Here is a 268,893-nt window from a genome sequence, read left to right as displayed (position 1 = left end):
CACAAAGGCTGGTGGTAAGCCCAGCGTTATGGCACGGACCCTGGGCACCCCGCCACGCCGTGGGAAGCTCCCCGGCCTGAGTGAAGTGGTCAGGCTCCCCATACACCCCCTTGCACCCCCAGCCAGGCAAGAGGATGGAGCAGCTGCTTCCCGAGGAGGTCTGGGTGCACCAGGGAGGCTCCTGCTTCCCGGGATGATGTGGCCAAACCCTGCGATTCCTCTCTCATGAAAATAAAGTGTGGAGCAAAGTGGCTTTGCCTGCCGGCTGCCCGGTGAGAGTGCTGCCTGGGGCGTGGGAGGCTGCTGCTCCAGTCCTGCTGTCCACCGGGGATCCTCGCTCCGCTCGGCTCGGCCCAGGGCAGGGCAATGCCATCCACCGGCTTTCCACCTTGCCTACCACAATTCATCCATCACTAGGCCAAGAAGAAAAAGGAAGGTGCTATTGCCTAATGTCTCCGGCACCTATCTGGGAGGGAGGAGGTTTAGGCTCCAGCCTGTCCTCAGGTGAACATTACCATATTTTTTGCGCAACATGAAATAGCTTGAGCAGGAGAGTTTGAGTGATTTTTTTTGGGGTTTTTTTTTTGGTGTTGTTTGTTTTTGCTCCACCCACCCACCCACACACAAAAACTGCGGTAGCGTGGTGGGCGGGCATGCTTCGGAGAAGGCAGACGGCATCACAGCCTTTTCATCTCCTGTTTGCTTTGTTTTTTCCCCTGGGGAAGCAGCCTGCCAGCAGGCTCCTTTGGCTGCTCCACGTTTCTCCGGCTAGTCTGCCTTCCCACCTCCCCTAAAAAAATCATAGTTACAAAGCTGGAAATAGCACGGGTGACCGCCTGGCCCAGCCCTCCACCTCTGTCAGATTTTATTTGTCCGTCCCTCCCAGCGAAGGGGGAGCCAAGCCCAGTGATGGAGGAGGACACCCCACAGCCCGAGAAGCTTAGATGAGAGGTTAATCAGGACCAGTTCTCTTGCATCGCTTGCCCCTTTCCCACTGGTTTTAATGCGTTAGGATCTATTTTCTTACACAGAAATTACACTCCTGATCAGCTCCGTTCCAAGCCATGGCCTGCTTGCCCTGCGTTCCTGGCCCCACGGCACCTCTGCCTCATGGGCTGCGAGCTGCTGGCCACCACATGGGAAAACTGGTGGTCAGGGGTGTCCTTGGGCTGCAGAAGCATTCATAGGTGAAGGCACTGGGTTTCCCCTGCCTTTTGAAAAACCATCTCTTTTTTTTGTCCTGTCCTCCTGCACGGAGCCAGGTTGAGTGTGCCAGGTGAGAAGCTGTATCTAGTACACCCACAGCGTGGGTCTAGTAATTCAGTTGGCAGCATGGGCTCCCACTGGGATCGACAATTAACGGGGAAAATCTGCATTACCAGACAGGGTAAAAATAAAGAGAGATGCATCCAAACCTACAAAAGATTTTTGTTTTCCTCCCCCAGACAGTAAGTAAGACTATGAGAAACCATATAATACATATACATGTGTATATTTATATATAATGTTTGGTTTTATATATAAAAGTGTGTGTGTGTGTGTGTGTATGAATACAAACTTTCAAAGGGCAAAATGTCTCATGCTCAACACCTGACAAAATGGATAGAAAGGGTAACACTTAGAAAAATGTGAATGTTGAGGTTTTTAATGAATGTCAAAAGCTTTAGCTAAAAATATGGAATGGGCAACCCCAAGCTTTCTATGGTGCAATTACAGAATAAAACCAGAATTGAAGATTAATTTGACAGGCGCATGTGCAAGCCCCAGATCTATGTAAAGACCTCGGTTTCTCACTGTGTTTAGTTCTGTCCAATTGCTCTTTCCAGATCCATTATTGATGACTAGAGAGTAAAACAGAATAACCTGTGCTGAGGAGACCTTGGAAGTGTCAGCTTATAATTTTGCAGTGACTTATCATGATGGTGTTTTATGGTAGTACTCGAGCACAGCAAAGCTTTCCTGGATTACTTGGGAATGAGTGACACTGGAAAATAAGTGAATTAACTCAACTAAACCAGCATGTTCTTTAGCCTGGTCGGGCAGAGCAGTTAGTGCATACACTGGGGACAGGGGTTTTTGCGTGTAAATAGTGGCTGTTTGCAGTTCAAATGCTGCTGCACGTTCAAAGCACAGTGAAACTGGAGGGAAGACCAAGAGCAGGTTCAGTGCTGGTGCCAGCCCTGCCCATGGGAACCGACGGAGGTTGTGCACCAGCTTCAGCACAGAGGGGATTTCTCCTGCTTCGCTGCCCCAGCTGGCCAGGGACAAGCTGGAAGTGACCACAACAGTGAGACACAAATGAGATGGCTTTAGGGCACTGGGTGGTGAAGTCATCTTGGGCAGGAAAGCTGGTGTTTCAGTAAGCGTGGGCCAGGCTGTGTCCTTGCTGCCTGCCTGCAGAAACTGGCTGGTCTCCCTCCACGGCTGTGGTGAAATGCCCTGAATCATCACTACTCACCGCTCAGGCTGCTGATGTTCCCGGGCTGCTGGGCAGAGCACGCCTGCCATTGCCGGGAAGCCAGCAGAGCCGTCCTGTGCTGTGCTGGTGGTGCCAAACCAGAGGGCCATGCCAAGAGTGAGTGACTGAACATGTCCAGGTGGGCATGAGAGGCGAGAACTCCAGTGGGAATGGACACCAGGAGGTCTGTGGGACCATGCTGCTCCATGAGTGGGCTATCTTCAGCAAAGGGCATCAGGATACCATCGGATCGGATCGCTGCCGTAACAGCCTCCGAGTTGGGACTTGTCTGGGGAGAGACGGCTCCAGGGATACCCGTGGGAACTTCTCTCATGCACAAGAAGAGGATTGCAATGGACGGGAGTATTCCAGGCCCCCAGAGCGTCAGCTCCTTGCCATGGAAGAGTGATGAATGGCTGGGTTTTTTTATAAGCCATTGTTTTAAGGCAAAGCATCGCTGAGCATCTTGAGGATGCTCTTTCCTCAGGAGCTGGAATAATGGAATAAATTCCTTACTCCCTTCCCTCTGCCTCTGGGATGTGGCCTCTGCCCGGCCAAGGGGACACACTGATGCCAGCACCGCTTCCTTTCCTCTGTCTAGTGGGTGGCACGGGGTGCTCTTTGCTCCCATGGAAGGGTGATTGGTGGGGCCCCAGCAGTGCCCCCAAACTTGCATCTACCTAGAGGGTGGAAAGGACCATGAGAAACCAACAGCTCAGCTACTCCCACTGCTGAAAGCCTCAGGAGAGGCTTGAGTATTTCTTACAGCTGTCCTGGAGGCCAGAGGAAAGCAGAGGAGGGAATGCAAGGCCAGGCATGCACGAATGCATGTGCAAGTGCTTCCATGTACCCATCTGCCCCTGGCATTCAGCCTCAGAGTCCACCGGGTGCTCTGGGCACGTCCCCATTCTGCCTGTGGCTCTCTGGAGGCTGACCCCCAGCCTGCACTGGCTCTCACAGCATCCCAGAAGGTCCATCCTTCACCTCTATCAAACCCTTGTGACGCTTCATCCCAGCAGCAGGAGGTAAGTGCTGGGGAAGTGTACGCTTCCCCGCCGCAGTGATGTCCCAAAGGGCCGTGTCCTGGCAGTGTCCCTGGCCACCGGTGACCATACAGACCATTTCTCACTGCAAGGCACCTCCTGATTGCATTAACGTGGAAGAGAGTCAGGTTGATAGCATCTTGGAGGTGAGAAAGTAGGGGTTGCACCAGCTGGCTCTCCGCAGGGCTGTGTGAGAAGCACCTACTGCAGCAGCTGGTGTGTATCGCACCTTGCATCTGAGCATCAGCCAACCTTGTGCAACAGCTGAACTGCCCACTAGTTATCTTACCAAAGCGCTCGCTCTGACTTACTCATTCTGTGGGGTGCTATGAAGTGGGGCAGGGCTGAGGGCTTATCTAGGCAAAAGGCTGAGCTAACCTCACAGCCAGCAAGCGGGGGACAGACCAATAGAGTTGTAAGCTTTATTTTCTGTGACTTGGTGGTTTGGCTTTTTTTGGAGCTCTTTTTTTTTTTTTTTTGGTGGTTTTCATTTTCAGTGAGCCCTGTGGTTTGCAAAGAGACTTGTCAGCAGGGTGGAGACTGTGCAGCTTAACACGGGGGGAGCTGCCTGCTTCGGTTTGCAGGCAACAGCCTGTGTCACTGCTGAGCCAGAACAAGGTGATGAGGACAACAAGGGGACAGAGAAGGTCTGTCTCCACTGGACCTGCCACTTGCTGCTGTGGGGCAGCACCCCTCAGCATGGGGGCTGGTTTCCAAGTATGTCAGAGGGGAAGGATCCCTGAGGCAGCACAGAGCTCTGCCTTGGTGCCTGTGCCTCACTTCCCAGCTGAAACACAAATTTTGGATAAAACCAGGCCCCAGTCCCAGTGGGGAATTGTCAGTCTGGCCCCAGCAGCTGCCCCTAGAGCATCCAGCCTCTTCCCCACCCAGCAGTCGCAGATGCTTGGCAGCATTTCATCCCGGTGGTTACTTGTGTCCTCACACAGGCAACAGGATTGCATGTTTCAGGATCTAGCCCTGGGCTGCTACCCAATGCTGAGAGATGCCACGTCCCACTCCTTTCCTGGGGGGACCAGGATGTCTCCAGGGGCTGAGCACCCCTCCCTGCAGCCCCTTCCTGCTCCCCTCGAAATGCCTTTGCATTGATTTGGGTGGTCCTGATGCCTGGACATGACAGCCCTGAAGGCATGACTGGGAAGACCCTTGCACGTAGGTTAAAAGACAGTTTTAAAAGCAGACAAAAGTTGTATTTTGTTTTTTCCTCACAAGGAATAAGAGGCCCTTGAGCAGTATTTATGAGCAATGACACCAAGCGGAGGGTCACCTGGAGCCCCTGAAGAGCTATAAGACAGCAGATGGCCAGTGTATCTTTTCCAAATACTTTTATATAATCACCGTCAAAGCCAGCAATGGCATGTCTTTGTGGTTAGTCTATGTGCCCTTTCAGCCTTTACTTTCCTGTGTACCTGTACACCATCCATCTTTTTTGAGATCATTTCCATTTCGCTTGCCATTGATGTGGCCACATTGGGATTTTTCATTCAACTTAGTTCAAGAGTGAAGCCTCCATCAAGAACAAGAACTCTAGAGAGACATCATCTCATATAGGAGTTGTTTAAATGCCCGGCTGATGGGCCTTTCGGCTCAGTTTATTCACCTTTGGCTAAAGCCAGCCTTGAGCGAGATTACACAGATTACCTAAAAGGGATTTGGAATAAACACATCGAAAAAGATATAGAGAAACAGTGAAATACATTTATAAATGCAAGAGCTATTGGAGGCTGAATGGGCATAGGAACAGTTACTAAAAAGACTCACAAAACTAGGAAGCAAGGCAAAAATTTTTAAGATACTAAGAAACATCTCCACATGGGTACCTGTGAGGGGGGAAACACTTTGTTGTTTGCCAGTTCTCTTAGTCCCATGACACTTTCAAACACAAACATCCACCATTAAACCCTTATTAATCCTCCCTTCTGTTTTCTGTGCGGGTCATTTCGCATTACTTAATACTGAGCTGAGGGGAAAACCTAATAAGACAACCACTAATCTTTGAACTTGGCACATAATTCTCTGTTTGCTGTTTCTCAGCGTGTTCTTTCTTGTCGTTCCACCCCACTGAGAAAAGCCCTGGCGTGCCAGCAGGGGTACCTGTGGGCAGCAGCAGCCAGCTGCCGGCAGCGGCCAGCCTGTGCTCCCACCGGGACACGGTGGCTGTGGCCGAGGGGCTGCAGTTTCCAAACGAGCTGTTGTGGGAGATATTTTGGGACCTGGAAATGAGCCTCTCGGGAAAGGTAACTGGTGGTGAGAGACTATTATCAAGCTGCACTAAGACTGTGGGATCCTTGGAAAATAAGACAAGAAAATTAAAGACATATATTTATTTTAAGCAATGGCACTTACACTCTGCATGAAGCGTGCAGCTTAATCATATTTTAGAAACAGCTAAAAGCTTGGCAGTATTTTCTTTCCTTTCGAAAGCAGAAAAGCCTCCTGCCACCCCTCAGGCAAGGGAACACGATGCTAAGCTGGCAGAAGGAAACCTCCAGGGCTGGGCTTTGGGGGCTCCAACAACAGTGAAACCCCAGACTCTGATATGGAAAAGGAAACAGGATCACTCCTTCAGCTTACTCCGGGTTTGTGCTAACACTACTTTGCACTTGTACGATGTTGCATTTAGCAAAGCATCATGCAGGCTTTTATCATTAGCCCCATTTTACAGCATGGAGGAAGCAGCTTTGCTGAGGCTGGGGACAGGGTGGCCAAGGTGGCTCTTGGACATAGCCCTCTGCCTTCCCACTCACCCTCCCCAGAGATGAGGGTTAGCCTGGTCACTCTTCTTCTCCAAATGGAATATAGGAAGAAAAAAAACCCCTGGTTTGAGGTGGTGATTCCTCCCTTAGCTGAGTTCTCTCTCACATACAAACTCACTCACTGCCCTGAGCAAGGATTTCAACCAAGTATTTTTGTCCCAGCTAGCTGGATTGTATTTATGCCCCTTTTAGTCTGTTCCTTCCTCAAGATTAAAGAAACCACCACAACAACAAAAGTAAAAATAAAGTACAAAGGTCTCAAGAGCTCAACCTTTCCTCTCCCTGCTGCCTCTCCTGCACAAACAGAAAATTCCTGCAGAATTTCTCTTGGGAATGGAAAAGGCTGTAAAAAGCACGTTAATGGAGGTAAAGATTCCAATGGTCCACTTGCAGCCGGAGACCCTGCTCCCCCCTACGGGTCACCTCCCACCAGTGTGGGGAGGGCACCAAAGGGGACATCACCTTCCAACCCAGCTCAGGGCAGACCCTTGTGCCAACCCAGCCTCTGGCAGCAATAAACCCCTGCAGCAGATGTGGCCAACTCCTGGTCCTCAGCCCCACAACTCCTTGTGCCAAGCTTTGCCCCCCAAGTTTTGGCCAATTTGGAGTGTGGGCCGCCTTGTGCCCTACGCCCTGGGATGCAGGATGGGTCTGTGCCACCCCAGGTAGGCTCGGAGGGCTTGTGGGGCAGCAGGAGGCATTGCAGAGAGCAGGGACCACAGCGAGGGTCCACCTGAAGGAGCCCAAACAAGGAAAGGGGGTAAAAGCAGGGAAGAGCCAGGGAGAAATCTCCTTGCAGGGTAAAACCAGGGCTGGGAAGCCTGGCAGGCTGCATTCCCTTGTTCTCATGGAAACAGGAGCGATGCCCTCCAGCTTGGCTGTTTTCTTAGTTTATTTTTAAGGGCGGCTCCTGTTTATGTTGGCGAGCGTTTCAGCAGCCCCCTTCCTGGGGGCTCCCCCCGGCAGGACCCCTGGGTGGCCTTCGAGGAGCAAGGCAATGGGGCGGCATAGGAGGGAGGGTGCCCCTGCGCTGGGCAAGCGCTATCTAATCAGGGTGTTGGCCGGAGCCCCATGAATGGCAGCGCTGGCAAGCCCCAGCCCGCGCGCCGAGGAGGTTCTGACGAGATGGTATTAACTCCTGTATCTGTTGCAGGTCTAAGTCACACTCGGCAGAGGCCAGGAGTGAGAGCTGGTGTCTTCTGACTTCCCCTCTGTGCTGAGCAGGCAAGGAATCTTCTAAAAAAACCTCCCTTGGCCCAACCGCAGGAAATAGCCGCTTTTCGAGTAGTCGGGTTGAGCAAGAGACTTCCAAATCAGGGCATCTCGGTCCCCCCACAGCCTTGCACCACCTGCGCGTGAGCTCTGAATGGGGAAAGCTCTTTTCTCCCTGTGCTAGAAACAGGTGCCTGTCTGTTCTATTAAAGGATATTGTTTAATCTCCAGCTGGGCTGATGTTCATGCAAGCTGGAAGCTGCAGCCCAGCAGAAATCCTTGGCAAATATCATTGGGACCTCAGGTCTGTTTCGGGATGCTCGTGTTTTTGTGAAGGGTGCAGCTCTGAAATGCAGCAGGGTGTTGCTGCAGAGCTGATGGGTCCTGGGGACTGAGCCCCCCTCCCAGTGCTTGGGTGGTGCTTCCACGGGGCAGCCCCCCACAGGTGGGGGCTTTCAAGCCCAGGAAAGGGGGACATGGCAGCAGCCCCTTGAGGTCCTGCTGGACAACCTCCACCACGGAGGATGGACAGGTCAAGTGAGCACCCACCAGACACAAGGAGCTGGCAGCAGGGGACTGTGCTGCTTGCAGTGAGCAGGGTCACAGCACACAAGTGCACCTACCACCGGGAACCCCAGCAGCCGGCTGGATTTGGGCTAGGCTCAGGGACACTTAGCCTAGCAGGTGGTGAAGGCTGCCACCACCATTAGCCATGACCCAATGCTGCCAGCAGGCCAGGCACAGCCCTCTGTCCAGGATTTGGTTACTTCCAACGCCATTGTCCTCCAAACCCAGGCTGAGTCCACAGCAGTGGTGTGCAGAGGGGTCTCCGCTCACCTTTGGAGCTGTATTTCCAGGCCATCCATCTGCAGGCGACAAACCCAGGGCTACCACAGGTTGCTGTGGTTTGGGGCTGACCTGTTTTAAACCACAGATTGTCCTTAGCATCACTTCAGAGCTGACCACGCTGAATGGGGCCAAACCTGACATGATGTTTCCTGCAAAGCATTAGGGTTTCTGCTGACATGTTCACCCTACTGAGGTTCATCTTGGCCCACAGGTTCACAAAAGCCATAGCTGACATCGTCCAGGAGCAGTCAGCAGGGAAAAGAGCTCCCTTGCTTTTTCCTACATGCACAACAAAGCATTGAGCTTTGCCTTTAGCTCAGACATGGGCAGGTCTGGCTGCCAGCATGCTGAGCCACCTCTGTCCCTCCTGTCTTCTCCTCCCAGCTCCTCAAAGGCAAGGAGAGGCACAGGCTCATCACAGCAGCAGATTACTTTTTCCACAGAAACAGAGGACTGCTTCAGCCGACGCACTGTCATTGTGTTGAGCTCAATCCCATCTGATCTGATTGTCACTGTTGTTATTTCCATAACAGTTTTTCCTCCAGACTTCCAACATGTTCCTGTTCTGGGAACACATTACTTCAGCCCTGCCTGCTCCTGGGGCTCAGAGGTTTCAAAAGGCATCTGAGAGACCTGTCCTTCCTGGTAAGGAGTGCTCCTACCCTTGGATCCTCCTGGGACGTCATCTGCAGCATGTCTTACGTGGGGAGGAGCTGCCTAAGGGAGCAGGACCCTGGCAGGGGCCATGGTAGGAGGCATGGCCCATCGGTGGCCAGCCCAGGAACCGCTTGGGCTGGGGCAGGAGGGAAAGTTCAGCTCCTGGGTAGCACTGAACCAGAGGGTGGCTTCACTCCTCTGCCAAGGGAGAAAACTTTGCTGGAATTCAAGCATATGACAGTCTAAGCAAGCGCCAGTGCTCAAGGTTTTCCTGGGTTGAGCAGGCTAAGAGATTCACAAACCAGCTTGCTGCTTCCTTCAGCGGTGGCGGTGAGATGGTCACAGTTATCCAGCCAGGGAGGCTTCAGCGTACATCCCCCAGCTCCCTCCCTGGGATGTGCACAGGACATCTCTGGTCCAGCTGGCACAGGTGGCCACCCTTTGGCCATAGCCAGGGCTGTCAGTGAGCTGGACAGCCTTTTTCAGCACTGCTTCAAACAGATACCAGCTCCTCACAGTGAGGATCCGAGAGGCTCTCTGGGTCCCCAGAGACATCACTGGCAGACCATCTCCCTGAGTTGACTCTGAATATTTATGACATCCAGAAAGGATAGCAGCATCTTGTACACAGACAAATAACAATGGAATTGATGCGTTGTGCCTCCTCCTAGTTCTTTGCTGAGCTGTATGACTATAATACAAGCTTGAAGGTCCTCCTGATAGTGTCCTTGGCTGCTGTGAACCCCTTCCCTTTGCCTTCTCCAGGAGGGAAAGTTTCAGCAAAATTCACAAAACACTGAAAAATTATTGCTTTGCTGAGAAAAAAATTTGGGACTTTCTCAAACTACTCTGCTTACATCTACCAACAGAGAGCTTTTGTTGTCCTACACGTCAGCCTACCCACACTCATTGCGGCGGCCAGGAAGAGATCTAACTTGAGACTTGGGAAAGTCTGACTCCTACTCTTCCTGCCTTGTGACAGACACTTGCACAAGCTGCACCACTCCCCGTGTGCGAGGCCAGGACCTTCCCTTCCCTTCCTCTTTCGCACAGGGTCTAGGCTGGGACACAGGGAAGGTCCTTCTGAGGAGTGGCCAGAAGAGCCCCCAGCCAGGCAAAGGAGAAGTTGATCTAGCAGCTAGACAAGAAACCAGGGCTAGGAAGCATCCCAGACCCAACCCAGCCTGGATTCAGGCCAGAACAGAGAAATGAAAGCAGCCGAGATAGGAAGAGGCTTTTTGTTACGATTAGGCAGCAGCTTGTCCTTCACCCGCCGCCTTGCCTTTGTCCTGGGGCAGCATCTGCCCTGCCAGCCACAGCTACTGCGATGTAGGGTAAGACAGCAGCAGACCAGGGTGTTCTTTTGTGGAGAACCATTACTAGAGAAGGATGTGCCACTGGATGATCTTATTTCTTTGGGTACTCCCCCACACATCCCAGGCCGGACCCTTGCTGCGGGCAAGCAGCAGTGACCACTGGTGACCATGCACTGGTTGCACAGGGATTGCCCCAGTGGGGTGCAGTGGGGTGCAGCGGGGGGGGGGGGCCCTGTTGCAAGCACTAGACAGGGATGTGGAACAAGCAACTGTCCTAAAAACTGACCCAATCCTCCAGCACTGCCTGGTAGGAGGGTGTCGAGGGAAGGAACTGCTGCTAGAACATTTTAAAATCCATTGATCTATCATAACTACCTGAACACAGAATAGAGGCAGAGATCAGATCGCTCCAGCCTTTCCCTCTTCTGGACTCTGCTCCACTTCTGCTCGGCCTCCTGCTTTGGGAGGTGGCCTAGTTAGGGAGCCCCGACACCCGCAAAAACAGATTTTAGTACCTTTTCCTGATTCTCAGCCCACTCCGGGATTTTCCACACGGCAGCTGGTGAGTGGGATTGCTGGCAGGCCTTTTTGTCTCCGATGGCATCAAGGCTGAGCAGGGCTGCGTTCTAGCTTCTACTGGGTTTAACACCTCATTTCCTTTGCTGTCTGCCCCAGAAAGGTGGGGAAAGGAGGCTACGTGCCCTTTAGGCTCAACAGCAAATTGTACAGCACCATGCAAGCACAGGCAGTTTGCCGTGCTACAAACCGAAGAACTGGTTTGGGAGCTCAGCGTTGTTGGTGACTGCGTTTTCTTTGTGCATATGCCGATTTCTAAATGGGCACAAGCTGCTCATCAGCACACCAGTTCCTCAGCACACCAGAGAGCTGGCGGAGGTCCTCTTAAGCTGCACAAAGTGGCTGCTCATGCCTCAGCCCTTTGCTCTTGCACCAGAAGCCAAGCTGGAGGGTGCTCTGCAGCCAGGGTGGGTGTCAGGTACCCCTTGGAAAAAAGGCTGAGGCCTGGGTCTCCTCTCATCTCGGTACAAGCATGAATGTCAGGTACTCCAGCACAGGCAGTCACCACCAGGACTGGTGATGCCTCCTCTCTTGCACTGCACTTACACAACTGTAGAGCCTAGCTTTATAGCATAGGAGGTATCCAGAAAATCCTCTGGCACAGCAAGTTCAACATGGCCAATACTGCACAAGAGGTCCTTGCCAGCATGACCCACATGTTGGAGATGTCCCCAGTCAGTACACCTGTCTACATGGTGATTAAAGAAAAGGCAAGTTACAGCAATGAGCATTGGTGGTGCATGGCTCAGTTTGCTGTAATTTTCAGAGCTGTCTCCAGCACTAAAGTAATTTCATTTGAAAAGACTGACTGACACTATTGCTTCCAAGACATTGCTGTGGACATGGAGAAGTGGAAGCTCCAGGATTTGCCACCCTGGCAGGCTGCAGGGTGCTTAGGCTGGGTAGAGGCCATGGCTTCAGGTATCCCAGCCCCACCCCTGGGGTTCAATAAACATTTGGATGTCATACCAAAAGTACACACGAATTTGAGCAGATGTTGGTAAAAAGGTTTGAGCTGTTGGAAAAGCGATACTGAACTCCTAACAGAGATGGCCCAGCACAGCTTCCCCCCTGCCCCTCCTTCCTTAGTTCTCTTCCCGTATTTGGTGGGAAGCCACTTTCGAACTGAATCAAGGTCTCCCACCTCTCAGGCCATGGGGCTTCTGCAGGTTAAAGCCGTGTAGAAGTGGATCTCTCCAGAGCTCTGGCTGGAGCAGGCCAGTGAGCTTAGACTTGCTAAATAAAGGCAAGAAACTACCATTTTCTGTCTCCAGGCATATATAATCCTTGCTCTAATAAGCTGCGAAGGTTGAGCCCTGCTGGCAGGAGCAGAGTCCCAGCAGTGTCCCACACAGCCCTTGAGAGTCAGTAGGGGGGAATCAGACCCCTTCAGAGGCCAGAATTGAGCCCACAAACTCTGCAGTACCCTGCCCACGAGGTTACTCTATCACCAGTGAATTGAGTAGCATAAACCCCCATTTTCTGCAACCAGCTGATCCTGCAGAAGAGGTGACTGCCACCATGGTCCATATCCCCAGCCAGGACACTTGCACTTGCCGTAAGTAAAGACAAAAGGGCCTGTTACAGCAGCGAGCAATTAGCATAACCACAAATTTCAATGCAATACCATGCTGATCCAGAGCTTTACCTCCCAGGATTTTGGTCTTCCATTTAGCAGCATGTCTATCTTTGGTTCAGTCCAAATTTAGGACGTGTTTCCATCGCCTGCCTTCCCTGAACTCAGCTGCTAAATCAATGTAACTCAGCTTTGCAGTGAGATGCTGAATGCTACTGCTTCCAAGACAGAAAACTGGGAAAAGGCATCATCCAAGTGACAAAACAAGGCAAGGATGAAACATTCTTTTTTCTCACATGTTGTTGTAGGACAGAAGGGGAGGGTAAGGTAGAGGTAACAGTAAGTTAATGAGAGATACTGGCTGCTGGTTAAACAAACAGCATGCCTCCCCATAAACCTTGGCTCTCATCCCTCTGCTTTACTTTTATCCTTGACAAATGCTTTTGTCACTGCCTTTACTTTTACTGCTTTGCAAAGGTGGTTCCACATTTCCCTGCTTCTTCAGCGAAATCAAACAGATGTGAAATAGTCAAGAAAGAAAAAAAATGTGTCTTACATCATGCAACACTCACCCTGGCAGACCCAGCTAATAATGTCAGGAACAGAAAGAAAATTGGAGAACTATCTTTGGTCTTTTAAATTACCCAAGCTATTAGGTGCACAAACTAGAGCCCAGCTCTCCTTTGTGCCTAGCAGAATTCACCCCTATTCCATCAGGATTCACCCCAAGTGTGGCTCTGACTTAAAAGTGACCTTTTAAGGACAGCTGCCTCTTGATGGGCAGATCTGGTCCCTGCTGTGAACTGTCATGGTTTTAGGCTGGTTTCCCAGAGAAACAAGCCTTATGTAGCCATGCACTGTGTGCGAGCGCCTGTGCTTGTGCACGCTCAATCTGTTCTCCCTGTAGCTGTCGAACCTGCAAACCAGCTTCCACGAGGGCTGGTGGGCAGATCAGAGAGAAACATCCCTGCAAGTGTCCCGCAGGCAGAGCTTGGAGGAGGAACGGCCCTTTCATACAGCCCCTGCGAGCTGCAGCTTCGCCCCTAGAGCTGTTTGCACCCACGAATACAGTGCAAGACAATATGGGAAACGGCACGCTGAGCCCCAGACGCAAATCCGTGTGAGCCAGGGGCCACCTGAGGTGGTGCTCACCGAGCTCCTCTTCTGCCACCAGCAAGCTCCCACCACCTATCCCTTTACACCTTGCAGTATTCCTTGTAATGCCTCTCCTAAGCAGAACCACAGCAACACAACTGGGACAAGCTTTTCCTCCCACTTATGGAGGCCTCCCAGTGAGAGCAGGCTGCTCCTTGAAAAGCCACAGCAACGGGACACTCCTGCCCCTGGTCATTCGCACATCCAGCCCACAGAGCAGTCTGGAAAGCACCTAGGAACTGAAGTCACCCAGAAGAGATGACTGTCCTTCCTCCTCATGCTGGAGACTGCTCTGAATTCAACCATTCGTTACAGCTTTGCACTTACTGGAGCTAAACTGCTCTCCAGGTCTGCAGAATCGCTTCAGCAACTGAACACTGGGGAGCTTTGCCATGCTCTGTACCACAGACCAGCGCTGAGACACTTCAGGGGCCCTGGAGCACTTGTACTCTTTCCCCAGCTGGAAGAGCACTTACAGACCCAACGGGCAGGGATTCACAGAGCTCCAACACTGCAGGAGACCTCAAAAAGGGACCGTCCTTCGAATTGAGACTAGCTCAAAGAAATGTTCAGCCAGAAGGGTTCAGCCAAGGCTCATCTCTGGAGATAAGGAGAAAGCAACAAGATGCCAGGGACAAAGAGGTTCATAAAGGGGTCAGTTAGATAAAACTACTGAAATATATATATATATATATGTATATGATCCAACAAATTTGCTCTGGTGGCTGCTCCCAGACTGGTAACGAGAAACAGAGCTTCCCAACAGCAAAATTCTGCTCTTGCTGCTACTACCTACCACACAGCCATGCACGAAGTGCTGACCCTGCACACGCTGCTCGGCACGACTCCACTGCAACCAGTGCTTTAGGGCATCGCCTTGGGAGGCACAGGAAAGGGCTCGGCAGTAGCCGATGGGTCTGGCACCGCAGGATGGAGGGGACAAGTCACAGGGCTCCATCACACACAGAACACAGAGCAGCCCGAGACTGACCAAAACAAACAGCTTCTCCATTTCTACTCACCAAATCCAAACACCCCAGCAATAAACGTTAGTACCAGTCACTATTAATCCCCCAGTGACAACACTTTGGTTATAATAAAAGTGAAATCTGCACCAGAATATACCTTTTGTAAAAAAATAAAATACCCTGAGCAAATAAGGATGTTTCACTTGCCTACTTGAAGCACAAGCAACAAGATTTGTTTGGAGATTCAAACAGACTTCAGGCACGGAAAATGCCAAGCATAAAGCTTTACAGTGTTGCTTAATACAGTGAAATATAAATGGCAAGTGACCCCAGATTATTTTAGAAAAGGCTGGCTGCAATTTACAGCCTTGATTAGACTGATTACTAAAGGATGAACAGCAAAATAGTTTCAGTAATCAAATTTCTGAACAGGAAAACGCAGATTCTTACTCTTTAAAAGGCTGGAAATGAATTTAAATATTCCGTATGACTTTTGCCCTTCGCAGCAGAAAAGCCTTCTGCCCAACACGGTCATTTTCTAGGAACAGAGATGGAACAAGGCTTGAAAAAGAAGTGGAAAAGGGTTTTGCAGCCCTACAGGTCTTCCATGGTGAAGCTAAGGGTTATTTAACTACACCTTATCCTCAAAAGCGATAAACCATAATGTAAAGTTAAATGTAGCATTAGGGTATTTTTCAACCCGAAAGACAGGCGACTTCCATCAATACCTTGTGGCGCATTTTTCCCCCTACTGCGTGTATAACAGTAAGTCAAAGTTGTCTGAGCGGATGGTAGCACAGATAACCGATGTGAAATCACTGCTCTGCATAGAGCAAGCAATCCTCGGAGCTCTTTTCTAAAAATACTCCGGATGAACACCAACCAGAGCAGCGTTTCTGCATTTGGGAGACATCCTGTGGCCGCCGCTGACACTGCAAGGTCCCCCTGCAGCTCGCCCTCCCTTGCAGAAGCGGCCAGCCAGCCCACCCGCCCGGGCCATGCAAACACCTGCTCCCCAGTGTCCCCAGGCTCCAACCGGCAGGGTGTTTTTCCCATCTGTGTGGAAACACGTGTGAAAGCACTTCATTTCATGCCTCTTGGCTGGGTAAGCTGGGGGGTGGAAATAATTTTGTGCTTAGGAAGACTTTGTTGTTTGTAGTTGGCTAGAGCGCTCCCGCCGTGCTCGTCTCCGTAAGAGATGCCTCCAACCAAACAGGACTTTACCTTGATAGGCAAATGATTGAACCAGTATTCTACTTCCCAGTTTTGCACCCCCGTATGTTTTAACACAATTCTTTCCATGGTATTTCATTATCTGATTTTATTCACCTAATACATTCAGTGTGCTCAGCAGCTACAAGGAAACATGGAACTGTATGAGTATTCTGGTTTTATGCCCTGCATTGCATAAGGCTAAGCCTGTAACATAAGGGTATTAATGGGATGAGAACAACATTTCTATGCCTTGAAATTCAATGCTGCGGTTCCCACAGCAACCCTAACCATGGCCACTCTGCATGAATTTTACATCAGAGGCTCGGAACACACAGCTCCCAATACTCAACACACAAGCGAAAACCAAGCAAAAGCACTTTTCCCACCTGTGGCAGATACCTGCTAAGTCACAACACTACAAGGTGTTAATGGCACTTGTCGGTGAAGATGAACTCCCAGCAACTGGCGATTAACGCCCTGAACACGGCTCCCATGCAGATACTTACGGGATTCATAGCGCTGGTATTAAAGCAGCTTCTGTTTCCCGTTATTGCTGGACCAGGAGTCCGGTGTTTGTACCAAAGGTTCGAACATTCATAGAAGGCTAAAAAAGACCAGTTAAGGGTCTTTCAAATTCTTTCGCTTCACATACCGTACTGTCTCAACTTCAGAAGCATTGGGTGAAGAGACAAGTCCTCCATGGTTTTGCTCATTTTACCCTGCCCTGGTGCTTGGAGGCAGTGCCTGGTCGTACATTAAGAAGTGTCCAGCAGAAACGGGAACATGAAAACCATCGAGTTATCCAAGTTTAAAGGTTGGCTTTTTCCTGCTCTTGTCAGAAGCAGCACACACACAGAGAACAATTACTGTATCTGCCTTGTGTTTCTTGGGTTTCTCTAAGCATTCACTGTCACTGCAACCAGGCCACTGACAGGCCTTTGGTATGAACATATGTAAATTAAAAAAAAATACAAATCTTACCAATTGCACTAGGTTGAGCTTTTATTCAGAGCTTATGCCCCTTCCTGCTGCGTAACAGTTGTGGTATTTTTTCTGAAGCGATGGAGTAATGGGCAGTGGTAAAATCCAGAAAACAATTCACTGCTACCAGAGGGAAAAATTCCAGTCAAGGGTGGAATTTTCACAACCACACTTCATCAATGTCAGATCAAGGGGTTAATCAGCAGCACCGGTGAGTTGTAATAATGTGAGCCTATCATTACATGAAAACTCCAGGGCTTTTCTATGAATACGTATAGAAATGAGATTGTATTGACAGTTGGAAATGGGGGAAATTTGCAAATCAACGTTTAAAATTACACATCAATTTACAGTGGGATCAGCTCTCCAAAACTGTATTTAGGCTGCAATGTGAATTAGAAAACAAAAATTTTACATTAGTACGACTCCCTCAAACAGCAGAAATACCATCTACGACCATGATTCTCTAAATATTTAACTCTTAGGCTACCAAGAAAAGACGCTGTCTTCGATAGCTGATCGCAGACTGCACAGCAAGAAATACCCAACCACCCCACCCTTGAAATACGAAGAATAGTCCAGCAGGACACCGCGTGAGGCATCCGAGCCCATCAGGAACCGAAACCAGCCCAGCCAAGAGGGTTTTAACTCGAAGTAGCCATGATTAGAGCTGCTGCTCCAGACCAGGGCTTAACAGAGAAAATGGTTCCCAGGGCTGGCTGCAGTCCTAATTAAACTGCAATCCACCACACAGTGTGTGACACAGCAGCTGTGGGAAAGGCTGATTAAAAGCCTCTACACATTATCCCAATAGGCCCATGGATGTCTGAGCTTTTAACCAAATTGGTGTCTATTTAAAATTCCAGATCTGCTTCAGTCTTTCCATATGACTAGAAGGACTCACTGAAGCTCTGACTTAATTTAACATAAAGTGTTGGGGTTTTTTTAAATAATCTTGACAAAAAAATGCAGCAATTAAAAAAAACTGGGGTAGGGTATCCCACTATATTTGATCTTGAAATTTCACTGTAATACACGAGAAAAAGGTGAACCTTGCCCAAATCTGTACTAAAAACCTTTGAACCCAGAACTAGCTGTTCCACTGACCTACCTTTCTCCACTTCTTCTCAACATGGTCAAGGACCTTAGAACTTGTAAAGAGGTCAGATTGAAGTGTTTTAAGAAAGCCCAAATACAGGGAAGGCTTGCATGAGGAAAAAGTTTATCTGAATTTGTTTGTAGCTGCTTGGTATTATTTTTTTCTAATGCACCTATCTTTATAAACACTTGTTTAAAGCAGTCAACCCCCTGCAACCCCAACTCTTAAGATATTTTTCTCTGCCAGACCCTGCAACCAAAAGACATAGTCAGAGCTGGATGACGTGGGTTTTAGCGATGCAAATCTTTAGTCGCAAGCCCATTACAAACACCCCCGAACACACCATTGGGACCACACATTCCATGACGCCAGTCATGCCATTACATAAAATCACTTCTCAGTTGCTAGACGCACATCTCAAAATGCCTAGGCCTGCTGCTATCTCATCACTGTGCACTGACCTCTATTTGGTTTTAAGATTTGTCTCTAAAGGCAGAAAAGACAGCTGTAGTTCTGCAGAGTCATAGCAGCAGCAGTGCTGATAAACCTACACAGATTCCCAAGGAAGATGCGCAAGTAAAAGGCCTGTGTTCAGGAAGAAGTTCATCCCTGGTTTGGCGATCCGAAGAAAGCAGTCTTCCTTTCCAGACATCTTCTAGAGGCTTGAACAGTAAGTGTGGCAGTATGCTAAAGAAACACGGGTATATTCTTGCAACCTGGTAATTTTACAAGGCATTTGGGAAGTTAGCTGTTAAAAACCTGTTTCTGATTATAAGTAATTTTTTTTTAATGCCTCAAATACAGATTTACTCCTAAAGAACCTTTTGAGAACACTAAGAAAAATACTTAAGTACAATCTTTAAATATCCAAAGTATGATACTGGTGGACTTTTTAGAAACAATTACATACTTAACAGGTGAAGTAGGAAGAGAGTATTTCAGAAAACATTTAATATGAAACCTTTTGGAACTTCCATCGAATACAGATTTACATCATTTTATCAGAACACTTTTTCAGTTCAGACAACAAAGTGCACTGCTGGGTGAAAAAAATACATTTGGAGGAGTGCTTAAAACAAAGGAAGTGAAAGGATAGGTGACCATTCACCTGAGAAAGTACAATGACTGCCCTGAAATGTCTTATTGCTATTACAAAATGGAGTTTTCATGGAAAAAAACATACTGAGCAGCACAGGCATGGGCAGAGCACTGAAAGCCAAATGAACTCCGGTAGCACCTGGAGTTCTCAAGCCATGGTATGATACAGAATATACAGAGAATAAAATGCAAATTCAGGAACATCTACTACATTTAACAACTATGATTACCCTTTAAACTAGCATAATCAATACCAATGCTTAGGGGGGAAATGAGGGGAAGTCTGCTGCCTTCACAGACTACAGATCACAAGAACTAACCTGCAAAATGCTAAGGATTTTGCGTTTTCACCTCGGGTCAAATCTGAACTGTGTACTATGAATAACTATTAGCTCACTGCAAATTTAAAATGCAAATTTAGGCTCCAGTTTAAAGCACATGTTAAGTACATGCTTAAGTGCTTCACTGAAATATAACCATAAAACATCAATACAAAAAGTCAAGTAGATAATGCAGGATATTATCTACAGAAGTCCTCGATGAAATAAACAAGTATCACTAGGAAACAACGCATAAGAAATCTCTTTGTTCTAGTTTGCAAAATCAAATCTGGCTCACCACAGCGACTGTTAAAAAGTGGGGACCATCCCAGAGTAGCTTCGCGTCCTACAGAAAGCTAGCTGGCCATCAGAGAGTTCATCAAGGGAAGTTTTCCACACTGCATGTTAAAAGAGCGACAGTGGACTCCCTCTGCAGCAGAAGCTACAGACACGACTGGCACAAAGCCATAAAAAGCAATACAACCAGAGCCAAGTGGAAGCAGGCTGGAAGAGAGCTGCAAGGAAAAGTTTTAACCGCTACTGCCTATGGCTGTAGTTTAGCAAGTTGGATGTTAACGATAAAGGAGTTAAGTAGCCAATTTGATTCCCACTTTTGGGTTTAAATACTGTGTGCGCCCAGAACACAAAGGACAGTGCTGCCACACGTGCAGCAATACCTCAGACGGCACAGACTTGGACGTGGCGACTTGCCTCAAAATACGGTCATTATTTGAGAATCCTTTTGTGCTTTCTATCAGTCTGACCTCACCTAATGTGGAGAACTTGGTCTGAAAGAAAAAAGTCACTAGTTAGCATTTAGCACATCCTGCTCATTCTGTAGAGGAACAGTGGAACAACAGAGAAGTGTTCTTAGCTGCAATCAATACTCATAAGCCAAAAGGACAAAGATACAATTTTAGTAGTTGAGCAGAAGCAGAAGAATGGAAGCGTTTACCCAAATTTTAATGCACAAATCAACTACACTTTTAAAATTTGATTCAGACTTAAATAATAAATAGCTGGGCAAAATATAATGCAAGACTTACTCAGTAAAAGTGATTTTTTAATAATCTCATGAGTTCTACTTAGAAAACAGGACTAATAATGTTCACAACCGTAAATCCAAACCCTTCACACACTGGTGGTTTTTTTGTTGTTTTTTTTTTGCTTAACACAGCAGTGAACTGTAAACCTGCATTTACTGGTTATCGCTTCAGTTATTTTAAATATTAACTCAAGTGTTTCCTCCTTGGCCATTTCAATTTTTAGCACCAAAATTAGCCCAAAAAGAGGTACTGGTACAGCTTGATGTTGTAAATGGATTGTTTACATATAATACTTTATATATTATACACACATACTGTACATTCACACGTCCACACAAACAGGAGGCATATTTAAATGAATATATTCTGTGTTTCAATTTATGTCAAAGACTTAGGAGCAATGGAAATAAAGCAGAAGGGGTAATATTTTACATAGTAGGCAACTTTAATGCTGTAGTGCACTTATAAAAAAGTCCAACTCTCCCTCCCAGCTCAGCAGCTTTTTTTTTTTTTAATATCACTATTCAGAAGGATGCAGAAGTTATTGCCTAAATGTTATTCTATACATTTCCATCGGAATTCTCAAAAACACTTGAAATTGCTAACTAATTTACAACTTAACTATTTTTTCCTGTTACAGCTTTAACTCATTGGCAATTTTGGAAGCAATGTTTTTAAAAGCTATGGATGTTCCTGATATCCGCTTAAAGCGAACTCCATTCAGGGACAGTCTTGGCAGTTTACACACCTCCATCTCCCACTGTACAAGGTTTTCCGCATGCCCATCCCCATGGACACAGAAAAGCAAGAAACGCTCTCTTTGTTCATAGTCACAATTATTGGCATCCAAGACCTTTCGTATTTCCCTCATCATATCATTGGGATCCATGGAGCTGGTGGTTTTCATGCTCCAGGTAAAACGCAGTGACCGGGGCTTGGCTTCCTTGTTCTCATCCTTCTGATCCACAGCTACATTGCGGCTGAAAGACAGGAATTTATTAGTTAGCAGGGCCAGCTACCTTCTCCACGCTTCATGTTAGTAAAGCAAACTAAAACTCAATGCACACTACCAGTATTAGAGCAGCATCTAGAGGCTCCGGCTGCGAGCAATGCCCCACTTTCCTAGCTGCTGTACACACAAGGTAAAGCATTAGCTGCTGGGGCTGAAACAAAGGTATGGTACAACGCATGACACAACTGGAAGTTGCTGGAGTCAGGAGCACAAGGGGAAGGACCTACGTGCATCACCTATGAATTGATTTTAAGGCAGGTTCTGCTCAAACCCCTATTCTTGGGCCACACGGACAGCTGAAACACCTGTTCTGTGCTAGAAGTTTCTGGAACATTCAAACAGTGGCGACTTGCACCAAAAGGGTGCTTAGCCCAGGTCATGGGAGTGCCAGGCCATGGGAGATGCCCGCTCAAGCCCGTGCAGAAAGATCCTAGGGGTTCCTCTGTGTTGCGACGGAGGGAAGACACAGTCACTCAATATGAGTGATCAGCAGACTTCCCTCTGTGGCTACACCTCTGCACCTCCTCCTGTGCAGCATGTTGCAGACCAAGCACTGGGAGGGCCCGCGGAGTTGCACAGTAGTTAGCTGCAAGCAGGAGGAAGGACAGCAGGACCAGGGGCCCATGCCAGGGGTCACCCACCTCCTGCCCCGAGGTCAGCAATACGCTGCCCAGTTCTGAGCTGGTTCAGTTTCACTCTGGCTTTTCTGAACTTGTACATGTTTGAGAGGATCACCACACCATAGGCTACTGGGGTTACCTTCAACAGGGAGGAAATACTTTATCTCTAAGTTGGTCAGTAACTTGTTTAATACCAACAACCACCAGAAGTAAAGTGATGAAATCTTGCTGCTACAAGCTATGCAGCTCAGTGCCTTTGAGGCTGCAATGTGGGAAGGAGAGTTTGAAGTCACTATCAGACACCTCCTCAACCTTGCTGGTAAAGACAGCGAATTAGAGGGTTACGATTACTGTCACATTTCTAAAAGATAAAGCAAAAAACATTGAGGCTGCATTTCCCAAGTCTGCAACTTTTTTTTTTTTTTTTTTACTAAAAAAAACCCCTCTTCCTTTGGTAATGACAGTTACACAGAAATGTTCCAGAAATTTCTAATTTGCAATGGCTCTTCTACTTCAGTTAAAATCAGTGGTCACGGAGCTGAAGAATAAGGAACTACATTTGGATTGCCAGAGAAAAAATGTGACAGATTTGCTCTATGAATATTGGCGTGCTGTCAGTCACCTCTTCAAATTCACTTGTCCTCAGAAAAGAGAATGTCATGCTTAAGCATTTTCGGAAAATGCTTAATCTAACTGACCCCAAACCACGCAGTTTAGGTCTCACATTGAGCTTCGAAGTTCATTTTACAATATTAAGTCAAGCTGCTCTTTACAACAGTTGGCAATGAATTTCTGGTTACACAATGCTTTTGTTCTACCACCATTAAGGAGGCAATTATGAAGAAAAATAAAAAGTGATAACAAGGTCAAAACTAAATATATTTCTCAAAGATAAACCTATTTCATAATTTTACGTTCTATTAGAAAGACTGCCAGTAACTGCAAGTCACAGGATTATGATGTCAAATTCAGCTATGTGATTTGCCAGATGTTATAAAATTCAGCAAGCGAATTAGAGTGCTTTGTTTTAACTTTTTTTTATTTTAATAAGGCCGTAATGGGAGAACATCAGCTTTTATTCAATGCTCATTTTATTTTTGAAAGCTTTTTCTACTTGAAAACAGCTGCCAAAACCAGCACAATTTTGATAATTTCTACTAATTTTTTTGATATGCAGATTTTGGAAGAAGAGTATAACATGAAAAATACCGTTTAACTAGCTGTGATTTTGGAGATGAGAAGTATCTTACCACACTTCAATGGTTATTCCACATGTTTGCAGCCTCACTAGAGACCACTTACCTACACATCTACAAGACAACAGCAAATTTTAACAACTAAAATGCAAAAACCACACCACACAAGGGAAAAGGCAAGAGGAAAGATGAAAGTTTAGAACCAAGTCAGTCAGTGCTTTACTAGCCGTTTTGCAGACAGAAATGCTTCTTTGTTAATTTCAAAGCCTTACACAAAACAAAAGCTGCTGCCTGAAGCCACTATGCCACATAATCAAGGGGGGAAAGGTTCAAACTCACCTAAGTAACATTTTAAACAAAAATTTTACCCTCACCTTGAGCCCTCAAATCTCCCGTTCCTCTCATATTCAGTCGGGAGCCTCATTGAAAAGAATGCAGAAGCAAAAGGAAGTGGGAAAGAGAAGACAAATCTTACACTACAATACACAATATCTGAGTAGTTGCTAAAAGATACTGCAATCATACCACAGGTGTGTTAAAATACAAAGCAACAAAGATGTAAAGAACTTCAGGGGTTAGACCAAACTCAGAATGTAACACATTGCCAAACCAAATGGAAGTCTAAACGCTACAGTTTTTAAGATGACCATAACTAACTCTTACAGGGTGTGTTTATATATATTAATACTGTAGAATCCAATGAACAAAGTTTAACTTCTAAAAGCAGAAAATGTGCAACAAAAGTTACAAAGCATATTGAAGTTATTGCATTATTTAGTAAGTACCTCCTAGAAGAGGAATAACTCCCAATTATTTTTAGGCTAATGATCTTTAGAAGTTTTATTTGGGAATACAATATACTTTTGAAAAAAATACTTAATTTACAGACAAGTCTGGTCACCCTGCATGCACATCAGATCTGAGGTATTAGGTGTTTAAACAATACCAAATACCTTAATGCAAAAAGAACAAGAAGCATATACATTTTAACAAAAGTTTAGAGGCAAATCCAGGATTCTTGAGCTGTGGTAACTCCATGCTGTTAATTCCCACACCGATGCATCTTCCGCATCCAAGAGTAAGCTTAAGCTTTCTGTCTTCTTGCATCGCTTAAAGCCACATTGCTGATCACTACCATTTTTTAAAAGCCCAGTATCAAGCAGAATTAAGGGGAAAATAATCTTCCTCTACCTTCCCATTATTGCGGTACCATGGTTCAACATCTCAGTGTTAATTCTGCTCAGAGGGAAGCTGCCTTTGTAAGACTCTTACCAAGACTACTCTAAGCTAGTACACAGCTTAACTGAATAACGTGAATTATTAAAGCACTTTGATTGACAAGTGTCTAGGGACAGGAATGTAAGACAGCTTATTTTTTTGATGCACAGCAGTATTTACACGAGGGTGTGTGGAGCATTACCAGACTTAATTTCCTCCTTTCCTTCCTTTTGAGGGTCATGGTGAGGGACCAGGATTACGAGATGACCCTGTGCAGTCCCTGCCACCAGGAAAGACACTGTGGCAGTGCTGTGAGGAACGTGGTGGCAGCACTTGCTGCATAGGCTATGGAGCCTGCTCCTTGTTCAAAATTCACACTGCTATTGCAATAGAATTCAGTTAAGAAAGTGGTAAGTCACACAACTATGAGCTGCTTGTCACAACAGCATCTAATCAGAACCCTCCCTCTGAGGAACTGCACAGCGCAGTACGACAGGGTCTCTGCTAGGAAATGTTCACCACTGACTAACGAGCAGCTGTCACAAACAAAAAGGGTAAGGGAAGCAAGAAGAAAACAACTGACAAGTCCTCAACTAATTCACAGTGGGGTTTTAATGGTGGTTATATTCATGAGATCTTGTGCTACTTGCCTATGGAGGATACAGGAGAAGGTAGAAAAAGATTTTAAGGCCTGCATATACAATCCATGAACAACTCAGCAACTCTGTAGGACCAAGAAGGTGGGATGGGAAAACCATCACGTGTACCAGCTGAACAAATCCATGCCTTTCAGATGATCTGGGCAAGGCTTGTTTTACTGGGCAAAGCAAGCAACTAGTTCAAAGACACTGCTCAACCGAAAAATTGAGAGTACTTGAATTTTGAAGAGCCTACTGTGTTCCTACGAAGTGAAAGATGACAGCTTTGTTAAGAGCTGCAAGCATTTAGGGATTTCTGGGTTTTGTGTGGGTTTTTGTGTTGTTTTTTAAACTTGCCAAAGGTTGTAGAGAAACAGGAGCATAACCAGTTGCCCCAACAATTAAGCCATACTGTTGACTGGAATCTGTCCAGAAACGTCTGCGAGGAAAAATCCCTGATGATGTTCTTAGACCCTTTTTAGGTTGAAATTCAGCCAAACTGTTCAGTTTTTTAAACCACTATACTCTCAATCTAAGAAAGGTCATTATTTACCAAATACCTGCCACTTTCAAATAATAAACACTCTTTCACAGAAGCCTCTCAGAATATCCTTACTTTTCCCATGTTTTTCCATGCATCAATGTTCCATTCATTTAGCACAAGAAACTGCATTTGGTGACGTGCATCTTCAAATATGAGCCATCATGCCAAGCTTTGGAGGGCTGTACCAGTCTCTCTAGAAGCTCCTTTCTTCACAAAGGACATGGTTATGGTCCAGTTCCACAGCCCAGCACTGGTGCTTTGGGAACTGTTACTCACTGTACTGCCAGTATTGTTTTGGTAGCTCTGCAAGTCAGATGCAGCCCGAGGCTTCCTCACTGCTAATACAACCCTCACTTCTGCGGGAGCTGCAACTGGCTACTTTATGCTCTAGATGTTCTGCTTTTGCTTGTATGTTTACGTAAATTAATTTTATGAACCAAGATGCTCCTTGGTCTTGAGAATGGAACAAATATATAGGAAAGTTATGTTTTCACTTGTCATGCAATGCCTACACACTACCTCATTTATGGTTTGTGAAAGGCTTTCAAAAATAAGAATGTTTCCATACATCTGAGTCATGCAGTGTTTTCTGTTCTTTACATCTTTGTACACTCTGTGTTAAAAATCCAAGTAGATACAAAGAAAACTGTCTAAAAAAGATGTGGAAAAACAGCAAAAAGTGGAAGATGCTAAAATAAGATCAATTTATGGAAATGGAGTAAAGATGCTACAATAAAATTCAGATCACAGAAATTGATTTTTGCTGTCAGAAAAGAAGTTACACTTCCACGATATGCAGAATGGCAAGCACAGGGCATGGTGCAAGATATATATATATTTTATACCTCTGAGTACCAAGTACAGTATTAGAACTCAGTAGTTTAAAAAAAAAAAAAGAGCGAAAGATTATCTACTTTTGTTCAGCTCCCTAGAATGATGCTGCAGTACTATATATACATGCTGTTGAGTTACAGTAGTTCTTTCAGTATCAGTGACAGTGAGCTTAGGTAAGATTCACAGCATATAACACAAGAAGAAACTGTCAAAACTCCCAACATTTTCAATTTCATTTTGTACCTACATGCAGATCAAGCATGGAGGGATACCACACACGCTTAAAACAGAATTTAAAAAGCACAGTCTAGTCCTGTGTAGGTGGTGTAAGCCTTAGCAAATCTCTTATTCAAAGACATATTCATGGAAGCTATAGCAGCTATTTCCACAAGAGTCTAAGATTCCTGGCCTCAAGTCAAAGGAAAATGTTGAAAAACATCAAAATATTAGCTTTAAGTCTCAAATTTGAACAATAACTTTCTAGCTTAGTATTGTACTCGTACTAGCATTTTCCATCTTTCTTCAGAGCAGCAGTGTAACAAACTTACATGCATCCAGTTGCGGAGATTGCACAGATCACAATCCCTTTTTTAAAAGCAACGTGACTACAGAGGCTCAAAAGCTCCCCCTCACAAAGCAGTACGCACTCCACAGCTCACGATGCACGATAGGTTAAAACTATTGCTACTGCTCAGTTTCATCTGTATGCTGTGTTGGATGGTTTCTTTCCTTAAACTAACAGTTGGTGCATGTTCCTTTTCTCAAGTAAGCTTGTGACAATGCCAGCCAACCCAACCAACACCAGTTCTAAACAGTCATTTTTGGAAGAGCTCCGATTATTGTTGTTATTCTTCTTCTTGTGGTATGGAATTTACTTGTTTAGTTGGGTAGGGACATTTAGACTCAGACTGTACACAATAAACCCAAATTCAGTCAGCAATTTACATATCTTGGGTCTCCCTAATCTAAGTATTTCCTTGAAATGGTCTGACAAACTTCAAACCATAATCACATGCACAGACTTGCATTTTCAAAGTTAAAACAGACGTCTGTTTTTTGGTACTGTCTCCCTATTTTTGATCAGTAGCAGGAAAATGGAAGTACCATCCCCTTTAAGAAACTCCGAGATATGATACAAATAAATAGAGTATTACAAAGTTATACTGGAAAATCTACCTGCAGATCAAAATTGCATAACCAACTTTCATGAGTCATAGCGAATTAACGAGATATATAGCAAGCTGAATCATTCTCAAATTGTAAAACTAAATTCAATCTTTTGGGCGTGAAATGTGAATCAGACTTCTGAGCTTTTCCCTTTTGTTAACAAATTTGCATAGACGTTATACTTTTTGTTTATAACTGAAGTGCTCTATTTGCAGTTCACTTGTAATTCACTTCAGCAAAGGCATCCCATTTTAAAATACACAGCCACTACTGCACCTTCATTCAGTCTTTCATGCAAAACTCTTGAGATTCACAACTCTGTTCAGTTTGCTTTCCATTGTATCAACTGCAGAAAACACTTCAGACTGATTTTTACAAAATATCATGAAACAAAAAGATAGAGAATGTAAATTTAGCATCACTTACCTTTATTTGCTTGCAACCTTATGTTTTGTTTATACTTTCATCATTGTTATCAAACACCTCATTCTTCAAACATAAGCATGCTAAGTGTATTAGTACAGAGAACAGAATTACTTTGGCACTACCAACTCTATCAAAGAAAGAAGAATTCACAAGGCATGCTTAGCATCTTGTTATACAGGTGCCACAGATTCTTAAGTATCATCATGAGTTAATGGATTTATTCTATGCTTTCCTCTCAAGAGAGAAAGTATTTAGTCCTCAGCAGAAAGTTTAGTTTTCAGAAAACCAAGGCTAGAAAGCCAAATCTGTTGTTAATTGCAGGAGCCACTTTTTTTTAAATATAAATAAATCCTACCTTTTGATAAACCTGAATGACATGTTTCTAAAAGAAATTAAGCCAAAATAATAATTAACAAAAAGTTTTGTACAAAATAAATTGAAAAAGCCATTTAGAGCAAAACATGCAAAAAGATCTCATTTAAAATGCACAATGAAATTACACTACATACATTCTGAGATTAGGCAGATGATTTAGGGTCTAAAGAGTCAAACTCTTAGCATTGCTACTTCCAAACTTAATTTTTCTGGGAAACATGGCACCAATAGTTATTAGGAATTAAAATACGTACTGGTGTCGAAACACAAACTCACAATCTACAAGGTCACATAAAAATATGTTTGGATCTTCTTCATATATTCCAAAGAGAAAGCAAAAATCAGTAACTCTTCTATAATTAGATCTTGAGTATCTTCAGTTAGGTTTCTTCCTTCACAACATTAGGTCAGCCATGTTGTGCCAAAAACTGCCTTAAGTATTTAGTTAATTTAGTGCAGAAGCTGTTAACAATGGCCTACACCAGAACATAAGTAGTTCATAATCAAAAGGATTCTGATTCCCCACAGAGAATGCTAGAATAAATTAACAGGTTTTAAGGGTTTTTTTTAAAAAAATATTTAAAAAGAAACATAACCATGTCCTCTGATGGCACTATCCACCTCCTTACTAGTTTGTACAGCACCTAGCGTAACAGAGCCCCAACTGTAAGAAGTCCTCCAAGTGCAAACTTAACCATCTGTAACAGTGCTATTGTGTTACAACTGTATGTTATTTAATCAAGTCCAGATGGAATTTAAACTATTGTCAAAAGCAGTGCGGAAAAACTTCAAGAAAACCACATTGCACTGTGAAAGCTGAAACACTGAGGTAATGGTAGAAGTTTGAATGCAGCCTAAACAAGTGAGCGAAAAGCTTGCAAGTTCACAGTTTGAGCATCCACATTTGGAACATCAGACAGAAAATTCAGTCAGGATATTACGAACAAAAGCACAGACAGAAAGATGTGCCAAAAGGATCTGTCTGATTAAGACTTCATTTGAGAAAAAGCAGATGACTTAATTCTTACAAATACCAAAATTATTCTTTTATCTGTCCCTATGTTTTAATTTCTTATCTGTTATAATTTCATATAGCACAGTATTCCCAAGGAAGCATTAGCTAGAAGACAGCTGAGCAGGGTAAAACATTTACCAAAGGCTAGTCTTCGCGTTATTGCTTTTCACAGAAAAAAAATCTCAAATTTTAAATAAATTCATTCCCTAAATTGAAATCAGCCAGTTGTGAAAAACTAGAGTTTGGTTTAGCATTATTTTATAGGAATAGGAGACTATGAAGAGGATGCTGAGAGGGAGGCATGTATAGTCACAGAACAGACAGGAAGGAAATGGCTTGGTGCTGATGTGATATAAAACTTAAAAGAAAAGCAAGCAGGCCAAGATTACAATAATGTATTTCAAAAAAGTTCACATGATGAGAAGGATACAAAAGCATGGAGATTACCTTAAGAAAAACAAAGCCTCACTTCTGCAAACACAAGCTGTGGATATCAGAGTGGTCTGAACTACACAGTATGTGAACTGACAAATTTTAAATGTAGAAGAAAAAGGTGGTTTTCAAGTTTAGGGTTTGTAGGAACTAATTTAAATCATACATGGATTTGAAACTAGAAGTCCAATTAGAATAAAAACTTAGTGCAGGAACACCTGCTTAAGCTAGGCTTTGGCTAGACCAACATACCTGCACACCGAAACCCGAATCTGCACATGAACTAAAGGTCAAAATAGGAGTCAGCTTCTCAAGGTTTGACCAGACTCCTGTCTAAACTGAAACCATACTCCTGCCACTATTTTAATTACGACCTATGCTAGCACTGCTGCCAAAAGAAGCTTTTGTCTCCTGCCTCTACTCTTTCACCTGCAGTATTTGTGTACTGCTTGTCCACTGACAGCCTAAGTTATCAGAAAACATAAGCTGAGCTTCTAATGAGCTTCTATGTCAAATATCAAGACTGGAATCCTAGTTTATGCTGTCTACTGATAGACCATACAGTAAGGGTGAGCAGCTTTTGAACTGGAGTTGAAATGTTCAGCTCTGCAGCATTTTTATCTCAGACATGAGAATGAAGAGCACAAAGGAAACAGCACAAACTGTCTCGCTTTTTATCCCGTTTGATTCAACTGCTAAAAACAAATGGTTTCTGTAACCAAAAAGAACTACAAAAAAAAATTGTAAGCCAGTGCATTTTAAGCTGCAGAATTTGTTAAGCCATTAATCAGAGAATATGGATAAAACCACCTAAGCAATCAGCTACTAGGTATTTCCACCACCCGATGACAAGGAGATGTTGCATTACCATTTCAAGAGACTTACCTTCTTGTTAGTTTTGAAGTTAGTTTACTAAACAGGTTAGTGGAACCCCTGGTTCGAGTCTGTGAGAGCGGTGTTGCTTCATGGGACAGACTGGGGGAGGCTGGCGGTCCATTGTAGGTAGCAGTACGTCGCTCCCTGAGCTGGCCGTGGAAAGTGCTCCGACTAGCCGTTCCTCTGGGGAAACGAATACGATCAGGTGTGGTTGCACTGCTAATGCTGTGAGTTGAAGCAACAGGAGTTCTTTGATCGGGAATAGTGCTAGAGCAGAAAACAAAAAACAATGCTAGAACTTCTTTACAGAAGCACTACGGTTCCGCAGGAAACACAAAACACTACTACAGTAAAGCATAAACAGACACTTTTATATAGGCCAGGGCTGGAATATCAACGCTATTACAGCACTGTATGGAATCAAAACTTGTAAAAAGTTAGGATTAAAAGGCTGCCGAAACAGAAACCTACATAGGCAGAAAAATGGAACAGGAGTGTCCTGGAAAAGACCAGATAAACTAGGCATACAATGTTTCACTGAGAAGACTGATAAAAGAATAGACGAGTAAAGTTTCCTCCCAGGAAAGAGAAGCAATAGGTAACTTTAGTGTCTCTCCCTCCACATTCTATATATACATCTTTGAAAATCTTACTAATTTGAAATCCTACACAAAATTTTCTACAAGCAAACCACTCCGAGTAGCGAAGTCCTTCAGGATACACAGTTAAAGTCTCCAACAGACTATGACAATAGGGAATGTCCAATACTCCTAACACTAGGAAAAAATTAAGGTTCATTATTGCAGGATTATGTCACAGACAGCCTGACACACCACAAGACAAATGTAAACAAGACTGAAAAGATGAGGAAACACACATCTTGTGGGCAATGTATACTAGAACAATCTAGGACTAAAATTCCACAGCACAAAGTTAAGAAGCAGTGGGTATAAGTTAGTTTCACAACGATTTCAGATTCTTACATAGGCCTGAAGTTATCTGCGCCATTGTCTATTGGAGGCAACATCATCTTCGTGTGCACAGAGGCTGACATGGACATCGACTTCTGATGTCGCAGCCGAACACTGGAGAAGGATGTAGTACAAACTGAAGCAGGGCTAGCTGCGTAAGCGAACATTTCTGTCAGGCTGTGAGGGGGTTTGGGTTCAGGCAGAGGCAGAAAGAAGAGCATGATGGACCAACAACAAACTACTGCATAGAAAAAAAGCAAACTTTTCCTTCTATTAACTGATTTATCAAAGAACACGAACTCTAACAGCCCTCCTTGATGTAAAGAGCAGTAACTACCCTACGCTCCCCTTAAAAAGCATCCTTACTATAGCACTTGACATCTATGAAGTGATCATGCTCTTACCATTAGCATTAATTTGGTGTGATACCCTCCTTGATGTACAGAACCTGAATAACCCAGTATTCTGTCCCAAAGAGTAGTATAAAGCACTGATGTAACTCATACTGGTCTTAACATTAAAAAAATGCATTAAAAAACCCCACCAATTGCACTTTCCACAAGACTGATGATGGCTTCATTACTGCAGCGAAACACTTTGTTTTCAGAATGTGTCCATGTTAGAAGGAATTGCTGTAAGGTGGGCAAGCTGTCAAATTTCGATCTACATCTGATAACTGAGGGACTTCACAGGCACAATTGAAAACAACAATATCATGATCTTTAACAAGTCCAGAGAGGCCCAAACAAAAAGGCTACTATTAATCAACCTGTACATGTAGGAGGCAATGAATAACACTTGGTGATCTCTAGAGAAAGAGCTATGACTGCTGAAAAGCATTTCATATTGCTTGGCCATGGACCTTAAATTCTCTAAATTACCATTCAGGCTTTGAAGGAAGGTATACAGTGCTGTCTTAGCAGAGCGGCCAGTAAGCTGCCAGCTGTATGTTAAAATAGAAGCATGAAATCTTTTTCTTTCTTTGGGACACAATAGTCTTTGCAGCCTTCACACTATCTGATAATGGTAAGTATGGAAGAAAAACTGAGAGGCCACAAGATGTATTTGGCCTTTCAGCCTACACCACCATGTGTCATTCATCTTAAGTTCACTTTAAAAGTATGGCAATTCTAATTCAAAAATATTGTTTGAGGTTAAGAAATCAGTGATTGTCAGTGACAGTTTCATGACACTGCATGTTCACTTCCAAGCTACTTCATGGTTACACATACTGAAATTCGAGTCCTGTTATCTCATTTTGGTATGTCAGACTTTGGAGAGGAGAATGTCAGTCCAGCTACAAGTATCAGCTGACCCACTTCTCAGGCTTAGCTCTCACAAAGCACTAGCAGAAAAAACACCTTGCAGTTCAGACATCAGAACTGCTGGCTAAAACGGTTAGCAAAATCTACTTTCTGTTTTGAACTTCTCAGAATCTAGAGAACTTCATCTGAGTCATGCATGCATCTCCTTACAATGCTGAATCAAGCAGGCTGCCAACTACAAGCACTACTACAACAAATCCTGCAACACAGCCCAGCTTTCACATTGCACCCGGGTATTGAGAAATTGTAAGGAAATGAACACTCATCTAAAAAGCAATACTCCAAAATGAAGTAATCCCCAAATAATTGGTCACTAGCCTCTCAAGCACTTCTAGCTCCTCTCCTCTCAATTTGTTGTAAAAGATAAAGAATCTAGTTTCACAACACATTAGACCCACGTTCCATTTAGTCATTTGCCTCCAAAGATGTGATAACTAAAGGTTTCAATAAGGCAGGAGAGTACATATTAAAGCATTTATATATCTTACTCTAAAGCCTTGCTAGAAATCATCTTCCTTGGATTACTAGCCTGGGAACACAGAAACAGCGTGCTAACATTCACCAATTAGTGCCAAGGCTTATTAAAAATCTGAGGCTGTTGTAAATCATGTGTTACAAATGATTTCAAGCAATTGCCTATCATTATGAAGAGCATTTCACGAGTCCCCAAGTGCGTTAATTAATGCTCAGACTTTGGAGGAAAGCCAACCGAGTCATCTCCTGCAGAATGCCTGTGTCAGCCACACAATATGCTGAAGTAGGGATGTGAGACTTAAAAACCCTTTGCTTCTACCAATCTGGCACGGGGTGTTCAAAACTACTTTCTCCAACATCAAGTCCACTACCTGGACTATTGATTCTTCAAAAGCTTCCTTAGTTTCAGAAATAGTGCCTTCTCAGAATTCAATGTGCAACATAGAAACTAACACTTTCTCTATGGAAAGTAGACTTCAAATGCACGCATCTTGCACGCATCGTCTCCCAAGTTTTCACTGGGTCACAGCTACAGGAAACCTAAAATCCAGTCTCTATAATTACTCCTGCCTTTAACACGTCACCAACAAACATTTCAAAAGCAGAAAAAGCATTTTTAACAAAACTCTGGATTTATACAAAGCCCAGGTTCTATTTCAGATCTTGTAACCTTGACAAGTTTCTGAAGTTACTTTCTGCCAAGTTGGGTGTATAATTAGGGATACTACAGAGACACCTGAAGGCAGGCAGAATTCATTCTGAAGAGCCAGTCCCATCAACAGCCATGTTGATTTAGCCTGCATTAAAGGTCCCTGCATTTCATGTGATCAGTTAAGCCTTTGTCCAGTTACAGCAACAAAATATATTCAGATGTAAATTCTGAGTTCTGTGCCAAATCACAGTAATTCTGAAACTGTGCCAAAACAAATGTGCAGTTTAGTGTTGAAGCATTTCAGACAATGAGAAGTCTCCCAACTGTAAAACAATTAACAATGCATTCTTATTAACTTTTCTCATTTTAACCCTCTATAAAGACTAACAAAGTAGTAATCAAAAGTATGCAATAAAAAGCCATGAAGATTTTTTTTTCCCTGACAGTGAGAATACAAATGCTCAGACATTTCAAATGACCCAAACAGAGGGCTAGTCTGTAGGATAAGTAAATGAAGTTTAGATACCATATTGACAATAAAAGGTAAAATAACGATAAGCAATTATGGATATAAAATAGAATGAATATAGTTGCCAAGTAACACTCAATATTAACTTTGAGCTTCATGCCCATATGTGACAAAAAGCAGAAAGGCAATAGTTTGAGAAACTCAAAGCTGAGGGGAAAAAAATAACTTCAAAAGACATCTTCTTAGGAATATGAAGTTACTCCTAAATTAAGGGGACATCTGTATCTCAAGCATTCCTAGTAAGCAATATCTAACTTTAAAAAATGTAATAAAGAAATTGTAGACAAGATAGTGCTAAGATATTAGTTTAAAGATGAACAAATATGTTATTAAAACAAGAAATCAAGTGATCAAATCTGACCAAAACTATTTTGGACAGAAAGATTCATTTTCCAAAGAGAGCTTGGAAAGAAAAAAGCTATTAACATATCAAATCAAAGAAAGGATGATGAGCTTTAATCTAAACAAACTTGGTAACATTAACAAGGACTAACCAATGAAGGCTGAGACAGACACACTAAAAGACAGTACCAAATAGCCGTGCTGTACTTCACAAGACAGTTGACTGCAGGCCCAGGTGGCCAGCTAGACTTTTGGCACTCTTCAAACTTATACTTGACTTTTTCCTTAATCACTTTCAGTTTGCAGAAGGCTAGGAGGAAGAGACAGGGTCAAAGTCATGTTCTTTATCCCTAGGCTCCAGGAGTCAAACAAGGGACAAAACAGACTTTCCATTCAACATCACAACTTCATCACTCTTCCTTATAAACTGCTGAGAGGATGAGGAAAAATTCTGTGCAAAAATGGCAGATCTTTCACCAACTTCAATACGAGCTAGAAGAAAAGTATTTTCTTCCCACCCTTTACAGTATATCACAAAATTAGGAAGGGGTGGAGAAAATCAGGAAGAGTAGGAGGGAGGTACACATTCCTCCAAGCTTAAGCATTTTTATTAAGTACTAGCTATCTGGGTACTCTCCTGGCAATGGTCAGCTACTTAATCATTGCCAGCTTTCAAGACCAGTAAAACTCCGTGAACAACAGTTGGTTGGATCTTAAAACACCTCAGCCAGCCAGGAAATTCATTGGTATTCCTCACAATTGTTACTCTATACCTAATGTCTACATTCACAATTATATTTATTTTCTACAGCTCTCCTCGATCTTTGTTACACAGGGAGGAAGAATGGCACTAGATGTTGCTACGGTACTAACCCATGAATGGTTAACTCCAATTCCACTGCATGCTGCAGTCAGGCTCTCATTCAGCAAAGTAAGAAGAAACCTGTTATTCCTCTGACTGTTTTCACTCAGAATATGGAGATATTAGTGCTTCCCTTCTCAAGATGAGTTCTGTAAATACTGGGAAGCAGACTACAAGAATATCAGTAAGGAACGTTATTAGTCCAAGACAATGGCCTATCACAGTTTCACCTTTGCTCAGGAAAAAAAAAAATAAAATAAAATCGACTTTCTCCCTGAGACTTAATCCCAAAGTATAGATTAGAGTGAAATGTAAAAAGAGAACGGCCCAAGAACGATGGACTTTGTAGTTTGACCTGAATAAGCCTCTTCTACAAGCGTATGTTGTTTGGCCACAGCAGTTAACAACTGATTTAAGATGAAGGCTGTACAAATATGACATGTACTTAATCAGAAATTAGGAACTTCCTTTTACATTCTAAGTATAAAGACTGTATGAATTAAGTATAGGAAAAAAAAAAATCCCAACATACTTACAAGTGCTCCATAACCAAACATCTGTACTCACCTTTCATTAAGAATTACACTAGAATATTACCGATTTTTAAATTAGACATTACAACTTTTTGGAAGTGTGAAGACGAGGGACAGACACCATAGGAAGACATTTCATATACCTGTTCTCCTTGCCATTTTGTATCACTGAATGTCTATCAGCAGTGGTTCTTTCACTACAAACGTAAGTGTTGCGCCGCGTCATTGCTCCAGGGGCAGTATTATTCTACAATTAAAAAACATAGGCTTGTTATTCCCCACAAAAGGCTTTTCTGGGGTTAAGTTTACATACAGTTGAAGTCTGTTTTACTTCATGCTAGTTCTACATAGTTATAAAACTTACAATAATTAAATAAGTTAATACACAGACACTTTCCAGTATTTTTAAGCAATAATGGAATCAGAAAAAATAATTCTAACAAGCTGTTCTTCTCTTATGTTGATGGCTCAAAATTAATTTTGCTCAAAGTTTTTAATTACCAATGTTCTAAATTACAAATTCTCAGCATGTATAGCATTCATCTACGTCTGGATAACTTATGTCTTTATGGTCTATTTTTTAAATACTTTACCACTTGTAGATTGTAGAATTTTCCTTTAGTTAAAATCATACCCTTAAACAAGACAGGAAAAGCAAAGACTGAAGAAACAAATGTGGTAAAATTCAGTGGGAAGGTAAACATGGACTTTTTAGTATTAAAATACTATAAAACTACACAATTTTTAAAAACAGGGAAGAATAAGTCAAATTAAAGAGACAAATTGCAGAGAATTTTAATAAGACATTTTAAAAAATATACATCTAAATACAAGCATAATACATTGAGGACAAGTGAACCAGGGGAATTTAAAACTACAGACCTTACTTTAGAGGGGAGAAAAGAAATAGAATTACTTTGCCTCTGTCTTTACAGAGAAAGAGGGTGGAGATATGCCCAAGTTGGCGGTCAATTTTCCAGGAACGACTGAGAAGCTGGGTAATTCACAGATAACAGAATTATAAAACGTTAGATGCAATTACTGTAGGAAAAGCATGGTGGTCCAGATAAACATGCACCCCCAGGTTGTAGAGGAAGTAAAAGCCGGCAAGCCTTATATTTTTTCTTCCCACCCCAAGAACATAACACAGGTAACTGCATATGGTTGGAAAGTGGAGAAAACCTTTAAAACTTTTCTTTAAAGAAAAGGATCACGGGGCAAAGCAGGAAGCAAAATAGACTATTAACTTTAAACATCACTGCTGGGGAAAGTCTTGGAGGAGGCTAGCTTAAGGGAACAACTGGTCAGCACCTGGATAAGCACATGTTGAGTAAGGATGGCCACTAAGAATCAGGCAGGGGACATCATGCTCAACTAACCTTTTGGAGCTCTTTGAAGAATTACTGCTATGACAGACAAGGGAAATTCAGCGGATTTTTAAAATAGCATTAAGAAAAGGTTTCACATAAATGGTCACAGTAGAGAATCATGGGAAGGATAAAAAAAAAAAAAAAAAGGAAAGAGTAGTTCAAGCACAAAAGGAGAGTAGCCAAACCTTTTTTGTTTCTGAACCTGAAATAAAACTGTTAAAGTGGAGTATTCTCAATAACCAGCAAAAGCTCTTCCAGTGCCTTAAGGCACAATATCTGCTATATGGGGTGTCTCAACTAACATGATCCCCGAGCTGCAGATTTGACAATGAAGCCATCTTGTCTGTTTAAAAGATTGGTGGCCAGTCACGCATCTTTACATGAATATACAAATAAAAATGAGAAAGTCGACTGTGCAACCTTCTGGCGTTAAAAAGTACAAAGAGTATCAAGAGTATTGTAGATTATCAGAACTATTAATTAAATCATAAGATGTAAGTAGCTGTTTTGTGGGTTCTCAGGTATTCTTCACTGGATATTCCTTAGGGATAGGCACGTGCCAAGCATGAACAGAAGTCCTTTTAGCCCCTTCTTTGTACCTCACTCCTCACACATCCCTGCCTTCGAGTGTGTTTATTTAAAAAACCCCGTAACCACATCATCCCTGATTCTTCTACTTTCCTCTGACATTTGTCATTGTACAAACTCTCCTCTCTTTACTAAACTTGCCAGCAATGAAAGCTGTGCACCTAAGGTGAAGTTTTGTTTATATGTTCTTGAGAGGTCACACTGCAAACCAATGGTACATTGAAGTACTGCATGTTAATATTTGCAGATCATTTTGTCCTGTGTTTCTGAACATATTAAGAGAATGAAGCACCTAGAATATCTGGCAGTTTTTCTGGTGAGAAACACACAATAATGGGTGGCTTCCTTCTTTCCACCTGCTCCCTTAGAACATCAGGTATTTGTTTCCCTTGAGAAGATACCACATAACTTTAAAATGTACTGTGATGTTATACGTCAAGAAAGACAAGATGACAATCTGTGCTGGATCAAGCTTTAAAGACTATGTGTTTTCAGCTTTGGGAGTGGACAAGTTTTGGTATTCATATCTGAAATCAGAGGACTCTAAAGATGCACTTTCCCAACTCCTTCTGGAATGCAAAGAAGTATCAGTATACATTTTTTTATGTTTGGCTCAGATTTCAGAGGTTGTGAAAGGAGATCTAAGCATTTCAAGCTCTCAAGTTTCAGTTTTAGGAAGAATACAGCCTTTGTACTGGGGCCTTTACACTTTTTAGCGTAAGACCTTTCATGATGCATCAAGGAAGTTCTTCAGCTACAACTTTTTTGTTCAGCCAATCTACAGACTATTAATCTCTGGACATGACTAAGTTGCACAGGTGCACAGCACAGGAAGCCCCAAACTGGTGTCAAACAGCACTACAGACCCTGATGGAATGACAACCCTTAGGGTCAGGGCTAGCTGCATAAGTTCAATCCTCCTGCCGTCATCTGCCTTCTTTGCAGGTGGTGTTGACACTTGCAAAAGCACATGTTGAGACTTCTGAGCACATGCACAAGGTTCAATCACGGCACAAAGGATGAATTTGTGGTACAGAGTCCTCCTCTTTCCTAGTTTTGTGTCCACTTTTAGGCAAGGCTATATTCACATTAAGAGAGATACCAAGGTGAGGACTGATCAAAGACTTTCAAAGAATCAGCTTTGGACTTACAATAATGAACCAATCTATTTACTTAAGAGCACTAGTATGTTTTTTGGTCCCAAATGATTTTCCAAACATACCATCTGTTCCCCTATTCCAGTTTTCTTAAAGCTATACTAAGGGCTCTGGGCAGCCTTATTACAAGCATTGAGGAAAAATCCAAAGCTGTGACTATTAAACAAGGAGTTATTTGTTGCTGCTAACTATGCAACCCCTGTAGCAGGTTTTGATTATGGATTTGATATTTGCCTGACAAACTTGAGGTTTTTGACATGCACTTGTTTAGCTTGCAGAACTAGTTTGCAAGAGTTTAAATGCTCTGTCAACTTTAGAAGTACAGCTTAGAATCCCTTACTTCAAACCCAGACTTAGCTATCCGCTCTAAAATCGCAATACTTATCCTTAAGTGCATGCTTGTAAGCTTTGTTATTTTATAAGAGTGGCACGCAACTGGCTAAGGGTCTCCAGTGAGGACCAGTTCTACTACTTTTGCTGTATCTGTCAAAGTAATAATTCATTTTAAACAGTATTTTTCTACCTCTTCAGTGATTTTTTTTCTCATCATATCACTGATTTTAGGACTTAAGTGCTCAGTGAGAACACAAACTCATTCCACCTCAAACTTTCTTCAACTTCAGGACAATATGGTAACTTCAACATTCTTTTTTTCCTTCTAGATGCATGCCAACACTGTAAGAAATAAAACTCCCTAGTAAGTTCCAGGAATTGTGTAAGAAGTCAGTGCTTCCCTCCATCCCCAAACGTCAGAAAGCAAAAGACTATATCCAGCAGGGAAAAAAAAAACCAAACAAAAAGGTAAAAAACAATCAAACAGCTTCCACTGTCTGACAGGAAGAGCTATAAACAGAGAATTTTAAACATTGACTGAATGACATGACAAGTTTGATTCCATCTTCACCACCTTGTACCACTGTTTGCAAAAGATCACTTGGATCACTGCGCACTGCATCAGAAGAGAGAAGTATCCTATGGTTATAAGCTCAAATTTTATTGCAGCTATAGTAGTTTGAAATTTGAAGTAAGGCTACTGGAGTAAATCCCCAGGATTTGAGCGTGATGTAGAATAACAGATCAAAATGCTAAAGGTACTAAAGGTAAAGAATGTTGTAACTATGATATGAGGCTCTTGAATAAAGCACTACACAGTACTGAAGTCCAATGTAGGACAAAACTGATTTGATTATCCTATCATGTAAGTATAAACAAAATCTGAATGGTTTCTGGACTGATCAAAAACCAAGGGAAAAGGCAGGGGACCACAAAAATCAGAGAAGGGTCCCCCACAATCATGAGCTTTTGTTCACATTTATGAGTAACAGCTGCTACCATAGAAGATGTGTCTTCACATGTAATCTCTCTGCCAAAACCCTCCAGCCAAGTCACTATCAGCCACTGAACCAACTGACAATACAGTGCCAATAAAGTAAAACAAATCTTATTTTACTTCTTTTGCTTCAGGTTGTTAAAAAGCTGTGAGCTCAGAAAGTTCTAAGTAATGGTGCTAAGTATATGACCAAATATTACAGCTTTGTGGGATAAATTGTTTTTTTTTTTTAAAAAAAAAAAAAATCACTCCATTGTAAGTTGAATAAAGGACTGGGAGGTTATTCCTTCTGAAAAGGACTTTTTTCAATACAAAATCCTGACGTTTTAGAAATTAAATGTTACACGATGAGAGTTAATGAAATCTGCTTATGAAAACAGATTTCCAGCTTTGCCTCAGAGGGAGGCACCACAGAGTATACAAGTTAAAGCCAAACTGTACAAAGGATTTTCCTTCTTTTGGCACACTGCCTACTGCTCAACCCTGTAAATTTACTAGTTATGCACCTTGGTTTTGTTGTTTCTGAGGTTTAGGGGCTGGCAGAAAAAGCCCACAAGGACAAAAGGCAGACACTGCTTTTAAAAATGGGTTGAAATACACTTTGACAGGTTTTAGAGCTACATTTCTTTGATAATCTTAACATACACTAACTATGACCTGGAATAGCATGTTGAGAACAAAGATTAGGTGGCTTCTTATACACATGAAACTATAAAAGAGGATAATGAAATTAGAGATTTCACTCTTCTGTACAAAGGCCACAGAAGAGTAATTGGTGATATCACAACAACTCATATGAAATTTCAGGGGACAGCCTTTGGGTTCAGTTTCTTTTTTTCTTTTTTTTTAATTGATCTTTAAATACCCAGATTATCTCTGTTCACTAACAGATATCCTACTAACTACTTCAGGAATATAAAAGAGGTAACTTGAGTAGCTGACTGATGCAGGGGAAAAAAAAAAAAGCAGCAGTATAAGATATTTACATTTACTCTTGATGAATGAGAAGTAAAATCAGCACCACTAATAAATCAACGGTTTGACACTTTTTCACCCTTCAAAAACATGTAACTTTTGATAAATAAGTGTTTCTACTTACACTAGGAACCGCTGAACTTTTCTTACGTTCAGGAATATCAGCCTTATTGGGATTGCTGGCATTTCCAAGCATTGGACTAGCCGGTGCAATTCCTCTTCCTGCAACAGCACTACTGCTGGATTTTCTTGACTGAATTCCTTCCTCTTTGAGGTCACTGTCTGTAGTACTAGTCTGGCTTCTTTTGGGATATGCCACTACTGAGGGGATGGATGGTCCAGCTTAACATACAAACAAAAGAAACAAGTTCAGTAGCTGTTTTTCACTACAATACAAATGTATTCACACATGAGAATCAATGTAATTAACACTGGGAATCAGAGCTGCAGAAGCTCATTACTGAAGTTATCGAAATACTGTATTTTAGAAGACAGTAAATACTACTTCATTCCCATGAAATAATTAAGAATTTAATGGAGGTTTCTGGTGTTTTGAGTACTGACACTGGTTTGGCCTGCTAGGGAACACCCTTTAGAGTCATCTCTAAGAGACTTAAGTAATTACCCACTCATTCAAATCAGATGATCCTTCATTAACATGAAGCTGGCACATGCCATTCAAACCAATTTCTGATAGAACTGGGCTCCTCAGACAGGTACCTGGTGACACAACCCTTGATCACCAGCAGCACTAATGGCCAGCTGACAGTGCCCCTGTAACAGCCCAGAAGCAAGGGCAATTTGCCACCAGCCTCCCTGGGTGTGCTGGGAACAAAAAACTGCTCCAGCATACCTGAGAATGAGGCAGTCCCTTCAACAGTCCCGAGCTCTCTCTTGCTTTAATAGGCTCCTGAACACTGGGAAAAGCCTGTGGGGATGTCAGGATTGTGTTTTCTGCTGTCAGTTACACTTCCTCAGAAGAGGATACATCAAGATACATCAACTTCGTAGTTAGTGTTTTAATAAAAATGAATCAAAAAGTGCATACATATATACGCACACACACATATAAAAATACAAAAATATATAAAAGCATCACAAAAAAACAGCAACCGTCATCCCAGGAGAATCCCCCAAGGAAAGCAACCTCTGAATGCACTTGAGGTATTTAAAAGTAGGCCTAAACAGGCTCCTTTTATGAGTTAGCATCTGAGCAGGAAAATGTTTAAGATAATTAGAAAACCCTGAGCTACTACCTTGCACACTCATTAAAGAGAAGAGTTCTAAGTTTGTCTGAGTCACTATTCTTCAGAAATTTAATTCCTGCAGAATTAAGTAGTCAAGTGACACTACCCTCAGGAAACAGGAAACAAGAAATATTGGCAAACTGACATTTCTTCAAGTTTTAGACACAAGCTGACCTACTAGTGTCAAAAGAAACAAAAGCTGAACAGACATACAAGAGCATGGGGGAGGAGTGCTGTGCTTTTCATGAAAAAGGGGGTTGCCACATTCTCTTCAATTTGTGAAACAAGAGTTTCCCAGTGTGGTCAGGAATGCAAGGGGCAACACAAGGCAGAATAAGAGAATTAAGTTGGTGTATTCAGCATTCCATTTTGAATGCTTTATTACATAACCAATTTTAAAAAAAAATCAGTTATTCAGTAAATTATTTAACCACCATGCTGTGAGCTACGCTGTTGTCATCCTCCTTACCTTTGGGGGATGGAGACAAATGCAGAAACCAAACAGAACTGGAAGTCACTATATTCTGCAACACTGAAAACAAGAATTGCTCACCATGATCACTGTACCGCCGCTGTTTCTGGCTAGAAGATATGCTTCTCTGAACTTTGTGATGAGGAGATTGTCCAGTGCTATTATTGAGATCACTACTTGGCCTAACTTTGGCAAGTGAAAGATTGCTGCTGGAGCTTGAATCACTCGCATCCAACTACAATACAAATGAGAATATTAAAACAAGAAGTTCACACAAAACAAATCAAACGTCCACCACATTACGGAAGCAGTAACAGGGAGGCAGAAGGAAGATGGCTCTGGTACACAGGAAAATTTGTGACAGCAAGGAAGTTGCTTAGAGGTCCCAACTTCTCTAGAGATTCTTGTGTAACTGTCCTAGGTAAAAACTCAGTAGAATTTGCAGTAGTGGTCCTCAAAAGACCACCAGAAAATGAAAATTCATCTCTACTTTCAGTACTCTCTCCTCAGAGTTCTCTAAGATTTTAACAGAAGGAGAGGATACTTTTCATAGAAACCACCACACCAACTCCTCAAGCAAAGAAACCAAGAGCAGGTTACTGATGCCAAGCCCTCTCAGCATCCTTTGGAAAGGTAATCTGCAATGCAAGACCTTTTTTTAGCTTGACTGGTCCTGCTCTTTGGTTCTCTCAAAATATTTACAGCTGGCTTATTCACACTTGAGCTCCTAGACTAGACAGGACAGTAACTGGCATACAAAGTCCTTCAGAGGACCAACTGCTGAGCAAGCAGAGTAGTTTTGGGGAGCCTAAAGGCAAGAGCTTATTAAATCAGATCAGAGTGAGAAGAAACACAGCATCATTAGGACAGTTGACACTGATGATTAGATTAATGTGCTTTTAAGTGTAATGGGACTTTGTGCAGGAATGCAATGCCTATAGTTACTGACTTAATTTTTGCTTCTAACTTTGCTAAGGACACCAATTCCTTTGTTTCTTTGCATTTGTAAGAATGACACTTACTTCTGATGATTTCCTTCCTAGCAGTAAGTATGTAGCTGTAATTTCATCATACTTCATTTTACTAAGGGATTCTTGAATTTCTTCTTGAGAATATCCCATTCCTACCATAATATCTAAAAACAAACACACATTCTGTAAGTAATAGAAACACTCAGATGTTTAGGCTGGCTAAGTTCAAGAGAAAGAATGGAACATTTAAAGAATTAAACAAAACAATTAAGTGTCAGAACATAAGCCTGATGAAATATCAATATTAGAAGATTAGTTACTTATTCCAAACAGCAAACAAATAAAGAGTGATGGAAGAAAAAAAACCACCAACCCACCCACATCATGCAAACAGCATCATATTTTGAAAAATACTCAATTACCTATTCTTTTCTGGTCCGAGATGTCTAGTTCTGGTTCAACGAAAGGTTTAAGTTCATCCTCCTCATGCCCTGCGTTGATCCACCTGTCCTTCATAATTTGCTATAAAAGAAAGGCTTTTTAGTACAATACACGTAGCAGCAAACAAAAGGAGCTAATGAAAGAATTCCCTTATCTACCAAACACTAAGGCCTTTTCTAATTTTTCCTTTCTAGAACAGGCCCCAACACCTACTCAGTTTTGTTTTGCTCCAGTCAGAAGAATCAACTTTGCACATCAACCCAAGCTGCTTCCCAGTCAGCTGTATTCTAGCACACAGCTGAAAGCTAAAAGCCACACAGACCAGGAGCAGCGCGACAATTCTGACAAGTAGCAGGTCTGGCTTTTCTCCTCCATGATGGTACAAAATGCAGGCAAAAGTCAACCACATCATAACTTAGTAGCCAATACTTCCAGTTAACATTTGAAAATGCAGAAAGTGTGGAAATCATCCTGATGGATCATCCATTAATGCAGGAATCCACAAGGTAACCACGAGGAAAAGTTATATGACATACGCAGTGTACTTTCATATTCATTTTGAAAATAGCTGTGGAGTCAGGTGTCTTGTAACCCAAATAAACATAATCTTAAAAAGAAATCATATGCTTCACTCAACAACCTCCCCTTCCCAAACGAACTCCAAATAAACTGTTCAGGAATGCTATGACAGTAATAAGTTACAGCTCAAAAATACAGTTTGCAAAATAGAAGACTTAGCTTTCTGATGCACCTTATTTGTGCCATTACCTCTAGAGTGCCTCTTTTTGTTGGGTTTAGCACCAGGAAACGTTTGAGGAGGTTTTCACAGTCTGTGGACATGTAGAAAGGAATCCTGTATTTTCCCCTTAGCACTCTTTCTCTAAGTTCCTTGGTAACAGAAGAACAAACAGTAAGTTGTAAGCAGCAAATCAATTAATACTACATAAACATGCCCAACGTCCTACAAAAACGCACCTTTAAGTTCTGTCCATCGAAAGGAAGAGATCCACTCACAAGAGTATAAAGAATAACACCTAAACTCCAAACATCTACTTCAGGTCCATCGTATTTCTTCCCTTGAAAAAGCTCTGGAGCAGCATATGGTGGGCTGCCACAAAAGGTGTCCAGTTTATTTCCGACTGTAAACTCATTGCTAAAACCAAAGTCAGCTATTTTAATGTTCATATCTGCATCTAGCAATAGATTTTCAGCCTGGAAGAGAAAGAATGGTTTGCAAAATGAACTTAAAATACTTGATTTACAATGCTATTGTCCATTTTTACTCATTCTTAAAAGGCAAAAAGCTGAATTATCTGTTAACATTCCCTTCCTTCCAAGGTCTTTAGGTATATCCCTTAGTTCAAAAATCTCTCTACAACAGCGTCAGGCTGTGGAAGCTGTTACGCTGCCTGAAAACTGTGTTATTACCATCTATCTGTTTTCTCCACAGAAACGCGTCCCGAGTTATTTTAACTTATATTTTGATCTATTAAGATGGAAAGATGTAGTTGTGCTAGCCGTATTTAATGTGGCATTTTTCCAAAAGCTTGGTAATATACATAATCTTTAAAATTTTTTCAAGTTCTTTTTTTTAATTGGTGGTGTTTTATCTGTGGTTTGTTGGCTTTGAATTACAAAGCTATGATATATTGAACAAGTTATTTGGCATCGCTATTAATATGAAAGGCACAGTTTAATGAAGGGATATACCATTTCATGCCAAGCTACAAAGAAGCCATACTTCAGCTTCATCATCACAACTGGTAATTCGTTTTGTTTGAGACCAAAACTTGTCATATCTCTATGAAAATAATTTAAAAAAAAAAAAAAAAAAAAAAAAGATCTCATAGCTTAACACTGACTTGCATGGGATTTTAATCTGACCACAGGGTGAGAAGCTATCTTTCAGCAGCCATTAAATTTCTGTATTTAAAAGCCTTACAAATCCTCTCCCCTTTATTTGAAGTTGTTCTATACTATAAACATTCCCCAAAACTTGTTATAATACATGCAAGAAAAAATAAATCAGAAAGCTTAATATACACTACATTTTATCAGCACAAATATTACACCCACAGGTACAGAAGCTGACACACACTTCACACACTTTTTCCTACTCACCTTGAGATCTCTATGAACAATATGCTTTTGATGGCAATACTGCACTGCAGATACTATCTGGATAGAAAACAAACCCAATTATATAAGTGACATCTCAAAGAAACAGGAGTTTTAATCAGAAGTTCAATATTTACTACTAAAGTTGACATGTACTTATCCACTCAGAACTACTTAACCAACTACTACAGTGACCAGCATATTTGGGGAAAAGCTGCTAAATAACTTGGGTGTTTGTTATTTGATCTATTTGTTTTCTACTACACTTGAAAGAGGATTTTGTTTTTCCTGTGTGGCTAATTATAGACCAGTAGAAGCAATGACTTTCAGAAAGGTTACTGAAGTCTCTCCATACCAATGCTGTATACAGCTATAAAAGCTTTCCCTCTAGACTGAAGTTTTCCAGTTCCTCTCCAAAGGTGATTTTTCATGCTGCAGCATGGAGAGAAAAAGGTAAGAAACGGTCTGGAGAAACTACTGGGAAACAGATTGTTTATCAAAATTTATGCAGTGTGAAGCAACTATGCATCTGACTGAGGTCTGCTGTCTGAGTGCATATCGTTTATTGTATTTTGTACTGCACAGGAGCAGCAAGCACAATGGAAAAAAAAAAATCTGTGTCTCTCAAGTGTAACAATTTCTTCAATCATAATTTGTAAATATCATTAAGTTTTTCCTGCTTTATACAGCAAATTATACAAGCTACTCACATAGCACAATGTCCTAGTACGCTGCTTTAATCATAAGCACTGCTGAACTCTATGTCTTATTGTCACATGACTGCAAATGTGGTCAAATACATTTTACTGTCATGCATATGTGGTCAGAATTGAGGCAGATGCTATGACTTCTTAAAAATAAGTGGAACTGTACATAATTTACTGTAATAACTATGCTTAATAATTGTATTTCCATTCTTTGTTAAAGATCAAGATGATTTCCAACATAGAAAGATAAGGTATCACTACTGTTACAAAAATAACTCATGATCAGACTGACCAGCTTAGCATAACGATCTTCCTGTACTGTTAAGAAGCGACGGCTCTCTCTCCCAGCATTTTGGACAGGTCAAAGCAAGATTCTGGTGGGTCAAAGAACTGACCTACCAGTCAGTTTTACATTTGAAACTTGAGCACCAGTGTTACGATCTTTGTGCCCCTGTATTATTGAATCATTCACATGCAAAACGCGACTTTAGAAACCAAACAGTCTATGACAAGTTGAAATATTTCCACTCTCTACACTTTCATTCTGTTTTTACTTGTTCCTTTATGTATTGGCTCCCTCTTTCAGACTCCCAAGTTCAGCTTTTTACAGTTACTGAAACTGTGAAAGTGCTCCCATGTCACCACTTGTATCACCCTTTCAATTTTCCTTCCTTTCTTCTCTGCTACAACTACTTCAGCACCAGTCACAAGCTCACTCTGCAGGGGCTTCCAAGGCTGACAGCATGACAAACACCTCAAGCTTTATTCGGGACTGCAGAGACTCAGCACTATACCACTCGCTCCTAAACTCCTTTCACTTTGACTGTCTAAGGGTTGAAGGTCTAGCGGATGATCAATCAGTAGTTTCCTTTGGAGGCGCTTTTGAACTACTCTGCATTGCAAAAAGATAGCACAGATTGCAGAAGTGAGTCCAACCTAAATGGAAGGGAAATAATGCAACATGTATGACATCAATAATTGAAGAACAGCAGTCAAAACTGAATAAACAACAGCACAAAGCATGGCTGCACTGGATTGACTCCCTTGTCTTCCACCTTCCACCACTTCCCATCGACAGCCCCCTACCCCCAACCTACTTGAGCATGAGAAGTTTGCTGGTGCTTGGCAGGTGAGCAGAAGAGAAGAAACGGAACACCTTTTTGCTAGAGGTGACAATTGGCACATTAACATACATTTCTTGGGAGGGATTTAAAAAAAAAAAGGTATAATCACACGTTTTAAAAAACAAGTTAGAACAAGTTACCTCTAGACAGAGAAACAATTCTTCATAAGGATTAAGTGACAAGAGGATAGAGAAATGACCTCTCAAGGTCCCTTCCACACTGCCACAAGTATTTTGTTACTTAATTGCAACATACAAGACTGACTTTGTGGACTTTTTTATTCTCCAAGATCTGTCCTAACATCTACCAGTATTAAAAATTCTAGTTTCTGCAAGGAAACAGGGGAAGACTGAAGGAGGCTGGGTCTTACTGGCTGCAGTGAAGGAACAGAGGGAACTCATACACATGAATTTTGGGAGGCCCTCTACACTGAGTCTTGGCTTCCCATTTTTGCATTAATTTTTATCCAGACAGGCAGATTTTTATATGGAAAAAGGATGGTAGGATGGAATCAGAACTGCTTGGAAGCCTGCACTAAGGGAAGAGAAACGAAGTGACATTAAGAATGCAAAATGTTCTGGATTTGAATTTCTCACACATGGCTGCACAAAAGGAGTTTGAAATGGAGAACTGCAGAGCACAGCTACATTTTCAGTGTTTGTACCCTCTCTTGTGTTACTTGTCAAGCACGACTGGAATAATGTGATCACTGTCTTTTACGTTCTTTTTTCCTGCTAAAACCCTTAAGTATGCATAACAAAATGGACCAAAAACGCAATATTTTTTTTAACAAGCAAGGAGGGGAGAATTACCAAATTCTGTTCTTTGCCTGCTAGAGAGGAAGTACCTCCTCAGACAAAACACAAGTGTTTGATCCAGAAATCACATCTACTGAAAGAAGAAACATGATCTGAAAACAAGATATAATACAACCTATTGTAAGAACTAAGTTCAATATCATGGCACAACTGTTTCTTCAGTTTGAAGAGAGCCACCGTCTGTTAAACCAGTTAGCAAATTAAAAAAAAAATCCCTATTATGTCATGTCTCTATCTAACATAAGAACAGCTGCATTGAATCAGATAAAAGGTCTACAGAGACCATTCTCCCTCCAACAATGGCTAAAAGCTGTAAGAAGCTATTTGGGGACTACAGTAAGATGAAATTAATATTATGACCTGTAAACCCAGTACGATCTAGTTTCCTTTAACTGTCCCACAGCCAGAGTCCTAGTGCCTTATAAATCCCAAGCTCTGACCAAAACTGCCTGATTTCTGTTCTCTGTGCATCCCCTTCTCTCTAGCAAAGTGCAATGAGCTTGTGGTATAGTTTCTCTTGTCAGGTTATTACTAGAATTACTGGGTTCTTTTCCCCCCCAGGCAGTCATGCTTTTGAAGCTCTCAAGAACCACCCATTTTTGAGATCAAGATCCTCTAAAATTGGTTGAACTTACTAGGTGGGAAGTCAGCTGCTGAGGGAGGACAGAACACAGCTGCCTATGCTATGAGACAAGACTTACAAGAAGAAACTGAAAACACTTATGTGTATTCCAGTGATTCAAATGAGGTCCCTGTATTACAAACAGCATTTTAGTCTACTAAAGTACAAAAAAAAATTTCAAGCTGAGAATCTGAAGTACATAAAGTCAACTCTTGATAGGTCAAATACCCAGCTCAGCAGATAACTACATTTTAAATTCATTCCCTTCATATTGCTTTTCAAAAACAAAGTTAGACATATCCTGTTTTACCCATATTATCCCATAAAATTAAGCACTAAGTGTACCTGTAAAACTTGTTTGACTTGTTTTCACTTAAAGAGGAGTCAAATTGTTTCGAAAAAAATAGGTAACTATTGAACAAATGCACAATTTCAATGGAATTACTGCAAGATCTTTTTCCACACAGCTCCTGATAAAAGAAACTGAGGACACAGAGCAGAGCACTGTACCAGTAGGAGTTTTCAGTATTGACATCTGAGAGAGAACAGCAAATCCTCTCAAGTTACTCTTGAAGCTCTTCAAGTGACATTACAAACAGCAAGGCAACAGTCTAAGATTTAGAAGAGATGGCTGAAACAGGAATGATCGCTCCACAGCCCATCATATCTACTCCAACACAGCAGAGAAACATATCAGAAACCCTCAATCATAAAGGAAAGTTCTCTACCCGCCAGAGTATGAAAGGGAGGGAAGCAGCTCTAAAGAGACATGTAAGATTTTGTTGAAGATGAAGAAAAATTTTCCTTACTATCAAGCTGCAGAACTCCAGTAATCACAAATCATTGCTGGGGATATAAAGTCTGCAGCAGCTTTTTTTGGATTGCTTGGTTTTTTGGTTGTTTTGTTTTGGTTGTGGTTTTATTTTTCTCCTCCCCCAAAAACGATTAAAGAGGGTAAATAAAAGATTTGAAGACAAAACAAAGGAACAAGGATTTTACAGAAATACTTTTGTTGCCTCCTTACATTGGGTTAAATACATATCTGTTTTTCTTTACTTTCATTGCTACTTTTGAGCTTATTGCCTATATTGCTTTCACACAATTCTTACTACATGAGACAGCGGGAGCAAAACAGTTGTGGCAGTTTCCTAGTTCCCACATTTTTCCTTTTGGTCACACTACCCACACCACAGAAGTATGAAAAGTTTTCTTTACAAAACATTTTGTGAAAGTCATTAACGAATTTGCTGCAGATCTATTACGTTAAATTTCTTCTACTTTTGTATGGCTATGCCTAAGAAGTGAAGCTATCAGAGCCTCCCCTTCCAACAGTGAAACTGACTTGACAGTGTTGCAATTCACCTGTTTAAAACCCCTACATATCATTTAATAAAACACTCTTTGTCTCTATTCATTATTTTAAAGTGTCATTAAGCAGGAGCATAATTTTTATATTTATTATTTTTCACAACATTATCTAGGTTATCCAAGTGACCAAAGGGACGGAAATAATGTAGGCATTTACAAACTGCTGCACAAAAGCAGAAAGAGTACCTCAGACCAGTCAGACCTGCAAATAAAACTCTAGATGCTACAAGAGCAGATATTTGGATTTAAATTAGTTACACAAAAATATTTGGTTATATTTAATACTGCTTTACTGTAGAATAGAAATGCTTTTTATGCATCAATGAAATTACAACATCTTTGCAGGGCCAGTTTATCCATCATAAAGAAAGCTAAACTAACAAGATATTACTTTTCTGGGATTTTTTAGGACAATTATTAAAACTCCATCTTTTCATGGAAGTGGATGGATATGAACAGATCCCTGTTATATGCCCTGCCTGCATTTTGAAACTGGCCCGTTTGTTGCCTGTTACATTTGAGTGACTTCCAAAAATGTTACAAACCAGCTGAACCAAGGATATATGAAATCAGCCCAGAGGAATTGCATTTCAAAATGGAATACACTTCCAAACCAAGCAGCCACTGTGTTCTTGCACTCCTGGACACCCTGGCACACTGCACTAAGGAAACGAGCACCACTGAATGGACTAACCCCTTCAAAGTACTACTGTAACCCAATTTTTTCCTCATTCAAGGGCTACAAGTCCACAACATGCTGAACACTGCTAGAAGTCAAGCGCAAAGGACAGCTGTTTTAGTCATTTCAGCATTAAAAACTGGGGGGGAGGCGGGAGGGGTGGGGGGATAAGGTTGATGTTTAGGAATGTTATACATACCTGTCTAAATTTAGCTCTAGCCTCCTTTTCCTTCATTCTTCCATGTGCGACCAGATAGTCAAACACTTCTCCTACAATTCAATAACGAGATACATTAATGTCAATTTCAGAATCTAGAGATTCCTGCCTAGCAGTTGCCCACAGCAGCTTCACTGGAATGACTGTACTTCAAGCTTATGATTACAGGTTAGCCCAACAGACCAAGGCACAATTGCCATGTAATTTACTACACCATCATCTCTTATACAAGAAAATAATGAATGACTGGATATAGGCAAAAAACCAAAACCATTTCCTAGCAGTTCTTTATGATAGAAACTGAGCAGCATACTTCTGTTTTATAAATAAAGATGACATGCACCACTTCACAGACTTTCTCACAAGGGTTTCTTTCTTTTGCCCCACAAAAAGTTTCATATATGAGAACACCTGATGATGTTTCTCAGTATTGTCACACCAGCACTAGAATTTTTCATTGTGCATGTGTATAAAATTGTTCTAACCAAAAACAGAAATCTTAGCTTTAACCTAGCCTTGGAAGAAGTACCCACAAGGAAGGTCACAATAATAAGCGTAGCAGGACACACTGATGTAATCCATCACACAACCACCAGATCTATAAGATACACTCAGAAGGATTGCTCCTGAACAAGCCCAATGTTGTCTAGCTGTGAATGACTAAAGAAGATTACTGAAGTAGTACTTAAAGCAGTACTAAAGACCTGTTGCATTTTGCTTTTTTCCCCTTTAACCAATCCAGCCATTTCGAAGCACATCAATACAGACTACAACATTTGAGCTTTAGGTGCAGCCAACTGGCCCATGGAACACTGACAGGTTTGAGACAGCACAGATTTTCTTTACTTAAAGCCAACAGTCACATACATAAGAAATCTTACAAACACAGACTGGTACACGGTTTCAAGAACTCTGCTAATATACAAAATAAAAAACGTAGAAGTGGATCAAATATCTAAATATTCTCTACTGAGGAAGAAAACATTGCTTTGCAGACAGCCACCTCACAAGGGAAGAGTTGAGTAACTTCACATTTATTTTTGAAAAGAAGCAACTCCACCAAACTGGAGGAAAAACCCCCGAGTCATACAACAGGAAAAGCAACAACTGAGCAATCTGAGGCAATATCAGAACTTTCCTAACAGCTTTATTTCCCTCTGTAGTGTATTATTTAATACTCAGCTTGGCTAGCTCTCAGCTGTATGTCACAGCTGTTTCTTCAAAAACCTTGAAGGAAAAAACCTGAACACTTCTCCATAATTCAGGGAAAATGGCACCAAATTTATCCCGTTTATGCAAAGTGTTGCAGTTGTAGCAACAGTTTCTTTCATCCTGTAGCCACAGAGTTCATACGTATCATGTGCAACCAGTATCTTGACAAAGAGGAAAACTGGGAAACTGATGCCTGCCACTGAGATGACCAGCCATTCCTGTCTTGCACAGCACTGCACAGGCAAAGGGTACTACTCACAGTATCCCTCCACTACCCTAAGAAAGATCCTCACTGCTTTAAAGAATCTCTGGCCTTCTTCCTCCTAGAAGCTAATCACTAGATGGCAACAGGACTTCACTTTTAAGTCCATCAAACAGCCCCACAGATGCCTCCAAAACCACCTGTATAACCAATATTTTAAGAGTATTCTACCAACTCTGTTTCTGTTTAGATAAATCTTGGCTGAGCATTTAGGGAGCTGCTAGAAGAAAAGATAGGCAGGTAGAGAATCATTACTTAGTTCGCTGAACTTCAGGTAATCTAACATCAGAGTCAGAATTCAATGCTGATTTTCTCTGAAAAGAAGTCTCCGTGCCTCCCTCCCAAAACTAAAGAAAAGCCACAACTATGTGAGATTCCCAGCTGCTGATGCTAAAGGGTCACACTGACAAACTGAGCATTATTAGGTTTTAGTCAGCAAGGAGTAACTTAAGCCCAAATACCTTAATTCTAGCCCTGGTGAAAATACCTGACACTGCATGATGCATGCTTCCCACCTTTCTCAGCAATCAGCAATAAATGTTTGTTCCTCCTAGAATGGCATAAGGCTAAGCCTAACAATTCTTGGCGGCAGAAGGTCTGTGATTAATATATATCAAATGTTATCAATATCTAAAAAACAGAAGTTGCAGTGCTCATGCTTTTGAAAGCAACATTTAAAGAAACACAGAAATGTTTCACCCGAACATATTTTTGCTAAATATATGAAATAGGATGCCAGAGGTAGGGAGTGGAATGCAATAAATTGAGAAGGTTGGCATTTGTGATGGACAGGAACAATCAATGGCTGAATAAAGATTTCCATTATATTTGAGTTGTGAAAACAACCTAAATGTTACTAATTTGCAGTAAGTTCAGAAGCTGGTTTTACAAATTATAATTACTTATGATGCCCGAAGAAGCTCTAGAGAATACTAAAGATTTTGCTTAATATTTTACACTACCATTACATCAATATTTGCTGAAAAAGAAAGCAAAACTTTAAAGAAAACTTTAAAGAAAGCAAGTGCTTTTTCCCACTTGGCAATTTGTTTGTACGTGTCATCACAGCAGAGAGGTACTTACCTCCACTTGCATATTCCATTATTAAATAGAGAGTTTTTTCTGTTTCAATGACTTCAAAAAGCTTCACTAGAAAAGAAAGCCATTTATTAATCATTTAACTAGCTGCAGAGGTATCATGTTAACCCCACAGAGAATTCTGTCGGAGAAAAAAACCCCAAACTATTTGCTTGTTGCTTGACAATATCAGACTACTCCTCTAAAGAAGCTTTTCCCATCTAATGTTCCTAAATGGGAAATACTGTAACACATTTAGTCAACTCATACAGAGCACTCTGTCAAGAAAAAACACTTTGCTTCTGTTACATGAGAAAAGCAACTAAATTAAGCAGAACGTCCATGGATTTGATCATCAGCAATAGCCATTTTTATGCACTGAACTGGCACACATGATGACAAATGAGCTTTCAGTCAGTTTGCTGACAGTCCTTGAACAGTACTACATCATTTAAATGTACAATCCTGAACATTTTCTTGACCACTTCTTGGCTTTGTAATGTACTTATTTTTAATGACAGCCTGATTTCAGTCAAAACCAGTATTATATTCAAAAGGAACAAAATTAACAGTTAGTTATGCAAATAACTGTTTTGTGCAATGGGACCAAAAAAGGGTTGGGTTTTTTTGTTTGTTGTTTTTTTTTTTTAAAACACAGCTCTGAAAAAGTATTTATTTTACAGTATTTACTTTACAGTAAATTGACACCCTAGTGCAGAATCATCTTTTAAACTCATACCTCAACAATTGTTAACAGTGAAAAAGCTAAAATTTCTCCAGCTGGAAATTATGTGAAAGAAACAAGGTACCTATATTTGGATGATTTAAGATCTTCATTATTCTTACTTCTCTAAAGAGCTGAAATAAACATAAAACATGAAATAAGTTAACAAAATAGGTTCTTCCTAAAACCTGGTCATTTTGATATACTTATTTAAAGACAAAAGGCAAACATTACTATTAGCATTTCAATGCAGTTCATGAAATAAGCACTTATTTGGAGGGAAGAGTTAAGTGCCTGCTTCTTTTAACACCTCTCCCAAAGCAAGTCAACCCTCAAAAACCTGAGAACATCCACAAAGCTCAGGAGAGAAGTGATCCTAGTTCTGTGGTGTGCAGACTTTTGGGGCCAGAAAACCGTTACGAGTCCACACAGCTTCTTGCTGGCCAGAACATCTCAGGTGATCTTTCACCCCCTTCACAGAAAATACTGTTTCCAAAGTTTTGTGAACCCTCACCAGAGCACCTTTTGAAGACCACTGCGGAATGTTACCAGTATAAATTCAACATTCTTTGGTACTTCATTACAGCCATGGAACTACTGTGCTACAACCGGAACTCACAGGTGAGAAACCAGCGGCTTATATCACACAAAAAGTGTGTCACCCAACTACATCAGCAAGGAGCAAGTTTTAAGGAGAGGTGGGGAGGCAAGGCTCCCCTCCACCCCCGGCTCTTCAGAAGCATTCCTGCAAGGTGACTGAGGCACAGTAGCATGTAGTCCTGGGTCTGTCACCACAGCTCCACTGACTCATCGCCAGACATCCAGCCTCCAAGCCTGCTCAGCCAGTACAACACGCTGAACATACTTGCCAAAATTAATAGGGCAGAACGCAAAGAGTGTTTTCCTGACCCCAGCAGAGAGAAGAAACACCATTACTTCAGTGGTACAGTCTCAAAGGGATCAGCCTGCTCCCACCCTCTTCACCATCCACCTTCTGATGCAACAGGATGGTACTGCTTCCCTTTATGCAAGCACTGGTGTTAACCCAGACTGACACACAAGGTCCAGAAATGAATTTAACAGAAAAATCTCACGAAACACAACTTACCCGAATAAAACCTTCATCTCCAAGTCTTTTGTGAGAAGCTCCCTTGCCCACCCCAGCACATCTGTTTTGGCAGGATGGATGACAACTGCCCATTTCAAGCTGCAGCATGATGTCACATCATCGGTGCTGCATCCAGAGACTACGTACCGACAGAAAGGATCTTGCTCCCCGCCCCAACACTAACACTCATGTGAAGAGGGTTTTGCTTGAGTAGAGATTTGCAAAGAGTTCAACACTGCCTGTCACACTGAGTAAATTTTGCCCTCCTACAACTGGATGACAATATAGGAATGGCAAATGAAACTGGTCTATTACTGATGAGCTGTTAATTATTTTCACCTCTAAAAACTCTTATGCAAAAAAGACAAAAAGACAAGTTAATTCTAAAAATGCCATTGATGTTTCTACTGCAATATAAAAGATTGCTTTTAATGAAGTTGGTTAAAAACAGATGAAGTAAAAGTAGTCCCACTTCCCCCAGAAAAGACCCAAGATAAAAAATTATTATAAAACAACCTTTTAAGTGCAAATACTATTGTATTTGGAAAACCCAAAGAATTCTAGGCAATACGCTGTAAGGCTGTCAAACATGTAGCTGTTCTCCCTCTGCAGCTCCCCCCATGCCAGCCCAAGACTCCAGAGGGCTGATGTTCTTAAGCCTTGATTATTTTTTAACAGCATGCTTCAAAATGCAGGAGTAATCAAGAGGTTTTATAATAAACCTAACATCAACTTCTACAGGCATACCAGTAACGTTAACAGATCATATTGAATTTAGTATAAAGAGACTGAAGCAGAACAAGAGTCCACAGCAACACAGACATGGGAGACAAGAAAGAGTTTTGTAAATAAGAGACAACAGCATTGTTATTAAGAGTAAGGAAGCAAAAAGTGCTGCTGCAAGACTTGCCTCAGGTCAGATTTCAGATAAAATGAAGACATTTAATATGTCTACATGTATTACTAACGACTCAAAAATCTGTAGGTGTACTTAATAAAAGCAAAAAAAAAAAAAGTGAAACATTGGAAACAAAGAAAACAACCAAAGATTCAACAAAACTAAATCCTTGTGCCTTTGTCTTTTAACAAAACAAAATGCAGAGGGTGGGAGTTAAATAAATAAAGGGGAGTTGGTGGTGTCACAATTTGGAGACCAGCTGTTCTAAGCATTCTCTGCTTTCTGATGTTTCTAGAAAGGCTAAGATTTGGGGAGTAAACCTCACTGCACTGCCCAACAGCCCTTCCCCCCCATGCTACAGCCACACCTGTGAATGGTACACTACCTGAACACAGAGTAAAATCAAAGTTTTCCAAATGCTTTTAAAAATCTTATTATCATTATCTAGGTTTGCCTGACACTTCACCAGATGACAAGCTGCTTCAATGCAATCAGGATTGATCAAGTGAGCTTTTGGCCATGCAAAATAAGTTTCAAAAACTGTGCATGCGTGTTTCCCTCTTCCCCCAGAGAAGTAAGTAAATTGCCTTTTTCTTTTTTTTTTTTTTAAAAAAACTATGTTATTTCTGGAGCTTTTTCATATCTTATTATACAAGGTAGACTACTTCACCATCTCTCTCAATCATCAGAAATTTAAAAGCACCTGAATCCATAGCATTTTTCTTACTCTTCATTCAGTTAATCTGAACTGGTCTACAATATATTCTGAATTCTCCATTAATACTTTTAATCACAGTTTATATAACTGAAAGCCTCTGGTCAGCTTTTAAATTTCTGAAGACAGTTTGCTTAATTCACTCTCAATTGATTGTTGATATCTTCCACTCCAATACTCAGATAAAGCCTATTGGTTTAGATTCTCACCAAGGGCAACTCCACTGCTGCACAGGTAAAGACCTTGGCTGTTATTCAGCCGTTAGCCTATTTATCATCATGTCACACACCCCCCAAAAAAAGATGCATTCACAGGATTAAGTATGGGAATACAGGCAGTCATAATTAATGCCACCAAACAAGAACAGTCAGCTAAGGGTAATACAGAATAAGACAGTAAAAACGAGGCTAAAATTCACAGTATCATCATCATGTAAATGAATATATTCACTCCCTTTTTTTTAATAAATTATGCTGACTTGGCTGGAGCTACCTACTTCCTCTATTATACACTGTACATTCTGATGGTCTAACGTGATAAAGGATCTAAATATAACATTTGTCCACAAGATGACTACTCTGCATTACTGACATAAATGAAGCATGTCAAAAAGTAGCTTCTACATATAAGCCATTTGTTGAAGTGAGTGACAAGAAAACAAGCTTTTTAAGAAAAGACTATTTTTGTTTCAGAGGAAATTAAAAACATAAATACTTGAGAATAGGATATAACCACCAACAAATTCTTTATTACACTTTTAGTTAAGATAAATACACTTCAGACTGTGCTCCCCTCATCAGTTTAAATGTTGTGTGGCACTTTTGACACAGGCAGCAACTTCCGCAGGGGTATCTGGAAATGCTCGACATTGTATTATGTATTATAATCTATTTCTGATAGAGGAATAAAATGTGAACATCATACAACTTTCACACAGTATGCTGAAAAACAGTTTCCCAGATTTCATTCCCCCCAAATATCATGTGCATCAACTTCTAGCAAATGAAGTAGTAATTATCATCATACAGTAAAACTCACTGCAAACAGCCAGGTATGATAAAAGCCCACACATGTGCAGTTCTCTGCCACAGAAATGCAGAAGTAGGTGTAACATCAGAAGAGGCAATGTGAAGGTTCTCAGTACAGAACATTTTCATACTTTTAGGAACCTGCTTGTCATAATGAGACCATAAAGGCAGACAGGCAACTGAAAACAATGCTTATCGGTTTAATTTCTAATATTGAGCTTAAAACCTACTCCAAATTTGTTGAACATCTCATTTTCCATCAACAGGAGCTCTACAAGTGTTTCTAGGCAAAGACAAAGATCCTTAGTCTGCCAGACAAATGGCGTTCAGCTTTGTTGTGGTCTGTCCTGCGACTGTAAGCTGTGTTAGATATGGGGAAAGAATCACGTTTGTTTAATTCTGCTAGCCAACAAATTGAGGACAAAAACCCCACAAACCAGCAATGGAAGCACAGACACATACTGAGTAATAACCTTGAATCAATTTTACTTGAACTTTATTATGCTCACACATCCAAAACAATAAAGGAGTAGGGGGAAAAAAGCACACATCTTTTAAGCCAGCTCTCTTCGAACAAAGCAAAAGACAGATTAAAAGTGTTCCTCCATTAGCTATTGCAAGGGTTTCAGTAATAAATTATTTTAAAAATACCAAAAAAAATCTGCTAGAAAAGCAAGTCAGTACACTTGTCAGATGCAGAGCACCAGCATATCCTGGCCTCCTCCCCCCAAAGGGGAGGCTTTCACGAGGTGTCCCAAGCCAGCTCAAGCTAGACCTCTGTATTGGGTTCCTCCTGATAAAACTGCTCACTGAAATATGCTCTACATAGAATTAGGAGCCTCAAGCAGAAAGCCTTTAGACAATACAAGTTTGCCTCAGACAAACCACAACTTGAAAGCAGAAAAAAATACCTTCACAACAGAAAAGCCTGGGCATTTTAAATATCACCCTTCTCTTGCAGCTTTTAAAATACTGATTAACCCACGATCAGAATGGATATGGTCCATGTCAAAACTGATGTTTAAGAACTCTAAAAAGCATTAGCAAAAAAATGGCCCAAACAAGTGGGAAAACTTTCGTGCATAATAAACAAAAATATTTGGCTGAGGAGCTAAGTTCTAAAAGAAAAAAAAAAAAGAAAAATGAGAAGTGATTTAGTGCTATTACATGGGCTTGGTAAAAAAAACCTTGCATATAATGGAATTGCTAATTCAAAAGAAAAAAACGAAACTTTTTTTTTTGTCTAGAGGGATGTGAACTACTGTAGCATCAGCATTTGTTTCCACTGAGACCAATATTCACTGGAACTGACTAAACAAGTAGATTTGTGGAGAACTGTGATTATGACTAACACCACCAACATGGGAAAAAAACTCTAAGAATTCCCTTTTCTTTCAAAGCAGGGAAGTACCAGTCACAATTTCCTCTTCACTAAGCATGAGCAGCAGAGTAGTAATTAGGTCCTAAAACAACAGTTAAGAGTAGCTGCACGTGGCTACCACTGACTTCCTCAGCAGCAGACAAGAAACCTGACTCTTCTGAAGAGCTGCGCTGCTGAATATCGAGCTGTCAGGACTGCAGCCGCCTGTAGCTTACTGTGAGGGCATACCACGAATTACTGCTCCAGAAAGCAAAGCAAGTCTTTAACAAGGTTAACTTCTTCCCTGCAGCTGAAGTATCACTACTGAAGATGTAATACAAAGAAATCAGAACCAGCACCCTTAATCACCATTTGTTTCCCCACCTAAGGCTGACTAGGGTATGCAGCTACACTGCAGCTGAAACACTATATACCACACCCTCTTCTCAGCACAGCCACCATACCTCAAATATTTTATCGCTCTCTCCAGAAGTGCAAGATCAGAAGCATTTCCATCTTAGCTTCCCCTGCATCTACAGCTCGCACGAGCAGTGGGCTTCAAATGCACCGAGGCTACAGCACTGCTGACAACATCAGGGGGAAAAGGGGCAAGGGTTTGCAAAAAAAGCCTTGATCAAGCAAAATTGGTAAGTAATACACTGTGCATTCACTGCTATGACAAACAGGCACTTAATTTTAAGAATATACTTTCGAGTTGAGAACACTGAAATATCCTGCTAATTTTTTTCTGTGCTCATTTAACAAACGAGCTTAGAGAAGAGAGCCCATGAGCAATCTCACTCCCCAAATCTGATCTGACTTCTACCCTGCTATTTCATACTATTCTTCCAGAGTCCCATTTAAGAAACAAGTGGTAGACAAGACCAATTTAGAAATTACACTTCATAATCTAGTTACATAAATTGTAAATAAAAATGAAGTTACAATGGAGACACGAGTGGGCACTGAGCAGGCTGAAACCCAGAAACCAAAAGGCCAACAAAGCACACTTCCAGCTTGTGGCTTTGCCAGCTGAACACCTGTTACTTGTAAAAAGGTTTGCTTTGTACCTTAAAATGAGCTCAAGCTAGTATTATGGCCCAATCTCAAAATAACACCATTTGAAAAACTAAGATTTTACATTTTTGCCTGAAAAGGTGACCTCTCTACCTTTCTCTGACCATTCTTCCTATGCCCTGAACCATCCCTTTCACATCTCACAGCTTTTGTTTCTCCTCTAAGTGATTCAAGCACTTAATTTTTTTCAGGTATTCCAAGTTGCACAGATCTGCCACAGATCAACTTCATCTAATCCATCATATTACCTAATTTGCATTTCATTTCCTCCCTGCTTACCCAGAAATTGCCAATAACCTCAGGGATTAAGCAAAAAAAAAAAAAAAAAAAATCTAAGAAAACTGGAACCACATTATCTACTTTTACTCCGTCCACATTCAGTAGGAAGCTGCTACCTGCTCAGATGACAGAGCTTTCTTCCTGCATATTGTTCTTTGCCTCTCAGCAAACCATATGATGTAAGAACTTGTGTGGCTTTCCAATTTACTTTTGCACCATTAATTTTGATAAAAACAGTTTGTCACATGACCTTTTTAGTATTTGCATAAAATCCAAATGTGTATATTCTCCAGTTTACTCTAGTTATGCTATTTAATTTTGTTTGCAGGTAAGTTCTCTGTATTCTCTCATTCAAACAAATATTGCAAGGAGCTTTTTGTTATCAAAGTGCTCAAAAGTAAATAAAAAGCCTTTGACTGCAGCACTTAAAAGGACAGAGTCTAAGAAGTCCTAGGTAAAAGTAACATTTAAATGTACTTCCTGCAGGCACTCCAAAGCAGACTGGCCTGCTTGATGAAAGAGCAAGATTTATCACTACTTTCTGAAATAGATAAGGCAATACAACTGTAACAGCACATTAAGCATTTGAGGCTAGAGGGAAGAAACCAAAATAGCCATGCCTCAATTTGTTCCATAAAACTGCATCACCTCTCCTGCTGCAAACTACATTAAAGGTATAGACACTGCTTAGCCTTCAGTCCAGAGGCAGTATTTTCAAGGCTAGTTTAGGAGGACAAAACATAAGCTTTGTAAGTTTAACAGTGACCAGCATGAAGGAGAAAAGGGGGCGTGACACCAAACCACAAATGTCCTCTCCACAGTTAGCTGTGCTTGGGAGACACAGGAAGTGGCTAACATCACTGTTTTCTCAGTTTACAGCTTTGTACAAGTTCACCTTGAACAACTGCAGAGTTGTCAAAAATATCTGTTAGAAAACTAGTTATTAAACACACTAGTCAGATGCATGCAAGGTATGCAGTGCTTCACATTCTCCAGCACAGGCATTCAGGGTTAACAGAAGGAGGTGATAAAATGAAACAAGTTACAATACAGTTGAAAGATGAAATGTAAAAACCTACCTTTTGTAGACTAGTTGGGTTCAGCTGTGTTTTGTCAATTATTTTTATGGCAACCTAAAGGAAGAGTTCATAATCAGTATTTTCCGTATGAACAATGCAGCAATATTACAACATGGTCAAATCCAGTAACAGAAAACATGCAAATTACACAAAACTCACTCAAGTTTCTTCAGCAACTTATGTACTTGTATTTGAACTAAAAACGTTTGGAATTAATGCCTGAAGTGTAATTTGCTTCTACTGCAACAAACTAAACAGGAGAGTGGGAAAAAAATCTAATGTTTCAAGCATATTAAGGCAAGAAGCTCACTTAGTCTTCTGCTTGACATTAAGACCATCACACTTACTACAGGGGAAGCTCCAGCAACAGAGTGCAGTGTGCCTACAGATAATATTTACGCAGTATGATTACAGAACAGGTTACACAGTACTGACTGGGCATTGACAGTTTATGAAGATGCTTCTAAAAGCAGAGATTTCAGAGCAAATGAAAAGTAACTCCACAGAGATTTTGCAAGAACCAAGTTCACCTTTGGAAAGTCACTAATTGTTTGTATCAATTTGCTCCCTGACGGATATGAAAAGTATTGCTTGTACATCAACAAAAACCCACTGGCTGTAGTACAACAATTTGGGCAAGTTCATTCCTTTACTGGTTCTTTTTTTTTTTTTTTTTTCAGTAAATACTGCACAGAAATACTAAAGAACAAAATAAAAATTCCACAAAATAACTGAAAGAGAAATTCAGCACCATGGTAACTACTCAGAACCTGAAGATTTCAGGCAATGAACAGGCAACAGAGACAAGCTTCAGTGCAATGCAGTTTGGATATAGGATGAGTAAGAACAGGAAACTGGAATCTTTCTAGAGTTACATGCCAATTGGTATTTTTCCTTTCTAAATTAAAGACTAAACATACCAGAACAAACTCTACAGAAGCCAAGGAGATGGTGCCTCTCAAAGAGGCAAACTGCTGCAACTCAGCCAATTATAATACCTCACCAATACAAAGCGAGGGCTTTCAATCCTCCTTGAATTTTTGGCTCAAACAGTAGGTGCTGCTGCTTCCCATGCCACAGCTTCCACTTCCCTGCGTCTCTTGGTGCTGTCTTTGTCATCTCATTAACTTGGAGTTGGCCACATATGGAATTAAGAACATCTTACATCAAAGCAAATTTATTTCCCTATATTCAAGTGCAAAACCATGTGGATGGATCATCATGATGGAGAGGGTAAGAGGGGAACACAGTGTTCAACACTTGGGTGTATCACAGAATCATATGATGGATATGGTGCTTTCTGAAACTGAGATTTAAGATTTATTTTGAGCACTTCTAGATGCAAGATACAATGAGGCATCACCAAGAAGCCATCTAAGAATACTTTTGCTTCAGGGAGCATCTTCTCCTAAGGTATGCTACTGAAATTAAAGATCATTATTTCCCAAGGCAAATTTCCATTGCAAAACCTTGAGAAATCACTTCAAAAATACCAACAAGGAGATAAACACATTAAGCAACAGGCATTTTTATGTTAGCAGCTGTGTACGAAACCAGAAAGATTTTTATCTCTACTGTCACGCCTGTTGAACTATTGTCACAAAAATAACAAAGTTACTTATTTCCCACAATCTCTTATAAATCCATGCTGGATGTAGAGTGACCACTGCCCTCACCAGCAGCAGGTAACGTTACCTGAAAGTCACCTGGTGTCCCAAGACCACCCATGCTACAGAAGATGGCTGTTGGCTTGGTAAGCGCATTCCACTCAGAACAAGTTGTATTGTGTTCTGAGCTGTAGTATTCTGGTCAATCTTTGAAAGATGTAAACTTGTTTCAACCCATGAAGCCTTAAGCTATGGGGTTTCTGCAAAACACAGCTCACCTCTCTGACCGTGCATTTGTGTCAGATGATCAGAGAGGTCTCTGCCACTGGCAAACAAATTCAGCCCTGGAGATACAGGGAAGGTACACACCTCAGTTTTCTGAAAGGCAGACTCACAGGCCTATTCAGTGCATTAATTACAGCCTTGAAGGCAGGATGAATTTAGAGAATTCCTATAAACATGCATACTGAGAGTACAACGTGTTAACACTGATTTTGAGAGCTTGAACCCATCATCAGAACAAGGAGCAATTTCAGGTGCCTTGATAAGGTCTGCAAACCACAATCAAAGGGAGTCTGCCCTCAAGAATAGCTCTGAAGAAAAAGAAAATCCTCCATTTTACTAAGTGCAGTTAATAAAGCATCAAATTGCCCTCTAAAGCAGAAACTTTGTTCTCTTCACACAAAGTGAATCTGGAATGGTTTCAAGTATTGTGTGCTATGGCCAATGCTGGAGGAATGCAAGTCCACCTACACTGCTACACCACTGCATCAGCCATGACAGTGTGAGATTATTAGCAGAATTAGAATAAACTTTACTTTCACCATTCACAGTAACATGACTTAACGTATTCCCCCCTACATGATTTGAATGGGAGAGTTAAAGCAATCAGAAGTTGAGACACTGAGCAAATTGCCCGAACTGCTACTACTCAATGTTTTCTCCCTCTTAAATTTCATTTTTTCCAAGGGAAGAACAGAAAGACGATGACAATGGATCCTGAAAGAATCCTGTCTCAGTAGGAAACTTCAACTTCCTGGCTATTAACTGAACACATGCCTTTAACAAACAGAAGGATGCATTTATTTCTGGCTGCAATTCCAACCACCTCGGTAACGCAAAAGGTAGTTTTATCTTTTAGATTAATTTTGGCAAGTACAGAAAACCTGTCAGAGGAAATATCCTTTGATAAATTACAACGGAAAATACATGGTTTAAGGTCAAAGAATTAACAAAAGCAGATTTACAACTAAGATTCTTGGTTTTCAAAGGGCAGACAGACTACAAGTAATGCTCTCCTGGACAGAGGATCTCAAAGGAACACGTTTCCAAACATCAGCTCTAGTGCAGTGAAGCTAACCTGCCCTCCATATCTCTACAGCGAACAGAAGGCCACACAGTCCTTGGCAGGACAATTCAACCCCCTCAAGTTAGGCTGATGTTCTGATTATCCCCTGAAGAGCTAAATATTTTTGTAATTTGAGGCTGGGCTCTCACCATACATCCTGCAGACGCAGTAAAGATGGAGATGAAAGAGTCCTGGAATTTAGTTACTAGGGTTGGAAACACGAAAGCTCTATCTCAAGCAACAGGAAAACTCATAGGGAAGGACTTCAGATGTAAGGAGATGAGCAACTGCCCTAGAAAAATGGTTGAACAAACATACCCTCCTCCCAAGAAGTGACAGAAAAGTGCTGATCTGCTGCATGATTTAGAAGTTAATCAGTGCAGAGATATAAAGAAGGAATTGCCATAAAATGAAACTGAACCAGACACTTAGAAGAACATTAAGAATAGCCACATAGCAAGAATTTGAGGGTTCAAATACAGCAAAGATACAGCAAAGACGAAAACTCATTTAAGCGTGACTCCCAAAATTAAGCATTTTATTTTAGGTTTTGGTACATAAGATGGAAAAAAAGAATATGAACAAAGACAGGACAGCCAGCAGGAATGAGTGTGTAAAGCAGGAAATCACAAATTCAGGAAGATGAGTGCCAACTGGCTGAGGCCAGACTGAGAATATTACCCTAGAATTCTTAAGAGTTGCATGTTTAAAGGAGAAAAAAAAGAAAAAAAAATGCATTCTTGTAGCACGGATTTCTAACATCAAGAACAAAATGGCAACACAGGTTTAGACAACTTTTTTTTTCCTAGTAGAGTGATTTATCACAAAATTTTTGAGCTTGAAACTTGCAAGCAAAAAATAGGGAAATAGACAGAAGGGTTAAATACAACATATTTTCCTACAGTAAATTGTGCCCTATGGAAACACACAAGATATGACCACCTGGACTATTGTAAAGCCTCATCTAGGAAGATGCATGGAAATTACTGAACTAGATAAGCTGAAATGTGCACACAGCTTTTTTAATTAAAAAAAATGGCTAAAGAGATATCAGGTTGGAAATAAATGAGTAAGAGTTTTTCAAGGACAGGACTTGGGATCAGCCCTGTTTAATATCTGTATCAGTGGCCTTGGCACGGGAAGTCAAATTAAGTCTGTTGAAGGAGTTAAAAGGCACCATCAAATACAATGGAAAACTGATATAAACAACCTTGGAGATGAGTTAGCGAAGAAAGAGAGACTGAGTACAAGGTGCTGTTGCTGATCACAACCAAAAAAACATCTACGTGACAGCCATGAAAAAGGTTAGCACAATCTAAAGATTGATCCGATAAATACTTCTGTAAGGGCAAGGATAAATTAATGACACTGGGGAAACTGTTATCCAGAATATTGTGAACAATTCTGGTCATACACATCTAAAATATGTAATTATCTATGCTGTACACTTCACCTAGCAAGAAAAGAAACTTCTACTCATCTCACAAAGAAAAAAAAATGTTTAAAATACCTTCAAGATATTTCCATAAAAATAGTTTAATCGTTCCCTTCAAAGGAATGCCACTTATTCTAGATAACCCAGGACCAATGGCCACGTCTTGGAAAGTATTCATGCTCTGAACTGACTGAATGACATCTATTCAATGACAGTTAAAAGGAACTTAATACTTGAACCTTTCCAAATTTGGCCAAAGATTTTACACTGTCTGTTGAAATTTCAAACAAAACAAAACAAAAAAGCCAGAGGTCAACAGTTATGTGCAAGTAAAAGAAAATGTGCTTTAATTTTTGCAAAGCAATGTGTGCTACGATACCTATCTCCAACTCTTATACCTATAATTATAGCAAAGAAATATTCACCAAGTACTTGCATTTCCTGTGTTAAGTATCACTAAAAAGAAGAGGGAAGTTATGTGGAAAGCAAGTAGCCAAAAACTTAGTCTACAAATGAGCACTAACTTCAACACCAGAAGACAACTGTTTATCACTGTCAGCTTAAAAAAAAAAAAACTTCCCTCCCAACAACTCTTGTTGATGTTTCCTCTATTCCTCCTAGTGCTACTGAACTCCACATTATCTCAGAAAAAAAAAGAAATTCCCTTAGAGTGCTGCAGTCAGCCACATAGCCTTCCTTAAAAGTCCTTGCCCAGTATCAGCAAACATTTACTTCATTAGACAGGTTTGGCAAGAAAAGGTCAACAAGGTGCTTCTCGCTTTTTCAGTACATAGAGCTGCTATTAATAAAACAGCACCAAGAAACACCTTGCAACAAGCAAACAGGACTACAGCTCACCAAATCAGAACCATCATTAAGTGCAAGTTACAAATTACATTGCAATGGGATGCAGAAACTAATTACAGAGCTGAGTTAGACACTATAAAGCGATACAAGAAAAAGCTTGTCTCTACCACACACCACTTCCCAAGGCTGCCCTGCACTGCATATACTAGCAGAACTCCGGGAGAAACATTGTTTTTGCAAGAAAATACTGCATTTGGGCTACTCAGACCATAATCAAGAAGATACATTAGTTCTCATTCCTGACTTCTCCTCTAATATGGCTCTGCACTACAGAGACACCAAGAAGCAGTCTTTCCAGGCAAGCTTATTTAATTGCTAAATACTGAGCTCTTTTTTGAGAATGGAGGATTTAGTAGAGAATTCTAGCAGCAAACTTTTACACAATTCATTTGGACAGAAACCTGTCAAAAATACAAATTTAAGAGACCATTTTCAAGAGAAATTGTTTTGCAATCATTACTTAGGAAAAACAGTCTTCCGTTTCTCTTCTTTTCTACATCAGTGGCAATATCTCCAGTGAAATGTGCTAAATGTTCACAGACTTAGATGATGCTATTCTAAGACAACCTTCACACCTACTGCAGTTCACTACTGTTTACACCCATTCCACTTTACCTCTCTGCCAGTTAGGATGTGCCTTGCCAGTTTTACTTTTGCAAAGTTCCCCTTTCCAATTGTTTTAAGGAGTCTGTAATTTCCAATATGTGGCTGCTCATCTGCGCAGGAAGCTATAGAGTTCCTGCAGCGAGCTCCAGAGCGCCCAGTTCGAGAGGAGACCTCCTGCCGTCCATCTCCATGGGACGTGTGCTGCAATAAAAACATACACAGATAAGGCAGAGAAATAAAGACAAACACATCAATGATGAGAAGCATACAACATTCAAAAACACTAGCAAATCCTTTGAAGAAACCCTCAAAGGATCCAGCTCAAACTTCAGATTCAAGCTGAACCTTGTTCTGATGGGGTCAAATAAAGAGGTTCCCAGTTCACAAAACAATATCTATTTCATCACCTGGTAAATACAAAGTGTAACATCACCTGAACTGCAGCAATAGTTATGCGTTTTTGAGTAACTTGTGTGGACTGCCGAATCAGTTACAGAACATGGAGATGTTTGATATTATTTCTCATTTGCATTACTATGCCTAAATAGAGCAGGAAAGCCTTTGGAAAGGAGATATGAACAAAATTTTTCAAAAGCACACATAGTAAAATGTTCGCCCTTATCAGACAGTTTAATACTACCAAGAAAATAATAAAAGGTGGGGTTTTTTTCTGTTGTACTAGACTCCTGTTCCTACAAAATATTATGACTGAAAATACCCAGGATGGCCGGAAAACAAGTGAAGAAATCTTACCTAATGTATAGAAACCTCAGATATTAATAGGCTGAGCACCAGTTACAGAGATCTGAGACACTGTCCGCAGTCTGCTAAGTTCCTTTCAGTTTCCCAGAACAGCTATTAATTGTAAAGATGAATGGGTATACCTCATACCTGTAAGTCTTCATTAGATCACACGGTTAATATAACAGTAAAGTATTTTTTTAATTTCCTGACCGCCTGTTTATGAAAAAGCAGGTCCCTTCATGTTCTCAACTCATGGTTGAGGTCTATACCCCAAATTTACTAATTAAAGTATTAGTTAGAAATGCTCAGTACTCTGCAAATGTGGAGTAAACATCTGGCTACACAGAAAATGACATGCTAAATTCACAGTGATCCTAGAAATCCCAGATCTCACTCTTCTGCTACTACTCCTCTTGCTGAAACCCAGCAGGGACAACCCAAAATCTGGCATACAGCAACACAGTCTGAAAATCACTGTCGCATAAGGATGCAAGATTGTAGCTCAAGAGCCAATAACCATGGTACAAGCACAAATGAACAAACCCATGCTTGCATGACACTTGGCAAGTTCCACACTCTATTTAATAACCTGATGTAACCTTGTGACCATATACGCTGGCATCTTAAGTTCCTTGATTTGTTAATTTGAGTGCAACAGCTGTGACCAAATTATTTTTAAAAACACATTCACTTCACCTAAGAAATACTACTGATGGAAGTCTACAACAACTATTAGAAAATTGTTTCAAAAGTTACCATTTTAAAAAAATACATACATACACACTGTGCATATAATGTTTTAGTATCAATCTGGCTTTAGCTTCTCCTACTGCCTGGCTACTGCACTGTTGCCAGGTTTGTACTTAATTACTATGCTCACATACACCTTCACTTTAATAAGTTACTTGCTTAGGCTCCCTGAACATGCTGCTGTGAGAATAATTAAGGAGACATTTTTGTAGATCTTTTCAGAACCCACTCCTATTTTGCCAGCATCTTTTTGTGGGGCTCAGGCTAGAACTGGATATGCCATGCCAACAGTAGGTGCAGCAGGACTAAACACAGAGACTGTATCTTCTGGTCAACACCCCACTGACTTAAACGGACAGAACTAGCCTTCTTGGCAGAAGACCATCTGTATCTGACCACCCAACATTGACCCTAAGACTTTTTAGAGAATTATTGCTTCCCATTCCCTTTCCACACATGACTTTAATTCCTGCTTCCTTACATGCATGATCTCACATTTAGCTGAGGTGAAATGCAGAGTCTCCATACATGCAGGTTATTACATGTTCCTGATGATTGGCACATCCTGTCCTATTTAATATTCTAACAATCTTTATCCTGGTTTTCAGGAGCAGTAGCATACATTTCTTCCAAACCACTAATAAACTGACACATGAACAGGAAGCACACCCGTAACAAGATCCAGTAAAAATTCAATGCTTAATAACAATTCATTGTCCTAAATATCTCAAGACCTGTAACAACTGCATAAGTGCTTATTAGCCAACAATTCTCAAGGAGAAGGATGACAAAAGCAGTCACCCAGCTGAAGGACCTACAGAAGTCGGTGAAATCCTCTATTAACAGCTTCACTGTTTTGCACCCGCTTAACACCAGGCTGGCGCTGGTTGTTCAAGCCATTTTAGTTACCCCTGTGTGTACTGGCACAGTAATGCCAATTCTCTGTACTTCCCTGAACTGTGACTTCTAACAAACCTTGAAGCACACAGAACTCCTCCGTCAGCTCCTTTGGTACCTTCTAGTGTCAAATTATTCAGACCAGCTAGAAAAAAGCAGCAACTGCTGATGCTAGATGCTAACATCCTCCTACCTTGCTACCCCCAGCAATCAGGGACTGGAATGTCCTGTACAGGGCCATGAGGGTATTTCTTGGATATATTAGAGGAAGGCTCACTTTTAGTTCAACTACAGCATCTCAGGACCACAGCTGTACTACTTACATTGTGTTACACTGAGGTGATAACCCACCTCAGAAAAAGCAGGGTATCAGAACTACTTAGACTACAGCCCTTTCACACCTGGGCATGTAGCACAGGCACACAAGCTGGCTTCAGCAGGAGCCAGCCCATTTCCAAGTACGACTTAATAGCTTAGGCTCTTCAGCAGACATTCAACAAGTAGGTTGCTTTTGGAACCACACAGCTGACTCTGAAAACAGAGTATTTGCATCTGCGCTGTCTTGTGCTTGAACTAAAAAAAACTGTGTTAGACCTGAGCTAGCTAATGAGGCAGGTGAGATGCGGCATCAGGTACCAAGTATTTGCAAACCAGAGAACCTGTATGCAGGTTCTTCAGAACTAATCTTACTCATATGTTATTTTATATAAATAATACTAAGTAAAATAAATGTTTTGTTGTATTAACTAATTCTACTCCACATAGTAAACCACCCCAGTTAAGATATATTGAGAGCTTCACTGTCCTCTGTTGAGAAATGACTTCTGTGTCCTTTCATTTTTTTTCCATACATTCTAGTTTTGCATTTAAAGGGAGGAATTAGCAGCTGTGAATTTATTTGGACCAGCATTGATAAATTTAACACAATCTCCTTGTACAGTGGTTTGCATTTCCACCCTAATCCAGAATATTTCTTGTCAAGAATATGACCTTTTTTCAGAGGTGGCTTTTGAATATCAAGCTGTGTTTTCCTAAGCAGTTCAGTTCTCTCCAAATGACTTGCTCATATCCATGTTTCACTCTGTAGAAATCTGTCTATTTGCAACCACATCTAGTTTGGACTTCATTTCACTTCACATAACTAAATCTATCAGCAAGTTCTTCCTCTGTCAAATAGAAGATTATCATATTGAACAGAACACAAGCTTTCTAAGCAGAAAACAGATTCCCAGTTTTAACATGAATTTTCTTTTGCTTATGGAAATAAATGAAGAAGAGGGCTTGGTAGCATACGGTACTAAAAGGCATAAACTCAAAACTGAGTAAAGTGTTTCTCCGACCAAAATGATTTTCAAGAAGCCATGATAGGTAGATGGGAAGCTAAATGGTGTAGGCAAAAAGAAGCAAAAATATAGATGGTCCAGAAAAAGTTCAAGTCACGCACTGGCTTGTACAGCATTACCTGTACTGTGCTACTTCCCAGGGTAGTTTCTTCAGCAAACATTAACAGCTCCAATCTCAGCCAAGAGAAATAGTAATAGCATGCTGTGCTCTCTAAATTGAGATGCAGGTCATTTGTCTTTTTCCCAAGCAGACCCTCAACTCCGCAGATTTGGTCTTCCTCACCCCCTGACCCCCAAAGATTCTGTTCAATGTCAGGCTTATTTCCCAGGTCCACGTTTATATGACTTCAATAAGAAAGGGAGTTTGTGTTAAAAACACAAGCATGTGTTTATTTGTAGTAAGTTTCCATACATTGTGGTAGGTGAGCTGTATCTCCTGGACATGCATTCTGCATAAGGGTAACACTTGTTCATGACACTCACTGTGGCTAAGGGACTCCCAAAATACCTGTCTTTAAGCAAAGACAGACCATTATACTGCAGACAGGGAACTGAAGCAAGGAGACTGGGTTCTTTGTGTGGCTTCAGGCTAGCCAGAGTCACCATGTCTTTTAAGAGAAAAGTCTCCTGAAATCCACTCATGACAAGAAAACACTTGCTTCCATATCTTGACATGCATGAGGTTTCATTTCAAAATCTTTTAAATACTTTAAATGGCGGTTTGGTGCATATAGTGGAGGGTACCCTGAAAAACTATCCATTTTCAAGCCAACAAGACAATCTCTCTCAAAAAAAAAAAAAAAAAACACAAACCAAAAAAACCCCAGCAAACCATTCTCCTCCACCCAGCCCCACCCTGGTATTACTCAACCCAGAAGGAAATGGCGTAAAACATCTCCATTTGTGAGAGACCTTACTGCGAGGGAGGGACTAAGCCCAAGACCAACTATATTTGGAACAACGCAAAACCCACCTTTTCACAAAAGCTTTCCCCCAATGATGAGCCGACATCCTTTCATAGCCAGATAATGATTAGCATGAAGAGAAAGAAAAAGAAAAGAAAAGAAAGTAAAAAGCAAATGAAGTATGAAGGTGCTGGTAACTGAAATCTTTTTGGTAGATGTTAGCTTTATCCAGTATCTGTATGATTAGAGAATATCTTAACATTAGGAACACACAGGGCAGAAGATTACTAGCATCAAAGTTCTTATACTGGTTAAGGTGGTCCCAAAAGATAAGAAAAACCTGGAAGAGACAGAATCTGATATCCATCCGAAGAGCTGAAAAACATTAAGCAATTAGAATGCCCAAGACCTTCAAAAATCCGTGTTTATTTACAGCAAGTAGGAAGCTTTCTTTCTAAAACAGGGAGGATAAATAGTATCAACATTTTTTTAAAAAAAAGCATTAATTTTAAGCAATAGCGAGAACTACTTTCACACCAGCCAGATTAACTAATAAAATGTAACCTTACAAAAGTCTCTAGGAATGTTTGTTACTTTAGCTGTTACCTCAACTTTGTATGAAATGCTACAAAGTGATACAGAATTTCTTGGAAAGCTGTCAGACCAGTAACAATGATGATATCCTCATTCGATTCAGCATTTTTAATTATTGTAAGAAAAAAATTGTACTTAAAGCCTATTCCTTACAATGTTAATGATCTAACCATTCTAGGACATGATGAACGTTTGAGAAACTAAACTGCTTCGCTACCCAAACCTGGGCACACAACATACAAACACATGGCAATTTCTGGCTGCACACTCCCCACCAGCACTCTATTTATAGAAAAACTTACCAGGAAACATATCAGAGTTTTTTAAAAACACAAAAATATTTTTAAGTGAAACATGTGAAGGCAAATTTCACTGCACCCCTTCCTAACAATGTGTTCTATTTTATTTCCCATTCATCATTAACACTTCAAGAACATACAGACTGCTGAGTACTACTCAGTGTAAAAGAAAAAAGGTTAGCCCTAAGGATATTCACAAAGGTGGCATCTTATTGCAGGGATATATCCATGAAACAGCACAGCAGAGCATCCTGTAATTGCTGACGAAGGAATTCTGCTGAAAGTCAAAACACAGATTTACGGTTCTGGCAACCACCAAGAGGTGTCACAGCAAACACTCAACCACAATTGTTGATATACCAGTTACTGCTCTGGGAATCCCTAAGTTGTCATATATTATAAATTATGACATTATTCTCCTATATTATAATAGAAAGACATCAGGTGAAGATGTCCTGTACTTGTCCTGATTTTACTTCCCTCCCAGCACTGACCAGAGCATAAACAAGGACATGGAGAAGGTGGATTTTGTCAGACCCAGTATGCCCATGCAGATGTTCGCATAACCAATTCTTTGGTTCCAGCACATACCATTAAAAGGCATTTTTAGACTAGCTTGCTACATAATCAATCTTAAGAGTGAACAGTCATGGCTTCCATCTCATGAAATTTTAAACACTGTCCTACAAAGGAAAATGCTATCCCATGTGGCACTAAAGTTATCAATCCATGGAGGCAGATCTATTCACTGCAGTGTACTACAGCCCTACCATTATGGATGCTGCGATCGAATGGAACCACTGAGAGGGTTGGAACTCAGCAAGGGAGACAAACAGACCTCCTAGAAATATATTATAGCTGGTAAAGGAGAGAAAACACTAATTTGGATGCTTCCATTGCCAAAAGATGAAGAATTCACTGTGTAATTCTCAGCATACCATGAGTACTCATTTCATTTAACTGGTATGACACTTCATAAAGATGAGTGGCTAGTTTAATTAGGTCGTATTTGTCAAACAACCAGTTTAAAGGCAGAACCTGCAGACTGAATGCAGTACTTGGCACACACAGGCTATACCTCTTGACACACATTCCTAATTGTTTCTAACCTCAGCAGGGAGGGCAAAATAAAGGAAGAAAACACGAGTAACACTCAGGACAAGGCAGCTACAGCTGAAACCAAGTAATGCAACCTCCTACACTGGGCAGCCTGATGCAGGTGGACAGTATGGACTGACATACTGGAGACTCGCTTGGCAGAGGAAGCATTGCTACCCAAAGCAACAGCTGCACATTCAATTCTGGCCCCAGACCAGTGGTGGGAAGAGTAGTGACAAATGCACCACTGCCCTGAAGATCAGAGTGGGAGAACGCCGATAGCAAAGCATTAACAGCCTTCAGCAAAGGAAGGATGCTCCCCTTCACAGACATACAGGGTCTGGCTCAGGAGTCCTTCCCATGTGTAACTACTACAGCTCCCACCAACGTATTTGACATCATTTGGTTCATACTCTATACAGTGTATGAAAGAGAGTGAAACTGTAATTCCATGATTAGCACTGAACAACACAACAGTGAAGAAATCCTGCTTATATAATCAAAAAGATAAGTCTGGTGCCAGTTAGAAAAGCTTTTTAAAAGCTCTTTTGTTGCTTCACATTATCAAGATCTGACATTGATCATATCTTTCCAGCCAAAGTTTCTTTACTGCTGATTAAAATGGATATTTATTGACATCAGCCTGGGGAATAATAGCTGAAGAGCCAACCATATTCTATTCTTCACCAACAATACTGCCAACTAAGTTGTTTCCAGAATCATCACTGTCAGTAATTACATGCTAAACAAAAAACCCCCTCACAGTTGGTTTTCAAAGACCACACTGAGCTTGCAGATAGAAAACTTTGTTTAGGCTTTAACCCTGCAGGAACAAATTTTATTTGAAAGTTAATTTTTGTTTATATATATACACACATACACACACAGAGCTCAACAAGTTGCTGCTTTACAGGCCAAGAATTCTTTCTTAACCCAAGGGTTTCACTCAGGAGACTGACTGGAGTGTTATCACAGGTGTACTTAGTACCTTTCAAGTTTATGTTTTAAGAGCTGTAAGTATCTATTCATCAAACGTTCTAAAGATTTTTAGTGGCAGATGATCTCCACACTAAGGAAAGCCAACCTTGATATGCCATGAGCCTAAAAAAAAAAAGTGACCTCCATTTTTGATCTGGCAGCATTACTTGACTGAGAAGAAGAGGAAGTTGCAGACATGTGCTACTTGTATATCATATGAAATGGAGATCTGAAGAGACAAATGCCTCCACTCTTAGAATTCCTTTGACCTGAATCACCTGAGGCACACAGTCAACAGGAATTGTCAACTTACATCAACATGAATGTCTTTTGACTACAATTAAAATGGAGAATCAAGCAGGTGAGGATATTAGGTGAGCAGGTAAGAAAGCCTAGGAAGAAGTCTATGAATTTTAGTGTACGAAACCCAGTATTTTCTCTTGTTTATATTCTTTCAATAATTTCTGTTGTGCTGTTTTTCAGACTGCTACTTCCAAGGTCATAATTTAAGTTACATTCAGTGGTGCTAATAAAATACATGAAATAAGTCTGACTTTTTAACAACTTCTGGAGTAAGGTCCTGCAGCTTAGGTTTCTTGAGTTACTGAAATAATGTAAAGTGAAAAAGAAGTTTGTTTCAAGGAGCAGAACACCACAATTTGTGAAAGATGTACCACAGCAGTTACATACCTCTGTCTGTAGTTGTGGCACAACTCCAGTTATCTTAGCCCTAGGGTGCTGTGCTATGAGTGGCTTAAATCAAACCAAAACAAAAATAGTCAGAAGTATTTCCAGCCTTCCCCACCTGAACTGGACATTCCCATCCTCTCCTGCTGTGTCAGTATTTGCAGCCACACAGAATGGGGATAAACCCACTTTTCTTAAGGGTTCATTTCAGTCAAATCAACAGCTGACCAGACTCATCATACAGCCCTGCAGTAATTAGTGCTGGCATAAACCACAGGTGGGAAGAGGCAGCCAAGGCTGATACCCCCCAGCAGCCACCTATCAGTTCAAGCTGACAGCGAAACCAAACAATTAAACACAGCACAGGCTGTTTAGCAGAGCTGAAGAATTAAACTTCTCACTTCAAAATGTGAAAATATTAGCAGTCAGTGACTCGCAATGTCACACAACCTAATCAGGTATTTTTTTTAAGTACGAACACAGTACTGGACCCATCAGGCATCCCAGGCAGTAAGAAATGCACAAAAAGCATTTTGCTGCTCTAAGTTTGGAATAAACACATCCCAGATGAAGTCCTAAAACAAACATTTTATTTCTAGTTATTTTCCCACCTTCACCTAATTTAGTTCAAATCAGAATACTTATGACAACTGGTGAAGAATATGGAAGAAGGTAGATGGTCCCTGTAGGATAAAATCCATCAGAACTCTTGGCCACAGGCACAATTCCCTCCCCAGTCCCTCCCCTAAAAAAACTAACACATGACAGTATTTCATGCTACGGAAGAAAGCATTCCAATTACAGATCTATTTGTAATAGGAGAAGACTGATAAATAATATATAAAATAATGCAAGCTTGCAGTCTGCAAATGCTCTAATGCATTTCATAGCTGATTGGTAACAAACCAAGACATACCTCACTAACCTTCATAGTATCTTAAAAGTAAATTTTTGAACCCAACCCTGCCTTTACTAAAACTTTTTAAATAAATTAAAAAAAGATACTTGCTGCACAGAATCCTTTTGTATAGGCTTGTACCAGCACAGTTGCCATCACACTGGTATTTTTCAATAGCAAATTTTTCACATTAGGCACAGTCATGGAAATAAGAGTATATTTTAGTCTCGCTTTTCCTCAAATTACTTAAATTTTTAAGTCAGATTGGCCTGTAGTACCAACACATTCAAAACAGTTACCTTCCCCCTTCAAAAAAACACAGCTGTACAAGGAGCACAGAGGTTCAAATTAAACTGTTTATTCTAGATTCTAAGAATTCTAAGATCTTTCTTTTCTCTTTCATGCTCCTAAAAAAAATTAATCTACCAACCTCTACCACCTGTATTTCCTTGTTTCTATCTACAGTTCATTATCATCTTCCCACTCTGTGGGAAATTTTTTAATGAGTAGCTGTCCTACTACCCCCCAATCTTGTTCCTTCCGCTCCTACTACTTTGTCACTGGTTGTCCTCCATCCTGCCATATGCACATTCCTCTGTGCCTCCTCTTATGTTTTCCACCACCTATCTCCCTTTCCCATTATATTTCCACACTCTCTCCTCCTCCACCTTCCTTCCCTTTCTCCTCATCACTAGCAAAACAGGTTACTCATCCTTCTGTGAACTAAAGGTCCTCCTTCTGAGTCTACCTTGTCTCCCAGTTTTAGACAAAGGGGGTCTCTGCTGCCTCTGTTGCTTTTTCTCTCACATGCAGGACCTAATTCTGAAGAAGATACAAAAGACCTGATCCTCTCATTCACTTTTGTCCCCTAAGCAGCTGGCAGCCATTGCCACACAAGACATGGCCAGAGAGGAGCTGCTCTATCTTTGTGGTGAGAAGCCAGCTCATCACAGGCCAACAGCCAGCTTCCAACTGTCCAAGTGTGAAGTTCCTATGATCACAGATCATCTGGGATGCCTTTCCTCTCAAAACCAGGTGACTCTGAGCCAAATTCTTTAATCTCAAAGGCACTAAAGGCTTGATAGCTGCGAGTGGCTTTTGGGGAAAGTGACTGTGACAGTATTTTCACTTCAGCAGCACATGTCTTGATAAGAAGGGGTATACACTGCCTTAAAACAAAAATATTCAAGTACTGACAATTAGACCTTGTCTATTCAAGAGGAGTTGCCAACCACTGAACGTGGTTAACTGCAAGCACAGACAATAATTTATGCTCACTGTCATTCTGGAGGCTAACTTCATTTTCAAAACTGCAAGTATAGGCACGGATAAGCTATGATCAGCACGCTTCAACCAGATTCAACACCAGCCAAGCTTTTATCAGCAGTGGTAACCTTCCAAGCAGAGAAAAGGCATTAAGGGGGTCTGCAACCATGGCCCAAAGGCTAGTTGAATACTTTGGCACCTCTTCAGCCTCTTCTCACCTGAGCTTCAGAGTCCTATGAATATTAAGTAATGAGACTTCTCTTAAGTGAAAGAGAATCAAGGGCTCCATTTACTTGCCAACACAACAGACCCAGCTTTGGGGTAGAAGAACGGTTAGTTAAAGCATCAAAATCATCACATTTGTATTTTTTTAAAAAAAGAGACACATGGTATTCATCTCTGTAGGGGTAATTCAGACAAACTAAATGTCAGATTTAAATTTAGTTTTAAGCAAGCCTGAACAGAATGAGTTTTGGGGAATTTCTAGATAGCCAATGATCAGAACATCAGAGACAGCTTCTTGAGGGATACAGTATTGTACTGAGGGGCTGCTTCAATGGATTTGGCAAATACTCTTGATTAATCACTCCCTGTCAATATCACTACCTACAGGTATTTCTGTGGTCACCAGCCCAGAATACAGCAGTTGAAAAATATGCCTTAATCTAAACCTAAGGCAATTCATCTGCAAGCAAGACAATCCATGTATGTCAAATTATGAAGATTACTAAAGAGAAGCGTTAGACCAATATTTTGAAGTGAGAACAAGGTGCCTTAAGTGGAAGACATGTAAAAATCTAACTTCAAGTGCTCCAACACACAGCTTGTGAATAATGTATTTCCTCAAGCACATGCTAAGTCTTTCCACTGTCAAGTTATCCATCATAAAGTCTGAATTAATTACACTAGAGAACCTGATCTGAAGACTTTCTACAATGATTTACTGGGTGGCCTTCACACATATACGTGGAGCTCGAAAACCTTAGTCAGGTTCGCTTATAGACTAAAACAATTACACAAATAAACTTTGTATAATACTTTGTAGAGTACACCACAATTTCAACTCTCCCCATGGCATAAGAAGGGCCGCATAATATTTTAATTATTTTCTTCCACAAGGCAGGAAGCTCATTGAGATTTTACAACCAAATATGCTTAGTTGGCTTTTTGCTCAATACAGCCCTTAGCCTGCAGGTTGCATCTAGTGCTAAAACAAATAAAGATCACAGAAGTTAGAAGTGCCTATTATGTCAATAAAATCTAAATCCCTAGTAATGCAGTAATTGTTCCATGCAGCATGTTTTCTAACGCTTTGTCTGGTCTTGTTTTAAACAATGGGGCTACCATCACTTTTCTCAGACTATTTATGGTCTGGAACAATCCAACAGTTTTTCCTGATCTTTAACCAAAGAAACATTAACTTTTTATGCCAATCCACAACATAAGAAGCCCTCATAAAAAAGCCTCCTCTGTCAAGCTTAGCATCTGCCTCCTAAAGAATATCAGATAGCCTTTACAGAAAGCTGAATACAAAGTTCACTGATCGACTCATTTCAGACCACCGCTGAGTGACAACTCCCTTCTGTTTATCATTTGGGGACGTGTCAGAGCCTATGCAGAAAAATGGTTTGCCAGGACACACCGGCATCAAGTTAGTTTTAACTTAAAAGAAATATAAATACAGTTCCTGTCTGCAGAAAGGGAGTCTCCTACTGAGCTTCGTTTGTGGCTATCTGCTCATGTCATGTGGTAGGACTATGGGTGGTGGGTTTTTTTCTTTCTTCCTTTAGTATACGACCTGTGCGACTGCTAACACAGTGTTTCACTCAATCTTGTAAACAGTGTCAATTCCTAAACCCTGCCTTTACTAAGGAAGGAAAAAAAAACCAACCACAAACCGGCAGGGGGGGAAGGAAGGCACAGGCTCCCTTGTCTGGAGGATAATTCCAATAAAGAAACCCTTTTAATGTCATCTGAACAGGTGACTAGTCTAACAGCGTCATTATCATCGAGAACCCTGCAAATTAAGCAGGGAACAGGCCTATTATCTAGGTCACCGAGCCCACCCCTACCAAAGCTGAATTACTCCCCATCTGTTTACCTGAGGTTTATTCGGCTGCTTTTAGGAGTAAGTTTGCACGTTAGGACAAGACAGCAACCCCCCGGGACCCCCCTTCCCCACCCCATGACCAACACCGCAGCCCCGACGGACACACGAATAAAGCGTTAGGGGGGGGCTCCGGGTTGGGGGGATGCCCGCCAGTGCTACTAACTAGATAAACCGTGCGGGGCCGGGGAGGGGGGTGGGGGGGTGTCGTTAAAAAAATAACTAATTTAAAATAATTGGCTAATTTGGGCGCAGTACAAGCGGTAAGAGGTTAACTGTAGTCTCCCGCAGGGCGATGACCCCCGGCCAGCCCGGGCCCGCTGCCCCCCGGCCGCGCCCCGCAGCCAGCGGCGCCCGGGGGTGCGCGGCCGGTCCCCCCGCGGCCGGCGGTACTCACGTTCTCGGTGTCGCGCTCGTTCACCGTGGGCAATGGAGTCCGAGTGGACATTTTACTTCACTCGGGCGGCCGCGCTGCCCGCGACGGCGGCGCGCACACACACACACACGGGCCCCCGCGCCGGGCTGCGCGTCTGCTCGGAGATGGTGGTCGCAGGGAGCCACCATGAAGGACGAGGTGGCTGGCGGGGGGCGGCGTCGCGTCGGTGCCCCCCACCCTCCGGCGTCGCCCCACGCCCGAGCTAGATCCCCCTCTGGGAGCGGAGCGGCCTCGCCCCCTCCGAGTCCTCCGGGCTCATCCTACAGCCAGGCCGGGGTCCGCGGGGGTCAGCAGCGGGGAGGGGGGCGCTTCATCAAGCGGGGAGGGATGGAGCCGGGGGAAGGGAGGCGGCGAGGGAGCGGCTCGGGGGGGGGAAACGCACGGCGGGCGGGCGGGGAGGAGGAGGCAGCGGGGCGCCGCGCTGCCCGGCTCCTCGCACCAGCCCCTCTACGCTGCAGCCGGGGCACGGCGGCTAGCGCAGGCCCGCCGCCGAGGGGCTCCCCTCTCCTTCCCCCGCCGCGGCCCCGCTTCACCGGGCCGCCGCTCGCATCCCGGCCCGCCTCTACCCGCCCGCCCCAGGCTCCGAGAAAGCCAACACCCGCGGGCCGCGGCCGGGCTGGGGAAGCTGGGTGCCCGCCCGACGTCCCCCTGCCTGCCTGCCCCCCACCCCTCCGCCGCTCCCTGACGAGCCAAGATGGCCGCCCGGCTTCCTCCGCGCCGAGCCCAGCTCCGACATGAACCGGAAGGGCCCGCCCCCCGCCCGGGGAGGCCGGCGCCGGCGGCTGGTTGCTAGGGGCGGGGCGCGGGCGCTGCGGGAGGCCGGCGGAGGCCAGCGGGCCCGCGGCGGGGCCGGGCCGGGCCGGGCTCTTCCTCGCGTGGTGCCCCGGTCCGCGGCGGAGGGGTCGGTGGGAGCCCTGCCCGGTCCCCCGGGCACAGCTCTGCCGCCCTTCGCCCGCCGGAGCAGCCCCGGGGCGGCGCGGCCTGTTGGGGGGTCTCCGAAAGAGGCCCTCGGGGAGCCCCGCTGCGGCGGGGCCGGGCGTGAGGGGAGAAACGGTGTGAGCCGGGGCGGGGTGTCAGCTGTTGGGGAGCACCGTGGGGCAGAGGGGATACAGCCGCGGAGGGGGGCTGGAGGAATGGCAGCATCTCATCCTGGGGGAGCCGGTCTCCAGCCGGAGCAGGGACGCGGGCACCGACCCAGGTGCCCGCCCGCGGCCCAGGGCGGGAGCAGTGCCATGTGGGGGCCAGAAGAGCGGGTGCCGTGCAGCGGTGTGCAGGGGTCGGCCCCCAGGTCTGCCAGAGCACCCCCTCCCTTTTCTTGGCCTTCGCCAGCCCGGGAGGTGGTGCGTGGTGGGCAGAGGGGCTCAGGCGTGGGGGGCTCTGAGGCTGGCGGTAGCCGGCCAGGTGCCCGTACAGTGTCACAGTCCTGCGTTTTCATCCCAACTTAAAGCTTTGCTCGTTTGGTGGAGGGGGGCAGAAGCCTGGGCCATCAAAACATGCTTTGTATATCCAGTAGTTACTCTGCACAATCATTTTTAAGTGTACAGGGAAGATCGCAGCGTAGTCATGAGTAGATCCAATTGAAAATGAGAAAGAGAAGTAACTTGCCTATAGTCAGTATATAGGTGATTTAGAAATAAATCTGTGTTGGTTTTTTTTGTTGGTTTTTTTTTTTTACACAGAAAATACGAACGCCTGCAGGAGAAAAAACAGCTACCTCTGGTGGGATTTGTAGAAACTTGTCTTCTCTGAGCATCTGACAGCCTAGCGGTAACATTTCATCTTTCTAAAGTGTAGTTTATCTGACAAACTTCATGCCTCATAAATATTTACTAGCTTAGCCTTGAAGTCCATCCTACAATGTAACTAGTATTTTCCTCGCTTTTAGAGACATGAGCAAGAAAAGATAGCTTTTGAACACTACCAGGTAAATGGCTTGTCTGGTACGTCATCATCAGGACTCCAAGATGCTCCACAACACCTGACTGGCAGGAGAAACCCACTAGACTTGCATGGAGTCTTACCTTTCTTCCTCGTTCTCAGGCTAATGCCTTGCTCTGTGTCAGCAACAGGAATTTTGGATTTGAACAGTCACCTCTTGTGCAAACAATCCATATTTCTGTGTGTACATATACATCCCTGTGTGTATATGCTCAGACGGTACATACTGGTTGCAAAGCTGCCCTTTCCGGGTAGCAGGCAGGAGGACCCTTTGCACAGAAAAGGGAGTGGGATTTGCCTCTGTCTGGCTTGTCAAGGTCAGTCACGAAGTCTGAAGCAAAGCCAGGAGGAGTATCCAGATCTCCTGACTCTCTGGTTTTGCCACAGGGCTGCTGCTTCATCCTTTTCTTTTCAGTTGCCAGTAGAATATGTTGTTTACAACGTGTTTGTGAAAAATTGTAATTGACTTATGACAGAGTCAGAAAAAGGGTAAAAAATAAACTGAGGTTTGCTTGGCTTGTTAACCAGACCAATGGTCTCACTCCGCACTTTTGGGCACTCCAGCCAGCATGAGGAGGATGAACTGCAGGCATTGGAGCCAGGGAGTAATTCGCAGTGTGTGAGCAGTGCACTGAGCTCAGTAATGCTGTTTGCACCTACAGGTTTGCCTGTCCTGAGCCTTGGCAAAGCTGAGATCTGTGGAAGTTCTGGGCACAGGCATGAAGAGGTATTAAAGTAAGCTAAGCGTTGTGTTATACGTACTTGCATTGCTGTCCAGGGAAGCAGTAGTCACTCAGATAAAACCTGAACTACACAGTGGTGGATGGTTAGGTGAAAATCCTGGGCCTGTTGATACCATAGGAATTTTGCTGTCACCCTCAGTAAAGCCCACATTTAATACTCACAGTCTACATTAAAAGGCACTGGGGAGAGGGTGCAGGGGGAAGGGGAGTTGTGGGGAAGGACTGTTTGTGTATTTCAGAGTCATGTTTCTGATTGGCAAAGTGACTTTGAAATAAGAAGTTTTGAAGAAATGCTTGAGACCACAAAAAGAAGAGCAGCCGATTTTGCTGTTTTATTGCCAATAAATGGCAACATTGATTAGTGCTGTTTTTTCCGTGTAGCAAATCTTGCATGGGGAATGACAAATTTTATTGTTGCTATATTCTGTTTCTCCCATTTAAACAGATGAGTTCATTTCAGAGTGTGTTCATTTTCTTCTTAGAAATTGGACCATAGTAAAAAAAACCTGATTGCATGGTTTTCTGTTTCTTTGTTGTCCGTAAATATTCTGCATATTATCAGGTACTACTTAAGCTGCGTTCAGAAATCAGAAGGTGATTTTTTTCCTATTAAAGGCTCTGAAAACTCAGAAAGCAGTCTGATAATCAAATCATGTTTTCTGGTTCTTGTGCTATCGTTAGTGATAGTGACAGTGATTTTGTAAGTGGGACTTAAATGAATGTTTGTATGTTATCTCCGGAATAGGCTGCAACTGGGCTTTGAGCTGTATTGGCTACAGTGCTGACAATTGTAAAAACTTGTTTTTGCCAGTAGAGTTGGAGAATATGACTCAAAGACACAGAGGAAGCAGATCTGCTAGTTAAGGTGCCTTTTTTATGTCACTCTTTTGGCTGTCGCCACACACAAAAACCAAAAGAAAACAATATGATACAAAACAACATCATTGTGGTGAAGAATTTAGATTTTTTTTTTTTCTTCTGGACATTAAAAGTCACACTAAGAATCTATTAACAATGCACTGCACAGGTAGAGTAGACCCTAACTCTAACAGCATTTGTGATCAGGGAAAAAAACATTGACATTAATTACAATTGCTGGACAAAACATAAGAATTTATTTTAATGTATTCCAATGCACAGGTTTTGAGTCTTGTGGAAGAAGGATTGCAAATGCAGAACTAACGAAGGAATTTCTTTTCCCCTCACCTCACTTTAAAGGCTATGAACTGAAAGGCAGCAGTTGGTAGAGGCAAGTAGAGAACCAGCTAATGTAATTGTTATAGCTGCCTTGTCGTGCGCTGCAGCTATGATAGTGTACAACAGCTGGGAATCTTCCCAAATATTAGATCATTTTAGTTTATACAAAAATAGCAGTTTAGACTGATACTTGTTAGCCCTGGTGTGAGTTGTTGGTGTTTCTTTAAGCCTTTATGAAACACATTTTAAAATGGGTTACATCCACAGGGATGTAGCCAGTATTATTCATTCTTATTCCACTCCTTTATTGGGTTTTTTTTTATTATTTGGGCTTTTTTTCTTTGTTTTTTTAATTTGTTGGGGGGTTTTGTAGACATTCTAGGATATTCTATGCAGTGGAATATTTCCAGGCCTCTTTTACTATCAGTGTTGCCTTTAAAACTAAAGTAATTACTTGTGTTTGAAATCATTATTTGTATTTGTTTTTAAAATTTTAACTTCCACAGAATATATTATCTTAACAGTGTTTTATAATAGGAAGAATGATTTTGAAAATGGCAATTACAAAGCTATTGATAGAAAAGTACTGATTACTGTATGCAACCTGAGTCAATAGTCCATGCTTAATTATAATGAGGCCCAAGTGCAACCCACTGCAAGGCCAAGGCAAATGTGTGTTTTGGATGGCAGAGAAAACAACAGAAAGATAAAAGATCTTCCGTCTCAATTTTATGTCCGGCAGAGAATGAGATCTGAAAATGGGAGAATATTTTGTGTGTGGTGACTTCTTCCGTTGATCTGTGCCCATTTAACTTCTAAAGTTGCCTTTCCTTATAGGAGAAGAGCAACTCCCTGGGGTTGTGGCAGTACAATTGCTCTGCATTTCTCAGGTATCAGAGGGGTTTGAGCACTGGGCTGCAACTATGAGAAAACAGGAGCAAACCATGGTGGTTCCTGGGCTGCACACCTCATTTAATTCCTTACTTGTAAGGCCAAGCACACTGTGCTCTGCCTGCAGAGCCATGTCTCATGATGTGTGAGATGTGAACCTTTGTGATGGGATTGCTATCAAGTCCTGAACTGCACTAATTCCACCACTATTTGTCACAAATGCCTATATGGATCATAGGCTCTGGGACAGAATCACACTGCTCCAGAGAGCTGGGTGAGAGCATTGCTCTCATGGGTTGGCACAAGGTCAGTGTTTAGAAAAATTAGAGAATTGAAAATATCTCCTTAGTTTTCCATAAACCTGATGCCTTGGAGGTTACAAAGGAAATGCAAATGACAAGTAGCCATTTGGTGATGATGCTAGCTCTGAATTTGACTCTGTATGTTTGAAGCTAAAATGGGTGTTTTATAACAAGCCTTTTCCATTCCTACTAGTGCATGACCCCAGCAGAGCTGTGTCTTAAACATAAATTCTTTCAGATGCTTTGCCATCTGAGTCAGGCACGTTACTATTCCTTCTGTGCTGTTTCCTGTGTGGTTGATACTGAATCAAAGACTCTATTCACAATGATGGGAAAAGAATAGATGACTCTACCACACTTAATGTTTTCAAGCACAAATTAGTAATTGGTGTGCCCCAGGGTTAGTGGGAAGTAATTGTTTTGTAGCAGTGAGATAAATTCCAAGGGTTTTGGGCACAGGTTATCTAAAAATGGTTTAGCCCACGCTTGTTCAAAAAGGAACATCTAAAATTGTTGACAGGCTAATGGAAAATACACAGCTTGGCTGAAATTCCCAGGGCCCACAATAATCCCCAAGAGCTGGGTTTTGCTTGGGGAGACTTGCCAAGGAGTTGTTAGACAGAACTTCCTTCTCTGTCTCCAACCCCAGAGCATCTAGCATCCAACCTGCAACTCACACCTGTAATAACCATTAGTATGTTCAGTGGTCAGCAGAGCCTCTCAACCACCATCCCTGTTGGTTATACCCTTCCCTCCTCTTCTCTGGGAAGAATCCTTTATTCTGAGACCTCCAAGTGTGTCACCATTTCAGGTGAAGGCCCAGGTTCATGCTCATATGGTCTCCAAGGCTTTATCAGAACCAAGCCCTGAAGTGCCTCTGTGTGGATTTCCCTGAAGTAAATTGTGTTTGATTTAGATTGTATCTTTCATTTAAATATTGCCAGAGGCAAGCAATCCATGACCAATCCAGGAAAACCATCCATGTGACTTTTCCCCCCTCAACATCAGAAACATTTGTTTCTGCTCTGGATATGCCTACAGATGACAGCTTCCAGCTATGGGGTCTATCCTGCTTTTGTATTGTGGAGGATCAGACTACTCCCAGCCAGGACTCAGCTCAGCCCGCTGCCATCTCTTAAATAGAGACGAAAGAGATTGAAATCTTGGGGTCTGTCACCAAAAGGCATCCTATTCCAATTTGTAAGCACTAGCATGCATGTTTTCTCTGGTTTATCTCCACCATATCTATCAGTTTGTGCTGCAGATACCAGAGGTGAAGATGGTATTCCAGCTGTAATAATACGAAGCCCAAATACAGACATGATATTTGCTTATTTTGCTGATGCCACGGCCAAAGAACCTGTTTAGCCCTCGCAGATACTGTAACAGTGAACTCTGGGAGCTTGTGTTCAGCTGTGATTCACATGCCCTTCTCAGTATGTCTGACCCTTCCCCCTCCACATGCGTATCTCCTGTCTTGAAAGTATGCTTTATTATTCCTACAGGTATGATTTTTACCTTTGGTCATACCCAAATGTGTATCATTCACTTGAATGCAATTTTGCAAACTGGTTTGCTCTGCACCAGTGACTCATCTGATTTCCACCTCTCTTATCTATCTTGGTATCATATGCAAAGCCTATCAATAATCTTTTTGTTTCTTTTTGCAGTCCTTGATAAAATATCAATTGGTGCAGATGAAGAACCAATTGTGCAGGATTGCAGGACCATATTGCATTTTTCTGCTGTTAAAAGATCACTGGTAAGTAGTTGTCACCTTGAAAATACACATGATGCACTGGCCATCCCAGGGTGGGAAGGGGCTAGAGGGAAAATAATTCACAAAAATTAACTGATTACTAGAGTCTTCCAGTGAGCAAAGGGAAGGGGCGCAAGGACTGAGGGCTTGATAAATGGTTGTAGGGGGACACCGAGCCAAATGTCCGAGGGTAGCACCCAGGGAGCAGTACTTGCTGCCCTGGTGCCCCAAGCACCCTTCCAGGAACACAGCATCCTTAACACAGCAGTGTTTAAGGGATGATTAGTTAGACAGCCATTTTATGTGTGTCGTGTTGGGTTTGTACTGTTCCCGTTTCTTAATCAACATGTCCTGCTGTAACAAGTTGAAGACCTTAAAGAAGTTCGGGTGTTTTACATCAGCTTCGTTACGTTTATCACTCAAACTTGCAATCTCCCTGGTGAAAGATAACAAGTCAGTTTGAAAAGGTCTCTTCCCATAAATTCCCGTTGATTGGCATTAATTATATTTCCCTCCCTTAATTCTTTGTTAATCTAGATCCCTGTGAGTCATTCCATTATACTGCCGGGACTCCTGTCAGGAGACAGGCCTATAAATACTTAGATCTTTGTCTCTACCTTTTCCAAAAATTTTCCCAACATCTGTTTTCCTTTGGAGCTTCCCCACTGCCCTGAAAGTTACTGGAGATCACATGCAGCTGTAGTGCTGTCCTTCTGCATTGAAGGCATCCTTGATAATCACCCAGACAAAGCCAGTCGCATTGTATGTTCTATTGAAACAAGGAGTTTTCGGACAATGAATTAACTCTACAATCATAAACAACCTTTGCAAAAGCACAGGAAGATATATTTCATTTGCATGTTTGAGTCTCTATATCACAACCTAGTACTATGGCTACAAAGGATCTTTTTTTAATTGCATGGATGATTTTAAAAAAGGATTTATAGAAGACCAGCCAGGGGAATTCACAGCACAGATGGGTTTTGTGTATGGTCCCCAGCATGGGGCTTTACAGCACCTTTGTTCTTCTAGTGCTAAACCACCTTTTGCCTTCCATTCTCCTCAAACAATGACAGGAACCCAGGAAATTAAGAAAAAGCCCCATACTTACTACTGTAACTGTAGATGTGTAGTAACATCATAATTTTTTTTGTTTGTTTCAGAACAACAAGGAGTTGAAAAATACATAACGTATTTGGGCTTGTTTCTTAGGAAAAGATGATCTGCTGCCTTGAAAATACCTGCTACAAGGTCAACAGCTTCAAATTGAATTGGAGAAATATCACATTAGTGCTGTTGCCCCAGTCCTGATTGAAATTCACATCACACAGGAACATAAAAACACTTTTGGAGAGAGGATGTTTCATCATCTAATCACAGGACAGTTTTCAAGATGCATAGAAGAACAAAGTGAATTAGAAGGAATGTTTTAATACTATCAAAATAAAAAGCAGGAATTAGGACTATCATCATTTCAAACACACACAAATAATAAATTAAAGTCCTGTATTCACCTGCATCTCTATTTTTCTGAACAGGTATCTGAAGTTGCTGGTGAAGACCAGGTTCCTCCCAGCTGCCCCTGCTGCAAGCCTGGCCAGCATTCCCTGGGAGGAAAGACGTGCTCCCAGCTCAGACTTTGAAGGAACAGGACATCTTTGTCCCAAAATAGTCAGGGCACAGTCTCTGCTTCTTCCTGGCCAAGAGTGCCAGTCACAGCTTAGTCTTTTTTTCACTGATGACAATAAACATTTTGGGATTAGGTCTGTGGTCTGTATGAATCCCATAGCTCTGTATGACATGCCTGAAATGCCTGGCGCTATATAAACCTAATAAATGAATAGTCCCTTTTGGCAGTGTAGTCTGTGCATGCTGCAGGTATTCTCCATGGAGAAAATTCAGTCTGCTGCATACAGCTGAAGAGTTTTCTCCATGTATCATGGAGTTTCCCTTTGAACAGTTTACATCGATTTTCTTTTCACATACTATACAGCATCACCATTTACAGGCAAACATCTACCTACAACTGTATTACATTAATTACCATTCATTGCTTTTCTTCCCTTTTGCCCTTCCCTTTTTTAGCCTGGTACTTCTCCTCGGACTTGTTGGACCAAAGTCTCCTTTCACCATTCATAAAAATCATAGAATCGTACAATGGTTTGTGTTGGAAAGGACCTTAAAGATCATCTAGTTCCAACCCCCCTGCCATGGGCAGGGACATCTTCCGTTTGACCAGGTTGTTCAAAGTGCCATCCAGCCTGGCCCTGAGCACTCCCAGGGATGGGGCACCCACAGCTGCTCTGGACAGCCTGTGCCAGAGTTTTGCTACCCTCACAGTACAGAACTTCTTAATATCTAATCTAAATCTACCCTCTTTCAGCTTAAAACCATTTCCTTTGTTCTATCACTACATGCCCTTGTAAAAAGTCCCTCTCCAGCTTTCTTGCAGGCCCCCTTCAGGTACTGGAAGGCTGCTATGAGGTCTTCCCAGAGCCTTCTCCTGGCTGAGCAGCGCCAGGTCTCTCAGCCTGTCTCTGTAGCAGAGGGGCTCCAGCCCCCTGATGATCTTTGTGGCCTCCTCTGGACTCGCTCTGACAGGTCCATGCCCTTCTTTTGTGGGGGGCTGCAGAGATGAACACAGTACTCCAGGCAGGGTCTCACCAGAACAGAGTAGAAGGAGAGAATCACATCCCTCAACTTGCTGGTCACGCTTTTTTTGATGCAGCGCAGGGTACAGTTGGTTTTCTGGGCTGCAGGTGCATGTTGCCAGGTCATCCCCAAATCTTTCTCCTCAGGGCTGCTCTCAATCCATTCTCAGCCCAGCCTGTATTTGTGCTTGGAATTGCCCTGCCCATGTGCAGGACCTTGCATTTGGTCCTGTTGGACTTCATGAGGTTCACACAGGCCCACCTCTCAGGCCTGTGAAGGTCCCTCTGAATGGTATCCCTTCCCTCCAGCGTGTCAACAGCACCGCACAGTTTGGTGTGATCAGCAAACTTGCTGAGGGTGTACTCCATCCCACTGTCCATGTTGTTGACAAAGATGTTAAACAGTGCCCGTCCCAGTACAGACCTCTGAGGAATGCCACTCGTCACTGGTCTCCACTTGGACACCAAGACCACAATTCTTGAAGGGCAACCATCCAGCCAGTTCCTTATCCAACGATAAGATACTTATCCATCTGTAAGATCCATGTCTCTCCAGTTTAGAAACAAGGATGTCATGCAGGACGATGTCAAATGCTTTGCACAAGTCCAGGTAGATGACATCAGTTGCTCAAATGCCATCAAAAATACTGTCGGAGCAGCCACAGCCAGGATTTTCTGGCAGCAGGACAAGCAGGGAGCCCTAGGAACCCTGCTGCTTGGGGAGTGCTGCTTTCAGAGGCCTCTGCACCCTTCCCCTGCCCTCACTGAATGCCCACTTTGCCACCTACCTTCTCCCTGGACTCGTTGCTAGTCTGGCAATGGAACGGTAAGTCTTGCTGGCAGGATTTACTATTGCAAATACAGGATCCCGTTGAACTAATAAATGCTTCCCGTCATTGCCTGAGATTGCCAACAGTAACATTCCCTGCCCCATTTATAGGAGACGCTGAATATGGCAGTGGTACTATTAACACCTTTAATGTTTCTCCCATTAACATTTTCTGCCCATAAAAGCATTTTCGTATTTTTCTGTTGGTTCTGCTTTTACTTTCTTCTGTGGCTACTGAAGCTTCAGCCACCTGAACTTTAAGGAGTCAGTCCTTTAAATTTGTTTTAAAACTTTCACAATAATTATAGATTCTTCAATCAATTTCAAAAGAGCAAGATAATGTTGGAGAGAAACACAGGGGTATGACTTTGAATGCTTTGGGAACCTTTTATATTTACCCTTTTTTCAGTAACGAGATGGAAAAAAGGAAGAGAGAACCAAAACACCCATGGAAAAGAGCCACTGATGACTTTTAATATAAGACTTTTCTAAGATTTGTTGAGCATACGAAAGATTCCTCCCCCTGGGAGCCAGCAGAATGGAGACTTTGCAGATTTTTAAAGACTCAGTAAATGCTTGCTCCTATTTTTCAAACAGCTTTTGCTGAAGCACTCTCATGTGCGTACATTAGCAGATGAAATGGTTTCAGCCCCAGTAAGCAGGGAGATGGGAGCAGTGCTGTTTCCTGCTGCCTTGCCCCACCGGGAGGGGAAGAGGACAGTGTTGGAAGGGCCGGGGCTGGGGGGGCAGCAGGAGGCTCCCCAGGGGGAGAGGAGGAGGGGAACACACGTGTAGGACACAAAGGAAGAACTGACAGACTGGAAAAGCACATGGACCTGAGGGATGGGGGAAGAGCTAATGGCTGGAAAAACACCTAGGCACTAACTGTGGGAGAATTTTCTTTTTGACTAAAACCGCTCTTCTCATAAGAGGGAGCGGACCGAGAGGCCACTTTAGGTCCCACGCTGGGTATGAACCCGGATGGTTTGAGCTCTTGTTTCCTAATACTACCTGGCTTCAGTCAATATTGCAGTTGGTTATTGCAGGGAGGAGCCTCCAGGACATTCCTTAAGAGAAGGAAAGTAATTCTGCTTCCTTATATGAGGCAGATGACCTGCTAGGACAGCTGTCACCAGGGGACATTGCTGAAGGTCTGAGGCATCACCTGCAGCCACCTGAGACCAAGCCTGGTCTCACCTGGGACCAAAGTCTGACAGCAGTGATTTGAGCAGGGATGTTTGGAGGACATTCAAGGGCTCCTTCAGCAGGGCTGCCCTTTAGAGGAAAACGTGTTGTTTCCACAGGGCTGTGTTTGCTCCCTGTTTGCCATCTGCTGCCATGTCCCATAGCCCTCTCCATGGCATTGTGCCCTTGGACTTCAGGATCTCACTCAGGGCTTCTCCAGGAAGACCCAGTACAGACTGGGAGAGGACTTGGGAAATGCACTCTGCCCTTGGCAGATAGCAGTGTGGGGCAGACACAGCCAATGCACCTCAGCAGCGCTGGCAAATGCTATGTAAGCATCTGTCCATCCACACACACACACGCCTCTGTGCCTCTGTGTGTGCATACGTACAGCAGGAAACCACCCTCTGCTCCCTTCATAACAGACCCTCCCGGTATCTGCAAGTGTGACGCATGCTCCTCTTGGGAGTCCATGGAGGCTGTAATGTATAACAGAGTAGGATTGATCATGTTCTGTAACACCCAGGGAAAAGACTAATAGTATTTTCTAAAGCGCTGCATTGTTTTTGGGTTCAGCTATATTGCTTTTAATATTTTATGTATGTGAATATGATGTACTGCAATGAAAACGCTCTTACATCTTTTTCTAGTAAGTGTGTCTTTCAAAACAAGGAACAATGTCAAATGATGGAGAGGAGCTCTCAGTCTGGAAGGCACAAGGAAATGCATAAAAGATGAAGTCCTATTTATGTTTCTTGCATGCACAAAAAAAACCACTAACCCACCTACATTAAAGAAACGCTATTCAAGCTACAAAGTAAATCAGCTGGCATGTGGCCTCTATGTACTTGCACGTTAGGATCCAGGCTTTAATTACAGGACTGCACGCTGCCTTTCCAGCGGCCCCCGCATGCCGGACCTGCTCCGGGGGCACAGAGCTGTGCGTGGGAGAGGAATCCCCTTTGCTTTGCTGCCTGAGGTGGCAAAGCTGTGGAGGTGAGGGGGAAGGTGTCTCCCCAGGCGACTGGAGCCTGCAAAGCTGAGTTCAGCAGTGACTGCAGGACTCCTGGATGCTGAAGTCCAAGGGAAGTTTGTGCAATCAGCTGTAAAGGCAGCATGGAGCCGGCGTGCTGGCCAGCATAGGGAAAGGAAAATCTCAGAGCTGTTCACCAGGATACGCCTGTGCTGTGTGGTTAGCTGGGTTTATATTGCTCTACCAGGAGCAATAGAAATGCATTAGTGCAATGGAGCGGGCTAATTTCCCCTAAGCTCAGCAGTTAAACCGCTTTAGGGCTTGCACAGGGCTGCTTCAGGTATCTCTCCAAGCAGGATTTTTGCTTAGCCATTGTTATGCAGGTGGGAACCGTCCATTTCGTGTGTGGAGGTGAGTCTGGGTGGGGAGCCTTGAGGAAACAGTGAAACGAGAAACATGCAGAGGCAGCCCTCCTTCGGCATCTCCTGACGCTGGAGCAGCCGGCTGTGTAACCTCCGCTTTCTGCGGGTCGCTTGCACCCATGTTCGCCTTTATGTGGGCACTCCTGGGTCACAGTGAAGCAAACTGGAGGTCCCCAGCAGGCCCACCGTGCCTTGGTGACGGGGCCAGCAGCAGAGCCAGAGCGCTGAGGCCACCAGGCAGAAGCATGATGGGAGCTAATAAAGCATTTGTCACAGTGGAAGGCTGCCATCCACAATGTGTCAGCTGATGTGAGTGCAAGACCAGGAGGTTTCAGCTGATAACAGAGGAGAAATGCAGATGTATTTTGTTCATCCCAGGCATTGTAGGGCACATGTCCTAATGGGGAGAAGGAACTCCTCTTTCCTTCTTCTGTCCCATGTCTTCTGAGGTCCATCTCTTCCTCTCCTCCTGCTCCTTATCCCAACTTACCCCTCCTCGTCCATTCCACGCTCATCTCAGACTTTCCCCCTCTGTCTCCAGAATAATCACATCTCTTCTCTTTACCTCTTCATCCCAGAGCTTTCCCAAAAGGTCAAGGACGAAACATGTCACCCCCCAGCCTCTACTGTCTTGACCAAGATCTCCTGGTGCAGCAGCCCTGGCATGTCCGAGGCCAGCGCGGGAGGTTAGAGCCTGGCAAAATATAAGTGACTGAAACAGGTTGTGCAGTAAGAAACACCAGGCTGTGTAGACAGCAGGCAGTGCTGCCCGTCAGCAGAGATGTCCTGTGCCCCAGCAGCCCAAGGCTGGCTGGCAAAGGCACGGCAAGATCCTGCAGGCTTAATTCACGGCGGACCTGCAGTTGTAGCCATTAGAACAAAACCTGTGGATCATTCTCCCTTATTAATCTGGGAAAATAATCAGCTTGCTTCTCATGAACATCCTTCAACATCACTCGTGCTGGGCTTCATGGTGAGCCATTTCTGGGAACCGACTGCAGCTGGGAACAGGCACTTCTGCTGAAGCTGTTGTCTGCTGCTTTCCACCAGGCAAGGTTGTGGCTCTGAAATTTGTTTCAGTTGCCCTCTTCCCTGAGGAAGTTGAACCCTTGCATGTTTTTGTGGGCTTGTAAGCATTTCATAACTTAATAATAGGTCACATCATTAATTCATCGTTTTGCTCTGCCTTTACTCTTTAGAAAGATGGAAGTTATTTTATAAAAATAAAGCATTGCATATGCTGCATGTGGGAAGTGGTGATTTCTAGCTATGGACTGAGGGGGCAAAATTGTATAATTTATAACTATCATAAATAACGAGTCTGATGCCTGCGTTACTGTGATTTTACACTAGTCTAAAAGTGGAGTCATGAAGCCGAGAGTCAGCCCCAATATGTTATCACTCCATTGCAGAGATATTAAACATTGGGAACCAGATCCTTGGCTGAATAAGAAGAGTTTCATTAACTTTATTTTTCAATTCAGCTAATGAGCCAGGCTGCGAATCCTTTGCATGATTCAAACCCAGCACTTTTGCACCAGAAGGTAGGCTGGGGTAGGTGTGGAGTCTTGGACAGAATTCAAGGACTGGCAAGACGTCAGGAAATATCTGCTCATCTGGACTGCCTTCAGTGCAGCTACCCTGACTTGCCCCGGCTGATGAGCTGGCCCTGAAGTCACAAGGCAACACTCAAACCTGCAGCAGTGCCTCTGATTTCTTTGAGAGACACGAGTGCAAGGCAGGATGAGGCCCAAACCTCCTTGGCAGTGTAAGTTCAGGAGCAGACATTTGCTGCTGACTTGCCAATGCTCAGTCTTCCTCCAACACATCTACAGCAGCTCCACTGCCTTGGGGGACTGAGTTTTTTGAGCTCGATTTGTGGTGTTCACATTGAAACACAGAATATGAGCAGGGTGAAAAACCAAATCAAACCACAGCAGCACAAAATGCTGAGGTACAGCTCCCCAGGTGTGACTTGTGTCCTTCCAGCAGCTGCAGGCTGTGAATAAGGAGGGAAGGTGAGGCTGGCACAAGGTCCCCTCCACTCTGCTGGCCCCTGCTGTGCTCTGTGCCACTGGGGACACTGTCCCAGGAGATGGCAGAACGTGGCAGACTCGACCCAGCTGCGAGGAGCCTGGGGCAGACTCCCCCACCCTAGTACAGAGGCACACACACTTCCCTTTGCAGCCTTTCACACTGAGACCGAGCTACGTGACATTTGCCCCCATGGGCTTATCCATCCTGACATCCTCAGGCTGCTCCGTCCTCACCCCACTGCTGCGAGTCTCGCCCCACTGCCGATGCTGCTGCCTGCAAAGCGGGCTGCCTCTCGCCCTGCCCGCACATCTGCTGCAAGCTCCAGCAGCTCCTCAAAGGCCTGATCCTCCTTTTGTGCCAGAGAGACAGCTGGTATCTCCACTGCTGGCAGCAAAGCCCATCCTGATGTTTCCCTACTTAAAATTAAAGAAAACTCGGGCTCCTTTGCTGCAGGAGGAAGGCTTCCTGGCTGAAAGAAGAAGATATCCCCTTTCGTGCCCTCCTACCAACGACCCCTTTCATTACAAGCACTAGTAGACCTTTCACTACAGGCACGCAACAGGGGAAACCACAACTTTGGATGCCAACCACAGATTTTCTAGTCCACTGAATCTCATGTTTTTCATTTCTCCAGCAGTTCCTCCGGTTGCAGGACCAACCCCATGCCAGGACTCCTTCCTCTCCCTCTGCAGGAATAGGGATAGTCCTTCAGTGGGTTTGCCTTTCCCTGAGAGGGGAGACCCCCAGGGCCATGGCTCCCATTCCCTCTGCAGCTCCCCATCCCCACGGTAGCTCCCAATCCCTGGGGCCGGCTTCCGCGTGCTTTCCCGGTGAGGTTACACAACGGCTGTGGGGAACAGCATGTTAGGACAAGGCGTGTGAGTCACCAAAGGTACCAGAGTCTTATATAACCCCAGCGTACATTTTTGGAGTGCACTTCAGCTGAAAGGGCTGTCAGGAGCCCTGACAAAAGCGACAGCCTGGGAGGAGCAGGGCAGAAGAAAGCAAATACTGCTGTTCCTTTTCCCCTACTCCTTACGTTTGATCCTTCTGCTGAGACCTTCTCCAGATCCAGGAGGCCCTGGGCCGTTGGAGGACCAGGGCAACCTTCATGTGTCCCATGGTGTCTGACAACAGCTACTCCAGGATGGGCTTCACCATGGTGTTTTGGGTCTGAATCTGAAATCTCCATAAGCAGGCTGAATTTACCTCCAAGCCCACTGTCCTCTGCTTCTGACCCAGGGCTTTGCCTTCCTCTCCATCAGCTGAGCCTGTGTAATCCCACTTTTCCCTCTGTACTCTTCTCTCTGCTGGTACCATGAGCATCTCCAAGGATTTCTACCACCTCACCTACGCGAGCTGCCAGGGCTACTGGGGTATGGGAAGAGCAGGGTTGCACACCTGACTCGCAGCTGACAACACACATCTGAAGCTGCTTGTACAGGACCCATGTCAGGATCTCAGCAGGGTCTGCCGGGGGAGAAGGGCTTGGCTTGGCTCACAATCAATCCTGCACACTGGCGAAGAGGGATGTGACACGAACACAGATGCCAGCCTGGGAGTGTGGCACGCTCAGAGGTATAGTTTAAGAGGGCATAGGTGAGAATCAGGAGAGTTTCCAAGCAATGGGGTAAATTTCCAATTGCTTTAATGTTGAACTGAATGCATCTTCCAGTTCCTGCATCAGGCCCTGAGTCTTGCGATGCAGTTGGCAGGTGACCTTTCACCAGCAAATAATCATTTGTGAAAGCCAAGATGTTTCGTGTTTCAGGTCATCTAAACTTTCATCAGGCAGCTCTTTTGGCTCCAGGGGAGGTTCTCTAGGCAAAGCCAGGGCCAGAGGAGTGTAAAGGCTTCTGGCACTCACTGGGCCACCAGGACCCCAAGCCAAGCTCCAGCCCACACTCACCAGCTCCCATCAGCAGCCTGATCCAGAGCCGGTAGGCTAAGGAGATGCAAGATGTTTGAACAGCTCTTGCTGGGCTGATCACGCTCCTCCATCAGCAGGAATTTAACCATTTCCAGGAGCAGGAAGCCCAGGTCCAAGTCCTGCCCCTGCTGAGGTTGAGTTGTGTTGGCAGAGGGGAACCGGTCCCCCAGGGGGGTGGGAGAGGGACAAGCAAGCAGGACATGGCGCTTCTTGTGTAGGGGAGAAAGTGGCAAATGAGGGAATCTCTTACAAATCGGATAATTTTTGCGTCAACAAACCTTTAAGAAATTCTTGACTATATTCCAGGGGGGAACACTGTCTGCAACTGCTGTATTATGGGCTCCTCCAGACACCTGAGGCTTTCTGCAGAGCAGCAGAGCACGGCTGCTGTGAAGGCAGCCAGCGTGGCCAGGGACTGACTCAGCAGCAGCCAGGAATGACAACATGTGGGGCTGGGAACACCAGGGGCACAGCTCTGAGATGGACTTTGCTGAGCAGTGTCCACCATGGGTGCCAGCACGAGGCTGACACCTTTGCAAGGAAGCAGGGACTGGCCCCTGGCACAGCTCCTTCTCACTTCATTGGGATTTTCTCTACATGGAAGAGGGTTTTGGGGCTGAGCTTGGAGGCTGCATGAAACATGTAACAGACGTGACAGGTTACCGGCAGGAGCTTCCTCCAGGCATGCACTAGCTCAGGCTGGGGCACCCTGTGCTGAACCTTCCTCCTGCGATGCTCAGAGCCGGTGAGGAGACCATGAGCTACCTCTTACAGGTGAGGAGTCCCTCTTCTTCTACCCAAAGGAACCCAAACGCCTCCTCCATGCTTGGATGCCATGAACCTGAGATGCATACATGCATATCTCTGTAGTTTACAAACACAGGCCAACCCTGCGGGTGTTTCACATTCCGGCCAGCCCAGAAGGTCCTGCAAAAGAGCCAGCTGCTTCCACAGCTGGAGGGAAATGTCGCACTTGGCAGGGCACCCCACGGCTGCATAACAACACATGCATGTGCACGCTAGCCCCAAGCACCCCTGCTGCCTGGGCCGGCTGACGCTGAGGAAAGAAGCGGGGCTGAGAACTGACAGCGGTGGCACTGCCAGGCCAGGAGGCTGGCGCTGCCCTGGCCATGGGGCTCAGGTGGCAAGGTGCCACCACCTCACGTGGGGCTGGGTCCTGGCTCTCTTCCCCTGCACAGCTGCTGGGTTGAGTAAACCTGGCGGCGGAGCCAGCCTCTCAGGGCTGTGCAAATGGTGACAGCCCAGGCGGCCTCCCGGAACGGGCCAGCCAGGTGCTGTGGCGACACGGCAGGAGGGATGGCTCCGGAGCTGAGGCTTCCCTTCCCTGCGAAGCAGCTAATCTTAACTGGGTACATGAGTGTCAACAGGTGCCGTGGAGGGAAGAGGGATGAGGGGATATTGGTGCAGCTGGAGGAAGTATTTATAGCTGCTTTTTAAAAAACCCTGTATAGATCACATCTCTGTTAACGTATGTAACACAATCGGGAACCTGAGCTTTTCGTGATCCCATGGCTGCAGGATTTCCTGTGGAATCCTCTGTAGGCCACAAAAACAAGCTAAAAATAAATGCATTAAAAATGAGGCACATACTGAAACATGTGCATGCCCGTGCCTCCTAGCTGGCCAGAGAATTGGGTAGCGGCAGGAGGGGCAGGGAAGCTGACAGTCCCTGGAAAACTCTCTGTAATAACTGCCCTGGTCCCAGTCCCCAGAGAGCTCCAGGCATGCAAAGGTGAAAGCATTTGCTGTTGACAGAGATTTCAGGAGACCCCAACGTAAGAAGCAGGAGTAGTTATGAAAAGGTTATCCAGGAGTCAGAGAGCAGAAGCAGGTCGGGATTCCCCCAGCTGGAAAGCAAACCAGGGGAGCCTGTCTCCCCTGTGCAGGCTGCTTGTCCGCTCCTTCCAGCAGCACCTTCCAGCAGCCATGCGCTGGAGCAAGCACTGCCACACAGGGCGCTGGAGAAGCAGACCTGCATATTTAGCACTCCCATGTGATTTAGAAAAAGATGCACAAGTAGTGTTTTCCTGTGCAGTGAGATGGACAGGACCACCAGCTCATCCTTCACAGCTAACTAGGCTGGCTGTCATGCTGCCCAGCAACAGGCAAGGAGAGGGTTTGAATGCTCATGGGCCAGCCCCACAGGTAGCCCCACGACAGTGTTCATCACTGCTCTGCAGGGCCTCCCAAGTTCCCATGGGAACAATCTCCTGCCACTGCCACAACCCCACACACAGGCCCCGGATAGAAGCTCCGTTTGAAATCATGGCTGCAATACGATGCAATTTAGCTCCTGATAGGAGCAAAGGGACCTGGAAACGGTGACAGCATCACCTGGCCCTCAGCTTCTTGCCCCGTCTTGGGTTCCTCTTGTCCTCTGGAAGAGGATCTGGATGCCAGGACACCTTCTCCCCTCCGATGGGCAAACCCATCACCTTGCTGCTGCTGTCTGAATCATGACTGACACCTACATTCCTTGGGTAGGATCAGCCATTAACAGGATACATTGTTAATTAGGACAGCACCAGAGCTCCTCCGAGCTACAAACAGTGTCCCTTGGAAGAAGGGGAGCGAGATTCCCTGCAGCTGAACTGAGCCTGAGGTTCATACCCTCTGATTATCCCAGGCTGTCATGATTCAGTTGTTACTTGCAGCAAACACCCTGCAGGCAGCAGAATAAAGGAAGGTGGCTCTTTCTGCAGATTAATTCAGTTGCTGTCTTTGTTCCAGCGCTGTCGCACTGCATAGCAGCTGCTTACCCCGTATACTCCTGTAACTGGACTTTTGGCAGAAGCACATGCTCCTGGCTGCCACCAGCCTGTGCTTTTTGTGGTATCACTGCAAACAAAGGTGGCTCTGTCCCGTCCCATCGCAGAGCTGCCTCCTGCCACCAGCACAGAGGCAAAAGCATCACCTACAGCATGGAGAGAGGGGAGATATTCTGGTCACTAATCTAACTGTGTGTCAAAACCTTTCTCTTGCTAGGGGGGCATGTAATGTAATTAGTAAGAAGGTGCCTTAGACAAGCTGCTTTGGCATATGGTCCCTTCCCCCAGCGCTCTGCTATTAGCTGCCAGAGATAAAAAGCTGTGATGTGCAGAAAGAGAGCTGGAGGTGTCAAAGATGTCACCAGCAAGCTGCTCTTTGAGGGGATGGGGATAGGATGGGGATGGGATGGGTGAGAGCAGCCAGCTGGGGGGACCAGAGTGGCCTTATACCACAGAGGAATGCAGTAAGGGTTCGGACTGCTCGTCCTTCTCCCACCCTGTGCCCACGCTGCAGCCCCACCACCTGCCAGACTTCTGCCTGCATCCCCCATGCTGCAGGGAGGATGAGGCTCCGGCATTTCAGGGATGCCTCCATGCATGGGAGCAGCAGGAGGGACGGCGGTGCTGCAGCGTGGGTGCTGGCGAGCACAGACAGGTTCTCTGCAGTTCACCAGGAAAACTCCCTTCCCAATGGGGCATCTTGTGCAGAATGAGCTACAGATGTAAAGGCTGATCCGCTTTTAATTTCTGGAGTGATTTTTAAGCAGCACCAAGGGAAGGGAGGCAACCTATTGAGAAAGAGGTAGTTTTACCCTTTCTGTGCTGGTGGGGAAGAAAGGCTACAGGGACAAAGGCTGTTGGTGTCCACCTCTGTTCAGTGTTTGGAAGTCAGACCCCATCTGCTTGCATATTTCTGAATATCAAGCTAGAGGAAAGTAGGATAAGGGCCTTCACGTCTAGGCCAGCATGATCTCTCATCTTGTATGCTTTAACCTCTCTGGCTTTGATACATCCCCTGTCACTGCATGTGCACCCATTCAAAGCACTTCTGCAAAGCTTCTTTTCCTGGCTTATTGCTTTGACAGGTTTTCTTTGCATCACTTCCCTGAGTTTTTCTTCTCTTTCTTCCTTATTGCATCCAGGAAAAAAGGATCTGCCTTTTCCTGGAAGGTCTTTTACAGCCTTTCCACTTCAAACCTGTGGTGCCAACCAGAGACTGGTCGCTTCTTTGCTGGATACTTGCTGTGTTTCCCAGCAAATAACCATCCTCCCTCCTTCTATACAGGTATTTCTACCTTGCAGAAAGGTTCCTGCGAACATCTCCTCACCCTCCTTTTAAGCCTTTTTTTAAAACCTTCCATTAAACTTTAAATTGGAGACAAAGCAAAGAGTGGTGACCCCAAAGTCCCACCCACTGCTGCAGCTGTGACCCTCCAGTGTGTCTGAACCATCACCTAGCCCCACACATGGCTGCTTCACACAGGCATAGCCTCTTCTGGTTCTTCCCCCTCCTGCAGCTGTTCTGCAAGCCTCAAGGAACTTCTTGAACCTCCTCTGAAACCAAATCGCCTCAGCCCCTGCCATTGCCCTTGGTGGCCAGTGCTGGAGACTGATGGATCCTGCCCTATCCCCAGCCTCTCCACTAAGCTGCTGAGCCCACCCTGTCCACATCCATCACCCAAACACTTCTGGGTTTGCTTCCTTGCAGAGGTGGGTGCCTGCAAAGCAGCTCGGGGCTCTGCTGGGTGCCGTGGCTCTGAGGTGGCCAGGTTGTGAGGAGCTCTGCTGGGGCCATGCTGCTGGGGTCCGATTCCTGAGGGAGCAATGCACCCACAGGTGAAGTGAGAGGAGCCTGAGCTGCCCTGCAGCTGTCTTCAGGTTGATGCCGACATACTATGTCTCCAAGGAAATGGGACCCTACCTCCATATTTTTTCCTTCCTGCTGTGGACCGGAGCACAGCCCTGGTAAGCCCTGGCAGGTCCCGGCCGCTGCAGTGGTGACGAGCCAAGCAGGGTGCATTCGGCATCCCACTTGTCCTGGGCTTGAAGTACAAGGCTGCCCAAGCTTATCTGCTGCTGAGGGCCATCCCTGCTTTCCCAGTACCAAGAATGAGATGAATCTGCCCCCAAACACCCTCCCACCCTGGGCTGGTATGTGCAGATTGGTGTCAGGAGCACTCAGAAAAGCATAAAGTTGATACGGCTGGGAAGGGGAAAAAGATTGTTTTTCAGTGCTGGATTTTGGGGTGTTAGAATAAGAACATCTTATTTGCAATCACTGTGTGGCATCACGGCTGCTCTGGAGCTAGCCACATCAGCTAGTCCTCTCCTTATCCCAGCTGGATGGACTAGACACAGCCCAGTTCTCACAGAACTACAAGGCTGGGGTTATTTTTCTGTAGAATTAACTATGAAGGTCCACAGTCCTCCCTCCATCCTCCATTAAATCCATTTCCCTATGAAACTGGAAACCTTGATTAACAGCCTGCTATGGGAGACAAATCCCTGGGGTCTGTCTGTGTGCCCAGGAGACTCTCTGTGCTCCAGGGTAAACGTATGCTTCATTTTTGCTCTGCAAAAGACAGAAGGGACTGAGCTGTCTTCAAGGAAGCCTAACAATTCACAGGAAAAACTGAAAAATACCCACAAACCGAGCAGTTTCTTTGGAAGTAATTTTCTCTTAAGAAGTTCTGTCTGCATTTTTTATTAATAATACAACACCCTGGATATGTCAAAAACACAGGAGAATACATTTCCTGGTGGGGAGCTCCAGGCTCACAGAGCCAGGCAGTGCAGCTGGGTTGTCACTTGCTTCTTGGAATTTAATTTCCTAATCAACACGTCTGTGAAATCACTGTATTTTCAAAGCTCAGTTTCCAGAGCTGCTGGGATCAAAGACTGGGGAGGTGGGGGGAGAGTGGGGAGGGGAAAACCTGCCGTCTCCATCAGCTGTCCAGCATGGAGAAAATACCTGCCTGGCAAAGCCTGAAAAAGAGATGGTTTAATGCCCTGACCTGGGTTTAATGTTTCAGAACCAAACAAGAACATAGGGATGCAGAGACACAGCTCTCATCACACTCCCCCTTTGGGGAAAAAAATCCATTTCTTAGAAATGTGGGAACCCTCTTGAGATTTGTGGGGTCTGGTTGGCCCCTCCTGGGGTGGGAGTGCTATGGGGAGCCCTGGAGCACAGAGGAGGGGGCTGCAGAGACCCCCCTGGAGCCACTCTGTCTTTCTGTAGGTGATGTGAGTGTCATTGCTTTCACACTGTCCCCACAAACAGCACCCATCACCCAGGTCCAGGACAATGACTCACCTGGCTTTTTGATTTCGGCATCCAACTGGTCCCACCTCCTGGAGAGGCTTGGGGCCAAGCAGCCTTTCCCCAGGCATGAGATCTCACAAGTATCAAGCAAGCGGAGCTCAAATACGTTAAAATTGCCTGAATCTGACTCAGACAATCAGATTTTTGCTTCTCTGACACCTGCAAAAACCTAAGTTCACTTGTCTGGCAGTCACCTAAAAGCCCTCCCAGAAGATGCAGGCTATGCTTGTATTTGAAGAAGTTAGAAACATGGGGGTGGTGGGGGTGGTGGTGGTGGCAGGGAATCTATCAAAGAAACTCCCAGCCTTCTGGGGTCTCTATTATAATGAAAAATGGTAATTTTCCCCCCCTTTTCTCCATGATGATCTTTTCCCTGCTCACTGTCTGTAGCGATGCTTGTCTGATGCTCAGCAGCTACTTGCACTGTGATACCACCACATTGAGGAGCACCCCTTCAGTTCCTAGGCATGAGGGAGATGCCCACCCATGTCTCCTGGAGATAACCATAGCCTTGGGCAAGTGGAGTTACTTGGCTCTGGGATGCTGGTAAGTCAGGTGAATTAACCAGAGATGCTAAGGCGATACATGGAGCTGTCAGCCACCTCGATCTGCACCCACTGCTCATTTGCAGCTGTGTTTTGGGTGGCAGCTTGGTCAGCCTCTCCACCGGGCAGGGGCAGGCACAGCATCCTGCAGAGAGACGTGAATCCACGCTGGAGGATTCATCTCTCCCTGTGGGATGCTGTGCCTGCCCATGCCTGGCAGAGCTGCACGGATGCAGCAGATGCCAGCGGCAAGTTTTTGGACTGGTGTCTGCCATCCTCTGGGCTCTGGCAGAGCAGCTGGAGCCCCCAGCACATTGCACTGGCAGATGACTCAGCCTTCATCAGCCCATTCCACCACCTCCGTGCCACCTCTCTCACTGCCCAAGCAAAACCAAGATGTTCAGCTCAGCTGTCCAGGAGCAGCTTCGGGTGGGACTGTGTAGGGAGCTCTCTCCTGTTGCATGGCTGATGCTCTTGCCATTGTGCTTTTCATTCAAGTTTTGCTGTGTGTGGCATGATCACAAAAAAATAGCATCACAGGAGAGTAGGAAGACAGGTATATACTCAGATTCATCCTATTGGACTAATGGGCAGGAGGGGGATGACATTGCCAGGCCATTACTTTTATTTTCTCTGCAGCTCCCTGCAGCTGTGGGTACCCCTCGTGCTAGCACAGCTCTTTGGAGGTGTTAATTAATTAGAGTATCCCGGGTACCACGTATGCCGATGGAGGGGGGGACAATGGGACAGCAGGGTACTGCATGGTGAGTCACTGCTGCTTGAGAGGGGACTGCCTTTCCTCCTGGAACCACTGCCACATCCTGTGCTGGAGGAGGAGGGTTTTGCCTCTGGGATCCTCAGCAGGACAGGGCACGCACCAGTGCTGGCGAAGTAGCACCTGGCTGTGCGTGCAGGACCCCCTTGCCCGTGGCATTTGGGCAAGCGCAGCCAGTGAGGTGGCTCATTCACAAGACATGTTACGTGGAGACAGTCAGGAGCTGCACAGAGGATGCAGCTCCTGACCCTGTGCAGCGTTTGTTCTGCTGGGTGCAGAGATGTGGTGGTGGTTCCTGGAAGCAAAAGTGCTGCCAAGGCTAAGCAGGCTTGTGTGACCTGAATATATTCTGCAATGTAAAAGGAATCATTTTGCCCTTGGAGCACATGAACTGAGATTACATGGAGCAGGGGTTTAAGAGCACCCTGCATAACACAGGCTGGAAGGTATCAGAAAGCAAGCTCTCCCTGAGTGTGACATGGATGCATTATCTACCTTCTGGAAGAAAATACCTCCTGGTTTATAGACTCTGTGTGATGGGAAGGCAGCTGTAGCTCTCCCTCTCTGTCTCGAACACTTTCTTGACAGTAGTTTTGGGTGAGGATTATTTCTAGCACCCTCACCTGCATCACCCCCTGCCCCATCACACGGCTCCCCACCGGGTCCCACAGAGGCATCTCCTCTGCCACGATGCCCGGGTCACCCTAGGGCAGAGGGTGGCAAGGCAGCCGCTCTGCCACCTCCCTGTCCCAAGGCTCACCACCTCTCTCGGGGCCCTGTGGCAGGTGTGACCCCGCTTTCCAGGGGCTGCCAGCTGGGGTGGGTGTGAGGCCCAGGGCTGGGAACCCCCTTTCCATCCAGCACAGAGAATTTGGCACTTATTCCCCTACAGCGTGTGAAAGGAGACGTGAGCACAGTGGGTGCTGGGAGAGGGGAGACCAACCCTGGCAGATCCGCAGCCAGAAAATTCAGGAGGGTGAAAACTGGAGGGAGGGGGAGGAATTTTTGTGGGTTTTCTTTGTTTTCTTCTTGTTTTTATTTTTTCCTTTTTTCCCTTTTCCTTTTTTTACTTTTCTCCTTTTTTTTCTTTTGTTTTTCTTTTCCTTTTTCCCCCTTATTTTTCTTTTCTTTTCCTTTTCTTGTTTACTTCTTTTCGCCTCTATTTTCCTTTAATATTTTTTTTCCTTTTAGAAGATTTTTTCCTGTCTTTCCTTTTTCGCTTGTCACCGCTGCAGGGGCGCTTCGGGCCGGGCCGGGCCCGGGGCGGTGCCGGGCCGAGGGGCGGGCGGTGCCGCCGGCGCACGGGCCCCCCCTGGCGGCGGCGCGGGGTGAGCGCGGCGGCGCCGGGCTGCGCGGGGTCCCCGCCTGAGCCCGTGCCCGGCCCAGCACCCGGCTGGCACGCAGAGCCCGGGGCTGGGCGCTCGGGTGCGGGTCACCGTGTCCCCGTGCCTGTGGCCGCGCCCCGGGGACGCGTGTTCGTGCCTGGGGGGCCGGGGTCAGCCCCCGCCGAGACCCCCGGCCGGTTCGCCGGTGCTGCAGCCTGGGGGGGGTCACGGGGACTGGGTCGCTGCTACTGTCAAGAAGCAGAATTCAGGGAGTGAAAGCAAGCCATGGCAAGTTCCCCGCGCTGGGGGTGGGTTCTTTGGCACGCATCCCTCCGTGATGCCAACCCCCCGGCCGCGACGGGCGTCTCTGTCACAGACCCGCCCAGTGCCCCAGCCACGGGCCGGGGCAGAGTGTTTGCCGCCAAAGCAAGTCCCATGCGGTAGGAAAGGCAGCGTGGTGCAGGGGGAGACATTCCCCTCCAGTAGCTCCTCGCAGGGTGCCAAGCCAGGCCCCGAAGAGCAGCTGGCCTCTGTGACCCAGGGGATCCGGGTCCAGGGATGCCGAGAGCAGGGTCGCAGGGTCGTGGGAAAGGGGAAGCGCAGAGGACGGTGCCTGTCGCTCCCCACCACCCTCCAGGCCTGCGCCGTGCAGGGCAGGTTGGGTCACGCCTGCAGCCGCTCCTTCCCCATCCTGCAGGCATCCGCAGGGTTTCCTGCAGAACAGGTTTTCTGGTATTAGTGATACTGCTCTTTCCCTCTCCCAGTCCCACCCCGCAGAGCTGAGCGGGGAAGGAACAAAGGCAATGACAGTATCACAAAAGGCTGTGCAAAACCGCAGCAACCACAGCAGGCAGTGCCATGCACCCCAGCTCCCCGTGCACATCACTGAGCACCCCCAGACAAGGCTCTCACCACACACAGGTCCTGCTCTCCCACCAGGCACAGCGAGTTCCCCTCCGTGACTCAGATAAAGCCACCCCCTTGCACAGGACACCCTGCTGCTGTTACCAGGCAGGAGGGCCTCACGGGTTGCCTCTCACTCCCCCACCACCCTGGTACCGTGACCACCTTCACCTCCCACCTTCTCACTCACTGCCCTGGAAGAGGGTGCAGTCAGCCCTCCCTGCGGTGCTCAGCCCCCCTTCCCCGCCCCTCGCTCCCAGCCCCCGCGCTCCTGCCCTCCCCAGGGGACCAGCAGACATTCCTCTTGGACACCCAACCCTGGCCACACAAAACTAGAAGCATCCCCCCAGCTCCACGCAAGCCAGGAGAGGGTGGCTGTGCCTCTTGCTTCCCATGACTTTCATTTTGCCAAAGTAAAATGCATTGCTCCTGTCTTCTGTCATTGGGAATGACCAGGAGCAGGCCTGGAGGACTCATCGCCCCCCATCCCCTTGATTTTTAATCAGCAGGAGGAGCACACAGCTAGTGAGGTCTGCCTACATTTTACTTTTTTTGTGTGTTTTTTTTTTCATTCCCAGACTCCTGACTTCAGCAAGTCATGCTACTCGCTAAAAGCTTTGGCTCCTCCATTTGGCTGCAAGGTGAAGGTGGTGGTCATCGGTGACCTCCGCTGCCTAGAAACCAGCCTGCTTTCCTTACACAGAGGTTTCTCTTCCCTTTTTCTGTACTACTCTAAGCAGGGGCTTTGCTCTTCTGGAGGTGGTGTGCTCCCGGCAGCAGTCCGAGTGGGTGCAGTTACCCCATCATTCTGACCTCACAGGACGTGGCTGAGAGAGTTTCTCTCATTTAAACTGGTTCTTTGGATTTTGTTAGAAGTCCACTGGTAGTCAATGCCTTTTTCCTTAAAATTGTCCCTTCTGCATTCTGGGTCTTACACAGGAGTCTTTTCAGCAGAATAAAACAAAATTAAAATCTAGCCCTTCTCTTCATGGAAAAGGCATGGAGAATACAAACTCCTGAATTAAATGTCAGTTGACAAACAAGAACCTAAAAGACATTACAATCCCATGACTTGCTCTCACTTGTTCTCCTGTCATTGCAGCTCTGCTCCTGCTTCTTGTGTTGGCACACACCCCCACCCCCCACCCCGGAGTGTGCCTGCCCACCAACCATAACCACCCTGAGCCCCACAGCACATCCAGCTGTGACCACCAGCTCCCAGCTCCTCTGGCTCACGATGCAGAATAGAAAGAACAATGGAAGCAGGAGATGGAAGCCTTTAAATCCAGGTTTTCCAGCCTCGGAGACCACATGAAAAATGCTTAGCCTCTTTATTGACTTCTTGACTTAGTCTTTTCCTATGTGAACTACTTTGTTTACAATTTCTATACCCACAACTTTGTCCATGAGTGATTATAAATTAATGAGCAATTCCCTCACAATACAGGGATATGCTCCTGGGGAAATATACTTTCTTCATGTTTCTTTTAAAGATGCCAGATGTCTACCTTAATTGCACAGATAAAAAGCTAAACTCCACTGATGTCAGTGTTGTTAGCTGGGTTTTAATAACAGATAAATAAAAAAAAAAATCAGTAACAAGCAAAAATTCAGAGAATAACGCAACACCCACACAAACCTCCCATTCAGGAGATCCTGGTAGTGATACTTCCCTTATTTGCAGCATACGGCTCAAGTGCCTAGGACCCCAGACCCAGACCAGAGCTCTCCTTTGCATTACCTCTTCCCCCCTTGAGGAAGAAAATCCTGTGCAGAAAACGTATCCAACACCATGGTGATGAAGTAAAATTAGCAGTGGAAAAATCAGCATTCTCTAGCTCCAGCCTCAGAAAACGCCAGGGTCCTGGGAGCAGGAAGAGGCTCTGCAAACTCTTGCCCTCCCCCCTCGCAGGTGGGTGGCCGCCTGCGTTCAAGGTCCACTCAGACAGAGTGCAGCAGAGTAACCTTGGAGCTGAGCAACGCAGAGGGAGCAGTGTGAGAAAGAGCTGGAAAATGATTAGTCTGGGGCCTCCCCACCTTGGCACTTAGGCTGGGCCCCCTGTGAAGCTTGCACACCTGTACAGGCATGCTTGTGCCCAGCCAAGGGCTTTGCTGATCCCAGCCCTGCCTTACTGATCTGGCTTCCCAGCTTCAGCCTGGACATGCCCCATCACAACAGATTTGCGCGGCCATCAGTGGAAGCTAATGGCATCCCATTCACTGAAACCCAGGACATAGTGATTTAACCTCAGCAAAAAGCTGTAGCTATTTGGTAACCACCAACTCTGAAGCATGTGCAAGTAGAAACACTGATGTCTGAAAAGATGGTTTAAGATTTATCAGATTTCCCCAACGCTCATCACAACAGGAATAACTGTTCCCTCTGTTTTACTGACAGTAAGTAGGTGAACCCCTGTTTCTTGGGTTCCTAATCCAAAAAAATTGAAGGTGTTTTTTTTTTCCTTTTTCCTCTGAAAAACATTAAGGAGTTACAACACTTTACTGAATTAAAAGGAGCATCACCTGAGCGCTGGGGTTGTGTCCTTGATGGATGTCCGCTGAAACAGCTGTAAGGAAGGTGGGGAGATACGCTGGTGCTGGTCCACACTAGGCAACATGATGTCCTAGGAAAGCTGGTCAGCGGCCCCAGAATAACTCCTCCCTGATTCCAGCTCTGGAGGCAGGCTTTGACATCTCCATGGCTGCAAGATGAGAGTCTTCAGAGTGAAGAGCATAGACAACACCAGCAGCCTGTTAAGCATATAAGTAATCCAAATGCATCCAGCAACTTTTAATGACTTCAGCTGAAATTTCACAGTATTTCACAGGTAAGGCTTTACAGAGCATTGTTTTCAAACTGCTTTTTGTTGTCTTTACTTCGGGGTTTGCTGTTTCACGTCTTCACGGTTCAGTGGTGTTACTGAATGCCAAGAAGTCAACCCTCAGCAAGAGCCCTCCAAGGCTCTTTGGGAGTAATTACTTTGAGAAGAAAATAGCTACCGCAGTTCTGAAGACTAATTAGCGGGTCAGCTACTTTTGTTCCATCTCTCCTTGCCATTTCCATTCACTGCTTTCCCTGGGAGCCCAGACTTGCTGTCATCTTTACTACTACCCTGTAGCAGCCCTCAAATGAAAAGGCTGGCTTCATTACAGCTCACTACGTTAACTACTTTTCAGTGATACCTCTTCTTTTCAAAGATCAAGGTTCAAAAGTTGCACAACTGGAATACACCCAACATACCAAGCATTATTTATTAGTGTTACAAATCAACTCTTTTAACTCTATAGTATGCCTGGCCAGCAACAAATCAACCAAGCTTTTTGACCTGGGTGGAAGCTAGGACAGCAAGTGGCTCAACCCAAGAAAAAGGTCTTAGTGGTGAGGAACGACAGCCTTGTAGCAAGGCCTCACGTAAGTGACCCCGCAGAGCAAACTGTGCCCTACTTAAAAGCTGACCTCTTTCAGAGCGCTGCATCATGGTTACACTGACTGGGGCAGCTGCTACCACAGCAAGGGGAAATCAAAAGCACTCAGATTACCGTGCCTACTGCAATCTTTTCAAATCACATCATCTTTAGTCATCACCTCACTACAGGCTCAAGCTGTACACTCCCAGGAGCACAGAACATCTTTTTACATAATACATGTCTAACTTAGCCAGCTGAGTAAGGCCCTGGCCTCTAATGACAATTTTTATGCTCTCATTGACGTACATAAAACCAGGCAATTTTACTCCTTACACGCACAACAGCAATAGGGTTCCAAACCCTGGCTGAAGCCACTGAGCTCCCTTCATCTGCTTGTGACACTGCCCCAAGCGAAACCATCAGATGCAAAGCTGCCTGTTGTGCTGGACGAAGAGAAGCGGCTGAGGAAGGCTGCTGAGCTGCAGCAAAGCTCCCGATGGCAGGCTCCTGGAGGGAGATGAAGGTTTGTAAAGCCAAGGCTAACGGACCTGCCACCAGACCTTCCGCCTGCCAAACGGCGGCATTCACACTGAGGTTTTTTAAACAGACTGTACGGTATGAAGCGAGGGAAATCACCGACACTTACCGCTTCCTCCCCAGGTGCCAGGAATCTCTTTGAAGCTCAGAGCAGATTGTATCTAAACACCAAGCTGCCTTTTGAAGATGTACTTGTTATTTTTAATCAGATAGCAGCAGCAATAAATTCAAAGACTCATTAAACTTTCAAGTCAGACTTCTTCCTTCCCTTAAGTACTCACAAAATGAACACTCATTTTCATTAGCTGATAAATCCTCAGTTAAGATTTGAGACGGAAACAGCAATATGTATATGAAAATAGGGTAAGGAATGAGAAATGTTTGAACTCAGCGCTAGGCATTTCATAGTTAGCAGTGGCCTCAGTGCTTCTAGAAGCCTCCCCTATGTCTGAATATTAAGAGTACCACTTCATAATACACTTAATCTGATCCACCTGTGGGCTTCCACAGACAAGAACATTTTCACTCCTTGCACACTCCCATGTTTACCCCCAAATCTACCACCATATAGCTTTGCTATGAAGTCACCAGTTGACTGATCTTACGGAGAACTGTTTTTTGGTGGATTTATTTCCTAGTTTCCCTACTGGAAGAAATGGGTCTGTTTTGCTAGTCGCTAGGTCTTGGGGTAGGAAATAAAACAAAATAAAAAAATTATCCCTTCGGTGACTGCAATTACAAACAAGTTTGCTCTAAACTGAAACTTCATCACGTCACAGCTCATAGCAGGTGCCACCACCACACAACACATACTTCACAGAACCCTTCTGGTCACATCCTAGAGATGGCATCAACCCAGATCTGCAAAGCCACATCTGCAGACCACCAGCACAGAGCAACCACGCTAAGAATCAGGCTCGGAGGATCAGGAAGGGGGTACTGCCTGTGCTGCAGAGAACTCTCCCGCGCAGTTACAGGCCCACAGCATTTCTCAACACCACAGCTGCGACACTCCTGGGAAAGAACGTGGCTTCTCATTATTCCCTCCGCTAGCAGGAATTCTGCTCATAAAGGCAACGCTGACTCAAACTGCTACCCCCAGAGAGCTTGCCCAATGTACAGGCACCCACCCCTCACTGCAACAGGTAAGCAGCTACCAGGGAGGCACAGCCCGAGAAGTGACTGGGAGATCCCCAGAAAGTGGAACTGTTCACCAGCATTGCTAATACCCAGCCTTCTGGTGCAAGCCAGCAGGAAGCCCAGGGCTGAAACCTTGCCTCCACCAGGACATATTTAACCCTTCCCTCTCAAGCTTTTGCCACCACCCCTCAAGTTCTACCCTTTTGCTTCAAAAAAAGTTCCACAGATTCTAGCCTCTTAACTTCTACCCACATGGAGCAGACTCAGCCCATGCCCTTTTCCAAGGCAGTACGAGGCAAACATCAGTTCTGTAACTGCTACACTGTATTCAGCACGGATTTTTTCAGAGGATTTCAGCCTTCCAGGCAAAGGCCTGTAACAATGTGCTCACAACTGCCACACAAAGAGAGGCATGTGCCTGTACCACAAGGAAGAGAGACATCTTTCAGAGATGTCACGCAAGACTAGCAATTAATCTTCCTGTTTCCCAACAAGCATGAAAATTGTCAGTTCTTTTGAAATACAAGCCTCGTTTAAACTGAAAGAATGATTTTTCTTTTAGAGAAACCAGAGATAAACCTGCTGTTTACACTAAAATTCAGTTTTGCACTACAGCCATAAACACCCATCTATAATGAGAACACTTCCAAATGCTTTGTGGCTTCACCCATCTTTCCAACAGTTTGTACAGCTGCCAGTGCTAATTTGACATCAGGGCCACCTCCAATGCCATAGTGAGTTCACAGACATCCACCCACTGTGAAACAGGAAAACCTGCAGCTCAAGTCACCACCGATGTAAGCAGCAAACAAGATCTTCCCCTTCAGCCAGTTCTCAGTTCTGCTAAAAACAGTGTGACTAGGCAAAGCAGCTCACCATGCCCCAAAAGCCTTGATCTCTCAAAACTTGTAATACTGAATCTCACAATGAAAATCCCCCACTCTCTCGCACAACGCCCCACCCCCACCCCCCCCAGTGGAAGGCTGTGAAGGCCAGCAAAAACTTCCCTCCCAACCCCCCTGCACTGACCCATGCTCTTACACCACAACCTCGTCACCCACCATGTCACACCAGTTTTCTGATTTAGATGAATTATTTCTCCTTCAGATAGCTCAGCATTGGCGTTACAGGGTCTACAACACTCCTTCCAGAGCTACACAGGTCAGCTTCGGGGGCTCCTGTGCTCCAAGGCAACGGATGGCAGCCTCTTGCTGCATCTACCCCCCCATCAGACTGGAACAGGACAGCCACAGCCAACAGTGCATGCCAACTAGAGGCACCAGTTCCCTCAGCTCTAGTCAAAGCACCCAACACCTGTATTTAACAGAGCTGTTATAATCTTCAGAAAAAACACAGACCCAAGGTATTCACTACACATGGAAGTTTCTGTTAAAAAAACAACAAAAAAAGCCTGCAAGGCTCAGAATCCACTGTTGCCTTTTGTTTTAAAAAGCTGGCATCCATATGCCGTAGATTACCCAACACCTGCTTCTTGCCCAAGTTTCACATCTCCACTGTTCCAACAGCCTCTAAGCTAAGGCTATTTTTTTTTGTCTCATTCCAAAGTTCTTGTTATTTTGCCTCAGACTTTGCATGTTTCACCAAGTTGTGTACTTACTTGAAAAAGGGAGTTCAGAGTCACAAATGAAGACTGACCAAAACCAAATCCTTTATTTCCACAACTGTATAAATGCGCTTCAAGTATGGCGTCCAACACAAGTTAGAAAAACAAGATAGAACATGCCAGTTGCAAACTAGATCAGTTCACCAACGTGCTGACTCCTTGGTATTAGGCTTAGTTACACAAGACCAGTCACAGTAAAAAGATACATTTTAGAGTACAAAGTAGCAGGATGTTAAGCCATTTCAGCTTGTGCACATACAAGTCACACTTCTGGCAGAAAACGCAGAGAAATTTGTATTACTATGCTGGAAGCTATGTTGCATCACTTTAAATGGCATCAATATCGATATCATCGTCTTTATTGTTTGCAGGCTTCACAGTTTCAACTTTAGGTACACTGGCAGTTGTAGAGTACACCACCTGTGGAGACAAGTCACTTTATTACACCTACTGCCATTAAGCATGAGAACAGCTTTAAACGTCAGTAGTTGCACCACCCGCCTGCTCAACAGCCCTTCTATTGCCATGAACTGCTACACACTGCTCCATGTTCTGAAACGCACTGCACAGCATCTGCCACTGCAGGAGTTAATACTGTATAGGACACCCGAGTTAAGGGATGTTGACATTACAGTAACACCTTAACATCAGTCTTTAGAGGGAAGAGGCATGCATCTGTGGCAGTAGGAAGCAGGATCTCATGTTCAGCAACAGGAGCAGGTATTACTGGGAGGAAAACAAACCCACCTGAAAGGAAGCCCAGCCACACTCTGCTGGAGTGTAGGCAAGAGATTTTACTTCGGTCTGAACTCTGAGGAAAACAGTGATTTGTTCTTTAATCAGTTTTTCTAACTCACACCCCACCACTAACTCTTTAGAACACGAGGCTTTATGCCCAATACCTTGTCAGTCTTCCCACTGTATGAACTACTGTAGGGGAGACTGTACCATTCCACAATGACAGTCTCTGGCTTAATAAGATGAATCTATAGTGTTACAAAAAAATGACCTTGGGTAGACAAGTGATAGTGTAGCAAAAATGCTCTGACAAAGCATTGGAAACCAGATGTTCCTCCAGTTCCCAACATGCACAGTAACCCATGAATTAAGCTATTTTATAATGCAAAGAGAAAAGTTAAAGGACTTAAGCATGCAGGCTGGAGTCCTTTATGGTAAAAGAACCTTTCCTACCTCTATGTTTTCGTCTTCATCCTCTTCTTCATTACCGGAAGATTCTTCTTCAGCTTCCTTCAGCCATTTAATAAATGGTTCTGCTTTGACACGGATTTCTTTGGCAAGCTCCTTTGAGACGTATTTCTTTGAGGCCTGAAAGGCAGAAGTACAGACCTTCTGAAAACACTGAAGCAGTATATGTCAGATCATACCCAGATACAGCAAGAGCCCAACTGAGAACTCCAGCCTCACTCCACTGCCTTAACAGCCCATTTTGAAAAAGGGAAGTTTCTCCCAGACAGTAACTTCACTCAGATTAGTTGTTTAAAGACATCTGCACAAGCTATTACACCAGAACAGAGAAACCAGATGCAATATGCTACATTCAGGTACTTAGCTGGTACAGTATGTGAAATACTACCCCTTACCTTTTCTGCCCAGCCAAGGATGACTTCTTCTTCCAGAAGATCTGCATCATACATTTCCTTCAGAATATGTGGTATTTTAGAAATAAGCTGAGACTGATGCATGGCTACCACACACTCGAAGCCATGGAGAAGGTACCGCTGAGCTTTCTTGTTATTGTGGCAGAACTAGAATTGTAATAAAAGGACAGTGAAATTAAAAAGCATGATAAAACCAATTGAACTAGCCTTTTCCTCTCCAGAGCAAACTGCTGCTTCTGCTCTTAACTCAATGATGCAGCAAAATCTACAGCAGCTCATACTATCCCTGCGAGCAGTTCTCCCCAGCTAAGTGGTCCAAAAACCATGAACTACAGAAAGTCTTCCCCACAGTACCAAGCAATCCAGAAGTGTCAAGCAGTTGGTACAAAAAAACAACACAACAGTTCTCGTTACACTGGGTACAGAAGAGGAGACTGCTTACACGAAGGAAGTGACGTCTGTATTTCCTTATCTGTTCACGAATCTTTTCGTCAAAGAGTACTTCAGTGAGAACTAGTGGGCCCATAGCCTTTACATCCAGTCTCTCTGCTTCTGCTACAATGTCTTTGTCAGAAGTATCAATGACACCTTCTTCCTTCTTTTTCTACAAGATGGGAAGAGATAGAAACATTTTAAACCTACTGAGGTCTGCATCAATGCTCTATTGCGCTGCTTCCTTCCCCAATGCTGGTGAAACCAGTACTCTGGTAGAGACTTAAGCTGCTTGCTATTAAGTCTCCTTAATAACATCTTGTAACACTACAGCAGAGTGGCTACTCTATTCACCTTCACAAAATCAAACAGTATGTTGACCCTCTCCTCCACTGTTCTTTCCAGGTCTTCACTAAGTGTGAGGTTCTTTGCATGGTCACTGATTTCATCCATTCTACGCCGCTGGGCTTCTTCTGTCGTGTCTTCACCCCAGTCATCATCATCCTCCTCCTCCTGAACAACAAAACCAAACCAGGAGATTCATATGATGTTACTACAAGCTTAGTAATTAGTGTTGTTTCTAGACACAGACTTGAGAGCATTTTTAGAAGTATTTTTTATTTTTCCCTAAAGAATTTGTTACTCTGCGATCTGTAAGCCAAAAGATGGAGAGAGGGCAGATACAGTAAAATACTAATGAAAGCTAGACACCAGTTTTCAGCAGTCTGCAGCATTACTTGAAGTGCAGTCATACCCCTCCATCTAGTATACTCATGGTATACTCCTTTTTCAGAAACCTGGACTGTTAAAGGATATGCAGCTTTCACTCAGCAAGGAGCATAAGTGCCATTACCAAAGAGTTGCTAACTGCTACAGAGGAGACACAGATCCTTCTATTGCAGCAGTGAACTCTGGATACAGCAAGAACTTCTGGTGCAATGCTGACTAGCAGGGAATACCAGCAATTTTTAAGCTTTAAATCGCAGCAAGCCACCACACACCCCTATCTCCCCACTTTCCCTTCAACTTACCACAACCTGTGGAGGAGTTATCTCCTCCGGTGGTGGGGGTGGAAGTGTCTCATTGCTGGACACAGAACCATTCTCTTTGTCCTTGCCTTTTCTGTTCTTCTTCTCCTTTTCTTTCTTTCCTGTACCAGTGTCACCACTTTCTGCAAGTGAATTTTATGTTTTATTCTATGAAATAGAAAACCTAAAAAGCCCCTGCAGTACTGTACCTCTGCTAAATCCCCTATGGTACCCACCCCCAGACATATCCAGGGCTGATGCACATCTGCTGGGGAAATCCCTGGTTCCAGTGAATGTCTTCTCTCATCAAGACCTAAGCCTGTCCAAGTCTATATAACAGGTGACCTCACAAAGCAGAGACCCCTGGAATAGGTTAGACTTTTCTATTCTAGCAAGCTTAAATTGCAGCAGGCAACTATATGCTTACTACAGAGTGTTGCTTGCACAGAACAAGTACATTGCAAGTAGCATTTAGTATACTTTTACTTCCTACTCTTCTACTTCACACTGACTTAAAGGCAAACCAGCAAACTGCTGGCTAGTTCTCCTCCTTCCAAGTTTTGTCCCACAGAAGCAAATCCAAGTCTAACAGATAGTTCTACTTGGGAAGGATACAGGATCACAAGGCAAGAGACTACTTGTATTGGAACTAAGTACAGTACTATACCCTGACCCATAAACATGCTCTAGGAGTATGCTGGAGCTTTTTTTTTTAGCATATTAATTACATGTGAGTGATAAGTTTCCCTACTTTGTTGACAGCACTCACACTGAAGAGGTTCCCTTTACCCCCACCAAATAAGGAAAGACTTACCAGGTGGGTTTTTGAGAATGAACGTGCAGAGTTTATGGTTTGTGTCAAGCATGCCTCGATAGCCGCAGGCTTTGCAAGAGTTACCTATAGTTTGTTTCTTAGGATTGACATGCTGTGTAAGAAAACAACCTCCAGTTAATGTACCATTTACAGAAAAATTATGTGTTAAAACCTAAACCCAACATTCACATTATTATCTCCACAGAATGAAGCCAGAGAGTCCAATATCTTGTATCATAATCCCCAACAGAGCAAGTTTAGAAGCAGTAATTTAGCTTGGAACTTCTGAGCAGTTATAAATGTGTAACTTTCCTAAAGGGGTGTGTGTAATGGATTTTCTCTTCATAGATATTCAAGTTAGGTATTAACATCACACCACTTCCAGAAACGTCTAATCCAAGTGTTTCTGTACTGCTACCATTGATACAGAGAGAGAGCACTCACCAGATCAGTTTCAGGATTCTCACACTCAGGACAGAGAACAAATTTTTTAATGAATCCATCCAACATGTCTTGCAGCTTATTCGCCTCATGAGATCCATTGACAATGTAACGGTCATTCTTAACATCAAACTGGGTCTGTGCTCCCAGCTCACAACCAAAAAATTTGGTAGGATCTGTAAAGAAAGTGTAATAACCACCACTGCTGTCATATCATCACTGTGATTTTTATACTGCAATTAAAAAGCCATTGCTTCTGTTACTTCAGCCCGATATGATCCCATTTATTTCTTACAGATCCTCAAAGAATGGTATTAATGCTTTATTAGCTACTTAACACTACCACTTCATACACAAAAGCAGGAAAAGAATGCTGTACCTCTCCAGACTACTTACACGTTGGAGGCCGATTAAGCGCCTTTGCAACGTCAACCATGTTGACTATAACCGTCTTTATTCCATTTCCTTTGCCCTCCACCTAAAAAAATTAAAAAAAAAAATCATAGTTCAGTGACTTCAACAGCCAAATCCAACATGTATTCCTCATCTCACTACAAAGTTCTGCTTTGAAGCACATCTTAGATGAGCTAATATGCACTTAGTGTGGACAGAAAGAAGCAGACATCCTCATCGCCCTCTTAACTGGCTGAACATTATCAATGCTTCATACCCCTCTTCTTCCTCTATGAAGAGAGCAAGTAGTGGTAAGTAGGTAGTGTTTCACACCAATGGCTATTAAGTTACCTTGGCAATCAGACGGGGCATTTTGTAGCGATAGAACTGATCTGAAACACTGCGGTTGACGTTGACAGACATTTTGCCTTATTAGTAGCTTTATCAATAAGATGAAGAGATCTTTGATTGCAGTTTTTTGGTATCTTCTGTCTGGAGAAGACGGGATGACATAAACGACTGCAAGAGTTCTCGGTCTCTGACATGAAAAAATTTTCGCCACTGAGGCTGTAAGGTTCTTGCTTGTATGCTATGTTTCCCCAATACAGGTACCAGTGGCTGCGCAACAGCTCTGCAAGTGTTATAAACAGAGAAGAAATTAAGTTTATCTTAATGTACATGAACCAGATCTTGCTAGAGAGCTATATGAGGGGCTGTATTTACGTTGAAAAGAACAAAAAAAATTTATGAACTAGTACATTCTTTACACTATGGCTTTCTTCAGCTTGTGGAAGTGAAAATAGCCACCAGGAATTGTACTGCTAAGGACCTTTTCCTCAGCTACATGACAGAGCTTTCCACCCTCATTTTTCTTACTACCCAAAAGCCACTGAACAGCTTAAGACTATTTTCTGTACAATTAACTTCTGCAGGAATGCTGTGATCAATAAGGATGGGAAAATAACACTGCTTGATTTATTATGGAGACCAATGGTTCCTGCATCGAGATGGTCATCTGATATGTTTCAGGCTGCAGGACAGAGGAAACCAGGAGAAAGATGCTGAAAAGAGTTTTGAATTCCATATCATAGCATGAACATATCATAAACTGAACTCTGTCAGAATGTTGATAAATACCAGTAAGATGAATCAGCAGCAATCTGTAGCCCAACATAGTTTTCACATGGCTTACCAGTGTTTTTTTTGATCGGAGTGGAAAAAAAGTTGAAAATTAGTAATTCTCCCTCTCACATAAGGATTCTCATAGCAGTCCTGTTGAGTTTTGACTTAACAATAAGCCTGATAAAGTCTGACATAAGTTGACGCTTCACTGTAGAAAGCCTAGCAATGCAGAGGTACAGAGCAGTGCAGCGGCTTTTCCAGTCGATTTTTTTCTCAGGGGAAGGGAGGAGGGGAAGGAAGAAGGAGGATGAATCCTATTACTGAAGTTGCCTTAAGCAGTATTTACATATTTAAATTACCATGTGTCTCTATAATCAGATCTAAGCGTACTTAAGCCACAACTGGACCCTGACTACAGCATGGCTGTGCTGACACGTCATCATGTTGTTATCGTTAATGACAGAAGCGTTGACACATTAAAATCGCCTTCTGAGTATTTATAAATAAGAGCATGCCTATCGGTGCCACATGGCCCCAGTCCCTCCCCCTCTGGTCAGCTTTACAACCTCTATACACAAGAAGCAAACAGATTTGTACGTGCCTTGTGTTCTACATGAGCCCAGATACAGTTTTGCCCTTCCTTAACAAAAAGTACACAGCTGACTTTGTTTCAAGCACGAGGTTTCTTTCTTCAAGATGTCTAGAAAGAGCCACCATGTAACCTGACCACGTGCTTGCAGAAGCAATGAGGAAGCAGGTATTTCAGTGACTGAGCATGAACTCTCTCTCTCAAAAAAAAAAAAAAAAAAAAAAGGGGGCCGTTCCCCCTGCTTCCTGATTACAGCTTTTGTCTGCTGTAGACTAAAGCTCCCTCTCCTGGTCCCTAGGACACCTCCTCCCAAGCACCACCCCCCCATATGCTTGCACAGAGGAAGGAAAAAGCGGGAAGGCAGACAAGACTTTCTGCTTCAAAGCACCATTTCCCCGCCCCACTCAGCCCTGTGATGAGTCATAAATGCAGCAATTAAGCATTGAGTCAGCCCTGGAAAAGATGGGGGGGGGGGGGGGGGGGATAAGTCACCTCCAGCCAGGCATGCGCTCTCCAGCCGCGAAAAGGGGACGCTCCGCGGTTGTTGCCCCCCCCCTCCTTGTCGTGTCCACCCCCCCACCCCCCCCCGTGGCTAACCCCCGAGGCACAGCCCCCTGCCCCCCCAGCGGCGGGTTCCGAACTGCGCCACAGCTCCCCCCGCCGCGCGACCCCTCCCCGCCCGGGGAGGCGCGGCCCCGGCCGCCGCCATCTTGTCTCGTCGCATGGCAGCGGTAGGGAATTAAAAGAAAAAAGATACAAACCCCCAAACCATAGGAACAGGAGACAACCGTAACTAAAGTTTTGAAGCTTTTAGACGTTTCTTTTTTTCCCCTCGTTTCTTTTCCTCCTCCCGTCAAGGTCCCGGACGCTCCGTTACACAAAACCTCTCCCACTCTCCCGTTTAACGACAACCCGCCGCCTCAGCCCATCCTAAGGCACCCGCCCGCTCCCCGCACCTCCCCAAGAACCAAAACCTCCTCTCGATCCCAGCTGCCCTCACCCGCCCTAAGCCCACTATTAATACTCACCGTTTTCGTCCAATAAAGACATAAACCCAACGCTGCTCGCCCCGGGCTGCGACGAAGCCGAGTGTGCGAGGAGAATAGGGCCGTGGGGGCGCTTATATCCAGGCGGAGAGGGAGGCGGAGGCGGACGCCGCAGCCTCCGGGTCCCGGCGTCCTGGGGCGGGCGGTATCAGCAGGGACAGCAGTGCCGGGCAAACTGCGGGCAAGACACAATAAGGGGCATCGTTAGCGGCGACACCTGTGAGGAGAGGGAGGAGGAGGGGGGAGAAAAGGGAAGGGGGGAGGGAGAGGCGGCGGCCGGCGCGCAGCTCAGGCAGAAAGGGGCGGTTGATGGGACCCCGGCAATGGCTGCCCCGTACTCACCTCTAGAATGTTCTCGCTCTAACTGAACAACGCCAAAGCTGGGATCAATCAGCCAGCGGCGCGCCCCGCCCCCCAGCCCCACCATTGGCTCGCCGCTCGACTTGGGGCGAGTCTATTGGCTGAGACCTCGCCGTCCCCCCCACCCACTGGTGGCAACCGCTATCAATCAAGGCACCCCTGGTTTCGCCTCCCTCCCCCTCTGCCCTCCCCCCGCCAGTGCCCCAAAGGACATCGCGTCTACATCGACCGAGTCTCGCGAGAGGCGCGCGGTAGGGGGCGGGGGGAGGTGCGGGACCTGGTGAGGGCTGAGTCAGTGCTGCGGGGCCCGGCCGCCTCACGGCCTCCCGTCCCCTCCCGCGGGGTGTGTGAGAGCGTCCCCCCCCGCTGCGGGCAGCGCCGCCTCTCGCCCTGCCGCAGGGAGAGGCCCCTCGGCTTCTCCCGAGGGCTGCCGTCCTGCCGGCGGGGCGAGCGGGACGCCCGCGGCCTAGCAGGGTCCCTCGCGTTCGGGCCGGGCCCGCGCAGGCCGGCGGTGCTGGGCTTTTCGAAGAGGGCCCCTGCCCCGCGCCCCGCCGCCCTGTAGGAAAGAAAATTTGGGTGGGTTTTGACTCGTAGTAGACCGAATGCTTGACGTCACAGCAACTATATTACAAATACTTTAAAACAATTAAGTGGATGGATAAGTTGTGTTTTTCCTGTGCAGCCTGCTTTCAGGGTGCAGGAAAGAGCCTATTATTTAACCAGTGTCATAAAGACTCAGCTTTGGGTGGCTCTGCGTGCTTGGGCAGCCTTACAAAAGATGACATGATTGTCATTGTATATCCTCTATTGTTAATGTAAAATGTCGTCAGCCCTCTTTTGTTGAATTGGGGACCCAGGGTGGAATATATGCTTGGATGTACATTCACCTAAAAAGCAGAAAACATTGGTCCTTTTTATTCCTGTGCTTTGTTTTCCATCTTCCATCTTCACAAGTCCAGTGTCACAACAGTTTACGTATTTTGGACATTTTAGAATCAGAATAATGTTCAAGTGACAAAGAACTTTTTTTTTACTTCATAAGTTGAGTGATGAACCAACTCTCTTGCCCATATAAATGCTCCCCAGCAGAAAAATGCTCCTCAGTTCCCGTCACTGTGTCTTTCTGAATAACGTTGTAAAGCTTCTTGATGGCTCTGTGGGTGTATAGAGGGAACAAAGATATGTTAGTAGTGACACTGTTTAACATCATATACTCTAAATCTCTTCCTGCCTGAAGTTAGTTTTGAAATGTAGGTTTCCTGGGCTGACTTTGATACCATGTTGATGTAGTCAAAGGAAATACCCCTCCTGTGAACCGTCAAGTACATCTTGAAAAGTTTTAGTGTGATGTGCAAAAGATCTGCTTTCAAATATGGAGGTGACCAATAAATGAGGTTTTCTTACAAATCATAAAAGCTGAGCTATTGTTATGATCACTTCCAGTGACACACAATAATAAAAATCTTTTCCCTCAAGTGGAGCAATCAGAGATAAATGTGCTCATCTCAGTGCTTTCTAATAAGACCCTCCTACATGATGGCTGTGGTGCCCTGGTTATACATTTCAGCCTATGGAGTAGCAAGTGTAGCCATGGTGCCGTCCTGTAAAGCATCATGTGAGTCTGTCTTGGACTTCACTATCTGCATTTGAAAAAGTTAGAAATTCTTCAGGATATGTTAACTGTCTCCTTGATAAATACACAGCAACGCTTTTTAAAACATGAGAAAGAGGGTTAGGGCAAAATAAGGAAGCATCCTCGAAATACGTGAGGTTTGGCAAGTTACCATGAGGGGAAAAAATCATAAAAAATGTGGGAGGCAAGAAAAGCACAGCAGGAACTCCTTTGCTGTGAAAATACGGAGCATGTATAACTTGCTAAATGCCTCCTGTCTGTGGCTTTAGTTCCATGCTACAACACCTATGAGGTTAATAAATTACGAGTGTTAAAGCATACTGCTGCCAACACCACTTTATTGAGCAGCAAAAGGGAAACGGGACCTTGGATTTGGTGCTATTTGTCTTAATGAATAACTCTGAACAAGTATGATTAGTAGCATAAGGGAGGATTATTTTTTTTAATACATAGTATATAAATCAACATCATTAAGTTACCTTTTAAGATAGTGCTCCTTCTGCAAAAAGCAAGTCCTATCTAGATGAAGTCTTATGATATTCTTTCAGATTATACAAAAGAGAGTGAAATTGTGGATTGTTGTCTTCTTGGTGCCTAGCTGTTGATTTTTTTTTTCTCACCAGAACAATTCATTAATATTAAATGTTGGATCCCAAACATTTTTACTGAATCTTTATAAGTTTTTTCATTTTAGTGCTTTGTCACTTGGACAAGGCAGAAAAAATATTTTATGTCCTCCCACTTTAAAATGTCATGGTTTCATGAATCCTGCAGTTCATAGTTCACATCGCTTATGTGACCTTCAAAATACAAACCACTTGTGTACTTTGCATTTCATTGGTAGAAAGTAAACAGGTTTTATATATACTTTTGTAGTTAAGACATTTTAAATGGCATTAATGATTCAGGTTTTGGAAGTGATTTTGTGCCTGGTGTCTGAGAATAGGAAGTTTTCTGCAGCGGACCTTAGGCTGTGTTTCCTTATCACAGGAATTTTGTTATCATTCAGTTCAGCCTTGAACAACTCACGTTTGGTCTATGTTGCCTTAGCCAGTTTTTATTAAAAACAACAAAGAGTCAATGCCTGTGATAATGCAGCAAAATCAACATTCTATTGAAAATCTTAATATAGGTCTATATTTAAAATGTAAATCTTCAAAAAGGGGCGTTGTAATCATGTGTGTATGTATTCTCTCGTAGTTTTGTGTCCCGTCTGCAGTTTGTTCTTCAGCAAGTTTTTCATCTATCAGTGAGGTGGTTGGCTATACACGTAATCCCATTTCAATACCCACTTGGTAACCTTGGCCTTGAAGAGTGTTTTTTCTCTGCTGAAATCTGTATGTGCTATCTCCCAGTGGCTGTTTCAGAGCTGTTGTTTGGTCCAGTGTGGGCAGGAACCCTTAGCAGCTGAGTAAGTGATTCCTCGTCATGCCATCTTCACGGCTTTGGCTGTAATTTCAGTAATTTCAGAAGATGGAAGGAGGGTCAAGATTATGTATAGCTACACTGAACCCTGAATGACAATAGCCTTTTTTCTTCCTTTCTTGGCAATGTGTAGAGAAAGTTTAATTATTTACATGCCAGGTTTGAAAATGCAACCTTTGGGGAAGCATGAGTCCAAAATCCTTTGGGTTTGACACTGGACACTGATCAGTAGCAAGGGCAGATGTTAATTCTGGTTTTACTGTCTGGGAGCTTCACACTCTTTGCTGTCCAGCAGCTCACTGTTTGTCTTGGGGAGACTCTGTGAAAGGACATCCTTTCCATGCTCTGTAACAGTATCATTCTTGTTAGCAGCTATTAGTAGTTCAGGAATGAGTAAACAGAGAAAAAAATGGAGAGCAAGTGTATGATGGTAGTTATATATATATATTTCTCTGTTATTTATGGTAGTTATTTTTGTTGCTTCTATTACTACGCAGAAATGCTAAAATCTCCCAGCTAGTGTTTGGTCTGAGCGCCCTGAAAGGGCTCAGTATTCAGCTGACAGTGTGAGGCAGGCTCTGCCTCAAATCTGTTGTTATTGTCTCAATAGACAGAGTGAGACTCCCTCTTGCCCTTCCTCTTCCAGTATGAGTCTGCCTATGTAAGGTAGGCACCTCAGCAAGGAGAAGCAATCAGCTTTCTCTGCAGAATATGAACTAGTGTTTCATAGCTGTAAATGCTGAGGGGAAAGGATGCTTTTTCCGTATTCCAGAGTTTCCTATCAGGGCAAAGGATGCTTTTTCCATATTCCAGAGTTTCCTATCAGGATGCAGTGTGGGGGTGAGTAGAGGCTGGCTGGATAGGGGAGCAGTGCTAAGGGGTTGCTGGGCCTGACTCTGGTTAGCGCTACGCAGTGTGAAACCCACACACTGGGTCATCTGCTGAGGCAGCACTGCCTGCCTGTGCCAACACTGTCCAACACCTAGTACATTCACCATGTTGTGTTAAACAGAGTAGGGGTGGCTTCCCAGAGCAGCATCAAATTTAACGGGCCTGCTGTCACTTTGGCTTTCACGAATGAGGCTAAAGTAGGCAGAGTGCATCCTGGCTCCATTTGGATGTATGTTTGCTGGAATACGCTTTCCAAAATAATAGTAGAAACGTACCTTTTCTCAGACCAACTGCTACACTTGGAAGAACTAGCAAGCTTCCTGAACAGCTGAGTAATACCTGTCCATGTGTGCTGGGAGAAGGGCTACAGACTATCATATGCATCGCTGAGTTTTAAGCGGTGCGTCTCTTCAGCAATGCATTAGAAAAGTGAATGGGCTGTCGGGCTGCCTGTACTCTATGGCCATTTGAGGGGTCTCACTGTGTTTGCTAGGGTACCATGGATTTTCATCATGGTAGTTATTTTTTAACAGGAACACACTGATATGCTTTGCATGTTTTTTTCTGTGTTGGTGATTTTTCAACAGTGTATCCTTACATTTGGCATTGCAGTTGGCTGGTTCTTTGTCTGCGGGACGAGTCTGGAATTTTACAGGCAGTAGCTGTTTGGGTGAAAGGGCAAAATAAAAGTATCCATTTGAGCACATAAAACCAGGTTGTCTCTGTTTAAAGAGGAAAATAAACAAAGGCAAGCTCACAGAAATGAATGAAGAGTGCAGATGGGGTGGAAGCTCCATCAGGAGGTCAGTTCTGCACAGCACAGTTTGGAGGTCTGTGAAAGAGAGAGGCCCCCAGCTTGGAGAGCTGTGTTTTCTGTATGTGTCTCAACAGTAGGTTTAAGTGTTGGTGACAGGAATCAGAGAAGCCAGGTTTTCTCAGTTTGTCCAGGTAGCAGCTTTGGCTACGGGCCTAACTGGCAACCACTAACATTATCTAGCACTTGCATGCTTGTGGTTGGCAAATGTGCCTGCTGCATTTATATGACTGCTGAAAGAAGTGGATGTGGGAGATAAGGAGCCCCTGGGGAATGTGGCTTCCAGCTGAGAACGTGCTGTCAAAGCTGCCTGCCTGTTCATTATGCTCGTTAGCAACCACTGCATTTCCATTTCCCTGCAACTTCTCATAGCCAGGCTTCAGACATCAAAATCTATCTGCTTGTGCATTAAGTTAAATCTCTCTTCCAGTATTGTTTTAGCAATTTACACATTCATTTCCATTTCATTAAAGAAATTGCTCAGGTCCTCTGCAGCTGTCCTGTGCTTTGCCAGCATCTCCAGATATACATCCTCTCTCATCCTTTTTTCTTTGACCTCTGATGGTCTGGCAACCAATGCTGTGATTATCAATATTGACTTCCCAGCAGATGTTAAGTCCAAGTAGCAAAAAAGAGTAATGAGCGCTTACAGTTACCTATTGGCTTTCTGCTTTTCCTAAAAGGAAGGTGTGGTAGCCCCTGGTTTTGAAAGCCTATCTCCAGAGCCTTCTCCCAGTCTGGGGAGACCTTGGAGAGCTTAAGTGCTCTCAAAGCCCTTCTCCTGGTGACAGAAACATGTGGCTGCTGAGCTAGTTCCTAGAGGTGTGTGCACTGCTGTTGAGAGTACAAGAGCATGTTTTACCCTTCTGTTCTGCTCATTTGAGCATAGAGGAGTTTATTTGCTTTAGAATAACACAAGGACATTGCTGGAAGAGCTGGGGTCTGGAGGCAGTACTGAGGCCCAGCTAGGGGTTACGTTTGTGCTTCTGCTGGCAGATCTAGTAGAGAAGGAGGTATCCCTGATGCTTGTGCTGAAAGCAAGGAAAAATCTGTTTTGAAGGCAAAGGAAAATCTCCATATTCTTCAGAACTAAACCTTTGAAGGTGCTGCTTGGCTGGGAGGGCAGAGCTGTGCATTTGGGAACAGACAGCTAGCCATATAGCAGAAGGTTTTGTCTCATAGCAGAAGGTTTTGTCTCCGATGTCTGATTTTATATCCCTTACAGAGTTGCCTCTCTGGCACCGTTGAAGGTATTTTTCAGGGCATTACAAGTCTTGTACTGGGTAATGTTGACTTTGTAGGTTGTAATTCAGAATTTGGTGCTGGTTTGGTATGTTTTGCCTTGAGCTTGAGTAGAGCTGTTGTGGGCCTCTTAATAAAAACCCAGGGATTACCTTTTGTAATGAAGCAAATAATACATGACTGCAATACAGTGCCAAAGTCTTTGACTGCTCTGGTGGTTTGCAGCTCAAATACTTGTATTACTGAAGTAAATGATTTGCCAAACATGGGGGGGGGGGGGGGGGGGGGGGGGAAGGAGTGAAAATAAGAAACTGGAGGCAGAAACTTTGTTCTATGGTTTGCACAAGCCATGTGTTACATATGTTTAGGATAATATATAGACTAGTAGCAATATTACAATAGCTGCAAACACACATGGTTTCCAAGAGCAGTGTAATGAATTAAGTCTGGTTTTGGCCTATGGGGATTCTGTGATGTCTTACAAAAGCTGACCTGAAGCACTAATGTTTCATTCTACCCATCTATCCATGCCTCATGTACCTGAATGTCAGCGTATTTGGAATTATCCAGGGGGTTCAGGAACAGGTAGATGGGGCTGATGAGACAGGCAGGTGCATAACACACACATAGATACACACACCACCATTGCATAAATCTTGCTTGTTTAAGAAATGAGGCTAAAAATACCCTTGAATATGAATCCAGGTCAAACATGGTGTTGACTGTAAAGTCTAGTGTGATTTTATTGACCTAATGTAGATTTTTCTTTTTGAGAACAACCTAGGAGACACACTTTCTTTACAAGGATATTACTACCTTGGACTCTTTTCAAAATCACGTTTTGAAAGGTTTTAAGACACACAGTTGGGTCAGTGAATGCTCAAATGCTTAATGGAGGCTGAACCTTGCCTTGAAGCTCAAGGATGTTTTTTAAGACTTTAAGAAACAAATCCTGTCTGTATTGATTGTTTTTGAGCTTTTTACTTGGGATGATAGTTTTAGGAAACAAGCTTTCCTGAAACAGGCATTTTCACGTAGAGTGGAAAGGATCTGAAATAAATGCTGATAACGTGATTTGTGGCTACCACACTCATCTGGGAAACTATGGTACCAACAATCGGATTGCATTAGGTGGTAGCTGTGAACACTTTGGCACCATAACTCTTTCAGAACTTGATTTTAGTATTCCAAAATGATTATGTGGATCTCAGTGAGATCACTGCTATAAACATTATTCAGCCCTTAGGAGTCTAATTTATACTTATTTCACTAGTGTTCTTAACATGCCTTTTCTTTAGGTTAAGCTTTATTTGCAAAAGTAATTTTAAGCACAGTAGCATTTTTGCTTCAGTGCCTGATGTAGTCATGGGGCATCAGAATAAGCTGTACATTGCGGCTGTGCAGGTCTCTATGGATTTTGTATCTGGTATGTTTTTTCTGTACTAAGAACACAAAGTAGGACTTCTTAAAGTTGCCTGCAACCACCCTACCTTCTAAAACATGAGATACTCAAGAAGAATACACTGGCTGTTTTCAGTGTTGTTTCGCTGCACCTCACCCACAGTTTGTTTTTAATCATTCTCATGAATGATTTACTGTTCCCTTTCTATCATGTTACTTTTTCATTGTTGTTTCCAGCAGGCAAAAAGCTTTCAAATGGTTCTTTAGGGTTTAATGTATTGTTTGTCCTAGATATTGGGCATGACTTATTCAGAAATGTGTAATAAATACACAGCTTCTCTCATTTCTGATTGCTTGCACAGTTGACAGATTAATGGGCGACTAGGTGATGGGTGAATTCTCTGTTCGAGATGAAGTTGGGGAGGGTGTGTGGGTGCAGGTGGGATCTTGAAGGTCATATGTAAATGCTTGTGAACTTATTCAGGTCCATGGAGACACACCATTTTATACCAATGGATAACATACCGTTTGACTCAGAGACTTTACTTTTGGGGTGTCTTTCCTGGTAGTGGCTTTGTGCACTTATCCCTGATGATTCCATACAGATATAATACTTACGTCTTCAAAGATGTATACTTATAAGTGGTTATTTTTAGTTTGTAGATATCCGGTTCTTTTGATTAGTTATACCTACTGTGGCTAAAGAAGGCCCTTATTTTCCCTGCTTGCTTTTTTTCCTGGTGCACTGAGACACGGAGTGCTGTGACAAGGGGCTTTTACAGTTCAGTCTATCTGCTGCGAGGGCAAGTCTCTATGCGAGTCTATGTGCTCTGGAGGATGTTTACTAGTACATGTTTGATAAAACTTCTTTTCATTTTATAGATAACAAATTGAGAATCTCAGTGCCACTGCTGCCTCCACAGAGACTTGCTGAGTCGTACAGATGACGCCTGAAATGTCTCCCCTTGCAGATGTGAGGGCGTCCCACCACTTCCTCTGCAGAAAGCCCCAGGCTACTGCATTCTGCACCCTGCAAAATGTCAGGGTGGGCAGGAGGGTGAATGGCTTGGCCCCTGCACCTTGTCTGGCAGCGTGCTAATTCTGGTGCATGGGGAGGCATATGCTGTGACGTGTGCGGGCAGATCGTTCACAGCTTATGCAAGTCCTCGAGCAACAGGGAAGCGAGCAAAGTAGCAGTGGGCTGCCAAGTCACAGCCTGCTAGCTAGGTTGCTTGAGAGTCAGCACAAACCTCCTTATCTCCTGCTATGGAGAAAACTGCTCAGTAATGTCTTCTCTTACCCTAGCAAAAGTCTTAAATGAGCAGCTCTGTAGCTTACTTTGGGTTGTGGCAGAATTGCCTGATTTTTGCCTGTTTACTTACTGTGATCTGGAGCTGCAAACAGGGTTGTATTTGCCGTAGTGATTCCAACCTACATATTTCTGCTGAGAGATGTGATCAATGTTGGGGAGGTCTGTCTCCCTGCATCTGTGGACTCTGCACAGGGCTATTGCACAAGAGGCTGTGCAATGTAGTCTTCTAAAAAACCTGCTAATGAGAACAACTGAATCAAAGGGGAGTTATTAGTCATGGGTTTCCCACAGCAGTCTCTTTCATGGAGTGCTTACTAATGACTGCTTCTCAACAAATAAATATCAACAAAAAAATATCAGATAAAATGAAGTCAAATTCTTAAGCTTTTACTCAGGACCAGCTAAGATTCAGCCATTTGCTCTGACCACTTCTGAAAGCTTGGCATGCATCCCTTGCATGGGAGAACTGTGCCAGAGCTGTGAAAAGCACTATATGTCTTAACTCTTGTCCTGTGTCTTGTATCTTGCCCATTTTCCACTGTGTTTAAAGCTTTTTAGAGGGTCTGTCTTTGCGCACAGTCCATACTAAGGCATTAATGACAGAGAGGATTCTGTTCTTAAATCCTGGTTTGAAAATCTCTTCATAATATGTCCCTAGAAGAAACTCCTGGTTTGTTTATTTTGATTTGTCCTCTAGCTGTGGCTGGATGCCCAGTCATGGGCCAGAATCAAATTGGCCAAGTACCAACACAGAGCAATTTGCAGCTCCATGTAAGTGACTTCAGTTCATTTTGGCCATATCTCTGCAGCATTTCCCAGAGCCAGTCATCTGTGCTTCAGCTGATCAGGGTGCAGTAAACTGAACTCTGGCTTGCCCGCCTAAGCCTGCCAAGAAAAGCATTAGCTAAGCAGAAACAGCTTGTAGCTGAGGGCAAAGGTGAGCATGCATTAAGTATCCACATCTTGATACAGAAAGGATGCAGCTACAATCAAAACAGGGGAAAGGGGACTGGGCAGACAGACAGCCACCTGAGGTGACCCAGGAGTGCATGCCACACTGCTTGCTGAGAAAGGCCTCTTTGTCTCCGTGCATTATGCCTGCCTGTTTTGACTGAGATACAGAACAAATGCAAGAAACCCACCTATGTGGCCTTGATGATGTTTTCCTATTTCTTGGCATTGCTTTATTGTGCTCAGAAAGGCCTTGAATGTGTTGGACCATTGTGTATATCTCAGCCCCAGCCAGGGAGAGATATTTGTGCAGCTGGCTTTGCAGTTCCCCTCTCCCTAATGTGCAGGCTAGGGGATAAAAAGGGTGTCTGAATGCTGGGTCACCTTTCTAACAAGAGAATCTTGTTATGCTGCTGACTCACAGCTGGGAGACAGGAGAAAGAGACTGAAGTTCTTCCTCTGTGTCTAGGAAGGACCGGGGAGGAGAAGGGAGGAGGAGACCTTTAACCATCACCTACTTCTTTAGCACTGGCTGGTGTGTCTGCCTGATCCTAAGTCATAGAGCATGGCAATATTTGTATTGCTCCCCTGTTCCCATTTAGATCAGAGCGTGACCAGCGTGACCTGCATTTTCAGACCTTATTTTGAACATAGCTAATGCAAGCCTTGCTCTGGCAGAAGCCCTGCTGTGCCCATGAGTATCCCTCAAAGAGACAGGACCCTGTTTCTTAGCAGTTTTATGAGGAATGTTCTTATGAGAGTTCTTGGACTTCGCTTGGATACACACAATTCCTTCTTGTTCTGACAAGGCTTTACCACTTTGATAAATTCTGTCTATAACATCACACACCCCCTGCCCATAGGCTATAGATAACATGACTGAATTCCAGTTGCAACTGGTTCTCTTTTCAGACCATCTTTCACATCTATTTCTGCACTGGCAAAATTGTCAGACTGTGGGCCTTGAAGCTGAGCATGAGCGCACACTGCTGAACATGAGAGGTACCAGTTCTGTGTTTCCCTGAACTTTGGCAGTATTCAAAAGATTGGATTTACAGGTTGACCTCTCTATCTACCAAATGCCTGTTTGGCAATATAGTTTTCTTGAATGGCATGCCCAATTCCGGATTCAGCTCGGTGCTGTTTGGTGGGGCTGTTTTGTGGGAAGGGGAGGCTTCCTCGTTCTGCAGTGGGTTCAGGTCCAGCCAGGAGACACCGTGGGTGTTGTCATGAGGTAGTGCAGTCCTTTAAGCGGTCCTGGCTGCTGTTAGCAAGGGGCAATTATAGCAACAGGAATGCCTGGAATGTGATGTTTATTTCTTTTAATTGCCCTCTGCTTTGGTGTCCAGCAGGGACGACCTCGAAGCCCATTGGCACGACAGTAGTGTTTGCCCCTTTTGGAGGTTTGGGACTATGTGGGCTCAAACCCGCTCCCTTTGCATGGGGCAGGTTGAGATAAGCCCCACGGCTGAGCTCCCGCCCTGTGTCTTACTTAAATCTTTCCTATTTCCCATTAACTGTGGAGCTTTAAAAGTTAAACGGCAAGCCTCTTCCCTTCAGACCCTCTTCTTTCTTCACTGCTCTCATGTTCATTCTCATTCCAACTCCCTGAGGGGAAAACCAAATGCCATTTGCAGTTCACTGCTGCCTATGACATTTATTACCTCCGTCTTGCTCTCTCTCAGAGCATGAACCCAGCCAACCAACTTCTTATCAGTTTGACAGGCTGTGACTGTTGTCCTGGTGACCAGCATAGTTGCACTATCATCGTGTACAGAAGGCAGTGAAAAAGATGTCTTGACCTGTGGGTGCAGCTGTGCGTGCACATGATATGCCAGTAAGTCACTGGGATACACAAAGATAAGATCCAAGTCTTGGTCTATGTATGTGGAAGATGAAGCAAAAACAAAATAGAGAAGCATGCAAAGTTAATAGCTATAAAAGAAGAAGTGAGAATATGTGTAGGAGCTGCAAATGCTCAGCTCTTCGCAGCGTTTGTGTACCTGTAATTTAGTGCATTTGTATTTGAGGCCTGCCAGCCTGCTGTCTCTTTGCCTTTCTGTCTTTTTCTACCCACTACTACCATTTCTTCCATTTCTTGCTTGGGTTTATGGACATGAGAAAGAAAAATGTTAGTAACACTTATGAGTCATGTTTTCCATGCACACACACTGTGCTTAACCCATTCATACACACATTCCCGTACAACGTTGACTCCAATTCACTAATTACTCACGTGAATTGATCAGACCGATTTTTGTGGTGCCCTGTCACAGATTATGTCCTAGGTGTGAGCCCTGCTTGGAGTAGCATACAATCCAAGTGGAAGACAAGGAGCAACAGATGGAAAGAGATGGGGAAGGGAGCACAAAGAGAGAGCGAGGCATCATTACTCAGCACATAGGCAACGGTGTCAGTGCACCAGCTGCCTAACGCTTGGGACAGCTTTTGCAGGCTATGCAGCTTGTTCTTGTTTTAGCGTTGGCTGATCACTTAGGTATTGTCAGCTTTCAGCCGCTGAAGACAATGTGGGATGGAGCAACCTAGGTAAAACCAGATCCTGGCTAGTGCAGGCTATATGTTAGTTAGGGTATAAGAACATACTTAGGTCTTCTACCTGGGAAAGGCTTGTAACAAGCCTGCTGCTTTCTGTGCTGAGCGGGTACAGCTTCCACCTGCTGGGGTGCCAGTGGGGCACAGCCCAGAGGCTCGTGTGTCCTGTGGTATGTGTGTGGTGGCATGGTGGTGTAGCCATGGTTGCTATGGGGAGGAAGTATCCAGTTAATCCCCAACCCAGCTAATCTTCCGTGGCTAATTGGGGGTTGAATATGGTTGGTTTACAGTAAAAGCTGGCCTTTCTGAACACTTACAACCAGGCATAGCTCATCAGACATCAACAAAGTCCTGCACCGGACCCAAAATCGTGGGAAGGTATGTCTAATCTGCTGCCTGTCTTGTTCTGCTTATATATCTGTGTCCTTAGTATTGCCCTTGCCGGTGTTTGCTTATCTGCGACCTCCAGATGCCTTGCAGCAGATAGGTTGCTCAGCTAGACCTGCCCGCCCTCTGCTCACATCCCTGTATGTCCAAACAGCCTGCATGGGGGGGATTTCTGTGGGAAGAGTTGTGAGGGGGAGCTGATGCAGCAGATCTGTCTCCCAGGAAGGTCTCTAAGGCAATGCTTCAGGACAGGCTGTGTTTCAGTGGTGGTCGGTACAGAGAAGGGATACGCTTGTAAACAATATGAGTCAGCCCCCATACCACAGCTCCTGGTGGGAGGTGCCACATCTCCTGCCTGAAGGATTAGAGCCCTGCTGACTAATGAGGAGAGGTTTAAGGATGTTGTGGGATGGAGCTTCTCCCATGTAAAATTCATGGTGCTAGCAGGCCATCTTAAATAAAACATTACCCTCCCTGAAAAAGACACAAAGTCTTCATTTTCATCTCATGCTTTTTCCTAAAAAAAAAAAAAAAAAAAAAAAAAAAAGAGGATGTTTAAAGAATGAGGGAATTCAGGACTGTTTTGTGTGTGCCAGTCTGATGTGACCCTGAATCTGCTCTCACAGCAGGTTTGCACTGGAATGATGCATGCATGTTGTACATAAGGAAACACAGCAGTGAGGGGAACATCACTTTGGTTAGAGGAGAGGACTCATGCTTTCTGATTAGCAGAAGCAAATTTTTCACTTGCATTTTTCACCTCTGCAACAGTTTCAGATTCTGGGGTGGCTCCATGAACTTCAGTGACATAGTGCATGGTGCTGGTGGGCAACAGAGCAGACCTGCACCAGCTGTCTTCTTACCAGACAGCTGATAACCTGGCTCCCGTTACACCTCTTCTTCTGCTTTTTGTTTGCCAGCTCCCCTATGCCTGTTGTCCTGCATTCATTAGTACTTCTTCTGTTACTGACATCAGACTGTTTTCCTTGGGCTGCTCGTAACTGTCCTAGGGGTGTATACTGAAATTTCTAACGAAATTGTGAAAGTACCTTGAGCTAGTAAGGCATGATTATGTGGCCCTTCCTTTGTAACATGAGTTCTTCCTCTTATGGGAAGGCTGATAATTGAAGAAGAAGCTATTGTTTGTTGTTTTTACAAAAGGGTGTTGAGATAAATGGGAATCTGGCACCAACAAGTAACTGCGTAATTTCAGGAGAGTGACTGGAATGGCTGGAAAGCAGTTTTTGCTACTAATGACTGCAGAGAATAGTTGCTGCCTTCAGTTCTTTTTCAAGGCAGTATTAGTTTGATGATTTTAACAATAAGATAGAGAATGCATGTGTCAGTGACTGATAAAGTACATTTTATTTTTGTATGAATTGATTCCGAAAAAGCATAGTTACACAAAATGCAGTGCAACATCAGATGTGATGTATTGCAGGTGATAGGTAGCAGAAGTGACCCATGTGTGAGTCTTATGTGAGGGATGGAAAAAAAATTGAAAGTTTGGGCTATAAGAAGCTGTCTTCATAATATTTATCCCAGACCACTGGTTTTCCTGGGAGCAATGTTAGAATCATGTGGCATAGAAGTGTTAGATGATGACACAGTGACGCATGGCTAATCCTCCAGCCAGCTTGTATCGCCCAGGCTATTCCAGCAAATTTGAAGGGTATGTCCTATATTCTTAAAACTAAGCATCTCTGCATATGATTCTCACTCCCCCCCTGAAACACAGAGCTGAGTTCCCATGCTGTGCCACATTTAAGAGAGCCTAGCCTTTCACCATTCATTTGTGCTGTTTCTGTTTGCAGGAAAATCTACAGTTGCCTGCCCAGTGTGAAGGACGTAGCTTGTGTAGCTTTCTTTACAGTGCTTACTTGATATTCTGTGGCAGCATGGTCTTCGCTGGAGAAAGAGATGTTATTTCTAGTTTGCAAGTTGAATTGGATGCGGTCCAGTTGTCTTTGTCTCTGCCTATGTTGTTTCTTTTGAAGTTCTTGTTTCTTTTTTTAGGGGCAATCACCTAGACAGTACCAGCAGTTAGCTCCAGGAGCCAGGCTGCCTGGAATGGGAACTTCAGGGCTTGAGATCAATTACAAAGGACAGATGAAAACAGCTTTTCTGAATTTGAGTGTATGCACTGCGTTGGTGGATTGCCGAAGAGGCAATCGGGACCCCAAAAGGGCCCTAGTTCCTGGGGCAGCGATTCCTGGGCAGAGGCACAGGCAGAAAAGGTGTCAGCAAGCACCAGGCCCTCCCAGCCAGCTCAGCCCCTTCCCCGGTGGCCGGAGAAGCCTGTCCTCATGTTTTCATCCTCTCAGCAGCAAAATACTATGTTGCTTGCACAGTCTTAAAGCCAAGAGCCAGCAGTGTCTCCCAGCTGTGCAGAAGCCCTGGACTAGTGGTGGTGTCCTGCGCAGGTGGGCAAGCAAGACGCCCATGCAGGGCTCCCCTCCTGCCGAGATGACTTGCCCTAGCAAGCAGCTTTTGCCAGGGCCATTGCCTGATATGCAGCCTGTAAAGGCGCGTGACTCATTGGCCATAGAGTTGACCCTGTGCCCTCACAGGTCATATACATCTGATTTTTTTCATGTGAGTGGAAAGTCAGAAGACCTGTGGGCCTGGAGACTAGTTTCTGACACTTGGTGACAGCTAATTTCTGGAAATTTAGGCTGTGGTTCTTCTGCTGTGAAATACATGCATCAAAGTCTTAGCTACTCATTCTGATTCCTTCTGTTGTTGGTGGGGAGATTTAGGCAGTGCTGGTGTGCTGCTTGGCTGGCCTGTTTTGGACATCTGTATTCTCTCGAGAGGAAGGGCACTGCCCATGCCCATGCCTTTTTTCTGCTTATAAAAGCAGTCTGGATTATCGGCAGAGATGTAGAGTTCTTCACGCTGGCCATGCAAGGTTAGCAAAAGGATCCACATCCCCAGAACTTGAATCACCTGTTAACTCACGCCCTGGGCAAAGACTCTGGATTCCCCAGACAAGGCCAGATGAAAACCAGGCAGTTAGAGACCTGGACACAGAGGGTTGCTGCTAGGTCCTGACCATAGGGGCCCTCTCCCCCTCGAGGGGATCCACCCTGGCTTGGTTGTCTGATGGATATCTGTCTGGGTTGTGACCTCTAACTTGCTGAATGAAAAGCCGGTACAGGATTTCATTGCCTCAAGTTGTTTTGTTTGTGACAAGGAGTTACGAAGAGGTCTCAAAAAATGAACTTGAACCTCTGGACAAGTTTTCTGTTGCTGAACTTGGCTCTCCTGCTGACTTTGGTCTAGCTGCTGAGATCTTGGGTTTAGCCTTTCAGGAGTTGTGAAGATCTAAGTGCGATGTTTTCTGTCATCCTTCAAACTCTGCCCGATTCCCCACCTCCCATAACCCCCTGCATATTTTTTGCTCCATGTCCTTGTCCCCTGTTACCTGCATCACTGTCTTGCCTTTTCATAGCCTCTCCGTGCTCTTGTCTGGTTTGCTTTGCTCACTGCTGCGTGTGCTTGGTTTCATTGACTGCCAAGGTATGCAGCCTGCGAGATCTCTTGATTGAGTCTGACTTTGCCTTTTAAGAAGAGGCCTGAGATCTCAGTAACCCACCCAAAGAACTGAAAAAACAAACCACCCCAAACAGGACAGACAGGAAAATATACAGTGGATCTTTCTGTGCTCTCATAAATAAAAGGCAGACAATCACATGGTTTTCTAAAAATAATACCCATAGCAAGCGGTTCAGTAGGAATAATACTGACCTAGTTTGCATATTGCCCACATGCAAAAAGTAAGTTGGTGAGGAAAACCCAATTGCCCAATGCAGTATTTGCATTTGCTGAACCAGATCTGAATTGAGAGGTGGTTAATTAGATCTTACATTCTCCCCTCAGCAGCCCCTCTGGAGGCTTCAGAGAAGGAGGGAAGGGGGGATGCTCCCTGGCAGCATAGCCCGCAGCAGGTGGGCTGGATGTGTGGGTTGTGCCTGTGTGGTGCAGCAGTGAGGGTCCGCATGAGCAGAAGTCCTCTTCTGTAGACTCGGTCTGGGATGTTCATGTCTTGACAAAGGGCAGAATATCTTTGTGATCAGAGGACCTGCATTTATGTATGTTAATTTAGCTTTCTGTCTCCATCTGTGAGGCACATCAAAACATTTTGGTATTGAAGGAAACTTCCTTTGACTGCTCAGCTCCTGCCCACCCCAAGGACTTGGTCTGTGCTCCTGTCCTTGTCCCTACAGCCAGCACTGCAGTGTAGCCCTGGGGTGGGAGCTGTACTTTGGGGGATATGCAGGTGTCTTGCACTAGCCCCTGCCTGCCAGCTCCTTATCCCCCTGAGGGAGATGCTGCTCAGGTGCTGGCCTGGACCTGGAGCTGCTCTTTGTGGGCAGCTCAGCATCAGTGACAACAGTGACAGCAGCCATCAAGGGCTAGCATCAAGCTGGTGTCCCTCACAGTGATGGACATCCTCAGTGTCCCCCGATCACTGGTGAGTATTACTGGTTAATATGAAAGGTTACTGGCCTGGCTTATGGAGGGGCCCAGGAGGATCCTGGGGGGATGGGGAGTATGATTGTAGACAAAATGGATTGGTGGCAGAGGCAGGAAGAAAAGGACTTGGAGGTCCTTACTCCAGGGCTGACCAGCCTTTCTGTCCCTCTGAGCCACATACCACCACCATTACATGAGTGCCACAGAATGCAATTCCAATCTCTTGGAGGACTGGCACATGGAGAAGCGTCCTGTGTGGTTCAGCAGTAGGACATGGCATTGCCTTGTCCTGGCCTTCCTAGCTTCCCAGAGGTGATGGATGTGTGCTGTGCCTGCAGCTGGATCCCATCACGACCTGGCAGCATGGGGCTCAGCAGACCTCACTTGCTCATTTCCTCTTGGCACAATGTGAGCCAGCACTCCTTGATCCAGCACAGCCTCACTGCTGGCAGCCCCGGGGGCAGGAGCTGCCTCCAAGCTGCCGGAAAGCCGCGGGTGGCAAGCTGGTCACCCCACTGTGCGGTCGTGTCCTCCACGGCTTTGGCACATCTCAGCCTCTCCATGGAGCTGTGGCTGCCTGGGATGCTGCTGCGTGTGCTGAAATGAAGGCTGCAGCCCTTTCCTGACTCTGAAATGAAAGCAGAAGTGTGTCAGGGAGCGCTTTGTGTTGATACGGGTAAAACTCTTTTACGACAAACTGATGGCATAGCTTTCCCTTAAGATTATATCCTTTTTCTTTTTTTAACCCCTCTCTCATAATAAGCGATACATGAATTTCTGACTCTCCGAACAGCCTTGATGCTGGGAAATGCTCTCATTCAGGCAGAGAATCTAGGTCAGCTGTTTGTAAGAATAGATCAAGCCTTCATTGAATGCAGTGGATGGGCCTTCAGCAGGACGGGCTTTTTTCCTGGCTTGTTTTGTTCATAACGAGCTCCAAAAGTTGACAGGCGTTTTCTGGATGGCAACTATAGCTTCCTGCCAGCAGGCTAGATGCAGGCGTTACTGATTCAGTGCATCATAGGGGAAAATCAATAATATGAAATATTAATTGTGATTTTAAAATATTTTTTAACCTAAGATGGGGAACTAACTCAGTAATGAAGACCTGTACCTATGTTCAAGAGGACCTGATTCATGAGATGATACATTATGAAGATAGGACTTAAATTTTTTCTCTGATTCTGCACCTATAAATAACTGTTCTTACATATGGCATCTAATTATTTGATTGCATATGCAGATTAGATAGTAATTTACATGCTGTTGTCAATGACAGCCACTAATAGCACTGGCAGTTATTTGCAGGCACATACAGTAATGCCAAAGGGTTTAAATATCAGTCAGTACCTGCCATACATACCAATATCTCTCCCCATCTCTTCCCTTCAAAAAATGTTAGAATAAATGAATATCACATGTTAGAATAAATAAAATGTTAGAATAAATCAGTAGCTGCCGCTTCTTGCAACTAGTTGTACCACTGCAGATCCATTGTGTTAATATTTTATGTAAGACTGCAGTCCAGTTTGGAGTTCCTGATTATCTGTGTGTGATGGCCCCCCAGGACTGGGAAGCAAGAGGAAAGAAAATGTTAATAAGCTTTTTCTCAGTTGTATTTACATGTGCAAAGGGTGGGGGAAGGCAACTGCAGACACGAAGGACTCACATCCCACTTGTACAAAGTGGCATCTGTAACCACTGTGATCTAGAAGATATTTTACAGTTCTTTGGCTTTCCTTTTGCATAGACCTAAATGGTTACCCAGGGTAAGGTTAGTAGGAATCAGGGCTAGAGTGCCCAGTTCAGCTTCTTGTCCTCATTGACAAAATCAGTGCAGTCTTCTCTTCCCTGATGCAAAACAGCTTTTGAGCATGAAAGCTTCTATTTTGCTGCCATTTAACCCATTTTGCCCACTGAAGTTATATTTAACTGGGAAGAGTGCGGTAACAGCCGAAGAGACCTCAGTGAATATATAACCATTATTGGGCTTAGAAGCTCCCCATTAAAACCTTGTGCAGAAAATACCATGAAAAACTCATTCATTCAAACAAACAAGCTCCAAGGCAGCTGCCTTAAAATCCAACGATTCTGTGCTGTATCAAGATCAGCTATATTAAATTGGTTTGCAGTTTGTGCAATTTGAAGATGTTGACTCCAAGCCATTTGTTGTCATGTAGCCATGGAGTGTACAAACACCACTCCACACCACTGTTTCCTGCTCACTAAACAGATCTGTACAGCTAAAAGGCTGAATATTATCTTTGAAATAGTCAATTACTTAAATCCTTTGTTGGAATGTGGCCTTAATGCTCTTATTAATTGAGTTTCAAGAATCTTGGCTTTTGACAGCCAGTAAATAACACATGCTGGAGATCTAAGGTCACAACAGTACAGATAACATGCTTGTTCAGGGTGGGAACAAATAGTGGTTCCTTTTAAAATTTGCTTTATAATTTAGAAACATCCTCACAAGTTACAGAATTTTGGTTCCTTGAGGATCACATCTTCTTTGCAGAGAAAAAAATTGCATTAAGTGATGAACGTCAGCAGAGTGGTTGCAACGAAGGCGGCAGAGGAACGCTGCCAATGCGCTGGCAGTCAGTGCTGTGCAGCTCTCGGGAGCTGGGTTAGTGTCTCTGAATCTTTATTTAGCGCTCCCTCCACTTTGCAGAGAGTATCTCAGTGATCAGAGAAGTGGGAAGCAACGGAAGGATGAGATACATCCTGATCCTGGCAGCAGATGAATACATGACAAATACTCTTCCCTTTCCTTTATCTTGCTTGCACCTGATGCCTCCCCCTCCAACTTGTGCTCATCTCTTGCTTTGTCGGCATTTCTTTCATTTGTGTAGAATGGGTGAGAAAGAGTGGGTCAGTAAATGGTGAAGACTCTCAGACATCACAGAATCATAGAAAAAAGACCCGTAAGATCATTGAGTCCAACCGTTAACCCAGCACTGCTGAGCCCACCACTAAACCATGTCCCTAAGTGCCACATCTACACATCTTTTAAACACCTCCAGGGATGGTGATTCCACCACTTTCCTGGGCAGCCTGTGCCAGTGCTTGACAACCCTTTCAGTGAAGGCATTTTTCCTAATATCCAATCTAAACCTGCCCTGGTGCAACTTGAGGCCATTTCCTCTTGTCCTGTTGCTTATATGGGAGAAGAGACCGACACTCACTGCCACATCTCCTCTAAATGTGTTTCTAGTTTTGGAAGAAAACATGGTGGTGCAGTGTAAATGTTTTACCACCATGTATTTGGGAGGCCTGCTTTTTTCAGCCTGCACTCCTGTTGATAAAAATTTAATACTTTTCTTTGTGCTTATGCAGAGGTCCTCCTCAGGGTATTTTTCTGAAACCATTTCAGAGGTGATTAGCTCTCTCCTAGGACCCTTTTGGATTCCTCTTGCTGTAGCAAACCCCTCACTGTAGCTAGCTCACTCCAGTGTTTATAGGTTGCAGAAATCTTTTAAAACTGGCCTTCTTACAGTGTGATATGGCATCTTCTCGGATATCCTGAGCTTTACCAGGGCTAGTGGCTAAACCAGCTCCCTGCTCACTGTGGGGTGGGAATGGAGTTGTTACTCAGACTGTCCAGAAGCAACGATGGGAGATGCTACGTGCTGAGTGTTTCTGAAAATGTGATTTATTTAGGTGTCTGTATGAAAGCTCTTTTCCCTCACCTCCTCTCCTAAACAACCCATCTGCTGTGTCAAAGTGTTCAGCAATGTTAAGGTACCCATCCCATACACCGACTCCTTTGGCAGCGCAGGTGTGTGGGGCCTTCCTGCCTTAGTTTGTAGCCAGAGATACCTGCCGTGAATGTTGAGTGGAAAAGTGGTTGAATTTTGATCTTGCAGTAATATTTAAATGTGCCCAGCTCCTATCTGAGAGGTCTCAGCATGTCCTGGAAGCCAGTCGGTAGTTAAGATTTTTACCCTCCAGATGGTGTCTGGCAGATGTGCCTGTGGAGCCATTGTCAGGGTGGTGGGGGTGAAACATGGCAAACTGGAAATTACACAATCACTGGCCTCTTGTGGCAGCAGGAAAAACATGCAAATGATGTAATGTAGATTTTCAGTCCCAAATCTCTGCATATGCTGCTCCGTGTAGAGCTGTGAGTACAGACGTGTGTAGGAAGTTTCCTGTAAAGTTGAACATAAAAGTTTTTACTGCTGGAAAGAATCTATGTAAAAACGCACAGAGGAATCTTGTCAATCTAAGCCAAATGAAAAGACTCAAATAAAATAATTTTAGGCTTGTCTGTCCAAATGGAGATGGAATATTCATAATACAAGGTTTCAACACCCCCCCACCCCCCCCACCCCGAAATCCATGAAATCATGGATCATCCTGAAAAGACACATGGTGGTGGTTGAGGTAACGCATTCATTACCACATTAGCAAACAATATCCATAATTTCTTTTTTAAGAAAGCTCTTTCCATCCCAAGGATAGCAAGCATCATTTAATTTGTAGTTTCCCTCTGGCATACCTGCCCCTGGAGCCTTCCTTGGATAACTCTTCAGATAACTTGCAGGATTAGACACCAAGCTGTTGGGTCGCTGCTCCTCTAGGGCTGTGACCAGACTGACAGCCTGTAGCACTGCGGTGGTTTCTGTTGCAGAAACTTCCCACAGCTGCTCTCCAGGACTTGGGCTTTCTGAGCACTGAAGAGACAAGCGGGACCCTGAATAACAGGAGATAAATTTTCCTGATATTTTTTGAGTCAGAGAGGCCAGGCCTCCTGTCCTTCAAACCCCTCCTTGGGAGAGTATATATACTTTGCAATTTGGCATGGGGTATATATTGTCTATGTTGTTTATATAGAAGTATATATGGTAGGAGAATGAGGTCAGACAGTATCTCTTCTACAGCTGCTGCCTATGCAGAACTCTGGATGCCCTGGAAAAACACAGATTTCATCAGCCTGCCTCACTTTTCAGCCCGTATGTTTTCTATGCCAGCTGCTTTCCCTGGCAACTTGCTGTCTGTGGAGAAACTGGAAAATAGCCCTCAAACCTTTACGGAAACTTCACGTCCTGCCCAGCCCATGCTGTAGAAAGCAGTGGGGGGCTTTTACCAAACTGTCCTTCATGGGGCAAGGGGATGGAGCCCCCCAGCTCCATCCCCTCTTTGACCTGGGCCTGCAGGCCCCCTCTGCTCCCCACATCCCCTGTCCCTCCACACCAGTAATGCAAAGCCAGCCACTGGCCTCCCAACAGAGCCAGAGGGGGCACGGAAACTGGAAGCTTTGTCCTGTGCCCTCCCCACAGTTAAATATAACCTAACTCCAAACACAGCCTCAGGTCTATTAAATATGTGAAAGTTAACACCTTTGCTTTGGAATATTTTATTAGCCCAGCATTTCATTGAACCTAGCTGCCCATTTTTGTGGTCTGGAGAAACTACTTTTTAACCAATCTGTATTGTGCTATGTAGTCTATCTGGTGGATAAATTTTTCTCCCTCTTCCACTGATGCTGAAAGAAAACAGAAGGAAGTTGCAATTACTACAGTATCCTCAGACCTTGCTGGAGGCCTGTGGGGCAAAATCAGGGAGTGGGAATTTCCAGCTTTGACCCAGTTTCTTTACTGAAGACTAAGCTGCTGCTTCAGGAAGTATTGCTTTATTCTGCTCTTACTGTGTCAACAGGATATTCTGAATGCAGGGATTTTTAGGATATTCAAACATTCCTATTGCTTGGCTTCCCACAGTTAATCTTTAAAATTTTGAAGGTTGTGTGATTTATTTGTTATTACTACTATTGTTGTCGTTGTCAAAAGGGTAAACATCTTCCTTAAAGCAATGCTTGTTTCATTCTGAAAAGGGAAAACCAAAAAAACCCCACCTCCAAACCCAGAATTAGGCAAAATCCCCAGGAATTAGCTAAAAATGTTCCAAAGGAATGGCAAAATAGGTTACTAATTAAGTGAAAATTGAGGTCAGTTTGAAACAGGGTCCTCACAATCAGGAGTCAAACAGAGGCAGCACAAATTGTACCTCACACCCAAATGTGTTTTGTTTCAGTATTCAGGGCAGGGGAAGGGGCAATATTCAGTTCTTGGGGGAACTTATTCTTAGGACTTCAGTGTGGTTTCTGAAACTGCTGGGACCATGCAGCCTGTATGTCAATCCATCTCTCTGTCCCCTTCACACGAACTGAATTCCTCCAATTTCAGACAAGTCCAGAGGATGACAGCAGTCTCAGACTAACTTTTGCAAAATGGGATTAAGATCAGTGGCTGAGCAGAGAAGAGCGACTCCAGTAATGTCTAGTAAGACATGCCTAGTAAGAGAAAGGCAGAACCCCCTTCTTTTGCTTTTGCTCCAACGATGTCCATCGGGCAGCCGCGGCAGCTCCAAATTAGCTCCAAACTCACAGCTCTTTGGCCCGTTTGTGGTAACGCAGGTCTCGGGGAGGTGCGGGGGGTGCAGCCTGGGGTGAGGAGGCACCGCAGGGCAGCAGCTTTGTTTCAGCTGCTGCTGTGGGGAAGGTTGCTTGTATTAAATATTTGTGCTGCACACACACAGGTTAGCTGGAGAGTAAACAGGGGATTTGGTGAGGAGACAAGGAGACCGTGTCTGTGTACCTTCAGATTGAGCTGCTGGGTGGAGTCTCTTGTGTCTAATAAGAGCTGAGTTCATGCCATGTTCTGCTGTTCCTCAGCAGGAGCAGTGAAGGTCTACCCTCTCCCCTCAGCCACATATTTTCATGAAGTATGTGAGGATGTACTGTTTTGTGCCAGCCACTCTCAGTCAGTTTGGTTAAAACTAGCTTTAGAATTGCTTAAAATTGACTTAAAACCCACTGAAGGGCAGGGCATCAGGTGAACATAGACATGCGTGCAACCTGTGGCCGCATTGTCTCATTTCTTTAGGAAATGGGGTTATCCTTAGCATATAACTATATGCTGTCCACAGAACAATAAACAGCTGATTTTGCACAATTAACAAAGGCACCTCGTGCGTATGACCATTATAGCAATGCCAGCTGCAGTGTCAAACTGGAGGGGGAAAGGTATTTTTGTTTTGTTTATTTATTTGTTTTCTTTCTCTCCAAAAAGCCTACCTTGCTTATAACGCAGACTGGCTGCTTTTTGATTGCCGATGAAATCAAAGATGCTGCGTGTGGGTGGAGGAACACATTGTCAGACTACAGCATAGCTTCACAAAGCGGTTTTGCTTGGATTTATATCCTAGGGAACAACCATGTTTCTGTGTCCTGCTCTGCATGTTTTATCATCGTAATAAATATTCCTTTCTGCCATCTTTCATGCCTTTGGTTCAAAGTGGTGGAGGGTAGCAGCACGTTCTGGAAACAGAGAAGGAGGCAAAAAAACCCTCCAGATTTTTCTTTTCAGATATTGCAGATCCAGCCCGCCTGTGAGGACCAAGTGTATTTCATATGACAGATGCTACTGAGCACAAAGTTGTCGTTGTATATGCCTGACCACATTCATGTGGAGTCCTTGTGAAGCAAGCAGGGACATCACTGTCTTGGTGGGATTGGAATATTAATGTAATTGGACTCTTGCAAAGTAATTTAATTTGAAGTGCTAATAGTCTGACTTCATCCGATTAGCATCCAGACCAAGCAGCTATTGTTTAAGTCAGGCACACAATCTGCTTATTATGAAGAGATTTTTATCTATATAGGCAAAAGAAATGGGAAGTAGCAAGAGAGTTAAGTCAACAGAGAAACAATATAAAAATTTATCTGAGAGATTCACTTGCTTAGTGAAAGATCCCAAAGACAAAGGAGTTACAGTTTTACCAGAGATAGAAAGACAGAGTCTCAGTGATGTGGGGAGGTTGTGGGCTTTTCCAGGAGCTCCAGGCAACGGGGGAAACTCCTGAGCACTGGGGATGTTCCCAGAAGACAAATTGCTCCTCTTTCGCAGTGAGCGTAGCAAGGGTCAGGGCAGGAAGGAGAATGACCCCCTAGAGAACGTCACGCTGTGGATAAATAGAGGCATTGAAACACCAGGAAGAAGGAGGGGGCGGGCTTCCAAGAAGTGGCTTTTGAGGAAGAAGGTCATTTGGTACACCTGACAAAGGAGGTTGTTCAGAAGCAGGACTGTGCTTGTTATGGTGCTGTGTCCTTGTGGTTTCGGACTGCCCTTCTTTCTGCTTGGAAGGACTCCCCTTGGATGGGCAGCTCAGGAGCCCATGGAAGGGACAAGTGAAATGTAGCAGTGCCCTGATTCCCCTGCCCAAAATGATGGCTTTGGACAGTGAACAATCCCTTTGCATTATGTTAACACTTCGTGAAACACCTTTGTTCTGGTTTGATCTTGACACTTTGCAGCTCCTCTGCTGTAAAGGTGTAGCTTCCCCTGGGACTCTGCTTGTCTAGGCATAAAACCATTCATGGAAGCACTGAGGTAGAGGATGTTCCTAGAGATTCACATCACCCCCATATTTTAGCTGCAGAACTTTACCCTGAGCAGTAAGCCAGCATGCGAGACAGAGGGGAGAGACCTGTGCACCCTGCATGTTCTGTCAAGACTCAGTCAGAAAAGCAGACTGCAGGTGGCCTTTTGGCAGCTCCTGTGTGGCATGTCCTCTCCTGGTACAGCACATTCCCCCTCAGCGATGCCACCCTTCAACCCTTGCCTTTGGGAAAGAGTTGCAGGCAGAGGTGTGCCGAGCAGGTGACGATGGACTGCTGCTCCCGCCGCAGCAGAAGGAATTGAGCTCATGCTCCTGCTAGGCTCAGTGCCCACAGTCAGAAAGGTCACCCCTACTTGCTGTCCCTTCACAGGGTGCTCATAGCTGCCTGCGCCCCTGGGCAGCTGCTTGCTTTGCCTGTACGCACACATTGCCCCCGGTTTGTGAACAAGGTGAAGGTAGAACAGACGAGCCAGCTGGGTTGTTGGTGCTGTGGTGCTCTGATGGGGTATGCCCTGAGGGCACTTTCGTCTTGGGGAGTGTCTACCATGGCTTTGATTGAGCGGGCCATGGAGTAAGAGATGGCTCTAGCCTCAGGAAGGCTTAGTCACTCTCCGCTTTCCACAGGCTCATATTGTGTTCCCTTGAAAGAAGCTTTCTGGGAAAATACAGCAATTCCCATATATCACGTTGCCCCAGTTTAGGGCATGATCTGCAGTTGTAGTGTGTTCAAAATCAGTATACTGCAGAGAATCTTGCCTGCAGGACTGGCAATTTGACATCCAATTTCCCTCCACAGAGAAGTCAAGGGAAATGTTTTTTGTTAGAGCCAGGCTTGTTGGAAAAATGCTGATGAAGTGAAACATAAACACATTGCGCTGGAATTTTCATGGGAAAATATTGCTGAAGGGTTTCAGCATGCCTGGAATGCATCTTTGCAGTACCAACCCTCTCACTCCATCTTGTATTCATATACACCGCAACTATAGTATTCCAAAGGAAACATTTTAACTTCAGCAGATTAAAAATTAAGGTCAAAATGGAATGTACATAAAGCCTCTCAATTTTCAACTTTTTTCACAACTTGGGAAAACACTGGATTTTGCAACCTCAGTGTTTCCTACTGGCAACAGATCAAATGTGTGACCACTGCTGTCATTTCTGTTTGTCCTTCCAAATGAAATGTATTTATTTCCTCCTCCCTATTGTTAGTAATGAATCAAACGGCTCCATGATAACATGCTGGTGGAATTAATCACTGAGTAAAAGAGCCAGAACAACATAACATTTACTTGGTTTCCAAGTAGGGAACTGGTGGAATTTTACTGTTATGAAAATGTAGAAAATCTTGGAAGAAACTGCAGACGTTAAACCCAGAAAGATGAATGCACATATTTGGAACAATCTAGATGCTGTGTGGAAAAATTGCCAATTAAATTAATACCCCCCAAAATCATTCTTGAATAACGTGTGGTGTTGAATCAGTACAGCTTGTCATGGCTAATACAAGACTCCTCTGTCCTCAGCTGATGAGAATCCTCAAGTTCTTGATTTCATTTTTGTAATAATGGACTGGAGAAATAAACCCCAGTTGTAACTATCCAGCAAAGAGAGGACGGTAAGCACAGCATTTCAACTTATCTCATGTAGTGTCTTTCTCACAACATTGCAGGGACTTCTAAAAAATCCATTTTAAATACAAGCTCCTGGATTTAAATGATGCTTTCTGTGCAAGAATTTGCTCTGAGGCTTATGGCCAGAACGTTTAGAAGCTCTGGACTCACCGGGATGGCCCTTGCACTAAGCAGGCATACATCTCCTTTCTTTTCACTGGATTGGTGAATAGGCCTATACGTGTGCATCCACGTATGGGCACACCTACACACACACACATTTATGGTGGATTGCTGCAGTGTTATGCTATTTAAATATGTGTGTGCATATAAATATAAAATAATACATAATAGCGTCTATAGTTGCTGGGAAATTGCACAATCCAGAAGGCTGAGATCACTCTTATCTCCTCTGAATGGTGCTGCTAAAACATCAAAACCAATACCTGTTCTCTGGGGCTTTACTTCCCTGTTGGCTAACACTAGGCTTGCTGGGAGGTAAGGAAAAAACTGGCTCCAAAGCCAAGTGTGATCTCCTTGCCAAAGAAGAGCTCAGGTGCAGCCGGGACACGTGGGGTGGGTGGAAAGTGAAACTATTAATAGAATCTATTGAAAGCTATCCTATTCATAGAACCTTCACAGAAACTATTAATAATCAACCCCCTTAAACTGATAGGATTGTCATCGAATCACCTGGCAGCATGCAGGGGTGTTTTAGTCATTTAGAAAATGCTGAAAATCCCGCTGGCTTTCCCCCAGTGCTTGTGGTTAGGTGGTGTATGAGGTTTTTGACATTATTTTCCTAGAAGAGAGAGATATTGCGTAAGCGGGCTGGCAGCCTATAAAGATGTCCTCAGTCAGCACAGGCAGGGACCAGGTTAGACTTCTCTGAAGGCAGCTGAATCCTATAGCTGCACAGAAAAAAGAAAAAATTTGAGGAAAAATTACTTCTCTGGGAGACAGCCCCTGAGACCAACTCTCATAGAAGTATTTCTGATGTTTTCTTTCTGATAGTATTCCCAGCTGGACAGAAAGCACCTGAACCTGCTTGGATGATGAGGAAGACAATGTATTCCTGGGGACCCTTCGCAGGAAGAGGCAGCAAGTGGGAGCAAATGGCCGGGGAAAATGCAAGGATGCTGCCCAAGGCCACGCACGAGGAGAGAAAGAAGCAGGAATTGAAGAGGAGAGGGAAACTGAAAACCATGGCAGGCAAATTGCTAAAGGCTGTGGCTAGTGGGAAAGAGATAGTGGAGGAGAAGGCTGGCGGTGAGGATGTGGCAAGGAGTTTGCTGAAGATGGAAACCAGTAGGAAGAGAGCGGGGGGAGAGATGCCTGCAGGTAACCTCAAAGTTATCTCTGGGTCCAGTTCTTGACTTTCCCTGCCACTCCCAGGCCTGCAAGCTCTCCTTTTCATTAGCTTCTGGAGCAGGTGCTTTGCACTTTCCTCCACCTGAGTTCTTGTCCTTTCTGAATGGTGCACTTACTTATCTGGAAACTAATGTATTTCACTTTCCCTTTGCCTCACAAGTATTTCTTTTTGCTGTTCTTATTTTTATCCCTGCAAAGACTCCTGATGTGTCTTTGAGAAAGATGATATAAGTGTGACTGACACCCTGTTGGGTGTGACTGCTGTTCTTCCACTGATGGGGATGGACAGGTAGGTTATATGTGGGCTAATTGTACCAAGTGACCATTACTTATATGTTGGGCATATCGAGGCAGGATGATTGCAGCTTGCTAGACCCCTCCTGAAGAGCTTGCCCGTTGCTTTGCTGAAGATCCTTGCATCAACCTTTCTCCATTTTGTGTCACGTTCCTCCCTCCAGTCCCGTTTGATTTAATTCTTTCTACACAGACAAGGTGTTTCCATAGAGGAAAGTTAGGATACAGGCGAAAGATAATGGAAGCTCATACTCTTTCATTCTTCACTCTACACCCAGAGCTGTGTCCTGAACTGTTTTCAGCATCCCACTGCTTGTGGCCTTGCTTAACATTCCCTGGGTTCTCATCAAACTTGATTTTTCCTCTGAGCTCCGTTCCAGATACCTTTGGGCAAATACTCTCAACCATTTGTTGCTCAATTTTGTCATCTGTAAAATGCACAGAAAAAAAATGGTAGCTCTGTGCAGCTATTGTGACATTACATTTAACTCCTAGTGATGGGCTGGGTGTGACGAGTAAGATTCTTTGGAAGCAAGCAGCGGTGAAAAACTCCTTCCAGCTTCTGAACTTTGAAGATTTCGTAGCTGCCTTGACAGGACGTCTGGTGATCCGGGCAGTGGCACAGTCACCACAGCTTTTTGCAGATGTGGAAGTCACGGGGGTTACACAAATGCCCATTGCTGAGACAGTGCATATAAGTAGCCCACCTTCTGATTGTCACCTTTGAGCAAAATATATAGCGCATGTAGTCATTCAGGCTAGCTAAAAAGCCCCGGCAAAGAGAGGGCCCTGGACTGCACTGCACAGTCTCAGCCCAAGACAAGAGCTCGCTGGCAGGAGTGACAGCCTCTGTAGCCACGCAGAACCTGTGAACAGGTGGGAGGGACCTTACAGGAGGGTTTGCAGCACTTTGGTCCTGCCAGGGTTTCTGCAGAGAAGACAAAGGATTCCTTCTGGGCTTGACTTGCAGCTCTTGGCTCTTCCAGAAGATATCCTTTCTCTAATGCTTTTCTTCTGGACAAAAGGTACATTCCTTAAGGAAAGATTGTTATTAATGAACCTGCATTGCCCATGTGAGGAGGTCTACTGGGATGATGACAGAAAGCTGCAGAAGACTAGTGTGCAGGCTTAGTTAGCCTGGTGGAGAAAGGACAAAAGAAAGAAAGTGCTTGTCCTGAGGAAACAGAGAGGTGCTAGTGCTAGACCTTAAGTGAGATGATCTTGAGTAGATCCTGAGGAATTCTGGGATACATATAAAATACATACTTCAGTACTCAGATATTAAAGTGATGGTTTCTACAGAGGAGCAAACAAACATCAAGTTGTCTTGTTACTCTGTTGCAGAGGAAACCATCTGTGGATTCATTGAGCAAGGAAAATTTTTTGAAGCTTGTGATTATATTTATGATCTGGAGCATTCTGGTAAAGATGGCATGGAAAAGTCTGAATCACTTTATATGCTACTGGCTGAACGAATGTGGACTGTGGTGGGAGAAGCACTCAGTGGAAATGGTAGGATGTTCCTGGAGCCATTGCAGTCAGTAGGGGAATCACTGAAGTGGGAGAAGCAGAAGGAAGTGGAGTTGCTTGGCAGCAGCCAAGAGACAAAGTCTGTTTCCACCTGGAGTCCAAACTTCTGGAGGAAAGATCTGGAGGAAAAACTAATACAGTACCTGACAGCCCAGATTCCCCTGTTTTGTTCTTCTGATAACACAGACGAGGATGCACTAAAACAGCATCTGAGTCAGCTGGAAACAACGTTTCTCCCCAGCCTGGAGCAAAGAAACGATGTCTTCAAGGAAGCAGGACTGCTCGTCACCTACGCCTGCTGCTGTCATGCCTCTTTGTCTTCTCACCTTTCCACGCTTACTGACAGTAACCATTTCAGCTTCAGCCAATGTCTTTCAGTTTATGAATGGAGCCTTAAAATGTACAAAAGGTATGTTTAAAGGACTCCTTTTTCTCTACATTTTTTTTTATGTCTCTGTCCTTCAGTTCTGAGCACAATCCCTGCTTCCTATTAATGCAGTGGTGCTCAGGACTCTTGCTGAGTTTAGGCTCGCCCACTGCCTGTTTTACATTCTGTGCTCTCAGAATCAAAGCCTGTTTTCATTGCAGTGCTGCCTCTTTCTAAATCCTTGGTATCAGGCTCTGAGGCTTACCTGAGGTGCGCGGGTATTTCTCTACTGGACTCCTGTTGGACATGCACAGTGTCCTGCTTTCTTGAACAATTTCTTTTCTGACATTAAGCCTTTTTTAGCAAGGTCCATAATACTCCGATTACTCCAGAATAATTTTCTTTTGCCTTTATGTCAGCATAGTGCTCTGTGTATTTCTATTGTTGTCTTTGTTCTCTTGCTGCTTTATCTGGCTTGTAGTTTGACCAGTTGTTTCCATATTTCCTGCATTAGTGTTCAGATCACAGGAAAAACATATAGCAGATCATTAAATTCCTGCACAAGTTTGGGAAAATGGATGTGGCTTTCTCCATGATCTGAAGAACGGCACATCTGGGATCTTTTGGTCCAATGTGAATTTAATGCCTGTGGGTGCCATCAAAACCTGAAGTTTTCTTGTGATTTATTTGTGTATGACAATGGTAGCTGAAGTGTTTGATTCTCTGTGTCCATGGTTATTTTGCTACTTGACAGCTCCAATCTCATTATGTCCTAATAGTTTTCAGCCCTTTTGGGTTATGTGATTGCTTCCATCCAAGCCTATAACTTCTCTGTTCCTTGTGTTAATTACATTCATAAACTCTTGATTAGGTCATAAGCAGTTAATCAGGTGGGCTTTTACCCTCATCAGCTCCCAAAAGAGGGAGGCAGGGTGGTGGGTACATGCTGTCCTCAGACACATGGGAGACATCTGGCCAGGATGCATTACTTCTATTGCTGCCTTTAAAATGGTAAGACCTTAGAGTAATGGATTGATGAAATATTGAAAATTTACCATGAAATCAGAGGTGAATAGTTACATCATTTAAATATATAAAGAAAAGCTCAAAGATAGTGAAATATGTTATGCAACTGCTGAATTCCTTCAAGAAAAAAAAAAAACCCAACAAAACAAAACAAGAAGCAAGAACAGCCTGTGACTGTATTAGTGACAGAAGGTAGTGAAGAAAGTGGAGATGAGAAAACCAGAGATGCCAGACTTAACTATTTGGATTTTCCTCTCTGAATACGGTTACAGCCTTAATGAAAGCTCATGTATAGATGCAGTTGTCCTGGTATATAGCTGCTTTTTATTCCATTCAGAGACAATACCTGATGCTTGCAAAATTGTGCATCCATGAAAGCGTGCTCAGGTGACTGCCCGAGCTCAAGAAGGAATTCAGCAGCAGCGGTGAGGGAAGGGGAGAGGGAAACGACTAGCAAAAAGTGTAATTTGGGCAGCAAATACAGGAAGAAGGAAAAGAAAGAGCACAAAAGAATAGCTGGCAAAGGTGCACGATGATCATCTACTGTGTTGTGGCTGTGCTGACACTGCAAATGCCGCTGGGTGCTTGCAGGGCGCCCCGCTGGCTTGGCACGAAGCTGTGGTGCCGAGCAGGGGGTGCCAGGTGGGCGACAGGCTGCGGACCAGTGGGAGGCTGCCCCTCTGGCTGAGCTCTTCTTTCTGAATGCAGTGGCAGCGAGACGTGTCTGAGACCCAGGCAGATCTCCCAGCACAGCCTTTCCCTTGGTGTGCAGTGTCTCATGTGGATTATTTTGAAGACTGAGGAAAAGTTACTTGCATTCGCCCGGGTAAGGACTCAGGAGTTTACCCTAATCTGCCTGTTTTATTCCCACAGTTGTAAAATAAGGAATGGCTTTGTTGAATTCGCTGTTCCCTTGCTAGCTGAGCCAGCTCTGCTCAGGTAGCCGTGAGCTCCAAGGTCTCCATCTTGGCCAAGTTTTGTTGCAAAGCGCAGGTGTGAAGATCCATGACTGTCTTCTGCCAAAGGAATGGTGCCCTGTACTTGTTCCTTAGCAAAGAGATGCTGGGACGTTTGCAAATCTCTGTTCGTCCTGTTGCTGCACCTTCATGGTGCTGCCATCTGTTCTGCTCAGAAGCCAATGCATCTGGAGGAAAGGAGGAAGGCTTTGGGTGAAATCCACTTCCTTATCAAAGGCCATTTCAAGATGCTGTTCATCTTCTCTCCAACTGTTAATAAGCCCATGGTGTGCAACAGTTGGGTTTTTTTATAGCCTTTTTGCCTCAGCTGCGCAGAAGACTGAGGCTGCTGGGTTTGTCTGTATGTTGACCCCTCACAGCCCTCTCCAGCCTGCTGGACTGACGCTGCTGAGGTTACAGCAAGGATTATTTCCAGAGCCCAGCACAAGAAATGCAGCTGGAGCACACCCAGCACAGCCCTCCTGTAGGGTCAGAGCTGGGCACCCTGCCTTGCGATCCCACAGGTGGCCTCAGCTACAGGGCTGCAGGATCTCTTTCTTTTCTCAGCAAAGCTCCCCCTTTGAAGAACGCTGTTGAGGTGTGTGGAATACAAAGGAAGCAGGGCAGATGTGTTGTAGTGATGGGGAGCTCCAGAGGAAACCATGCTATTTGGAATACCCAGTGGATGGAGCCTTTTAGATTCAGCTAAAGCTGAAATGCAACAGCAGGATTTGCCACACTCATCTCTCTTGCTTTCCCTTTCCACTAGCCCATGGTGAGCAGAGCAGGGGAAATTCCATGACAAACTGCTGAATCATCCCAGGGAAAGTACTCTAAATTGCGGAGATTTTCCTCAAGACCTATTCCCTGAAGGAGAACACAAAGGCGGTCACAAACATGGGAGTAGAGGTGCCAGCTGGTGACAATATGCTTAAAACCTACTGATTTCAGTGTTTAATACTAAGCATCTTTATGGGCTGTTTCCGATGATTACTCTGGGGAAGACCACATGTTCTTAAGGTCTGCTTTTAGCACGTATTTCAATGAAGGAAATGACTTTGCTCAGGGTGGTGCTGGTGTCGTTATCTTAAAGCGTGTCACTGAGTCATTTGCAAGCCCTCAAAGATGCTGACTAACAGTGATGGAGATTTTAGCTTTTTTTTTTTCCCCTTTTTTTTTCTTGGTTCCTTCTAATGTAAATAGCTGGAGAATGCTTTTGTTTAATTGTGGGCTTTCTGCTTTCCTGACATATGATGTGGTGAGCAGTCTCACCTATCTGGCAGTGGTTACAAGTACTTGTGTCATGCTGCCCTGAGCTGGCTGCATTTTTTCATGCCACTTTGGATCTGGAAGCATCACAGCTCTATACGATGCCACACTCTACATAAAGAACCAGGCTGGAATTGCTGGGGAGTGTAGCATGACAGCATCCCAGCTCGCTTCAAACCTGACCAGCTTAGGACCAGCTCTAGGTTCAAGTTAATGAGTTTAAGTGGACCTGAGCTGACTCCATTTGGAAAAATTATGGATGTCTCTTCACTAAGCTCAGTGGTATAGCTTATAAAACCTGCTTTATCCCTCTATTTCTTTCTCCAGGATATCCCACCACTTAATTATTCCAAATATGCAGGAAGTGCTATTGAGCAAATATCCTGTCAGTTATCTCTGAGTGATTTTAATATGTAACTGTGACTGTAAATCAGATGGTGTGGTTTTTGCCACTTCAATGGATGACTAAATTTTTCTAAATGAAAACAGACTGACCAGAATAAGCCATGGTCTGTTTTGCCTATGAATACCCAGCTTGTTGCTGGGAATGTCAGCCTGGTATCTGTGCAAACTAAAAGCACTTTAAACAGAAATGAGTGATGAGAACTGTGACCACATCTGAAGGTGCTGAGAACTTAGGCACCACGAGGGGCCCAAAACCACTGCAGGAAACTTTGCCAGATCTACATGCAGGCGGTGTTCCCTCAGCCCAGGCATGTCTGGGGAAAAGGGGGCTTTGTGCCTTTTGAGGTTGCAAGGTTGGTGAACTTGAAATGACGGTGCCATCGACTGGCTTGTTGATCCATCACCCCTGCCCTTGCTGGGGAATTTGACATGAGTGCAAGGCAAACCTCCCAGCATGACACCAGGGTTCATTCTGATACTAAGCAGTGGAAAATGAACTTTTCATCCCCTCCTTCTTCAGCCTCAGCTCAAAACTGACTCTTTGCCCAAAACCAGAGAAGGCAGGACCAGACATGCACACCTGGACAAAAGCTCGAGGAGGGCGTACGCTGACATGCAAAGGATCACTTGGATCTCTGTTGTCTTACCTTCCTCCCTTTGTTTCTTCAAGTAGACAAAAAGACTGACAAGTTCATGTGCTTTGGAGAATTTGGACTGACAACCTGCTGCTGCCCAAGTAAATGAGGCTCTTCTGCCTCCCTGCCTGCTGGTGTGTCAGCAGTGCGCTCCCACCAGTGTTGAGTGTGTTTGCCAGTTTTGACCACACTTGATGATGATGTAGAGGTCTCAAGGATGTTAAATTCTTGCATGTTTTAAAAGAGCAGCTGGACAGATGAGGCACCCAAGTTATAACTCAGCACCCTGCGTTTTCCAAGAGGAAGCAGTTGGTTGGGCAGTCAGCACAGGTGGGCTGGCCATCCATGGAACTGAAGCTTTACAAGATGGGGTGCCATGTCTTGGTCAGACAGGGAGGAACAAGGAGGAAACTGGGCCTGTTTGTTACAGCAGAAATTCTGGTCCTCTCAGTGTTGGAGCTTTGGTGCCTGAGGTGCTGGTGTCACCACAAGAGCTACAAACAAGTAAGCTTGTGCTAATTCAAACACGTTGTCTGATCCAAAGCAAATAACTACCATGGCTCAACAACTTATTGCTTTGCAGTTGCTAACTAGATGCATGCTTTGTCCCACTGGGGAGCAGGACTTTCGTGTTGGTTTAAGCCAACACATTTTACTGTGCAACTGGGGCAGGCTAGATGTGTTTGTGCAGCTCGGCTGGGATGTGTTATCTCAGCACATAGTGTTCACACAGTTGCTCGGTCAGGTGATGAAACTCAGGAGGAAAGGAGTTTTTCGTGGGTTATTTACAACTGCTTGTTTGTCTCTGATTAACACTTTTCAATAAGTATGGTAGAGCAGTTGTTTTGAATATACTTCTGGTGAAATTCTCCAGTGACAACCACGTATTTCCTAATTCATCAGCCAGAAAAGAACAAAGATAAAAATGGAAGGTCTTGTACATTCTTTCTGTTTCCTTGGAGGAAAATGCAGAAATGAAAGAATAAATAAGCAAGCCAGGCTTTTGAGTTTAAAGCTTTTATAAAGGTCAGATCATGTTTTAAGCAATGAGCCCTTTCTCTGCAGTGTTAGTTTTGTTTTTACAGCCCATTCAAAGTAACATAAGCCAGCCAAGTCTTGGGAAATTTCCCATCGTGCAGCCTCATGGGGCTCATCTCACCATGACAGTAGCTCTAAACACTAACCCAACTCCTCTGTGCACTCACAAGTCCCTGGCTCAAGTGAGGGAATGCTTTTAATTAATGCTGGCTGGTTTATGCGGGTGCTGGTTGGAGTGAGGAAGGGTGGAAAATCTCAGCTACAGATGCTGGCAGCACAGAGTTGTGTATAAAAAGTTGTTTTGCTGCGTGGACACCTTCATTTGGGCTAAGCTAACTAAAGAAGACTGTAGTTAACCTGAGCTGACACTGGGATGAAAGAAAGCTGCAAATCATTTAAACTCAAACAAACAATGTAGAACAAAACAGAACAATGTTATTAGGTCAGCTGGAAAATAGCCAGGCTTTGGGTTAAATGCGATGGCCAAAAAAATAGAGGCAGAAATTCATCTAGTCTAAATGCATGAGAGGCTAGGAAACCTAACTTGTTATGAATGCCATTGTATCTCAACTGTTATTTTTTCTTCTCTTTAATATTTAGACGGAAGTAGGGAAGGCCCTGAAAGAAGCCTTTGATATTGGGAAACCCCCTTGTGCAGATGCTGCAGTCATTCAGGTAAACTAGGGGGAACCGTAAAGCTCTCATACTTTGGGGCAGTCGTGTTTTTGCACACAAGTATGCAGGTATTTGGCAAAACCCAATTTCGCATGTCTTGGGCTAAGCTCGGTGTGTATGTTAACCAGTCTGCTTTGCGTGAGTTCTGTGGAGCACTTTTGTAAGAGCAGCGAGAGTTGCCAAGCCACGGCAGGTCCCCTCATCTGGCTGTGCCGATGCAGGCAGCTTGCTCCCTGCTTATGTGCTGGGTACGGCTGCGGTTGCTGCCCTGATGGGTCAGGCAGTGCAAGGGGCTACTGCAGAGCACAGCCAAGGCATGTGCTTGAAGGGCATGGCAGGAGCACGCTCTGCTGATTTAGAAGCAGTACGTACCGTGGCCAGAGGGTGTTTGGATCAAGACCCGCAGAAGGCTTAAAATAAATCCTGGAGTTTACGCGTGGACATCAAGTGATGCTAGAGATCAGGGGCAGGTTGTGATTGCAGCTTTCTTCTCCACTGCCACCACCCCAGTGGCAGCCCTGATTCAGGTCATGAGAGAGGGAAGAAGCCCCTTGGTCCTTCGGGGTGGCAGGTGGCTGTTGGAGGCTGGCGGTAGGCATTGCAGAGTAACTGCCCCTGGCCTTCCTTGTGAGGATACAGCTTTAGCTGGCAAAACCTGGCTTTTCTGGCCCAGCCCAGACCCAGGCACCAAGTGCAGAGCTCGTGGAGGGGACTGCTACCTCCTTGTCTTGTCCCTGTGCCTGATGGAGCCATGAAGCAGTGATGTACATGTGCTAGGGTGGATTTTAGCTACTGAGCTGGCTTATTTTTTTGTGTTTTCCTCCTGCTTCTGGCCAACAGAGCAAAGGTTTCTAATGGGGACCAGGTCAAAGCCTGGTTTGAATGCTGTGGTCCTCATATTTGCAACATCTGGCCGTGCTTCAGCACGAGTAGTTTTGCTCTGTTGTGAATGTAACTGACAGGTTTGAATGCTCTGCAGTAGGTGATGGAGAATCCTGGATAAATAGGCAAGCCTTTGAATGAAATTTAATGAAATGATGAAATTACCAGCTCCTCAGGTTTTTCAGACTGACACTTAATGATAGGATAGAAAATGATCATGGTGTCATGGAAACTCATCAGCCATGATTTCCTGACACTTTGAGGTGGCATATTTTATCCAGTTCTTTTGGGCGAACTTTTACATCTGTTGTGAACAGTGGAAAAACCCATTCATGATGCGAGTCACCCTTTGTCTTTGGCTGATGCTTCCCAGAGCACTGGGAAAGCACAGCATATGAGTCCATCTGTCTCCCTTTATCCATCTGGCTCTCCTCCCCTTACAAGCTTTTGTTTCCACCGAGCGACTAACAGGCAGCATTAAGTTGCCACCTGCTCAAGCCTGCCCAGTATGGGGTGGATGTTTAGCTGTCTGGCACAGCCCACCTCCTGCAGGCACCTGGGGCATCCAACTGGGGTCAGTGGGGTGAGACAGGCGCCGTAGGGTTTAACACACATTGCTGTGGCAGGTGATAGCGGTGGTGGCCAGGAAGATGACACGTGCCTTCTTCAGACACCCCTGGTAGAGACCCTGGCAGAGGTGCAGGGCACACAGAGCTGCCTAATCTATTTTTAGCAGCTGCACCCAAATTTATCTGCGAGGGTGAGCCAGAAGTGCAGGTGCTCCCGCAGACGGCAGGTCTGTGTACGAGCTGGGCTGCCAGGCTGGGCATCGGTAGCAGAAAACATCTGCAGGGACAGGCTTTCTGCTGAGCACAGGGCTTGACTCCGGCCTGTTGCCCACGATGAAGGCAGCAGTAGCAAAGGTGTAAGATCAGGCATTAAAATCAGCGCCTAAAAAGTACTTTTATTTCCCCAAGGGCTCTCAAAACCAAAGTGGAAGTTGTTGCCTGGAAGGCAGAGGGATTTGCAGCAGGGCGAGGGATGGGATGCATTCCTGTTCACTGCATAGGGAACAAATGGCTTTGACCTGCTCTTTCACACCTTGTAATCTACAGATACTAACAGAGAAGACAGAGGCTGCCTGGCATGTCAGTGAGAGCCTGAGCGAGAGGGTGGAAGCTGTGTGCCTGGAGGAGTGCCTGAGGTTCCTGGAGAGGTAGGAAACATGCTGTTTTCCTCCTTGACGATGTACTCAGTGCTCAAAAGAAAGAAATCCTGATGAAGTGACTGCTGATGCTGTTTTCCCCTGGATCTGCCATTGCCCGTTTGTTTCCCATCATCAAGTTGTTACTGGAGACACAGTGCGTCACTGCTCTTTATGTGCTCAGCATTTGCTGTTGGACCGAAGCTGAGAGAACAAAGTGCACCTGGACTTGCCCGGACAGGTTAAAGCCTTAGGGAACTTTCTGGAGAGGGTCAGACCTTAAAAACAATCAGAAGGAGGGGCAGCTACATAGCCAGTGCCCAGACTTGGCCCTTCCTACCCTGGCTGTGCTTCCCAGGCCCAGTGCTTTTTGCCAGCTCTCTGGGAGGGTGAGGAGCTCTGCTCTGTCCTGTTCCGCAGAGGAGGACCAATGTCTTCTCATCTTCTGCCCTCTCACCACTTCTTGTGGCTTCCTTTGTCTACTTGTTCTTAGGCATCTCTCTCCCTGTGTATCCCCCGCAGCAGAAAATGCCTGTACTGCTGATTGTAGGTGAATATTTCAGAAGCAGGTTTGATTTAAGATTCCTGACCCTTCACATTATAAGAAAAAAGAAAATTCCTATGAAACGGAATTGTCCAGGAGCCGTTTGTGAGACAGAAACTGTGGTGAAGCAGTCAATAGACTTTGCGGGTTATTCCTACAAGCTGAGGCTTTATTCTGCACTTTAACAGCAAAGCCTGAGCTGCCTCAAAGAAGCGTTGCAACAACAGCAACGGTAAAATGAACCTCCTGCCTGTCGATTGAGGGAGCAGCGGCTCCCAGGCAGCTCGAGGGCTCTCCCTGTGCTGTTCCTGTGCCCTCCCTCCTCACCATCTGGGCAGGACAGAGACCGTCTTTGTCCTGCTGTAGATCCCACCTTGGGGAGTGAAACCGTACACTCTGAAAAGACAAATAATCACAGAATATTTCTCCCATTTGTTGCTGGGCTAATGCTGTAAGATGCATTATGGAGCACGCCAGCTTAAAGATATGTCTTCCTGTTTTAATTTAGCTATGAAAATGAAGTAAGAAGCTTTCTCCAGCTTGATGGCTGCCCAGAGATCTGCAGCAGTTTACGAATCCTGCAGAACTGCTGCATTTTCAGGTTAGAAACCAGACCCTGTGGCATGGGAAGCAAAATTACTTTTCTGCTGTCTGATCTTCTTCTAACTCTGCTATGGGGTCTGCCTTGCCTCCAGTTGTATCTGGTGATCCAACCCCATGCATGCCAACCCTTAAGCATAGAGGGAGCCAGCTGCGGCCAGCAAGACCCCTTCAGAGCTGCCCTGGCTGCCACAGCAAGAAGGAGACTCGGGTGGGGGCTATGCCCGTGGCTGCTGTGTTGGCAGCGCTGTACTGCTGCTTCTTGCCTTCTCCTAGCCCCTGCAGGTGCCTGTGGTCCACCATCGCCCTCCGCCTGGTGCCCATCCTGCTGAGCAGGAGGCAGGCAGCAATGCTGTGTTGCATGTAGGGACATTATCCCGGCAAACACTTCTGTGGTTCCTTTCCCTGGCCTGATTCTCCTTCATTAGCAAAGCCTCATAAATGTCACACTGAGATGTGTGTGCTAGCGCACTTCAAGGTAAGCCCAAGCTTAAGTGCTCTGCTGAATGAAATCCAGTCGAACATGCCAGGTTTTCCCTGGGGTTGCTAGGAAGGAGGGAAGCAATAAAGCACAGAAGGGTGGGGGAGGATGTTTGCACCTACAAGCTAATTTCAGAAGTGCTTGCAGCGATGGAGAAAACAAGGTTGCCTCTCTTCTTCCTGTATAAAACTATCCGGGGATCTCTGGAGTCAGCAAAATGCCCAAATCCAGCATATGCCTAGTGCTTACTTGACATCAGAGCCTTGTGTTGAGCCTAGGTAGCTTGGTTTTTTGTTTGTTTTATTCGTATGTTGCTGATGCTGGATACTCTGAGTTTTTCCAGAAAGTAAAATGTCTGGTTTCAAGCTGGTGATCATTTTAACCAGGATTTGCTGACTTGAAGACTGTTCTGATGGAAGATAATTGTTTGTCTTGTATTTGTGGGGTGTCAGAGGCACACAGGATTCTCACCCCTACTGCATTTGTCAAGGCCACTTTGTGCCTACTCATTTTTGAAAATACTAGAATTGTTACTTATCTGATGTCACTACTGATAGGTACAAGTGGCATTTATGTACATTGAGCTTTTGTGTCCTTGTGGCAGTATCTTAATGAGAGCCATCCAAAAGATGGGTGCACATATGCGGGTCACTGAACTAGCCCTGAACCTGAGCATGTGTCCATGCAATTACCCAGGCAGTCATATTGGTTACTGTAGGAAAAGTTTTGATCTGAGAGAATAACCCGATTTGATCTGATCAATACTTTCCATATCCCACCTCTTTTTTTTTTTTTTTTTTATCAGGACTGTCTGGTGTAAGCTAACATACATTTGCAGTGCCAGCACTGGTCAGGATGTTAAGGTAAATGGATTACTAGACAGGATGGAGGATGAGGTTACGGAGCATTTTCTGCAGACAGTCACTTCTAAAGTCAAGGTATGGAAGACCCATGTTAACACTAAATATTTTCAGACTGTAGGGCAGGCACTCACTTCACTGTCATGTCCTGATTTGGAAAGGGTAAAACCATAGTTTTCTAAAAAACATCTTCAGGCCCAGTACCCTCCTCTGCCTTGTCTGAAGCTGTATATTGACAGCTTCATCTCTTCCAGTTTTTGTGATCCCAGTTCCACTGTTTGCAGTATTTGCTGTTGTGCTACAAAGGGGCATCCAGACCCCAATGGTTGAACCTCACCTGGTACCTACTCATCTGCAGCAGCTGGGTATCTTCCTGGGGCAGTGATAATTCACGGAGCCCAAGGCTGTGGTGGTTAGTCAGTGTAGAGAAGGCTGATCAGAAATGTATACCTCCCTTGGGATAAGTTCTCCTCCTTCCACACTTTCTAATATTAGACTATTCACCTTCATATCCTGGGCTCCATGTCTGGATAACACACAGTTGCAGGCTCCTAATAGCGTGTGGTGTTGTATGTTTCCTTGGGAAGTTCCCCCGAGCATCTTCAGGCTCATTGCACAGGCTCCCTTGAGCATGCTGAAGGCAGCAAGAGGAAAATGACAGAAGAATCCCTGGCCACACTGTGCCGTTTTGGTCTCCAGAGCTCATTGCCAGCCTGTCCCATGGGTCCACACATTGAGATGGGAGCTGGGGGTGGTTCTGACAAGGGAGTGCAGACAACCCTGGGGAGAAACAGGAGACCTAGGGCTCAGGTTTTCAGTCCTTCTCTGGCTGTGTCGACATGGGCTTCAAATCATGAAAGACAGAGCTTATCCCTTGCCTTATACTTTCCCATTGAATAAGAGGCAAAACGGCCACATTGGGAGCAGGATGCCAGAGCAGAAGGGCGCACAACGGCTCGCTCTTCCTCCACTCCCCATCCGCAGGAGCATGTTTTAAATAGTCCTTGGGTTAGAGCTATTGCCACCCGTTTTTCATAGGTGTTGGTCTTCCAGGTTTGGTCTTAAGAACTTGATACATCCTTCATGAGTTTGAGTTTTTTCTTTCGTGCTTTGCTTGTCTTTGAAATGAAGGCACAGGATGCTGCAGCTCATGGAGGAGTCTGAGAGCAGAAAGAGCAAAAGCACAATAATATGTGTCTGTTGTCTGTGTGGTGTCTCTACGTATGCACCCTTTGACTCCGTCTGTCCCTTTTCCTCAGGGAACACTGAAGGAGCACTTCAAAAAGTGTGACAGTGGTTTTAACCACATCCTCGAATTCTTAAAGCAAAGCTTTTTGGCATTTGGAAAGGAAAAAATAGACAAATATGAGGTAAGAAATAAGTAAGAAAGTAAGAACAAGAAATCACTAAAACTAATCCTTGAACCTCTGGATGGCACAGTATTTGAACATTAATCCAAACTATGATATTGTGTGTTGTTAAAAGGGCTTTTAAAGATCTATTGGCCTCAGTCCAGTTCCTCTCTCCAACAGAGTTGGACATCTTCACTGTGACAGCTAGGACCTTTCTGTAATCTCAGCAGAGAAATCAACAAGTGGAGGAATGTGGAAACTGAGTGTACCTCCTATATACAGAGAGGGAGCACTGGGCCATCTCTGATCCTACCATTCCCCCAGTACCATTATACTGGAAATCTTCTCAGTCTCTAATGTGCTTCAGCCTTAGTTGTAAGGAATATTTATCCCTGTGGTGGAGAGTGGACACATGGATGGCAAGGTGAAAGGTCCAGATCCCCAAAGGATATAGTCTCTCAGGCAGAGGGTTGTCCAAGAACAACCTCACAGAGTACCTTTTTCTCACCTTTACAGTAGCCTAAACAATTTGTCTAGGGTCTCACAACACCCTTGAGTCTGCCTCTTTGGCAATGAGATTGGTACCTGGGGTACCCTCTTTTGCGTGCAGATCGAATTTGCTGCTGTTACCTGTGCCACACATGTCCCCTGAAGCACTGGGCTCCCAGGTCAGCAGGCTTTTTGTCAGTGCTGAATTTAATTTATTCTGAAATGTGGAAAAAAGTAATGGGACAGAAAAAATTAGGAGCGATTCTGATATTGTTCAGAGCCTGTCACTGGACATTATGTCACATTAGTGCTGGGGCAAGCAGCAGCTCGGTGGTGGAATGCTGTGCCAGAACTGTCTGTCTCTTGCTTTGTCTGTTTTGGACAGGGCTGGGATTTCCTGTTCCTTTGGGCTGCAGCCGAAAACTGCTCTGATTTCAATTGCTAATTAAATGTGGTTTCTGTGCAGCGGCCCATCTCCCCCTAGAAATGCTCACTCTGCCTCTCAGGCATAGCACAGTCTCAGCACTAGGGTTTCTCAGCAGGTAATGGGTGGCTGAGAGATGCCCAGGTGACTTCTTGGTGCTCAACCACAACTGTGTGCCCAAGGGTCTGGCCCTGGGATATGTCTAGTGGGGGTGTTCCAGGGAGGATGGATCTGGCTTTGTAGTCCAAGCTGTCCCCAAGTGATGTGTTGGTTAGCTAAGCCAAGTGTCACTGCTGCTCTGGAGTGTGTGACCTCTGGCTCAGCTAACTGGTCCCATTGCTTTTGGTTGGATGTCTCCACGCTTATCATCGATGTTTATGTCATCCACATACAGCTTGGAGGTACTTTATATGCTAGATCAGGCATTTTAAAGGGATACTTAAACAAATGGGACAGCCATCTGCATGGACTCTATAGCCACTGTCTATGCTGGTCAGAGTCCTACAGGCATAGTCTGGTCCTTGCTTGGTACAGGGAAGTTAATCTGGGCACCTTTGCTCTGGAACAGGCCCTCGTCAAGGCTGTCAACACCATCGTTATTACAGAATATGTGCAGGCCCTCCTGACCACTTCCAGGAAAGCATCCTCTGTGCAGAGAAGGAGGATTGCCAGCAAGATGGAAGAAGATCACAGGATGCTGCAAACTGTCTTTGAAGAGTGTTTAGTAAGTCTTTGGTATGGTTACAGTTTTGCTCTCCATCATCGAGAACAGTACCAGCAGAGGAACAGGCTCTGAAAGCAACAGAAAAGCTTAAGAGGTCTTACCACGGTGGTATCCAGCTTCATAGAAATGACAATCAGATGTGCTGACAGCCTTCTGATCTGCCAGAAGCTGTTAGTTTTTAGTTTTGAAATGTGTGACCAGAGGAGGCAAGTTTCGCACTCCTGCCACTGAAATAAGAATGAGGCGTGTGCCTCTGAGCTGGTGAGACAGCTCCGAAGCTGTCAGCTCCCCTAGGCAAGCCTTTGGTACATGGCGTGGGGTGCAGGTGAGGGACAGCTGTGTTCTCCAGTGCTTTCCCTTGAGCTTCTGGAGCGATGGACCAGATCAGCTGTTCCACATCTTCACCTCTGCAGTGCATTGCCCTGTACGGCTGCTTTTCCCTGAACATGGGGTATGTGTGTTACCCCTCCATCTGGTCTCTTCCCTCCCCGCAGGCCCTTCCCAGTCCCTTGGAGCTGGGCTGACGGCTGCGTGAGCCATTTCCCTGTGCTGCAGCATTCCCTCACAGGCGGAAACATGTTGATGCTGTTGTGGTTGGTGATGGTTGCAGGGAGGAGTGACTCTTCCTGCAGGGGTGGACACCTCACCCCATTAGGAGGTAAGGATACATTGCAGAAGGGATAGATTAGGTGTAAAAGCAGAGCCACACCTTCGAAGAAAACTTGTGGAAAAATGCTAGGTCTGGTTTGCAGAAGCAACACCAGAAGCTTAAAAAAGCCTCTCTGTTTAATTTATAATCCCATGTAATTGGCACTGCTGCACAGGGCATCTGCAGATGCCACCAGGCTGTCACATGGGTCCCTTGATTACCCAAGGGAAGGACTGCAATGCCAGCAGCATCCCCTCCTGCAGCTGCTGCAGCCAGAGAATCACTGCCGTGCAATGTCCCCTGGCACAGCTCTTTTGCAAACGCGGGCTGAGAGTGCTCAGGCATAGCACTTTGTAAGAGGTTGGACTGAGCAGCACATTAATGGTTGCAAAGTCGGTTGGGTAACAGAACTCAGATATCACCTCAGCTTTACTGGTTTTAATAATTTCACAAGTTCTGAGTCATTCTTATGACTTGTGAATTTAAGTGCTAGGGACTGGAAATATATGTTCTCCCACAGGAGTCCCCCTGCAAGTCATTTGTCAGCAATTCTTACTTTGTCCAAAAAATAAAATAAAATCAAAACGGCCTTCTTTAGGCTTCTCTAAAAAGCTCTCAGACCCATTACAAGTAATGCATTAGTTTCATGGTGGAAAGCTGGAAGCTTCGGGTGCTTTTAGTTGAAGACGCACCTCTCCTGGAGTGATCAGTCACAGATGAGTCAATGCTTGGAGCAATTGAGCCATTGGGAATAGCAGGAGGATCCTCTAATCTTAACTCTTAAGTTTACCAGTAATGCTGTGCTCAGCAGCAGCTTTGGTTGTAATGTGCAAGCTAGTTTTATAGTGTAAAGGAGATACAGGAAATCTAATTATCTACTAAAGCCCTACGTTCAGCTCCGGTGAAAAAAGTCTGCATCTAGTTAGCACTGTTTCCCTTGCATCCCCAGTCTGTTCACTTTCTTACTTGGTGTGGGAGCACCGAAAACCCCAGGGAGGAAATGCATAAGCAATTTGCAGGGGACAGCCTGATCCTCAGTCAAATGAGGTACATGGTTATGCATGCAAAATATGTACTCTGCTGCAACTGAATTTATCGTGCAGTTGCTGCACAGGCTGCACCTGCTCTCTGCCCTCTCCTCAGGCTCTTCCTTCCCCTCCATCCTCAAAAAACGTTAGGAAATACCTTGCTTCTCCCCCAAAAGCAGTACATGTAAAAGGCACTTGGGCACTGCTGACAACCACCTCTTCTTTGGCCTTTTAGATTGCAGGCTGTTTACCTCTGACCTTGCCTGTCTATATAGCACTTAACTAAGTCTGACACCTTTGAATTAATTAGCATTTTGTAATAGTGAGCTTGCCCAGTGTGCAGCTGTACCGTATAGGTGACTTAGGAGCTGAGTACAGCTCGTGCACTGTGCAGAGCTAGACGTGCTGTGTGACTGCAGTGCAGAGAAAGGGAGAGAAGGCTGTCTTCAAATATTACTATTATTTTTAATTTATGTTCAATGCGGAGGTGAGCTGCACCGAGAATGCAGCCTGCTGTTTCTAATGCCCCGTGGAGATCAGAGGAACCTGGGTTTCTCCTGCCCCGGTTTGGCAGCCTGTTCTCCAGGTTTGCTTTGTCACCGAGTCTCTGTTGACGTGATGGCATCAATAATTCAGGGAAGCAGTTTCATCGCATTACTGCACCAATGAAAAATGTGAGCAAGACCTGAAGCTGTCTCCTGGCAGTTCATCCGCATTCTGCTTCCTCCGGCTTTGCTAAAAATGCTGTGTGTTTCTTGATGTGGTTTTCTTCTTCTGCGTGCTCCAGTTTTGAGGGAGCCGACCATATGCAGCATCTACCAGCCATGTCATATCCTTTACAGTGTCCAGCCCTGCTTCCCATTTTTTCTGTTTTTCTGCTACAGGATCTGTGTCCCCTCGCCCTCTCCTCAGGGTCGCTTTTCTGTCCCTGGGCTTGCTCCAGGGCAGCAGAAATATCATCATTCTGACCAACAGAGCTTGTTTTCACACAGCTACAGGGCTATGCTTACCTTTGGAAGCAAACCACTTGCCAAAGGCTTCTGACAGCCTTCAGAGCACAGCACATGTGGGGAAAAATGAGGTGCATTTTCCCACTTTGCCAAAGGCAATGCAGGAGGGGAGTCTGCACGCTGCTGAAGGTAGTCACCCAGCCGCCCTGGAAGCAGCCTGTGGCTACACCCGTTTATTTTCTCCTACCCTGGGGGGAAAACAGGCTTCTATACATGCACAGGCAGTCCTGCAAAGCTCCTGACCCACGCAGTGAGATCCCCAGTCTGATATGAGTCCAGCTCTTTATGCTGTGTGCCGTTACCCTTGCCCTGAACACACTTTTGCTTCTCTCCCCAGGGTCCAGCAGCTGGTCCCCTCAAGGATCCTATAAAGCCAATTTTAGAACTTATTCAAACTTCTGATGTTGAGGGGATGAAAATAGCCCTTCTGCCCATTCTCAAAGAATTTCCTGATTTAAGGTAGGGTCTTCTTGATTTAACTTCTGTTGTTTTTCAAATGATTACTTGCCACCAGGAGACCTACAGCAACATTAGTCCTGTGGTACTTTTTGCAGTGTGCTGGGTCAGGTACAATGTTTCCCTTTGAATACACTCTGTGCTGCCTATTTGCAGATGTTGATTAATATGGTTTATAACTTCACCAGATGGTAACCAGTGGAGTTGAGGTGTCCGTCCGTAAAGGTAAAGGATGGATGAAATGGCTGTCAACAAAGCAGGAATGCTGTGGAAAAATACCACCTGAGTGGACAATTTACAGGCATGTGTGCCAAATGTAGGTTTCAAGAACATCCTTAACTCAGGCATTTCATAACTTGCAAGCACTTGGCTTTTGGATTTAACACTTCATCAATCCTTTTGTGGGTATAACTATTTCCACAAAATTCTAGTGTTTTCAGCAAGAATATACACTTCCATTTCTCACAAGAAGCTGTTAACAGAAATGAAACCCAACTTCTATTAGGAAGGTGAGATCTTAGCTAACTGCACGTGTTCCAAAGTCTGTGGTTTGTTACATCTATCTTTTGTTCTGATGTCTTGTGCTAGTGACTGTATTTTTCCAAGTTAACACGATTACAGTGTAGAGTGCTCTGTCACAGGATGCTGTGGAGGCCAAAAGTGTGAATAGCTTGAAAAGGGGAGCAGACAATGTGTGGTAGATAATTATTTCAGTGCCTATTCAACATGACAGTCATGCTATAACCCCCAGCGAAGGAAGTCCTAAACTGCAGACTGCCAGAAGCAAAAAGCCAAGACAGACATATACTTTGCCTGGTTTCTATATTATTTGCCTAAGCACTTACTACTATTGAAGATTCTATTGAGCTAAAAAGCTGCTTATCTGATACAGCGTAACAATTCTTACTCTTTTACTATATATATACACACACATACATAAATAGTAATATACATATAATACCCACTATATATTTATATAGAAATGTATAGTATAGGAAGCGGGCACAGGAAGTACTCAGAAGAATATTATTTTGATCCAGGTCTCAGAGGAGGTCACCCTGGTGTGAGTAGATGCACTGTTCCTGATTTCAGCAGATTCCCCTATGTTTAAAACTGTTTGGCTTGGATACATTTGCCCTTTTTGTTAATCAGACTAATACGGTGTGGGCCTGCTCAGTGAAGCAATGCTATGTAGAAGAAAAATCCTGTAGCTTTCCAGATGAACAGTAAATGGCTCCACTGAGGGGAGAAAAGATACCAAAAAAGCTTCCAAATGGTCAGATAAGGAGTTACCCAAAACTTACTGTGGCAGATACAGATTTTTTTCCTAGGAAAAACCTGAGGTGAAGTTTTCCACAATTTCACAGGGATGCTGTGTGCGCTGGGCTCAGGATCCATGAGCTCAGTCATATCGCACACAGCCCTTGTCATACAGCCACCTCCTTGTTAGGTGGCCAGAGAGTGTCAAAAAACAGCTCAGCAGCTTCCAATCTTCGGTCTGGTCCAGCAAAACTGAGTGCTAGGAAGCCAGCTTTTTTTTATTGGCTCTTTCACTGACCTGCCCTCTTATTCTTTTGGAAAGGAAGGAACATCTGAGTGCAGTGCTGGACATCAGAGGCTCACTGAGCCGAGAAGACAGAGCTGCTCTCTTGAAGGCATTTCATGATAATTCCAGGGAATCAGAAACAGAAGCAAACTTGCTTTTTGCAGATATAGAAGTAAAACCTAGAAAATATGGACTCTGTGGCTGCCTCTGCTGTTAGCAAAGGTAGGTGTGTGTCTGTTGAGCATGCTTGTGTGTAACACGTGTACAGGCACAGGCATTCCTGCTTACAGGGAGGTGGAACGACTATGGCTGTAGTCACCTTCCTGAGGTCCTCGTTGCTGCATATGCAGATTCTACTTCACTCTCTCTGCCTGCAAATTTCCACGTCATGAAGCATCATGTTGTAGGCAGTGCAGGGTGCCGAATGCTCAGGTGCATGATTCAGGTTACAACAGGGATAAAGGAGGAGATGGGGCTCTTCCTCCCCGCCCTTCTCTCCCATCCGTGTGTCCCTGCAGCAAGGGCTCTCCGCAGCATCCCCTCCCTCCCAGCTCTTACCATGTGTGCTCGGGCAGGGTCTCCCAGGCAAGGGCTGCTGCCTCCTGGCAGGGCATGCTGCGGGATTTTCTCCTCAGTGGTCCTCCTGCTTCCCTGGTGCCGAGGGGAGGGATGTGTGAGCCCCGCCGCTGCTCCCTCCATGAGAGCTGTATTGATTAACCCGGGCTTGGTCCCGTTCGGGTGACTGTGCCCTGCTGGGAGCACCAGAGGTGAGCGTGCCCCCTCCGTGCTGGCAGCAGCAGCCGGTGGCAGAAGGGAGGAGGGATAGAAGTCAGGGGGATGACTGTCACTGTCAGGTCTTAAATCCCCTGCTGTGAATTGACAGGGCTCATCCGGAGCACTTGCAATCCCCTTTCAGTTTCCCAAGGGATTCCTTTGCAGTCACCAATCAGGCATTTATTTTTTTTTTTGTGGGGGTGGGTAAGCTGCAGCAGATCTTGAAACTAAGTAGGTCCTCATGGTTTAAAAGTACTCAGTGGAGAACATGCAGCTGTTTGCTTCACCTTAAATAATCTGCAACTTCTTTTTCGTCCATATTTGTCCAGCTCCAGCTGGGAACCAGAGAATTTTGTTTTATCTTTGCCAAGCCAGAGCCCTCGGCTATCAGAAACAGTCCCCCTCAGTTAATATTTACAGATTGTCACCAGTCACCTGCTGTTGGATAAGCTGATAGACGGAGTATCTCAGGTTGGGAAGCACAGTCCCTCTCTGCCACCTCCTTTGCTCTCCAGTGTCACCGTGTATTTATAGCTCCTGTGTTAGCAGATCCGGGATGAGTTATGCAGGGTTCTGACCTGGGGCCTCAAGGCATAAGCAGACAGTGGGCTACCCTGGTAGCAGGGAGGGAAAGCAATTAGAGAAACAATTAATAAGCACACAAGTTTTCCCTTCCTAATGAAAACTAATTCTGATATAATGAACTGGCTATCAGCCACACACTTTTATACCCTCTTTTAAAGGAATTACCCATGGGATCACCTTTGCTTTAGGAGAGATATTCAGGAACATGTTTTTTAAAACACCATAAGTCACTTAATCTCCTGTTTGCTGAAATCCCCTGGGTAAATAGGCTCCCAAACCCCAGAAGACCTGGCTGAGTCTGCAGGGCGGTGGAAGCACATGGGTAGCACAGGTTGGTAGCCTCACCCAAGCTCAGGGCTAGCAGTAATGGTGAAATAAATTATGGGATGTGCTGAAAGGAAGGTCACCTTCCTCCTTCCATCCCAGCCCCGGATTTTGCTGCCATGCTTGGGGGTGTGACCTGCAGGTACGCTGGGAATCAGCTGCTTTCTCCCAGCGAGAAACACAACATTGCACATACTTGTCCCTTCTGTGTGTGGAAGTGTGAGGACTTTGGAAAAGAGTTATCTTTGGTTGTTTGGCATTAGCATGAAATGACCTCTGGGAAAAGGATTGAGCAGGTTTGGCTGGAGTAGGCAGGAAGCAGCAGGGATGCTGCCCACAGCTGTGAGCCCATGGATTGCTTTAGCCAGAGTAGCCCAGGAACCGGAGATTTTCAGCAGGTAAATGTTGATACAGCTTTGTGCAAGAGCCTGGGTGTAGGAACGGTGTTTTTGCTCTTTGGCTGTTGCACATGTTCTGATGAGTGCTGTTTAATTACCCAGCTTTTTTCTTGCTTTCCCCTCAGGCCTGCTGTGAGAAACGTGAGGCCTTGCTCCCACATGGCAGCATCTGCAATCACAGATCCCTGAAAGCTTCAGGGACCCTTGCAGCTGGATCAGCGGAGAAGCCTGGCACCTATGGAAGACACAATTCCTGTACTTTTGCAGGAAAACCATATGGCCCAAATCCTAATCTATGCATAGTCCAAGCAGAAGATGAATGTGAGGGATATGGCAGAAAGACATTCCTTCAAAATTTCCTAGATATTGCCACTCAGCTGAGTCCCAGTGATTATTCCCAGGGCGTGACATGGTGGTATGGGGAGGAGGAGGAGGAAGGTTCCTCCTCGCCAAATTCCTCTCTGTTTCCATCCCTTGTTTCATGCAATCTTACACAAAGCGGGACTGCTGTACCACACAGTGTCCTAGCAGATGACATGACATCACAACCTCCCCCAGGGACCCAGGACCCTCCGTTAGGGAATCCTGCCTAGCCTGTGGTACTGGTGGTGCGTGCAGCTTTGGGCACCTGGATCCACCCCCCTGAAGCCTGACCAGCTCCAGGAGGGGTGCAGGCAGAGCTGCTTTTTTTCCTCGCTCCCCACACACGAAGGCTGTGACCTGCTTTGGGGGCAGCCTTCTGTGGTGCTGGCTGTGGGGTGGGGGGCTCTTCCCATATGAGTTTTACAGCTGGCTCTGGAGCAGAATCTTGCATTCATTTTTGTGCCTCAGTTACTGGAAATTTCCTCTTGGAGACGGAGGGGAAAGCCTCATGGGAAGCAGGCAGTGAAAGGAGCTGTTTGTCCCAGCCTCTGGGCAAGTTCTGTGCTGTTTTCAGATGTAAATAGGTAGTTCCGCAGGGAAAACACTGACTTTTCTTCCCAGTTATCTATGGACTGGTCACGACCTCCAGCTGGATTTAGTTCAAGGCCCTCCTTTGCTATTGTGTTAAGATAGGCCATTACAGCTCCTCTCTGGCTGTGTAAACAAGCGAAAAAGCTCTGCCACCTCAGACATACCAGTGCTTTTCGGAGCAGCCATTCCCCCTCAGATCTGCTTCCCTAACAAAAAAGGGGCAAATCTGTGCAGCGCAGGCTCGGGTGGGTGCTGCTGTACTCTGCAGTGCTGTGCCATCCCCCCAGGGACATGGGGGTCCTGGCCCAGGGGACTTGTCTACCCAGAGCCCTTCATGCAGGCAGGGTCCTGTGAGGTTGACAGGAGTTGGGGCAGGTTTATAATTGTCATGAGCTTTGTTCCGGACATAGCGCTGAGAGCATGGCGAGTGGCAGAGAAGAGGAAAGCAGCAGGCTGCTCCGTGGCCAGGGAGAGTCCTCTGTGAGCTTTTGGGGCACCAGCAGAGCTCAGCATCATTACACTCCCTCCCTCATATCATTAAAGGGCAGTGAGAGCAGCCCGTGGCCCGCCTGCCCTTCCTGACTGCGTGTCCGCTTCAAAAGCCCAGCTCCTGCATCTCTTGCATTTTATAGCTGTTCATTGCAGCTTTGGTGAGACCTTTCCCAGGATGTGGGGACGTTGTGGGAGCCGGGGGAGCTGTAGCTTGGCCAGGTAGGTGTGGGTCAGGCTGTGGGGCTGGATGGACACCTGCCCTCTGAAGGATTTCAGCCCTGCTGGGCACACTGGGCCCATCACCCTCCCCTCCTGCCTAATTGCACATTATTTTCAAGGGCGGGAAGGGATGACGGACCCGACTGTGACAGTAGGGTCAGGTCAGCCTCTGCCGATGGGTATTTCAAGCAATGAGCCTTCCAGAGAAAATAAATAAACCCCCCTCTGACATTTTGATCACGGTCAGGCTAAAAATAATCCCACAGCATGCGGATGGCTCCTGCCATGTACATGTCGATGCCTATGTACGTCTGCCGTTTGACATTCGCAGTAAGCTGAGGGTATGTCCTGCTTGCAGGCAGTGGCTGGGAGCCATGGGGGAGGCTGGGCTTGCTGCTACTGACCCTTTGGATGAGATGGCTGAGGACAAGCCACGCGCCATCACGGCTGTGCCTGTCTTTGCAGCGTGGGCAGGGGCTGGGCAGCATCTTCTGCTCTCTGCTTGTGCAGAGGAGCACCGCTTCCAATGAGGTTTCGTAGCGGTGAGTTTCTGCACCCTACGTGTAGCATCCAGTCTTGGAGAGGGCAAATAAAGACTTGAATCTGTCCATGAGGTTTAGTTGCTGGCAGCACACCTGAGGTTTTCCAGAGCGGAGGGCTCAGGGATGTTGGCTGAGGTGGGCATGGGGGGGTGATGGGGAGAGGCCACCTGGTGTGGAGACAGATGGTGTGAGCAGGTTGTCCTCAGCCACCTACAAGTCGCCTGGGGAGAGCAGATGTTGTGTGGGGAGGCTCCTGGTGCCTCCCCAGGAGGGGAGGCAGCAGAGGGGGGATGCTGGGTCACTCCAGAGACTATCTGGGGTGATCAAGGAAGGGAGGGAGGCTGTGGGGAAGGGGGATCAGGCATTTCCCTTATCTGGGGGAATTGTAACCCACTCTGCTGTGTGCCCTGACCTTCCTGAATGACCCAGCCTCCTCCTCTCGAGCCTTCACGCTAGGCTGGGGTTAAAGCGCTTGCGTGGGATTTGTGTTGCTCTCTGTGGAGGGCTGGGAAGCAGGGTCACGCTCAGAATCCTTCTGCAGGATTATCTTGTGGCCTCAGGATGTGGGCAGGGGCAGTACTGCCATTTCCATCAGCCTGCGAGGGCCACCACAGAACCGTGCTGAGCATCTCCCACTTGCCTTCATGTCCAGTGGTACCATTGCCACGTGCAGGCCAGGACTGCTTGGAGCTCAGCACCTAGAGGGTCCCGGCACAAAGACCCTTTCCCACTCCCTCTGCTCACTGGGATCCCCTTGGTGCCAGGGTCATGCCACTGCCATGCTCACCCACAACCCAGACGTGCCAGCCCCGGGGACATGGGCAGCGAGAAGTGACATGCTGCTCCTGGCGGTTTGATGCCCTGGCTTTTTTGGAAGCTGCTCTCTGTCCATGATCTCTCTGGCTCTGCACCAGGCCGACGGTTTGTGTGGTGAGCGATGATTTGTCACCCATGTCCCCCACACTGCTCGGGGCTGGGGTTTGGCTGGTCTTTTTGAGGTGGTGTGTGTGGCACAGCCTCGCCAGCCATCCCTGTCATTTGAGCTCTCATCTCCCAGGGTCACCTTCAGTCACCTTCAGTGCTCAATGCTGAAGACAGTGGAAAACAGATGCTCCTTAATTATGCTGCAGGGTCTGAGGAAAGACCTGACATTTGCTGAGGTGCCAGCTGTGCTTCCCCGGTTGATTTGGTGGCTTTGCCAAGGATGTGTGACAGTGAACGGAGGGCTCAGTGATGGAAAAACAGGTATTGCTGAGGGTTTTGGACATGCTGAGCTGTGTTGGATAGCAAATGTGCACGAGGAGAACCAATCCCTAAAACTGTGAGACCTTAGAGAAGGCAAGCCACTAGTGGATTGCAAAATTATACAGTAAATTGTGTTTTATTCCCTTTCTTCTCCTCTCACAAGAGGAGCCTGTCAATGCTGGGAAACTAGTACACTGGTCCCTGTATTAACTCGAATAACTTGCACCCGCTTTTGAGGCTCTCCAGGCTCAGGCTCTACCAGCTCCCAGCTGGGAGCGATGCTCGACCCACGGGTGGGATGGGTGCACGTGCAGGGTCGGTGGCACCACAAAAGCCACGGCAGGTAATTTCCCTGCAGGGAAACACCGCAGCACATGGCTGAAGGCTTCATTTTAAGGCTGAAATGTCAGCCTTTACCCCAGCACCCCCCCGCTTCGTGCGGGATGGAGGCACCACCAGCATGTGCTGAAGCCTCTTGCTCTGGCCGGAGGGCTGGGCTCGGTCCCCCCAGTGTCCCCCTGCCGGCACCCCGGGCTGGGAAGGGTACACACCTGGTGCCATCTAGTGGCACTGGGACACAGAAAAGGCCCTGGCTCTTTTATATTACAGGGGTATACGCCTGCGTGGCATATCACTTGTGTGGGCTGTAAGTGGCCCCTTACTGGGGTGCTGGGGATTCTGGTGTAAAGTAGGATGCACAGAGCGTGTAGATATTTCTGCCAGCCAAGTAACAGGCAGTTTTGTGGGAAGATGGCGAAATAAAGTGATGAGCAGAATTGTCAGGTTGTGTCCTGCACTTTATAAAAACAGCCGGAGCACGCGAGTGCACGCAGAGGCTGAGAGCCAGGACCCGAGGAACTGTTTTCTTCCCTCTCCACAGCAGCTGGAGTTCCTGCTGCAGTGAAGGGCTTTAGGGTAAGGTTGGCTTAATCTGACCTAAGGCCATATTGGCACCAGAAGACAGGTTTCTGCCCTCACCTCTGGATGCCTGTCCACCACCTGCATCGTGTTGGAGGTCAGCTCCACTTCTGCGATAGCAAATGAACAGCTGAAATAAATAGTTCTGCATGGGTTTGCCTCCCTCCTTCTCTCCCCACAGCGGCACCTTTACCTGCACAGATTTAGACACACATACAAACACACCTATAAAAGCACAGAGGGGCAGTTACCTCTCTCTGAGCTCTAGCTGACAGCTCCGCACCTGCTAACTCTCCTATCACCATCCCCAGGGTTGTGGTTTTCAGACTCCTCCCAGCCACCCTCCCAAGCCGCCCCCTTGCCCGCACCAGACTGGGATGTTCCCTTACTGGGAGTTTGCTTGCTGCTACCTGCAGCTTGGCAGAGCGCGTGGGGCAGTGGGGCTGCTGTGCCTGCCCACCCTGGCTCACCCAGCCTCTGCGGGGGCCACTGTGCACTGCTCAGAGGGGCTGCTCTCAAAGGGGTGCCAGTCTGCCAGCAGCTGAAATAAATGGGCTGGGTTTAAAACAGCTGCTGGGAAACCCCCCGTGTTTCAGGGCTGGGACAAAGTATTTGCAAGGACTTTTACAAGAGCAGACTGTCTGGAGTGGTTTGTTATATCATATATCCTTTCAGGGTTTTGGAACAAAATGCAAAGCAAATTTGGTTCACAGATGAGTATCAGGATTTTTCCTTCACTGGATTATACCCTCCGGACTTCTCTACACTGGTCTTCTGTGCTTAATACAAGTACTATGCTGAATGATCTCATTTTTTTCCCCTCCAGACTGCCCAGTGCTGAGAAAGGCCTGAATCTCCATTCCCAGACACCAGCTGTGGCTCCTGCTGGTGCTGCCACATGGTCCATGGCCCATTTCACTCATGACATGGTGCATAGGGACATGGTTTGGTGGTGGACTTAGCATCGTTAGGTTTACAGTTGGACTCAATGATCTTAAGGGTCTTTTCCAACCTAAATTATTCTACGATTCTATCATTCTGTGTCTGCTGGCGTCTCATCCAGCATGAACTAAACCTGGGAGGGAGAGCTGGGTCAGGCAAGGGGAAGGATGAGCCCATGCCGAGGTGCTGCAGCCCAGAAAGGAGCTGGGGTAGCTGCTAAACACCAGCTCTTTGTTAAAAGCTCTGCAGAAGGGGGAGAGCACTTTTGTGTGCAGGCTGAGGGCTGTGCTCTGCCTGGTGTGAAGCACCCATGTAAAGACCAGCATGGAAGAAGCCTTGGCACTGCACAAGACTGCATTTGGCAATCCTGCCACATGTCAGTGGCCTCACACACCTTGCTTGCTCCTTTACATACCAGGAGTGTCCTGGTGTGGGTGGCAGCACCTGTCTGTGCATGCAGCTCTGGGCTGGGGCCACTCAAGGGCAACCTCATCCCCTCAGGCTGGAGCTGCTCCTCACACCAGCGGGTCTCCCTGCTTCAGCTCCAGGCAAGGCTGTTCGGCCAGGGCAGCCAGGGGCTGGTGTGGGGCTGCTCTGCCAGCTGCCCAGAGAAGTTGTGGAGTCTCCTTCTCTGGAGACATTCAAAACCTGCCTGGATGCGGTTCTGTGCAGCCTGCTTTAGGAGAACCTATTTTAGTAGGGTATTGGACTAGGTGATCTCTGGAGGTCCCTTCCAACCCTGACTGTTCTGTGATTCTGTCAGTGGAGCTGGGGAGTTCGGGGGCTGCTGGCTGCCCCCGGTGCTGCTGTGGAGAGGCAGTGGTGATGGTGCCTGGGCACGAGGCTGAAGGACAGGCTGCAATGGGCAGGACACAGCCACAACTGCACCTTGGTCCCGTGCACGGCAGCAGAAGGGAAAGCACCGACCCCTCCTCTCTGTGCTGCGACCTGCCTATCTTGAGAGATGACTCGGGCAGTTGCTGCTGGAGTGGCTGGACATCCCTGACAGTGTGTGCCCCCAGCGTGGGCACTGGTGATGCAGAGCCTCTGTGGGGGCTGACTCAGCCAATAACCCACATGGTGATGGCCTCAGGGGCCTTGCTGTAATCATGTTTCATGACCTTTCATGATGAAGAATCTTTTGCAGGTTGCCCAGGTGCCTGGGATGCGGCCCTGGGCTGGCTGCCAGGACACATTGGTGATGGGCTTTGCCAGCTCTCCTGTAAAGCAGCAGCACGGAGCAAATTGCAAAGAGCGAGGCATCTGCCTGCCAGGGTGCAGCCCTGGGCTGGGGGTGCTGCAGCACCCCCTCCCATGTAACTCATTGCAGCTGTTAGTGAGGTCTGGTGTTACCCCTCAGCCCTGTGCCAGCAGGTCCCCTGGCAGGGGGGCTGCCTCTGCTGCCTGCTCTCAGGGCAGACCCCAAACACAGCCCTGCGTGTGGTCACCTCAGAATCACTCAGGCTGGATAAAACCTTTGAGATTAAGTCCAACCGTTAACCCAGCACTGCCGAGCCCATCCGCTAAGCACCGCATCTGCACATTTTTTAAACACCTCCAGGGATGGTGATTCCACCACCTCCCTGGGCAGCCGGTGTCAGTGCTTGGCCACCCTTTCGGTGAAGAAATTTTCCCAGTATCAAAACTAAACCTCCCCTGGCAGAACTTGAGGCCATGTCCTCTTGTCCCATCACTTGCTGTCTGCGGGAAGAGGTAAACGTTCGGAGGCTGTGGGCAGGTGGGGGTCGGTCTCTTCCCCCCCAAGCGAGGAGGTCCGATCGCCCCCGCCTGCAGCCTCAGCCGCGCCCCCCGCCCCGTGTTGCCGGACCGCCGCTAGGTGGCGGTAAAACCCGCCGGAGCGCCCGAGACCGGCTGCGGGGCACGGCCCGCGCGTGGGGCAGGGGGGGCTGCGGGGCTGCGGGGCTGCGGGGCTGCGGGGCTGCGGGGGGGCTGCGGGGCTGCGGGGCTGCGGGGGGGCTGCCCGGCACCCCGGCGGGGCGGGGGCGCGGCGGCGCTGCGGGACGCGGGGGATCCCTCCGGCCAAACCCGTGCCCAGTGCCGGGCCGGCGCTGGCCCGTGGCCAGCCGCTGCGTGACACCCCCGGCCAGCCGCTGCGTGACACCCCCGGCCAGCCGCTGTGTGACACCCGCGGCCAGCCGCTGTGTGACACCCGAGGGCCCCGTCCCGCCGGCTGCCACCCTCGTGGCACAACCAGCGGCAAATCTGCTGCCTCCTGGGGGCACCGACACGTACCCGTGTCCTGCCCTGCCATCCAGTGCGGGCCCTGGGGGTCCCGGCCCCGGGGGGCTGCAGAGCCCCTCGCCGGCAGGCTCACCCCGCTCTCCCGCCAGGGTGATGCGGTGGGGCCGGGGGACCGGCTCTGTGCCCTGGCGAAGGGGCCACAGACGAGCCCCCTTCTCCCATCCTGCTTGCGCTTTTCGTCCCGCTAGCACCCTGCCAGCTGGCTCGGCTTTCTGTGACAGGTCTGTCCCCACCCTGGCCAGCCCTCACCCTGCCCAGAGGCTCCCCAGCTGCAGCCGGCTCCTCCCGTGCCCTGAGGAAAGCCCTGCTGCCAGCTCTCGCCCTGCTGGCAGCTGTCCTGGCACAGGGGACCTGCCCATCCCCGGGCTGCGGCTGCCCTGGCTGTCCAGGTGCCGGTGCCTCGGTCCTGGGGGGTCCTGCAGCAGCGCTGCGAGGGGAGGAATGCCATGAGAAACGAGGTGTGCTGGTGGGACAGACAGGCTCCAGAGGCAGAGCTCTGGCACCTTTTCCCTTGCTGCCTGCTCCAACACCAGGGCCGTGGAGGAGCGCAGAGCTGCCGGCAAACCTTGTGCATTCACAACGTATGAGCAAGCCTTGAGCGAGTGGTTTCCTAGGAATGATCAGGGAAGAGCTGCCATCACGCGACCAGGGTTTGGTATCAAAGACACCATGGAGCTGAAGATGGCCTTGCCTTGCCTTGCTTTCCCCTTACTGTGTTTCTTTCTGAAGCATTTTTTACCGGTTTGAGGACCAACATCTTGCCTAGCCCTGCCGTCCTTCATAAAGTAGACTATGTTGGTTTCTTCAGTGCTTACTTGGACATCAATTTTCTGGACTGTCAGTCATTCTCTCTCTTTTCTTTTGGACTCTAGAGTGCCAAGAGTGGATGCTGTACAGTAGCCAAGATCCGATGATGACAGCTGGAGCAGGGGAGTTTGTTTCCATGCTGTCCAGGTGTCACTCCTTTTTGCAAGCCCCAGCTAGAGGTTTCCTCTTTCACAGCAGTGTGTTGACACAACCCGTTCATGACCCATCATTACTCCAGAGTGTTTGGGTTTTTGCAGTTATTACTGAATGGACAATTTCCTCCCTGTATTTGTGCAGTTGTTTACTTCTGTATCATTGCCATAAGCTGTTCTTGTTCTGGTTGAATTGCATTCTATTGATTTTTTTGTTTTACTAGATAAATTCAGATTCTGTTCCTTATCCCTGGTCACCACATATACAGTCCCTGAATCTCTCATGGGCATCTTCTGGGTTTCAGCATCCAAATTATTAATGAACCTGGCTCAGTCCAGACTCCTGTGGACTCACACTCAATTGCTCTGATCATGAACCTCCATCCAGTTCTGTGACTGCCTCCCAGCAGCTTTGCAAGAGCAGACCCTCAGCCTGAGGTCTGTAGGCCCAGAGAGATGTGCGATGCTCCTGAGACCTGCACCAAGCCATGGCCAGCAGTAACACCCCTTCTGTTCTGCTGCCTTGTCCCTGCAGTGCTTGGCACTGGCAGGGACCATGGTTGCTATTTGCATGAATGGTACTTGAGACAGTGTCAAAAACCTTACTGAAGTCAGTAGTCCCAACATCTGCAGCTGCTCTGCTCTCAGGGAGGAGAAACTCCTTCCATGGAGGGAGAGGAAATGGATTTATGCAGAGCAAATTTGATTAAAACAGTCTTGGTGTATTGTCTTGGTATCATTCTCGTACTTAAACCTTTTTAATTCTACCAGTATTTTTCCAGGAAATAGCCCCAGGGCTTATTCCTCTCCCTCTTTTAAGATCAGCACTGCTTGCTCTTGCCCAGGGAGCCCCCCCTTTCTCGGCCATTGTGGTGGATGGCTGTGAGATAGTTTCAAGCAATTTTCCAAACATGCTGTGCTGGGACAAGTTGGGTGGATGAAATCTGCCTCTGGAAGCCTCTGATTTATTTAGGCTGCAGTTGGATGCACAGTTTGTTAGCATTATCTTATTTCATTTATTTTTTGGCAGCGTTGTTGGTGTAAGCAGCTCCCACCACATGTCCCCACCCCTGGTGCTAGTGCTGCTGTTGGGGGCTGGGGAGGGGGCAGCTGTGATGGGTGACAGGCTAATGCTTAAGCCTGTGCTGCTGCCGGAGCAGATGCATCTCTGAGCACTTACAGTTGTGTTCCCCTGGTGATCCTCATCCTTCAGTACCAGCATCTGCGCTTCAGTTTGCCAGTTGCTCCCCAGATGCTTGTGCCACAGTTTTATATGAATCTCCTGGAATTTCAATAACTTGTTTTCTTTCTGTAATGCCTTCTCAAAGTTCAGAGGATTAAGGAATTTATGATTCAGCTGAATTCCCATCATGCTGCACACCCTCCTTCTGCACCGGGAGATTTCTTCATGCCTTCAATATTATTTCCTGAGGAGCTGCCTGCTCCTCTAAATGCCACTTTCTCCCTAGACTGACCTGGCGCAGGGTCTCTCCTGTCACATCTGTGCCTGCTGCAACCTGCCTGCACCGACTTAATTTTCCCAGCTCCTCCTGTCCTGAGAATCAGTGTCTCTCTGGTCTCCCCGTCCCTGGTGCCTACCTTCCTCTGCCCAGGGCCAGATTCCTTCTCCTACCCCATGAAGAAGGGGGTCAGGAAAGCAGCACTGAGCCCTGCATACTCAGTGCAGGGGTGAGGAGCATTTCCCAAGGCATCTGTGGAGGCTCAGGCTCACAAGAGGCATCCGTGGCATCAAAGCAGGGCAACCTACAGGTATGGCTAGGTTGAGCCTGTCGGGAAGGTGGGAAGGATGCATCAGAGCTGGGAGCCCTGGAAGGAAAAGGGGATCTCTCCAAAATAGCAGACTGGGGGGTATAAGAGATCTGGGAAGGAGCACAGCCCAGAGGCTGAGGACAGCCAGGCTGCCTCACACACATGGGAGCCTTCAGTGCTGCCAGCCTCTGGGGCAGCGCGGGGCCGTTTTGGGAACGGGTACTGCCCTGAGTGGGTGGGCTCCAGATAAACCACTTCTGCAGCTGAGCTTTGGGCTGAAAAGGCTTTAGGATGCCAGGGGAGACCTTGGCACATGGCCCTGGGAAGAGCTGTCAGACAGCAACACTGTGCCTCAGTTTCCACGTTAAAGCTGCAGCACTGCTGCTCTGTGCCGTGCTGCATTTTGCCATGCATGTCCCAGCTGCAGGAAGGTGCAGGGAGTTTGTCCTGTCTCGCTGCAAGGCCATGCATCAAATCCGTGGTGTCTGGCTTGTGTCTGTCCTGGTCTTCAGCAGAGGTGGAGCTGCCAAATGTCCTGAGGTTATGGCCTGTGTTTAGGGTTTTCCCTCTGCTATCCCAGCAGAATGCTGGGCTTATATTTAAGGGCTGGCATGGCTGGAAGGATGCGGGAAAGGGAGCAGTTCTGGGAAGTCACATGTCTCCCCAAGCCTTGGAAACAGTGGAGGCTGCCAGGCATGATGCAAGCTCATATTTCTGCATGCTTCGAGGACTGTGTCAAAGCAAGGCTGTAGCTACCAATGAAGGCAGAGTGCGATTTGAGCCATTTGGTTGGAAAATATGTATTCTTCCCAAAGAGGCAGCCCCTCTATCTGTGGAGAAATGACAGAGAGCTGCTCCAAAGGAACAACACTCTGGGTTCATTTAGACACCACCTGATTTCCATTTTCATAAACGCAGAGATGCTTATGGTAGCCTTCAAACCTTTTGCACAATGCTGGACTCCTATGGTTTCAGCACTGATGACACTCCCCTTTCACCTCAGATAGGATGCAGCTGGGTACCTCTCCCTTGGCCATAAGGGAGGGCTGTGTACGAGTTCCTCTGCTGAGCAGGTTCTCCTGGGGCTGCCGGGCTCTGCCGGCATAGGCAGGGCAGCACTGCTGCACCACTGAGGTGCTGACACTGTAAAGACATTGAGAGCAAAGGCTGTCCTCTAGCCTGGGCTGATGCTTCCAGCATCTCCCCCAGGGCTGTAGGAACCAGCATCAGGGGGCTTGGGGACAAGCCTGTCCTCTGATAGTCACTAGTTTTGGAAAGCCAAGTTGTTGGCCAGAAGGATCTCCACTGAAGTCCTTCATGTCTAAAAACACAAGCAGAAGAGAGTTGCCCCAGTAATGGATGTGTTGTCAGTGAGAGGGTCCAGCAGGTGGGTCTGGACCACACGGCCAATGAACAGCGGTTGCAGAAGCTGGGCTTGCTTAACCTGGCAAAGAGGAAGATAAAAGAAGATGTGACATCAACCTACGTGAGTGGTGGTTACAGTAGTGACAGAGTCAAAGTCTTCTCAGTAGCAGCAGGTGATGCACCAAGGGGAAATGGGCCAGACTGTGGTTTGGAAAGTTCAGGTTCAATGTCAGGGAAAAACTTCTGCCCTAGAAGGTGGTGCAGCTCAGAGAGGTAGAGGATTCTCCAGTTGGAGATTTTTCAAGACTTTGCTAGGCAAAACCATGGGATGACCTGAGTTAGTACTGGCAATGGACCTGCTTTGAATGGGAAGGTGGAGTGGAGGCCCCCAGATCTCCCTTTCAGCGGTGCTGTCACCCTGGGAGCCCTGTGGCCAGGCCAAGCTTTACTTACAGCTTGTCCGAGTGCTTATGTATGATGGATCATCACTTCTCACCCACCTGAAAAGAAGTGGGAGGTGAAGGCTCTGGGGACTCTGTCTGAGGAGTTTATTCCCAATCATAGGGTGAGAGGGAGTATGATGGAGCAGAAAGCTGGAGTGAAGAACACTTACCATTCTCTAATTTTTAAACATTGGCCTACTGTACTAAAAGAAAGGGCAAACAAAGAGAGGGAAAACTTCATTAAGTAAGTGGACTAGAGGGGTTTGCATCTCCTCAGTGTCGGGAGTCTGTTTTCTTCACCACACACCACACTGGGATAGGACCAGATGGGACACCCTGCTGGTGACCAGAAAAGGGTAGAGTGGAAGGACAGGAATTTCCTTGTGCCACTGGATGGTCCTTCCCAGTCTGAAGCTTGTCAGCATTGAGTACCTATATTTTTGTATTGCTTCCTGGGAAGCCAGGCCTCCCAAGAGCCTGTGGCATGGGTGGAATTTCCTGCAAGGCCCTGCTTTATCAAGGCATGGAACCAAGAAGTGGTGCTTGCTTGGGAAGTTTGTTCTTGTTGACATGACTGGAGTATAAACACATGTCCTAGCTGCACACAAGGATGTGAGGCAGAGCTCCAGGCTCCCATGAAACCAGAATTCCACAGTGAAAACATTTGGGAGTTCTTGGTGAGCTAAAGCTGACTTAGATTTGTAAGTGCAGTTCCTCTCTTCTGAAGACTTTCCCTCTCTTTAATGTAGTATCAGCCTTCTTCTGTTTTTCTGCTGGGTGACAAGAAGAAAGAGCACAGAAGATATTTTGGGGGAAGAACTACAAGAAGACTGATTTAGCAATCTGACTTCCCATACTGCTTTTGGGATTGAAAATGAGCACAACGGAGGTTTGGCAGAGTCTAAGGGTGACCTTTCACAGAGGCACTCACTGCTTCTCCTGAACTTCTGGCACTACATCAAAATTGTTAAAATAAACACAAAATTCAGATTGTATGGAGCCAAGTGACACAAGCCACAAGCCTCAAATAGCTGGGTAGTCTGGCAGCAGGATAGCTGCGTGGGTCAAGTGCCCAGTGTCCTACCTGAGACAGTGACCAGAATAGATGTCCAGGGAAGGCAGAAGGGATGGGAGAAGCATGATCCGCCCCCACATACTCTCCCAGACACCAATAATTTGCAGCTTATGCAATTCCTGAGCCAGAGCAGTGTCTGTATTTAAGAACCTTCAGTGTTGTTTTGTTTCTCTTGCCCCCTCTCCATCCTTGAGCTGGCTGCTTTCTGCATACAGCTTAGCTCTTAACAACCACAGCATCCTGTAGCAGGAGCTGCTGCAGCCTAATTACACCTTGTGTGAAAAAAGCTTCAGTTTTCTGGCTTTGGGTCATGCACCTACTACCTTCCTCTGATACCTCTTGTGTAGGAAGAGACCGTTTTCTTCTTTCCACCCTCTGTACTCCTCCATTATTCTGCAGACCCCCATCCTCAGTTGTCCCATTTCCAGCTGGGAGAGTCCTGTCCTGCTCACCGAGAAGCTGTTCCAAGCCTCTGCTCTAGACCTACTGCTCATCTAGGTAGCACCTCTTTAAGATGGAGGGACCCAAACTCACAGTCCTCGAGCTGAGGCTGCTGTGAGTCTGTTATGGCATGATTTCCTGTTCCTGATCTGTTCCCTTTTTCCCATCTTATTAAGTCCTCACATTTAATTTGAGATTTCTTCTTTCTTCCTCACATTAAGTAACATTTCCACAGAGCTATCTGCCCAGGGTCTCATTTGACTCCCCCGTTTTGTATGTAAAACAAGAATTTTGCATCCCTTTGCATAGACCTCCTCTGCCACTTGAACACTTGCTTGCTCAGCATCATAAGGTCACTTTTACTGCCATGAGTCATTTGGTATCATCTGAAAAAGCTGTCACCTGACTGTCACCCCTGCCCAGGTTCCTGCAGAGACCCCAGCACAACCCTGCATGGAAGGACACCCCTCCAATATAAACATTGCTCCTTATTTCCCATCTTTGCTCTGTTACTTGTCCCTGTGAGACCTTCTGATTAATCCTATTGCTTCCCAGTTTCTCTCAGAGCCTTTGCCTTTTAGAAACCTCACTAGGCTACAGAATCTGCATCTCCTTTCTGCTCCCTTGCTCACCCCCTCCAAGAACACCAGTGGGTTTGTGAGGTGCCATTTCTCCTGGCCGAGGAGGGCTGGCTCTTCCCCAGTGCATCACTGTGAGAGAGGTGAGGAAGGTGCCTGCCAGCTGCTGGTGCCACCTGACAGGAGGGGGCCAGGCTCTGTGGGTGCCTTCCAGGTTATTTAGAAACATCCAAGGGCTGCCCTTGCCACAGGGTCCGTGTCTGCTGCCACGCAGGCCCCATGCTGGAGGGAGCCTGCCCATCCCTGCCCTGGTGAGGAGCCCTTCCTGGGCATGGGGCCGCAGTGCAAAGGGGGTACAGCTGCTTTGTGCTTCTCCAAGGCTCACCCAATAGTTTTGCACCCTTCCCACTTGAATTGGCTGCAAAAAGAGACAGATCTGCCAGGTTTCCTAGGGTTTACAAGGGTCTGTCCAAGCATATCACACACCTGTCCTTCCTCCATCCCCACATTACGTTTGAGTGTTGTACCTCAGGGCACAGGGACCTCTCCTTGTCGTCCCCAAGTTTTTAAGTTTTGTTTCATAAGAACTGCAAAGAGGCAGATGGGGCCATGATGGTGAGGATGTTGCCTTACACCAGGGATGTTCTAACTGCGGTCTGGAGGACAGCTCATGGGAAGAGTCTGCTGCACCCATGATGATGGCCTTCCTCCTTCCTTCTGATTGCCCTGGAGGTTGTTCAAACAGGATTTGAAGCTGAAGCTGGAAGCACAGAGAGGGGGCCCCAGCTGTCCATTCTGTTGGGAGATTTTAATTTTTTTTTTTTAATTGGGAAATCTATATGTAAGGGACACGTAGCAGACAGGAAGGGTATCTGTGGAAAAGGCACATAGATGGCAACTAAGAAGAACACTCAGCTGTTTCTCTGGGGTTGCTTAATGGTAAAACCAGTCATTTTCATTGCAATGGAGAAATGACCCAATTGTGAGTGGGAGGGAGTGCACATGTTTGGCGATGTCATTCATGTGACAGTCACCCTCTCCCAGTGTGCCCTACATGGGACTAGCCTCTGACTGCTGCTGGCTTACAGCAGTGCAAAACCCATGGGTTCAAGAGACACCCTCTAGAACAAGGTGCAGACAACTTTGGACCCAGGAAAGTGATTTAAATTGTCAGATTTTCAGGAGCCCCAGAAACAAGACTGCCCCAAAGCCGTAAATTTCTTCAGGTGGGTCCCAGGGTCCCAGGCACGTGTGGAGGTGGGCAGCTGCCCTGGGGCATGGATGCAGTTTGGGTTATTCCCTCCGTATATTGCCTAGCCTGGCTTGGCTGATGTGCTGTCCTTGGCCAAGGACACAGTGATTTTTCTCTGTCCCTTCCTTTCCGTGGGGTAGTTAAAAACTTGCATGTTTCAGTCTGCAAAAGATAATTTACAAATGAAGTAAAACCTGTAAGGCTGTGACCCTAACCCTCAGCCAAACCAACCCCTTGCTGGAATACACCAAAGTGCTCCAGGAAGAAAACACTATCCCAAAATACATTAATGGCTGGAGCTAACCTTTTGAGGAAAAACACAGCGTTTCAAGACCTAATGGCCTTCCACATCCTGGTCCTTTCCCAGCACAGGCAACCGGAGCGTGTTTCCCAGCCCGTGTGGCCAATAAACCCGTGTTGATTGCATTGCAGGTTCAGCTTGCGTGCGGCAGCACGGTGCCAGGAACGCTGCGGACAGCTTTGCACAACGTGAACAAAAATGGTCAGGGAAAATGGGAAGCGTGCTGTTAAATCCTGTGATAATAGTTCACTGGCTTTGCTCGAGGTTGGAGACTTTTAGAAAAAGAAGAAGTGGAAAAAGTGGATTGAGTCGAGGTGACAAACAGGGAACTTCAGGGTTATCCGCCGAGCAGTCAGTGACAGCGGCGCAGGGAAGTACAGGGGAGGTTCAGCTGCTGTGGCAGACCTACGGGCTCGTTGCAATAACAAGATATTGAAAGACCTTTACACAGTCTCTGATTCCTGTGTTTGTCATTTCAGTTATTCCCTGGATATGACTGTTTTTAAGGGTGAAGACTGGCTCTCTGGGAGGCCTCAGGCATGCAGCAGGGGGATGTAGGGCAGCAAGTGCAGGATGGAAATATATCTAGGTCCTTCTGCAGGGGTGGTGGGGTGTGGTTGGCTGTGCTGGAGCAGGAATGGCTCTTTCAGGTTGACTCTCCATTATGTACACAGATTCCATCGTGCATCTGGTCACAGGTGACGATAGAGGGAGGACAGGAGATGAACAGGGACAGTGGCAATATATGGTAACAGCATCATCTGGTTGAAGTCCTGGAATGACTATGGTCCAATACAAATGAAACCATCCATGTAGTGTGTGATTAAACTGGTTTATTCATAAGGTGTCCAGTCCTCATGTACGCTGCTACCCTTGCCACAGAAGTTTTGCGACAGTTAAAGAAAAAAGCAAACCACCACTGCAAAGAGAAAAAAGACATTAGTGATGGCCAGGGAAGGAATTTGAGGCCTGGGCATGCTTGCAGCGATGCTCTCTGCCCCGTCTAGCACCCAGCAGTGTGCAACACAGGGACTTCCTGAGCCACAGCTTGCATCTGCTCACTGGCACCTTTTGCGTTGCAGTGCCGTAAGTACTGTATAACAGATGTCAGAAGGGAGGATGGCAGGAGGCTGTTCTCCATTTCCAAACACCCTGCCTTAGCTTGACGGAAAATCTAAGCTGGTCTGGTGGCCAAAGAGTGCGTAGGGACCTTTGGGCCTGGGCTCAAGTCTGTGTCTTGCTACAAGCACATGACATGTGTCCAAGGGCTGGTCTCATCTGTGTTTCATCTCCTGGCCTGTAAAATGCAGCGCAGCTCTTGCCCCTGGTGCACAGAGAGAATAAATACTCGGCACTGAGCTGTGATCCTAGGCACAAGGGGCCATCTAAATAGACGGATGTTCCAAGGAGGAACTAGGTCAAATACCTCTTCCCCCAGTGAAACAGCAGTGTGGTTTGAACCAGTCGGAGCATAATGTGGTTTCTGCAGGGCTATTGCTATGCATCTGGTCTGAAAAAAAGTGTAGTCCACTTCTTGAAGAATTTTTTGGCTTGGCTTGATTCCATTTACATTGTGAAGTATGTTTCAGTGGTAGCAGGCAAGTGCTTTGCACTGGTCATACAGAGCAGTCAGCATGCTGTAGCAAAAGCTGTTAAGGCCAGTCCTGTCCAGCTTACCTGTATGCTCAGATCTATGCAGAAAAAAATGACTCAGAATCACTTGTGTGGTTGAAGCTAAGTATAGGTGTAGCAATACGGACTGTATTATATTAACTCAGCTTGCAGGTTTTTGACTGAACTATGCAGGCTGTTTGGGATTGATTTCTCCCAGCCATTGTTAATGAGACTGGAGATTGCTCCAAGTTTGCTTGCCAATGCTTTCCTGTAATAAGGGATAAATTAAAGCAAACAAACCCAAGTGAAGCAAACACAATTCAACTGCTTGGAGGAAAGCCAACAAAAATAATGCCTGATGTCCTCATTTTTCCTTGATGTGGGCTGACCTGGTGGACACACATTGTGGCTGTGTCAGCTGGACTGGGGCACGGTGAAATCTGTGCATACTGCTCTGCCGGAGACATTTGACAGCTCCGCTTATATTTGAAAAGTGGGTTTGGTTAGGCACCAAGCCAGCCTCACACACGATAGCATCTTCCCCAAAGAGCTACAGGCTAAAGCGTGTGTTGTACAGAATAGAAAAGTGAGAGAGTAGAGGGCAGAGGAAACATAAGACTGAGGACTCACAGGGCATGTGCATTCCTGGGCTGATGAAATCACCATCTGCCTTTTTTCTGTGCAGGGTAAACACAACACCCACGGTCCCATGGTGGAAGCTGGAGAGACGCTGAGGACCACACTTGCCCAGCTGCTGGTCTGATGGATTCTCAGACACCATGGGCTCCCCACACACCTCTCTGCTCCATTTATCCACGATGATCTCTCTAGGTAGCTCTTGGGAGGAGCAGTTTTTAGCCAAAGGTGCAATTACTACCTAGGCTAAGGCTGCAGCGATTTCTTCCTCCAGAGCTGAGCAGCTGCATCAGGGACTTGAAAACTTCACATGCTACTGATGAATAATGATAAGTGAGAAAGACCAATCTGCTTTCCAGACCTACCAGGTCCCCTCTGTGTCTGACACGGTGTGTCCCTGACACCTGGCTTCTGGAAGCAGCTCAGTGCACACTGCTGCTTCTTGCAGCAAACCCGTGCATCTTCACCCCTGATCCCAGAAGGACGCACTCTGAGCTCCCCCGTGGCCAGCTCCCCACGCTGCACAAACACTTCTCATCCCTAGGTTTCCTTTCCCTCCCGGCTTAGGTGTGTTGTTGTCAGAGGTAAGTGAGGTAACAGCACCCATCAGAGCTAAATGGAGATGGAGGTGACTGATCACCACTCCACCAGCTGGTGCTACATATGCCTGGTAGCCAGCAGAGCTGCTGGAGCAGGATCGATGGCCACAGGGAGTGGCACCCTCAGGGTGCCAGCAGGCACAGCTCAGCATATTTCTGGTTTGGTGTGAGTCAGGGGCAAGTCTGTCCCATGGCTCCAGGGTTGTGCAGTGCGTCATCTCCCCCTCCTTCCTGCTCCCCCCTCAACTGATCTGCATGATGTGCAGCACTTAGACATTTTGGTCTGGCTATAAGAGATGATGAGTGATGTTTGATACCTTTATTAATGGCATTACTTGAATTCAGCTGGATGAAGGACAGACAACAATGGGAGAGCAGACACGTGCTGAGCAACACACTCTCATAAAGAAAATTCCTTGATCTGGGCAGATGGCAGCTAAAATTGAGGCTAGGAAAGAGCTCTGGCCAAGCAGCTCAGGAAGGGCCTCTGTGTTCTGGATGCTGTGGCTGAAAGCAGGGTTGAGTTTAGAAGATGCTGTTTGTGGGACTGGTGGCTCACAGACTGGTGAAGGTGTATCTGCAGGGCCACGGCTCCTGCAGCTGAGGGGCAGCAGATCACAGGGTAGGGTACCCCCTTCTCCAGGTTCCTTCTGCTTTTTAGCTAAAGTTTGGCTTGGCACACGCTGCTGCCTGAAACTTCACCCTCGGAAGCATTTTGGTCTCTGACTGACTCCTGTGCACAGCACAGCTGTGGCTGACAGCACTGAAGCTTTGCAGATCGACAAAGAAATCCTGGTTAGAAAAGGAAACCTCTGCCTCAGGTTGTGGAAATACCACACCATTTCTTGGCATGCTTGGTACTATATAGCCAGAGGGAAATAACTGTTCTCCACTTCCCCCCTCCCCGCCAAGAGAAGTGAAACTGCATTAAGAACTGTTGACCACACGGAAACATAGGCGAGTCAGATGGTCTGAACCTCCAAAATGTATCATCTGTCACTGACAGTGCTCATGTTACCTTTGGTGACTGTTGCCCTGCCTACAGATAATGGAAAACGAGTATTTGCTGCTAGCTAATTGCATCACTGCCAAATATAGAACCACGTGTCCTAAACTGGTCATCGTCTTGCCTTGAAGACTGTCTCTCCAGCTTTCAGTCACCGCTGTGACATCTCTCCCATAGCTCTACCCATGTCCAGGCGCTTGTCCTCAGCCCATGCCATGTACCAGAGGGCCCCAAGGAGATGCCTTTGCTACCTTCACATGTTGTGCCCATGGCTAGAACTATCTGAGGGAGCTGGGCCACTGCATTATGGTGCTTCAGCCCCTAATTATGATTTTTATTTTCTCCTCTTTAAAGGAGAAGTACCATAGTGTGTCAGGATAACCTATTACTACCCAATCACCTCACACTGCAGTCACACAAGCCAGGTTAAAATAAGAGCACAAGCACAGCCAGGCATTCATAATTAGCTCTTCCACCTGAGAACACCATTGCACATGCGCATGAGAGCTGCAAATTAAGATGTGAAAGATGCAGGTGTTGCCACTTGCACTTATGCTACCCCAGCAAGGCTCCCTGCCTCTGCCTGCTCCTATTCTCTGGCTCGTGCCTCTTCCAGAGCTGGTTTTTAAAGAGCTTTTCTCAGAGACCAGCTCTGGGTCCTCCTTCCAGGTGCTGGGTTACCCTCCTCTTCCACAGCATGACTCTCTTCTGACATCATCCCAGGATACACAGGCAGGTATCACCTTCCTCCTAGGAACTTCTGTTCCCTCCTTATCCAGAAGATAGACAACCATGAGATTACAGCAGTGGTTGTTTCCCATCCTTACACATGTAGGCAGGGATTTCCCTCCATCAGCAGCTGTCCAACAAAGCTTTGCTGCTGGGAGAGGTGATACTGCCCCTGGCTCCTGGGTGACTTCTCAGACCTAGAGAGGAACATCTCCTTCACCAGACTTCACAAGCTGCTCTGATGACATGCAGGTGAAACACTTCAACAGAACGATGAGGTAACTCATTACTGGTTCCTGAGACTAGTTGCATCAGCTTCTGGGAGCTGATGCCCACCCTTGTCCTTTTAGGCATACCCTGCATATATTTGTCTCTGTCTACCACAAGCTTCAGGATTCATGACTTGTCGGTCCTGAACATGGGGAGTAGAGGTAAGATTGTAACATGTTTTCTGGTTATTATTTTGTACATTAGGTAGGAATTGCATGACTGAGACACTGAGGTTCTTGATGGCTCACAAACCTGGAGAAGATAGAGGCGTCATCTGCACGTTATTTGTATTTCTTTCATAATATGTCAAAGCTTCTACAACATTGTGAACTTCCATGTCCTGAATTTTCTGATCTTTTCCTTGAAGAGAAAGTTACCAGAAGGAATAATGACCAAAACCCATGCTAGGGCTTGTTTAAACCCACACTGTGGCAGAGTGTGGGAAGAGGAAGGGGGTTTTGCACATCAGCACAACCAGCTCTCAGGTCCCAGACTTCACAGTTGGAGTTTGCCAAACAAAATAACCTGGTTTGGGCACTTTCTGTGGAGAAAAATGTTGAATTTCTAGAAAATGGTGTTCTTTGAAGGGCTGAAACTGGGCAAAAGGCTTGATACGGTGTCTGTAGGAAAAGCAGTCATTATGGTAGTAGCATCTGTGGGGGTGCTGTGTATACGAGTGATGCAGGAGTGAGAGTAAGAAAGGATCTAAATATCCGTTACAACACCAGTTATCAGCTCTCAAAAACTTATAGACTTAATTGCCTCTATTTCCATCTTGAAAATACCCCATGAAGATTTTTTTCTGCGTATAGGGAGAGGTAAACAGATTGCAGAAATCTGCTGTTTGTTGATTCTCCTAATGATAATTTGCACATTAGCATGGAAGCATTGCTCATGCACTACCAAAAGCATAAATTTGTTTTTCAAGTCAAGCTATATTGAAATGTATGAAAATGGGCAATTAGTATAATTTTGAATAATAAACTGAAGCTTGTGGTATAGAGTTGTTCATATGAGATAGTAGGAACTTAGACTGGAAAGGAGAATGTGATACCTGGATAGAAATAGTAGTATCTTTTACAGAAATAGGTTTTTGTAGAGAAATAACATTATATGGAGAGAGAGGCTTTTTCCTCTCACCCACAGAGGACATGGAGGGTGAAGTTTTGAGGTAGGTGGAAGGAAGGTGGAACCTTTTCCTTTTCTTAACTGTGGTTTCTACCCAAGAAAAGTTGGCTTAATAGGCTGTTCTGAATGACAGATGAATCTGATCTTTCTTCAAAAGCTGCTATTGATTTCATGCTGTACGTGCTGATCTGACAAAATGTTCCCCAAGTAAAAGCAATCTGAGCTCCTTGAGAGAAGTTTGTAGGGAAATCAAATCAAACAAAAAGGGGAGCTTGAGCAGTTCATGCATTCCACAGTAATACTTTAGTCTTTGTGATATTACAATGGATCAGAAGGGGATGCTGAGCTGGACAGCTAAACAATGACCAACAAAAGACTTCTGAGCACAGCCAGAGGCATGGCAGGTACTTGAAGGCTGCTCTCCTACCTTCCCAGTCTTTACTTCTGCAGCCTTGTTTCTCTAGGGCACCTCCTATGTTTCCCTTACTGGTACACAGCAAAGGTTATCTGAATTACTGCTCACGCTGTGTTTGCCAGCTCTGGGATTAACAGTGCCATCTGTGAGATCTCTGCAAGCTGCCAAGGTTCCTCCAGGAGCAGGCCTAGCCCCTTCCCCCCCCCCCCCCCCCCCCCCCACCTCCAGCATGTGCAAGAGTTACCCTGGTTCAGTTTGCCCCCCTTTTTCAGTAACTCTTACAGTCTCTTTGCCCCGTGAGAACACAGGACTGGTCTGTGGGTCCTATCTGCTCTCTTGAGTTACTCCAAGCCCTGTGATCCCTGGGAGGTAGAAATGGATATCCCTGGGGCATCCTGGGGAAGGGACACGAGCCTGCTCAGAGCTGCTTTCTGCAAATCACCCATGCCCAGGCAGGACAGCAGTGACAGCTCTGAATGAAGTGTGGCCTCTGCAGGTGACATTCCCTTCACACCTGCTTGCTGAACAAGGGACATGAAGGCCGGTGTGGTCCAGGAGTGTCTGCACAAAAGCTTGTCATGGCTGCCAGGATCCTGCTGGATCAAATACCTCTTTTGGGCCATTGGAAATACCTCTGTCACTCCCCACACGTTAAACAGAGGGACTGGGTAGCTGCAATGAACCTTTTTGGGTCTATGTAAGCCCATGCAGGTGGCAAAGGAGCTGTGTCACAATGTGTGAAGCTGGGGTTGGGACCTTGCCAAAGACAAGGGGTCTGCTCTGCAGGAGCATGACGATGGCATTCCCTGCCCCACAGCTCAGATGTCTGTCACCACTTCTTGTAGCTTGGGTAGAGGGGACTGTAATGAAACCGAAAGAGCAGAACCAGCCCTCTGTTAACTAGGACATAGCACTGTTGACTTTATCCTGATATTTTCTCTAAGCTGTACACTTGGTTCAGCTCTCGGGCTGCACTGCTTTTGCCAGTGGGACTTGGGGGTTGGCTTCCAGCCTTTGGGATAGGGCTCCAGCCTTTAGGATAGGGCTCAAAAGCTCTTGAAGACTCCAGGACCAATATTGTTCTACCCGAGAGTTTGTTATAGTCTCCTCCCTCTCAGAGCAAATCTTTCCCCATCACAGCTGTTCCAACATTAATGAGTACTTTTGAGAGCTCAGCTTTTCTGCTAAATGGCAAGTTTTCCTCTTTTATTAGTCTATTGGGAGAGTTATTACAGCTCAAGTACTCTGCCCTATTTGGATGAAACCTACTTGGATAAACAGCAATGAATTCCTCATCCTCAAAGTATGGTTTTTCTGGGTGCTGGTACGTGCCATGCCCTGGTGTGTCCTATCTGCTGAATGAAGGGTGGGAGCATCAGGAGAACACAGTCCAAGGGCACTACTGGGTAGTGTTGGGAGGGGAGCTGGGGTGAATATCTAACACGGGTGGAGAGGTGAAAGAAGCAACTGAAAACCTCTCATGGGACAAGACATGGAAGAGATGAAAGACAGGTTTGTAGGGAAGGTTCCGAGCTGGTCAGTTCAAAGGATTTTTTTTTAACCTGATTTCTAGAGAAAGCCCTGGGTAGCAAGGAGAAATGGTGTCCAGCAGGTGCAAACATTCACTTCACAATAACCTTGAAAACATTGTATTGCTTAAAACCCCCACAATTAATATGCCTCCAGTAATGCGGACCTGAACAGCCTGATGTGTGCATCTGCCCCATTGCATTTCCTCTGGTTGTCCCCCAGCAGCGTGGAGTTGCACCTTTGCTAAGGGGGAAATTTGTGGTTGCTGGACGGATGAGGGACTTTTGAAATCCCCCCACATTAGCTGTGAGCTCTATTATTGTGGCTACAGAAGAACTGTTCTGCATTTCAAGGATATCAGTGTGGGTGGTGTGGCCACATCCTCTTTTTAAGTCATGCAGGAAGGCAGCAATTACTCTTATGGGTTTCAATCTACAGCGCCAGAAGTGTGATTTTGCTAGTGTCACACCCAAGTTTACCAGCCTCTAGCCCATTCCCGAAATATCCTTCCTCCCCACCTCTCAGTGATGCTGACTCCTGCCCATTTGGTCCCCAGCGCCAGCTTTTGACTCAAGTTGTGTGAAGTGGAGGCAGGTGATGGTGCAGCATGTGAAACCATGCTGAAAGATGCAGGACCCACAGCCTGTATGCCCTAATTCCCCTGAGGAAGGAAGCTCTGCCATCCCCACTCACTGCTGGTGCACCTTTCCTTTGGGGTGCTCCACGCATTGTCAGGCTTTGCAGTCTCTTCCCCCTGGATCGGGGTTTCCAGGTTTTCTCCTAATAAAGTTCATACCAGCAAAATTAAAGGAAAATTTGCAAATGGAGGTCAGCAAATTGCTGCCATGCTCTTTGTGAATATGTAATTGCACATACTCTTCCTACTTTACATGGATGAATAGGTGAGGAACTGTATCCCCTGTGCATGTCACTGTGTGTCAGTGACACCAGGACTGTTCACCTGGAGATGGGGGCTGAATTTGGAAAGGCCTAATTAACAAAACACTGTGGTCTAGTGTGTTTCTCTTAAAATCAGCACATCAGTAAATCCTATGGCCTTTAGTCCAGTGCTGTCATCTCTCGGGGGATCCTGGTGAGAAGATCCAGCCTCAAAGGGGGGGAATTGCAGGTGTTCTGGATTTTTAACACTACATTTCCAGGTCTGCAGACCCCAAAGATTCTCAGCAGGCTTTAACAGAGGGTTTCTGCTTTTTGACATCATGCTCACGCTTGGGAGGGGGCCAGGAGCTCTCTGGTTTTGGCTTCCCCTGCAGCAAGGACAGAGGTTCCCCAGGTGCTGCTGGGGACTTTGCATGCAGGAGCAGAAGAGGCAGTAATGCCTTGGTCCACCCTCTGGTATTCTGTGGTTTGTGTCCCTGCATCTTTTGCACTGCAAATTGCAAGTTTTCTTCCAAATGATGGAAGTGCCTGGTGAGATGGATAGGTAGGGAGCTGAGCCAGGAGCGTGAGTGCATGCATGTGTGAGCTCAGTCCATGTCCAGTGCAGTGGTTGTTGCAGGCTGATGTCCTGGTGGCAAGGATGACAACTGACGGGGAGAGCTAGCAATGTCATGGCAGCTGTGCCCAGGAGCCAACTTTCTTAACTGTTTTGTAAAGGTGATTTTAGTTTTTTTCATGTTGGCCATCTGCTCTGCCTCCAAGGAGGGGCAGTCATCAACATCAGCAGAGGTTGCGTGATAAAGAAAATCCAGTTACAGTGATCTCAGAAAATTTCATGTAGTTATAGGAGTGCTATTTATCAGTATTCATCTAACATTTATCAGAAGACATTTGTGCAACCTCCTGAAAGTACCTGGCTATGTGTAATATGCCATATATAAATAATGTCATTGCAAATGTTGAGTCATACAGGAAGATAAATAAATTAGTTTCCTGGGCTCATTAGAGCTGAAAGCTGGGGTTTTATAGCAGGATGAAGAGAATTGCACAATGCAGTTCCATATGGCTTATGAAATGTGTATGAAAACCATTTTCTTCTACCAATCCTAATTATGATGTATAAATAGATACATTATTTTCCTTCCAGCGCTTACTTAGCTGGAATCTTTTTTTTTTAAAGACTGGTGCAATCACTTGTATGATACACTTCTGTAGGCCCCTAACAGATCTCTAAATCAAAATACAGTTATTTATAGCAATAAAATAACCTTTCACTAATTGGGAAAGAAAATGCTGCACATTTCCACAGTATGACTGTTGTCATGAGTGCTTGGCGCTGTCAGAAGTAGGTATATGTGTATGTATATATGAGTTCTGTGCAAGCGTGACTCTGCTTATGGAAGGAGAGGGCAGTTGTGCTACCCGTGGCCAGGCAGCAGGCTGTGTTTCACTCAGGGTAAAATTCTGCCACATAACCTGTTGGTAGAGGACTCCTTCTCCTCATATGCACCACTGGCCACCTAGTGAGTAGTCCAGGGCACTCAGTATCCATCTCACAGGGTCAGCAGCAATGCCACAGGGTTAACAGCAACTGTCAGGAGGGTAGGAGGGGGCCAGATGGGGACAAATTCTGGTGGGATGAGTCTCCTAAAGGCTTGTACGAACAGCAGGAGGCAACAGAGGTGGAGGAGGGGGGATGCCAGAGCAGTAAGGATGAGATATATGTATGCCAAATACTTATGTTTTTATTATTCAACATTCAGACTGTGGTAGTGCTTAAGAGGCTGGTGTTCTGGACCTTGTTATACCAGATACCATAAGCACGGTGCACATGGCAGTCCTTGCTCCACAGAGCAAGCAAAGCTGGGCTATGAGACCCATACGCAGTGCAAACAGAGGGTGCCTCTGCTTTTCCAGCTTGTCTGTAGTCCAGCAAGACCCTCCCTGGAACCAGTGGATGGCATTGACCAGAGCAGGCTGGGAATAGTGGAAGAGTTGGCCCTTGGAAGGAGTACATAGGACTACACGTGGCAACACAGTAAACAACAGCCAGAGACAGAATAAATGAGTCACTTTTCTAACATATTTGAATACTGTTTAAAAATAAAACATTGTAAATGAATATCTCTAACTGAGAAAAAATAAAATTAGATGCAAAAATACACCAGTGGTATACTGCATATGCATATAAATACGTTATATGGTTTGCACAGTCATTATGTGTCTTCTGGATCGACTTGCTACAGACGGATAGAAAAGTTGAAATAGAGAAAAACAGAAGGGAAAGGTCTTCAACTAAACACGTTGTTTTGGCAAGTGATTTTCTTCCCAAAAAACTGGGCGGTACCAACAAAACAGTTTCACAACAGACCCATTTGTGTTTTCACATCATATCTACCTCACAGCAAGAGGGCAAAGAGCGAGCAAGGAAATGGTGACGCATACAGGGTGCTCAATATGTTTTAACGGCATTTGGGACTAGTTCTACCACCCATTCAAAGCCTGTGATGTCAACGGAGTCTGGGAAAGTCCTTTCCTCGATAAGGAGGGCCTAAGTAATATCCAAAGTGCTTTACTAGGTGCTGGGGCTTAGCCCACGCAATCCATTGCAATAGGCAGCTTGCTCCTAACCCTCTGTTAGCAGGGTGCTGCTCCAGCGTGGATGCACTGGGTAGGGTCCCTGGAGAGGGCTGGGGGCTGCTGGGGGCATTGGGACCTCCCACCTCATGGAGGTGAAGGAAGCACATGCTGCCCTGGCCGGGCTGCTGCTGCGGGCTGGCTTGGAAACCCCGATGTCCTTGGGCAATGCTGCTGCGTGGGGCAGGGTGTGCGGCTGGGGCCGCTCTGCGCCCCAGGTGTGGGGTGCTGCAGCAGGAGCCCTGCCACGGCTGCGCAACAGTCCTCCTGACCTGACACCTCGTGCCTCTTCCACCAGCCGAACGCAGCTGCCCCGGCTCAGCTTAGAGGAAGGCAGAAGGGGTGAAAGCATGCTTGCACGGGACTTTTCCAACACCTCTAAATTTTGGCTTCAGTTTTTGTTTCCATTTCCTTAGAAGATAAAAAGCTCTATAGGAGCTGTCTGCTCAGTCTGGGCTTGTTGGGGAATCGGCGACATGGCCTTCGCAGCACCCTGTGAGGTAGACAGAGGTCAGAGCACCAGGGCAGTATTCAGGCAGAGAATGCAGTGGCACCAAGGAGGCCTTGGGGTAGTCCATGACTGGTGCAAGGAGCAGCCCTGGTCCTTGTGGGCACTGCTCCTCCTGTGGTGCACCCTCCTCCCAGCCCTGCACAGAGGACGGTGATTCCCATAGAGATGCTGATCACCAGACTGGGACAAAGTACTTTCTGTAGGAAAAGGCCGTAGTGTGCACTGTACATCACTCCAGGGGACGGTCTCCATCCTTGGCTTAGCCAACAGTTCAGCACAAGGGAGTGCCAAGGGGTGCCTTGGCCTAGGACACATTTATGTTGGAAAAGAGCAGGGCCCCGGGCAGCGTGGACACCGTGGTGTCTGCCAAGTAACCCAGGATGCTTTTGAGTTCGCTGCGTGACAAATTGGCTTTGATGTGCAGGAACGCTTCCAGGTGCCTTTTGCTGTGGAAGAGAAACGGACAGGTGTTATCTCCTGCAGACCTCCGCGTGCTGGGTGTCTTGCACTAGGATGCGATCCCCACCCTGCAGCAGGCACTGGTCCCCGGCAGATGCCATCTCTGCATCTGGCAGTCCTACATGGGACCCAGCACCATTCCGTGAGGTTTGGGGTAGGGTAGGTAATCTCCAAGGCAAAGGAGAAAATCAAGCCAGAATTTGCAATATATAAACAGGCTTTTTAAAATAGTTTTCGTTGTCAGATAGCACTGGGATTGCCACAGCCTGGCAGGCAGCCCCCAGCCATAGACTTGGGCTATATGAACCTCACCTACACTCATATCTGACTGTTTCCTGGCTCAATTCAAATTCCACGTGAGTATTAGGCAATCTGTTTCAGCATCTCTTACCGGATATCTGGGTATGTCGTGGCAAGTGTTGCAACTTCAATTTTAATGGCACCTAAATCCTGAAGTCGAATTATTTCAGCCAGTTTGGGGAGCGCTGAATTCAGCCACGTGGCTTGAGACCCCTGCCAGAAAAGAAAGTGGTCAGCAGGGCACCGTGGGGTTGCAAACCTCCACTCAGCCCAGGAGCTGTGTTTCACGGCGGGTGCAGATGAGTCAGCTCCTGAGGCTGTTTCCCGGCAAGGGGGAAGAACACGGCAGCGATTTCAGGTGCCTCATTGTTTTCCGTGATGTTTCTAGCTGCCTCAGCCAGCCTTGGAGAAACTGGATTAGCTTTGTGCTGGTTTTTAATCCTCTTACACAAGTGATGTAGTGTTTGCCATAAGACCGAGGTTTCCACATCTACCTTGACAGACTCTCTCTTCTCTCTCATCATGTTTTCCCTTCCTTGGGTTTCTACGTTGCCCAGCATGTGTGCGAGGTCTGATGGGCCAGGTAACACACTGCCACGTGCTGCTCTCCCCCAGCCCTGCACACAGCCCTGCCTTCAGCATCTCCAGGAGTTTCCCACTCAGGACCTGTTTTCTGGCCACTGGATATCCCAAGGTGCCAGCTACCTGGCCTCCTGCCCACACCGTGAGAAGCTCATGCTTGTTTCTTCTCCAGCCAAATGAGCATGGGGTGGCAGAGGATGGGGTTTGGCTTGGCTTTCAGCCTTTTTGCAGGCAAGTTTAGAGGCATGGAAGGTGGGAGGTGATCTCAGAGCACAGAGCGGGGTGTTTCAGCTATGCCTCTCATGGAGGAAACCCTTATGTACCAGATAACCTACGCTGCCTGTTCCAGCCCCTGCCTGACCTAAAAGCAGCAAAGTGAGGGGTATCAAGGGTGCAGGGGAAGAGTTAAAACCCAGGACTCCATGCAAGTTGTACTGAAAGCAGAGATTAGCTAAATCTTCTGACAAACCACTACCTACAGAACCAGGAGGATGAAATCATGGCTTTCCATCTGGGAAGGGGCAGACTGGTGGCAGGGGAGCCTTCCTGCCCACAGGCACTTGGAGACCTCTTTCTACCTAAGGTCCTGCCTTCCTGGAAATTAAGCTGAGTTGGAAAGGCTAGCAAGAAGCCCCAGAAAATTGATTTCCCTGTTTTTCAGTGTGCCCATGCCCCATGCTGTTGTGTTCATGGCGAGCACTCACGTACTTTGCTGGTGCAGAAGGCTTCCAGGTCGGCAGCGTTCTTGGAGATGTGTTGGGCCAGGTTTTGCTGTTGTGCTGGAGATTTCAGGCTGACTTTCCTCTTCAGCAGCCTCATGATGTACTCCTTAACCAAACGGGCATGGATTTTCTCAACGATAGCCTGTTGGGAAGGAGAGGGAGGATCATCCATCTGTCTTTTGCTTGGGGACAAAACAAACCATGTGTGTGGATGTAGGACAAAAATGCCTTGGGTGCTGTAAGACATGCCCCACCAAATGCCTGCTGCTGATCACACGTCAGGAGCGGCACTGGCTGCCAACCTCCCCATGACTGGTTATGCGACAACCTAGATGCCAAGAATTTCTTTGTACTCAAACTAATGAAGTGTGGGAATTTCCAAATGTTGTTTCCTTCTGGGAAGAGTTTAAAGCGTAGAAAAGATCTCCATGTGTTAGAGAAGTAACACTGCTTTAGAAAAACAGGAATTAATGCTGCTCCTCCTGTTCCTCTAATATACAAAACATCATAATTTTGTTTCAGCTATTAAAAAGACAAAGGCAGGACATCAAATTTACTTTTTTTTTTTTCATGTGGTGAGGTATCATATATACTGCAGCACCACTGAAGATGTGGCTGTGGCTCAGTTATCTAGGATTTGTCCCAGTTACACCCATCTCCTCCAGTCCTTAGGGCAGTCAAAGGAGCTATGACACAGAACCATGCAATTGCATTTGTGTTTCAAGGTTGCTAAACCAAACCCATACGTTAATAAAGCCATATTTTGGGTGGTCCCTAAAGCACTTTCTCTACAGCAAGGGTAGTTTTATCTGCAAACACTGCAGTAGAGCTACAGGAGTCTGCTGCTGTTGGAGACGAGTAAGATTTATATGACTAATCTAGATAAACCTACATGCTGATGGAAATCCTGCCCAGGAGGGTTCTCCAATAACAGGCCAGCTCACCAGCTTAATGTGGGTCAAGGCAACTCGAGCTGCGGAGGGTCATTGCTGAAAGTGCAGCCTCAGCATCCCAGACTCTCTAATATTTCTCTTGAACTTACGTGGTAGAAAGGGTCCTTTAGGGTCTGGAAGTCTGAAATATGTTTGCTGGTGGTTTTAATGATCTCGTTCATAATTTCATTGCTGGAGTCCCACTTATTTTCTGTAAACTTCTTATAAATTGGCTGAAAAAATGAAAATCTGCTTAGTTCCCTCAAAACAAACTCTATGCACATGTATATTTAGCATTTCTATACATGCAGTATCCTACACAGCAACAGCATGGCATGCAGTCCTGCACAGTGGTGTGCAGGCATGTGTGACAATGACTTACAGGGAAGGGGAAGAGGGGGCTGTACTGGGGTTGTGTCCCCTGCTTGGTTCCTCATGATGAAGAAGACTGAGGGCTTGAAAGGCTCATATCAGAGATGGTTTTTTTTATTTCCACATTTTTAATGTTTTGTCCACACTGTTTTGTTTGATTAGAGAATTACGGAACCGTCAGGGGAAAAAAAGAATTATTATGAAACATTTTCAATGACAATTTTTCTTGGCTATAATAAATCAATGTGAAAATAAAAAAAGCACCCCTGCTCTGTTATGTCTTCCAAAAGGCCCTACAGAGAAATCAGGAAAGATTGTGGCTGAACATTCCTGAATCCTATGCCTTCTCCTTCACCACACCTGCTTAAAAAGCTTGTATTATATATTGGAAAAAAAAAGGGGGGAAAAAAATAAGAGAGAAACCAAAAGTGCCTTTCAGGCCACTTTTGTGAAGCAGCCAAGAGATGCACAATTGCAGTTTGTGTCATTTGTGATTGCTTCCTACAGTTTGGAGCGTAAACCCTTGCAGGCTGAGACTCTCCCTCCGGCAGCAGTTAGCTTGGGTGTGATCAGCATGTTTTGTGTTTATCTGCACAGCCATGCCTATGTAGCTGCGCTCGTTTTGCACTCAGGCTTGAGGACCAGCTCAAGGAGAGGTGAGTCTTGAGTTTTCTGGCAGCAATGTGAGTTAGGACTGATGCTGAGAGGTGACCTGGCCCAGAGCCCTTCTGATTTTTGCTGTGTTTGAATAAGAGATTTGGGCAGCTAACTGCAGAAGAACATGCCCAGCAGCAGCACAGGCTGAGCCATGGGGCAGGAGGGTGTGGAGCACGGATATGGTACCTTCAGCTGGGCAAACAGCTGTTGAAGCAGCACGTCAAAGCCACTGTTTTCAATCTCACTGAGAGTGCTGAGGATACTGGCTTTATTGTCGTCCTTTTCTGCCATGTTTTTCTCTGCGTAGTCTCTGCAAGGAAATAATCAGCGAGGTCAGAACAATCTGTACTCAAAAGAGAGAGAGAGAAAGTCAGAGGCCTGCAAACCTTCTGCAGGCAGATGGACCCTCCTCTGCTCGCTCTGGAGCACCTCCCCTCTATGACACCATTATCCATTGCCTGCAGAGGAAGGAGCAAAGCCTTTCCTTTTGGACCCTTACCTAAAATTCCAGCAGTTGTTAATATTTGCAATCAGTATAGGCCTGTAGTATCTGTGCTTCCTGCTTTTCTCCTTAAAGTCTTCAAAAGCATCCTTGTAGCTGGAGGGGAGACGGGAAGAGGAGAGGCAGATGAGCGTGTGCCCCAGGCGGCTCTGCCAGCCCTGCCGCCCCACGCTGCCTTACCGCACCTTCTCAGGAAGGCAGGCAGCTCCTTCGACAGGCGATGCGACAGCTCCTCGCCCACTGCCACACTGATGTCCTTGGCTCGCTTCTGGCTGCTGTAGACACTCTAACAAACAAAACCAATTTTAAATGCACCTGCTCCAAAAAGACCAGGTTCACGGATTAAAAAGGCTAGAGATCTGTAATGCCGGTAAGTGCACCTGGCTCTCCTGCATCCCCTGCTGCGACACAGCCAGGGACTGTGCAGAGCAGCTGCACTTATTTGGTGCGTTCCAGCCAACTTCAAACTCCATTTTCAAATGGGGAGAGAGGTGAAGAAGAAAGCAGCATTAGAGAAGGTTATAAAATAGCTGAGGAAGTAGGGAAAGTGACACTTGGCTTTTTTGCTTAACCTCAATGTGTGAAAGGTTTATTTTTCAAAAATAAACTCTCCTAATCCTCTGCAGTCAGAGGAGGGAGAGTGTTGAGTGTGGGGAAAGGGCACAAGCACCCACAGCTGCTTGTGACAGCTTCCCCGGGAGCAAACAGGACAACAGCACTGCGCTGCTTCCTTGCTTGGCTAAACCTTGTCTCCCATCTCTCTGCTGTTATGTTATCCAGCGCCTAATGGCGTGGCATCAGCTGGGGGTGCAGAAGAGACTGCACAGAGAGAAATGAAGGCAGCTTTCCTGCTCGCTTTGCTAACAGAGGAGTTTGTCTCCAGCACAGCCAGACCATGGGTTTGGGCTCCCCTGTACCACCCACCTCTACCACCACCCCACACAAGTGACTTGGCCTTTTGCTCTCCTGCATTGACCGTAATTGGTCTCAAAACTTAAATACATGCAGGATGTAAGTGCTTATTTTTAATATATATGTGTATTACCTGGATAACAAATATTGCTAGTAGTTCACTCTGAAAGTGCCCATTCAGTTTCTCTGGTTCTTGGTCTTCTTTCCATCTTTGGATTTCTTTATCTAAACATTTGCTCAGCGAATTTTTGACAGCAGCCTTTAGGGAAGGAAGAACAACAGCATTTACCACAAAGTGGATGTAGCAGCTCACGCTTTATGCAGGTTTTGCTCGCCCACCCGCCATTTGCCTGGCTCAGCGGACTTCTTCCTCAGCCCTGGCTGAGAAATAAAGGCTTTTTGTTGTGAGACGCCTTACCCACCAGCTCACAGCAGCAAGGACAACCCCCTTATGATACCCACCCATTGAGTATTTCAGGTTAGAAACAAAGACCAAGATCTACATCCCTGCCCACCACCCTGCCGCATCAGTGGTGACCTGGAGGGCAGGGGAGGGGGCGGTGGGTAGGAAGGTTGCCAGCAGCTACACATGCCAGAGCCCAAATTCCCCCAGCCACGCATTGCCTGTGTGTCATGCTCCGTGCTACCCTCTGGCCTTGGTTTTGCAATCCTTTTTCATGAGCCCTTCTGACGTCTTACGAGTGCTGGAGAGTGAAACAAAACGTTCTCAGGTTTTCTCTGCTCTGATCTCTCGTGCGTGCACATTGTGCAGCAAGGCTTTGGAAATGGTCTGTGCGGTGGCTGGCATATAGTTCTGATCTCTAAGCGCCTTGTTCATGTGCTTTGCAGCCCTCGCACCCACTTCTCGCATATGCAAACCATCATGGGCTACAGCTAAACCTGGAACTTGTCTACTCATTTTCTTGGAATTCCAGCCTAAAATGCCAAAAGTGCTAAGCTATGAGAGTACTGTAAAACTTGCTTCTTGTTTCCATTAAGGCAAGAATCATCGAAAAAACAAAACAACCGTTATTTTCTAAAGACCAGGCAATTCTCCGTCAGAGCAAGGCTTTTAAAGAGCAGACCTGTATGCTTTGTGCTCACCCAAGGTTTGGCACCACTGCAGAGACCACAAGGAATTCTGAATCCATCAGCTGCGAGAGGAAGCATAAAGCCCCCTGGGGATCTGACAGACAACCAGAAAGTTACCCATAATAATTTGTTGTCAGATTTTTCCCCACCTTGCTACCGGAAGGTTTGCAAGGACAGAACAGTTCTTTTCTGATGGCTCTCAGGGCTAAGCAGAAGTTTGCTCTGCAAGTCCCGTCTAGCAGAAAGCTGACCTGTTCCCCTATAACAAACAAAAGCTTTCTTGTTTTTGCTTCTCTCTGGAAGGGTGTGTGGCTCAAGGGCGAGACGTGTGCGTGCAGGACAAGTCAGAGCTCCACTGAGGGAGCAGAAAGGGAAGAGGAGGGACTGAACAAATTCTCACCTCTTCACTGTCAAGGTATTTCTTTTCAAGTTCTTTGCTCAGACTTGATGGCAAAAGGCTTCCAAGCTTAACTTTTTCCAACTCCTCAGCTAAAACATGATCTTTTCTCATATCTCTGGAATGAAAAAGCCAAACAATCACATTTTCCGAAGGCAGCGTAATTCAAGACAGCTGTTGATGCAAATCGCTAACTTTTTGAGGCTATCAGTGAAAAAACAGATGGAAATGTACATTGTCCTTCGTCCAGGCAGGACTTGGGAGAGCTGAATCTGTGCCAGGGGTGGGAACTGTGAGGGTGGGACCCCAAGCAACCCTGGGGGACAGAGTCATGTTCTGTTGAGCTCCTGAGCACTGGCCGCTGCCTGCTGGTGGGGATGGAGGACCTGCAGCAAGCAGGAGCATCTAGCCTCAGGGCATGACCTCTCTCCATCAATTTAGAGAAGCGATCAGATTAAAAACTGGCATTTTGTGGCTAGCTGGGAATGGAGCAGGCTGTTTCATACCCCGCTGTCGTGTCACCACCACATGCTGGCTGAGCTGGGAGCTCCTGAGCAGCCTTGAGGGAAGGGACCTGCCAGCTGTGGGGGTGTCAGGCCAGCACTTGTGAGGGAGCTGATTTGGAAGCCATCTCTCCTTCTGGAACTGCAGAGAATAATCCTGAGCATCACCTGACTCCAGTGTTTGCACATCACCCAGCTCTGTATGGGTACACCGCCATGCTTCCCGCACATAGGCTGTTTCTGATATGACACTGGGAGCTGGAGCCAGGTGATACAACCCTCCTCCTTGCTGCTCCCTTTGCTGCTGGCTGTGGAGAGAGGTGGTCTCTCAGCAGACACTGGGATGTGGCCTCTGGGAACCCCCCACAAAGCAGCTGCTGCCCTGACCAGCACCGTCCCGGTGCCAAGCTGCGTGGCTCTGTCTGAGTCCTGCTCCTTGCAGCTACTGATTTCCAAACACACACTGGTTCAGGCCTGAATATCCTGACCTAGAGCACAACGCCAGCTCTGGAAAACTTCCAGGATCAACGTTGACTCATTATACTCTGTCAGTGAAACGTAAGAAGAAAAAAGTGGAGGTGAAGGTTGAATGGCTTTATAACAGCAGAGGAAACATTGCTAGTGTATTTACTGGGTTTCATCTAAGAAATGAGAGCCCTCTGTTCTCCACCCACTACTATAAGCCACAACAAAGAATGTTTTCAGTTCTGCAACATACAGAGCTTGTGAGGATGAAGAGTGACCCTTAACTGATGATGTCCTCTCACAGGGGTACACCCTTTGGTCTCCTAACCGGGAGGAGAGCATAGACTGTGGGTAACACCTAAGCAACACCCTCCATGCCCAGGATAATTGCATCTCAAGTTGTTCTATTTATTGGCTGCCTTCTGGTCCAGAGGGCTGAAACTTCCAAATTTTCCAAGAATGACTTCAGGTTTGCAGCTGGAATAGAGATCAGGGCGATGAACCTGCCCAATTTACTACACAAGCGAAGCCCTAAACATCTGCGTGTGTGTATGTTGCTCAGAAACCTGAATGGTGGGGTCAGCCCCTGGTTTACAGACTGGCAGCCCTGAGCGTGTCCCTTCCAACTGTCCTGACCAGCTAATGTACAGCAGCCAGATGCCAGTGACACCAAAATCTAGCGAGGTGCCAGACTGCACCCCAGTGACACCAAAATCTAGCGAGGTGCCAGACTGCACCACAGTGACACTGATTCATAAATCAAGCAAATGCCTGGTTTTGCAGCCAGCAAACCTGTGCTGATCACCAGGGATAAAAATGTGTAAAAGCCTCACTTACTTCGGATAAATGTTGTGCACCCATGAGAGGAGAAGGTAAATATCCTTGTCTTCCAGATGAGACTCAGCATTTTCCTTCGCCTGGGAGGCAAAATAATTGTGGTAGAGTTCTGCATATATGCTGAACACATTAAACTCGGGAGGATAAAGCTGTTTAATATACTTTACAACTACTGTCAAATCTTCTTTCATGGTCTTTCCCATGTGCAGGAGGTTCTGGCCAACTGTAGAGAGGTTCTCAGTTCTAGGAGTACGGCTTGTGTCTTTCATTCGAGCCTCTACTGACTCCTTTACTGTAGCCATCCAAAGCTCTTTCCATTTTCTAGGTCTAAATTGCATGTTTTCGTCAGGTGGATTCTCTGACATGTAGTTCTGATCTTCTTTCTCCTGCTCTTTCAGCGCCTCTACTGCCTGCTGCAGCAGTTCTGGGTTAGTTTTCGCTAGCAGCACGGAGTCTTTCAAGATGCTGAAGACTTTGTGCTTCAGAATTTCATAGACTGATTCAATGTCTTGCTGGCTGGTGTTCAGTCCTTCCTCACTTTTGCTAGACCGGCTCTTCTCCAGGACAATGAGATGCTGAGCAGCATCACAAAGCTTTTGCTCTTCAAGGAGATCCAAGACTTGTCTGACTGGTAAAAAAGAACAATCTTTCTTTACCTAACAGCAAAGATTTAAATTTCTGTTTCATAAAAAATTATGGTTCTGGAATACTTTTTTTTTTAAAAAAAATTACATTTCTATAATGCAAGATCTTAAGCTCCTTCACCATATAGAAAACTTTTCTGTTTATTTAAAGATCAGATTATTTCTAGCTTGCCTCTAATGGGGACAATGGACATTGGAATACACATCACCACTGTTGCATATGGGCAGCTATTCATGAGCTACCCATAATTTTTTGGAAAATCTAGATTTTTGGAGTTTTATTTATGTATTTATTGAGTATCCCTCTTCCCATTAATACGATCTCAAGTCAGAAGCACGGCTTCAGGAAAAATGTAGATGAAAAGATGTAGCTAAATAAGAGGTGCTAAAGGAAATACCACATGTGTTTTCCAGAAACAGGTCAGCACATTCTGACCTGCGAAATTTTTTTGGAGGACACAATTAGCAGGCAAGATAAATACAATTGAACTGTCTTTTCCTACAGTCAGTTACTTAATATGGTGCAACCTGGGAAATTATTAGTTAAACTGGAGAAGTTACATCCCGAAATAAGTTTTGTTAGGTATGTAAGGTTTGTATGGAAAACCCTAGGGAAATGGGTGGAGAAAGCTTACATTATTCATGAAACTCATCTTACTTTATATTCTTAGAGATTGCGGCACAAAAGCTGGGAGTGCCCTATTGCATCTGCTGATTACACAAAGTTCAGAGACATTATCGAAACTGAGGGCTTGGTCTATTATACAGGAACAACAGGATAATGTGAATAGTAAATGGGCTGAAATTTAATAGCACAAAGTATAAGATACAAATTCAATAGAACAAAAGTTACTTAGCAACAAATAGGATTTTCTGCTGCAAGCTGGATGTGAATCAGCTTGAGATGGAGGAGGAAGAGAGATGCCTGGAGAATTAGTAAGTCATTACTGTGAGATGATGGTGGAAATATCAGATACGACCCCAGGATGTATCCAGTGAGGAATGGTCCAGCTGAGATAGGAAAACGGTAACATACTGTACCAGGCATTGGTGGTATCTCACCTGGATTATTTTCTGCAATTCTGGTTGCTTTATTTCAAAAAAAGACATTGGGAACAGGGCAATGCAGCAGTAAAAACAGAGGCACGAAGGGCCTGTTTTCAATAGACTCGGTTCATTTAGCTGAACAAATTCAAGGCCAAGAAGGAAACACCACTTAGGGAAACCATTTGACACATGGAGAAAGAGATGCCAAGTAGCTGGGGGAAAGACTTAACTGGAAATAGGACAATTTTACTAAAACAGCGAGCCTTTGTAGGAGCCCCCCAGTAAAGGAGGTAGGACTAAAAAATGAACTTATTTTAAGGTACAGCTTGCTAAGTTTATGAACCAGGACAGAGATGTGTCCTCTGAGGTGGCAGGTGAGCCTTGGAAGTGCCAAGGGGCACTTTCCTCTCCAGTTCTGGGTTTCTCTGAGCAGGTATTTTCCTACCTCTCTAAGCACCCTGCAGGGATGGTGCCCATGGAGGAGCTGTATGTTCATATATCAGCCCCGGGAGAGACTAATGTGTGCTGCTCACTGCTGTCCCTGGGGGAAGAGGAGATTTCACAGGGTGGTGGTTTCATGGAGGAGCAGAGCAGAGAGGTATGCATTGGTTTCTCATCCACCCACAGATCTCTAAGTCCCAATAAGAAGTAGAAAAGGAGTTTTGCTTTGGACAGAAAACCTGCAAACTGGCAGTTCCTCAAGGAGTATGCCCTTGGTACCAAAGGACTAGGACTTGAGCCATGTCTCCCTCAGCCCATGTTTCCCACAGCCCCTTGGCCAAGTCACTCCAATCTGTCAGTGCCCTTGTTTCTCAGGGGGACAATTCACCTCTTGCAGCCCCTCTAGAGGTAGCTACGGCCTATGAGGTGGTGCAAGGAGGATGGAGGAGCACTTACCACTGGGTGGCTTGGTCTTTTTCATTTTCTTAAGTGCACTTGTAAGGATTCCCTTTATTCCTTTCTTGCCTTTTTCAGGGCTGTCTCCAGCAGAGGTGCAGCTCCCATTGCTCGTGATGGAAGATGCTCGTGAGGGTCTGCAGGCTGCCTCTGGCCTTTCACTCATCTTCTCCTGGTCCCTGGACCAGATCTCGTCTCCAGAAGGTTCAGGACGGGCAGGGATTTGCTCAGCTACTGATGTTGCAGGGTTTTCAAGCTGCCTGTTGGCACCAACGCAACCCTCTGATCCATTGCGTATTCCAATAGGACCACTTTGGAAAAAAGGTAACATTTTCATCATTTTCCTTCTAGCCTGTAAATTTCAGAAAGAACTGGTCAGATTATAACAGTTTGCATAAAAATTATCATGGCACAATATGTCAAGGTGTATTTCCAGTAAAAAAGAAAAATTCTGGAGGGAATTGTTCCTGTGTGGGCAGCGTGGGGAGCACTACACGTCTGGTATGAGCACAGCTCTGCGGGAGAGCTCCTGAGCAGCATCACCCCAGGCAACTGAAGGATGGAAACAGCTCTCTGATCTAATAAATAACTTAGAGAAAATTGATGACTGATTTTAGGGGTGATTTGGATGGCCTGATTTCAGACCTCAACCTTATCTAGATACAGGAGAGCAGGGCTCTCCCACAGGGATGCTGTGGGAGTATCAATGTGTGCATGGAGGCTGCACATGAATGATGTGGGGTGGGACAAGCATCCTGTGCCTATTCAAAGCAACCACAAAACTCCCATACTTTTATATGGCATTGGGATCAATTCCCACCTTCTTCAGGGTGTGGTTTTGCTCATCTCTGCTTATCTGGCTGCAGGTGTTTGTGGAAGCACCCACATAGCTTATCGCACACTGAATTTGCAAGTACAGCATAGAAATGAGATGAGCCTACCAAGCTAGGTACGTGCCAGTCTTCGCTGAGCAAAAGTGCTGCTGGTTTAACTGTGTCCCTGTCCTGGTTTCAGCTGGGATGGAGTTACCTTTCTTCTTAGTAGCTAGTACAGCGCCGTGTTTTGGCTCTGATGTGAGAACAATGTTGATAACGCACTGACTGTTTTAGTTGTTGTTGGGTCATGTTTGTACTAAGTCAAGGATTTTTTGGTTTCTCAGGCCCTGCCAGTAAGAAGGATGCAGGGGCACAAGAAACTGTGGGGGACACAGCCAGGACAGCTGACCTGAAGAGGTATTCCATACCATGGGGCGTCATGCTTGGTATATAAACTTGCAGGTTAAATCAGGGAGATTGTTGCTCGGGGACTGGCTGGACATCGGTCAGCGGGTGGTGAGCAGTTGTACTGTGCATCACTTGTTTTCCTTTCTCCCTTTTCCTTTGGATTTTATCATTTCCCCCTACCTTTCCATTGTTATTATTGTTGTTCTTACCTTTTTATTCTGTTTAAATTATTAAATCGTTCTTATCTCAACCCTTGAGTTTTACATTCCTTTCTGATTCTCCTGCCCACTGCTCCAGGTCGGGGGGACTGAGCAAACAGCTGCGTGGTGCTTGGTTGCTGGTTGATGTTAAACCATGACAGTCCCCATTTAAGTCAGTAATAAAATTCTTAGCTTTACTGAGGAGAGCTCCCAGAGAAGGTGGCTGAGAGTTCAGAAACATCAGGGATGTGAAAAACATGGCTGAAAGAAAGGGAGTGTGGGAAGTACAGCAGTACCTCTTGATAGGAGCGCCACAAGGCTTATCACTTCAGCCCAACAATCCCAGCCAGAAGCATGGCTTCAGTGCTCTTCATGCTGCCCGCATTCCTGTAGCGGCAGACCAAAGCTCAGGGATGCATCCAGACCCTTCAAACACACTCACAGTCTATGTAATCTCATTTTCAAGATGGTCCCAGGGGTGGCTATGGCATCCCATGATAGGACAACTTCAGCGCAGCTTGTTGCAACTGCAGAGTGACTTGTTGGGTTTTTTCAAATACCTGGGAGCAATTATTGTCCCATCTGTTTATGTCGAAACGTGGGGTGGTAGCACAGGACGTGGCTCCTGGAGGAAGAAAGGCTAGTGAAATGGGGTGAGTGGGGGGAAGGTTCCAACAGCAGGAACTAACTAACCAGGCTGGACTTTTCTCAGAGCTGCTGAATGAAACTGGTTCCAATGACCAGGGCTGCTGCACGGCTGGAGCAGTGCTGGCCTGGCGCAGGGGGAAAGGGGACAAGGCACCGGGATCAGCCTGGTTCAGCCTTGTTTAAACAGACGTTATGCCATCAGAGTCCTGCTCTACCACCAGCACTCCTGCACTACAAATAATTAACGATATAAATTTGTTATCGTAACAACATCTTTTTAGAATTTATATTTAGAATAGTTTATGTACATGTATAAACTAATAGATCGCTATAGATTTATTTGCATAATTACATTCATTTATATAATGATTGTAATTATATAACGATTGTAAATAAAGCGACTCATGGTTTCCAATCCTTGCTCTAACAACACATTTTTTTTAAGTGACTTTTTGGGAGACCAGTACACTTGTGTATGAAGAACTCTCTGGCAAGTTTTGGCTTACTTGTACTGCATAAGGGCAGAGGAATCAGGCTGTAAATAAAGGAAGAATTTGGCTTCAGTTACAGGACACAATGTGGTGATTTTCAAATACCCTTGTTAAGTTTATACCGTTGACATGTATCATGCTGATACAAACTGTGATAATTATTTCTGGGCAACCTGGTTCGAAGACTGAGGCTTTTGGTTTTAATTATGATTCTTCCTGCTGGCTCCTGGCAGCTTGGAGAGCTTTGAAGCATCAAGTTAGTGGTAGCAGCCGGGTGGTAGAGCGAGCAGTTAGCACCTGGCATGGCTGAAAGCTTCCCTTCTCCGGGCTTTGGCTGCCAGGCCATGTTCAGGTTTGGTAACACTTTTGCTTTTAAAGCACAATGAAGACGAAAACTTATTCGGGAAGGACAGAAAGGGGGTGTGTGTGTGTGCACGACCTTGCTGCCTCTATGCTGAACTGGTGATCTGTGACCTGGGGCAAAATGTGAACCTCAGGTGATGCTATGGCCGAGTGGGACAGTGGGGGCTGCCAGAGGTGTGGGGCTGCTGGGGGTCCTGCTCAGCCGAGCCCTCGTGCCCCAGGGCTGCAGGGCTGGTTGTGTGGGCGAGCAAAGGGGGCCTGAACCCCAGAGCTGCCCAGCAGCAGAGTCATGGCTCAAGCCATGCACCTACTTCTTCCTCTAGCACACTCACTGAGGAGGGGGTGGGGGAGGGAGGGGGGGGAGGGAGGGAGGGAGGAAAACTTCCCACTCTGGCTCCTCTAGTCAGGATGTTCCACTAGAATCCTAAAAACGGTGGAAAAAGCTCTTTTTTGTTGCATTTTCATTACAAAACAGTATCATTGTAACAGGGGTGCTCTGTAAGTATTTGGGACTTTCCTAATTTTTGTGAGGTTGTTTTCTTAGCCTGCATTTCCTAATACAAGGCTGTGTTTAGATTAATTCTGCCAAATCCCTTCCTTCCTGTTTGTTCAAGCACAGACTCAGACGAGTCCTTTCTCTCTCTCCATTTATTCTAAACAAAGCATTTATTATTCCTTTTTTTTTTTTGCTTTCTAAATAAAGTACTTCTTTTCCTACAGCTAAAGGTGGCTTTCAGATTCTTTTGTTTTTATGAATGATGATCAGAAAGATGGATTTCAACAATTGTTTTGCTGCTTCTTCAATACTAAGATGAATGTAATATATCTTTGAAAACCACTGAAATGACACTACACATAAAAGAGTCCATAAAGGGGACAATTAAGCTGATTAAAAAAATTTAGTTTTTCACAGCTGGCAGTTTTTCACAGCTGCCCAGCTGCAGCCTGGGCAAGCCCCTGCAGCCCCTCTGCAGAGCATACAGAGCTGTTGTCTGCAGCGTGTCCCTATGCCCTGACCTGCCTAAAAACATCCCACAACTGAATTAGAAGACAAAATCAAGTCCAGTGTTTTCACCCACCCGGGGCTGCACATCAGCAGCATGAGAACTGTTTGCAATATTGGCATGTCTGGGTGTGCTTTTTCATCTGGAACTAATAAACACCAAAGGAGTTAAGCATCTGAGTAAGGCTGTCAATGCAAGAGTTACCATGCTTACTCACATTTGGCCAGCTTGGATGCTCACCTGGTGTTAATCAGTTTGCCACTGCTGGTTTGCCTATGTATCTGCGGCAGGAAATACCAGTAAACCCCAGCTTCCAGTTCCGCCTTGAAATGTAGCCTCAGTCTCTTATGGCAAGTGGTACCAAAACCTCCCCTTCCATCTCCTTCCTTTATCACTAGATGGCCAAGAACTTAAGAAATATCTATAAGATACTTTCTTATAGAACAGAAAACACTTTCTACAGGAAATGCTCAGTTAAAAGGAGGTGGCACCAGTTACAGCTGGAGGCCACAGGCAGGTGATGCCGTGCCAGCACTGGTCCTTTTGCCCCCACCAGCATCTGCTCCTGCCTGCTGCGACAGGCGGGACATGCAGGAGCTCGGCTCTGGCTCACACGGGCTGCTCCTCTATGCCTGTGTTCTGCTCACAAATGAAAGCTTGTTAGAACTCCAGCGGGCTCGTAATTATTTTAGCAGTTAACATTTTGGGAAATGCTGAAAAATTTCCCAGGCACAGAGCTCAGATGCAAGTCTTGTAAAAAATTAATGATTTAAGGTCAAGACTTCACACAGATCCCAGCTCACCATTATTACTAATTTACTGTTGATTCACTGTTACCGTCATCATGATTATCATTATGTGGCACTGTAGTTTGTGCCAGGGGAGTCTTTAGCTCCAATTACTTTTGACATAGTATATTCGGCTTAGGGCTTCCAACCAGAAAAGCAGCACGGCTCGCATAGCATCCTCTGCTACCCCATACAGAGGCCCTGCACAATTACAACAGCGGGACTGTTGCCTGCCAGCGTGGCCGGAGAAGGACCCAGCAAGCTCTCAGCATGGTGCTGATCACAGCCTGTACCTCCAGGCTGGAGCTTCTCTGGAGTGGGCAGCAAGGGTGAGGGAAGCACCTGGAGCAGAGCCATGACACAGGACACAATCCAGATTCTGGGCATGGTGGCTTCCTATCCTCTCCTTTTCCTCCCCAAAGGAAACAGCTTTCACACTGCACGCTTAGGAATCAGCTCATCTGTGAGCGGCGGCTCATCGTGTGCCAGAGAGCACTCAGGGGAAGAGATTTACCGATTACCCCTACTCTGAAAGCTTTTGCTGATCTTTTTCTTGACTTCTTTGTCCTGAGCTGCTGCCAGTATTAACAAGCATTTGTTTGGATCTTTAATCCTCTCCAGCCTGCTGACATCCTATGTCATGAAGATTTATGTCTTGTTTTAGTGGAAATCCCCCACTCTCCCACAGCCTCTCAGAAATCCAAAGTTATTTAGCAAAGTTTGTTCTCTAGTTTGCATCAGCCTTTTCTCCCATCACTCGCTCCCTCTGGAAGTGGGGTCACCTCTGCCCACATGAGTCAAACCATCTTTTGAAGCAGTAAAGCACTGTAGACAGTCTGAGTTTAGTGTACCTCAGGCTATGCGGTGACACCTAAATAAGCTGCTAATAAATCAAAACAGCGAGTCTACAGAGATGCCAGCCCCAATCTTTGCAAGCTGGGAAGCCCACCTAGCAGGTGGGGTTTTTCCTACCAATTTTTTTTAGATGGATTGGTTACTGAATGGAGACACCATGAAGCTGGGGGCTCCCACTTGGCTGTGCCTGGGAAATCACAGTCCATAGATGAGCTGGGCCACCAACAGCCCCACCTTGAAGTTTTACTGTGCTGCTCAAATCCATGCTCCTGTTCATGGACCCCTATGGACGCCCACCAGCCCATGTGGCTCAGCGCTATCCTGATGGTGGCCAAGCTCTGCTCCTAATGGATTCAAAACCTGAGGGGAAACAAAACCTGACCCCAGTAAAAAAGTCAAGGCAGCAGCAGAGCTTCCCCAGGGGGTTCAACCCACGTGCCTTAGCACTGTCAGGCACCCCCATGGGGCTGGGGACGGTGGGGGACCCAAGGGACCTTGGAGAATGGCAGATCAGGCAGAGGATCCTCGGGCATCTCACCTGGTGTGAGGTGCTTTAAACCAGCATTAAACCATGTTATCACCTGTCTGGGGAATGACGTAAAGAGAGCTACACGGTGCCTCAATCATTTTTAAACAAGAATTTCATTTCCCTAAATTACTGAAGCACAACTGAAAACGGTCCTGTAAACCAGCATCTCCTGTTGTTAGTGAGAATTTTTCAAACAGCAAAAGAGAAAAGAAAATTAGACATATATATTGTTATTGGGGCAAAGCAGAGAAAATGTAGTGTAACATGCTCCTTTTTCTTCTCTCTTCAAATCTGAGCAGTATAATTTTAAACTGCTACCGCTGAAAGAGAAACCAGTTAACTGCGATCTAGGATTTTGCTTTCATATTATTATTCCCAAAGACAAATCCTGCATTCAGGACTGGAGTTCGCAAAGTTCACTGCTAGAGCTAACAGTGACTGAGAAGAAACACATATTCCCTGGGAGCCAGACCTAGAGCTCCTGGAACACTCACCTCTACAGGCACTTTCAGACTCTGGCTTTCTGGGCCTCTTTTTACAGAGAAGGTGACTGAAGCAAACCTGAATCTCGGTTTTCCCAAGTTTTCTCCTGCCATTTGATCAGCTCTATCAGAACTGGCAAGCCTCAAAGTCCCTTGGTAGGGGCAGGTGGTTGAATGCTTTGGAGAATGACCATTTCTTCATTTTCTGCTTTGAACTTGGGTGTGATGGTGAGGAACCATGGCTTCTAGATCAGCCATACGCTCCAGTCACAGAAAGTCTCTTCCTTACTTTGCAGCAGTCTCGAGAAGAAATCCTACCTTGAACACGCTAATGACCCTAACCCTGAGGATGAACCTTCATGGTGGCCCTGAGGAGCTGACGCAGTGGATGTGGGGGAATTTCAACACATCTTCAGCGCTCTGGGAAAAGGGGCAGTGGGACTTCCCTGACTAGAAAAAGACAAAAAAAAAGAAAAAGTCACAAAACAAGTGAGCGTGGCAATACAGAAGTGTGCCAGCTCGGTACAGTGACTCTGGCAGGGTGCAGGGCACAGCAGCTGCCGGGGACCATACAGGATCCAGGCACCAAAATGGTGTTTTTCCAGTGCAGCTGGGCTGAGTGAATCACAACCCCACTAATTTCCTGCGATTTGGGAGAAAAGCACTTCATTCTGAACAAAGAGGAGGGAGTGGTGGGAAGTGCCATGCTGAATCTGGATCCTGGTGCCTGATCTAGGTTTAGGATGCTTTGGTGCCAAAGGTCGACACCCAGATTTTGGGGAAGGGGTTGGCGGGTAAGAGGAGTCACCGCTGGCAGCCTGTGTTCATGCCCTGAAACCTGGGGCAGACACAGAAATCAAACCCAGCTGCCACAGTGCAATTGCCAGACACATATTCTTGTGTCCCGCAGCCCCATGACGCCTGGAACTGCTGCCTTCTCGCAGCAGCCCGATTTATTCTCTACCCTGCTAATTACCAGGTGGGGTTGAAACCTGTCACTTTATCCGGGAATCCACCCTTTAGCACCTTTCACCGATTTCCCCCCCCCTCTCTCAGACCCAACGGCGAGCCTTCGCGCTCGCTCCCCTTGCGACACGCGAGGCGGGAGGCAGGCAGCGGGCCGGAGAGCGCTGCGGGGAAGGGGAGAGCCCCGAGCCCGGCGGCAGGGACGGGCAGCACGAAGGACTTACTGTGCGGCGGCTCCGGGCGGGCGGCCCCGGGCAGCGGGCGGCAGGCGGCTCCGGGCGGGCGGGCGGCCGGCCCCGGGCAGCCCGGCTATAAGGGGAGGGCGCGGAGGCGGGACCCGGCGCGCAGGGAGCCCGGCGGCGGCTGGGAAACTCCGGGCGCGCCTCCCCTCCGAAAAGGGGTTCGAGCCAAAGGGAAACGAGAAATCCCCGCCGACGGGAAGGGCTGCCCCAGGCTGGGCGCTGCGGAGCGGCTGAGCCCCCCGCGGCGTGTCCGCAGGGTCCCGAGGGTCTGGACGGATGGTGCTGGGTGCTTGGAGCCCCGCCGGTAGGGATGGAGCAGGTGCCCCCCAAAGCTCTGCGGCTCTGCAGTGGGTGCCGCAAAGCCCAGCCTGCTCGCTGGGGTCCTGCCCCGAGCCCACGGTGATGTGCCTTCCCCGGAGCAGGGCTCGCTGCGCTCCCGGGAGGCACTGGTGTCATCAAGCACCTTCAGCACAGTGCACTGAGTGGGCTTCCTTCCTCACCCCAGAACCTCGGAACCTTCATCTTCCACTCGTAGAATGGACATTTGTCTTCCTGCTTTCTGCCCCTGATTTCCTAGGCACCTGCATCCCTGGCTGCAAGGGTGTGGTGGGCCCGTCACACTGCAGAAGCATGTGTCATGGCCAGGGATGGCTGGAGGATAGCCAGAGGATGCCTGGGTGACAGCAGTGGCTGGGTGAGGGGCATTGCAGAGGGTCTGTACAGGCTGCCAGGGCTGTGCTGTCCCTTGCTTAGATAGCCTCAATGTGGAGCATCTTCTGCACCCACCTGGGTGAGATCTGGGCTGAAGCAGCTGCCCTGGAGACAAAAAAGGTCAAAATATTGTGGTCCTGCAGAGCCTAGCTCTTCTCTCCTTTCCTGGGAAGCTGCTGTGGAGCAGGGAGTGGGGCAGGCAGCAGGTCCCAGTGCCTGGGATGATTTCTGGTTTATATCTGATAGCTGTGGTCTAATGCAAAATGCAAAACGCAAAAAAAAAAAAAAAAAAAAAAGTCCAAAGACTTAAAGCTGAGTGTGAATTGTGAGCTTCCATGGTGCTGCTCATGCCCACGCTCAGCACCTGTGTGGCTGCACAACTTTCAGGGGGCTATGCAGGTCCAATGTGCGGGCATCCCCCAGCAGTAGACATGGTCTGGGGCCAACATTTGTGCTTGAAGGAGGCACCCAGCTGAGTGGGCATGGCACTGGAGAGCAGATGTTTTGCCCAGTATGTGCCTTTTGGCAGACATCCTGCCCACTGGCGCTGATGATTTCCTCCCTGGGACTCTCTCCCCAAAAAGACCATGGTAACAGGGAAAAAACCCTCCCACCCAACAATGTCTGCCAAAACAGGAAGCAGAAGCAGAAGGACCACCCCAGTGGGCAAACCCATGATGTCCGGTCTCTGGAAAACACTGATTCATCTCAGGCCAGCCTGTGGCCGAGCTGGGCGGAGGGTCCCCCTCTGGGATTGCCCCGGGGTTGGGTCCCTTTGCTGCTTGACAGCCGGTGGCCAGAAACAACCATCATTATGGGACAGAAATGTGGGTGCCAAATCGGTCTGAAAATCATTTGAAACATGAAATGGTGCGAGATTTGGCCCTGAAGCGCAGCAGCTTTCTCTGTGATTCATCACCTCCAGTGGCAGTGTGAAGGGGAGAGGAGGCAAGGCTTGCCATCTGCAGTTACAGCCAGTTTTAGGGCAGCACGGTGCAGCTGGAGGCGAGCTTGACGCTGTGTCCAATGACCCTTTCTTGCAGGAGGCAAAGGGACAAAGCTCCTGAAGGGCACCGGTGAGGCCGGGGTGGTCAGGGGGTTACACGCACACACACGTAGCTCTGGGCATGGCTGGGCAGGCAATGTTCATGGCTGGCTGAAAGCAGAGGATGCTGCTCTGGATGCAGGGAGTACCCTGAGGCTGGTTTGCGTCTCACGTCCTCAGTTATGTGATCTCTGCAGGGTGCAGGGGTGTCAGGCCCCTGGTGTGCTGTGAATCTGCAGTGGGAAGGGGCTCAGTGACACGTCTCAGACCCACTGAAATCTCTCTTTAAATGGTCAGGGGGTCTTTGCATTTGGCTCAGCAGCACTGCTACTGTTTTATGAGACCAAAGTCTTAACACAGGAGACCCTGACTGTAGGAGACTCCTGCACCAAGAAATGTGGGAAAGCCCAAGGAATTCTGATGCTCAGCTGGTGTTAGCTGCAAATCTGCAGGCATCCTTTCTTGGATAAATGTCTGTACAGAATGATTTATGCGGGATCCAAAGTAGATTCACATAGTAGAATCTGTTGCTGGGCCTCGTCTACAGCTACTGTATGTTAACTTCAGTGGGGTTGGGGCAATTCTGCCAGCAGACAGGGGAACAAGAAGCAACTTGTAATTGCATCTTCAATTAAAAACATGGAGCTTAGGTGTCATCCTTTGGGTGTCCTTATTTACCTGAAGAACTTTGACCTCCTGCTGGTACACCAGCACGATATTGCTTGTCTATGTAGCCTGATTTCCTAGACAGGCATCTTGCATTTACTTATATAATATTGGGTAGTGGCTAACCACGTTACACCAGGCTGCACATCTTCTAGTGCTGCACGGGAATTTTACTGTGCCCCATAACCACTCAGAACGTATTGCATAGGCTACTCTGATACTCTGCATTTATAGTTTATGCTGTCCAAGATGCTATCTTCAGCCTGTGATTTTGAGAAATTGGGGTTTTACACTTCCATAATATACATGATACATTTCTCAGCTGCAACCCACACTTAAAAGCAAGATGTGCTTCAGAGATTTGTAACCTAATTTTGCAGATGCTCCCTTAAATTTGAACAGTGAACTTACATGGGATTGTTCACCTCTTTTATACAGAGCATCAAAGACTTTCTTACTAGCAGTCCTAAAACCCAAATTTAGCTGGGTGGGAGCCTACAAAAGGGATGTGTCTCTACTAAAAAAAAAAAAAAAAAAGTTGTAAAACCTTTGCACTAGGCAATGAAAGATTTGTCTTACCTGTAAAAATGAAGAGACTATAAACAAGTGGTGTTGATAAGATTATTTTTGAAGTGAAGTTTTAATTTCCTCTTTCAGCATGCCCAAGAACTGTTATCCTTCATTGCTAGCTAAAGGTGTGTCAAAAAGGAGATTGTTATGAGGGTTAAGGTTTTCTTCCTGGAATCCATTAATTCAATATGCTTATTCATTGAACAGTATTTGAGATTTTTTGTTCAAGCTTGTTTTATTTACCTTTATTACCAGAACTATCAGTTTCCCTGTAAGATTTTTCATGAGCTTAACTCATTTGTCCTAATTAATTCCAGCTGTGCATGTTTCAGTGATGTAAAAGCAGCAGGTCTGGGTGCAGGTGGCTGGCAGCAGCTTTCTGGGTGAGCAGGTGCTAGCCTGTTACCCTCTGCTGGGGATCTGGGGACCATCTCCTGGAGGTGGTGAGGCACAAAAGCCCAAGCAGAACTGCCTGAAGTAGAGCTTGTGAGGGTCAGAAAATGGTCTCATTGTGGGGTTGGACTGGAAAATGAGGGTCAGGTAATGTCCAGTAGCTTTTCCATGGGGGATGAGGTGTGCAGCAGCTTGGGGAGAGGGATGGGGAAGGATGCTGTTGCGGTGGCTGGCCTCCCTGCAGTGCTAGGGGAGGTACATGAAAGAGTGTGTGATGGAGACTGCATATGCTGTATCCTGAGCTGCTTGTAACTGGGTGCTTTGCTGCTCCTGTGAACAGAAAGACCTTATTTATTTCTGTTCACTCTATGATGTTTTCATAGAAGTGGGGGCATGGGCAAACAGGGGTAACAGAAGAATTTGGGGTCTTTGTTCAACTGTGGGGTAAAAGACCAAGAGATGACACCAGCTGCATTTATCTAGCTTTCTTCAGAAGTTTATAAAGCTTTGGGTCAGTGAACGGGCTGAAAGTTTAAATTCTGAAAACTGACTCAGACCTGTGGGCCAGAGCACTGTCAGCTAGGTTTTGATGGACCTCAGCTCTTCTGCCTGAGTAGAGGGACATGGCAGCTCAGTAACCTGTAGAGCAACTTGCTGGCTCAAAAGGCACGGCCACTGCTCAGCAGCTAAGGCAAAGCAGCCAGTAACTGGTGGGAGGTCTAGGAGGGGTGGTTGCAGCTCTCAAGATTGTTGTGCATTTTAACTCGGGACACTCAGGTCATGAAAGGATTGTTTGGGTGCTGTGCACACCAAAATATGTTACTTCTGATTGATTGAGGTGTCTTCCTCTCCAGTACTCATCGTGACTGCAAATAATGGTAACAGAAACTTTTTCTCTACCAGTGACCAGGCTTAGAAGAGCTGTGATGACATACCCAAATACTTTATGCTTTATAGCATAGGAACAGGGTAGTTGTGAGTGGCAGGAACAGAGTGTGAAATGGGAAGTGAGGGGACCCGAGTTCACCATGCAGATTGTGTCACTCAGTACCAACCGCTGTGGGAAAGTTCCTGTGATGGGTGATGGTTGCTTCATGTAAAGACATAAATAAATAGTGGTGAGCAAAGACAGAGACCCACGACTTCTCCTCCCAGGCAATACCTGAAATCACTAGGATGAAGTTCTGCTTCCTCTTGGAGTTTCTCTATGTGTCAATGAACTGAGAACCTCCTAGGCTGCAGCTAACTGACTTCTAGATGCCCTAGGGCCCAGCTTCAACAGGTGAGTGCAGAATACCTCCTGGGGCACGAGTCTGAAACCTTTCAGGCTGATGGGACTGCTGCTTCTAGCCAGTCTGAGACACCTCCTGGGAGATGACAGGATGTAACCTCTCACTTTTCCTCTTATTTCATGAGCTGTTTCCCTGGCCTAACTTTGTTTTCATTTCTGCCCCACAAATTATGGGGTATATATTATGCACATAATTATGCATTTGCAATGAATACTTTGTCTGTTGATGTGTTAAGTTATATGGGTTTAAGTACAACGTACCTTGGCTTTCAAAATGGTCACAGAAACACACCAAGCACAGATTCATGCTGGCTTTGAAGCCTTCTCTAGAGAACTCCTTGGGCAGGTTGTGTTTTGCGATAAGTGAGGAGCAGGCTCTTCCTTCATGTCTGTGATAGCTCAGTCTGAGGTTAAAAGGAACCATTGAACTGGCCAATCCCAGCGATATCTTACCGGTCAAAAGCATTAAGATGTTGAATTTGGATGCTGTCAAACTATTTTTTAAGTATTCAAGGGTTTGCCCAGACTGGTGTTCTCAGATTAAAATTTTTCCCCTCTTTGTGTAAAATTCTTTGTCCTTTCTAACATGAACCATCTTGCTGCAGACAAAAGCCTGCCCTTGCACTGAGAAAATTGATCTGCTCAGTCTTTGCTGAATCTAGAGGTGAAAGCCAAGCAGGATGGCCTTCACCAACTATGTTCAGTAGCAACAGGCATTGCAGCAGTGTATCTTCATCCTTCTCTCATAGTTCTGGCTCCTTCTCTTCCTCCCCAGATGGTGAACATACATGTTTTTACCCAGATCTGTTCGAGGGGTGTTGGTGCTGGGGGTTTGGCCTGAAGCAAAGCTGTGATGTGATGGCTTCAAAAGTGTGAACCCCCTTTGAGAACTTTGCTACTAGTTGTACAAACATTGCACGGTGATTGTTTGCCCTCTCCAGCCGCATCTGAACCAAGCTAACCATACAGAGCTTTCCTCATTTTGGTTTCTACTGGCACCCAAAATCCTACATGTCTGAGTAATGAACCAGGAATTCAAATCTGACAGGAACATCCTAAATCTTCATCAAAGGAAAGGCTTGTAATGCAAGTGTGGTCTGCAGCCCCACCCTGATATTGCTGCTTGAGGAGTGGTCCATAGCTGAGGCTGATGACACCTTCACCATGATATTTCTGGTGGAGGAGGAATCTGCCTCTGAGGTTGCTGTGGTCCCTTCCCCTTATATGTGTGAGGGAGGTGTGCATTTCTGTGGTTGCTCTGCCACCCTCCACCTGATGTGGAGACTGGAGGAGGGGTCCATATCAGAAGTTTCTGGCTGTGTGCAGCTGTCTCTTGCATGTTCACAGTGGGCAGGAGGCATCACGTGCTGGAAGCGAGGTCCCCTTGTCCTGGCCACCCTGGCAGCTGGACACTCCCAGTTTGCTATCCCTAGACCTTCAGCCAAATGGCTTCATAGTCTGGGACAAATGACCTTCCCCCATGAAATGGAGGCAGCGATATTGTCCCTGTGTTTGGACCTGCTTGCAGTCTGATGTGGTGACTTGGGGAGGAACAGCCAGTACTAAGGGAAGGGTGTAGTTTTATCCCCTTCAGGTGAAGGAAACTGGAAGTGCGTTTTCCCGGTGTGGAAGTCCAGTCATCTCAGCGCAGCTCACTCCGGAGGAGTGGGAACTCACGCTTCCTGGCATCCCGCTCCTGTCGGGGAAACAGAGGGCGTGCTGTGGGGTCACAGCACCGAGCTCGGGACTGGGACAGGGCTGGACGAGGTGCTTGGAGCAGATCTGCAAGAGCTGTGGGCTGGCACAGCTTTAGGGGTGTCATGCTTGCCTGTACCCCAGATGTTTTGAGAAACACTGCCATTTCTGCGAAGCCTCAGAGATCCTCTGACAGAAAAACACCATCGGTTTTTATCGCCCTATTTTTAAGATACTCCAGTGCTTGCTGCCCCATAGTTCTTTATTTTTACCACTTTATCTTGCTTCTTTATATAACACTGCTGCTCTTTTTACAGCTTCCTAAGGCCCTTGGGCATGGGTGTGGGGAGTGGGGTGGGGTGCAGGAACACACAAGGACCAGCTCTCTGTAAAGCTAGACAAGCCTGTGTGTGTGCACTTGCAAAGATGCACGCTGCTTTTCTCACGGGGCTTCTGCACTGCAAAGAGGTTACTAAGACTGTACCCTCAGAGGTCAGCACAGCCAGGGGCTGAGGGAAGGTGAGTGGGAACTGCCCCACCAGTTAAGCTACAAGAAATGATGCAAGAAGCCAAGATCCTTGGTAGCATTGGACATCTGTGCTCTCAGTGATGTGGCTTGGTGCTCCTAGCTGTGATAGCACAGCTGTGTTGCACAGCACAGGGCTGGGTTGTCCATCTCCTGGTCCTGATGCACCTGCTCTGCAGCGTCAGGTCTTGAATACCAAACCAAGCTGGAGGCTAGCACCTGCACTGGGGTGCCTGTAAGTCAGGGGATCCTCAACAGCTGCTGCAAAACAAACCTTGCCTGCCAAAACCACCCTGCAGCAGCAGCCAGAGCTGCTTCAGCTGTGTCAGCAGAGCTACTTGACTGCCCACTGCCCATGGCTGTAGGAGAAGTGTGCCCATCCGTGTGTGAAAGTCTGGGCCATGCCTGTCCTCGCTAGCACTCAGCTCATGGGTCCTCCCCAGAAGGCGATGGCTGTGCTGGGCTGGCACACAGCCTGTGTGCAGGGGATGAGAAGCCTAATTTTAGATCAGGGAATGAAACACTGATCTCAAAGGTCACTGGATGGGACCAAATCCTGGCTGGCCTTCATGGTGGTAGCAGCGTTATGTTTAGACCTGGCGAGACTGGTCAGGACATCTTTTTTGCTGCAGTCATTTTCCCCCAGCCCAAGCACTTCCCCTGCTCCAGAACCCACTGCCTTGGGTCATCTCATTTTGCCCAGCAGGAAAGGGTGTCCATAAACTCCCCATCGCTGTGCAGTGGAGAGTACTGGGGAGGGGGAAAACACACGTGCAACTGCAAAACCAGTACTTCTTTTTGAGGTCTAGAAAGCAAGATGCCAGTAAGTTCTTCTGTTCTGAACTTTCTTTTGGATCCTCAAAGTCTGCCCATTGCTGTTCCCGGGCTCTCTCCTGCTGGCTTATCTTCATAAGTCCAAGCAAATTCAGGCTTGGTGAGTGGCACAGAAGGAAGTTTCCAGGGGAAATCCAACTGGCTGTGAGGACTCAATAGCCTGTGTTTCAAACCCTCTGACTCAGTAAGGAACTCATCACTTATCCTGCCCTGCTGAAATCAACAGGGTTGTTGCGATCAAATTTACTGGCAGTAGAGGCTCTTCATCTCTATGTAAATAGTGGCATGTTCCTGAATGAGATTTACAGATCTCCTGAGGACTGAAATTCCCATTGACCTCACAGTAAAATATTCCCCTTTCCTCAACAAATATCTGACGAATGCTGCTGGCTCTTCAGGATGATAACCTTTTTCTTTGCCTCCCCTTGCCATGGCAAAGCCTGCACTGCTGGCCTGGGTAAGGTGCTTTGTACCTATTTGCTCTCCTAGGATTTGTCCCAGTAGTGCAGCAGCCAGACATGGATCCTTCCTAAACCACTCCGGCATCGGATGAGGTTGTCATAGTATTTCTAACATCTCCTTTGTAGAACAGAGGAAAAGCTCTAAAGTAAGTAAAGATGATGATGGATATGAAAACCAATATTGCAGTGCCTACGTAAAGGTAGTATTTTGGATGCACTATTTAGAGGTAAGCCCGATGTCTGTACTTTTAACTCCTTCAAGCTTCTACCCACCTGCATTAGAAAGAAGCAGCCACATTTATAAGATGTTGAAAGGCTGTTGCATATAGTATTAAAAATGAATATTATTTTACACAGCTAAAAAAAATTACTTTGAGGATTCTGTTTGATATACCCCATGCAAACGTTTTCCCAGAAATAAAGCTGTAACAGCAACAACACAATTCATTTTTTGTGTCGTGACTGAGACAATGGCATCTAAATCCACACGCCAAGGCCCAAGATTAACTGATTGTTGAAAAGTAGCAGTTGCTGTTTGCAATAGATTATGAATAACTGTGGGCAATTGAACAATATTGCTCTGAGTTCTGCTGCTTGTCTCTAGGCAGTTTTGTTAACTCAAGATTTTCCTGTGCTCTGGATGATTTAACAGAGCAAAACTAGGCATCCATTCAAGTATTTCTGCCCTGTTGCAAGCCAAACAAATCTTTTTTTTGTTTGTTTTATTTTTTTTTTATTAATTCAGTCAGAAGCAATAACCTTGAGCTGTTTCAGTATATAATCCCTTGCAAAAGGCATTTGGATGGAAATGAGAAATCCCAGACCCAAGGGCTGGGGCCAAAAGCAGAAGAAATGGTGTGTTTGGGTTTAGCCCCCTCCCCACAGGCAGTGCCGAAACGCCACATGTAGGACTCCGTCATGGGGGTTCTTGGGGGTGCTCCCTTGCCATGGCATATGTAGCCTTCCCTGCAGCGCTGAGTGCCGCTGTGCCATGGGCATGTCCAGCCTGGGAGGGTGCCATAGCTGTTCCAAGAACCTGGACAGCACTACAAGTGCAAGATCCTCTTAAGGGTGGCTTTTTTCCTTGCATAGAATAATAAGGTCGAAATTTAGAGCACAACTTGGTACAATCCCATGGATCTATTTTTTTTCTTGTGCCAGGGCTAAGTTTGGTTTTGTGCTGTTTGGTAGCGATGAAATGAGCAAAAGTCATAGGGTTAACAAAAAAGGAAAAAGGGATCTGGTTTATTTAGATAAAATAGAGTTGCAGAGAGACATTTCGAGTATGATGCCACAAGACTGCATTGTTAGGGCCAGAGGCACTCCTGAGGTAGGCAGGGATGCAGGACCGGAGCTGTGCAGTGCCAACTTTCCTGGGGCCATAGTCTCCTGCTGGGCAGAGGCAGGTGGAGGGCTGGGCTGCAGGCTAAGTCAGGTGCAGGATGTGTATGGGATGAGCAGCAGAAACTATTTCTCAGTGCTTTTCCTCCCTGCACCCCTCTGTCTCCTCTTTGCCCCTCTCCCTATGCCACCAGAAGCCAGTTCAGCAGATCCAGAAGGTCTCCTGAAACAATGTGGTGTCTTGTGCATCCTTTAGCAGCCACAGGTGATCATGCCTTCAAATAACAGCTCCTGCCTGAGCTTGCTGGGAGAACTTCTTACCATGGGCAAACCCAGCCTGGCCCTTTGGGCTGTTGGGTTTTTCCACGTGTCTCCTTGAAGTCAGTACATGCACCGTCCCAGGGAATGGTCTTTGTTGCAGTGGGTGCCTAATGGCTGCTTGGCAAGAACGTGCGCAGGGTGGATTCAGCCTTGAGATCACTGAGGTAAAGAGGCACCGTGGGCGTTCGCTAGCGCTTTGGGGGGCTCAGGGCCTGTCTGTTTAAAGGGCTTTTCAAGACAAAAGCATATGTGTTGCATTCTTGTGCTGCAGTTGGGGCTGCGAGGGAGTATGATGGTCCACGTGTGCAAGTGATATGCTTTTGAAAACAAAAGCCACCAGCTTTTTTGGCCTTGCTCCTCCTAATGAATTCATGATGATTAATTCCATGATTGCCTCTCATCTACTCAATGAGTTTCTGTTCATAACACAGTTCCTTCAGGAAATATTTTTTCCTGAGTTTTAGAAACAGTATTGTAAAGTTGTGACCTCCCTCACGCAGGAAATGACCCCCCAAATTTTGTGCTTTGCTCAGGATTCCAGACTTTTGTGATTACTTTGATTTTCTTTAATTTGAGTTCTGGGATTACTCAAGATGAGCATCAGCAGAAAGCACTGTTGGATATGTGCTTGTGAAAGCCAGAGAAGCTCCCTGGTCTTGTTCTTGCTGCTGATGCTGTGGGCCACCGAGGATGCAGCATCTCATTGTAGGTCGGCATCTGAAAGTAAAACAGCCCCCTGGGACTGGTTATGGCCTTGTGGTCCCTAGCATCACTACAGCCCTGGAGAGCCACAGCATCATTGTCGCCACATGTTATCAGCCTGGTGGCTCAGATTACCAACACATTCCTGCTTCTGTGTCCCTGTGGTCATGCAGCACTGCTGAAAGGGACTCAGCACCTCTGTCACTATCGAAGAGCAGGACCAGTCATGCCAGCACATCTCTGGCAGGTGTCTGCCTGGCCTGTCGCTACATGCCACTGGTGGTACAGATGCCACGCTGTCCTCAGTGCTTCAGCCCTGTCAGCACTAGTGATGTTTTGCTGCACCTACTTGGTATAGCAGGAGCTTGTTTCTCTATGCCTGACCCCCTTAGAAAATGGAGAGGAGCTTGTTGCTACCTTTTAGCAGCAATTTTTTAACTGACTGGAAGACTATTACTGTGTCTGAGTTCTGTGCCTTCCCTGGAAGTACTTTTTCAGTCCATAGGCAGAAAAAAGTTTACGGCCACTGCTCTGCACTGACAAATGTTAAGCAAACCTCTCTTTCTCTGTAGGTGCAGTTTGCAAGACCGTTCCTGTTTTCTGGGATTTCTCTGATTATCCTCAACTTTCTCCCAGTGCAGTTCACCAGCCCCTTTCCAGGGGGTGAGCGCAGCCTGGCAAGCTGTATAATCACCTTTTTCCACTTTCCAGCTTGATTTGCTTTTTCTGTACTTGTGTAACACTGTCCACAAAAAAGCGTCTCGTCTGATGCCAGTCTCTCCACAGTCCTAGAAACCAAGGCATAATCCCGTGTTCTGTAGCGAAGCCCATGGCAGTTCCCCAGCCCCACACTCATTACAGAGCTCAGGCTATGGGCGTACTTGTACTGCCAGGCACAGTTTCATGTTTGGCCAAACATAAACTATGCCTGGTCAGATGTTCTGGGACTTAGGTGCTCATCTTTGATCTGCTGTTCGTTTTTTCTGCCTCATTTAATGAGCGGTATAATCTCTGTGCAGCTAACAAAGCATGCCTTACACAGGCATCCTGAGAATCTCACTTGGGTAGCAAAATAGGTTGCAAAAATAATACAACAGGCTTTTTTTTGGAGGTTTCTCTGTTTTACATGTTACTCCTTTTCTGGGATAATGTATTTGAAAAGCTTAATGTGAATTTACAGATATAAATGCAGAGTGCTACACTGGAAGACTACTAGAGGCTGTTTGCAGTGCCCCGTGTAACAGGGTTGAATACAGGGAGCTCACATTTGCTTGGTGTCCTCAGGAAAATAGTTATATAGCTGTGGGACAAGAGGCAGCTCTTGTACTTCTTTAAAAGTTAATCTTAATCCACTTTTGCCACCCTTTAGTTTATATCAGTCTTTTCCTTTTCCCAATACTGTCTTATTATTATAATAGTAAATAGTTTAAACATGCTCTGTCTGATAAATGCTCTGGCAATCTGATGTTTTGCACAGGTTTTGTGGGAGAGGTGGGCCAATCCCAGTGATAATGTTATGTCATCATTAGTGGAATTTCATAAAAATGTCCTTATGTCCTTAAGGAAGTGAAGTGCACAGTGATGCTGAGCAGAGCACTTCTGTATCTGCCCAGTGCCTGGAGAACCGAAATGACTGCCTTTGGGGCAGTAAATCCAGCCACAACAAAATTAGATGGACAAATATACAAAATACAGAAGATAAAGATTATTATAATAATATGGTAGCCACTGTTAGAAAACCACAACAGATACTGTTAATGGAGACCCCAAAAGGTCAGTGTATGACATCAAAAGTGTCGTGGAGAAACTGGTCAAATTAATGTCTACTGATGCATGCTTAAGCTTAAAAATATCAACTATACTTCTGACAAGATATCTGACAAGATAATTTTACACTTTTTAAAAGGACTTATGATAAAGAATTTAATCTTTCTAAATGAAGAAGTCCGTTATCTTAAACATACAGAATATTAAGCGAGACTCTTGCTTTACTAGACACTGGTCCTTTGGAGAAGAGTGGTATATAATTACCAAAGTAATCAAGCCTACAACTAATACAGCTTTACTTTTCATCCCCCCCTGAGATAAGAATGACCTGGAACCTCTCTTCCTCCCAGCCGTGTTTGCTGGGTTATGTCAGGCCACGTTCTCTGGCTTGCAAAGTGGATGTAATACTGCAATCCACTTCTTGCTGAACAGCCTTGATATTTTAACCTTGATTTTTTTAACCCAATTGATAGCTCTTTGCTCAAAGGTACTGTACAGCAGGGAGCTAAACATCATGGTGGTGCTGCACTAAAAGGTTTTTTTCTGGAATGTTTTGACTGATTCATTAGGATTCTCAGCTCAGGGGCAGCCTCTGGTGCTCTCACTGCAATGTCTTGGTATTGTTCCTTTCTTGCTTGGAGTAAGCCTGCTTTCCGTATCTTCCTTCCAGGAAAAGACAATTTCACCCAGCAAAACTGCTGGAATGATGGCAGCCGAAGGCCACTCTCCGATGGCAAACCCCAGCCCACCGGCTACCCTGGCTGCAGGTACTGTTCCCTTGGACAGGGAATGCTGGAAACACCGCTTTTTGCCCCAAACCAGAAACAAACAGTATTGTGAAACAGCAGAGACCTCTGAAACAAACAAAAAAATCTGTCACCCACCCACACAGTGCTGTGAGCTGTGCCAGATCAACATACCCCCCGAAATGCAGTGTTCACCCCTGAGAAGCTGAATCTGGAGGGTTTGGCTCTTGCATTTAGTTGGATGCTTTTGAGAAAACTTTATTCACTGGAGGATGTATCAGCACTTGGCAGCTTGGGCCCTCTGGGGTAAAAGTAAGCTCCTGGTGGGGGATGTAACCGGGTGCTGGGGTAGGAATAGGGCTGACTGTGTAAACCACAGGGAAACAACAAACAGGGTAATAAGTGAGCTTCTTGGCACTTCACAAGAACAACATATTCCACAACAAAAGCCCTGGGAGGCCTTTATTTTCTTTTATCGGAATGTGAGATATGGTCCTAATGAACATCTGGTGTTTCACAGGAGATGGCTGGATGGGAGCAGCTTGTTTTGGAGAGCACAGCCTTTCCTCTCTCCTTGCTTAGGTGTCTCCAGGATCTGCTCTGCAGCCCAGACCGAGCATCCTCTTGCCTAGGGAGACCCCTACTCCTCACCTGCCCTGGAGCAACCTCTCCACTTGCAAGGCCATCGGGGTAGGACCAGGATCAAGCCATAGCCTTGCCCTAATGGGTTTAACTTTAAACTGGTTTGCTCAAGAGCAAGCAGCAGCTGCTGGAGGAAGCAGGCTGTGCTCCTGCTGCTGGCTCACAGGATGCCAGGCGGCAGGATCTGAGTGTCCCAGGGGAGGCTGTAACAAAAGACATGTCGTGCCTAGCTTTCCTCCATGACTTCAGGGCAGCAACTTGCTTTTATTAGAAAATGGAAGTTGAGCGCCTCATCTAATTCCAGGGCCAGGCGGCTGGAGCCTGGGTAAAGGTAGCTGTTTTGTAGAGACACTGCCAATAAAATAGTAAGATTGAAACCCCAGTATACATTTAATGCACTTGGGAAAATCTCTCTGCCACAGATGCCTTGCATGAGGTGCTTAGATCAGAGCTGTATACAGGGCAGAGGGAAATTTCTGACGCACAAGAACTCCTGCTGAGGCGTTAGTGCCTCAGATCCTGCACTCCTCAAAATCCAGTATTACATGTCTCAGATTGAGGATGCAAAAGTTGCTATCCCCCTTTTTACCTACCCACTTAATGCTTTTGACATAAATGTAAATCTCTCAGCGCTGATGCCCTTCTGCTGGGATGGGGGTTGTAGCTCACACACCCATGGCTGGTGAAATCCAGGGCTCCCTGCTTGCACCGTGTCCCCAGGACAGGGAAGGGGAGCTCCAAAGTGTTCCTAAGCTCTGCACACCTAATGGGAGATGCAGATGATACTCTACTTCTCCTTCTCCATAGCAAATACAGAGTCAGCAAGCTGAGGATCTGCAGGAATTGTCATGAGCTGTACTCCCAGGATTTCCTGCCTCAGCCTCTCAATTTATACCTGATATTTCAAAGCCATCTTTATAAAAACATCTCATCTTGACTCTGGAGGTAGAAAATCTTAAAAAAAATTTCATATGATGACTGTGAATGAAAGGTGCATTCTGTATTTCTTATTCATCAGAACAGCTCCCTTGGCCTGATGTCAGTGCCTGCTGCTCACCCGAGCTGAAATTTATACCGGTGCAAACCTGAGCAAAAGAAACAAAAGAGGCTCACTACTGATGCTTTAAGGCCTACAGCAGAAAAATTAGTGTTCAAGGCTATGTTCATGTCCACATTCATCACATTAATTGATAGATGGTAAACATGTCTCTATACAGACTCATGGATTAATTCCCGTGGAAGGCAACCTAAAGGATAAATTGGGTTAAATAAAATCAGATTTGTCCAGCTGTAGGCTGCTGGATGTCTCTTTTAGTCCTCCCTGCAGATGCTGGATGTAATGCTTTGTATCCCTCACAGCGTTAAACTGGTGATGTCCCATGCCCATCAATGGGGTGATGCTGGCTTACACCAGATGAGGATCTGATCTGTAGCACTATGCCTGTCCACCTCACATTAGCTTTCATGTAATTCTGCAGTCAGATTATACCAGATTTGCTAAAATACATTTGAACATACAAGGATTAGGGGCACGGTGACCCTTTTCCGCAGCGCAAGGAGGACTCAGAGCCTCCCTCCACATGGCTTGTCCCATCCAGGTATGTCTGCCTGCACAGAGAGGCTGTGATGGCATGAACTGGTCTTCGGTCCAACAGGAGTTCTGCAAGGCAGCTCACGAGTGAGGAAGACCTGCTGAAACACCAGAAGGGCCATGGGGTCCATCCAGGAGCTTACAGTGGTCTCTGCATTGCATGTCCCAGTTGAGGGGTTTGGTTACCCTCCAAGGTTTTTCTCTTCAGGCAGGTAGTGGTTTGTGGCATCAAGTCACAACATCATCGACCTTGTAGCATGCCAGCTTGGCCAACTGGTTCATGAGGGAGGAAATAAGACTTGGGCGTGACCACATCCCTGCCCAAGCTCTGCCCCTCAGTTGCTCAGGGACACTAATTATGAAGGAGGTGCTGCTGTATAATTATGCAATGCTCAGTCCCAGGCTTAATATAGCTCTGAGTGAACTTCTTTTAGTTTTCTCCTCTTCTCTGAGAAGAGACTCAATCTTGGACCAAGCAACAGCCTCTTAACAATAAAATCTGCACTGAACACAGGGTGGACACCGTGCCTGGGCTGGAGCTGCTGCCCAGGAGCTCTTGCAGAAGGTCAGTGTCTTGCTGTGTCTGTTGCCTTTGGTTTCCAAACTTGGGGTAGCAAGTTCAAAAAAATGCTCCTTTTCCCCAGCAGTCAAAAATTTGCATTTGCAGGGGAGTGAGGCAGAGTAGTAGATTTTGGATCATGCCATAGAGGCAACGTAGGAGGAGGAAGGATGCTGACTGCTGTTTTGGTCCTCTTTTAGAAGCAGCTGATGATCAGCGGGGCATCAATTTCAGCAAAGAGCGTGCTGCACTCCCCACCATCTGGGCTCTCCAGTGCATGGTAGCCTTGCCGAAGAATTGCTGCTCTCCTGGTGTGCCCCAGCCCCCGGAGCGCGAGGACTGCCAGGACATGCTCCTTTCTGCAGAAACCAAACAAGACCTTGCTCAATCCTGGCTGTGCAAAACCAGCCCAGAAGTAAGCAACCAACAACCATACCAGAGACAGAGCAAGGCCATAGCAAAACACTGGGGAATGTCCCCTCACCATGCTGGAGGAGCCCCTAGGACAGGGGTCTGCAGCCTTGGGAGGTACAGAGGCAGCAGCCCCAGCTCCTACCACCCTGCGCTGCTGGGACACCCTCCTGCTGTTGGTGCTTTGGGGAATTTTCTCTTCCATCTCCACACACGTGATGTCTTTTGCAAGTTTTCCTGAGAGGCTGCAGACCTTTTATTTAATGATTATTTTGAGTTGAGTAATGGAAGTGCTAATATTTAGGAAGCTGGCAGGCACTAATTAGATTAGAGCGAGGAAAGTCAACTTGGAAACATGCCTCGTTCCAGTAATCTCAGTATATACAAATTCAGCAATGTCTCTGAGAGCTCAGGGGAAAAATCTGTTATTTTTTCTCCTGTTCAGAGACCTGAACAGGAAGCAATGCAAGTCCAGCAGGTTCTTCCTTGTTTCCCAGACTTAATTGTTAAAAATAATATTACTCAATAATAGAAAGCCAGGAAATAGATCAACCAAGAGGATGAGCCTTAAAACTTGGCTGAGGTCTAAGGCTAATGATGAAAAAGTACCAAAATCACAGACTTGTAAATGGCTTTTCCCCCTGGAAAATTGTTTTCAAATAGCTAAGGCTGACTAGCCTTCATTTACCTCCCCCATCCTTCCCAGAACAGGCACTGCCTCTTCCATCAGCTTAATCTGGTCACTGGGATTAAGGCTATTTTTTTGTAGGATAGGTGTGTTCACCTAGGAAATCATCCAGGAACAATTATTCTTTTCCAAGTCCCTGTCTTGATTTTCCCCACACAGCTAAGCCCGAAGCATATCTGACCCAATCAAGTTAAATATACTTCTGAAAAATTTTGAGCCTCAGTTTTGGGGAGAGGAAAATATATCTAATGTAATCCTTTTTTTCTGAATATTGGAAGGTCCACTTCAGTGTTCTGAGCAATTTGTTAAATTTATGGTCTATTTTGATTGTATAAATGTTATCCAGCAGGAACCGTGTAACCCAGTGCAAAAAACTTTGGTCTTTTTCTGAAACAACTCTGATGAAATGGAATTTTTTGCAAACTGTACTACTGATATTCCTTCTCAATGGTTGGTAGAAGCTGTAGAAGATGAGGTAACTTCTGATACGCAGCTGCTTAGTCATTTTGTTTGCTTTTCCAGTAGCCTTAATTTTTGCAGATGCTGCTTTGGAACAGCAAATGGAAAGTACAAAAGAAAGAATTTGAAACTTGTTCCAAAATTTAGTGGTTGTGTTGAGGCCCTTTCAGAAGCTGCAGCTGAACTGTGTTAATGTCTGCTGCACTTTGAGGTCTGAGCCTGGGAACAGGAGACATACTATTTGCCCCAGAGCTGAAGCCTGCAAATCAGCAAACTGGGCGAATACTGGTGACATACTGAAAAACAGCCTGGAGCTTTAGAGTGAAATGAGGTTCATTTGGAGCAATAAAATGGTATCCAGTGGTAGGCTGCATGAAAATGACTCAGGGTTGTATCAGGGGAACTGCAGACTTGACATGAAGAGGCATTTCTTTATCGAGAGGATGGTCGAACACCGAGCCTGGCAGTGTTTGAGGCATTTGGGCAATGCCCTTAACATGCCCTTTTAGTCAGCCCTGAATTGGTCAGGCAGTTGGAGTAGATGATCATTGTATGCCTTTTTTAACTGAAATTGTTCTGTTCTGTTCTATTCTACTCCAAAATGAAAAGGCTTTTGTGGTAACTTGCGTGCATTATAAGATCCAGCAAACGGGAAAAAAGAGAAAGGATACAGCTGTACAGAAAGAAGAATAAGGTGACCTTCCTCCTGTTGCTGGCACCTTGACCTCTGATGTGTGGCTACTAGCAGAGAAGAGAAGCTGAAGAGCGTGGCCAAGGTATGGGGTGAGCTGGCACTCTGGGATGGATCCCAGCAGTTCTGGTGTCTGCCATTTCTTGTACCTGATATCTGGATAATGCTGACACAGCTCCTTGACGTACTCCTTGATCTTGTCTTTTTTCTTTTCCCCGATGATATCGGCAATGTGATGTATGGCAGGAAGGAGCCAGTCCGAGTCAGAGCCCTGCAAACAAAGAGGCGTACGGGGATGTCAGGGGGGAGCACAGCACCTGCACAATGCCCTTTTACCTGCATGCAGAGCATGGCAGCGTGTTGCTTTTCCTGGTGTAAGACAGTCCTGCTGCAGTCCAGTGCAGCATGGCCTTGGGCAGGCAGCATGCTGCCAGCGGGGCAGCACTGGGGGGCAATGGCAAGGCACCCCTGGGAGCAATGCTGGGGCCTGATTCTGCCATACCCAATGCTCACAAGCATTGGAGAAACATCTGGAGAGCCAGACCCTGAGCAAGGTGTTGTGGCTGTGGTCCAGAACAGCAGTAGATGCCAGAGACTTCACCTCCTGCTGCCTAAAAGTTTTGTGTGCCTTATCTGTGAGAAGGATCTGCCTCAGTGAGATTTAGTGCCCCAGACACCTGACTTTCTGCAAAATACAATGAATTCAACTTTGGCTTCCCTGAAAATCCCAAGCTGAAGTTGCCTTGTCACAAAACACACAAACAGCCACAATTTTCTCCCCATCACCCTCCTGTATGCAGACTGTGTGCCTGGATGGACCTCAGTGGACTCCTCCATGAGCTGTACCCAAGGCAGGGATCTTTTGGAGACAAGGTGCATCCCATGGCCCAGGGGAACAGGCTCAGGAAGAAGCTGCCACAGGATGAGTGTGATCCTACAGCACATGAACCACCCTACACACAGTGCCCATGCACCTGGGAGTGTGTTAGGACACCAGGCACTGCAATCGGAGAGCAGCCAGCTGAGCATGCGCAAGCCACTACTACAGAGTAGCTGCTGGGCTGAAAGTCCACACCATGAACCTGCAGTAACCACCTCACTTGCTCCCTTAAGCACTTTTACATTTCTTGAGGCTTGCCCTCCTCAAGAGCCTGCTACCTTGGTCTCCGGAAAGCCAAGTGGGGACATTGCACCTCCAGGGATGGGGCAACCAGGGGATGCCAGAAGAGAACTCACATACCTGATCAATGAGCATATTATTAAGGATTCTGGCTTCCTGGTTCATCTTTTCACTCACTTGCTGCCGTGTCTCCCTGTTCATTTTCCGTCTGGGTTTGATGACCTGCATGATGTATTCCTTCACCACATACTTATGAACATCACGGAGAAGCTCCTGGTTAAAAAAACCCAACAACCTCATGATTTTCCTGTGGTTTCCATGCAAGCCCTACTGCTGAGGGCATAGAGGAGATACACGAATGCAGCACACGCTGCCCGTGCCAGTCCTGTCAAAGGGAGCCAGCAGCTTGCAGCCGCTTGCTCTGGCACACAGCAAAGGCACTGCCCAGGGGAATGCCATGGAAGTACTCTGCACCCTGAAATAGCCCATGATTTGGTGTTGGCTCCTCAGTAGCAAAGGGGTTTATTTAAGATTGTTTTAAAAGTAGGTTTTGATGGTGCTTGCAGGTTTTAAATATAGAGCTGTTATCATCTACCCATGTATTTCACAACTGCATAGATATGAAAGGAGCACATAAGCCTGTGACTCGTAGAATTATAACTTTCAGATTTTTGTTTTTCTTAAAAGAAATCAGTTCCCATCTTTAAACTACAGAGAGGAAAGATGCTGCTTATTCTCATGCGGAAGCACGGTAATAGCTGAACTCCCTCACATCAGCAGTCCCCACGGTTATAAATAGTCCCCACTGCTGGAGAGGAGTCTGCAAGTCTGACCACAGCCTACAAATGGCAGTGGGATCCCCTCAGCATCACTACACCTGGGGTGGGACCAGCCACCTACCTGCCCCGTGGGCTCCCTCATGTGCTGCAGATGCTTGGAGAACTGCGAGACTGCCGATGCCAGCGAGTCCGGCCTTTCTGTTGCGAAAATCCAGTCCTTGGTCAGGATTTTCTTAAGGAGTGGCTGAAAAAAGACCAACTCACTAATGGTCCTGGTAATACTCAGACTAGCTGATGCACTAGCTGAAGGCACCCAGCTATATGCCTGCTCAGGGGCCTTGAAACAAAAAGCACAGAGTACCAACAGCACACCCAGTCTGTGTGAAGATGTGTCAGGAATTAGACACCAGGAGCATGGACCAGGCTGGGTTTCTCTCAGCACCCCAGGGAATTCAGAGCCACATCTCCCTCTCTGGGCAGGCACCCCAGTGCAGGCAGGAGAAGCACTACTCCCCGAGCAGTAGATGCTTTGGCATTAAAGGTTTACTTGGGACACCTCTTTTCCTTGCTCTGTGCCGCCTTCTAATCCACCAGCTGTATTTCTTTAGGTAAATAAATTTGTATCTCTACTGTATGGGAATGTTAATCAGAGAAAATCCAGGCATAGCTAGAACAGGCTGTGGGGTGGAACCACATATGCTAGTGTTACGTGGGTTTGCACCAGCTATGAACATGACATGACAGCGAATCTGTTGGAAATTAGCCCAATAATCCATCACCCCTCCAGCCTTCTCCACAAGGAAATCAAGCTCCTCTTGCTCAAGCACTTCCAGGGGACTGTCTGTACCCTCTGCAGACCCGTGTGTCTGCACAAAGTCTTAGTCTCGCTGGGATTTTTCTTCTGCTCATTGCTCTGATGTGGTAGTGGGGGAATAGCAGCTGGGTGCATCCCCACTTTCATGTCTTATGGTCAGTGATGATGTGGGAGCGATGGTACCATTTCCCAACTACCCTGGGTATAAGATGCTCTGCTCAAGTGTCCCCAGAGGGCTATTTCCCTTGCCGGGTCCCTAAAGCTAACATGCTTCCACATAGAAACACAGCAGTATCTGCTAAAGGCTTCTGGTGGCACCTGGAAGGGACTCCCCTAAGGCCAAAGTCAAAATATCCCCTCTCTGGCACATCCCCTTTGTACTTTTCTCCTCCTAGCTCTCAGCTCTGTCTTTAGAGTCCTGTCAAGCTCCTTCCCAATTATTTCCTTGACTTGCTCCCTCCTGCTGTGCTCCCAGCCTGCTGGAGGGCTGTTTAGAAATGCTTTGCCTTGGCCGCTTTAATTTCTCACGGCATTTCAGCTCTCTTGCTCAATGCCTTGGCTTGACTCCTTCCTTGCCTGCCCCTTAGGCTCTGAGACAGGCTCTGCAGCCACTGGAAAGTCCCCTTGTCCAGGCAGGCTTGGCTTAGACTGGAGCAGTTGCACGACTGTCTTGGTTTCTGAAAGTTATGCTTGGTGATTTAGAAAGTGAATTAGGATGGATGAAAAGGAGTCAGACCAAAGGCTTAATTCCCTGTCTCTTGTGTTGTATCAGCTAGAGCTAGTGGACCCCCAGCTGGCTAAGAACAGAACGTCCTGTCTACAGCACCTGGAAAGCACAAGCTGACTTGCAGCATGTTGGCTTTTAGGCCTCTTAACACAAGTTAAGCTCATATCAGAGCTTTATCAGCTGATACCAGAGCTTTAGCATCCTCACACTGCAAGAATCAGTCTTCCTTCACCATGGAAACAGCCTGGAAAAATCACCTCTACCAGAATGAATTCTGTCCTGTCTGAAGAGGTTGATAACAGACTGTGATAGCAGATCTATGAATAAGTAAGAGCAAATCAAAGTCCTGAAAAATCCAAATGTTTTGATAGAAGGAAAAATGTCCCATTGGTGATGTCCAGCTGACTTCCCCAGTGCTTCACTATGGGCAAGGTTTCCCCCCGCTATTTTGCCTGTGATGCTGGAAGCATTTTCTTTTGGTTGCTGTTGTACTGAAGAGCTTGAGAAATGTATCATACCTCATAGTGGAAAACTCCCAGGATACCTGAAGTGTCACTTTGGATTAAGGAGGATTTTTATGAATGCTAGACACGATGCGTTTTGGAGGGACCATCATGTCATGCGCTGCAAAATGAGGTCTGGTCGGCGAGACCAGGGAAGGGCAATGGCCCTCAGCTGCTGCAGTGGTCCAGCACATACCCCTTATATTTAGGAAATAATGTGGCCAAGATCCTCTTACCTGTACTTTTGTTCTTAATTTATTAAAAAAAATATTAGTGAAGTTCCTTGTCAGAGCTTCCAAAATCTTCTGCAGTTCCTCAGTGTTGACTTTAAACATTGTTTCTAACCCTGACCTAGAGAGAGAGACCACCAGTGGGTTAATATTAAAATGTATTATATTGCCCTAAGCATTTTATTCAGATTGGCATCTTGGGCATAACTTTAAAATAAATTTGTGTATCTAGTACTTCCTCTTGGAAACACTTAATGGGTCAATAATTTTATTTTTTTTTTGCACAATCCCACACACTGAAAATTAATCACAAGTGAGTAACCATGCTTAAAAAACACCTATTTCCTCATCAGGTGGGACTGTTCAACCATGCGGAGCAGTTGCGTAGGCTGGTAACTTTTTCACTTGAGCAACACTTCTAAATATTCTCCAGGTACCTGAGAGAGCACTGAGGGGCTCATGGGGCAAGAGAGAGGTAAATAATAAAGCCAGAGACAAGAAAGGTGCCAAGCAGGCATCCTCCAGAGCCCAGCTGACCCACTCCTCATATCGTCTATCAGCAGCAGCTGGGACAGTGAACAATAGAGTTGGAAACCTGTGGAATTTCCTAGGGACAGCGTGCACTTCTGCAAGGGTTCACACTAATGAGGAAGAGAACACAGTTCTGAGAGGTTAATGAAATCCCCAGTGCTGTGCGTGGGCCCTGGGGGCTTTGCCAGCTCCTGGCTTGCTTCTCTTTCCATCCATGCCCCACTGTAACATACTCTGGGGAGACCCGAGGCAGCACCACCAAAGTGCTAGTGGTCCCTGAGCTGCACGGAGTGCCCCAACCACTGCTGTGGCCACAGTGCGTGGCAGGCTCCTGCCACTGCTTGGTAGCCAGTTTATATGTCTGAGGCTGCCCAGGCAGGAGTGCAAAACACCTAAGAGCATCCCCCTCACCCCAGGCTGGGGGCTCAGGTCCATAACTCCTGCTGAACCCCTGAAATCTGGGTCCAGCATCCACAAAATCATGTCACCTACCTCTGCCCAGCAACTGGCCACCCCCGGCTGACAAATGTTTAACTCAGCTCAGGAAACAAACCCACTGGAGCTGATCCACCACCCAAACGCCTGCCAGCTGGCTGCCTGGAGCTGGCTATGCCCTCAGCACCTCTCCAGTCCGCAGCAGGGAAGGGGAGAGTGATATTCTGATATTCTGACATTCCACAGGCGGAGGCAGAGGAAGGCAGCTCCTCGGCGCAGTTAGCATTGCTGGAGAGACCGTGCCATCTAGAGACTTCCCACCAGAAGTGCTCGCTGCAGCTGGAGCCGGCAGCTCCTGTGAGACACTGCAACACGACATTCTCTGCATCCCCTCAATAGTATTTGGCACGCAGTATGTCCCCGCCACCAGTGCCAGGCAGCGATGTGGCAGCATGGGCTGGAGGTAGCCCAAGCTTTTTGGTGGGCAGACCGCAGGTATTAACGCCGGGTCAGTTGGCTGGGTTGGCCTCTGGAGCACCACATCTGCATGGCAGGGACAACCCCAGATGCTGAAGAGCCCCTGGGCCTCGGTGGGCTGTGTCCTTTCACAGCTGCAGGCCATGACCCTGGGGCAGGTGCTACACTAACAGCTCCGGTTCCCCCAGCACCAGCGGTGGCTGTGTGGGCAGCTGCGCGCTGGGAAGTGCAAGGTCATCATGTGCCACAGCACCCGGCTGATGGAACAGACCCTGGGACACACACTGAGTGGCACCGTCCTATTTAAGGGGAGAGTGCCCCTCTCCTGGAAGCACTCTGACCGCCAGAGATGGCGGGCATACCTGTTCATCAGAGGCCTTTTCCATGCATTTATATATACAGAGGCTTTAAATACCTAATTCATACTGTGTGCAAAGCCCTGGAAGTTCCTGCTGCCAGCAGCGATAGCAGGGGTTTATTTGCAGGTTGAGTGCTTTCACAGAGCTTCCTCCAGCCCAGTGCCAAAATGCCAAAAGCAGCCTTCAGACTGTGTTTCTGGGTCTATACTGCTAACCTCCAGCACCAAAAAAAAAAAAAAAAAGATGAGCTGAAAATTAGTTTAAAGCTTTTACCCCAGCACTGGATCCATCCCTGCTTCTCTCTTAACCCTTGTGACTTCTGTCTGCATCTCTTGGGGAACATCCCCCTGTGAGGTGAGGAAGGGCCGGAGGCTGAGCACCCAGCAGGGCACTGCAAGGAGACCTTGGTCTTCCCTTTCCAGACACTGCCACCCTCCCGGACCCCAGCAACATGGCAGCTTGGCTCAGGAGGAGCAGACTTACGCCAGGTCGTGGAAGCTGTTGATGTAGGCAGCGAAACACGGTGCAAAGATGGGGCTGTCCTGGGCAGTGCTCCATGCCATGAACTCCTCCCCGAACCTGCAGGAGAAGGCACACAGGTAATGCTGACAGTGGGGGGATGGAGGATGCTCATCTTCTGTGCACACAGTGATGCCAGAAGATGCTGGTGGCTGGCCCAACCTGTCCCCTTTGTATGAGGACATGTTTTTTTCAGCTGCTGTAACATGCATGTGCATTGGAGGGGAATAGATGGCAGGTAATTATGGGTTTAGGGTGCACTCGCCTGAGCAGCTATGCAGCATTTTTGGGGAGATGCCAGGGATCTTGACAGACCAAATCTCTGGCTTGTTATCATGTTGAGGGATTGATTGATTGCAGCCCTGGTACTCAGGCTCATCAGTCTGGTCCTTCATTTTTCCAGCTTTTGGGGCAATATGATGTGTGCCTTCTTAAGCACACAAGGAAAAGATTTACCTCAGGGCTGATTTTACAGCTGAAAGGGAACAGGAATGGGACAGCACACCTACATTTCCCCCACCCTGTAACTTCAGCATGGTGTGTTAGGTAGCTGTTTCATTTATAGCACAGCTTTTATGGTTTTGACAGCTGTTTTACAGCCAGGTCCACACTGCTGGTAGGAGGCTGCGTGCTCAGGCAGGCTTTGCCTGGTGGTCCCATTCTGAGGGTGAAGGAACCTGCCTGGGTTGGCCTCAGTTGCTTGCACCTCTGGTTTGTGTAAGAAAAAGCTTAAGTTTCAGTGACCTTTACATTTGGGAGCCCTTGCCACCCCAGCTTGCATTTTACACCAATTTTGTTTAAAAAGAAATAAAAAAAAGAAAAGAAAAGAAGAGAACAAAGAAAAAAAAAAAGAGGAAAAAAAGAAAAAGGGGGAAAAAAGAAAAAAACCCTGAAAGAATGGAATATGTATACTGCGTTTCTCCTCAAAAACCCAGGAAGACTTCAAAGTCAAATAGCTGGTTTGACCCATCCTGCTCTCTCAGGGTTTGGGAGACAAGTGCAGATCACTGGCCTATTAGGGATGAGGGTTTAGAAGTGAAAGCATTGCCTTTCGTGCACTTCGGACACCTGCCATGCCCCAGGTTCACAATCTGAGAAAGCAGTGCTGGGGCTCCCCACCCTCGCTCCTGCAAAAGTCTATTAGCAAACTCCCCACTCAGTGCCCGCTGGAGGTGGAAAACTTCAAAGGTTAACAAGAAATTATTTTTAGTCTCGCTTGGAGTTGATTCATGCAAACAGCCTTTCTGCTCTGCAGATCACTGCTCTGGCAAGTGGCTGCAGACCCCCAGGAACACAGCCCTGCTGGAGGGGTGGGACAGCATGTCGCTGTGCTGGGACCCTCCGTGACCCAAAAACCTTCCCTGGAGCATCCCCAAAGCACGTCGCAGGGGTTAAGATCTGAGGCCATAACCTGGGGACTACCAAGCAGAAAAACATTATTTCAGCAAAGGTGCAGGCTCCTGTGTCCTTTGGACACTAAGTAAATTAAAAAAAAAACTCCGGAGGCTGCCCAGCTTTATGTTTTGCCTGGGTGTAATAGAGAGGGTCCCATCATCCATTTCTATGCCCATAGCCATGGGATGTAGCAGAAAACCCTCTCGGCAGGACTCAACCCAGGACACCTAGATGATGTTTTGGGCAAGCAGGCTCAGCGTCTAGGGGTCCATAAGTGCTGTTTGCACATGGCTGCAGCTGCAAGCAACCAGTATCTGATGCCACAGTGGTCCCGTCCTTTTCCAGCCAGCAGCTCCTTCCTGCAGCTCTAACCTCAGATTTTGGGACTTGCAAGAGTCCCAGATGGGTCTGTTTATGATTCCCTTCAAGCTGTTTTGCAGCTTGCTCATTGTTTGGCTCATGATCTCTAATTCTCCCAGGAGCAGGCCCGTGCCTGCTCGGTGCCAGTGTCTGGCCCAGCATATGGACCTTTTCCCTGCTTTTTTACCAATGTGGGACTCATTTGGAAGGAATGTGCTGCCCAGAGAGGCAATGACCTTGGTATGAATTCCTGCAGCTCTGCCAGGCACAGCTCAAGCATTTTCATTTCCAGGCTTCGGCTGATTACTCCAGATATCTTCATGTGCTCCCCGATGATCTAGAAAAGGGCATGAAAAGAACTGCAGTGAATGGGACAAGCATGAGTGAAACATCCTTCGCAAGAATCTTACGCAGCTTTGGTTAATAGCAGCAATTCCCTTAGCAAAGGGGGACACAGCTGACTTGTTGCCAGATGGTTTTCATTATTCTCTGGCAGTTTTAAAAATAATTATGCAGAATGGGCCAAAAGGCACAAACTGATTCGTGGCATAATCATTCATCCCTAATGGCCCCGTGCCCCTCTGCTGTCTGAGCGTGAGTTAGATGCGGTGTTGACTGGATCCGCACCCCCCCCCAGCTGCCCTGGTGCCATCCTTCTCTTCTGGGGGGATTTGCAGGAGGGATCAATCCCCAACCCAGTGCCCAAGGGGAGTTGAGCTGTCCCCAAATCCCCATACTGAGGGTGGCTATAAGCACCATCCCTGGGGACCCACACAAGCCCCCTGTTCAGGAGTGATACCAGGGCTGCATGGAGGGTTGGGCATCACTCCTAAATCTTGCTTGCATGGGGGATCCTCCCAAATTCCCATTCCCACAACTCTGGCTGCCTCTCTGGAGTGAGGCAGGCTGTGGTCCCACTCTGGCGCTTCCCGAGGCATCCTACCCATCTGCTAATCCAATTCAGACCTGCCTTCCCAGTGATCACACAACGTGTAACATTCCTCTATGGAAAAAGAGTCACGGCAGCAGGCAAAACTCTTTGATTTTCTTTCTTTCTCTCTCCCTCTCTTTTTTTGGGTATCATTTAATTGAAATGACTCAACCCTTTGAATGAGGAGAATGAATCAAAACCCCTCCTGGATTTATTACCCTGTAGTCCCTGAAGCTAGTAGGAGCTTTTGGGTTTTGTACTGTTTAAATTGGAGTGGCTGTCACTGCCTATGGCCTTTCAGCAGCTGCCACAGCCCCGGGACAAAGTCGCTCTTTCAGCCAAGAGGTTTTTCTGACAAACCTTTTCTTTCCACCTTTTTTTCCCCTTTCTCTTTCTTCTTTCTAATGAAAGAGATTTAAGGACTTTAAATTCAGTTGCCTATTATGTTGCTGACACAATTGACAGCGGGTTTAATTTGCAGCTAGAAGGCAAGCAGGAGAGCAAAAAGTTGTAATAAATGGCATTTTCTGTTTTAATGTATTCTGCCAGTGCATGACTAACATAAATTAACACAGGAGGCGGTACCTCCACCCCAGAAGGTAACGATCCAGTTTCCCTGGAGCCACGGAGCCCCCCACATGTTACCACAGATAATTAAATACCGTTTGAATATCAAAGGAGAGCGAGGAGTGGTAGAGGTTTTCCTTCACTTCTGGATGAACTTCCTTCTCCCACTTCTCCGTGACCTCCAGTCTCAGGATGTTTCCAAAATAGCTTTTGATTTTCCCCTAAATGTTGAATGTAGGAAGGAAACAGGCAGCTCAGGTAAAGCAGCTCGCTGTGTTCTGCTCCATCGGCATCTGTGCAAGGCTCACACGTGGGGCACAGAAAGGTACACAGAGGCAAAGGTCTTGCTCCAGACCCCGTCAGTCTACACAGGATCTTGGGAAAAATTAGGAGCTGGGCTGTGAGGGGGGAAAGGTACTCCCAAATCAAGGCAGAATCATTCTCCTGGCAGGGAAATATTGTGTCAGCTGTTTGACTGCTTGATTGCAAAGTCCTCTAGCATGTATAATGCACAAGGTCAGGATTAAAGATCAAACCGGTCCTTTCTGGTGGTACGGCCCCATGAGTAAGTGGCAGCACTGTTCAGTCCTGGCTGATAAATCAATCTTGCTGCTGGTGAAACAAAACACTCCCTCACCAGCATGATGGAGCAATACCAATATTACTCAGCTGGGTACCTTGAGCTCACCTTGTGCAGTGCCCTGCTTCAGAAACGGTTTGCAAGAAAATGTCTGAGCCCAGCAAAGAACTAGGAAAGCACGTAGTCTTACACAGGGTCCCAGCCAAGGACAGCAGAAAGACAACGGCAGAAGGGGCTTCTTAGGCGAAACCGAACCATGGGGATGTTCTCTGGCAGGGACATGCCCGAAGTTGCCTGCCTATAGCAAACCTCAGAAGTGCTGGAGGAGATTGCCAGCTCTAAAAGCAGCAGCTAAAATGCATTTACATCTAGCATTGCACTGCATCCAGTCTGATGGAGCCCAGCTATGACCTTTTAGTAAGGTTCTGCCATACTGTATGGATCTGGTACAGTCCCTTGGGCTCTGTGATCATCTAGATGCAGGCCCATGGCCCGTTTCAGCCCATGAATTGGTGTTCAGGACTTTTTTACTTTTGATGAAAGGCCATTCTGTGTGGTGCTGGCAGGATTTGGCACCTGGTGGGGCTAGAAACCATGATGCAGCCATCCAAGACGTCTGCGCGGGAGGCTGGGGCTCCCATGTCTTCCCTGGGGGGTACATGGGGACAAGGTCAAAATGCTCACCTTTGCAGAAGCGATGTAGTCAGTTTTCAGTTTATCCCAATCAGCTGGTGCTAACAGCAGGGACAGGTTTTCTGTCTTAACTTCTGGTTTGAGATCAGGGTGACCCAGAAAGAGTTCACTGGAAAAATTTAAACGAACAAATTATATTGCCTCAGAGGGTGAGTAAACTGATGGAATATTCATGTGGCATGAGCTACATAATTATTAAGCCGTGAGAAATACACTTAAAGCTTAAATTGCAATGCTTGTTTTCAAGCTTTAACAAGAAAATCTTTCCTCACTATTCAAAATCCTAATTATTCAAAATCAAAATGATCTAAGGTTCCAGCCCACCTTAGAAATCATGAGACTTCTGAGTTGTTTGGACATGAAAAGTGCTATGAGAATTTACTTTTTAAAATAAACAACCTGAATCTGATTCATTTGACTACAAGCTTGTGCAATGCCTTTCAGGGTAATTCCTGTAGCAGCGTGCTGCTTTGGAGCTAGCTGATCTCCTTGGCTCCTCTCTGGTGTCACATCACGGCTTATGTCAGCACGTTATTTTCCTTTGTGCATTAACCCTAGCAAGGGGAGGTGGCAGGCAGAGCAGGTCCTGCTCTGTGCAGGGCAGCCCCTGGAAGGCACTCCCGTGCCTGGGCCACGGCAGCATCACGGTTCCTCTGCAGATGGAAGTGGTGGGTGGACGTGCAGCCACAGATACCGACTCCAAAGTGTGCTCAGCTGACACATGACTTTACCACTCACTTTCCTCTGGATTGCTGTGTAACCAGGCCAGCTGATAGGGAAGCAGGGAAAGGAATGGAGTGCTTGTGTTTCTGCCTCTGGGGTGAGGAACTTGTTACTGGCCTGTACAATTGAATATGCTACCCTTGCAATCTGCCACGGACCGCAGAGGTATTGTGTCTTTCAGGGTGATGAAGATGGAGAGGAGGAAGACAAAGAAAACATTCATGCCCTTGATGAATGTGGGATATAAGTTGCAAGCAGTCACTTGGTTAGCAGGGAATACAGTTGCAACGTCCTACACACAGCGTGCTCATTTGCCCAACAACTGAAAAGGGTTCCCACTGCCAAACCAGTGCTAAGCCTATGGTTAGGTTTGAATCCAAGTGAGGATAGTGCTGTACAGGGCCAGGCTGGTGCCGAGTGACTGCTCAGCAGAAGAAAAGCTCAGCCTGCCGATAGTGTCCCGGAGTCAATGTTCCTGCAGCCATGGTTCAGATTTCCTGGAGAGGTACATCTGCACATGTGGAGCATTGCACAGCCCAGCTGCTGCGGGAGTCTGCTGCTCATTAAAAAAGACACCACATTACAAACTCTCCACCATGACTGAAAGGACTGGCTCAAATGTATACTCAGGGAGCTTGTTCCCCTATCTTTCTTTTTTTCCATTTGTTTGAATTGTAGCATAATGAGTTTGGGTCAGAAAATTTCTTCTGTTTTGGGATGGGTCCCAAGAGAGGCCGAAGCTCTTTCAGAATGGGAAAATCAAATGGCAGCAGCTCAACCCAGCAAGGTGATTGCAAGCAGTGCCCAATAACAGCTGCAAGCTCAATAAGCTCTTTGACAACAAGTTAGAGAAATATGATGGGGGCTTTTCTTTGGTGCAGAACCTGGCTGCTGAAGCTCATTTCTTCCCCCCTCTCCTGCAATTCTGTATTGTATACAATGTACTGCAAATGCAGTACACAGTGCCCAGGGGCTGGGGACAGGCAGGGATTGCCCTCCAGATGAGGCTGGCAGGGACACCTGAGGAAGAAGGGCAATGGGTGGGAGTGTCATTCCCATACCACTCTTGCCATAACACTGGACAGCCACTGCCATGATGCTGAGGGGTTTACACACACATGGTCATCACACTACAAATGGGGTTTTAGGAGCAACTGGACAAGGTCACAGAAGAAATCTGTTGAGGGCTGTGCAAAACAAAGACCATCTGTGGTGCAAATGATCCTGACCCAAAAGCCACCCCAGGCTAGGAATGCTCTGGGGAAGCGCTGCTGCTGCACGGTTTGCTCCACCACTGCCCCCTCCCTGCCCATTTCTACCCACCATTTGCCCAGTGTCGATACTCCTGCCTTCACTCCTCCTTTTTTTTATTTGAAGGGTGCCGGTTGGTTTGCATTCCTCCCATCCTTGGACATCTGGTTCAGGCCATTCCTAGAGACCAGCTACTAGGGCAGGCACAATTTTGCTTTGATATGGCTGGTTTTATGTGCTTATTACTAGACCCATCTCCTGTAGATGTTGCCTCTCTTCTCCTTCCCACCTCACTGTGTATTTCTGTTGGCTTTTAGTGTGGGAGCCATTTGGGGCTGGGGTGACAGGTTGTGGTCTAGGCCAGCGAACAGCTGGGGACACTGATGCTCAATGCCTGGACCTTCCACAGGTGCCTGTCTTGGATTTCTCCTTCAGATGTAAAAGGAGGCAATGTCCAGCAGCACAGGTTTTACTGCTGTTGCAAACAATTCCTGTCTTTACTCCTACACATTCAGGATGCCCTGGGGATGGTATTGATATGACTGAACAGCTCCTAGAATATTTTAGTCACCCCTGAATTGCAGGGAGCTTTAAGACGTCCTAAAACCCACGGACCTCTCATTCAACTAGCAGACTTGTCCACAGCAGATCCTTTGTGTTAATGTGGCTAATTCCACGTGGTCATGTCTTGGCATGTCCTTGAGATGACTGACCCCTGAGCATGGGGATGAAAGTGACCTGTTACGACATGCATCACATTTTTAATTGAACAGGGCAGAGGGCAGAGCTTCCCTCCAGGTCCCTCCCCATGCCTGGAAAAGTCACTGATCAGCTGCTGGACCTTGCGAAATATTTGCAGAAAGGGAGAAGGTTTATCAGAGCTGCAAGGAGAGCTTCCTGGCAAGTGAGAACCGCAAGTGGGAGAGGGAGGGCGAAACTGGGTAATTTTGATCTGTGAAAAGCAGCAAGTGCTTTATCCTTTGTCCCCACCGATTAATAAATCAGCTGCTGTGCTCTACTGTAGAAGTGACTGTGTCTCTCTCACTCACTTAGAAAACTGAAGATGACTCAGTGCTTTTGAAGCACCCCATGGCCCTGCCGCTCTGCGGAGGAGGCTGAGGCCGTGTGGCAAGGGCAGCAGCTTACCTGCGGTAGACGTTGGCCACCCAGTCGAGCAAGGTATAGAGCTCGTTGAATTCCAGCGGTCTCCGGGAGAGATCTTGCAAGTGTGAGGCAATGGCCTTGTGAAAAGCCTCCACATACACGTCACACACCTGGTACTCCTCTGGATAACACTTTTTTACTGATAACTTGATTTTCAGTAAGTCTTCACTCAGGCATTTCTGGAGGAAGCCTAAGTGGAGATCAAGCCAAGAACTCTCCTCTTCCTTTGACGCCATGGGTACTCTCAGGACTCTTTTTCTAGCGCTCTCGTTGATAGCTTCCTTCCACTCCTCCCTCCACTTTCGGGGTGTGCCGAGCAAGTCTGACCCAGGACCAGCAGCGTTGCCTGTATTAGGATGAGCTGCTTCTTCACGGGCAATTAAAGTCACCAGCGAGGTCAACGTGGCATTCTCTACAGTGGGATGCTCCAGTGTTCCCACCACAATGGACTGGATCATGTTCGTGATGGAGTTATAAAGCAAATCCACATCCTTGGATTTCCGTACAAGCTCCTGGGGGTTATCTTTGTACTTCTCAGCATCCCGTTCAGTGATGGTCTCATCTTCCAAGTACTTGATGTTTGCAAATGCTTCCAAAAGTTGCCCTTTCTGAATAAGTTCATTGATTTCCATTACTGCAGAAAGAAGCGGGGAAGAGGTTGGGACAAAGCAGGCATTAGGTGATTGGCAGGTTGGTAACAGGACAAGATGCCCCACAGGGAGGCTTGCAGGACCGCTCTGAGTAGTCATGTCCCAGCAGTGCCTCTGAGACTGACCCCCCTGATCCCTCCAGCTCCTGTTCGACACAGGAGAGGAAAGCAGTGGAAATGCAAGCACTGCAAAGTGAGCCACATCTCTAAACTTCTGGTTTCAGAGGTAAGAAATATCAAAAAACCTGATCATAGCCCAGCAGGAAAACCTCAAGCAATGGCTAACGAGGCTGCACAGAGGGACACTGGGGTCTCAGGCTGCATAAAACCGCCACTGGCTCTGCCCCTCTCAGTATGGAGCTGAAGTGGGACTGGCAGTGAGGACAGTTTGGGATGTACCCTACTGGCAGGATTTCCCTTAGCACGGATGCCCTTGCTTCCCAGCATACCAGCGTTCCCAGCATAGCTCTGCTGCCGAACTGGCCATGGTGGTGCAGCTCACTGGCATCTCTGGCCAGAGGGCATATCAGCATGTTGCCCAACAAGGCAGGGAGAACATCCAGGGGTCTGGCTGGAGGCAGCACAGCAGGACAGACCCCTCCAGGTCTTTTGAGCTCTCAGGTCAAACATCTGACTAGATCATAGAATCACAGAATCATAGAATCATTTAGGTTGGAAAAGATCTTTAAGATCATCAAGACTGAAGATCATCAAGACTGACTGTAAACCTAACACTGGCCCAATCCACCACTAAACCATGTCCCTAAAACGTGCATTAAGTATTCGATTCCTGTCTGCAAAAGGAATTTTAATTAAAATAAACAGATTAATAAAATTAAAATTTGGCTGAACAAAATTTGTGAGCTAGCCTCTCTCTTCTGCCCATAACTTTTCTATATGCATTTAGGTACCGTGGGCTAACAAAAGCCTAGTTCTGTTCTAGTGAAATATTAGTCAAGCTAAAATAAAGGGTCATAGATCTTTCCAATAATTTTCAGAGCAAGAAAAAGATTTTGCCAAAATATCGTTTGCTTACTGGGCAGGAGAAAAGGAAAGAAGTATAAAATATCACCAAGACCAGGCAACTTATTCCTGAGAGGAAGGTTCTACAACCCTGTGTTAAATAGTAGACTTTTTATTTCTAAAATACTTTGGTAACTTTAGCTATCTCCAGTGCTGCCTACCCAGGCAGGCAGGCAGAGCCGTGACATCTTTTCATTTTCAGCTTTTACAACAGCCTAGAGCAGACAAGTCTACCCTCAACTGTTATACTTTCATTTCTGCTCAGCTCACACAAGTGCTTGTAAAACAAGCACAGCACACCCCCATAAACTGTCCTGAAGACAGTTTGGAAGCACACCACCATTTGCTTAAAGACTCATTAGCCTAATGAATCAATTTAGAAATTCTATAGATATTTAATTCAAGGTATCAAATAATATAAAAAACTTTTTGTAGAAACTACTTTGGAAAATCCCAACATATACAAGCCATCATAATCCTGTGGTCATGTCTGCCCCCAGCCTACCCACCAGCATGTCCTCCAGAGATACCAAGGCCCTGGGGCGGTGGGATACTGGCTTGAGGATGCTCCTGATACATTTTTGGGAACACTCTCTGTTCAAATGTAACCTTGGGCAAACCCTGGGCTTCCCTTCTGTCTTGATTTTGTGCATTATCAATTTTTCCTAAGACACATGCCAACTAATGTCACAGCTAAACTGGCTTCTGCATTTCTGAGGACTAAGCAAAATAATGCTAATGCAAACTGCAGATGCTGTGTGATTTGCATTATGAGAACTCCTTGAGACATAGGGACCAAGGTAGCAAGCCAGAGACTGGCCCATCCATGGCTGGCCACCCTTTGCAGCCTGTGCCTGCAAGAGCAAACGGCCTCTAAAAGATGCCTCTTACCTATTCCAGGCATTTGGGAGATATTCTGTAAATGCTTGTGGTCCCCAGCCTCCTCTCAACCAAAAAGTGGGACTTCTGGAGGACCAGAAGCCACAGCTTCTCAGCTCTGCAGTTACTGCAATAACACTTTGGCTGGGGAGCAAGGAGATAGCGCTCTGGGATGGTGCTCTTGGGGTCCCAGCAATAAGAAATGGAGAAACATCAAAGTATGCCAGGTGTATGAAGTTCAACTGTGTGGGGTGGTTCAGGTTTGGGTGACCTGGCTGTTCACCACCCGTATATAAAGCTACAGTCAGGTGCCAGGCACCGCCTCTCACCAGTGACATTTGTTCTCCAAGCAGTGAGTACTGCTGTCCCTGGACAGTTTGAGGAGCTGTGTGCATTGGAGGGGTATCCAGATCCGTGGGTGCTTTCTCCTGGTGCTCAGGTCTCACATGGGTTTTCCCCACCTCCTTTGCTTTTGACTACCACTACCAGTACTGGCTGGTGTTGGCTGAGGCTGGGTGAAAGTCACCAAATACTGTTACCTCCAACGTGGCTGAGGTCTACTGAGTTCCCATTTCTTTTTCAAAGCCTTGCTGGTGGAAGAGCCACTGCCTATTTGCCAGTAATACAAGAAGTACTTGCCATGTGTAGGAGGAGATCCAAGAGCACTGTTAGCTTTTAAGAGGCCCTGGGAAGCTCTTACCATCTCTAGCAACCTAACAGATGCTCTAAACAGGAGATCCCACTGTGATACTGAGCATAAGGCAAATATTAAAGGGGAGAAGGGAAAGGGTATTATTTAGGTATATGTGGCCACTGCTGCTGGGACATACATATATAAAACAATACCAAAAAATTAGAGAGCACTCAAAGCAGGTATGGAGGATTGGATCATAGCCCATGATTGATGCCCTTGGGCTTGTCTGCACACAGATTTTATATTTGATGGTATTTTATACCATATGCACCAAATCATCTGTGCAGCATGACAGTACCTGTATGAAATATGCTAAATAATCCAGCTATTGATGCAGCATAAAATGCATAGAGCTCCGAGTGCCTATATGGAGCTACATTTGCTTCTGCACTCAGAGGGGAGGGAGATTGTGCCAGTTAACTTAGCCTTTTCTAGATAAATTAATATAAAACCCGTGTTTGCACAAATGCTTGCAGTGAGAGACTAAAGGAATACATTCTGTTCTGTTTATCAAAGTAAGAAAACACCATTTAATCACCATCTAGGATAATTATTCAGGGAGGTGATATTGGGTGCTAAATGGATCTTTAATTTAGCAATACAAGATCAGCCAGCTGGTAGTTGAAGGAAGACAATTGAAAGGCAATTAACCATTATGCAGCTTAATGGTGCACATGGTAGAGTCTCCATCGCTTACCATATTTATCTCAGGATGGGATGTGTTTCTGACAGAGCTGCTCTGGTCTAGGCCAATCATGAGTTACTGGGCACAGGATGAGCCTTATTCATGCAATTCCTTAGCTTGTTTATTGCAGGAGGTGAAAAGGGTTTATGGTAACATTTCCTGTTGCTCCTCATCTATAACCTTTTGAGAACAGACTAGCAAAGTTTATGGGATGGGCTCAGATCCAGTTTACCAGCCTCACAACACACAAGTGCAAAGCAGTAAATAACTTCATGGCACAGCAGAGCGCATTATAGTGGTGAGACAATGCCAGCCCTTCTATGCGATCCCCATGACACCCTATGCAATAAATCAAGAATTTCTTTGAGAAAGACTGAAAAAAGCTCAAGCCACGTTGACCCATCTCAGTCGATCTCCTGGTGGATGCATTGTAGTACCTCTGCCCTGAGAAAGCAGAAAAGAATGGTGCTCAAACCAAGATCTAAGTCATTGCAGTCTGCCCACACTTGGGGAAAGGTGAGAGTTATGCTGAAGGTAGTTATTACAATTTGCCTAAGTCCTATCTATATAATGCTGACAAAACACACAAGAGAAACATGTCTCAAGAAAACAAACTGAACAAATACTTGCATCACCACTGCGGTGAGAAGAATAGATGGGAAGTCAGTGCGAGAGTGAAATGTATCTGTGGAAGTCTCTTTGCAGTACAGTCCAAGATTAGGAACCAAGGTGGAGGTGCCAAACCAGCTCACATCCAAACCACCTTTTTTTGCCCCCCCATCAAGGCCTTGCAGCACCTACAGAGTACTGTGGGGACCATACAACTGAGAGCTGAAGAGCAGAAATTGTCCAGAAGCACAACACAGGCAATGGTGTAGGAATAGCCCACATGGCACTTCTAGATGTTGTCAGATCAGCAGTTCCCAAACCTTGATTTGGCGATTGATACGTATGATGAGCATTACGTCTGCTGCTGGTATGTGAGCTGACAGGTTGGTGAGTTGCTGATACAGTTAAACACACACAGTGGAGGCCGCAGAGCAGCCTGTTCAGTGACAGGTGACCTGCCCAGGCTGGCCAGGTAACACCCCAATCAGTCTCTGCAAGGGGTGACAGTTATCTCTGCCCCCTAACAGGATGCCTAGTTTTTAGCACCTCTGTTGGGCCCAAGAATTGCAAAGTGTAAGTTACCTGAAGGTCACATACATGCTGCAAAGCAAATTACACTGGTGGTTTTGCTTCTTACCTGAAAGAGGTTTTCCTTGGATGGACTCTGCTTCTATCTTCTCACCAATATCCTCCACACCATTACAGACTGTGTTTTTTTTCTCATCGTAGCTCTTAGACAATCGCAAAGAAAGTCGTTTTCCTTTCCAAGTGCCAGTACCTTCCTTTCCTTTCTCTTTGTTCAGACTTTGTTTTGATTTCCGGATGCTTAACATAGTTTTAATACCTCTTTCAAAGAACCCACTGTCCCTGCTGTGAAAAGCTGGGCTGCTCAGCTCAGAAGCAGCCTCTGTCTTTTCCTCCCCTGCACCGTTCATCGGAGAGGCTGGTTCTGAGGTCATGCTCCTTGAGTCTAAGTCCATATTTCTATTCACCTTGTCTTTCAACAAGGGCTTTTCCAAACAGGTTGATGGTAACTGCTGAAATGCACAAACCAGCAGAATTAGGTAAAACGTTCATAACAGGGTAGTACTGTGCCTCTGAAGTCAGCCCCAGACTGAAAATCCAGCCCATCCCTTTCCTGCGCCTGATACAAGGACCGAGGAAGTTGTTGTAGCCTGTAGGGACTGAAAATCTCTCTACCCACAGACACCAGGTGCTGCCCAGTTTCTAGCTCTGGAAAGCTCTACTTCACTCCATACATCAGGCAAGTGGCAGCTATTTCTCCAGCACAGAGGAATCACTAAACATCAGAGGTGCTGTAATCTGTGTAAATGTACCACTTTGGTTGGTAACAAGGTACTTTCCATTCTAGGTGGATTTCCAGCCACATAAGGATAACCCTTCCTGAGGTGTTGCCACATTCTGATGTGGATACAGCAGGGCTGGGTTGTGGTGCTGCTTCTGCTCTGCTCAAGCCCTGCCCTGCTGCTGCTGGAAGGTGGCCCAGGGTGAGTGGTCCCTGGTGGGTGGCTGAGCTCTGCTCTAGCCCCTTCAAACCCACAGCAATCTCTGCGCTCCGGATCGTCATGGTTACAGTGCAGGAAGCTCTGCGATGCAGTAAGGGTTCACATCGCTCATCCTGCCTCAGAGCACTGCATCCTGGCACGCTGCGACTGAGCATCTCAAGGGCCAAGCAAGCCCCTGTGTGAGCTGCAGGGATGCTGCAGGGGATTTCAGATTTCAACAGAAGGGCTCCTGTCAGTGCTGCTGGGCTGTAGTCACACCCCCTGCACTTGCCCAACTCCTGCCCTGCTGCAGACAGACTGGCTCCCCCATGCCCACCCTGATGACCGGCCCAAGTGCTTGGGAAGGGGGAAGAGAGAGGTTTTGCCTTCCCTCCCTTGCAAAGGGCTGCCACAGGTCACCAGCTAACACAGCCTGCGCACAGGGACTTTGTACATTGCAGAGCTCTGAGGATGGGAAACGCCACTTTCCCCCCCAGCAGGCTCAAGGCAGCTCAGTGATCAATTTAAATCAACTATTGCTTGAGGTCACCCAGGAACTGCCTGTCTCGGGTCTCTCCAGCTCACAGGAGCCAGAGATTGAAACACTATTGCAGCGAACAGATATCTTGGGACTCAGGAAATAGACCTATCCTTCCCCGATTGGAGTTTGGCCGGAGTTTTGCTCCCTTGGGAATGGCTGTTTCACAGGCTATAAACTGCAGGGACAGCATCTTCCCGTGGGTTTGCTGAGCTGCTCGCGCAGTGGGGCTCAGACCCTGCGTCACAGCCTCACAGGGGAATATTTAATCATTCACTGCCTTGCGCAGGAGCTCACCCCACCACAGCCCTTAAAGAGGGTGGGAGGGAGAGGAGGGCACTCCATTTTCCAGGGATTTCAGTAGGGAGGGGGCTGAGTCCCTAGCTCAAACCTTGCGTGGGGGCTCTGTGGCCAGAGCACAGCGGCAACCCTCGAAGGGGCGAGCTGTGAAGTGGAGGGAGCCAAGGAAGGATGGCCCCAAGACCCGAGCCCATGGGCAGGGAAAGAAAAGGGATATGCACCCCAGTACTGACCAAACCAATCCTTTCTGCGGAGAGCTGGGATAACACAGGTGTGATCCACAGAAACTAGAGCAGCTCCGTGCCGCAGGAAATCCCAGGGAGATGCAGTGGCAGGTGGGCAGCTCTGCAGGGCAGGGGTCCGGGGGAACTCTCCCGCCTCAGCTGACTGGAGCACTGTCCGAGGGGCTTCCTCTGGGAATGGCGTCATCCTCCATCCTCCCTTGCCCCCTGGAAAATGGCTGTTAGAAGCAGAAAAAAAGGCTTGTCCCCACCTGCCCGAGACTTCCAGCACCTTCACCTGTTTGCTTCCCAGCAGAGACTCCTGCAGTGTTTCACTTTCACTATGTCCACCAGTTAAAAGGAAGGGAGAGGCGGGGGAGAAATGCTGAATGCACTCAAGGTGTCCAAGGTTAATTATTTACTCTACAGACAGAGGTGGGCGAGACCCCTCCGCCAGTCCAGAGCAGCTGGGGGAAGAAGAATTTCAGCACTCGGTCCTGCCCCAGAAGAGGCAAAACCCCGTGGTGTTGGGGTGGGGGGTTCAGAAACAGCCCCAGATCTGCCACCTGGGAACAGCTGCTCTTCACCCCCATCTGCCCTGTTTCCAGAGGACACGGGTGGCCAGGTCCCAGTAATGATTGCCAGGCATGGGTGATAGACAGGGAGCACTGTGCCCTGCGGTTATATGTTTATATATTCACCTCCCTGCCCCTTGCTTTGCCCCAGCGGCATGTGTTTCTATGGGGATGCTGGCCCTGGGTCCCTCCATCCCCAGGGCATTTGAGCACCTTGAAGGGAACTCAAAGCAGAGGAGCAAATAGGGTCTAGAAGGTTTAAAGGACATTAAACGCAGTCACTTGGCTTGTCACTAAGTGGTGTAAGTGATCGACCCCTGGGGAGCCTGCAGTGCCTGGACAGAGGGATTCTGTCTGAATATGAGGAAGAACTTCTTTACTTTGAAGGTGACAGGGCACAGGAACAGGCTGCCCAGAGAGGCTGGGGGGACAGGGCGGGGGGTGGGCGTCTCCTTCTCTGGAGATGTTGAAAACCCATCTGCATGTTATTCTTTTCAACCTGCTCTAGGAGAACCTGCTTTAGCAGGCGGTCGGACTAGATGATTGCCAGAGGTCCCTTCCAACCCTGACCATTTGTTGTGGATTGAGCCTGGTCAGATGCCACGTGCCCACCAAAGCTGCTCTAACACTCCTGTCCTCAACCAGACAGGGGAGAGAAAATATGATGAAAGGCTCAGGGGTTGAGATGGGGACAGGCAGAACAGTCAGCAACTACCATCATGGGCAAAGCAGACTCAACTTGGGGAAATTAGTTTAATTTATTACCTTTCAAATCAGAGTAGGAAAATGAGAACTTAAATCCAAAATGTAAGAACACATTCCCCTCACCCCTCCCTTCTTCCTGGGCTCAACTTCACTCCCAATTTCTCTACCTCCTCCCCACCTTGAACAGCCCAGGGGGACGGGAAATGGGGGTTATGGTCAGTTTACCACATGTTGTCTCTTCTACTCCTTCTTCCTCACACTCTTCCCCTGCCCCAGCATGGGATCCCTCCCACAGGAGGCAGTTCTCCATGGACTTCTCCAACATAAGTCCTTCTCACAGGCTGCAGTTCTGCACACACTGCTCCAGAGTGGGTCCCTTCCACGGGGTGCAGTCCCTCAGGAACAGGCTGCTCCAGCCTAGGTCCTCCGTGGGGTCACAGGTCCTGCTGGTAAACCTGCTCCAACCTGGGCTCCACTCCTCACAGGTCCTGCCAGGAGCCTACTCCAGCACAGGCTTCCCATGAGCCACAGTCTTCTTCAGGTGCATCCAGCTGCTCTAATGTAGGGTTCTCCCTAGGCTGCAGGTGGATATCTGCTCCACTATTAACCTCCATGTGTTGTAGGGGCACAGCCTGCTTCATCGTGGTCTTCACCACAGTTTGTAGGGGAATCTCTGATTCAGTACCCAGAGCACCTCCTCCCTCTCCTTCACTGACCTGGGTGTCTGCAGAGCTGTTGCTCTCATATATTCTTACTCCCCTCTTCCAGTGCAATTCTTGCACAGTTTTATTTTTTTTTTCCTTTTCTTTATGTTCTCCCAGAGGTGCTACCACCATCACTGACAGGCTCAGAGTTGGCTAGTGGCGGCTCCGTCTTGGACCTGGTTAGCATTGGCTCCACTGAACATGGGGGAAGGTTCTAGCAGCTTTTTACAGCCCCTGTAGCCCTGCTGCTTCCAAAACCTTGCCACACAAACCTACTGCACCATTCTGTGACTCTGTGGAGCAAACCAGGCTATCCAGCTGGGCATACTGGGCAGTCCCAGGTGGCCAAGGCCCTGGTGCAAAGCAAGAGCGATAAATCATGAGGTGCCACCATGCCATGGGCAATGGGCACTTTTTGGCTTTAGGACCCTGCCAGCACATCAGCTGCCAATGTGATAGATAACCCAATCAGGGTTGAGTGAGGGACTGATGCAATAAAGTCCTGTGGAATTTGGACTTTGTGCCACACAGGGGAGAACAGATAAACTCATAACGTCCCTACAGCTGAGAGAGGCTGTGTGTCCAGCTGATGGAAAGTGTGTGGGGTGGGAATAATTGTGATCAACTAAACCGGGAAGAGTGGCAGCATGGACTGGTGGGAAGGTGGCCTGAAGGCTCCCCCAGCCAGGCAGCCCAGTGCTGAGCTTTTCACCCTTGGGCTCTTCAAAACCACATTTAAGCCAGAGACAGCTCTGCTGTGCTGGGGAAAACTGCAACGGGTAACGCTTCTGTCACTCTGGCAGGGTGACAATGGGGAAAAAGGGAAGGAGCTATTTACTCAGGTTCATGCTGAGGTGCGGAAAGTCCCTTTAGACACGAAGTCCAACTAAACTGCTTTCCATCCCGGTCAGTAATTGCCTCCCCTGTCAGGCATTTGGGGGTGTTGGTTTGTACAGACAGGGTTGCTACCACTGTGGTGCAGCCAGAGCAGGTGGCAGGTCTTGCACGGATGGGGTCTGATCTGGACCTCCCTGGGAGCTGCCAGCTACCCCAAAACACAGTTAACACCAGTGTCTACTGGCATGCTAATAAACACAATGCCGGGGGAGCTCTGCACCCCACAGTTTGGTCACCTTTCTCCCCGCAGCTCTTTCCAGTGCTTTCTTCCAGCACCAGCTTTCAAGGAGCACGCCTGCTCCTGGAAATGCCATCAAGGCAATGCTGATTCCAGGAGTCTGGCCCCAGAAGGCCACGAGAATTTAAAAAATTACTATGTTCTGCAGTTGTTTACCATTTTCCTTGACCTAGAAGGTCATAACCCTCAAGCTGGCTGAAAGGGTCAGGTTTTTTTTAAAAAGGAAACCTAAGGGTCCTCTTAGTCCAGCAAGTGTCTTCAAAAAAAAAAAAAACAAAAACAACAACCCAACAGCTAACCACACTGTGGTGAAGTCCAATAAAACGGTGAAGCTGGGTGATGCTATAATACATCTACAGCTTCCTACTCTCTATAGCCCCTGAAAAGTCTTCAAGAAGCCCTGGTCCCTCACATGCCACCGTTACCAGCCCTGCACTATCAGGTGTATGTTTTCTCAGCAGTATCACAGTGGAGCTAGTGAGTGTTCAGAGAATTTTGCACTAAAAAGTTCATTGTCCTTACTGCTGTGGGCACCACGTGGGCACCACTCTATTCCCCATGAGCTGTGGGGCACCCAAATCAGCCCTGACAGGAATCACAGGCTCATGATGCTCTTCCATCCCTCCCAACCACCAGGAAGGCACAGCCCTCTGATGCTAAACTCACAGCCGTGCTCTTAATTTGAAGTGGATGAGTGAACTGGAGAGAAAAGCCAGTCGTTGCAAGGTGGCCTCCAAGGGTTTTTCCCCTGCAATTCTTTGGATTGCTTCCTGCTCAGCCTTTGCTAATCCACCCACTGACGCAGCAGTAGCCGCGCAGCATCCTGACTGCGCTGCACAGTTGTTCATGGAGTTTTCCATACAGTTGTTTAGTCCTGCTGTCACAGAAACACGTTCCTGAAAAGATCTGTCCATCTGGAGGAAACCTCGTGAAATTGCCTTCCACCCAGCAGCACCAGCGTAATTGCCTTTTGGGTCCCCAGGCACAGCTGTGAGAACAGATTAATCACTGTCCGGGGCTTTGAATATCAATGCTTTCAACCTGAGCTAGTAGCAGGCTGGTGGACCAGGCTAACCTTGGACCTTCCCACCAGGACAACTCAACCAGGGAGAAGAAAACAGAAAAGGAGGCAAAAATGGGTTGAGAAATCACAAGTAAGAGGGAACCTAGCAAATCCAGGTGAAAGCATCAGTGCCTCAGAGCTGTGGTCAGGGATCCCATGGCAAGTGGCTGCTGCAATTTAGCAGCCAATTTTTGCAAGTTATATTCCATGAGAAATTTGCAGCCTGGGTTTAATGGGAAACCAGGATTGTTCTCAGATGCCTGGCTGTGTGACCTCGGCTCCTTTTTCAGGCTACACTTCGTCATGCAGCACTGTCAAAGTGCTTTCACTCTATGTTTTGAGGGGTAGCCAAGTTACTGATAGATGCTAATGGTGAGGAGCTGCTGATGTCCAGATGGTGAGCTGATGGGGATACAGAGGTGCTGACAGAGACCCAGGCATGAGGTAAGGATTAGAGAACAATGTACAAGCTTGGTGTCCCTAAATACATGGATATTTGTGGAAATTTTGGTAGAGGGCTAGAGCTAGGCCAGGAATGGGCAGAACTGAGGTTTCCACCTCACAGGCTTTCAAACACATATGGCTTTCCCCACAAAGCAGCAAAAAGTGACAGCCTCAGAGCCTCGGGGGTTTCCATGGTGACCAGCCCCATTCCCCATCCATTATGTTCAGTTTGAGAGGAAAAGGATTCTTCTTTTTTCTCTTCTTGCAGCAAATTCATCCTCAAGTCCAGCACAGCTCGCCGTGTGCTCTCACACTGTTGCCACCCCCTCCCAGGGTGGGACTGTCCCTGCCTGCTCACTCTCAGGGCCCAGTCCACAGCAGAAGAGAAATACCTGGAGATGTCCCCCCTGGATTCTGCTGCAGAACCACTTGCCATGGCCCACATGGGGCAGGGCCCCCTCCAGCCTTTGCCACGTTGATGCCCACTAGCTCGCAAGCAGAGCCCTTAGTACATGCCCTGCCTCAGCAGTGCTCACAGGAACAAAAAAACACTAAAAGCACCCTGAGGTGCAAAGCCAGCTCCTCCTCACATGCTGGTTTATCTTGTCTTCCAGCACAGCTCATATCAGAACTCAGGAGTGTAGCTGGGGTGAAATGTCAATGACAATGCAAGTGATGCTCCTCAAAAGAAAGTTTTTCCATTGGTGTTTATTAGAAGAGAAGGGTCTGGTAAGTGCAAGAAGTATGGTCACTTCATTGCAACCTGCCCAGCTGCAAGAAGGGACTGACTGAAAATGCAGGAATCTCCCACGTGTTGGTGTTTCCCCCGAAAGCAGGATTAACATAGTTCTTTTTACCCTTGATGTGTTCTGAGCCTTGCAGCAGCGAAGTCCCCCCATGCACAAGCATGCTTCTCCACATGGCTTTTGCAAAAAGTTTTGTCAAGGAAATGAACAGCCCAAATATGCAGGGATGTTGCTGGCCAACAGCTTCTTAGTGCTCTGCACCCACTGACCTCCGTGAGGCTTTCACACAGCTGCTTTGCCTCCTGACCCTTTTGAATATTTAGTTTTCTGTTTATTTGCTCCCTCTTCCCTCCTCTGTGCTTGTTACTCATATTTGTCTTCCTGCTTATCTCTTTTCTTGCATCCAAGGCTCATGGGACATGACAAAAGGCTCCAGATGTGCGGTGCTCCTTGGTGGGGGTGAGGGGCAGGGAGAGAGAGTGGCTGCGGGGGTCCTGCCATCCACTCTGCAGCCCCAAGGTTTTAAGTGCCGGGAGTAAAATGCTTTGCTGAGGTCACAGGGGAATATTACTCTCAGGCACTTGCAGAAAGCCACGCTGGATCCCTGCTCCCAGTCTCGGCAGTCCAACTGGCACAGCCTTGGCGGGGTGTGCTGTGACCCACTCCCTTTCTGCAGCTTCCACTCACCCCTTGGTGGGGCTAAAATTTCAGCCTGCATGGGTGGAGGGAGCCCCAGAGCTTCATTGATTTATTGCAGCAGAGGAACCAGCCTGATATTTTTAACAGCATCGTAAGTGATGGATGAGGCAAAGTCATGCTCAGGGGCTGCACGTGCCCATGCAGCTATTGCCTCCTGGGGGGTGGTTTGGAGTGAAATGAGATATATCGCTTATACTGCAATATTTTGCTTCCTGTTTTTAGGGTGTAGGGGAAGGTGAGGGAGGGTTGAGCCTTAAGTTGAAACATCCCTTTACATGGAAGAAGCAGGTTGTGATTTGGAGACTGACTTTTGCAGAGGGGATGCTGGCTGCTGGGCTTGAGTAGAAGCGTTTGGAAGATGTGTTTCTGCAAAGCACAAGAGTGTTGCCTGGGAGAGGAGGTTGCCCCAGATCCAGGGATGGGTGTGTGATGGGGTCCAACAGTGTTTCTGTGCAGCCGTGGAAGGATAGCACTTGGATTAGCAAATATTACAGTGGGAAACAAACACGCACGTGCTCATCTCATTGCAGAGGGGTCGTCCAGGAGGATTTTCCATGGGAGCTGCCACAGCTGCAGAAGCTCATCCTTGCTGCTTTTAAAAGATAAGGATCAAAGTTTCCCCCCCCACCCTCCTCCTTCCAGAAAAGGTCTGAAATAAGCCCATGTGAGCAGGATCTCTCATACTGGTTTTCTTCTTTTTTTGTATAATGAAAATGTTTCATCCTTTCAGCAAGACACCAGCCCTGGGTGCTATGCCAAAGCATGCCAGACCTGGCAAAAGTCCAACAGGCATGGTGCAGCTGGGAAACAGGCTTCCCCATTCATCTGGTTTTTGAGCTACAAATCCTGTGCTCATCGCTCGCAGCAACAGCTCCTCAAGCACATTTCACCAGCACAGCATGGACCAGCCCCTGCCAGCCCCAGTGCTGTGTGGTGCAGCTGGAGCTGGGGTGCATTGCCCGTGTGCTCCCCGCAACCCTGGCTGCAGCTCTGCTCCTGGGGATGCTCAGCTGGTGCATCAGGGACATGCCATGGTGCTGTCTGCTGAGTGGTTCCTGCTGCTTGTTTTTCATTAGTGGTGAGGTGATGAGTAGATGGATGGTAATTGCTCTTCACACAAAGAAATAGTCCAGGTTGTGCACTCAGTAGCCCATTAATTCACAGTGAACATCAGCAAGGCCAGGGTGGAGTCCATCGCCCCAGTCCCTGGAGCAGCCTCAAGACTGAAATGTCACAGCTCACTGATTCAGAAAGAAGCTGCTGTCCTACCAAGCAGGGTGCCCTCATCCCATTCATCACAGGAGCTGCCAAACCAGACCTCAAAGAGCAGAAGTGCTTCGTGCATGACAGTGACCGCAGATTATCTGCATGACTGTGCTTCTGCTCTTAATTCTCCCCATGCTTGCCAAAACACCCACCTGACACCATGGCTTTTCACTGTGGTGTGACTCCACGGGCTTCAGTGTGGTGGAGTCTGAGGTCCCCCAGCACAGGGGGGTAACCAGCCCCACCACCTGGAGATGGGGTATCACACTTAGCAGGGAGGGTGTCCCGTTGGAGGTGGCGGAGGGCTGATGGCTCCCCTGTGGCCAGCAGCCTGTGAGTGTGCATTGAGCCCTGCTGACCAATTCAAGTAGACTCCTCTGGCACTTAAATTAGGTGGCGAAGAGCAAACCACTTCTGGAGCAAAGGCACCTGCCTGCTGTGCCTGCCACCACAGCTAGATGTCTGCTGTTGAAAATGTGCCATTGAGGCTAAGGACTGAGCTGGGAGCTCAGCGCTGCTTCTGCTGCAGAGGACAGGGAGGTTGCGGTCGGTGGGAACTTGTCTTTCTCCATTGCAGAGGTTTGCTTTACTCCACCAGATTTTCCAGTCCCCAGTGCTCAAAAACTTTACCAAAGCCAGGTTAATATTTGTTTGCCACATTGCTGCAAGATACTGTCAAGCACAAGGACCTTGAGAAAAACCAGTGAGGCCTTGTAAGAAACTTCTTTGACCTCTTCTTCCTGGCTGAACTTTCTCCAGATTAATCCCAGGCTTGGTTTGAGGGACAAGGGAAAAGAGCAGGCTGGTTCTTACCTGTATACCACTATGAGTCCATGTCTTTCTTGCAATGCCAGAGGGTGCATGTATCACACTTTTGCATTGCCCACACCAGTGTGAGCTGTGGTGCCCACAGCAATGCCCCAGGGAAGAGGGAAGCAGCTCTTACTGAACACCTCCCTGAATGAATCCCGAATGTCCAACCTCTGGAAAGCTGAAT

General features: G+C 46.1%; 5 protein-coding genes, 1 long non-coding RNA gene and 1 other non-coding gene across 42 annotated transcripts; 2 read left to right on the top strand and 5 right to left on the bottom strand.

Moving 5' to 3' along the window:
* Nucleotides 1-18,813: 18,813 nt before the first annotated feature.
* On the bottom strand, nt 18,814-82,907 carry MARK3 (microtubule affinity regulating kinase 3). 17 transcript variants are annotated; one of them, XM_055796154.1, is made up of 20 exons: nt 82,234-82,907; nt 73,978-74,016; nt 69,280-69,471; nt 63,408-63,461; nt 55,949-55,997; nt 55,146-55,211; nt 52,571-52,641; nt 47,057-47,113; nt 45,911-46,147; nt 45,704-45,823; nt 44,917-45,016; nt 44,546-44,658; nt 43,605-43,758; nt 41,929-42,146; nt 36,528-36,631; nt 31,680-31,844; nt 30,706-30,879; nt 28,354-28,380; nt 23,546-23,590; nt 18,814-21,323 (listed from the first exon to the last, which is right to left on the bottom strand). In XM_055796154.1, exons 1-20 carry the CDS (start codon nt 82,282-82,284, stop codon nt 20,978-20,980), a joined length of 2,382 nt encoding a protein of 793 aa, XP_055652129.1. In that variant the 5' UTR covers nt 82,285-82,907; the 3' UTR covers nt 18,814-20,977. The 17 variants fall into 17 exon arrangements, with proteins under 17 accessions (XP_055652129.1, XP_055652081.1, XP_055652115.1 ...); XM_055796106.1 differs by having other exon boundaries at nt 30,706-30,963; nt 82,234-82,906; XM_055796140.1 differs by having other exon boundaries at nt 30,706-30,963; nt 31,680-31,781; nt 82,234-82,905.
* A 158-nt stretch (nt 82,908-83,065) lies between these two features.
* On the top strand, nt 83,066-90,953 carry LOC114013735 (uncharacterized). 10 transcript variants are annotated; one of them, XR_003556894.2, is made up of 7 exons: nt 83,094-83,325; nt 83,952-84,039; nt 84,873-84,937; nt 86,094-87,040; nt 88,596-88,779; nt 89,014-89,105; nt 90,641-90,953. It is a non-coding gene; the product is annotated as an uncharacterized LOC114013735 (long non-coding RNA). The 10 variants fall into 10 exon arrangements; XR_008745846.1 differs by having other exon boundaries at nt 84,158-84,937; XR_008745845.1 differs by lacking the exon at nt 90,641-90,953 and adding an exon at nt 90,315-90,634 and having other exon boundaries at nt 84,158-84,945.
* A 24,568-nt stretch (nt 90,954-115,521) lies between these two features.
* EIF5 (eukaryotic translation initiation factor 5) lies at nt 115,522-123,523 on the bottom strand. Its single transcript, XM_005242974.4, has 12 exons — nt 123,327-123,523; nt 122,967-123,159; nt 120,579-120,858; nt 120,231-120,312; nt 119,838-120,010; nt 119,394-119,505; nt 118,583-118,722; nt 117,906-118,064; nt 117,562-117,723; nt 117,102-117,266; nt 116,692-116,826; nt 115,522-115,920 (listed from the first exon to the last, which is right to left on the bottom strand). The coding sequence occupies exons 3-12, from the start codon at nt 120,648-120,650 to the stop codon at nt 115,828-115,830; spliced, it is 1,293 nt and encodes a 430-aa protein (XP_005243031.1). The 5' UTR covers nt 120,651-120,858; nt 122,967-123,159; nt 123,327-123,523; the 3' UTR covers nt 115,522-115,827.
* LOC114013738 (small nucleolar RNA SNORA28) lies at nt 118,898-119,021 on the bottom strand. The gene has a single exon (XR_003556901.1). It is a non-coding gene; the product is annotated as a small nucleolar RNA SNORA28 (small nucleolar RNA).
* An 8-nt stretch (nt 123,524-123,531) lies between the features above and the next one.
* Nucleotides 123,532-178,395, top strand: LOC106112831 (exocyst complex component 3-like protein 2). 6 transcript variants are annotated; one of them, XM_055800060.1, is made up of 15 exons: nt 132,522-132,999; nt 133,926-134,850; nt 135,857-135,944; nt 151,463-151,789; nt 153,458-154,052; nt 155,745-155,862; nt 159,940-160,014; nt 162,012-162,112; nt 163,153-163,245; nt 164,531-164,663; nt 165,845-165,955; nt 167,419-167,574; nt 170,599-170,720; nt 172,300-172,485; nt 174,470-178,395. In XM_055800060.1, the coding sequence occupies exons 4-14, from the start codon at nt 151,501-151,503 to the stop codon at nt 172,478-172,480; spliced, it is 1,974 nt and encodes a 657-aa protein (XP_055656035.1). In that variant the 5' UTR covers nt 132,522-132,999; nt 133,926-134,850; nt 135,857-135,944; nt 151,463-151,500; the 3' UTR covers nt 172,481-172,485; nt 174,470-178,395. The 6 variants fall into 6 exon arrangements, with proteins under 6 accessions (XP_027650424.1, XP_055656035.1, XP_055656045.1 ...); XM_055800070.1 differs by lacking the exon at nt 135,857-135,944; XM_055800088.1 differs by lacking the exon at nt 163,153-163,245.
* Nucleotides 178,396-200,654: 22,259 nt separating this feature from the next.
* Nucleotides 200,655-221,229, bottom strand: TNFAIP2 (TNF alpha induced protein 2). Its single transcript, XM_005242973.3, has 12 exons — nt 221,171-221,229; nt 213,398-213,749; nt 210,810-211,437; nt 209,008-209,122; nt 207,649-207,774; nt 206,789-206,889; nt 206,601-206,699; nt 206,288-206,411; nt 205,183-205,305; nt 204,127-204,282; nt 202,928-203,049; nt 200,655-202,523 (listed from the first exon to the last, which is right to left on the bottom strand). Exons 2-12 carry the CDS (start codon nt 213,735-213,737, stop codon nt 202,382-202,384), a joined length of 2,076 nt encoding a protein of 691 aa, XP_005243030.2. The 5' UTR covers nt 213,738-213,749; nt 221,171-221,229; the 3' UTR covers nt 200,655-202,381.
* Nucleotides 221,230-236,008: 14,779 nt separating this feature from the next.
* On the bottom strand, nt 236,009-260,992 carry EXOC3L4 (exocyst complex component 3 like 4). Of its 6 annotated transcripts, XM_027794638.2 has the most exons (13): nt 260,858-260,989; nt 260,572-260,787; nt 258,633-259,032; nt 253,439-254,090; nt 250,310-250,427; nt 249,141-249,266; nt 247,784-247,884; nt 245,757-245,852; nt 243,478-243,592; nt 241,319-241,441; nt 240,539-240,691; nt 239,448-239,569; nt 236,009-237,408 (listed from the first exon to the last, which is right to left on the bottom strand). In XM_027794638.2, exons 3-13 carry the CDS (start codon nt 258,973-258,975, stop codon nt 237,246-237,248), a joined length of 2,112 nt encoding a protein of 703 aa, XP_027650439.2. In that variant the 5' UTR covers nt 258,976-259,032; nt 260,572-260,787; nt 260,858-260,989; the 3' UTR covers nt 236,009-237,245. The 6 variants fall into 6 exon arrangements, with proteins under 6 accessions (XP_027650439.2, XP_027650441.2, XP_055674811.1 ...); XM_027794640.2 differs by having other exon boundaries at nt 240,596-240,691; nt 260,572-260,992; XM_055818836.1 differs by having other exon boundaries at nt 260,572-260,989.
* Between the last annotated feature and the right edge of the window lie 7,901 nt (nt 260,993-268,893).

The sequence above is a fragment of the Falco peregrinus genome, chromosome 1, assembly GCF_023634155.1.
Source record: "Falco peregrinus isolate bFalPer1 chromosome 1, bFalPer1.pri, whole genome shotgun sequence".
Taxonomy (NCBI): domain Eukaryota; kingdom Metazoa; phylum Chordata; class Aves; order Falconiformes; family Falconidae; genus Falco; species Falco peregrinus.
This window is presented reverse-complemented; position numbering and strand designations above follow the sequence as displayed.

What these genes read in the sequence shown, in the direction of transcription:
- MARK3 (XM_055796106.1), bottom strand. Translation starts at nt 82,284, where the DNA reads ATGTCCACTCGGACTCCATTGCCCACGGTGAACGAGCGCGACACCGAG. An exon ending in ACTTCAAAACTAACAAGAAG is followed by an intron (nt 28,381 to 30,705) that starts GTAAGTCTCTTG and finishes AATTTCTTTTAG; the next exon opens with AAACATGTCATTCAGGTTTA. An exon ending in GGGAGATTTGAGGGCTCAAG is followed by an intron (nt 21,324 to 23,545) that starts GTGAGGGTAAAA and finishes CCTGTCTTTCAG; the next exon opens with CCGCAATGTAGCTGTGGATC.
- EXOC3L4 (XM_055818836.1), bottom strand. Translation starts at nt 258,975, where the DNA reads ATGGACTTAGACTCAAGGAGCATGACCTCAGAACCAGCCTCTCCGATG. An exon ending in CTGCAGGAATTCATACCAAG is followed by an intron (nt 245,853 to 247,783) that starts GTCATTGCCTCT and finishes CTTCTCCTGCAG; the next exon opens with GTTCGGGGAGGAGTTCATGG. An exon ending in TGAGGGAGCCCACGGGGCAG is followed by an intron (nt 240,692 to 241,318) that starts GTAGGTGGCTGG and finishes TTTTTTAACCAG; the next exon opens with GAGCTTCTCCGTGATGTTCA.
- TNFAIP2 (XM_005242973.3), bottom strand. Translation starts at nt 213,737, where the DNA reads ATGATGAAAATGTTACCTTTTTTCCAAAGTGGTCCTATTGGAATACGC. An exon ending in GTGCACAACATTTATCCGAA is followed by an intron (nt 209,123 to 210,809) that starts GTAAGTGAGGCT and finishes TTTTCATTCCAG; the next exon opens with AGATATGAGAAAAGATCATG. An exon ending in TAGCAATATTTGTTATCCAG is followed by an intron (nt 206,890 to 207,648) that starts GTAATACACATA and finishes TTTGTTTGTTAG; the next exon opens with AGTGTCTACAGCAGCCAGAA.
- LOC106112831 (XM_027794623.2), top strand. Translation starts at nt 151,501, where the DNA reads ATGATGAGGAAGACAATGTATTCCTGGGGACCCTTCGCAGGAAGAGGC. An exon ending in CAGATGCTGCAGTCATTCAG is followed by an intron (nt 160,015 to 162,011) that starts GTAAACTAGGGG and finishes TGTAATCTACAG; the next exon opens with ATACTAACAGAGAAGACAGA. An exon ending in AAAAAATAGACAAATATGAG is followed by an intron (nt 165,956 to 167,418) that starts GTAAGAAATAAG and finishes GCTCTGGAACAG; the next exon opens with GCCCTCGTCAAGGCTGTCAA.
- EIF5 (XM_005242974.4), bottom strand. Translation starts at nt 120,650, where the DNA reads ATGTCTGTCAACGTCAACCGCAGTGTTTCAGATCAGTTCTATCGCTAC. An exon ending in TAACTCCTCCACAGGTTGTG is followed by an intron (nt 118,065 to 118,582) that starts GTAAGTTGAAGG and finishes TTTGTTGTTCAG; the next exon opens with GAGGAGGAGGATGATGATGA. An exon ending in ATGAAGACGAAAACATAGAG is followed by an intron (nt 115,921 to 116,691) that starts GTAGGAAAGGTT and finishes TTGTCTCCACAG; the next exon opens with GTGGTGTACTCTACAACTGC.